The sequence below is a fragment of the Grampus griseus genome, assembly GCF_964374135.1.
Source record: "Grampus griseus genome assembly, chromosome: 13".
NCBI lineage: Eukaryota > Metazoa > Chordata > Mammalia > Artiodactyla > Delphinidae > Grampus > Grampus griseus.
This window is the reverse complement of record NC_139007.1, coordinates 62,075,516-62,320,898: the sequence shown is the minus strand read 5'-3', so window position 1 is coordinate 62,320,898 and position 245,383 is coordinate 62,075,516. Positions and strand designations below refer to the sequence as shown.

Here is a 245,383-nt window from a genome sequence, read left to right as displayed (position 1 = left end):
AGTGGTGTATCCCAGGGACCTGAGATAGGCATTCAGGAAATATTATTATTGAGTGATTGCAGCGTAATACAAGCCTAAACCCTCACTGTATTTTTTGTAATAGTGCAAAGAGTAAATTAGGAAATCTCTGGAGTTTTTCGCATTGCTAAAGAGAAGTTAAGAAAATATCGAAGTGAGCAAACACAAAACAGCTGGAACCTTGGCCAAGAGTGGTACAGGAAAATTTCCAGTCTAAGCTAAAAATAGTGTGGTCTCTCTGGAAAGGACAAAGGCTGGTTCCAACTGGGATAAATTGTTTATGATAATCCTGACCATGGAAAAAATTCTGAGGGACTCTGAGATATTAGCCACTCCTTCCCTAGTAATACGTGACTACAGCATTGTAGAATACTGTAGTTCATCCCACAGGCTAGGTTTTCTAGAATAAAAACAAACATATACATAAATAAACCCACTCCTATACTGGATTTTAGGCACTTGAAGTCAACTCCAGGTCTAATTTGTTTGAATCTCCAGAATCTTAAAGAATGCTCAATGTACAGTAAGCCTTCCATAAATGTTTGACAACTTGAGTTGAATTGGAAAATTAAGGAATAAGAGAGACATGAAATATTTTTTATCTTCTCCTATCTCTCCCTTTCCCTCTCTTCACACCTCTCCCCACACCTGTACTCTCCAACTGGAGTCCAGCTTTGCTAGGCATATGGATGGAAATAGAGTCAAAGACTGCCTGAATCTCCAGTACTAGAAACATATTCCCGGGCTTCCCTGGTGGCGCAGTGGTTGAGAATCTGCCTACCAATGCAGGGGACACGGGTTCGACCCCTGGTCGGGGAAGATCCCACATGCTGCAGAGCAACTAAGCCTGTGCGCCACAACTACTGAAGCCTGCGCACCTAGAGCCTGTACTCTGCAACAAGAGAAGCCGCCACAATGAGAAGCCCGCGCGCTGCAACAAAGCATAGCCCCCGCTCGCCGCAACTAGAGAAAGCCTGCATGCAGCAACGAAGACCCAACACAGCCAAAAATAAATAAATAAATTTATGTATTTATTTATTTTTTAAAAAAGGAATTTATTCCCTGTGACTTTTTAAATTAATTAAAGATTCCTCTTTTAAATGCAAGTAAGCTATGGGACAAAGAATACTGCGTTTTAATCTCAATTTGCCCTTTAATTCTCAATTCCATACTTTCCCTAGATTTTTATTTCTTCCTCTGTAAAATGGACAAGTTTCAACTGGATCAATAATTTCTAGCTAGGAGGTCTTCAAACACTACAACAAGATTAAACTAATCTAAATATTTCAAAAGTTAAATAGGAATTGCACGTTTATAATTCTGCAGCAAAGGCCAGACAAAATTCTAATTTTCTTTGTTTTTAGACTGAGGTTATATGAATGCAGGGTGGTTACATTCATTCTCTGATGTTGATATTAACTTCTGATTAACCGCTTATGAAACCATGACATTTCTGGAGCTCATGGAGGAAAAAACTTTGAAAAGGTTTATAGGTATTAAACAGGTTGATTTCTAAGATTCTGCACAGCCAAGAAAACTAAGGCATAGACTTGCTGTCTGCCATGCACACCTTATTGGTACTCTTCTTTAAGCTTTATTGAGGTGTAATTGGTAAATAGAAATTGTATATATTTATACATGTTTCGCTATCATTTTGAAATGATGTCCACAATCAAACTAGTTAACATACCCATCACCTCACATAGTCGTGTGTGTGTGTGCATGTGTGTGTGCTGAGAATACTTAAGATTACCCTCTTAGCAAATTTCAAGTATATGATCCAGTATTGTTAACTATAGTCACCGTGCTGTACATGAGATCTCCAGAACTATTCATCTTGCATAACTGAAACTTTGTGTCCTTTGACCAACATTTTCTCATTTCCCCCACCCCAGCCCCTGGCGACCACCATTATACTCTGTGCTTCTATGTATTCAACTATTTTAGATTCCATATATAAGCAGGATTATGTAGTATTTGTTCTGAGTCTGGTTTATTTCACTTAGCATAGTGTCCCAAATCACAGGCTTTCTTTCTTCTTCAAAACTGAATAGTATTCACTTATTGTGACATTTAACAGAAGTCTTGAAGAGGAGGTAAGATACCAGGTCATTCAAGGTCCAGCAGAGAGACCATTTCCAGCACTTAGAACACTTAGAGCATTAGCAGCACTTGTACAGAGCTCCCTTTATTATTATAATATGCTTGTCTACTACCTATCCTCATTATCATTTCAGGGTATTTGGTTTTTCACAACTGAGATAGAAACTGTTTTCATCTAAACATTCATTAAACATCAGCATTGTGTAACTTCTAAACTTGGTCAATGCTGTGGAAGACTGAAATAATGTAGGTAGACATGGCTAGATGTCAGGTTTACGTAAGGATCTACAATTATATTTAAATTGTTTTGCTTTTATAACTGCTATGGTGACCTCATAAAGACTCTAGTTGCAAATATTTACCAACCCACATCTTTATTGAAACTAGTTTATCTTTCCCATGGAGATAGACAGGAAGTAAAATAATTGAAATGCATGGTCTTTCCACCCAGGTGAATCCGATTATCCAAGGTAAATGAACAGGTTGCTATGTTTAAGGCTGCATATGGTAGTTATAGGAAAGAATTCCAGAAAAGGATGGGTAATTTCTTTTTCCCTTTTAGTTCTGTGCAGCATTGTGCTGGGCACGTAGGAAGCCTTTAATCAATGTTTGCTAGAGGGTAACATAATCATCATCCAAACACTTTAAGCATTATCTTCGAATATGAAGGATATTTGGACTAATGTACTGTAAAGTGTCTTTGCGCTCCGAGAGTCCATAATTGTGGGCTAATTGTCTGTATTAGTCATTGTTCATCACTAACGACTTGAAATCTTGTAGGAATGCAATATGATACAGTCAATGTGCAAAACAGTATAGCAGTTCCTCAAAAAATTAAACATAGAATTACCATATCATCCAGCAATTCCAATCCTGGATATATACCCAAAAGAACTGACAAACAAGTATTCATACACCCATGTTCATAGCAGTATTATTCACAATAGCCAAAAGGTGGAAGCAACTCAAGTGTTCACAGACAGAAGAATGAATAAACAAAAGGCGGTATATACATACATACAATTCAACCTTAAAAAGGAAGGGACTTCTTGGGACTTCCCTGGTGGCCCAGTGGTAAAGAATCCGCCTTCCAATGCAGGGGACATGGGTTCGATCCCTGGTCAGGAACTAAGATCCCACATGCCGCAGGGCAACTTAGCCCGCGAGCCACAACTACTGAGTTCACGCGCCTCAACTAGAGCCTGCGTGCAGCAGAACCACAGAGCCCATGCACTCTGGAATCCGCGCACCACAACTACAGAGCCCACGCGCCCTGAAGCCTGTGTGCCACAACTAGAGAAGAGAAAACCCACCCGCCACAACTAGAGAGAAGCCCGCGCACCACAAGGAAGAGCCCACTCGCCCCAACGAAAGATCCCGCATACCTCAGTGAAGATCCCATGTGCTGCAACTAAGACCCAACGCAGCCAAAAAAAATTAAAAGAAAGAAAATTTAAAAAAAGGAAGGGACTTCTGACACATGTTACAACATAGATGAACCTTGAGAACATTATGCTAAGTGAAATAAGCCAGCCCCAAAAGAACAAATATTATATGATTTCATTTATATGAGGTACATCAAGCAGTCAAATTCATAGGGACAGAAAGTAGAATGGTGGTTGCCAGGGGTAAGAGGAGGGGGCAATAGGGAGTTATTGCTTAATGGGAATGCAGTTTCCATTTGGAAAGATGAAAAAGTTTGGGATATGGGTGGCAGCGGTGGTTGCCCAACGATATGAATGTACTTAATGCCACTGAACTGTACACTTAAAATGGTTACAATGGTGAGTTTTATGATATGTATATTTTACTACAATAAAAAAGTTTTAGCATCTTAACCAGAGTGTTAGTATTTACTGAACTTTTATGTAGAAAGAGAGGCAAAAATCTGTATGATTGACATAATCTGAACACAGTAGAAAATGCATTTAACCATTTTTCATATCTACTGGAAAGACAGAGCTGTTAAGAGCACAGGCCTTCAGAATCAGGGACTTAGGACTGAACCCAGGCCTTGTGTTTTTTAACTTGTATAACGAGGAGAGTCTGACATCTTTTTATCCACTTTCAGCTCTGGGGCAGTATAACATTTTAGGTGAGCTGCACATGTAATGACAGTCCCTTGATTAGTCATAGGATAAATGAGATAAATGGGTGGATTTATCCCAAAAATGGATATTGGATCACATGGAGAAATGGCTGGATAAATGAATGCCCCTTCTGTAGGCTCAACTCAACATAATAATTTGGGTGTGAAAAACTGGCCTCCTCAAATCTCCATAAAGATAAAATCTCCCTCAAAGTGTTGTTGTAATGATTAAATGAGGTAAAATGTGTAACTGTTAAGTCCTCATTTGGTAGAGGTTATTATTTTAGTTGTGCACCATCTAGCTTGGCTCAATTACTAACGTTACTTTCTCAAGGCAGATAACTGAACTCTTTAATTCCATTTAAGATTTAATTCTCTCCCTTAACCTTTTTCACTATCACCAAGGAATGGGGTTTCCCAATGCTGTTAGGTCTTGGCTAATTTTTCACTTCTCTACTCCCTAAAAGAATTTAGAAAAATTATGAACCCCACACAGGTTTTAAGTTGCCTTCTAAAATGTTTTCTCATAAGTTTAAATAGCTGCAAATGATATCATTTCAAGCTTATTGAAAAATGTCATTTTAAAATTCAAAATATTTTCTCATTCCTAAATGTGTCCAACAGATTCTAAAAACAATATCCATTTGATTCACAATTATTATATTAGTTACCTAGTGCTATGTAACAAATTGTCCCTAAACTAAGCAGTTTAAAGAAACCATTTATTTTCTCACAGATTCTCTGGGTCAGATCACTCAAGATCTCTCACAGGACTGCAATCAAGGGGTCAGCCAGGGCTCCAGTCTCATCTAAAGACTTGACTAAGGAGGATCTGCTTCCAAGTTCACTCACATAATTGTTGGCAGGATTCAGTTCCCTGTGGGCTGTTGGACTAAGGACCTGGTTCCTTGTTGGCCAGTGGCTGGAATCCTCCCTCAGTTCCTTGCCACATGGGGCTCTCCATAAGGCAGTTCACAACATGACAACTGGCTTCCCTCAGAACAGGTGAGAGAGGGAGAGAGGGAACAAAAGAGGATGAGCAAGATCCTCTTTTGGAAGAGAAATCACAGTCTTTTGGTCACCACAGTCTTTTTCTAATGTTGGAAGCTGCATCCCATCACTTTTGCTGTATATTCTCTTTGTTAGAAGTAAGTCATTAGGTCAATTCATTCTCAAAGGGATGGGATTACACAAGGGTATAAATACTAGCAGGTAGGGAATTCCCTGGTGGTCCAGTGGTTAGGACTCTGTGATCTCACTGCTGAGGGCCCAGGTTCAATCCCTGGTCGGGGAACTAACATCCCATGAGTAGTACAGCTGAAAAAAAAAAAAAAAAACCCCAGCAGGCAGGGATCACTGGGGGCCATTTTATAGAGCCTGCCTATCACTATTATCAATTTTTAAAAATGCTTGAAGATTCATCTTTAATTGTTAGAAATTTTATCATTTCTTTTTCTCCTTGAACTCATAATTCCATTCTATTATTCTCCTCTGAATCTTATTCTAATGTAATATATTTTTATGCTTGGAATTATTTTATTGATTTCCTTATCATATATCACCATAAGAAAAATATGCATGTAAATTAAATTTTTAATTAAAAAAATATCCTATAACCATATGGTTTGGGGGATTGTCTTTTTCTAAGACTAGTTATCATTCATTTATTGTCAGTACTAGTATGATGACTAGTATTGTTGATCAAAGCTATATGAACTTGTAATTAAATTTGATAAATAACTATTGAATACAAAAAGTAAAATGCCATTGGAAATGCATTGCTTAATACAATGGGGTTTTTGGGGGTTTTTTTTCGTTTGTTCATTTCCCCTTTCTTGAGTATGACATAAGCTTAGAATGAGTCAGGGCCACTAGTAAATGAGGAGCTAGTAATGTTCATTGATGATAGTAAGTGCCTTCTTTTTAGGGAAATTCATATCATATTCCCATTAAACCAATCTAAATTTAAAGGTACATAGGAAGGATAATAAATGAGCAGAGAAATGATTGATGAATGATAGACAGCCCAAGTAAAATTAATAGGGATTTAGAGTATCCAACAAACTTTTGGGGACAGTTAATAAAAACGTTTCCTCTGCAAGTTTGACTAAATGTTCATGTAAAAAGAAAACACCAACTTCTTCCTAAAGAGGCAAAAAAAAAAAAAATCTGAAACCCTTCCCTTTACACTAGCAGCACAGCAAAGGTGGATTTGCAGAGGGCACAGAAGAGAACATTTGTAAGAGAGGAAAACCACATTTCAGAGTTTCTCTTTTTTCCCCTAGAAATTTGTAGTAACCAGAAGGACTAGAAGTGAGCGACATGATACAAAGTATGTTACTTTCAGGGCTCTTCTCCACTGAAACTGCATGCTTTGACTCAATATGGACTCTGTTCAACAGAGCAACCCCTATACTCGGAAGTGAGACAGTCAGCATCAGGTTCACACACACGTTTGACAAAACTATAATTTCTGCATTTGGTTATAAAGGACCATAAGTGGTGTGATAAAGATATCTCGGCTTATTTGGGAATAAACATGGAATGCTTTCATTTTCCAATTATTGCGACCAACTATTTCTTATCTAATCCCTTTCATGCTGGGTGGCAGGACTATTGGTAAAAAGTCTCCCTTGTGTGACTATGACACTTGAGTACTGAACAAAGTATCAGTGTTACAGAGCTCAGGTCCCAGGAACTGCTGATGGGAATAATGTGATGGAATTCACACAAAAACAGGTTAGACTGGGTAATTCCTTTCAGTCTACAGGTAGAGACTTTAAAGTCTCTGCCATGGCTATTAATCCTATCTGCTCAACGCACTCCTTGCTCCCTCTCTTGTAATAGCTGACGTCTGCTGTCTCTACCCCTCACTCCACAGGCCTGGGTTTAAAACCAAGGCCAAGCCTTTCCTAGTCCTCTGATCTAGATATAGTCTCATTCTGGAGCTACACATGACCCTAGCCACACTAGTTATTCCCTGATGCTTTTTTTCTAACAGCCTTCCAATTTGAGAAAGGCAATATCCTAGTGAATATCCTAGAAATAATGGAAATAGGATTACCAGGGTATGAGCCTTATTAAAGTGCTGTGCTCCAGTGGAGTTTGCCCCAACTACCTTAAATGGACTAAAGACATCTCCCCAGAAGAGGTCAGATGTACTGAAATTAACTTCCTCATAGTCTAAAGCTTAGTATTTCAGAAACTAAAAATCAGAATAAGCCTAGACTACAAAGAGTAAAGAACTGTCCATGTTTGAAATAAAGAATCCCAGTGAAACAGAGGCAGTAAGTGAGCTGTTGATGAACTTTATTTTTTTATTTAAAAAAAAAAATTTTGGTTGCACTGGGTCTTAGTTGCGGCCAGTGTGCTCCTTAGTTGTGGCATGCAAACTCTTAGTCGAGGCATGCATGTGGGATCTCTTCCCTGACCAGGGATTGAACATACGTACCCTGCATTGGAAGGCAGATTCTTAACCACTGCGCCACCAGGGAAGTCCCCTGTTGATGAATTTTAAATATTTCTAAATGTTAAGACTCTGTTTTACAGTGTGGGGTAATCTGTTATACAGACAAAATTTTCTATTCTATCCAAAAAGAGCTTGGAGTGCTGTGAATCATACAAACATAGTAGAAGTCTATTGAACTGGAAATGGCATTCAGAGATCTCAGGGCTCAAGAATGATTATCTAAGACTTGTGTATTCCAAACATGATTTAATTGAAATTAGGAACCTTTAATTGGTAAAATATATGAAATAAAATGAACTGGAGGTTGAGTATTGTACTTGAAATTGCTTTTATCCAGAAAGGGGGTAGGACTGTGAATGTATTTGTATGAAGCTAAAAGTGGTGTGAAATAAACTTTTAAAAATAATATTTTTTTTCTGAAATCAGAGGTAAGCTCAAAAAAGTAAAAAAGAAATGTCATAGGCCACAGGAGAAGAATAGGAACTTCAAAGGGACTTCAAAGATAGGAAATAGACAAAGAACTTCAAAGAAATAAAGGAGAAAAAAATGACAGTTTTAAATTTTATCTAGTTTTAAATAAAATCTCTGGTTTTACAAAGATAGGGATTAAACCAACCCTCCCATCCCTTTGGGTAGAAAAATGATTTATGAATTTCAGGATTTTTTTTTAACACTCCAAATTTGGGTATTTTATATTAAACATATTTTAAATACCTAAAGATACAAAATATTCTACAATGAGTCTGGAAGATTTAAATTTTTACCTTAATTTTTAAAGAAATATAGTTTTATTGGTTTTCTCAGTAATGACAAGCACAGTTACTAAAAAATACCAAATTGGGAATTGGGATATGGTATGTTTGATGGCATGCACAAATTCAGAATCATGTACTAAAATTAAATAGTTAAATTTATGTAATGAAAAACATGAGGCTTCAAATGAAATGTATTGTGCTTGAAGTATATAAACACTTGTACATTTTGTGAATTAGTTCTAACACAAGTTAGGAAAATTGATAACTTCTTGAATCTACAGAAAATTTTCTGTTTTGAAATTGTGGGTAAAGTTTAAATGTTTAGCATTTGACATATTTTTTTAATATACATAGTGCAGGTTAGAAATTAGGGCAGGATTTCTATGTTTCAGTCTTGGGGCAGAATTCTTTTTCCAGGAAACCTCAATCTTTGCCCTAAAGGTCTTCAACTGATTGGATGAGTTACAGATGGTAATCCACTTAAAGTCAGCTGTTGTATGTTTTAACCATTCTACACAATACTGTCATAGCAACGTATAGGCTAGGGTTTGCTCAAACAACTGGGCACTATAGCCTAGTCAAGTTGAAACATAAAATTAATCATCACAATGATCAATTTAATTAAATGTTATTATCTAAATAAAATGTTATTTAAACAAATTTTTCTTGGTTGGCTTTTGTAAGTTTTAGTTCACAAATCATTAAGACAATAAATATTTGTATTTATTCAAAGATCTCATAAATTGGAACTCTATACTAGAGATCTGTAATTAAGATAAACATAGTAGAAATATATATGATATTTTGGCCCATACATTGAAAGAGGATTTCAGATTATCTCAAGGGCAGCCTATATTTACATGTATCCATCTTTGCTATTCATATAGTATTCCAAGATATCAAGATAATCTTTGATCATCCTAATGGAAATGAGAGATATACGTGTATGTATGAGTTCTCCTTCCTTACAGCACTGTACAGAAAATGCCTTCTGACAGAAGTCACCTCATTCATTTCCCTTATTTCAGGGTTCCCAGTCCTGTACTGCCTGTTGTCTAATACCTGAAACCATAAGCAGTAGGCAATTGTATATCATGTGTTACCATTTTATTAAGAAAATGAGACATATACGTGTATGTATGAGTTTATATTACAAAATTCAGTAGCAATATAACACATTACTTAAAAAAATTATTTCTTGAATTCACCTGGGATTATCATCCTAGTGAAAATAACCAGAAAACTAGAAAAAATGGTTATGGTAAAGATAGTCAACATTCCTTTTTATAGCTGCATAGTACTCCATTGAGTGACTATATCATAGTTTATTAAACCAGTTCCTGACTTATGAACACTTGGGTGATTTTCAATCTTTTGCTATTGTAAATAGTACTAAAATGAACAGTCTTTAAAAATGTCTTTCATAATTTCACCAGTGTAACCTCAGGATACATTTTTAGAAGTAGGATTGATTGGCCAGGGATCAGTGAGTACATACTTTTGTTAGATATTGCCAAATTTCCCTCTGCAGGTATTTTATCATTGTTTTATTCCACCAGATATGAATGAGCGCCTACTTTCTTACAGTCTCACCAATAGAGTGTGTTGTCAAAGTTTTGGATTTTTGGCAACTTAGTAACTGAAAAATGGAATGCGAACTTGCATTTATCTCATTATGAATGAGGTTGAGCATTTTTTATATGGGTAAAGGACACCTGTTTTTCCATGTTTATGAATTGCCTGTAGCTTTCTATAGCTCATTTTTCTATAGGATTTTTAGTCTCTATTTTTAGAAACTCATTTTATGAGCTGTGCTATCAGCTGCAGATATTTATTCCCAGTTTGCTATTTGTCTTTCTAGTTTGTGACATCTTTTGCCATATAAAGACTTTTTATTTTTATGCTATCAGGTTTATCTATTTTTCCTTTTGTTTTTGAATTTTGAGTCATAGTCCTGAAAGTTTTTCTCGCTCCTAAGCTGAAAAGAATATACCCATATATTTATTGAGTACTCATATTGTTTCATTTTTTATAATTAGATCTCATATCCATATGGAATTTTTCTTGGTGTATGGTGTGGGAAATGAATCCAATTTTAACTTTTCTATATGGCTTTGCAGTTATTCCAACACCACTTTTTTGAAAGTCCTTTTTTTCCAATACTCTAAAAGGTTGTTTTTATCTTATACTAAATTTTCCTATGTAACTTGATGTATTTCTGGATTTTCTATTCTGTCTGATTGATTTGTCTATTTATTCATGAAGTAGCACTATTAATTTTAGAAGTCGTATGTCTTTAACAACTGTAATTCACAGTTATTTTCTGTGACAAAGAAAAAGTCACAGATATTGTTCCTGTGGAGCGCCCTTAGCTATAGCTCCTGGCCTTTGAAGGCTTTTGGTTTCTGCCTTTTCTGAGCCTGGACGCCAACCTTGCATTGATGCGTGAGCCCCAATATCCTCATAAAAAATTCATGTTTTGGTTTTGGTAGTCAGAGTTGGTTTCCATTTCTTACACAGAAGCTCTTACTGTGGCTCTATCTACGTATTTGCCATGATTTGTTTATCTAAATTAAAGGGATGCCTTTAACAGTAAGAACGTTAGTCGAAGTGAGGGAGGAAGAACGGGACACGTTGACAGTCTGGGAAATGGTGAGTGTGCGTGGGACATAGAACAATACTAAATAGATAGGGCCTTGGTCTTCCTTTCACAAAAAGTGAAGAGAACCATTTCTCTGCATTAAAATTGCTTTAACTTATTAGGACAGAAATAGAAATGAAAATGTTGGCAACTATACTTTTAAAAGAAGCATATCAAAGATTACATCAGGGCTTCCCTGGTGGCGCAGTGGTTGAGAGTCCGCCTGCCGTTGCAGGGGACACGGGTTCGTGCCCCGGTCCGGGAGGATCCCACATGCTGTGGAGCGGCTGGGCCTGTGAGCCATTGCCACTGAGCCTGCATGTCCGGAGCCTGTGCTCCGCAGTGGGAGAGGCCACAACAGCGAGAGGCCCGCGTACAGCAAAAAAAAAAAAAAAAAAAAAAAGACATCAAAAATAATTCCAGCTTGAGGAGACCTGAGAGGCAACAAGATCACTGCTCCTTCCCGAGGCCAGGCTTGGAATCTTACAGAAGCATCTTAACTTCCTTCTGGGTTTAGCCACAGGCCTAAACTTCTACAGCAAGCCATAGTTTTCTTTCTAAAATATAGATGGGGTCATATTACTCCTCTGCTTAAAATCCTTGAATGTCTCTTTTCCTTATAGGATGAAATTAAACTTGACTTTCATGAAGATGCTTCAAAATCCGGCCTCAGCCTTGGTTTCCATGCTTTCTTAACAACTACCATATCAGACATGCATCCTAGTAATAGTAGTAGCACAACAATAGAGCAGTTGCAGTAGTAGTTTTGTAGAAATAATTGTGACTGACCTGGGTTCTTGGACTCTTTAGAAATTGATGAGAGGCCAGGTGAGGGGAGGAGCGGTGGGTTAGGCCGAGTGGTGGCTTAGGTGTGCTGCCCACCCCTTGGTGGGGCCGTGTGCAGGCATCACACGCAGTACACTGCTTTTGCTTCCGGCACCTCAGAAGTGTCAGCTGGGTTTGGTCTTTTTGTATGCTGTTGTTCATAATATGCCCCAACTGCGCATGCTGGACGCGCATACAATTATTTTTAGACCCTTACAGTGTCTTTGTATTCTGTTGCTCAAGGAGATGTTTGTCCAGGTGCAAGCACTGCAGCAAAGGGTCTCAGGTCCCAGGTCCCAGCCTGTCTGAAAATGAGTAGCAATAGCTAGTAGTGGCGGACGGTAAGACCATAATTTCTATGAAGCTATTACTACTATGACTCTTTTACACGTATTAGTACTTGAAATGCTTGCAGTTTTCTATAATTCAACATACCAATTCGTGTCTGTACTTTTTTTTTTTGCGGTACGCGGGCCTCTCACTGTTGCGGCCTCTCCCGTTGTGGAGCACAAGCTCCGGACGCGCAGGCTCAGCGGCCATGGCTTACGGGCCCAGACGCTCCGCGGCATGTGGGATCTTCCCGGACCGGGGCACGAACCCGTGTCCCCTGCATCGGCAGGCGGACTCCCAACCACTGCGCCACCAGGGAAGCCCGTGTCAGTACATTTTTGCATGCTTTTGCAGAGGCCACAATTTCTTCCCATTCAGCTGGACTGATATAACTCCTCCTCCTACTCTTTCTGTACCTATTCTATCGCAGCTCAATCTCTTTACACATCTGTCTCTCCAGATAGGAGTGAACTCAGTTGAGATCATACTTTATTGTTTAATACTTAAAGCTTAATGTAGTGCTAAATGAATGAGTACAAATCCTTTTAAGTATTATGGCAAATCCCTTTCTTTCTTTTTTTTTTAAACATCTTTATTGGAGTATAATTGCTTTACAATGGTGTGTTAGTTTCTGCTGTATAACAAAGTGAATCAGTTATACATATACATATATCCCCATATCTCTTCCCTCTTACGTCTCCCTCCCTCCCACACTCCTTATCCCACTCCTCTAGGTGGTCACAAAGCACCGAGCTGATCTCCCTGTGCTATGCGGCTGCTTCCCACTAGCTATCTGTTTTACATTTGGTAGTGTGTATATGTCCATGCCACTCTCTCACTTTGTCCCAGCTTACCCTTCCCCCTCCCCGTGTCCTAGAGTCCATTCTCTAGTAGGTCTGAGTCTTTATTCCCATCTTGCCCCTAGGTTCTTCATGACCATTTTTTTTTTTTAAGATTCCATATATATGTGTTAGCATACGGTATTTGTTTTTCTCTTTCTGACTTACTTCACTCTGTGTGACAATTCTGTCCATTTTTAAGCATTTATTGAGTCACTTAAAGATGAAAAGATATAAATAAATTTTTACTGATCTAAAAAAAAAAGATGAAAAGAATCCCAAGAGTAAGATCTCTAGATAACAAAATTGCTTTATCAAATCCTATAGGTATATTGAAAGCCTCTTGTTCTTAAACTTATTTAAATCATATCTCTGGGGTTAGGAGTTGGGAGGAGGGTCTCTATGTGTGTAAAATTCCTCAGGTGAATCTGATCTGCGCCCATGGCTAAGTACCATTGCTCCAGGAGTTTGCTGAAGCAGGTGGAGGGAGAATTAGAAGCTAATATATAAGCCAAGGAACCTGGTTCATCTTCCACGAGCACAGGTTTTTCTCGGAGAATTTAGAAATCCAAAACATGATTTTGTATTAAATTAGCATTAATTATGAAATAAATGGCAAACTTCAAGACAAAACAGAAGCATCAAACAAACACAAACCACATTCACCCTTGTGGACTTTAGAAACACAGCTACTGTACCCAGCTTCCAGGATAAGAAGAAAGAATGGTCTTTGGACATGATATTTCAATTCCAAATTTGGCAGATAGACTCTGTCCTAACTTCTCATCACCCTTCTTTTAAACTTCATGCAGCTTTAAATGAACTGGTTGTATGTCCTCACACCACAATGAAAAAAGCAGGTTGTTTGATATTTTCAGATGCAATGGTCTTATCCTCCCATTATAACAAGCAGCACAAGCTCGGGATTGGAACCCTGGTCTTGTTACTAACTCCTTGCCTGATATTGGGTAACCTTTTTCCCCTGGGTTCCTGGATTTCTCATTATAAAGATGGGAGGTGTGAGATATGCATAGAAAGCAGTTAGCATGGTGATGGGCACTTGTATTTTTTTCAGATGGAAATGGCTCTCAGACACATTTGATCATGTCATTACTAGAAAATGAACTTAGCATCATTTACAGTGGTAGTAACTTACTTGTGCAAAAATTAAAACGAGTCCTTTGCTTGCAGAATTTCCCACCATCTAGATTTTACTCATTGCATCTCCGGAGTATTTTAACCTGTTTTTTTGTTCTTTGTATTTCCTGGAATTAGTTGTTGAACCTCAGCTTTGGATTCCAGGGCTTTGATGAGATTCACGCCTACTGTTTTTGGTATGACCCTCTCATAAGTGGTGGTCTGTTTTCCTATCAGGAGGCATATGACAGATCCGGTTGTCTCTCCTTTAGTGATGTTAGTAACTATTGATTATCCACACCTGGATCCAAATTCACTGCGTTGCAAAATGGTGACATTCTAACTATCTCAGACTCTTTATATGTATTAGCTGAAATATTTCTATAAAGATAACATACCTTCATCCACTGTTTGGTTACCCAGTAGTACTTTGATTCTTCACACATTTCAATTCAGCAAAAGAACAGGTATCACTGCTGAATTCTTAAACGAAGCACATTAAGGCTTTAAAGGATTTTCAATTTAATTTAATTCAACACTATTTTATGGATGAAGAAATAAATTGAAAGAGGTTAAATTAGTTTTCTGATTTCTAAAGGCTCATTGGTAGTTATTAGAGTCTCAGCAGGAAACAGGATAATGTGAGGTGGGTTTATTTACAAAAAGACTAACTGCAAAGGTGTGGAGGGATTATAGGGAAGCTTGAAGGTATTGCGCAGTAACTTGGAGCCAGCAGTTTCAGAGCCATCATCATTTCTAGGTGCCAAAGGACAAGGTGAGGGATGAGTATGAAAGCCTGTACTTCCTTTAGGATCTGCCACCTTGAGAAGAGGAATGACTTCCTATTGAGCAACACAGCCAGCCTGAGGTGACTCATGAGTCCCAGTATTTGTCCTTCCTCAGAACCCCTGCTGGGCTCTGCATTGACCAAACCCAATTGGTAAACAGAAAGCAAGGAAACCCATTGATTTAATTCATACAGATTAGCCTCCAGAGGTAGAGTCTATGGGGATATGAATGGAGAGTGGTTCTGGAGGGGAGAACTCAGGAACAGCAGGCTAAGGCAGGATTGGATTCGTATTCTTGTTCCTACTCTACCATTCTACCATGCACTAAAATGTTTGTCTACATCCACGGATCTTATATTTGTGAAATAATTCATGGTCCAGGATGATTTGTCTTTCTCTGGAGTGAATTTTGTTTGTTGAATGCCTGGAGTTACCTTAAGCCACTTTCAGGGTTTGAGACTTTTTTCTGGGCTACTCATATGTTCGGAAGGAAGAGTTGCTATCCACGAAAGGGTCATTTTGCGTCCAATTCACACATACATCTAGACTAGACTATAACACCCTTACTTTTTCTTCATCCTTTGAGGTGTCAGAAATGCAGTTCAGCCTCCCAGTCGCCTAATTCCTGTGCACAAAAGTTGCCAGGCCCAAAGCAGCCCCAACTGTAGGCACACCCTCTGAATCCCATTCGTTTCTTTCAGAAGCTGGCCAGATAGTTCCTCATTGTCTCATTCGTCCTTTGATGCCTTTATTTTAAATTTTAAATTTTGTCCAGCCTTCTTAGTCTTCTTTAGTGAGACGGTTGATCAGTATTACCTAATCTGTTGTAATCAGAAGCGGAAATCTCTCCCTTATATTTCTCCAGCTCTTTATCAGGAAAATTCTTTGCCCTACCTGTAGGTGTTCTCAAAGGTGTCTCCCCGGGCAATCTCTAAGTGGAAGTGCAATGGACTCTAAGGGAGGATATAATTTTGACTAGTGAACTTCAGTTCTGTTGCCATGCCTTTTTAAAGTGTAAAGATGTCACAGACTATTTACGAAGTTATAATTCTATCATTCATTGACTGTGATTTAATCTTTGCCAAAAGCTTCTAGGGAAGCCTGCTTTTGTGGTAAGGATCCAAGCAATATGTTACTTCTCAATTTCCTTGAATTCTTTTTTTTCCTGCTGTGGAATGCCAACTTGTGAGCTTTCAGTGAACAACATAATCCCCTCAGTTCCTCTTTTTTATTAAGTTAATATAACCAGAAAGCATTGTATCTGAATACTATTTTAGATTCCTCTAAAATAATGCCTTCACTGAATTAATATTTAATATCAGGTTCTTGGTTTTAAAAATATTAAATCTAAATTTGAAGAACATATATAATTTTTTTACAAATCCATATTCAATTGTACTATATTCCCCAATGTCCTCTGTATCAGATTCTACGTAATAAAGTCTTTATTTTATAGAATTCAGTGCCAGGTTAAGACTTGAGTCTTCACATGAATGTCTGTACTATCATGTGCTTTCTTTTTATTTTGGCAGTCAAAACACAGAGCTAAATTTAGCAATCAATTGAATTCTTAATTTATCTTAGATGCTTGATACATCTTTTACTGGTTTCCTTACTGATTTCTGATAATTTAAAATTATATATACCTTGTTTTGTATGTAGCATTATAGAATTAGGAGGATATACTATTCCTCACTCCCTCTTGTGAGAGCACCAGAATCACAACTGACTGCTAAACAACCATCGACAGGAAGACACTGGAACTCACCACAAAAGATACCTCACATCCAAAGATAAGGGAGAAGCCGCAATGAGATGGTAGAAGGGGCACAATCACAATAAAGTCAAATCCAATAACCACTGGCTGAGTGACTCACAAACTGGAGAACAATTATACCACAGAAGTCCACCTACTGGAGTGAAGGTTCTGAGCCCCATGTCAGGCTTCCCAACCTGGTGGTCTGGCAATGGGAGGAGGAATTCCCAGAGAATCAGACTTTGAAGGCTAGCGGGATTTGACTGCAGGACTTCGACAAGACTGGGGGAAACAGAGACTCCGCTCTTGGAGGGCACACATAAAGTACTGTGTGCATCAGGACCCAGGGGGGGAAGTAGCAGTGACCCCATAGGAGACTGAACCAGACCTGCCTGCTAGTGTTGCAGGGTCTCCTGCAGAGGTGGGGAATGGCTGTGGCTCACCACATGGACAGGGACACTGGCAGCAGAAGTTCTGGGAAGTACTCCTTGGCGAGAGCCCTCCCAGAGTCCACCATTAGCCCCACCAAAGAGCCTGTAGGCTCTGGTGCTGGGTCGTCTCAGGCCAAACAACCAACAGTGAGGGAACTCAGCCCACCCATCAGCAGACAAGCAGATTAAAGTTTTACTGAGCTCTGCCCACCAGAGCAACACCCAGTTCTACGCACCACCAGTCCCTCCCATCAGGAAGCTTGCACAAGCCTCTTAGATAGCCTCATCGACCAGAGGGCACAGCAGAAGCAAGAAGAACAACAATCCTGCAGCCTGTGGAACAAAAACCACATTCACAGAAAGACAGACGAAATGAAAAGGCAGAGGACTAGGTACCAGATGAAGGAACAAGATAGAACCCCAGAAAAACAACTAAATGAAATGGAGACAGATAGGCAACCTTCCAGAAAAAGAATTCAGAATAATGATAGTGAAGATGATCCAGGACTTCAGATAAAGAATGGAGGCAAAGATCAAGCAGATGTAAGAAATGTTTAACAAAGACGTAGAAGAATTAGAGAAGAAACACCTAGAAGAATTAAAGAACAAACAAACAGAGATGAACAATACAATAACTGACATGAAAAATACACTAGAAGGAATCAGTAGCAGAATAACTGAGGCCGAAGAACAGATAAGTGACCTGGAACACAGAATGGTAGAATTCACTGCTACAGAACAAAATAAAGAAAAAAGGATGAAAAGAAATGAAGACAGAGTAAGAGACCTCTGGGACAACATTAAATGCACCAACATTCGCATTATAGGGGTCCCAGAAGGAGAAGAGAGAGAGAAAGGACCCGAGAAAATATTTGAAGAGATTATAGTTGATAACTTCCCTAACATGGGAAAGGAAATAGCCACCCAAGTCCAGGAAGTGCAGAGAGTCCCAGGCAGGATAAACCCAAGGAGAAACACGCCGAGACACACAGTAATCAAATTGACAAAAAATAAAGACAAAGAAAAATTATTAAAAGCAACAAGGGAAAAATGACAAACAACATACAAGGGAACTCCCATAAGGTTAATAACTGATTTCTCACCAGAAACTCTACAAGCCAGAAGGGAGTGGCATGATATATTTAAAGTGATGAAAGGGAAGAAACTACAACAAAGATTACCTAGCAAGGATCTCATTCAGATTCTATGGAGAAAACAAAAGCCTTACAGACAAGCAAAAGCTAAGAGAATTCAGCACCACCAAACCAGCTCTAAAACATATGCTAAAGGAACTTCTCTAAGTGGGAAACAGAAGAGAAGAAAGGGACCTACAAAAACAACCCCAAAACAATTAAGAAAATGGTAATAGGAACATACATATCGATAATTACCTTAAATGTGAATGGATTAAATGCTCCAGCCCAAACACACAGGCTTCCTGAATGGATACAAAAACAAGAGCCATATATATGTTATCTACAAGCGACCCACTTCAGACCTAGGGATACATTCAGACTGAAAGTGAGGGGATGGAAAAAGATATTCCATGCAAATGGAAATCAAAAGAAAGCTGGAGTAGCTATACTCATAACAGATAAAATAGACTTTAAAATGAAGAACGTTACAAGAGACAAGGAAGGACACTACATAATGATCAAGGGATCAATCCAAGAAGATATAACAATTATAAATATATATGTACCCAACATAGGAGCACCTCAATACGTAAGGCAAATGCTAACAGCTATAAAAGAGGAAATCAACAGTAACACAATGGTAGTGGGAGATTTTAACACCTCACTTACATCAATGGACAGATCATCCAGACAGGAAATTAATAAGGAAACACAAGCTTTAAATGACACAATATACCAGATAGATTTAATTAATATTTATAGGACATTACATCCAAAAACATCAGATTTCACATTCTCCTCAAGTGTGCATGGAACATTCTCCAGGATAGACCACATCTTGGGTCATAAATCAAGCCTTGGAAAATTTAAGAAAATTGAAATCATATCAAGCATTTTTTCCGACCACAATGCCATGAGATTAGAAATAAATTACTGGGAAAAAATGTAAAAAACACAAACACATGGCAGCTAAATGATATGAAACTAAATAACCAAGAATCACTGAAGAAATCAAAGAGGGAATCAAAAAATACATAGAGACAAATGACAATGAAAACACAATGATCCAAAACCTATGGGATGCAGCAAAAGCAGTTCTAAGAGGGAAGTTTATAGCTATACAAACCTACCTCAAGAAACAAGAAAAATCTCAAACAAACAATCTAACCTTACACCTAAAGAAACTTGAGAAAGAAGAACAAACAAAACCCAAAGTTAGTAGAAGGAAAGAAATCATAAAGATCAGAGCAGAAATAAATGAAATAGAAACAAAGAAAACAATAGCAAAGATCAATAAAACTAAAAGCTGGTTCTTTGAGAGGATAAACAAAATTGATAAACCTTTAGCCAGACTCATCAAGAAAAAGAGGTAGAGGACACAAAACAATAAAATTAGAGATGAAAAAGGAGAAATTACAACAGACACCACAGAAATACAAAGCATCCTAAGAGACTACTACAAGCAACTCTATGCCAATAAAATGGACAACCTGGAAGAAATGGACAAATTCTTAGAAACATATAACTTTCCAAGACTGAACAAGGACGAAAGAGAAAATATGAACAGACCAATCACAAGTAATGAAATCGAAACTGTGATTAAAAATCTTCCAACAAACCAAAGTCCAGGACCAGATGGCTTCACAGGTGAATTCTATCAAACATTTAGAGAAGAGCTAACACCATCCTTCTCAAACTCTTTCCAAAAATTGCAGAGGAAGGAACACTCCCAAACTCATTCTACGAGGCCTCCATCACCCAATACCAAAACCAGACAAAGATACTACAAAAAAAGAAAATTACAGACCAATATCACTGAGGAATATAGAAGCAAAAATCCTCAACAAAATACAAGCAAACAGAATCCAACAACACATTAAAAGGATCATACACCATGATCAAGTGGGATTTATCCCAGGGACACAAGGATTCTTTGATATATATGCAAATCAATCAGTGTGATACACCATATTAACAAATTGAAGAATAAAAACCATATGATCAGCTCAATAGATTCAGAAAAAGCTTTTGACAAAATTCAACACCGAATTATGATACAAACTCCCCAGAAAGTGGGCACAGAGGGAACTTACCTCAATAAAATAAAGACCATATATGACAAACCCACAGCCAAGATCTTTCTCAATGGTGAAAAACTGAAGGCATTTCATCTAAGATCAGGAAGAAGACAAGGATGTCCACTGTTGCCACTATTATTCAACATAGTTTTGGAAGTCCTAGCCATGGCAATCAGAGAAGACAAAGAAATAAAAGTAATACAAACTGGAAAAGAAGTAATAAAACTGTCACTGTTTGCAGATGACATGATACTATACATAGATAATCCTAAAGATGCCACCAGAAAACTACTAGAGCTAATCAATGAATTTGGTAAAGTAGCAGGATACAAAATTAATGCACAGAAATCTCTTGCATTCTTATACACTAACAATAAAAGATCAGAAAGAGAAATTAAGGAAACAATTCCATTCACCACTGCAAAAAAAAGAATAAAATACCTAGGAATAAGCCTACTTAAGGAGGTAAAAGACCTGTACTCAGAAAAGTATAAGACACTGATGAAAGAAATCAAAGATGGCACAGACAGAGAGATATACCATGTTCTTGGATTGGAAGAATCAATATTGTAAAATTGACTATACTTCCCAAAGAAATCTACAGATTCAATGCAATCCCTATCAAATTACCAATGGCATTTTTTACAGAACTAGAACAAAAAATCTTAAAATTTGTATGGAGACACAAAAGACCCTGAATAGCCAAAGCAATCTTGAGGGAAAAAAACGGAGCCGGAGGAATCAGACGCCCTGACTTTAGACTATACTACAAAGCTACAATAATCAAAACAATATGGTACTGGCACAAAAACAGAAATATAGATCAATGGAACAGGATAGAAAGCCCAAAGATAAACCCATGCACCTATGGTCAACTAAGCTGTGACAAAGGAGGCAAGGATATACAATGGAGAAAAGACAGTCTCTTCAATAAGTGGTGCTGGGAAAACAGGGCAACTACCTGTAAAAGAATGAAATTAGAACACTCCCTAACACCATACACAAAAATAAACTCAAAATGGATTAAAGACCTTAATGTAAGACAGACACTCTAAAACTCTTAGAAGATAACATAGGAAGAACTCTCTTTGACATAAATCACAGCAAGATCTTTTTTGACTCACCTCCTAGAGTAATGAAAATAAAAACGAAAATAAACAAATGGGACCTAATGAAACTTCAAAGCTTTTGCACAGCAAAGGAAACTATAAACAAGATGAAAAGACAACCCTCAGGATGGTAGAAATATTTGCAAACGAATCAATGGACAAAGGATTACTCTCCAAAATATGTAAACAGATCATGCAGCTCAATATCAAAAAAACAAACAACCCAATTAAAAAATGGGCAGAAGACCTAAATAGACATTTCTCCAAAGAAGACATACAGATGGCCAAGAAGCACATGAAAAGCTGCTCAACATCACTAATTATTAGAGAAGTGCAAATCAAAGCTACAATGAGGTATCATCTCACACCGATTAGAATGGGCATCATCAAAAAAGCTACAAACAATAAATGCTGGAGAGGGTGTGCAGAAAAGGGAACCCTCTTGCAGTGTTGTGGGAATGTAAATTGATATAGCCACTATGGAGAACAGTATGGAGATTCCTTAAAAATCTAAAAATAGAATTACCAGATGACCCAGCAATCCCACTACTGGGCATATACCCAGAGAAAAACATAATTAAAAAAGACACATTCACCCCAATGTTCATTGCAGCACTATTTACAATAGCCAGGACATGGAAGCAACGTAAACGCCCATCAACAGACGAATGGATAAAAAAGATGTGGTACATATATACAGTGGAATATTACTCAGCCATAAAAAGGAATGAAATTGGGTCATTTGTAGAGATGTGGATGGACCTAGAGTCTGTCATACAGAGGGAAGTAAGTCAGAAAGAGAAAAACAAATATTGTATATTAATGCATATATGTGGAATCTAGAAAAATGGTACAGATGAACCAGTTTGCAAGGCAGAAATAGAGACACATGTAGAGAACAAACGTATGGACACCAAAGGGGGAAAGCGGGGGCGGGGGTGATGGTGGTGGGAATAACTGGGAGATTGGGATTGACATATGTACACTAATATATATAAAGTTGATAACTAATAAGAACCTGCTGTATTAAAAAAAAAGAGTATATAATATTTCTACTTACCTGAGGATACAGAGAGAGGCAAACTTGTCACCTAAAGCAAAAGCTAGTTAGCTAGGAGACACTTGCCCATTTCAGGTTTAAAATTCACCATGTTGCATCTTCAAGAAGAAACCTGGAAGCCCAAGATAGGCAATGCTTTTTCTCCTGTCCACCATTACCATATTAGATGTGCTTTTGGCTTAGAAAAAGGTGCGCCTTCTATACAGACGAATTGCAAAAAGCACAACTGCTGGGTGATCAAATTAGAAGGCTTTCATTCCTCCAGACAGACACCCTGAGGCAGGCCTGGCAAGCTGAAGGCAGGCAGAATTTCAGCACCACGCCCATGCCCTCTGCCTGGTGCCCCTGCCTCTGCACAGGACTCAAAGTTGAGTTGTAAATTGAACCATCTGAATTTACATACTTTCAACTGTTTATCAGCTATAAAAATGGAAATTTCATTTGGTTACACGTTGTGTAAGATTAATCAGCTAAACCATGCCTTTTAGGTGGGAGAGCCTTGGGACCAAGGAAAGTAGTCTTTCAGCATTGCATTGGGGTTTGGGTGCCAGTAATCAGTAACATCTTTAAAGTTATTAAATCAATTCAAAGTAAAACAAAGTGAGTAAAATAAAACAAAATTATATATGAACAATGGCTCTGAAAAGATCTGGAAGGGAAGCAAAGGTGAAATGGTATAAAAATTATAGTTTTTAGAAAATAGCTCTATATATAATTTTGGGCCTTATTTGTGTAGTCAAGTGCTCTTTGAGAATTTGGGCATTTTAATTTTCCAGACATGGTCCCAATGACTTTCCTGTGTTTATTGTTTTGGGCCAGTATGGGGTGGAGGATTATACACTTTCACAGAAGTTTGGAGGTTTGACAAGTTGTTGGAAGTATTAAAAGATACACATCTATTAGTAGTCCATCAACGTTTTGTTTCCTTATGATCACAGATTCACTAAGTAATTACTTTCCTAATGATATCAAGTTCAAAAACAGATGTGGATCACATAGAATCCAGTTTCCTTGCTAGAAATTTACTTCTATCGTTTTACAAATCTTTAGAAAAAGCTAACTCACTTTGCTTCATTAAGGATACAATTGTGCAGATACAATTGTTCAGCTGCTAGGTGTTTTCCCACATTACTATTTTCTTCCTTCTTTTCACCGTTTACTACTCAACTGTTATATCCTTCCTTTTCCCCCTAGCTTGCATGTAATTTGCAATATTCTTCAACCTTTTTCATAAAACTCATTCATCTCGGTTCCTGGAGATGGGAAGCCCAAACCTGTTACTTTATTTCACTGCAGCTTTCACTGGTTTTCCTGAAGTTATAGCATTTTGGAGTTCTCTGAGAACTTACACATCTGTTTTTGCTTCCCAAATAAGTAGATACTTTTTGATTGCTCTTAGGCAATTCAGGCATTCCCCCCCGCCCTCCCGTGGTGCAATTTAAAAAAATAGAAGTAATCACTTAATTTCCCTCTTTCATCTGGCGGATGACGAGTTGCCAAGTCCAGTATAGAACCGGTTTTCTATCTGAGGTAAGTATGCGCGATGTTGGGGGAAATTTTAAGCACCAAAATGGGAACGCTATACCGTTCAGCACTTGAAGCTAATCAATTATTCATGATAGCAGAGCTATTGAAAATTTGAAAATGAAAAGTACCAGGGCAGACCCGATAAATTTAGCCTGCCACTTGCGGAGAGCCACTGTCACCAGTAAACCACCCTCCAGTTCAGGCCGGCTGCAGGACTGTACTTGAAGTCTTCCCCCCCCGCGCAATGCTGGCCTCCAGATGCTGCCCTAGTCCTGCCAGCGCCGCACGCTTTACCGGACCGCGCTGCAGAGCGAGGCCGGCTGGGGCCGGAGGGGGGCGCCCTGGCTAAGGGGAACGCTGCTAATGCCTCCTGCGCTGGCTCTGAAGACACGAGTATTCGCAAGAGAGACTTTTTTTTGCGCCATCCTGTCGTCGCGTGCGCTCCGGGCTTTTGCCTACTCCAGGTCTTCTTGGGTGGGGGGCCCGGTGGGTGACGGTGCAGAACCTTGGCCCCGGGCGGCGCTCGGGGCTGGGTTGAGGTCCGGGAGCCGCGGCGCAGTCGGTTTAGTCCGGACTCGAGCTTCCCAGCAGCGCCCTCCCTCGGGGCGGGCCCTGACTCTCGGTGCCGCGACGAGTGGGCGGCCAAGAAGCCGGTGGCCGACTGGGCGAGCTGCTGCAAGGAGCGGTGAGACTGGAGCGGCTAGGCTGGTGCCAAAGCGGGCGCGGCGATCGGCAGAGAAACGAGGCCGGGGAAAGAGGAGGAAACAGAGCAGATGAAGGGGAGCCGCCGCCGAGGAAGAAGGCGGATCCTTTCGGCGGCCGCTGCAGCTGTTCCGGGACGCGGTCCAGGGAGTCGGCCCGCCTCTGAGGTGCTGGCCAGGTAGCTCCCCACCCAGAGGGCGCCCTCCCCGACCCCTCCCAGAGCGCCCGGCACGGAAGGAACCAGGACCGCACTCCGGGTGGCCAGGGCGCACCGCACCCCGAGAGGGGCGCCCTTGAGTCGCGCCGCGGCGCAGGTTCGCTAGCCGACTTGTCCGCCCGCCAAGAAAAGGAAGCGCTGTCTCTTCCCGCTCAACCCGGTTCCCCACCCCTTGTACTCTACACCCTGCAGCGGGCGAGCGGCGCGGCCACGGAGGCGCCGAGGAGGGGCGAGCCGCCGCCGGGCAGCGGCGTCCCTTCGGGGGAGAGGGCGCCGGAGAGGAGGCGGCGGCGCGGCGCGACACGGGATGGCAGCTGCTTAGCCCGGCGCGCGCGGAGCAGCCCCGAGCTGTGGCTGGCCAGACGGTGCGGCTGGGCGGGGGACGCCGCCGCCACTGCAGCCCGGCCAGGAGAGATGAGCGCGGAGGCGGGCGAGGGCATCACTTTCTCTGTGCCACCCTTGGCCGAGGGCGGCAGCTACCGGAGGGGAGGAGCGGCGGCGGCCGCCGAGGGCGAGGAGAACCAGCTGCCGCCGCCGCCACCGGGCAGCTTCTGGAACATGGAGAGTGCCGCCGCCCCTGGTGTTGCGTGTCCCAGTGCCACCCCCGGGAGCAGCGCCACCCGGTGCCGGGGCAACTCTGGTGGCGGAGGAGGCCGACGGACCACGGTGGCATATGTCATCAACGAAGCGAGCCAGGGGCAGCTGGTGGTGGCCGAGAGCGAGGCCCTGCAGTGCCTGCGGCAGGCGTGCGAGACGGTGGGCGCCACCCTGGAGACCCTGCATTTCGGGAAACTGGACTTTGGGGAAACTGCGGTGTTGGACCGTTTTTACAATGCAGGTGCGTGTGCAACCCCTTCCCCATCCGCCGCGGTCAGGGTTCACTTTTTCCCAGGCCACCGCAGGGGGAAAAATGTTTTTTGTTTTCTTTCCTGGGCAGGAAAAAACAATTTCTGGGCAGCAATCGTGCTTCCTACTTATTTACTTCTTGCCCCATCTTAGAGGCAGCGAGCCGCGCTGCGTGACTGCTCCGGGCGGCCTCTCGCAGCTCTGGGGAGAGTGTATTTGTGCGAGAGTCTGACTGCCCAGCCACCAGGAGCCCGGGGTGCGTGTGGTCCTCTTAAAGAACTTCTGATCTCGTGCATTGCGAGATATTTGCCCCAGTCAGCCTTTTCTACATTTAGTGTTTTGGTTTCTGTTCTGTTAGGTTTGGCCCACATTTTCCTTCTGTATATACCTGTGCCTGTTTTAGATGATGTCCTCATTTTTTCTGTGTACTTTTGAGAGTACAGAAATCATGACTTCTGCCACTCAGCCAGCTGCAGGCAGAGTGGATCTGTATGAATTTGCATGTTATGTCATGATCTTCCCAGCTCCCTTAACCTTAAGTTTAGTGGTTTGATTTCCCATCTCTTACCAGTTTGAAGTTTCAAGTAATTACTTCCAAAAGCAACTTTGTAATTTACACTAAACTTGTATGATATCTTTGTTAGGATTTTGGTGAAAGAACCAAGGCCTGTTTTTTATTACTCCATATGCCCTGATGGGCTGGAAAGTATATAATTTTTTGTTTGTTTGTTTGTTTGTTTTGTTTTTTGTGGTACGCGGGCCTCTCACTGTTGTGGCCTCTCCCGTTGCGGAGCACAGGCTCCGGATGCGCAGGCTCAGCGGCCATGGCTCATGGGCCCAGCTGCTCCGCGGCACGTGGGATCTTCCTGGACCGGGGCACAAACCCGTGTCCCCTGCATCGGCAGGCGGACTCTCAACCACTGCGTCACCAGGGAAGCCCCTGGAAAGTATATAATTTTAACATTGTTTAAAACACTGATATGCTATTTTAATAACTAAGATTAGATTGGCCATTAAAGTGTGCCCATTAAAGTGGTTGCTAGAATAATTCATGAAAAAAAAATCTTTTCAACCTATTACAGATTTCAGAAAGTGTCACTGCAATTCAAGTGACTGCAGCAATTTGCTATCTGTTAGCAAATGTTAGGGATGAAAGCATGTTATTGAAATTAACCTTTAGCACCCTGTACAACCAATGTTGAGGATATATACGTATTTATTTTTTTTATAAGTGGGGGCATAAAATTTGATTTAATGGTGGTTTCAAGCAATAAGGTTCTTGCATTTGTGATCACATAGAAGGTTTTATAATCCAATCTTGTTTCCAGTTCTAATTCTCTTCAGTCTTTCAAAACACCTGAAGTAGGCTTGTGTCTGTCTTGGAATTCAGCCAAAGCTGAATATTTTAAGAACAAGAAGAACTTCATGTTAAGGAAGCCAGACTAAATAAACTAGGACTTTGGTTCGGGTGTATTTTACAGTCTTGGTCTTCATAACTGGACATGAGTATAATATATTTTAGGTTGGTTCTTTGTGTGGCTTGCTTTTCTAAACAAGAAATATAACTTTTCTAAAAATTACAGCACTTTTATTTTTGGATTATAATTTAGAAGAAGTTTCAAAGAACTGAAAGGTATGTGAGGAAAACACCCAGTGAAATAATAAGTCTGTTTTTATTGCATTGATAGATTGGGTATTTTTTATAAAAGTAATCTTAAATTCTAAGCTAATTTGCAAGAGTTTCCTAACAAGGCTCACGTACTGTTTATTCTCCAAATACTGTCTCTGGGAAAGGGAGAGAGAAAGATTAGAAGGGACCAGACATTTGAAATGTATCTCATTTAATCCTCCAAACAAGCCTGTAAGAAAGTACTTAGCATCCTTCTTAGATGAGAAAACCAAGGGGTCCATCACTGGCCCAAGGTCATAGGTAACAACTGGTTAATGGAGGATTTCACTTTGGGTGCCTGATTCTAAAAAGTCCGGCTTCGCCCTTGCTATCTGCATTTAGCTGGGCTAATTTACTCTCAGAATCAAGAGAGGGAAGCATCAAACTCATGTGGCAGAGAGCTGGCAGGGACCTTATGAGCCATCTTGGTGCAATGTGGAATAGTGGGGAGGAGGACACGCTCTAGGAAAACCAGTGTTTCCGGGCCAGCTCTGTCCCATCCCACTGCTTTGTTCAACCTGGGCAGGCCCCAGTTTCACCCCTGCCTGTGACATGATCTCTGAGCTTCCTCATTCAGCATGAAGATGTTGAAGATGTGACCGAATAAGGATGGTATCAGTTTTGTCCAAACCCTTTGTTTTTCTAAACTGAGGGCGGCCAAGTTAGATAGTAGTAGAACTTGACTTCTGATTTCTAAGAGAGTGCTTGCTCGTCCTCTACCAGGGTTCAGCAGATTTTTCTGTAAAGGGCCAGATGGCATAAACATTTTAGACTTTGCAGGAGGTGTCTCTCACAACTCGTCAACTCTGCAGGTATTACTCAGGAGGACCTAAACAAATCATCGTGGCTGTATTCCAGTAAAACTTTGTTAATGGACACTGAAATTTAAATTTCATGTAATTCACAAAGTATTATTCTTTTTTGATGTTCTTCCCCCAACCATTTAAAAATGGAAAAACCAATCTTAGCTTGCAGGCCTTACAAAAACAGGCCTGGCAAGGTTTTGGCCCCATGCTGACCATTGCTCTACATCCACTACCTCCGCTCGAAAGTTGAACCATTATGATATAGTGGAAAGAACATCATCCCTCAAGTTCCATCTGAGTTTTCATCCTGGCTCTGCTCTGGACCACATAATTGTGAGTGAGGCCCTTTGTCTCCTTCAGCGGCCTATAAAACTGACCAAGGATGGAAGTAGAGGGGGAGATTGAAGAAAATTTCTAAGATTCCCTCATGTAATCCTGTGAGTTTGAAAAGGGAAGGCAGCAGGGTGTGCGGGGACAGAGCATTGGAACAAGAGTTTCAACATCTAGATCTGGTCCTGGTTCTTCTCTAATTTGGAGCAAGTAATTTAAAATCTCAGAGAAGGGTTGTAATAATTGGGTTCTAAGATTCCTTCCAGCCCTCAAATTCTGAACCTTAAAATTGTGACAGTATTGATTAAAAAATGAATCACTTCAGTCCACAGAGATGAATGAACTGCTTGTATTAATATCTAGCATGTTGCCACCTCCAGGAGATCAGGGTCCGTGAGAAGCGCAGATTCATGTCCTGGTTGTGAGGGTCTACACGGAATGCCTTGGGCTTCCAGGAAATAGCCTCTAGAATCAAACTGGGGAGTGGGGTTCAGAGGTGACCCCAATCTGCAATAGAATGGTAAGCAAGAGGGACTTAACAAGGGCCTCAACATTTCAAAGGGAATGTTGGTGTTCGAACAGCTCAGCTTAATGGAATGAATAAGAACTTAAAGCTTGGTTACATTTTTAGAAGCTTCCGCTATCTTTGTGTACTGGTATCTTTCTAAAGGATAGATTGCAGTTAAAGGTTTTCACTGATTTTTCCCTATTTGATTATCGTTCAACTGTAATCGAGTTTGTTCTTTGACTACACTTGTCATTCTCTCTTTCATTCCCGTTCTGAGAGGAAACTAATGTTCTATCAAAGATTTTATGAAAATTCATTGTACTTACACATACAATACTGTCACTCAGAGATGGCAGTTGCCAGGCTAACAACACCCCTTCCCAGCTCCCTGCATTGCAGGCAGTAAATTTCTGTGAAAGCTAAGATATGTCAGCGATACAGATGTTAGTGATGCAGAACTATTCCATTCAGGTAGACAGACCCCAACTGGCAGGGTCTCAACATTTTTAAAAAAATGAACATTAGTTTTGTGAAGTATGGCTGGTATAGGCTTTGTTATTCCCCTGCTTTGCTTATGGAAAAACTGAACCATAAAGAAGTTATATTCGTTTATTCAGGCTAAATGATTCAAGGTTGCTGCTTAGATCCAGGAGCACACTTTTTCTTAGAAATAGTATTATAGATGGTGGTTAAATTTGGGACTAGACTATAAGAAGCCTTGTTAATTCAGTGTACTTGAAGTGTGAACCCCATTTATCTGTTTAAACATTCAGGAAATTATGTTCCTGCCAACCTAAAACTGGGACTTTTTTAAACAATTAATTATTTAACTTATTTTTGGCTGCGTTGGGTCTTCGTTGCTGCGCGTGGGCTTTCTCTGGTTGTGGTGAGCGGGACTACTCTTCGTTGTGGTGCGCGGGCTTCTCATTGCGGTGGCTTCTCTTGTTGCGGAGCACAGGCTCTAGGCACGTGGGCTTCAGTAGTTGTGGCACGAGGGTGCAGTAGTTGTGGTTCGCGGGCTCTAGAGCTCAGGCTCAGTAGTTGTGGCGCACGGGCTTAGTTGCTCCACAGCATGTGGGATCTTCCCAGACCAGGGCTCGAACCCGTGTCTCCTGCATTGGCAAGCAGATTCTTAACCACTGCGCCACCAGGGAAGTCCTGAAACTGGGACTTTGAATACATCTTTCCCTGTGCTAGAATCAGGAACTTTTGCGTTCATCTAGCTTCTGGTAGCATCCTGGCTGAATGTACGAGCATCACTTTGGATTGGTGGTGTTGAGAAGAGGGGCTCTGCTGAGGCAGGGGACAAAGGAAGGATTGGGTGGCTTTAGGGAGAGGAGGAAGCCTGGGCAGGGACTGAGGAGGAAGGATGCTCAGCGAAGGAGGAAGTGATACGGCAGGGGATCCGTAAACACTTTCACCTTCGTCCCCTCCAAACCTATTTATGGGGCTTGACTTCCAGCTGATGTAAGACCCAGGGACAGTGCTCTGCTCAAGGCCACCTCACTCCCTCTCGGGGGGCTCAGGAGTGGATGGCTGCCTGCTTCCCCTTTCCTTGCCCCTAGCCAGAACTTCTCCTGGCCTTTCTCTTAGGCAGGCTCTCTGTATTGCAATCTCTTACTCAGCCTTTCACCCATTAGCAACAGTGGGTAACAGGAAGGAAACACATGGAGGCTGAAATTTTAAGAACTTAGCCTTTATATTTTCATCTCTATAGTGTTCCCGCCTTACTTGGGTTTGTGATAAAAGTCACCCATTTGGGCCATGTCACTGGACAGGCATCTGAACTTTCTGGGTTTGGTTCCACTTGCTTCCAGCACAGCTCCTTAGGACTTCCAGTCTTATTTGATAACAAAACAAAAGCAAACATAACCTTTGTCTCCTGTCTATCTCAGACTGAGAAGTTCCTGAGAATCTTCCAGCCCACTTCTGCATTTTCTACTTTTAACTGCAGTGAGGCTTTCTTATATACTGTCTCATATACTTGGAGGGAGAAGTATACTTGGGTGGCGTCAGTATTTCCTAAATATTGGTTCCCATGAACCGGTTTAAAAAAATTGAAGACTGACATGAGTTTGTCAACATTTTATCTTCCCAGGTAAGTGTATTATAAAGAGAGAAAAAGAAAACTTGACAACCAGCCAGCTACTGCCATGACTTCTTAAAAAGAAAACACATTTTTTTATGTTGAATTAGGGAAGGCATAACCTTAAATAATAGCTTTTTGCATACAGTAAATGTGTGGAAAAACGCATTATTTATTATTCTTTTTCCCATTTCACCATGATGGATGAAAACTTTATCGTGCCAATTAACAGAGCAGTGTTTGAGAACCTCTAGTCTAAACCACCTTATAGCCCCTTCCTACCTCATCACTGCTTCTTCACCCAAGAAACAAGCCTTAGCAAAATTATCAAAAGAGCAAACATAGGCAAACTCATAAAGAAAAAGTCTAGTTTAGGAAGGGATTAAAAAAATATCCCAGTAGAGGCCCACTCATGGTTTTTCTCTGGGTTGTTGACTTTTTGCTGGCATATCATTGCCTGCCTCCTGTGAGCTCAGAACACTGTGCTTCCTCTTGCTTTCTTGGAGGCAAAGTTAAAATTTTCCAAAAAGAGCTTTACTAGAAAATTGGAAAAAAGCAAAACGAAAAACAAAACTCCAAAGCACAAAAATAACATTTGTTTTTAGAGCACCCATTTCTCATCCCAGATAGTCAACTGCAGCTTGTCCCCACTGGTCCTGCTTCCCAGGCTCCTGGGATCCTGGTTTCTTGTTTCAGTTTGGTTGCCTTTTGTCTGCTTCCTATGTTCATCAGTTGATAGTTCAAGTTGGTTCCACCTCTAGGTGAAGCCTAATTATAGGCTCACAACTTGGCCTTGTCTCACCAGTGGCCGTGGCTGGTGCCAGCCTTCTGGGAGTTCTCTGCTACAAGTCAGTTCCCCTCTGGTGGCTGCAGGGACTGTCCCTTGCTTCCTGTTTTGGAGGCCTGGTTAGAGGCCCGTTCAGTTCCTGTTTCTGGTTTGCAGGATAAAATTGGTTCACTGCTTCTTTGTGGAGCAGTGGGAGGTTGACAAGCACAAAGCCCAGTGAATGTGCGAGTTTCCACCAACAGGTACCAACTGGTTTTGCTTTGCAAGTAGTTGCCCTAAGCGGACCCTTCAAACAGCACTCCGCTCTGCCTGAGGCAAGGTGAGAGTTGAGACTATAGTAAATGAGGTGGGAGTGGGCAGTGTTGCAGGAACTACAGCTGTGTGAGTATCAGGAAGAAACCGGTAACCAACAGCCTTGGGAAAGGTATATCTTGAGAAAACAGCCTCACTGTCCCATAAACTGGATATAGATATGTGGGGAAACTGGCTGTTTAAGAAAGCTACCCCTTATTTTCAGGGAGCAAAATTAGATTTGCAAATTTTATTAGTGTCATAAAAGAAAAATAGGAAAGCAAAGCAAAATTATAATTTATTTTAAAATCCACTGGTGATTCTAATATGTTGACTTCTTTCATTGCTTTAATATATTGGCTTTTATCTCTGGCTGGAGATGTTGACTTAAGAAACTCATCAAGGGCTTCCCTGGTGGCGCAATAGTTGAGAATCCGCCTGCCAATGCAGGGGTTACGGGTTCGAGCCCTGGTCTGGGAGGATCCCACGTGCTGCAGAGCAGCTGGGCCCGTGCGCCACAGCTGCTGAGCCTGTGCTCTAGAGCCCGTGAACCACAACTACTGAGCCCACGTGCCGCAACTACTGAAGCCCGCGCGCCTAGGGCCCGTGCTCCGCAACAGGAGAAGCCACTGCAATGAGAAGCCTGCGCACAGCAACAAAGGGTAGCCCCCGCTCGCTGCAACTAGAGAAAATGTGCGCACAGTAACAAAGACCCAACGTGGCCAAAAATAAATAAATAAATAACTTTATTTATTTAAAAAAAAAAGAAACTCATCAAAATATGTGTCAGATTATTGGCGAAGGAGAGACGCTATGAGACAAAGCTGATTTTTAAAGTCTTGTCTAATTATTCCAAAAAAGTTGGAAAGTGAGTACTTACATCTTATGTTTTTTATTTTGTAATTTTGTTTTTTTCCAAAAGAAAACATAAAAACTAAAAGATACAGAACCCAGGCTACATTGTGGCAGTTTTCTTAGGGGGACACAGAAGAGAGGAGAAAAAATTTAAATGTTAACAGTGTCTTCTACTGAAAATCCTAGCAGAGCGGATCTGTGTAACTTGAATGCTTCAGAAGTTGCACAAGGTAACAGTAAACATTCCACAAGCAAACCATTTCTGTTACAGTAGGTAATCAACAATGGGCAAAGCAATTGCCTTTGGTATATGATTCATGCAGGAAGGAAGTTATATTTCTTTGTACAGCAAGGCTTTAAAAGAGGTTGTGACCAATTACATTAGTATTTTCCAATACTTTTAGTCTCTTCTAAGAACTCTTAAGAAACGGAAACATGGAGGAGAACTACTCTAGTGAATTATCAGTGGATGTCAGGCCATCTGACCACTGACTCCAAACCATATAAAACCAGGTATTTGCCTAAGCCAGAGAATTCTCTCTCCTTTCAAAATCTAAGTTACCCCTATTTCTTATTTAAAAATCATCCCCAAAGAATTAAGGAAACCCAGGCTATTACATGTCAAATACCTCTTGATATCACATTCAAGTTTTCTAATAAGTTCATTGTGACAAGTATCAGCTTAGAGCCAAGGCAACCCAGGACCAGGAGTGTGATTCCTGCTGTCCAGGGGCCACAGCGGCTTTTACCTCCAACTAGGTGTTTTCCAGTTTATAGTTGGGTCACACTGGGGCGTAGGTGATTTTATGTGGCTAAATCAGAATGATAATGTAAATGTATATTGTTCTATGCAATGGAGTCCTCTTTTGATTATCTTACTTGCTTCAGAAAACAAATAGATGTGGCAGTGTAGTCCTCTGTCTTTCACAGTTGAGGCAACTCCTCCTTGGAGAAGGGTATTTGACTTGGCCAGAATAAATCGACTGGTTGAGTAGGAAGTCGAACTCACCTCTTCTGAATCCCAAATAATCCAGGCTTTTCCCCAGTATACTACAGAGAAAACCATGAAAAAACCAGTAAGATAATAAAATTGGTTCAAAGGATAATTTGAAGAGCAGATACTACACACACATACACACACACACACACACGCGCACGCACACAATCAGGAATGCTGCAATGAAATTACTGATAGATGCCAAACTGCTAATGTACTGTAAGGCAATTCTTTTTTTTTTTTTTTTAACATCTTTATTGGAGTATAATTGCTTTACAATGGTGTGTTAGTTTCTGCTTTACAACAAAGTGAATCAGTTATACATATACATATGTTCCCATATCTCTTCCCTCTTGCATCTCCCTCCCTCTCACCCTCCCTATCCCACCCCTCTAGGTGGTCACAAACCCCCTAGCTGATCTCCCTGTGCCATGCGGCTGCTTCCCACTAGCTATCCACCCTATGTTTGGTAGTGTATATATGTCCATGCCTCTCTCTCACTTTGTCACAGCTTACCCTTCCCCCTCCCCATATCCTCAAGTTCATGCTCTAGTAGGTCTGTGTCTTTATTCCCGTCCTAACCCTAGGCTCTTCATGACATTTTTTTCTTTTTAGATTCCATATATATGTGTTAGCATATGGTATTTGTTTTTCTCTTTCTGACTTACTTCACTCTGTATGACAGACTCCAGGTCCATCCACCTCACTACAAGTAACTCAATTTTGTTTCTTTTTACGGTTGAGTAATATTCCATTGTATATATGTGCCACATCTTCTTTATCCATTCATCTGTTGATGGACACTTAAATTGCTTCCATGTCCTGGCTATTGTAAACAGAGCTGCAATGAACATTTTGGTACATGACTCTTTTTGAATTATGGTTTTCTCAGGGTATATGCCCAGTAGTGGGATTGCTGGGTCGTATGGTAGTTCTATTTTTAGTTTTTTAAGGAACCTCCATATTGTTCTCCATAGTGGCTGTATCAATTTACCTTCCCACCAATAGTGCAAGAGTGTTCCCTTTTCTCCACACCCTCTCCAGCATTTATTGTCTCTAGATTTTTTGATGATGGCCATTCTGACCGGCGTGAGATGATATCTCACTGTAGTTTTGATTTGCATTTCTCTAATGATTAATGATGTTGAGCATTCTTTCATGTGTTTGTTGGCAATCTGTATGTCTTCTTTGGAGAAATGTCTATTTAGGTCTTCTGCCCATTTTTGGATTGGGTTGCTTGTTTTTTTGTTATTGAACTGCATGAGCTGCTTATAAATTTTGGAGATTAATCCTTTGTCAGTTGCTTCATTTTCTCCCATTCTGAGGGTTGTCTTTTGGTGTTGTTTATGGTTTCCTTTGCTGTGCAAAAGCCTTTAAGTTTCATTAGGTCCCATTTGTTTATTTTTGATTTTATTTCCATTTCTCTAGGAGGTGGGTCAAAAAGGATCTTGCTGTGATTTATGTCATAGAGTGTTCTTGTAAGGCAAGTCTATAAGTATAAATGTTGGAGTCATCTATTCTATAAGGTGGAAATCAATTGTATCTCTACCAAAGAATATTCATTTGTATCGCTGTGGACAAGTATTATTTGCATTACTATCAGTTTTATACAACTTAACGTTTATCCCAAAAGCATTATAAAATGGTTTTATCACTAGAAAGACAGTCAAAGGTGCTTTTTTTTTTTTTTAAATCAGATAGTTCCCAGAGGGTGCCTTGACCAGAAACAAGTCAGAAATACACCAGTGTGTTGCTTGCAGTGTCTGCAAACCCAGCTTCATTCATATACTAGGAAATCATCATTACTAACAGGAACTTCAGTAGTCTAGATCACTCCAAACAGGTTTATTTTTTGGAGGGAAAAAATGCATATAATATTTTAGAGGGCTGGCAAATTGCTCTAAGACTCCACACACCAAATATGTTACTTTGATCTTGTAATTTAAGGCAAGTCATACGCAAATGAACACCATGTGTTACTGAGTGCCAGGTGCCGTGCCAGTCACTCTACATGCCTGAACTTATTTAGTCTTTATGAGGCAGATAATACCAGTGGATCAGTTTCACACATGGGGAAACTGAGACCCTGCAGAGTTATCCACTTTCCCAGTGCCACTTGGTAGAACCAAGTTTTGAACCTAAGACTGTCTGATCCCAGAATCTGTTCATTTATAATTATGCTCTCCTGTCTGCTAGAAATAAATCTTCTGTTTGAGAACATTTAAATTACAGTCTTCTCATCAGTAGACATTTGTTGACTACTTAAAATCTGCAAGATTTCTTCCTAAGGTCTGCACAGAATTATGTTAAGAGTGCAATTTCTGCCTTTTATGGTCTTACAGTCTGCCCATTGAATTCAACAATTTAATAAATAATTATTGGGAGCCTACCACATGCAAGGTGATGCTCTAAGTAGTGAATAAGTGAAACATCCAAGGAAATTTTTTTAAGGACTTCACAATATGGATGATTTCATTAAACTGGACACATGAGAACAATGTTCATTACTGCTATAACAGATGTGAAAATGCATTGAAAATAATAATCTTACACACCTGTAAACTACGTGTTAGGCTCTTCACTTTATTTTTATATGAAATCAGTATCATGTTCCAAAATTATTTAAATAAATACCCAGATTTTATTAAAAACCTTTAAGGTCTTTTATAAATTTTGACAAAATCTATTAAATTGACTTCAAGGAAGAATTTTTTTATATAATGACTCATAGAAACAAGTGGAGCTATTACTTGAGACTTAGAATCTTTTTTCTTATATACTGTTTCTACAGTAGTGGAATTTGATCTGTATTTAAATTCTCTTGTATTAATCCTTTCAGTTTGTGAAAAAAATTGAGGCTATTTTAGGTAATTGCAACATGCCAACAATGTAGTATCAGTTTAGGATTCCTTAGGCATATAGTCCATGATAAAATTGTGTTACTTGCTTGTTGATAATGCCTGGGGCCTATGTATGGTCCTTGGTTGACAGAGAATAGTCAGCTTGAATGCCAAGTTACTGAGTGGCTGGACAAGAATGAAGATAGTAAACAAACAAACAAAATTCCATTTAGAGAATGGAATCTAAATGGCAGACACGTATTAGATACCTTGTTGATGCTTGCAGAACCAGATCTGTGTTATGGTATACATAAAAATGACTAAGGTTGAAATCTGGGCGACCTTTGAACTTTCCAAGCAACATTATGAATGTACACTTTATGTAACCTTTCTAATTCTTTTTTTAATGTTTATTTATATATTTATTTATTTATTTTTGTCTGCGTTGGGTCTTCGATGCTGCATGTGGGCTTTCTTTAGTTGCGGTGCGCAGGCTTCTCATTGCAGTGGCTTCTCTTGTTTCAGAGCATGGGCTCTAGGCACGCGGGCTCAGTAGTTGTGGCTCACAGCCTCAGTAGTTGTGGTGCACGGCTTAGTTGCTCCATGGCATGTGGGATCTTCCCAGACCAGGGCTTGGACCTGTGTCCCCTGCCTTGGCAGGCGGATTCTTAACCACTGCACCACCAGGGAAGTCCTCTAATTATTTTTGAGTCACATACATACAGTTGATGTATGTTAGTTCTACCAAGACAATTTCTAGATTTTTAGGAATTGGTCTTGGGAAACTAGCTTTGGTTGATCCAGTGAAAATTCAGATCTTTGGATCTAGATAGTCGGATTTTAGCCTTTCAAAACTAACTCTTGGGGGCTTCCCTGGTGGCGCAGTGGTTGAGAGTCCGCCTGCCGATGCAGGGGACACGGGTTCGTGCCCCGGTCCGGGAAGATCCCACATGCCGCGGAGCGGCTGGGCCCGTGAGCCATGGCCGCTGAGCCTGCGCGTCCGGAGCCTGTGCTCCACAACGGGGGAGGCCACAACAGTGAGAGGCCCGCGTACCGCAAAAAAAAAAAAAAGAAAAAAAAAAAAAAACAACTAACTTGGTCAGTTTACTGTTTACTATTTATATACACTCAGAGTAAGAAAAGATTTCTAGACTATGTAGAGTGGCAGAGTCTGGCTTTAAAACCTAATGTATGTGTGTGTGTGTGTGTGTGTGTGTGTGTGTGTGTGTGTGTGTGTTGCAAAACAGAGTTGGGGTGTAAGTTGCTTGGCTTGATCTAGTGAAATTCGAGAACAATGCTGTAGCTTGCACGTGAGTTACGACAATAGTTGGCCTAACTTTTCTTGCCCAGCAACTTAGTGCTGCCAATAGTTTACGGGCTTAAAGTACACTTGGCAGTTGGTAAATCTGAAATAAAGTTGGAAAGGAAATGCTAGCCTAGACTCTTAATAGAGTCCTAGACTCTTCTTTCCTTTATAACTCAGTAGTGTAGAACATTTATTTGATCATTAAATATGCCACATGAGTGGGTTACCCAAGGGCTGATCCTGCTGTGTTTACTAGTGTCAACCTGCAAATCTGCATTTGTGTTGTTTCCAATGTCTAAAATTAAGGGTTGTCAGCATTATGAAATCTTTGCACAGTCAGCTCTGCTTTTGACTTAACATTTAATTTCCAGGAGTACTTTGTTAGTGTTTCCTGGTCCATATAGCATGTATTCAAATGAGTGACGCACTTGGTCATAAGTTTTTATTTGGATTGATTTATGTCACACCAAGGTATAAGTGACAAAAGTTCATATTTATCACGAACATAGTATGTTTCCAAATCTCACTTTTTAAGGTTCTTTTGAAGAAATGAGTTAGATGCAAAGATGGACTAGTGAAGAAGTAAATTGCAGGAGCGTTTCCAAGCTGCTAACATGTAAATATTCATTAGCGTTCATTAATGACAGGGTTAAGGCTTGGTTTGCTTGGATTTACAGAAAGTTTAAAAGTCCAGACAGAATCCTGTTCTCGATTCTTTGTTTAAGGCAACAGAAGTCAGAAAAAAGGCAGACAAGAATTGTAGGTGACTGAGCTCAAGTAACCTCTGTGTAGTTTTATGGTTACATTTATAACTGTCGTTCGGTGCCCATTTATGAAATCTCGGAGAAGGTAAAACCTTGATAGCACGAGAGTGACACTTTTCTGTGTCAGCCAAATCTCTTATACACTTGGAACCAAAGTTAAGATATTGCTCTATCTCTCTGGTTTGCCTCCAACATTGAATCATATTTTCACTGTTTGGTGAAAGGGAGATAAGTAATGGAAAATTGCTACTTCACAATTTCCAAGCTGCTCAGAGCTCAGGACTCTGCGTTTAATAAAACTCTATTTTATTAAAGAAGCAGGTTTCATCTTGTTAAATATATAGTGAACATTCTTCGTGATTGATAATCTCTTGATTATCCAAGGCTGGTATCTTCTTCTTATTACCTCTTTCCATTCATTGTTAATCTTGGAATAGCCCAAGAGGGACTAGACACCATCCTTAGCAGCAAGTTTGTTCACACAAAAGCCATTGCCACTGTGTTGTGACACTGCTTGGGAATTTTGAACAAAATTGTACTATGATATTTATGTGTTGTCGTGCCTACATTTTCCCAGACCACCACTATTTAATAGGTTTGTGCTTTCCTATGAAAATATCATTAGACATGTTGGAATAAGTTTGCAGAGACAGATGTATGAAGCAGCCCTGATTTTTCTGTTTTCAAATTCCACTTTTTTGGGTTGGTTCTCCTTTATTTCTTTGCCAGGGGAGTAAGAGCATGTTCCCTAAACAGAGTTCTGTGCCAGAGGATAAGCCAACTTAATTTGAGACGATTTTCTAAGAGCATTAAAGGAGAAAAAAAAAAGCTATGATTGGAGAATCCGAGGCCCTAATCTGCTTTCAGTTTTCAGTTACCTGGTCTAAATTGTGAAAGCTCCACCTAAGACTTGAACTGGCCTATGAGCTTCTGATGACTTTATATTTAGTCTATGAGAATTACCTTCTCAAGTCTTTTAATTGTCTGCTTTAACCACAGAAGAAAGTATTGCCCAATATTTGAGCTATAATATGTGGTCACCAGGGAAATTCCTTCCTAAATCCAGCATATTGCATAGTTATTTATGAGCTGGAGCTTAGCATTCTTTTTTATTTAAGCTAAGAATAATCATGGAACTCTTTAACTTTCTATTTTTTAGCCCTTCTTTAAGATCTGTGTAATTTTTTATTGATGTTTATGTTAGTCTATCTGTTATCTCTTAAAATAATCTCTTAAGAACTATTAAATACATCTTAATTTGTTTACTTGATTCTTTGGAGTATATAAAGAAAACCTGTCACTCCGTAAGTGTTGCATCATATGGGAAATGACTAAGAAGGAACAACCGAAGAAGTCAAGTCCAATGTTAGAGGATAATGAGAAATCCTTTGTTAGAAAGGTCTGACATAGAAGAAGCAGTTTCGGGTACTATAAAGGATCGTTAAAGTATAATTCCATGTCTCTTTTCCTTGTCTGTCTTGTTTATCCTGCATCTCTAGTACCTAATACAGTGCTTGGCACTTAATAGGCACCTGATACGTATTGATGGATTGAATGAATGAATATTGCATTTTCCCTTAGTGGTGTTTATGAATTGATTTTGATATCTGTCTTTTCTACTTAAGTGTGAGTGAAGTTCCTAGGTGGCAAAGATCACATTTTATGGATCTTGACATCCCCCAGGTCTTCTGTATCTGTACTTGACCTATAGATCTGTGCTTGATCATGAAGTGGCCGCACTTACTGAATTCAGTGAAAATCAACCCTTCTGTTGAGGGGCTCACAGTCCAGTGCAGGAGACCAGCTATAAAGATAGAGTAGGGGCTTCCCTGGTGGCGCAGTGGTTGAGAGTCCATCTGCCGATGCAGGGGACACGGGTTCGTGCCCTAGTCCGGGAAGATCCCACAAGCTGCGGAGCGGCTGGGCCCGTGAGCTATGGCCGCTGAGCCTGCGCGTCGGGAGCCTGTGCTCCACAACAGGAGAGGCCACAACAGTGAGAGGCCCGCGTACCGCAAAAAAAAAAAAAAAAAAAAATAGAGTAGGCTATGCTGATTGCTGATTGCTAATTGCTATATTAGAAGTTTATTTAAAGTGCTTTGAGAACATAAGAGGGGAGTGTGGAGGAGGTTGGCTAAGGCTTTGGATAGAAGATGATATTTGAATTGGGTTTTGAAGGATAACAGTGAAAGCACTTATTACATGCCAGGCATTTTAAATTCTGAGAATAAGTGAGACTCCCCAAAAGAAAGAGGTAGAATAAAAAGAGGGCCTATGGTGGAACAGAGACAACACCAGCATTTAAAGATGGACAGAGGAAGGCATCAACTCGTGAGAAAGCAAAGTGGTCAAGAGGTAAGACAAGGGACGGGGGAAAGTTCAGAGAGTGGAAGAGAGAGGAAAAGAGTGAGCTAGCTGAGAGCGACAGGAAGAGGTCAGAAGTCAGTAAAGTTGGATGTTTCAGAGAAATAGCTGGACTTGGAGATTAGAAAGCCCCTGATAACTTTTGCCAGAGCAATTTCAGGAGAGTAGGTGGCGGTGGTTGTCTGGAATAGTGTCTTTGAGTGATTGCTGGTGAACAACAGGAGGCGTATGACCAAGAGTAGTTTTTAAAGAAGTGTGTTGCAAATGAACCCGTCTACGAAACAGACTCACAGACCTAGAGGACAGACTTGTGGTTGCCAACGGGGCGGGGCTGGGGGAGGGGTGGGCCGGGAGTTCGGGTTTTACAGCTGCAAACTGTTACATACAGCGTGGATAAACAACAAGGTCCTACTATCTAGCACAGGGAACTGTATTCGATATCCTGAGATAAACCATAATGGAAAAGAATATGAAAAAAGATGTATATATATGTATAACTGAATCACTTTGCTATACAGCAGAAATTAACACAACTTCATAAATCAACTATACTTCAATTTAAAAAAATAGATAAATAAAAATAATTTAAAAAAATAAACCAGTGTGTTGGTGAGAGAAGCAGAAAGAGAAGGCAGCTGCTGGCAGCAGTGTACCCTGCTCCCAGGCTAAGGGACCTTGCCTGGTCCTGCCGGTGTTTATGCCTTAGAGACACGATGAGGTCAGTAAGCCTTTGTGGGCTCAAGTATTATTTAACATTGTTTCTGGGGGAACGTGGAATACAAATTCCCAACCACCTTCTTCCAGAAAGAACTTCAGAGTGTGACCCTTTGTAAATGTACTTGTTTTCTTGGCTAATTGTAATTAGCTGAAAATAGAGTTGCTTTTCCTTGTGAAATTCTGTAACTTAGATAATAAATTTGAATTCACAGTGATACAGCTTAAGTTGAGTGTTCTTTACTGGTGGAACTCAGTTTACAGAAGTGTTGGACTTGTTCAGGAGGTGAAAGTGTTCACTAAGAAAATGGATAGCTCAGGCTAGGTAAGTTTTTCATTCTTTTCTCTCCAATGGCTGGATTTCATAGGTTTTTGAAGCTCAAAGAATAAGAACTGAGATCAAAAATGCTTTTGTTATTTCCTCAGCCACTTGAAACACTTCATTGCATATAACACTGGCCACTTTTAAGTAAAAATGATTCTTTCTTTAAAAGAGATCTTTTTTACTTAGTGCCATCTCACTTCGTAAACCTACACTGGAAACAAATTTTTTAAAAACTCTGACTGCTTTTTAGGCTTTCTTCACCTTAGGTTCCAGTCACTCCTGAGTGGAGAGCTGCTCTGACTACAGTACTGGTATAAACCCTGGATTACTTTGAAGGTGCTCTCACTACCAGACAGGCTCCTTCCCTTGTATTCTTTGTCTATTTGTCCATTCCAAAAGAAGCTCTCCCCCCTCAAAAAAAATCTTATCTGAATAGTTACTATTGCTTTACTGGCTTATCTTGGAATCATCTCCCTTCAGCCTTATCTTTTATGCATCCAGTGAAGGACACATGTGTCTGATGTTGACTCATGTTTCTGATGATACCCCCTTAGCTCTTTCGTGTAATACTTACTGGAGTAGGAGAGAGAAGGGACACATTTACTTAGAAACATTTGCTTAGAAACATTTCGTTTACCTAAGGATGACTTTACCAAGGATTAAGTTCTCTCTCTCTCTCTCTTTCTTTCTCCCTCTCTGTCTCTCTTTCTTCCTTTCTCTTTCTTTCCTTTAGTAAAAAACCATTACAGAGCCCAATCTTTTAAAAACTTGTTTCGAAAATCAGTTCTCAGGGTGAAACTTGAATTTTCTAAAAGAGCATTTCCAAAGAAAACATATTTTAAAATATTGGGTTGTCAAGATAGTACAGAATCTTCTAATAGTAATAATAATATTATTATTATTTGATAATAATAGTGGTAATTACAATAAATAAAAAGATTAGAGTAGAAAGGTTTAGTTGTACAGGTTTCTAGTAACAATATGGGGGATTAGGTGGATTTCATTCCTTTAGTCCCTGTGAAATGAACAAAATGCCTTTTTGGGTGTCAGATGTTTCCCTACTATGTCTTTTTAGCTCAGAACTCCCTAGCTGTAGCTTTAACTGTCTGATGTATACTCCACATCTGCTGTGATCCCACAGATAACCTTCAAACTCATTTCCCTACAGAAATTGGTCCCCTCCTCTAGTTCCTAACATCTCATTAAATGGCACTCAATTGGGACTTCCCTGGTGGTCCAGTCATTAAGAATCTGCCTTCCAGTGCAGGGGACGCGGGTCCCCTCTCTGGTCAGGGAACTAAGATCCCACATGCTGCTGGGCAGCTAAGCCTGCGTGCCGAACTAGAGAGCCCACGTGCTGCAATTACTGAGCCCGCACACTGCAACTACTGAGCCCAAGTGCTCTAGAGCCCATGTGCCACAACTAGAGAGAAGCCTGCACGCTGCAATGAAAGATCCTACATGCCACAATGAAGATCCTGCGTGCCACAACTAAGACCCAATGCAGCCAAAAAAAGAGAGAAAAAGAAAAATGGCACCCAATTTTCAAAACCAGATTCTTTTTTAATTTATTTTATTTTATTTTATTTTTTTGCGGTACGCGGGCCTCTCACTGTTGTGGCCTCTCCCGTTGTGGAGCACAGGCTCCGGACGCACAGGCTCAGCGGCCATGGCTCACGGGCCCAGCCGCTCCGCAGCATGTGGGATCTTCCTGGACCGGGGCACGAACCCGTGTCCCCTGCATCGACAGGCGGACTCTCAACCACTGCGCCACCAGGGAAGCCCTCAAAACCAGATTCCTTTAAAATAATCATGAATTATATACATGTTAAGAATATCAGTCCTTTGTTTTTCCCAATGTATTACTTTATTTCCCTAGTTTGATGTTTAGTTTAATTTTTGTCTTAGTTCTTTACATATTTTTATAGTCAAAACTATTATCTTTTGTGAATTCTACTGTTGCTTTTAAGTGTAGATTCTTGCTTTATCTGTAGATCTGAGAATTATTTATTTGTACTTTTTTCTAGAAAATTTAAGACTTTCTTTTACACTTCCTCCTCCATCTTGAGTTAATTTTGTTGTAATGATGTAGGAAAAGTAATGTGTCTGTATGCCAATGTACTGCGATTCACAAAAGGAAACAACTTGTGAGCTAAGTGAAATTTAGCAACATGACATTTCTTTAAATAGCACTTACTGTTTGTTCATGCATGTCTGAACTACATCCGTTATTTCTGTAAGTGACCTTGTCTCTTGCTCTTAATATTACCTAATGCCTCCAGCCCATTTCTGGGAGGGAAAGATACCCCTTACATGGCTTCCCCTCCCCTTGGGGGAAGAGGCAAACTTAGTAACAGTCATTTAGTTTTTACTTTACAGAAGTCATTTACTTTTTAGTGTAGCACATTGATGTGCTTAGAGTTAGCGTTATTGCTGTATGTAGTAGCCGTCTGCTCCAAACATCCCGTTTTTCCTCATTTATTCATTCGTTCATTTGTTCATTCATTCAATAAACATTGGTTGGGTCTGCATCGTGTGCCAGACTTTGGAGAGAGAAAGTGGCTGGGACATAGTCCTCGCCCACAAAATACTCAGGTGGTGGTTGGTCTTCACTCTCCCATCTCCTCACCATTTGTTTTTCTGTTTACTGTTTCCCCATCCCACTTCTGTATATTTATCTCTTCTTTTTATTTTTTTTATTTTTTTCAATCTATTTTTAAAATTGAGATTATAACATAGACCATAAATGCACTTTTTAAAAGTGTCGAATTCAGTGGTTTTTAGTAGATTTACGAAGTGTGCCGCCGTCGTCAATATTTAATTCCAACACATTTTTATCACCTCAAAAATAAACCCTGTATCCATTAACAGTCACTCCCATGTCCCTTTCCCCTCAGTCCCTGGCAACTACTCTCTTTGGTCTCTCTGAATTTGCCTCTTCTAGATATTTCATATAAATGGAATCATACAGTATGTGGCATTTTGTGTCTGGCTTCTTTCACTTAGCATCATGTCTTCAAGCTTCATCCATGTTGTAAACAGGTGTCGATACTCCATGCCTTTTTCTGGCTGGATACTATTCCACTGTGTGGGTATATAACATATTTTGTTTATTCATCTGTTGATGGACATTTGGGTTGTTTCCACTTTTTGTCTACTATGAATAAAGCTACAGTGAACAGGTATATACAAGTTTTCAGTTCTCTTAATTATATACCTAGGGGTGGAATTGCTGGTTCACATGGTAACTGAACTTTCTGAAGAACCATTGAAACACTTTCTAAAACGGCTGTATCATTTTCTGGTACCACCAACAATGTATGAGGGCTCTAGTTTATCTCCATCCTTACTGATGCATGTTATTGTCTGTCTTTTTGATTCTAGCCATCCTAGTGGATATGTAGTGGTACCGCATTGTGGTTTTGACTTGTATTTTCTTAATGACTAATGATGTTGAACACTTTTTCATGTGTTTATGGCCATTTGTATATCATTTTTTTGAGAACTGTCTCATCAGATCTTTTGCCCATTTTAAAATTCATCTTACTGAGTTGTAATAATTCTTTACATATTCTGCATATAAGTCTCTTATCAGATATATGATTTGCAAATATTTTCTCCCATTTTGTGGGTTTTTTTTTTTGATAGTATCTTTTGAAGCACAAAAGTTTTAAATTTTGATAAAGTCCCATTTATCTATCTTTTCTTTTGTTGCTTGCACTTTTGGTGTCTTAACATAAGAAACTGTTGCCCAATCTGAGGTCATGAAGACTTACACCTATATTTTCTTCTAAGAGTTTTATAGTTTTTGCTCTTGAATATAGGTCATTGATCCTTTCTGAGTCAGTTTTTATATAACATGTGAGGTAAGGGTCCAGCTTCATTCTTTTGCATGTGGATATCCAGTTGTCTCAGCACCAGTTATTGGAAAGACCATTCATTCTTTCATCATTGAATTCTCTGGCGCTCTTGCCAAAAATCAGTTGACTATAAAAGCATGAGTTCATTTCTTGATTCTGTTCCATTGATCTGTATGTTTATCCTTATGCTAGTATTGTATAGTCTTGATTACTTGAACTTTGTATTAAGTCTTGAAAAGGAAGGAACTTTGAAAAGGAGTATGAGGCCCCCAACTTTGTTCTTCTTTTTCAAGACTGTTTTGGCGATTTTGGTTCTCTTTGTATTTCCATATGAATTTTAAGCTCGTTCATTTTTGCAAAAAAGACAGTAGGGTCTTCTTACTATTTTTAACTGTCCTTGATATCCTTTCCTTTCTCTTTAAAATGTTTCCCTTCCTGTTTCTCTTGCCTTTCTTGGCTTTTGTGACAGCCAGTCTCAACTTTTGCTTTTTATTTATTGGCTATTGGACTGATCATGGAACCATGGATTGCAGAGTTTTCAGGTTTTGGGCATTTATCGTCATTGTTGTACTCAGGGTTGGATAGATTTCACTTCCTCCCTGGCTTCTTTTCCTCCTTTCTTTGTTTCCTTTCTCTTTTCCTTCTTCCCTCCTTCCTTTCATCCTTCCTTCTTGTGGGTTTGGCACTTATCAGAATTAGGGATGTTGGTAGAGTCTGACTTCAGAATAAATGGGGAATCACTACTTACCTCTGTCTGCTTATTACTTAAAATTTAAATATTTAAATGTGAAAAGTCAAATATTTCTTGAATTGTGGTGATAAACTTATGATTTGGTTTCTTATACAAAAAATAGAAAATCTGGTTTTTATAAGAAAAAAACATTAAAATGTTAATTTTCCTATAACATACTTGTTAGTCCATGCTCTCTTTAAAAATAATCCCAGTCTGTAAATATTTCCAGGTTTAGCACTCTGTGTTTTGCAGACAACATCTTAGTGTTAAGATATTAGATGAAGGAATGGAGTTTATTATAGGTTTAACCTGCCCAGTATGGTCTTATGTTGGTGTAATGTGAAACCTTCTCTGAACTGTTGCCTTAACTTGGGCAATCACATTGACAAGCTCTTTGCTCTGTAAATCTCTTAATGACCTCTCTCCCCAACCACAGATTCCAACCTGTCTAGTTCTGTTGAGCCAGATATCCTACTACCTGGTACCCTAAAACGCAGTTGTTGACTGCTGTGTCTGGTAATGAAGGGAAGAGTCAAAACTCCGGTAATCTATCAGTCTGTTCGTTACCATGGGTGAATCAAGGTAAATCGGGTGTGGAAGTACGGAACAGCAAGGGCACAGACTTGACCTACTTGGCTATGAGACCAGTGGTGCCCAGCTGTTTTAGTTTTTAAATTGTGAAGGATGACCCAGAGGTCATCCTTACGGTCAATTCTTTGCTGAGTTATTGCTTGGCCTTGTTCGAAGGGGAAACTAGAGCTTCAACTCAGAAACACACCCTACAGAACAGTTGGTGTGGATTTGCGGGTGAGGTATTTAAGCGGACAGTGTCTGACTGCTCCCCGGGGTGGGGATGGGGGTTCTGGCTTTACCTGCAGCTTCCTTGGTTTTATGCTGTACCAGGTAGATTCCTGCCCACCTCATGACCTGTGGCACAGCTGGGAGGGCTCGTCAGGGTTAGGGACTGTTTCTTGGAATGTTCACATTGGGGATTTCTGTCTCCACTGATCAGAGGACTAGAAAAAAAAATCATGTCTTCCTCATGAAGGGAGGGAAGCCATATACTGTAATGATGGAAACGTGGACTGTGGCTCTGACAGACCTCTGTGTTTGAGCTTTGACCCTGCCACTTACTGGTTCTGTGTTCTTCTCTAAGCTTTATTTTCTCGTCTGTAAGACGGAGGTCAAAACAGTCACTGCCTTATAGATCTACTGAGAAGGTTAGATGGGATCCTGCAGGCAAGGATCTTTGCACAGTGCCAGGCAGGTCATAGACTGTTGGAATAAAAAGGACTTTAGAGACCATTTAATCCAGTACTTAATCTGATGCTTGAATCTAACAAGAGGCTCTTAGATGCGCTTTTATTATGTTGCTATATTGCCTTATAAATTTGATTGTCATGGTGGTGGGGACATCTAATGATGACTCCTGACTTTGTTAAGATACTGTTTAAAAAGTTCCCCATTGCCTGGGCATTTGGGGCTGGGAGAGCGACGCAGTCCTGGAAGCAGATGTGTGGCAGTCGTGGTGCCCAAAGTGACAGATTTGCAGGGAGCCCCAAGGTGACCCCACAGAGTTCACACATTTCAGTTCCCGAGACATGGTGGAAAGAACACATGCTTTAGGGTTAGGAGGCTTGCTTTGAGTTTCAGTTCTGCCTCACATATCCTCTCTGCGATGAGAAAGCCTATAGTTACCATCGTTTTGAGGATTAACCGAGAAAGTAGACAGGAAAGGAGTGGGCAACATTTATATATTCACAGTGACGATTTATTATTTTGAGAAGTGTGTGTTTCACTTTTCTGTGTGCTGCATACTAAACCGTACAAAATACAGTGGCTTCTAACAACAATCTGTTATTATCCCTCACAACTTAGGGCGTTGACTAGGTTCCTCTGGGTGGTTCTTCCGTTTCATGTGTAGTTGGTTGGGTCGGCAGTCATCTAGGGGCTGGACTGGGCTAGAATGTCCAGGAAGGCTCATTCCCATTCCTGGATGTTGGTGTGGGCTCTCTGCAGTGGCCTCAGTTCTCTTCTTGTGGCCTCTCCACACGGCCAGGTTGGACTTCTCACATGGTGTTTGCATTCTGAGATGGAGTGTTTCTCAGAAGAAGGAAGTGGAAGCTGTTAGTTCTCTTATGCTTTGGTCTCAAAATTCTCAGGACTTTGGCTGCATTTTGTCAGTCAAAGCAGTCACAGTGCCAACCCAGACTCAAGAGGAGGGGGATAGCTCAATGGGGAAGTGGGCACGTGCACACCGAGGGGTAAGGAATTGATGGTGGTGGTCTTTGGAAACATCCACCAAGCTTGAATGTCCTTGTGTACTTCACACCATGTGGGTGTGCACATGTGCAGGGGGTTGATCCCCAAGTCAGTAGCTCTCTGCCTGCTTCGCTTCCATGTAGTAGCTAAGTCATGGAGAGAACCAAGGCCTGAGCCTCAAGGAGAGTCATTGAATTTTGAGAAAGAAGCAATTAAAACTCAAAATGGAAGTTACCTGAATGGATTCAGCAAGAATATGCTTTACATGGAAAACATTTTTCCCCTATAAAAAAACTTATTTTTTCTCTACAGATAGGGCTGCTAGGAAATTTGCTGTCAAAATACTTTCCTGAGACTTTTTGCTATCCACCAGAAGAAGGTTTGTCTGAAAGCTGACCTGGTTCCCCACATATTTGGGTCTATTGGGATTAGATGGTTGAACAGAGACTGGACAGCTGAAAATTTGCCCTGGCTGCTGCTTGAAGTGGACAAGGCAGTGAACAACTTGGTGAAAATCCAGTTTATACATCCAAGACTCCAGATCTCTTTTATTCATTCATTGGCCATGCTGCGGCTTGTGGGATCTTTGTTCCCCGACCAGGGATTGAACCCACGCCCTCAGCAGTGAAAGCACGGAGGCCTAACCACTGGACCGCCAAGGAATTCCCCAAGACTCCAGATCTCTTTTATTCATTCATTGGCCATGATGTGGCTTGTGGGATCTTTGTTCCCCAACCAGGGATTGAACCCACGCCTTCAGCAGTGAAAGCACGGAGGCCTAACCACTGGACCGCCAAGGAATTCCCCAAGACTCCAGATCTTAACTCACTCGTTATGCGAAAAAGAGATTGATGCTTTTCAAAAATCTATGCAAATTAACATGCATCCAAGACTTACTACCCCATCTCAGCTTTGGGAATGGACAGGATTTGTTGTTTTTTCCCTCTAGCTGTGCAGAAGGCAAGGCAAGGAAGGAGTAGGGCCACAGAGAGGACCAGGTGGTAGCAGTGGCCTGGCCATTAACCAAGAGACCTCAGGAGGCTGGGAATAAGAAGGGGGAGAGACCTTCCCTTAGGGTCAAGTGCAGATACATGTGGTTCATGGACCGGTTTAATCTGCAGGCAACGTGCCTATCCCTAGAGAGGTTTGCAGCCAGCATTAATGTTTCCAGAGCGATAAAGACAGAGTACAGGAGGTACTTCCCTTGGTGCTTTCCACCTGTTGAATTCTACGTGGCTTTAGAAACTCGACTAGAAGTTTACTTTTCTTTTTGTACTTTTCCTAATCTAAGCTATCCTCCTGCCTTGCCCTCCCACACTCTCTGCCTTATTTCTGGTGCCATCCATGGATGGCTGAACCAGTGACGAGCATGTGCCAACCTCTCTTTCTAATCTTTGCCCACAGAAAACCCGAGAGTCATGTGCAAACATCGGCAGACAGTTCTTGGCTGGGTATCCTATCAAACGTACTGTTTATATTTGGAAAAAGCATTGGTTCTTCTACTTGGCAAACAAAGTGTGTCCAGCGTTAACCATACAAAGTCAGGAGCTCTGTTGTTCTGTTGGTTCTTTCCCATACGCACTCCCTTCCCCATTTGCTGCCCTGCCTCTTTCTTGCAACTCTTCTCTGGCGGGGCCATCAGTATAGATTTTCCTTTCTTATTTTTGTTCCTCGATCCAGATGGACAGTGTTGTCCTCTGCTTAAATTAGAAACTGAAAGTATATGCCTGCCTTCCTTTAAGGTCATGGATTTTAAATTCAAAGAAGTTGAAGTCTTAATATTAAAATTATTTTGTTTCCTTTTTCTAGCACCTTGTTGGTCAACGAAGACACTAGCAATCTTGAATTTTTGGTAGAATTGCTGACTGAGCCAGTCTTCCCCAAACGCATTCATTCTATCTGTCTTTGCTCTCAAGAGGGCCGTTTGGTGGCTCACTCCTTTTACCTTCCTTCTCCATCACTTCGCTTCTGTGTTGTCTGAGTAGTCGCTAAGAAATGGCTTTTTTCTTCTTTTTTAAAATAAATTTATTTATTTATATTTATCTTTGGCTGCGTTGGGTCTTCATTGCTGCACGCGGGCTTTTTCTAGTTGCGGCAAGCAGGGGCTACTCTTTGTTGCAGTGCGCAGGCTTCTCACTGCAATGGCTTCTCCTGTTGCAGAGCACGGGCTCTAGGCGCACGGGCTTCAGTAGTTGTGGCACGTGGGCTCAGTAGTTGTGGTTCATGGTCTCTAGAGCGCAGGCTCAGTAGTTGTGGCACACGAGCTTAGTTACTCCGCGGCACGTGGGATCTTCCCAGACCAGGGCTCGAACCCGTGTCCCTTGCGTTGGCAGGTGGATTCTTAACCACTGCGCCACCATGGAAGCCCCAGAAATGGCTTTTTAACCAGTGCAGTTTCTTGCTTCGGGCTCCTGACCATCTGCAGGAGGAAACTTGTTAGCACAGCATTTGCAAAGTCTGCCCAGGTTGGGCGTCCATTTGCCTCCTCTGCAACTCCGTCTCCCAAGCCCTGTGTTTGGACCCAGATTCAGGGCTGTTTCCCTAATAAATCAAGCTCAGGGATCTCTCCATTTTTGTGTACAAATGTCATTTTCCATTTGTTTTTCCATTTCCCCCCTTTCAAGTTCTGTAGTTTTACTGTGATGATAGGTTTTAGATCCGATGATTTCGAAAATGGGACCCAGTTCTTCTAGACTTCTTTCTTCTTCCTGCCTGGAATTTACTTCCCTCCCTTGCTGGGGAGCTCCTTTGCATCCTCTAGGCCAGTTCTGTAAACCTCTCCTCAAGCATCCCCACCCAGGCAGTTAGTAGCTCCCTCTTCTGTCTTCCCACAGTGCCGGCTGCCAGGCTTCTACCGAATTTTCATGATTGGCCTCCCCGTTGAGACTGTTAGTTTTTTTAGTTAGGTTAAGGTCTGTTTTCTTCATTTTTGTGTCCCTAGTGCTCACCTGTAATAGATGTTCGATACGTATTTCTTAAATAAATAAATAGTGCTGTTAATTAAATTCATTTAACATATGTGACTTAAGGATTTGATCATTTTCATAAGCAATACCTCATGTAAGAGCTTTATTCAGAAAATCTTTTGCCTTTTGTTCTAGCTGTTGCTCATGGCTAAAATGAAAGCGGATCAATATGTATAATGGCATGTATCTTGACATTTAGTATAGGATTTACTAGTCTTAACTGCCTTTAAGTCCTTTATTGTTTTGGGAAGGAAAAAAATAATCTAGGCTGGTGACAGTTATATGTTACTGACTGCTGACTATACTTTGCTGTTTAGGCTTGAGATGTTCTTGCCATTTTATGGCAATTTGAATATCACAATTGGATACGTTTCATTTATTTTTTTTAAGATTTATTTAATTTATTTTTAGCTGCGTCGGGTCTTAGTTGTGGCGTGCGGGCTCTTCGTTTTGGTGCGCGGGCTTCTCTCTAGTTGTGGCGTGCGGGTTTTCTCTCTCTAGTTGTGGTGCACGGGTTCCAGGGCGCGTGGGCTTTGTAGTATGCAGCACGCGGGCTCTAGTTGAGGCGTGTGGGCTTAGTTGCCCCGTGGCATGTGGCATCTTAGTTCCCTGACCAGGGATCGAACGTGTGTCCCCTGCATTGTTAGGCGGATTCTTTACCACTGGACCACCAGTGAATTCCCCGGATGCGTTTTAAAAATACCATCGTTCTTCCACAAGATGAGGGAGGACTGATTGAATCATCTCATGTGGTTTCTATCCTGCTGTCCCTAGTGTCTGTCAGAACAGGATTCAAAAGTTAGGCAGTGATTGTAGCCCCCTCTCCTGGCTTACTGCATTTATTTGGCACTTGGAGATATAAAAAACTAGGTAAAGACTTTCAAAACCCATTCCCTGCCTCAGTAACTTAAAACATGTGTGAAAATGTTGTTTTAGCTTATTTTCATTTCCCCTTTAAAGTTCTGTGGACTTTTCCCATGTTAATAGTAGACACAGCCTGTTCTTTGAAAATAGGGAATAGTTTGTGTATGGGTAGTCTTTTACCTCCTCCAACTTGTACTTTATGTATAGTTTTTAGTATAATGGCTGTTTTAGGAAACTTTCTTCTTTAAAGATCTCAGGACCATGTTACTCTTAGGTTACAATATAGATTTTTGTTACTGATTCCTGCCTATCATGAATCAACTTCTTATGCATCTTTGTCCCTATTGTTCACCCTAGCACCTGGTGTATAGTGTTTATTCAGTAAATATTCATTGAATGAACAAGTAAATTAGGCTGTATAAAGACCAATTTACCTTCAAAAGCCTCTCCTTAACAAAGGTTTGGCACATAGAAAAATAGGCAAAAAACAGGATTCCTACTGTGAATGTAAGATGTGCAGAAACTCAAAACACATTTTTATTTTCTCAGGGGGACTAACAGTTTTAATCAAGGCAGAATACACTTAAACCTAATGATTGATTATTTATAAATTATTGAAGTATAAACAAAGGCTTCACTTATGAATTGCTTCCTGCTGGTCTCTATTTCACTGACTTTTCTAAAGCTCAGGTAAGGGAGGAATAAAAATGTTTTTCTTGCAGAATCTACAGATCTGGACTGAAGGCATTAACTACAAAAATTATTTGATACGCCAGTTGAAAATGGTTGGGCAGGAGGACAGAACCCATTTTTTAAAAATGAGAAACAAAAGGTATTATTAGTCGTAGTAGTAGCTTAGAGTCCTGGAAGAATGTCTCAAAGACCTGTAAATGCAGCATAAATGCAGAGACAGTTTTCATTTTGGTTAAATTTTCATCATATAAAGTTATAAGGCTTTTAAAAAAATCATAAAAGTTAAAAATTAGAGTAATAAAAGCAAAAAATTCCAAAACTTTATTGCATAATGATTTTTTTGCAGTGCTTTAAAATATTATGTAAGAATAAACTTTGCAGGGGCTAAGAAGCCAACTTTTAAAGTGCATGAAAATTGTTTAATTTAATTTTATTTAAAAAAAAATTTTTTTTTAATAAATTTAATTAATTAATTAATTAATTAATTTTGGCTGCATTGGGTCTTTGTTGCTGCATGCCGGCTTTCTCTAGTTGTGGTGAGCAGGGGCTACTCTTCGTTGCAATGTGTGGGTTTGTCACTGTGGTGGCTTCTCTTGTTGTGGAGCACGGGCTCTAGGGCACGTGGGCTTCAGTAGCTGCGGCACACGGGCTCAGTAGTTGTGTCTTGTGGGCTCTAGGGTGCACGGGATTCAGTAGTTGTGGCATGCGGGCTCAGTAGTTGTGGCTCGCGGGCTCTAGAGCGCAGGCTCAGTAGTTGTGGCGCACGGGCTTAGTTGTGCTGTGGCATGTGGGATCTTCGTGGACCAGGGCTCTAACCCATGTCCCCTGCATTGGCAGGCAGATTCTTAACCACTGTGCCCCAGAGAAGTCCCAATTTTAAATTTTAGTATGATGTAAGGACACTAATTTACAGTGCATTTAAGTGAAAGTAAAATCAAAATAGTATTTGCTCCTAAATTACTAAAGAACCTAATGTACCAAAATATTTAAATAAAAGCCTTACATTGGGTGCCTGTATTAAAATAGGCATTAGTTATTTACACAAAGGCTATTACTTTAGTTCTAATACTTTTATGTAACACTCATGACTAGTTTACCACTTTAATTGGTTTCATTTTTACGTTCTCTATTTTATATCTAAAATGTATTCAGATATTTCAAGGTATGAAAAGAAGTCTCTAAGATCTATAAAATGAGTTCTCTGATTAATATGTCTGATGAACTTTTAATTTTTCTAATAGGTAAAAATTTTTCTAATTTTTCCAAGAGTAGCAAAAGGGGATCTTGTTAATAGTTAATATATGAATATTGCACAGATCTGTGGTGCTATCTGACAAGACAGATGACTCATAAAAAAATTCTTGCTTCCCAATATTTGAACAGCTCCCTTGATCTTATTTCTCTGCACACCCAGCCCTGACTCTCTTCCTGTAAGCTGTGTTGAAATTGAGATGCTGTTATAGTTGTATTTGGCTGGGTTCCTAAGGAATACGACAGTTCTGCCCTGGAACTTATTTTCTTGAGAGATCCCAGAGGTAGGTATGTGGCCAGAAAATGTAGCAAAGCAAAGCATCTCTTGATTATTACATGGGGCTCTGGCCTCAGGCCATAGTATAAAACTGGTGAGCTAGGCTGGAGCCGTTGAAGATCTCCATCTCTGGGCTAGGTGGCTTGAATGGTTTGGAACCAAAGCAGGTCAAAGAGCCTTCCTATCAGTTTCTACCACAGCCCTGAAACCTCTGAGTTTCCTCAGGTCTTAACCCTGACTGGATGGAAGTTCATGAATGTGCTGGAGGAGCAAAAAGGAGCTTTGCTTCAAGGCCTAGAGGGGCTCTGAAGAGAAAGCCCATGTATACTCTTGAGAAAGTGTCTCCTGGAGGTGCCTTTGGGGTAACTCTTCCTGACAAGCTGGAAGAGGAAAAGGAGACCTTATCCACGTACTGGACCGTCAGCTCCCGCGAGGCTGAAACATCTCTGATAAAATTCTTGGAAAAGTAATCTCTGCTCTCTGACACATGTTCTTCACCTCTTATGGTTGTCTTTTCCCCCATCACTTAGTAGAAATCCATCTCTTCTGATGAATCCACAGAGACTTCAAGTATCACATAATATGGCCTTTTGTCTTCATTCTCCTTAACAGGAAAGTACGTGAGGCTGACAGCTCTCCCTCTGTCTTTCTTACTGTTCTCTCATTATTTAGGATATCTGGGATGAAAAGATGGTGTCAGTCAGTTCAGGTTGCTACAACAGAATACCATAGACTAGGTGGTTTAAACAACAAACGTGTATTACTCACAGATCTGGAGGCTGGGAAGTCCAAGATCAAGGCACTGGAAGATTCAGTGCCTGGTGAGGGCCTGCTTCCTGGTTCGTAAATGGCTATCTTCTCATTATGCCCTCACATGGTGGAAGGGGTGAGGGAGCTCCTTGAGGTCTTTTTGGTAAGGGTGCTAATCCCATTCATGAGGGATCCATCCTTATGACCTAACCATCTCTCAAAGGCCCATTCTCCAAATGCTATCACTTTGGGGACTATGTTTCAACATGTGAATTTGGGGGGGGCATGATTGTTCAGTTTATAGCAGCAAGAAACCGTGGAGCTTATGGTACCCCTAAGGAGCTTATAGTCTAGTTGGAAAGACAGACATCCCAAAAGATCATTTCACTGTGCTCTGACATAGCCACGTTGTTAACTTTCAAGTACATATTTGCAGCCCATTCTTCCCTCCTTAGCTCCATTTCCATGTGTCCAACAATCTACTGAATGAACATCTCTTCTAACCTCAAATTAATGCTGTCATCTTCTGTCTGAAACCCGTGTCCCTGGTTGTATTTTCTCTCCAGTCATTCAGACTGGACACCTCAGTGTCACCTTTGGTTCCTTACTCCTTATTCATCCATTCATCTGAGTGCCTAGCCAGCCTCTATGGATACAGAGAGCCTACAGTACTAGCTGTAGTAAGCACTGTTGCTGCGTAACACTGGGTTCATATAATTTCACAGGAAGGAAAGGTAGAGAATCCAGCGTTCATAGGAGAAAAAGCAAACAGGCCTCTATTACTGTTTTATGGGTTGATGACTCAGATTTTTTAAAATTAATTAATTTATTTATTTTGGCTGTGTTGGGTCTTCGTTTCTGTGTGAGGGCTTCCTCTAGTTGTGGCGAGCAGGGACCACTCTTCATCGTGGTGCGCGGGCCTCTCACTATCGCGGCCTCTCTTGGTGCGGAGCACAGGCTCCAGACGCGCAGGCTCAGTAGTGGTGGCTCATGGGCCTAGTTGCTCCGTGGCATGTGGGATCTTCCCAGACCAGGGCTCGAACCTATGTCCCCTGCATTAGCAGGCAGATTCTCAACCACTGCGCCACCAGGGAAGCCCTCAGATTTATTTAAATACAGGCTTCCCACATACGAAAAATTATCTAAAATGTAGGCATTCTTTTGTATAGCATTTGTGGTCCCCCAGTAGGTCTTAAGAAAATGTCACTCAATAAACAAGCAGACAAGTAAACAAATAATGACTCCCTGTTGGGATAAGTACCATGAAGAAAAAATAAGACAGCATAGGGCAGAGGTGGACTAGAGCCAGGAATTGTAGGTGGAGGGGCAAGAATTACGAGGAGGTGGTATTGAGACACAGAGCCTGAATGATGTGAAGGAACCATGCAGAGATCTGGGAGGAGCGTGTATCAGGCAGAGCAGGCAGAACCCACCTTCTAAAGCCTACACTCGGACTTGAACCCAGATCCTCAAACCCTTAAACCTCTGCCTGACCTCTGTCTCCCTTGCCACCAGCCACTGTCCTAGCCACGCTGAAATTCTCCCTTTTCACAACTCTATGTCTTTGCATTATTTCCTCAGTCTAGAGTGAAACCACACTTCAGAACATATCTGAAATGTCATCTATAACCCACACACTCTCCCATGCACACCTCCCTATCATATAGACCCTATTGATGCAAATTACAGTCGATTTGTTTAAAATCCTCCTCCGCCTCTAGACTGTAAGCCTTTGAAAACACAGACTTACAGATTAATCATCTCAGTAGCACCAGTGCCTAGAACCATGCTTGGGGCATGGTAGGTGCTAACAAAATTGTGGAATATTTGAATGAGTGAGAGAGGGAGGGAAGGGGAGAGGGAGGGATAAAGGGACGCAGAGAATGAATGTACAAATCTTTCTCGGAAGGTATGAAGCACCCTGAAAAAGATGAACTAAAAGTAAATAAAGATGACTTTAGAAGAAGACTAGAGATGTTTTTATAAATTGAGCTAGAACCGTGCAAGCTATTATATATAGAATGGATAAACAACAAGGTCCTACTTTACAGCACAGAGAACTATATTCAGTATCCTATGATAAACCGAAATGGAAAAGAACATGACAAAGACTGTCTATGTATGTATAACTGAATCACTTTTCTGTACAGCAGAAATTAACACAACATTGTAAATCAACTATACTTCAATAAAATAACTTTTAAAAAAAGAAAGAAAGAAAGAAATTGAGCTAGAACCCAAATGATTACCGTGGTCAATGGGATGCCATCAAGCATAATCATCCTAAAGGTTCACCTATATTTCTAGGGTGGTAACCTTCTAAAAGTAGGAGTAGCTTGGCTTTTTCTTTTAAGTTGGTGTGTTTTTGATATTTTACATGTTTGGTGAGTTGGACTACAAGAATGCAAGCCTGAATCTACTTTCTGTATAACCACATCCCTTCTTGGGCGGCCTGGGTTGGGAAATAATACTTTGAACCAGAAAACAAGAACCGTAACAACACGCTGTCTTCTTCCCAAGCACTGTTCACAGCCTTTCTAGGCTGAGGTCACAGTTTTAAAACATGGCTCTTTGATTGTTGAGAAGGGTGGGGAAGGATTGTTTAATTCGGCACCTGCGGGCTGTAACTTACCAGCAGATTTCTACATTAGAGGCATTTTGGCATGTTTATGTTCGCTGGATAGAAGGAAGAAATAAGCAGGTTATTGTCTACCAATATGTTTCTTTGTAAAAATGTTACTATATTTGGCCAAAGTCCTCACAACTATATTTAACATCCTGTTAGCGTTTGCTTCTGTTTCTTTAGTGCTAGTAAACTCCACATCTCCCAAATTCCCATGGGCTATAATAATGCAATCTGGAATTCAGTTCTTTTTACTAATCTGTGATTTAAACTACCGAAAGATATTGCTGTAATCCCCAAATAAAAGCTTAACATGCCTGGGAAGATGTAGGATGACGGGTCTTTTGGTGACCTCATCCAAAACGAAGGTGGTAAAATCAAAGCAAAAGAGCAGGCAGGGCCCAAGGAGAAGCAAAGGTTATGAGCAGATTTCTATAGAGCACTTGAATTATGGCAAAGGAATGCTGCTGCGGAAGGATTAAGCCGTGAAGAAGAGGGAGTGAAGAAAAAAAAAAAAACAAAAAGAGGGAAATGCACTCACTAGAGTTGGAAGTCATGAGAAAACGACCTAACGAGGTCCCCAAAGAGAGGAACAAATTCTCTGTTTTCCTTGTTATTCTGACAAGCAAAATTTTAAAGTTATATCAGAAAATCTAGAATTTTTAGCATCCCCTGAAACACTAAGTGAGATGAGTGGAAAGCTTTGCATTTAGTAGTTGATCCTTAGAAGCAGGAGACAATTGTGTAAACACACTGCAGGACGAGGACTTAGAGCTACTTAATTTAGAGAGGGGAAGAAAATGAAATGTCTGAGATGATAGCTTTTGACAAATTTAAGACCCTTTTTCTTCCCATCAATCGAAACCAAAGATAAATCGGGGAGAAAAAAAGCCAAATTTTTTAGTCTAGATTCAGAAATACCTCTTAAGAGCAACATGTTCTAAAGCTACCTAAGATACCATGTGATCTTGTTGAGGAAGTAATGTGACAAGTTATTTTTAACAACAAAAATACTTCGATGCACCATGAACTCTAACAATTCATCCCTTCATCATTAAGGAGAACTAGTGGTCCTCGACAGTTCTTCGAGACACCAAACTAGCAGGAGAAGAGGTGTTTATTGTCTTTCAGGGACAGTAGGATGTGCTTTTGAACCATTCTGTATTGGCTAATGAAAAAATGGAAGGGCAAGGGGCTGTGACTTTTCCCAGAGTCAATGGGGTAAGGAGGGAAGGTGAGCACATCTTGTCTCTAATTTCTGCTTTGATGAGTATATTGGTATAGGGGTGTTTGTGTAATGACGGTTGTTTGCATGTTGCTAAGTTGGAAGAGGATGAGTTTGAAAGGTGCATCAGTAGGTGGTTCACCTATACAGCTGCTTGCCATGAACTGTACTGGGTTGCTCCTTAAACTCTGGATGGAGATGTGCTGCAAAGCGCAGCCTCCATGAGCCCCCTTCATCCCTGGCCTCTAACATCCAGCGTTATTCACTCAGTCACGCAATAGACATTCATGTAGGCTTATATGATGCTGATGAATTCGGCTCAGTTTTTACCTGGAAGCTCACATCCTGTTGGACAAGACTAATAAAAAAATGACAGATTCTAAGTTCATGGTAATTGCAAACTAGACTTTGTGCTGTGGGTGACAGAAGATCTAATAGGAGGTCATTTTTGAGCTCAGCCATTTGGAAGATGAGTGAGCATTCTGTTCGTGTGAAGGGGGTCATCTAACTATGGGCATGAAAATGGTCCTGAGACATTAAAGTCTAGATTCATATTAGTCTAGATTCATATTAGACAACCAGGTAGTATAGAGTGATTGCATCTTCACTGGTTGCCTTAGCATAAGTATCCTACTGGGGCCCCAATAATTATTAAGGCAAAATCTTTTACAACTTTTCAGCCATATTATATAATTTTCTATATTGTTCCACTTTTATTTCTTAACTAAGATCAATAATTTGCCTATAACTGTATAAGAAAGATACTGAAGAAACCCCTTCCACTGGCTGAATTTTTCCTCCTTAATTATAAAAATTGTGCGTACATATGTATTATATATATTATATATGTGTGTGTGTGTGTGTGTGTGTGTGTGTGTGTGTGTGCAGGCATCTAAGAACCTTAGCAGGTGTTGATCTATTTAAAGCTGTTTTATTCTATGGCCTTTCCTTGGAAGTAGTTGTCTCATTTTTTAAAAGAATTTATTTATTTTATTTATTTTTATTTTTGGCTGTGTTCGGTCTTCGTTGCTGCACGCGGGCTTTCTCTAGTTGCTGCGAGAAGGGCCTACTCTTCGTTGCAGTGCGCAAGCTTCTCATTGTGGTGGCTTCTCTTGCTGTGGAGCTTGGGCTCTAGGCATGCGGGCTTCAGTAGTTGTGGCACGTGGGCTCAGTAGTTGTGGCTCACAGGCTTTAGAGCGCAGGCTCAGGAGTTGTGGCGCATGGGCTTGGTTGCTCTGTGGCATGTGGGATCTTCCCAGACCAGGGCTCGAACCCATGTCCCCTGCATTGGCAGGCAGATTCTTAACCACTGTACCACCAGGGAAGTCCCAAGTTCTCTCATTTTTTATCACAGTTTCTACAAAATGTCTACTTCACCTTTTAACTTTCTTAGATTTGCCTTCAATTTTAAATTCTTAATATCAAAGGTATTTCTTATTGTACTATGCCACGTGTTAAGTTCTGTAGTTTAATTTCACCTTCATTCTTACACAAAACAAAACAAAATACCAAAAAATTTCCCACCGTTGTATTGACATCATGAAATCTTATATATAATCTTTTTTCTTTTTTTAAACATCTTTATTGAAGTATAATTGCTTTACAATGTTGTATTAGTTCCTGTTGTGTAACAAAGTGAATTAGCTATATGTATACATATATCCCCATATCCCCTCCCTCTTGCATCTCCCTCCCACCCTCCCTATACCACCCCTCTAGGTGGTCACAAAGCACTTAGCTGATCTCCCTATGCAATATAGCTGCTTCCCACTAGCTATCTATTTTACATTTGGTAGTGTATATATGTCAGTGCTACTCTCTCACTTCGTTCCAGTTTACTCTTCCCCCTCCCTGTGTCCTCAAGTCCATTCTCTACGGCTGCGTCTTTGTTGCTGTCCTGCCCCTAGGTTCGTCAGAACCATTTTTTTTTTAGATTTCATATATATGTGTTAGCATACAGTATTTGTTTTTCTCTTTCTGACTTTCACTCTGTATGACAGACTCTAGGTCCATCTACCTTACTACAAATAACTCAGTTTCATTTCTTTCTGTGGGTGAATACTATTCCATTGTATATATGTGCCACATCTTCATTATCCATTCATCTGTCGATGGACACTTAAGTTGCCTCCATGTCCTGGCTATTGTAAATAGTGCTGCAGTGAACATTGTGGTTCATGACTCTTTTTGAATTATGATTTTCTCAGGGTATATGCCCAGTAGTGGGATTGCTGGGTCGTACGGTAGTTCTGTTTTCAGTTTTTTAAGGAACCTCCATACTGTTCTCCATAGTACCTGTATCAATGTACATTCTCACCAACAGTGCAAGAGGGTTTCCTTTTCTCCACACCCTTTCCAGCATTTATTGTTTGTAGATTTTTTGATGATGGCCATTCTGACTGGTGTGAGGTGATACCTCATTGTGGTTTTGATTTATATTTTTCTAATGATTAGTGGTGTTGAGCATCCTTTCATGTGTTTGTTAGCAATGTGTATATCTTCTTTGGGGAAATGTCTATTTAGGTCTTCTCCCCATTTTTGGATTGGGTTGTTTGTTTTTCTGATATTGAGCTGCATTAGCTGCTTGTATATTTTGGAAATTAATCCTTTGTCAGTTGCTTCGTTTGCCAATATATTCTCCCATTCTGAGGGCTCTCTTTTCGTCTTGTTTATGGTTTCCTTTACTGTGCAAAAGCTTTTAAGTTTCATTAGGTCCCAGTTGTTTATTTTTGTTTTTATTTCCGTTTCTCTAGGAGGTGGGTCAAAAAGGACCTTGCTGTGATTTATGTCATAGAGTGTTCTGCCTATGTTTTCCTCTAAGAGTTTTATAGTGTCTGGCCTTATGTTTAGGTCTTTAATCCATTTTGAGTTTATTTTTGTGTATGGTGTTAGGGAGTGTTCTAATTTCATTCTTTGACATGTAGCTGTCCAGTTTTCACAGCACCACTTATTGAAGAGGCTGTCTTTTCTCCAATGTATATTCTTGCTTCCTTTATCAAAACTAAGGCGACCATATGTGTGTGGGTTTATCTCTGGGCTTCTTATCCTGTTCCATTGATCTATATTTCTGTTTTTGTGCCATCACTATACTGTCTTGATTACTGTAGATTTGTAGTATAGTCTGAAGTCAGGGAGCCTGATTCCTCCAGCTCCATTTTTCTTTCTCAACATTGCTTTGACTATTCAGGGTTTTTGTGTTTCCATACAAATTGTGAAATTTTTTGTTCTAGTTCTGTGAAAACTGCCATTGGTAGTTTGATAGGGATTGCACTGAATCTGTAGATTGCTTTGGGTAGTATAGTCATTTTCACAATGTTGATTCTTCCAATCCAAGAACATGGTATATCTCTCCATCTCTTTGTATCATCTTTAATTTCTTTCATCAGTGTCTTATAGTTTTCTGCATACAGGTCTTTTGTCTCCTTAGGTAGGTTTATTCCTAGTTATTTTTGTTGTTGTTGTTGTTGCAGTAGTAAATGGGAGTGTTTCCTTAATTTCTCTTTCAGGTTTTGCATCATTAGTGTATAGGAATGCAAGAGATTTCTGTGCATTAATTTTGTATCCTGCTACTTTACCAAATTCATTGATTAGCTCTAGTAGTTTTCTGGTAGCATCTTTAGGATTCTCTATGTATAGTATCATGTTATCTGCAAACAGTGCAGGGCAGTGACAGTTTTACTTCTTTTCTAATTCAGATTCTTTTTATTTCTTTTTCTTCTCTGATTGCTGTGGCTAAAACTTCCAAAACTATGTTGAATAATAGTGGTGACAGTGGGCAACCTTGTCTTGTTCCTAATCTTAGAGGATATGGTTTCAGTTTTTCACCATTGAGAATGATGTTAGCTGTGGGTTTGTCATATATGGGCTTTATTATGTTGAGGTAGGTTCCCTCTATGCCTACTTTCCAAAGAGTTTTTACCATAAATGGGTGTTGAATTTTGGCAAAAGCTTTTTCTCTATATATTGAGATTGTCATATGGTTTTTATCCTTCCATTTGTTAATATGGTGTATCACATTAACTAATTTGCATATATTGAAGGATCCCGTATTCCTGGGATAAACCCCACTTGATCATGGTGTATGATCCTTTTAATGTGCTGTTGGATTCTGTTTGCTAGTATTTTGTTGAGGATTTTTGCATCTATGTTCATCAGTGATATCGGCCTGTAGTTTTCTTGTTTTGTGGCATCTTTGTCTGGTTTTGGTATCAGGGTGACAGTGGCCTCGTAGAATGAGTTTGGGAGTGTTCCTCCCTCTGCTATATTTTGGAAGAGTTTGAGAAGGATAGGTGTTAGCTCTTCTCTAAATGTTTGATAGAATTCGCCTGTGAAGCCATCTGTTCCTGGGCTTTTGTTTGTTGGAAGATTTTTGTTGTTGTTGTTGTTGTTGTTTTTGTTTTGCGGTACGCGGGCCTCTCACCGCTGTGGCCTCCCCGCTGCGGAGCCCAGCCTCCGGACGCACAGGCCCAGCGGCCATGGCCCACGGGCCCAGCTGCTCCGCAGCACGTGGGATCCTCCCGGACCGGGGCACGAACCCGCGTCCCCTGCATCGGCAGGCGGACTCTCAACCACTGTGCCACCAGGGAAGCCCTGTTGGAAGATTTTTAATCACAGTTTCAATTTCAGTGCTTGTGATTGGTCTGTTTGTATTTTCTGTTTCTTCCTGGTTCAGCCTCAGAAGGTTGTGCTTTTCTAAGAATTTGTCCATCTCTTCCAGGTTGTCCATTTTACTGACATAGAGTTGCTTGTAGTAATCTCTCATGATCCTTTGTATTTCTGCCATGTCAATTGTTACTGCTCCTTTTTCATTTCTAATTCTGTTGATTTGAGTCTTCTCCGTGTTTTTCTTGATGAGTCTGGCTAATGGTTTATCAATTTTGTTTATGTTCTCAAAGAACCAGCTTTTAGATTTATTGATGTCTGCAGGTGTTTTCTTCATTTGTTTTTCATTTATTTCTGCTCTGATCTTTGATTTCTTTCCTTCTGCTAACTTTGGGTTTTTTTTTTTTTTTGTTCTTCTTTCTCTGATTGCTTTAGGTGTAAGATTAGGTTGTCCATTTGAGATTTTTCTTATGTCTTGAGGTAGGATTGTATTGCTGTAAACGTCCCTCTTAGAACTACTTTTACTGCATCCCATAGGTTTTGGGTCATCGTGTTTTCAGTGTCATTTGTCTCTAGATTTTTTTTTCCTTAATAAATTTATTTATTTTTGGCTGTGTTGGGTCTTCGTTGCTGTGCTCAGGCTTTCTCTAGTTGTGGCAAGTGGGGGCTACTCTTTCGTTGCAGTGTCTAGTCTTCTCATTGCGGTGGACTCTCTTGTTGCGGAGCACAGGCTCTAGGCATGCAGGCTTCAGTAACTGTGGCATGCAGGCTTAGTAGTTGTGGTTCACGGGCTCCAGAGTGCAAGCTCAGTAGTTGTGGTGCATGGGCTTAGTTGCTCCACGGCATGTGGGATCCCCCCCAGACCAGGGATCAAACCCGTGTCCCCTGCATTGGCAGGCAGATTCTTAACCACTGTGCCACCAGGGAAGCCCTCTAGGTATTTTTTAATTTCTTCTTTTACTTCTTAAGTGATCTCTTGGTTACTTAGTAGCATATTGTTTAGCTTACATGTGTATTTTTTACAGTTTTTTTCCTGTAATTGATATCTAGTCTTATAGTGTTGTGGTTGGAAAAGATACTTGATATGATTTCAATTTTCTTAAATTTACTGAGGCTTGATTTGTGACCCAAGATATGATCTATCCTGGAGAATGTTTCTTGAGCACTTGAGAAGAAAGTGTATTCTGTTGTTTTTGGTTGGAATGTCCTATAAATATCAATTAAGTCCATCTTGTTTAATGTGTCATTTAAAGCTTATGTTTCTTTATTTATTTTCATTTTGGATGACATGTCCATTGGTGAAAGTTGGGTGTTAAAGTCCCCTACTATGATTGTGTTACTTTCGATTTCCCCTTTTATGGCTGTTAGCATTTGCCTTATGTATTGAGGTGCTCCTATGTTGGGTGCATAAATATTTACAATTGTTGTATCTTCATCTTGGATTGATTCCTTGATCATTATGTAGTGTCCTTCTTTGTCTCTTGTTATAGTCTTTATTTTAAAGTCTATTTTGTCTGATATGAGAATTGCTATGCCAGCTTTCTTTTGATTTCCATTTGCATGGAATATCTTCTTCCATGCCCTCACTTTCAGTCTGTTTGTGTCCCTAGGTCTGAAGTGGGTCTCTTGTAGACAGCATATATACGGGTCTTGTTTTTGTATCCATTTAGCCAGTCTATGTCTTTTGGTTGGAGTATTTAATCCATTACATTTAAGGTAGTTATCGATATGTAAGTTCCTATTACCATTTTCTTAATTGAATTGGGTTTGTTATGTAGGTCTTTTCCTTCTCTTGTGTTTCGTGCCTAGAGAAGTTCCTTTAGCATTTGTTGTAAAGCTTGTTTGGTGGTGCTGAATTCTCTTAACTTTTTCCTGTCTGTAAAGGTTTTAATTTCTCCGTCGAATCTGAGTGAGATCCTTGCTGGGTAGAGTAATCTTGATTGTAGATTTTTCCCTTTCATCACTTTCAATATGTCCTACCACTCCCTTCTGGCTTGCAGAGTTTCTGCTGAAAGATCAACTGTTAACCTTACGGGGATTCCCTTGTATGTTATTTGTTGTTTTTCCCTTGCTGCTTTTAATATTTTTTCTTTGTATTTAATTTTTGATAGTTTGATTAATATGTGTCTTGGAAGGTTTCTCCTTGGATTTATCCTGTATGGGACTCTCTGCGCTTCCTCGACTTGGTTGACTCTTTGCTTTCCCATGTTAGGGAAGTTTTCAACTATAATGTCTTCAGATACTTTCTCAGACCCTTTCTTTTTCTATTCTTCTTCTGGGACCTCTATAATTCGAATGTTGGTGCGTTTAATGTTGTCTCAGAGGTCTCTGAGACTGTCCTCAATTTTTTTCATTCTTTTTTTTTTATTCTGCTCTGCAGTAGTTATTTCCCCTATTTTATCTCCCAGGTCACTTATCCATTCTTCTGCCTCAGTTATTCTGCTATTGATTCCTTCTAGAGAATATTTATTTTCATTTATTGTGTTGTTCATAATTGTTTGTTTGCTCTTTAGTTCTTCTAGGTCCTTATTAAACATTTTTTGTATTTTCTCCATTCTGTTTCTAAGATTTTGGATCATCTTTACTATCATTACTCTGAATTCTTTTTCATGTAGACTGCCTATTTCCTCTTCATTTGTTTGGTCTGGTGAGTTTTTACCTTCCTCCTTCACCTGCTGCAAATTTCTGTATCTTCTCATTTTGTTTAACTTACTGTGTTTGGGGTCTTCTTTTTGCAGGCTGCAGGTTCATTTTTCCCATTGTTTTTGGTGTCTGTCCCCAGTGAGTGCGGTGGTTCAGTGGCTGTGTAGGCTTCCTGGTGGAGGGGGCTGGTGTGTGTGTTCTGGTGGGTGGGGCTGCATCTTGTCTTTCTGGTGGGCAGGGCCATGGCCGGTGGTGTGCTTTGGAGTGTTTGTGAACTTAGTATGATTTTCGGCAGCCTCTCTGCTAACGGGTGGGGTCGTGTTCCTGTCTTGCTAGTTGTTTGGCATGGGGCGTCCAGTGCTGGAGTCTGCTGGCTGTTGGATGGAGCTGGGTCTTAGCGTTGATATGGAGATCTCTGGGGGAGCTGTTGCTGATTGATATTACATGGGGCTGGGCGGTCTCTGATGGTCCAATGTCCTGCACTCACCTCTCCTACCTCAGAGGCTCAGGCCTGACACCAGGCCGGAGCACCAAGATCCTGTCAGCCGCACGGCTTTTGGGAAGTCTGAGGTCTTCTGCCAGCATACAGTAGGTGTTCTGTAGGAGTTGTTCCACCTGCAGATGTATTTTTGATGTATTTGTGGGGAGGAAGGTGATCTTCATGTCTTGCTACTCCACCATCTTGAAGGTCCCCTTTTATGTAGTCTTTAATACATTTTCTCAGATTTTGTTTGCCCTGTTCCTTTTCTTTGCATGTTTTATAAAGAACCCTCTTTATTTTTTCAAAGAAAAATTTATCTTCCAATTTTTTTCTGAATAAAAACATATTTGTGCAAACTCACATAAATAGACATATTTGGTACTCATTATGGGTAGTTATAAGGCCCAGATGTGGATATCTAATGGTAAATATTAACATTTTTCCAAGTGCCTCCTTTATCTGAACACATTTCAGAAAACTTAGCAGCTAAGATTTTCATGCCTGATGCAGAAAGGTGGATTAAGACAGTTGGGTAAGGGTATGAGAAGGATAACATCTCATACACCACGCCTACCTACATGCGTCCACAGCTTTACACATGACTCAAGGAGTACTGGTTTATTTAGGATTTCTCACTTTGGGACAGAAAATGGAAATGTGTTTCTTTCAGAGACTTGGCATTTTGAAATCTTTCTCTAAAATTATGGTAATAGATGTTATTGCCCCAAAAGAGTTACCATATATCTGATAGACTGGAGTTGGTTTTTTTGCTTGTTTTGTATAGCAATGTTTGCCGTGTTGGATAAAGTTTGTTTCATTTTATGCTAAAACATCCTCTATATCCCGTGTATGGATTTGCAATATGCCTGTTGCTTCAAAGGGTGATCACTGTCCCAGCAGCATGGGCATCACCTGGGTGCTTGTGAGAAAGGCAGAACCTCATCACTCCCTCCTCCCACAACTGAATCAGAATCTGTTTTTTAAAATTAATTAATTTATTTTTGGCTGCGTTGGGTCTTAGTTGCGGCACGTGGGATCTTTCGTCATGGTGCGTGGGCTTCTCTCTAGTTGTGGCACACGGGCTCAGTAGTAGCGGCACGTGGGCTCTCTAGTTTGGTGCGCAGGCTTAGTTGCCCCATGGCATGTGGGATCTTAGTTCCCCCACCAGGGACTGAATCCCTGTCCCCTGCAGTGGAAGGCAGATTCTTTTCTTTTTTCTTTTTAAATATCTATTTATCTGGCTGTGCCGGGTCTTAGTTTCGGCATGCAGGGTCTTTTAGTTGTGGCATGTGAACTCTAGTTCCCTGAGCAGGGATCGAACCCGGGCCCCCTGCATTGGGAGCACAGAGTCTTAGCCACTGGACCCCCAGGGAAGTCCCCAGAATCTGTTTTTTTTTAAGAAAATCTGGTGATTCATGTACATGTTAAATTCGAAAACTCTGGTCTTCACTCACTATTTTTACTTCATAACCTCCCACTTATTCTCCAGTTATTGTCTTTAATCCACTGGTCTTACGAAAGACACTAATGACAGTAGTTTAAAGACACACATCGTTTCTCAGCCTTTGTCATACATTTTCAGCACATGCCATCTTGAAGGCTAATCAGTTCTGTAAGTCCCATTAGGAGCTACACTTTGAAAAGTAGTTCTACGTAATTTCACCCCAGAAAACCCTTTTATTTATTGGTCCTTGGCTCCCTATACATCCCTTGGTCAGAGTATAGCCAGAGAGCAGGCATGTTAGCAGAACTGGAAATCCTGTTACCATACGAAGGGACTAGAGATGTATGTAATCTGGGGAAAAAAGATGTCAGAAATGCCAAGATTGTTGTTAAACATCTGAAGCCTTTTGGAGGGAGAAGAATTTGGAGGAAGAGGAATTTTTTTCAGGGTGGCTTTAGGAAAGCGGAACTAGAAACAAAAAGAAATTTAAGCAGATTTTGCACTTAGACAAATTTTAAAATAGAATTTGAATATTCCAGCAACAGTGGAGTGCATTTCTTCCAACTACATGTGTGGAGCAAGCTGACCATCCTTGGAGTACAGACGGTGCTCAAGCCAAGGTCTCTGGGAGTACTGACGGGTCCTGGGGGGGAGATAACCAGGTGATTTCTGCAAATTTTTCTCATCTTCATTTTTTGTTGTTGCAAAAAAGAAAGAATATTATCGTGCATTCTTAAATTCTTTCCTTTTTTTCCTTTCTTAAACAGTGATTATACATAGATTTTGCCTTTCTTTCTTGGGCATTAGAACCCTGTCTGGCTTTCTCTGCATGGATGGGCCACAGGTTTCTACTAGGATGGTTTTCAGGATGCAAACTACTTTCAGTGTTACATCTAGTATTCTTTCTATGATGTTCAGTGCTTCACTGGTCATTTTCGTCTAAGATCATGGGGCCAGTATCTTCAGCCAACAGTAGTTGGAAACTCCTACATCTCTAAATTACAATTAATGTTGTAACTAACAGTTCATAGTCAGATATCTTATTACAGTTTAGATTAAGTTCTCCTATGTGTATCCTTTTTCACAGACCTAAAAATGAACATGCTTTTATTTTTCTGGCCACTCAAAATTTTACGTTTTTCCATTTGATTCCCTTATGCCAAGTATTTTATAACTTAGACCTAGGGAAACCTTATTAATTTTAATGTTAGGCCATAAACCTGCTGTATGTACTGTGACAGGTATTTGCTTTATTGAAGAAGTCAAGAATTTTAGATACTAAGTCTAAATTTTATTGGGATTTTATTGGGATACCAGTTGAGCTTCGGTGGAGGTGTAGAAAATGATACAGATGAGGGGTTTTTTTGAAATTGGTAACATTTCACTGTTATCTTCCTCTTTCTTTAAAAAAATTTTTTTTTGAACAGGTAATATATTTACAGTGTTTAAAAGGTACAAAAGTATGTACACTGAAGGGTCACCCTCCTACCATTGTTTCACTGCCACCTAATTATTCTCTCCAGATTCAACAACGATATCAATTTCTTCTGTATCCTATAGATACATTTGTTAATACATAGCAAGGAAATGCATGTCTTTTTTACAGAAAATGATAACACACTTTACTTTTCTGCATCTTGTTTTTTGTTTATTTAAAGATAAAAATAATCCAGATATTAAATCATGTTAAGCATCTGTGATTCTCTAAAATGTGTCTGGAACCTATTTGTATCTTTCCATTGTTACTGCTATATCCCTAGTTGTAATAACATCTTCTTCTCATACCTGGACTTAGGCAAGTACCTCCTGGCTTATTTCTCTGCTTCTTGCTTGCCCTGTTTCTAGGCTGTGCTCTCTACAGCAGCTGGCTGATCCTCTACAGCTTAAGTCCCAAAAGCCAACTTCCCAGTATCAATCCAGGTTTTAAAGAGGAGAAAACTTTAGAGATCAACCTGATTTCAACTTATTAACTTGAAATGTGACTAAGACATCCCTGGATCACACTGACAATCCTCGAAATTGTCTAGATTAAATTATCTGCCTCAAAAAAGAACAGATAATACATGCCTTCATTGAAAACATTGCAAAGTAGCACACAGATTCCACCCCCTTCTTGTGCATGTGTGTGTGTGCGCGCGCATGCGCCCTTTTTCTCTGTGTGTAGCTGGAAGGTGTTGAGGAAACAATCAATAGAAACATGCAGAATACCTGCAGAAAAACAGATGGAAGCAATGGCAGGAGCCTAGCTCATGAATTAAAGGGCTTTTATTTTCAAAGTCCACCTTGTGAATAGGGTGTTGTGATTTTCACGGTCAGGAGTATAGGTGTCCTGGGGGTCATGGCCTGTCTGTACTCCCAGCTCAGAGAAGGGGGAGAAAGATCCACTTGCTGGGAGAGTTACCAGCATCTTCCCTCCCTCCCCATAGCAGCCAGAAGGAGAGAGCTGGCTGACCTTTGATTTAATGCTTTGTGTGCCCAGATAAAAACCTCTTTTCTAGGCCACATCAGTGTTATTTCATTACTGAAAAGTGTGTTCATGTGTCTCTGAGGGTGGGAAGTTGAAAATGCAAGGAAACTTGTTTTCTTCCCCCAAATTTGTATATTGGTGGAATACATGAGTATAATTATGTTTAGCCCATTTTTAATAATTTGATATAGGAAAAGGGAAAAGTAGTCATTATTCAACTAGTTTAAAGGAACTTTTCCAAACAGGATACATAACAGTTGCAAAAGCACCAATTAAAATTAAATTGCCCAAAAAATAAAAATATTTAATAACTGCCAAGTGTATGCCAGCTGCTGCCCTGTCACCATTCTGAACAGGCAAAATTGAGTTCCATCCAAACACTGCTCACCCAGGTCTGTGTTCTAAGAGCCGTTATTTTCATTGGTGCAAATGAATATTTGTTGGCACCATTTCTAAGGAGCACAATAATGGGTCAAAATGCTGAAACAAGCAGCCTGTGCTTTGCTTCTAGGCAGGTTGCGTGGTTGATGGATGCGTGAGCATCTTTAAATCAGCTTCCAAATTGGTGGTTCTGAGCCCTGCTGAAAATTAGAATCACCTGATTCTAAAAATTCTGATGCCCACGCCACACCCCACAGTGAGTAGATCAGGATCTTTGGAGCGAGTTCTCAGGCTGTTTTCGAAGCTCCTAGGTGATAACGACCTGCATCCAAGGCTGTGACTCATCTTGAAATGACTAGGTCTGGTAGCTGCCCTGCATCTGGCTAGGGCTCCCAGGTGCCGGGTTGGTGAGGGCTGTGCAGGGTGTGAATGCCAGTGCACATTGGGGCAGATGGGTCGAAGGGATCCGCTTTCTGCTACCGGAGTGGAGTAGCCGATTCCACACTTTGGTGGCAGGGAACTAGATCCGCCTTCCAGTACAATCTCAGGATGTGTGGGAGCTCTTGCGAAAGGAGCCCTCTTTATAAAATCTGATGTCATGAACACAGCCTTTTTGGGGCAGGGGAGAGGGATCTAGGATTCTTCTTTTTAAAAAATAGACTTTATTTTGAAGAGCAGTTTTAGATTCACAGCAAAACAGAGCAAGAAGTACAGAGATTTTCCATATACCCCCTGCTCCCACAGAAGCATAACTCCCGCCTTCCCCCCAATCAAAATCCCCCACCAGAGTAGTACATTTGTTACCATTGCTGAACCTACATTGACACATCATCAAAGTCCATTAGGGTTCACTCTTGGTATTGTACATTCTGTGGGTTTTGAGAAAAATATAATGACATGTATCCACCATTATACTATCATACAGAGTAGTTTCAGTGCCTAACAGTACTCTGTGTTCTGCCTGTTCATCCCTCTCTCCTCCCTAACTCCTGGCAAACACTGACCCTTTCACTGTCTCCTAAATTTTGCTATTTCCAGAATGTCATATAGTTGGAGTCATACAGTATATAGCCTTTTCAAATTGTCTTTATTTCACTAGTAATATGCATTTAAAGTCCCTCCATATCTTGTCATGGCTCGATAGCTCATTTCTTTTGAATGCTGAATAATATTCCATTGTCTGGTTGTACTGTAGTTTATTTATTCACCTACTGAAAGACATCTTGGTTGCTTCCGAGTTTTGGCAGTTATGAATAAAGCTGCTATAAACATCCATGTACAGGTTTTTTTGTGACGTAAGTTTTCAGCGTTTTGGGGTAAATACTAAGCACGATTGCTTGGATCATATCGCTAGAATATCTTTAGTTTTCTATGAAACTGTGGAACTTCTTCCAAAGTGACTGTACCAGTTTGCATTTTCACTAGCAGTGAATGAGAGTTCCTGTTGCTCTAAATCCTCACCAGCATTTGGTGCTGTCAGTGTTTTGAAGTTTAGCCATTCTAGTGGGTGTGAAATGGAATCTCATTGTTGTTGGGGTTTTTTGTTTGTTTTTAATTATTTTTTATTGAAATGTTCATTTACAATGTTGTGTTAGTTTCAGGTGTACAGCAAAGTGATTCATATATATATATATATATATATATATATATATATATGTTCTTTTTCAGATTCTTTTCCCTTATGGGTTATTACAAAATATTGAGTAGAGTTCCCTGTGCTCTACAGTAGGTCCTTGTTGCTTATCTATTTTATATATAGTAGTGTGTGTATGTTAATCACAAACTCCTAATTTATTCCTCCTCCTCCCTTTCCCCTTTGGTAACTGTAAGTTTGTTTTCTATGTCTGTGGGTCTATTTCTGTTTTGTATGTAAGTTCATCTGTATCATTTTTTCTAGATTCCATATATAAGTGATATTGTATGATATTTGTCATTCTCTGACTGGCTTACTTGATTTAGTATGATAATCTCTAGGTCCACCCATGTTGCTACAAATGGCATTATTTCATTCCTTTTATGGCTGACCAGTATTCCACTGTATATATATACCACATCTTTATCCATTCCTCTGTTGATGGACATTCAGGTTGTTTCCATGTCTTGGCTATTGTAAATAGTGCTGCAGTGAACACAGGGGTGCATGTACCTTTTCAAAATATGGTTTTCTCCAGATATATGCCCAGGAGTGGGATTGCTGGATCATATTGTAGCTCTATTTTTAGTTTGTAAAGGAACCTCTATACTGTTCTCCATGGTGGCTGCACCAACTTACGTTCCCACCAACAGTGCAAGAGGGTCCCCTTTTCTCCACACCCTCTCCAGCATTTATTATTTGTAGACTTTTGGATGATGGCCATTCTGACTGGTGTGGGGTGATACCTCATTGCAGTTTTAATTTGCATTTCTCTAATAATTAGTGATGTTGAACATCTCTTCTTATGTCTTTTGGCCATCTGTGTGTCTTCTTTGGAGAAATGTCTATTTAGATCTTCTGCACATTTTTTGATTGGGTTGTGGGTTTTTTTTTTTTTTTGATGTTGAGCTGTATGATCTTCTATATTTTGGATATTAATTCCTTGTTGGTTGCATCATTTGCAAATATTTTCTTCCATTCTATAGGTTGTCTTTTCGTTTTGTTTATGGTTTCCTTTGCTGTGCAAAAGCTTTTAAGTTTAGTTAGGTCCCATTTGTTTATAAGAGATGGATCCAAAAAGATATTGCTGCAATTTATTTCAGAGTGTTCTGCCTATGTTTTCCTCTAGGAGTTTTATAGTATCCGGTCTTACATTTAGGTTTTTAATCCATTTTGAGTTTATTTTTGTGTATGGTGTTAGAGAATGTTCTAATTTCATTCTTTTACATGTAACTGTCCAGTTTTCCTAGCACCATTTATTGAAGAGACTTTTCTCCATTGTATATTCTTGCCTCCTTTGTTGCAGATTAATTGACCAATTGTGTGTGGGGTCATTGTTGTTTTAATTTGCATTTCTCCCTGATGACATATGCTACTGAGCATTTTTTCATATGCTTACATACCACATACCATCTGTATGTCTTCCTTGGGTGAGGTGTGTATTCAGGTCTTTTGCCTGTTGTTAAATCTGGCTGTTCTCTTTCTTATTTTTAAGTGTTCTTTGTATATTTGGGGTAACAATCCTTTATCAGAATTTCTTTTACAGATCTTTTTTCCCAGTTTATGGTTTGTCTTCTCATTCTCTTAACCGTGTCTTTCTCAGAGCAGAAGTTTTTTATTTTAATAAAATCCATCTTAACAATTATTTCTTTTACGGATCATGCCTTTGGTGTAACTAAAAAGACATTGCCATATTCAAGGTCATCTAGAGTTTCTCCTATGTTATCTTCTAGAAGTTTTATACTTTTACATTTAGGCCTGTGATCCATTTTGAGTTAATTTTGTGTGTCTAGATTCATTGTTTTTCATGCAAATGTCCAGTTGTTCCAGCACTGTTTGTTGAAAGGCTACCTTTGCTCCATTGTATTGCTTTTGCTTCTTTGTCAAAGATCAGTTGACTATATGTGAGTCTATTTCTGAGTCCTCTATTCTGTTTTATTGATCTGTTTGTATATTCTCTCACCAATACCACGTTGTCTTGATTATTGTAGCTTTATAGTAAGTCTTAAAGTCTGGTAGTGTCACCCCTCCAACTTTGTTCTTCTCCTTTAATATTGTGTTGGCTATTCTGGGTCTTTTGCCTCTCCATATAGAATCAGTTTTTTTTATCTTTACAAAATAACTTGTCAGGATTTTGATTGGGATTCCATTGGATCTATAGGTCAAGTTGGAAAGAACTGACATCTTGACAATATTGAGTTTTCCTGTCCATAAACTTGGAATGGAATATCTCTGTATTCATTTAGTTCTTTGTTGATTTTCATCAGAGATTTGTAGTTTTCCTCATGTAGATCTTTTACATATTTTGTTAGATTTATATGTAAGTATTTCATTTGTAGGGTCCTAATATAAATGGTATTTTCTTTTTAATTTCAAATTCCATGTGTTTGTTGCTGGTATATAGGAAAGTGATTGACTTGTATATTAACCGTGAATTCTGAAACCTTGCTATAATCACTTGTAAGTTCTAGTCGTTTTTTTGTTTATTCTTTCAGATTTTCACATAGATAATTGTCATCTGCAAAGACAGTTTCATTTCTTCCTTCCCAATAGTATACCTTTTATTTCCTTTTTTTTGTCTTTTTGCATTAGCTGGGACTTCTAGTACAGTCTTAAAAAGGAATGATGAAGGGGGTGCATTCTTGCCCAATTCCTGATCTTAGTGGGAAAATTTCAAGTTTCTCACCGTTAAGTACTGTTAACTTTAGTGGGGGCTTTTTGTATATGTTTGAACACAGACTTTTAGTATTTTGATTCAACAGCAAATTGTGAACATCAAACTCAAGCTTCCCTAAATGTAACCTTAGCAATTAGAAGTGGTTATGATTGGAACATTATATGTAGAATAATTGCAGTTTTGCCCCCATACCATATGGGTGTGTGTACGTACGTATGTGTGTGTACGTGTAATAATTGTATAGGGAAAAGCCAAGAAAGAAATACACCAAAACGCTTAATATCTCTATGTGATAAGTTTTAACCACAGATCATTTTAATATGCATAATATTTTACTTCTTTAATGCTGAGGACTAGATACACTATATTTCTGAGAGTTGACAACATTTAAATTTATATCATTTACCTGTATATAGTTTTATTGTTTGATAAATTTAGTAAAGAGTGTCACATTGATGGGGTCATGTTGATAGTTTGTTTACCTTTAACCAAGACAGTCATATTGATAGAAAAGCAAGTGTACATATTTCATGAGATATAATGACAGTTACTGGGAATTCAACATGAAGAAGTACATAGTGGCTCCAGAAGTGAAAAACATTTACCATTTTAATTTAACCCACATTTCTAAGAAAAGGAAAAAATGTAGCTCTTCTTCAGAGGGATAGGCTCCAAATAAACGGCAGAAAATTGCTCCTTTGTTATTGAGCCCTCAAGCTCCCTTTCACAAGTCTGGTTTGTTTATGACAATAGGTACAAAAGGAAGATCTGCAGTTTAAGAAAATAATTTGTGTCATACTTTTTCTAAAAGCAAGCTAACATAAAAATAATTCAGGAATCATAGTCAAAATAGCATCTGGGTTAATTGTGGTATGATTATGGGTGGTGGAATTTCAGGTAATTTTTCTGGTTTTTTTTTCATTGTCTCAGTCGTGCTCTGAAAGAAATCACATGGGAGTAGAAATAGCTGGAGAGAATATGGTCTTTCAGATCTGTCTGCCTGGTTTAAACCAGTTCCCAAAAGACCACTTGGGTCTTTTAGTCCCAGACTCAGGGGACACGTGTTCTGTTGTAAAACCAGCTCTGGCTTGTTGAGTCTAAAAGAAACTTGAACCTGACTTGGGTATTTTCGGTAGAAATGGTAAGTAAACAGCAGAAAGACGAGAGGACAAATATAAGCTCTTGGAGGAAGATGCAGATTCCAGAAAAGGAAAACCAAGATTAGAGTGAAAGAGGGGCCAGGTAAAAAGAGGGAAACACACACACACACACACACACACACACATACACACACAGACACACACACACACACACACACACAGACACACACACACACACACACACAGACACACACACACACACACACAGACACACACACACACACACACACACACACACACACACACACACACACCACACACACACATGCATGAGTGCAGACAGTGACCAAAGAAAAGGGGAAAAATCCCCGCAAAATGAAATGCATTTCATTGGGAGTAGCAAGAGGGTGAGTTTAAAAGCTGTCTGATTCTACTCCATGCCATTTACACAGTTTCCCCTATTACCTTGGTCCGGGAGATTTGGAAAAGCAGCTTATGTCCAAAAGTAACTTGAAGAACATCCAGGGATGAGGTCTTCGTCTAGTGAAAGACCCAGGGCCAAGCTTAATGGGGTGAGGGGAGGCGGTTCTTACTGAGATTTTTGACAGCTGCAGCCCCTGCTGCCATGGCCTATGGAAGGTGACAACACAGTGGAACAGGAACTGCCCCATTGCTCAGGGTGACAGAGTGAAGGGCTCTGTACTAGAAATTACAGTGGGACAGAAGGCATCATCTGGGATTGTTTGAAGCAAAACAGGATATGTGCTCGGCTGGCCATTCCAGCACCTTCTGGGGGCCTTGCAATTATTTGCCCTCGTCTGCCTCCTTCCAACCCCAAAATACTAACCACAAATGTTGGTTGTTTCCATATGGTCTGGGGCCTCTCTTGAAGATGTTGTTTAACTAGAGTCTTTGTCAAGGCAGCAGGAGTCTGTTGAGGGGAATGAAACTCATTTTATGGATTTTATATGCCCTGTTTATCAAACAGGAAAAGTACAGGAACCTATTTATAAATTGTGGACAGTTCTCCGTGGTGGAAATAAGGTGTGAAGGTACCTCCCAATCCATGGCCCGCTCTCTAATAATGGCTAATAGGCATTGAGGGCTCATTGTTGTTCAGCCCTTTCTAGGACAGGGACTGTTGTTCTTATTTGACAGATGAGGAAACCGCTGTGGGAAGGTGGGTTTCCAGCGTAGGGCTACACAGATGAAGCGCAGACTCAGGCAGCCTGACCCCAGCCAGCTACCCACTGCCCCCACCTGGCAGGAGGGACACCTGGCTGTTTGTAATACCTGGTCAGCATTGCCTACTGATAGGCCACGTTTATTTTGATCTCCCTTTATTTCCACACCTCCTTCAGATCCCATCACGTGGTCAGGGGAGCCCCATCAACTAACTAGCTCTCTCTGTTGTACCTTTCCAAACGCCCTCTGTTTTATCATTTGCATTTGTATGATTATTTGATTTTCTGTCCTCCCACTAGAACATAAGCTTTCTGAAGACAGGAACTCTGCGTGTGTGTGTGTGTGTGTGTGTGTGTGTGTGTGTGTGTCTGACTTTTGTATCCCTGGGCCTGGCACGTAGCAGGGATGGGTTGAACTGATGGCTGAACTGGTACCCAGTGTGTCGGAGCTGACGTGGCTACAGGTTACAGCTGTTATAGCAGCTGCTCCAAGAAGACATGCATGTGCTGCCTGAACTCTCCTCACTGTAATTTCAGTTCTTTAGCTCTTTCTGTTTCTCGTTGTTAATATACACATAGAAACAAATGCTGAGAATTGGGGAGATATATCGCTCTCCTTGAAGCAAATTAACTGTGTTAATGCCTTCAGCAAGTGCACATTTTGTGCTCCCCACTGCCTCAGAATGCTCTCCATGGCTGTGGTGATGTTTGGTAAACATATCTTTCGGCCAGAGCACTACCCGGAAGACTTTTTTCTCTTATTCAGAAGTCTTTCCTGTTGGTTGGTTTCTGTTTGTCTCTCCTGCATCAGCAGCGTGAATTAAAAGTTGTCTCCTTACCAGCGTTTTCTGTTCAGCTTGTAGGCATCAGCTACCTTCCAGCGCACAGACAGCAGATCCCTGGCTGTCGGATGGTGAGCGGAGAGAGCTCTGAAAAGGGAAGGGAGTGAAACTCACCTTGGACCAAGAAGTAGGGCAGAGGGATAACATGGGCGTCCCAGTGACACATAAAGGAAGGGGATGCACTTAGTAATGCAACTTAGAGTGTGTAAAGGCACGAGCAAAATGCAATCTCTCTCTTCCTAGTAAGAAAAAAGTTATTATTGAAAAGAATTCCAGAAAAAAACACAAAACCCACAACATCTGTGCAATTTATTTTACTGTCTGTAAACTTCCTGCAGGAGGACCAGGTAGATGGAGCAATAAGCCCTTCCTTGGTCAGTGGGAGGCTGTGCCCACGTCCATTCTTAGGTGGTGGGGCAATTCTTCTGGCGGAGAGAAACTCCTAAATTATGCAGTCACAGAGTAGCCAGAAATGGCCTTCCTTGCCAGCCTCTGTGTACTGAAATATTACCATTTCTCAAGGCTTACCTCAACGCCGTTGCCCCTACACTGCCTTCCCTGAGACCCCCATCAGAATCAATGGAATATTCACATCTGTTTCATTTGACCCTGGACTTCTGTAGTTCACATGCACTTGAAGGGCTGGTGCTGATTTCTTTGACCTCTTCACGGTCCCTTGCACAGAACAGATAATAAATGCTTGTTAAAATAAACAAGTGTGGGAGAAGAGGAAAGGGAGCATTTCCAGGGTGCTGTGATGACTGAGATTGAAGCGAGGTTAAGAAACCCGATCCTCCCATGCAGTGTGATAAGAAGCTCTTGGAAAGCTCTAAGGAGGGCATAACCTAATGGGTAATGCACGGAAGGGGGTTGCATATCATCTGCTGCCCGGCCTATTGCTGTGTCTATGGAACAGGTGTCTCCCATTTTCCCCATTGCAGAGCTGCTAAAGCGGTCTTTCCTTCCCTGTCTTCATCCTAGTGTGGCTGGCCTTTGAGATGGACCGAGAGCTCCTTTTCTCAGTGACATTTTTATCATCCCATGAATGTGTTGCATTAAAACAAACGAATTGTAACTCTCCTAGAGCATAAGTGAACTCCTGAAGATTGACAGATTTAACTTTAGTGAGAAGGCAAAAAAAAGGACCCAGACTATTTCGTTACAGTCAGTTAAGGTCAGCAACCTAAGTCTGACAGCAATAAAAGGATTATTTAACAATGAATAGTTTCAGTTCTACTCATTCTCTCTAATAGATCATCTTCCAGAAAGAAGTGTTTAAAAAACCCCAAAATGAATTGTTGTACTCTACTGAAATATCAACATGTAAGCTGTGGAGTGAAATCATTGCTGGCGGAATCATATTTACACATCTGTTGTGCGAACAGAATTACAGATACTCTTGAAAGAAGAATAAAGTAAATTTGAATAAAAATAGCACACATTTTGACTAGATGCCGATTACTTATTAGGTATTGGGAGTAGCTTTGACAGCTTACAAAGAAAGCAAAAGCTTGGCGTCTTTTAGAGACATGCTAGATGAATCCTGCTTTAGGGGGGTTTCTGCCCGTCTGCACTTTAAGAATCTGGAGCACCGTGGAGCTCCCCGGCACTCACCCACACTTCTTAGATCCAGTTGGGTTTATGAGTACAACAGACGACAGTCATATATGCAAGAAGTAAAAACTCTTTCAAACTGACCTGCTTACCGTGGTGAGTCACTGTTTCTGCCAAACAAGTCCTGTGCAAGCTAGGCTTCTTTCATTTTACTACCTGTGTTCTTTCTTCTACAGCAGGAACAGTACAGTGTTTATTGCTTGCAATTAAATTCCGTATTGTGTGAGGAAGAACACTCTTTGATAAAGAATACATATGTGTTAAAAAAAAAAAAAAGAAAAAGAATACATATGTTGTGTGGTCCCATACGCCAGCAGTTAGCTTTTTTTTTCCTTTTTGTAATATAGGATTAAATTACCATGCTCCTACCACAGGTTCTAATCACACTTAAAATAATTTCTTAATATCATCAATCATCCTGCCAGTTGTCAAATTTTCTATGTGTCATGATTTTTTAACATTTATTTTAGTTAGAATCTAAATAAGGTCCCTACTTTGCAATTGACAGGATCCCTTAAGTCTCTTTTAATATCTAATTTTTCCTTTCATCGCTCTCCCTCACCTCCTGTAATGTTTTTGTTGAGGAAACCAGGTCATTTTTCCTGTAGAATTTTCCATAGTCTGAATTTTCTTGATTGTATCCCTGTGTTACACTCCTTTAATCAGTATTGTTGTTTTTGTAGATATAGCAAACATTTACTACAGCTATTTCCCTAGACAGAGTGAGAAAAATCTTCCCTTAATCAGAACAGCCTTAAATGGGAATGACATTGCCACAGCCATTTTTGCTTTAGAGCTACGTGAGATAATGTTCAGGTGCTCTCTGGTCACTGTCTGTTGTCTCTATGTGAATAAGTTGACAATGTGTAAAGCAACTAGGGAAGAGTATGTCACTCAGGATGCACATCTATGAGGAACAATTAGATTCTTTTTACAGAAATGATCACAAATGGACTCTTGTAACCTCACACAACTTAATGCCAGCGCCAGTTAATCCGGTCGGTAAGGATGGTGCTTGTGTGAGAATCTTACGGTGACAGAGGGCTACTCTGTGTGCTTGGGAAATTCACTGAAGCATAAATGCAGACAGCTATGAAGAGTTAATTAAAATTAAATATGACAGACCTAAAAAAAAAATGCCATACACCATAACCACCATAAAAACTAGACTAAACTCTTAAAAAGCCTGTTCAAATTTTTCTGAATAGCTCTTTCAGTATCTAATGAAAATAGATTGGTTACTTAAGGACTGAAATTTAGTACATAAAATGAGTTTATAGAGATCTAAATTTGTGATTCTAGACCCTTAAACCCAGTATACCTTCAGGAAATAGAAAAATTTCAAGGAGAAAAATAGTTTTCAACGGTGACATAGACATTTTTGCCGTCAAAACAGCCTCGTATTCCATTTCTGCATATAAGGTGCACCGTGGCCCTGTCACATAAATATCTTTAGATTTAATTCTGATTCATACTTTTCTTATATAGCATACGCTTTATAGATCATGTCCAAGTCTATTGTAATTTCCGTAACATTAAAAAATAATTCTTAGATTATAAACTAGACCCTTTTTTGTACATGCTATGCAACTTTCTTTTTTCTTTTTTTTTGCCATTCCCCGTGGCATGAAGAATCTTAGTTCCCCAGCCAGGGATTGAACCCGTGCTCCCTGCAGTGGAAGTGGGGATTCTGAACCATTGGACTGCCAGGGAAGTCCCTAGACCCTTTTTTAACTTGGAAAGAGAGTTAATACTTTTTGATGTAGGACCTATTTGTATTTCTTTAATAAGCAGAATTGTAGGGGACTGCTATACCTGTGACCAGGAAATATCACTTCATAAAGTACTTGCTATTCACCAAAGATAAAAATTGTGATTTATCTCCTTTCCTTGTGCACTGATAATGAAGGATTCACGTGAAGATTGAATCTGGTTAGAGTATCTACAGGGCTCCCTTAATGACACTTACTAAACCGCCATCAAAATATTGTGTGCTTGAAATTCCTCTCTGATAAGGAGGAAGGATTCCTTATTAGCCCAGTCTTCCTTGTGACCCAGAATACTCATTTGTAAGATTGAGATTTTCATGTCTGGTTAAGGTTTTTGTCTGTAGCCAGTAAGCAGAATAAAATTGGCGTCCCTCTTTTCGTCAAATACTCCTTTACTACATCTTAGGCAGTAGAAGTAGGGAAAAAAATAGTTTTTGGTTCTTATAAGGCTTGGGTTCACATCTTGCTTCCTGTAACTGCAATAGTTAGCATTCTTACTATCACAAATGACATAAAGTTCTCCTAAAAAAGAAATGTACCGGGGTCATGACTTCCCAGAGCAGAGGTAGTGCCGCCTTCTGGCATGTTTCCAGGGATGTTCACAGGATGTAGGCTTGCTCTTGCCGTCCCTGGGCTGGGCTTTCCTCTCTGTTGGCCACCAGCACCTGAGCTCTGGCCTAAAAAAGTCCTCACCTGAATTGAAGGATCTCAGCATTCTCCCTTCCACTTTATTATTTCTCAGTCTTTGTTTTGTATTACTTACCTTTTTCTTAAAAGTATCCCTCCTTTTTTCCAAGTTGACTTTTCCCCTTCACCTTTGATCCCATCCCGTCTTATCCAAAAATGTAGAGACAGTCTCCACTAATTACTTCCCCCTCTTTAAAATCTTAATCTTTCTACTAACGTTCGAGCACGCCATCCTAAAACTAAACACCTTTAGCCCTTTCAAATCCCCTTCCATTGTTTGATGTCTCAGTTTCCTTATTGAATGTGAAAATCTCTCCTCTGGACCTTAGTGGGTGTTAATCCTCTTCCTTGCTGGAGAATGTCTGTGCTTGTTACCTCCATTTCCTTAGCTCTTACTCAACACCTTTGGTTCTGCTGGGTTCACCTTCCTCATCACGTGGCTTCTTTATAATCCTTGCGGTGGGCTGAAAAATGACCCTCACCCGTAGGCTTCAACATCTATGTCAAAACACAGGAACCAGTGAATCTACTTTATTTGGAAAATTTGATTGCATATGTGATTAAATTAAGGGTTTTGAGATGAGATGATCCTGGATGGGCCATAAATGCCATCACAAGGGTCCTTCTAAGAGAGAGGCAGAGGACACTTTGACACCACAGGCACACACACTACAAGCCGAGGAATGCTTAAAACGTCTAGGTTCTGGAAGAGGCAAGGAACACATTGTGCCCTAGAGCCTCTGAGGAGGCCTGATCTGGCCCTGCTGACACCTTGGTTTTGAACTTCCAGCCTCCAGAACTGTGAAAGAATAAATTTCTGTTGTTTTAAGGGACCAAGTGTGTGGTAATTTGTTAAAATGGCCACAGGAAACAAAATACAGCCCTCTTTTGATATTCTGGACAAAATTATTGACCAAAATGAACATGCCTGAGTAACCAGTACCTAAGTCAGGAAGCAGACCCTTACTAGCTCTCCAGAAGACCCCTGGAGCCCCTCTCAGCCATTGCCCCCCACCAAAGAATCCTCTGTTTTGATTTTGAATATCACATTTCTGAACCTAATATGAACAGGATCATAAAGTACCTACTTTTTTGTATCTGGATTCTTTCTTTTAACAACCTGTTTGTGAGATTCATCCGTGTTGTCACATAGGGTTATAGATTTTAAAATTCTCCTTGCTGTGTAGTATCCATTGTCTGTATATAGCACATGGTATTTCTTCTACTGTTGATGGTGTATAAATACTGCTGTTATGAACATTCATTACATGTCTTTTGGTGAACATCTATTTGTGTTTCTATTGGATATATAATGAAGAAAGGATGTCCTGAGTCAAAGCTGCCTTCTCACTTCTTTCTATACTAAGTTGATAATCTCATCTACAATTCTACTTGAACTATCGTCCATCATTCTGACTCTTAAATCACTCAGTCTGATTCTCATCTTTCTGTATCTGACAGCTGTCACTTTGTTACAGAGTGACAGCTGTCAGATACACACACGCACACACACACACACACACACACACACACACACACACAATGTTTAGTGTGTCCCAATCCAAAGTCAAGTTACTACCCAAAAAATGGTTCTTCCTGTTGTCATTTATTATGTTAATGACAGGTCATCAATCTTAAACATTCAAGTTCAAAACAGAATCATTTTTAATTCTTTTTTTGATTATCCTGCATCCACCAAATTTCTAAAGCTTCCCCACCATGATTTCCCCGCCATGTTATCTCTATATTAGTTTAGGGGCACATGTCCCTTGAATGACTCCTTAACTTAACTGATTTCCCACCTTCCAGTCTGTTGTGACACTCATCCATCCACAGATTCTAGGTTTGTCTTCACAAAAATTTGATCCTGCCGCACCTCTTCTCAAAACTCATGGACGTGGATGGATCACCACTGATTGTAAAGTCAGGTCAGAATTCTTTATGTTGGCTTTCTATGCCTTCAGAATTTGATTTCAACATCACTTCGATGAGTAATTATTCATCTGAGGCTTCATCAGGTGGTGCTGAGTTATATAGTCGCATTGTCTTCAATAACATGATAAATTGCTCAAAGGGCTTCCTATGAACATTTTTTGTAGTGCCTCCATATAATGACCATATATTGAGAGTTTCCTGTGCCTAGTGCACATGTAACCCTTACAACAGTTTTATATGGTAAATACCTGTGTTACTATCCTCAATTTACAGTTGAGGAAACCGAAACTCAGAGAATTTAAGGTGTCTAATGTCACCCAGCCAGAAACCTAATTAGGATTCAGACACTGGAAGTCATGAAACAGCTTGCCTGCCTTTTGCATATTCATGACTCCTCTCGAGGCCACTGGAGATGGGGAGGTTTCCTTTCCAGCTTTTCAGCTCTGTGGTGTGCTTTTCTGAGGCTGCATCTCCTCCTGGCCGAGAGCTGTGGTTCTAGGTCCTGCCGCTCTGGGCTGGGCACCTCCTACAGATGTGTGCTCTTTCCCCCTTGCATTCCCTCAAGCTGGTGCATCGTGAACTGAACTCTTGCAGCTATTGCCCAGGCAAGGGGACTTTAGTTCTTACACCACCAATCTTATTTGGTTCTGTTCCCTCCTTCCTTCTTTCCATGTTTCTCTCCTTCCCCTTTCCCCCCTCTTTCTTTCTCTTTTGTTTCTTTTTCCTCTCTAGGCTTCTCCCCTTTTCTCTCCCTGCACCCCCACCCCCCTTGGTAGGTGCAATGGCTCTCAATATTTTTACAAGACCACCCTCTGGAAGTGCAAACCGTCCCTCTGATCACTTACCTCCCAGGCTTCTTTTCAGGTTAAACACCCCGCCCCCATACCTCAGTATAATAAACATCAAACAAGCAAATTAGGGCTGGGGTGGGGAGATTATATATATATATTTGCTTGAGCAATATATGAGTGATTCACGCTTGAATCACTGTGCATATATTTATTGGAGTTTAGGGATGAGGAAATTGGGGGCCAAAATCTACTGTTGATACAAATGTGTATCGTTATACACAGCAGGGTTAATTAAATAACATACAAGAAAATAAAAGGGTGCTGATGAAGCTAAATGAGTAGTAATTTAAAGCAGGAATTGCCAAACCATGACCAATTCAAAACAACAATGATGATGGATTATTCTTCTATCCTTCCTGAAAATCTCAGCAATTCTAGCTGTACAGTAGGAGTTTTGCAATTTCTCAACATTGTATCCCTGCCAGGGTTTAGAAAACTGACTTAGAAACTTCAGGATACTCTCCTGGGGCACTACTTTTAGGCTATGAGTAACATTTTAGTAATTTTCATATTGTAGATTAGTTGTAAACAGCCCTTATTCATTCATAAAAGAAAAATCAATGGAATGCAGGTTATGCTTCCCTTAAGAATTAAGAAGGGATGATCATTTGGGGGTTAGTGTCTGCCCTTTAGAGAATCTCTCTTGGTTCACCCATTAAGGATCCCATTGGGAACTGACGTAGTTTTCTAGTGTGGTTTTCTGTATTTCTCAACCAAGTCCCAGGTACCCTTCCTTTCCTTGGCTTCTTCCATAATGCCTTTGATGTGCCGGGGGTGCTGTTTGAGGTGCTCCACTTTCTGACTCCGTTGCCAGCTGATGCCTCACCCACATAGGTTTCTGTCATCCATCCTACTAGAGAATGGCTCAGGATGTTTGCTGAATTAAACTGGAACTAATGGGTCATTGTGGGGATTAATCCGTCATGACTGGATGCGTAGTTCTGTGTAATAACTTGGGAAGTTTCCAGTGATTATGAAACTTTAGAGCACTTGTAGACTACAGAACAAGCTGAATCACTACTGGGCTCTTGCTTTGTCATCAGCGATCCTGATGCTTAAGGAAAAACGCTGAATAGATGGAAATAAACATTCATGTCTTCCTTCAATGCTGCTTTTTACAAGTGGCAGCAGCAGCTCTTGTGAGATATTTAACAGATATGGTTTACCAAGGAAAAATTAAATAGAAAGTAACGCAGACCATGAACCACTGCCATTTGCTGACCAAAATGCAATTACTCACAACAGTCTTATGTGATTGTCCTAGAAATTTATTATGCTTTAATAAACTCCTGGCAAACCTAATTTGATGCTCCATTTAGCGTTAATTGAATTGGAAGAAGGAAAGAAACTACACCTTATATACAACTGTGAGAGATTTTAATGTCTTTGCCTATATTTTTAAATGACTGACTTAGCCTTAAATTTTGAAATGTGGCAATTTTACGCACAATATTACCACAAAAGCTCAGTTAGACGATTATTACGTGCATTTACTCATGAAATACATTACAGGAGTATATATGCGTCAGTCCCCAAATCTATTTTTGCATTTCATTTTTGTTCTGATCTTTAGAACCTCCATATCCTATAAGTGTAGTATGTGGCTCATTTAAGAATTAAGGGCATGGATTCTCCAGCCAGATTGCCTGGGTTTGAATCCTGGTGCTACCGCTTTCAGACTGATTTTGGGCTGATTACTTATACCTTCTCTACCTCAATGTCCTGAGATAATAACATTACCTACCACAAAAGGGGTATTATGAAGATTAAGTGATTTAATATTTGAAAAGCACAGGATGTCTGACACGTGTAATTACTAAATACATGTTTATAAAATAAAGTGGGTAAACTGTACCCCATATAAGTGAGTTTCAAAAATGGTGGCATATCAGGCATTTATTTAGTTTGTTTTAATTACATCATCTTATGCATTTTTAGCATGTCTTAGGATGATTTCACAAGGAAAAAAATTTTCACCTGTTTATTTTATTACTTTTGAGAAGATATGCATCAGAGTCAGAAGGTAGCCATAATAAGATAATATTTTCTTTAGTTAGATAATGAAATATTATTGTGTAAAAAAATGCTGTGTAACTAGAAGTCCTAGCCAGTATAACAAGGCAAAACAAAACAACCAACCAGAAAACAAAAACCATGAAAGACATACAGATTGGAAAGGAAGAAAGAAAACCATTTCTAGTTACAGATGATATGATTGTCCATGTAGAAAATCCCAAAGCATGGGCCAAAAAAAAAAAGCTCCTTGAACTAATAAGTGAGTTTATTAGTAAAGCTTCAGGATACAAGGTCAATATACAAAAATCAACCATTTTTATGTACTAATAATGAACAATTGGGATTTGCAATTTTAAAAAGAGTACCATCTACAATAGCACCCCAAAAATGAAACAGGTATAAATTTAACAAAATATGTGTAGGAACTGTATGTTGAAAATTACAAAATACTGATGGGCAAAGTAATCAAAGAAGACCTAAATAAGTGGAGAGATACGCCATATTCATGCACTGAAAGACTCAATATTGTTAAGATGTCAGTTCTCCCCAAAATGATCTATAGTCATCATAATCCTAGTCAAAATTCTGGGAGAATTTTTTGCAGCTATCAACGGATAGCTCTCAGCTACCAATTGCTTCTAAAATTTATACAGGAAAGCAAATTGAAGAACTCAAATAGCTACAACAGTTTTGAAAACAGAAGAGTTGGAGGACTCACACTGCCTGATTCCAGTACCTACCATAAAGCTACAGTAGACAAAACAGTGTACATAGCACAGACGGTCCCCAACTTACAATAGTTCTGTTTATGATTTTTGGACTTTATGATGGTACAAAAATGATACCCATTCAGTAGAAACCATAATTCAAAATTTTGAAGTTTGATCTTTTCCCGGGCTAGTGGTACAGTCCTCAAGTGTTCTGAGCACATTGAAGGTAGGCTAGGCTAAGCTATGATGTTCGGTAGTTTAAGTGTATTAAATGTATTTCAATTTACAGTACTTTCAACTTATGGGCTTATCTGGACATAACCCCATTGTAAATCGAGGGACATCTGTATTGGCAAAAGGTAGACACAGAGATCAATGGAATGGAATAGAAAATCCAAAACTTTTTGGAAGAGAAAATCAAAATGGATCATAAACTTAAATGTAAAATGTAAAAGCTATAAAACTTTTGGGAGAAAACAGAGGAGAAAACTTTTGTGACTTGGGTTAGGCAAAGATTTTTTTGAGATACCACACCTAAAGCACAATCCACAATAGAAAAAAATTTGATAAATTGGTCTTAAAGTTAAAAACTTCGGCTCTCCTAAAGGCACTTAACAGAATGAAGAGGTAAGTCACAAACTGGGAGAAAGTATTTGTAAATAACATACCTGACAAAGGAAACATATCCAGATAATATAAAAACACACAAAACTCACAGTAAGAAAACAAACTCAACAATAAAAAAATGGGCACATGCTTTAACACTTTACAAAGCAGATGAAAGAGTAAATTTTCCTCTATGGAAATTAAGAAATATATTAAGAAAAAATACAAATACATTAGAACAAATCACTTATCTGAATTTGAGGTAGGAAAAATGCTTGTCTTCTTCTGAGTTATCATATGGTATTATGGTATTTTAAAATTACTATACAATTTAGCAGTTTTAATGTTCTATATTGCATCCCCATATGGGTCTGTTCCTGTTTAGATCTAGTGAATATACCTCAGTTTGCTTTTACCATTTATTTTAAATGTCTCGTTTCTCTCTTAATCTGAAAGCCTTCTGCAGCGTTTGTATTTTGTTTTAGCAACAAATTCCACGAGTCAGTTCTCTGGAAAGAACCCATTTCCCCCCCTCTTGTCACTACTTTAACTTAGCATTTTTCTTTGTATATCTCTCATTTATTTTTCATCGGCAGCTGTTTTATTTGGTTTCTCTCAGCCACACTGTATGCCTTCTCTTGATTTTAAAGCGGCGTCGCTGACTGAGTGGCTGGCATCTGTGGGAGGAGCAAGCCGTGTGGGCGCAGGAGGCAGATGGGGCGTGTGGGTGGGATGCAGTGACTCAGTTTGTTCGGGTGTTGATTTTTGATGTGTAAATGGTAAGGACCCCAAAAGAAAGCTCTCCATTTGTATTAAAGAGCCCCGAAGTCATGGTTAGCCTTGAAAACATCTTTTGACGCTCCTGTGACCTGTCCTCCCCTTTTATAACCTCACTCAATCTTCTATGTCTTTAGCCTCCATTTGATCTGATTTATTTCTCCTTCACAGAATGCAGACTCTAATTTCACATTCATTAGATAAGGCCGACTGTCTCAAACAGCCTCTCGAGGGTCTGTGTCGCTTTTATAAAAGTGCTGCAGTTTGGTTTTACATTCAGTCACACGGGGCTTCAATGTTCTTTGTGTATTTTGGTGGGTTCCTAAATTACAAAAGTAATCAATGTTCATAATAGAAATTGTGAAAGACATAGAAGATAGAAAGAGGAAAAGGTAATTCATAATTCCATCACACAGCTTTATCACAGTTTACATTTTGGTATACAACTTTCCAAAACTTTTTTATTCATGTGCATATATACACATAGAATATATATAATAATCTATTCATTATAATGTATACATTATATTTTAATGTGTATGCTATACATTATAATGTATATATTTTAATATTTTTCCTTAATATAGCTTGAATTTACCCCAATATTAAATGTTCTTCTATAATATAGTTTTCAATGGTGCCATTGAAATGGCACCATTAAATGTTCTTCTATAATATAGTTTTCAATAACGTGCCATTAATGGAATTTGTGTGTGTGTGTGTGTGTGTGTGTGTGTGTGTGTGTGTTTCGCCATTTTTCTACTGATGGATATTTAGGCATTTTCCATTGTTACTGCAAAAATAATATTTCAGTGCATATACTTACAAGTAAATCTGCTACATGTATAGGAATTTTCACAGGATAAATTCTTAGGAATGGAATTATTGAGTCAAAGAGTGTGCATAATTTTAAGGACTCAAGTCTCCTAAAATGTTCCCCACAGCATGTAAGAGTATCATTTCTTTGCATCTCCATTGGGTATTTTGAAATATCTTAGGCCACTTGTTAGGGAAAAAACTTGACACTATTATTCGTTTAATGTGCATTTATTAGTAGTGAGATGTAGAATATTTTTATATGTTTATTTACCATTTTAGTTATACTTTTGTGATTTTACCTGCCTATGTCCATAGCCTAATTTTCTATTGTAATGTTCTTATTTGTTGTAAATTGACCAATCGAGATAATTTATAAAGATAGTAACCTTTCATGTGTCACGTATTGCACATATTTTAAACAAATTAGCATCATCTGTTAAATTTGCTGTATGTTAACATTTTCATTTTAATTGTGAGTAGGATCTGTTTATTACATTTTCCAGAAGCTTATTACGATTATAAAGGAAGCTCTTGGTTTTCATAATTTTGGATCTTGACACCTTACTAAATTGTATTATTGCTCATAGTGGTTGTTTAATTGATTCTACTGGGTTTTTTGGGTTGGTAATTGTAACATCTGCAAGTAATGATAATTATGTATTTTATTTTATAGAATTATGTTTCCATACTTTGTGAAATCTTATTGCATTAGTTAGGATTTTCAGAGAGTGTACTAGTAGTGAGAATAGTTGACAGTCTTGTCTTTTTCCTGATTTTCATGGGAATACCTATAAGCACAAAGTTGGCAGTTGTTATGAAATATATATTATTCTTCACTTTAAAGAAGTGCCCTTATATTTTCAGTTTGCCGTTATTTTTAATGAGAAATGGAAGTGGATTCTGAATTTTAGTTAAAGTATCAATACTTGGGGCATCTTTGGGAATGCTGATGATTTTTTTTCCATTGAGCCATCCTTGCATTCCCCAAATAAATTTTAAACCCATGATCTAGTGGTCTTATAGTATAATGCTTGATGCATTTTGCTCAGTTTTCTTTCATGTTTTTGTCTGTATACATAAATGAGTTTGAGACTAATCTGAATTTTATTTTTGGGACATTGTCAAATTTTGGTATCAAGTTTATGCCACCCTGGTGTTAGTCATCTATGAGCTTTGGAAGAACTTGTATCTGTGGTTATATTCTCCTTCTTAGTCATAATTTCTATACCTTTGATTTTTCTTTTTCTTGATTATACTTGCTAAGGACTTGCTAGATATTAATTATTATAAAATACAGCTCTGAATTGAGTCATCATCTTACCTATTTGCTTTTATAAATCTCATTTTACATTTATTACTTGCTTCTGTTTCCCATGGATCTGCTTCTGGAACCTTTGTTAACTTGTTTTCAGTGTTGAAATTTAACAGAGAGAATAAGTCCTGCTTCCCACCATTGCAGACTCTCCTTAGTTCCAGTAATTATATGACCCCCTTATTGTTTTGAAAGTGCAGTTTTGCTGCAGTTTGTAAAACCACTTCTGATAGAACTGCTAATTAAAAAGTCAGTGGTAAATGAAGAGGGAAAGTCCCTATGGTTTCCTCATTTCCTCTTTGAATACTAAGTAACTGGAACCGAAAAGTGCTTACTGGGCATTATTTAGGTGTCATCTTTCGGGGGACTTTGTTTTCTGTTTGCAGATATTGCCGTGGTGGAGATGAGTGATGCCTTCCGGCAGCCGTCTTTGTTTTACCACCTTGGAGTGAGAGAAAGTTTCAGCATGGCCAACAACATCATCCTCTACTGTGATACTAATTCAGACTCTCTGCAGTCCCTGAAGGTACCTCACTTGTTTACTAAATATTTACTCTAGGCACCAGAGTTTTAGGGATAACTCTCCGTCATCCAAAAAAAAAAAAATTCAAGTAGTGTATGTTTATGAAAGGATGTTTTTGTTAGTCCAATAATTATGTAACAGTGACGAATTACATTGTGAGGTTTATCTGGAATTCAATGTGGAAATTTGATGATACACAGATAGGGGAAAAACTTAGTGTTGATTTCTGAGCTCTGATTGGAGTTGCAGTTGAGGAGACTGTTGTTAATAGGAAGTTGTCAGTATACACACTGGAGAAAGAAGAGGAGATTGCATAAAGTATGGACAGCCCTCGTGCTGTGTCACCTTTGGGGGTTTCATTGGGCACACCTGTCTCCAACTAGAAATACGCTGCCTACTGAAAGTACTCTGAGTAGAAATTCTCTATCACCAAAAATTGCCATCCTCTTTCACTGGGATATGATTTCAATTAAAGTGGGAAAAGGGGAAGGAAAACTTACCGTATTTGTCTGCAAAATTCAGCATGTCTCATGGCATTCTCTCCATTATAGGAACTTAATGATAGGAGGGTATTTCCTCCATCCAAAAAGATTGCCTAAAATGCTTTTGCAAGGCCAAGTGAGTCTACACTGTGATTCTTTGAAAAGCATCTAACAGTTCAGCACATAACTCATGCTGAACCTGATGTCATTCATTTCCTTTGCAAAACTTCCATCTACCTCTTCGTGGCTTTTTCTCATCTATACTTTCAAGTTCCCAAATCAAAGCCAACCTTGGAACGTGGAGTCCTAAAACCCAGAGCCATACTTTCAGTAGCTTAGGAATTGGTAATATGAAGATCTCTAACCCAAAATCCAAGCCAAAAAAAATTTAGTAGTATTTTGCTTTTATCTGAATATCTGAAGCTTATATGACTTTCTCTAAAAAATCTGCAGAGTGTCATTTAGCAAATACCTTTGCTGTATGCCAGGCATTGTGCTGGGGATTAATAGGCTATCCCTCTCCAGAATACTCTGAAATAGTACGAAGGGATTTTCCCCAACTCCGTCTAAATCTATTTTTCACCTGGAACAATTCTTTAAGCAACCCCTACTTAATTTTGCCCCAGATGTACCCCTTTAATTAATGTATCATACATTTCATGATGGCGTATTTTTAATTAAACCTTTTGATTTGGTACTATTTACAACATATATTAGCAGTTGATGAAGAGATTATTTTATTTACTCTTTGTGTTCTGCTATTTTATTTTCTTTGCATTGTTTATTTTCAGCAGGCAGTGTTGTGTTGGACATTTTTCACAGTACACTATTTTTATTCTTGTCCTACTGGTATCTGGTGATTTAATTTTATGGCCATCCTTTCCTAAGGAAATTTTTTTAAATTACATTTGAGAGAAAGAGATAAAGCTAATCTTATCAGAAATTTGTGTGGGACAAATAAACTGATTTATTTAATTGCTTTCAGCCAGCCTTTGTATAGAAGTGTTATTGGTATTTGAATAAAACAGTTCTTTAAAGAGGCTTGTCTATCTAAAATATACTCATTTATCTTGTACGTAATCGCTGCTTGTTATTGAGCTCTTACTATGTGCTAGGTACTAAGTGCTTTACCCACATACATATTCACATTTAATTCTTAAAACATCCCTGTGAGGTATATAATCTTTTTTTAAAAAAAATTTATTTATTTATTTATTTATGGCTGCGTTGGGTCCTCGTTGCTGCATGCGAGCTTTCTCTAGTTGTGGTGAGCAGGGGCTACTCTTTGTTGCGGTGCACGGGCTTCTCACTATGTTGGCTTCTCCTGTTGCAGAGCATGGGCTCTGGGCGCGCAGGTTTCAGTAATTGTGGCTCGTAGGCTCTAGAGCACGGGCTCAGTAGTTGTGGCACATGGGCTTAGTTGCTCTGCAGCATGGGGGATCTTCCTGGACCAGGGATCAAACCTGTGTCCCCTGCATTGGCAGGAAGATTCTTAACCATTGCGCCACCAGGGAAGTCCCTGGGGTATATATTCTATCACCAAATTATAAGATTTCAAACTGAGACTCTAACAAATTCAATCATTTGCCCAAGGTGATATGGAAAATTTGGGACCATGTCTGCCTGACTCCAAGGCCTGTTCCCCTTAACCACTAAACTTGGTTGCAGTTACTTTTAGTTAGAAGGATATCAGACATTCCTGCTAACTGTGTTCCTTTAGAAAAACCCATCAAGCATACGTCCTGAGTTGTTCCATGCAACATCCATCCCTTCTTTTGTCTTCCTCCTTCCACTGACTGTATGTTATTGACTGTATTCCCTAAGCTTTTGCCATTTTCTTATTTAGTTTGTTCCTGGCCCAAATAGGTATGTGGTTGCAGAGGACAAAGTTCTGGGGTAGAAAGTGTTTTTTTTTCAGTCTCTGAGCAATGGAAGTTCCTCGGGTTCTGCTACTGAGGAAAGTCTGTGTGTGTGTGTGTGTGTGTGTGTGTGTGTGTGTGTGTGCATTTTTAATTTTTAAAATTTATTTCTGTTGCAGGTAGTTATAGGTGTAACTGTTATCCCTGCCATCTACCAACAGAAAGGAAAACTGCTGTGAAATAAGGCAGAACAAGAGATATTTACAAATAATATATTATGTATGGATTAACCAAATAAGAATGAAGCATCTCCCTATTTTCACAGGGCAAAGACAGAATGAGAATGTTATTCTTATCCCATACCTAGCTTCACTTAGGTTGATTCTTCGGGCATCTAGAAAGTACAGCTGCACCAGTTTTATTTCCATCTACTGCTCTTTGTTGAAGAGAACAGTTTCTCTTTAGCAGCAAATTCTTAGGAAGAAATCATAGGAAAAATTTTTTTTAAGTTTAAGCTTCTGAAAAATCATTGTTAGGAACCATATAAGTACTTAAAATCTATGTCTGAGTTTTCATATGGAAGCATATTTAGGATCTAATCAAATCATGAACTTGCAATAGGATTTGTAGTCATTTTAAATTACAAGTACTCTCTTATTGTAGCAAGAAATATTTAATTTTCTTCAAAAAAAATCATCGTTGCACTTTGAGAAAGGGAAGTTGATAGATATTCTTTTTTTTTCTTAGCATTGTAATAACAATTTTCACAATTTTCTCTAGATAAGTATCATGAAAACTTCTTATGTGCCTATTAGTGAGACTCTTAATGCTGAGATTTACATTTGCTTGAAAATAAGAAATTGCTGGGAACAGTTGTTTTCTGATTTATTTCGTGCATCAGAGAAATTATCAGATCTTCCCTTGGGGTCTCTCGGTAAACGGGACAGTAGGTCTGGACACCATTGGCCGGTAAGTTGTTGGGCCAATACACAGAATGCGTCTCATCAGAAAGGGCTTGGGAGAAATGAATGGCTGTTGTGTAGAGTGAGGAAGTTGTTTTAATGAACCGTTTCTTCTATCATCAGAAATTCCTTTACAACAACTGCTCTCAGCTCTAATTCTTGTGATTCTTCCCCCTTTTCCCTTGTTTAGCTCCCTCTGTTTTTTCTAGGCTACTCCCCACTCACATTAAATAATGTTTCATATAAAAACAAAGCAAAACAAAACAAGGAAATACCACTTAAAAGCCAACAATTAAAAGCCCTTATTATACCAATGGCAAAGCTGTGGAGAGTGGAAAACGTATGCATTGCTGGTGGGAGAGTATGTTGGCACTACCTTTTGAAGATCAATTTGGCAATAGCTTATAATATCAAATGAGCGTATCACCAAGAGTCAGCAGTTCTGTCTCTAGATGTATACTGTAAAAAAAAATCTTTAGCATGCATAAGGAGATATAATCAAGAATGTTTATGTTAACATTGTTTGTAATAACCTCTCCCCCAGAGGAATTGGTAAATATCTATCAACAGAAGAATGAATAACTACTTTCTGGTATAGTCATTTAATGGAATCTTATAGAGCAGTTAAAATGAATTAACTAGAGCTTTCTGTACCACTATCAATATATCTCATAAAGAGTGTTGTGGGAAAAAAAATTATAGAAGCTTGTGTACAGTATAGTGCCATCTATACAAAATGTAATGATGTGCAGGACAATTTTTTTATACATTTATATTATAAAAGGATAGAAGTATGTACGGAAATTATAAATAAATTAAGAATAGTTACCTCTTTGAAGGATAGGAGTGGCATAGAGTTGAGAGGGGATGACAGGAGTCTTCAACTATATATGTAATATTATATTTCTAAGACTAGGTGGTACATGCATAGGTGTGTGAAAAAGTTTTATTTTAAATTTTTTTAATTGAAATATAATTAACTTACAATATTGTATTAATTTCAGATGTGCAGCATAGTAATGATCACCATAAGTCTAGCTACCATCTGTCACTATACAAAGTACATTACAGTGTTATTGACTGTATTCCCTATGCTGTATACTACATCCCCATGACTTATTTATTTTATAACTGGAAGTTTGTACCGCTTAATCCCCTTTACCTATTTTCCCCATCTTCACACGCCCCTCCCCTCTGGCAACCATCAGTTTGTTGTCTGTATTTATCAGTCTATTTCTGTTTTGTCTTGTTTGTTTGCCTGTTTTGTTTTTTAATTCTGCACATAAATGAAATCATATGGTACTTGTCTTTCTCTGTATGACTTATTGCACTCAGCATAAATATTCTCTAGCTCCATCCATGTTGTTGCAAATGGCACAATTTCATTCTTTTTATGGCTGAGTAGTATTCCATTGTACATATATAAACATATGTATGTACCACATCTTCTTTATCTGTTCATCTATTGATAGACATCTAGATTCTGTATCTTGTTTCTGTATCTTGGCTATTGGAAATAATGCTGCAGTGAACTTGGGGGTGCATATATCTCTTCAAATTAGTTTTCATTTTCTTCAGATAAACACCTAGAAGTGGAATTGCTGGATCATATGGTAGTTCTTTTGAGGAACCTCTATACTGTTTCCACAGAAGCTACACCAATTTACATTCCTGTCAATGGTGAATGAGGGTTCCTTTTTCTCCACATCCTTGCCAACACTTTGTTGTCTTTTGATGATGGCCATTCTGACAGGTCTGAGGTGATATCTTATTGTAGTTTTGATTTGCATTTACCTGATGATTAGTGATGTTGAGCATCTTTTCATGTGCTTGTTGACTATCTGTATGTCTTCTTTTCAAAAATGTCTATTTCAGATCTTCTGCCCATTTTTTAATCAGTTTTTTTTAATATTGAGTTGTATGAGTTCTTTATGTATTTTGGATATTAATCCCTTATTAGATATATCATTTACAATTATCTTCTCCCATTTAGTAGGTTGCCTTTTTGTTTTGTTGGTGGTTTTCTTTGCTGTGCTAAAGGAGTGTATGATTAAGTTTTATATTTTTATATACTTGAAATATTTCATAATTAACCTTTTTTAATGAAAAAGTTGTTATACTCTGTTATTTCCTGTAGCCATCAGGATAATTTACATATATTTTGGGCATTTGAATCTCAAAATATTTTTTTAGTTTCTTTTTTCTAATGTTCTAGCTGTGGTTAGAAAGCCTCACATGCATTTGGATCTTTCTTTCTGCACTAGGATAGGCTTTATTCCCATTTTATCCATTGCAGAATAAATCTTTGTCTAGAGATTGATATACACATCAGTTAGTGGTGACACAGCTTGTGTTGAAGCTTAATGATTATGTGAGATTATTCCTTATTCAAGAAATTTAGTTGTATTTTTCTCTGTAACCATTGCTTTTTTTTTTTTTTAATTGGTCCAGGGATCCTTTATTTATTTATTTATTTTGGCTGTGTTGTGTCTTTGTTGCTGCACGTGGACTTTGTCTAGTTGCAGCAGTGAGCAGGGGCTACTCTTCATTACAGTGCGCAGGCTTCTTATTGTGGTGGCTTCTCATTGCAGAGCATAGGCTCTAGGCGTGCGGGCTTCAGTAGTTGAGGCGCACGGGCTTAGCTGCTCTGCGGCATGTGGGATCTTCCCGGACCAGGGATCAAGCCCGTGTCCCCTGCATTGGCAGGCAGATTCTTATCCACTGCGCCACCAGGGAAGTCTCTGTAGCCATTGCTTGAAAAGTCACTTTCCAGATGGGATTTGCTTTCATAAACTGTTCTCTACAGCAGTCTATCTACATGCTTAATCCTTCACGATCTCACTGAATATAGTACCTACACGAGATACTTGTACACCCATGTTCATAACAGCATTACTTACAATAGCCAAAAGATGGAAGCAACTTAAATGTCTATCAGTGGATGAATGGATAAAACAAAATGTGGTATACACATACAATGGAACATTATTCAGCCTTAAAAAGGAAGGAAATTCTGACACATGCTACAACATGGATAAACCTTGAGAACTACCATAGTTGCTCATTCAAACAGTTCCATGGTACCTAGACCCATGATGTATATCTGTAGATACAGAGAGACCCAATCTCCTTTAGTGCTTATATATGAGAAATTGGACATTGTCTGTTTTTCTGGTAATCATTCATTTCCACCTGAAGCAAATGGTTATAGTTTTGCAAAGAGCAGGCAGTGATGTCCATGTTGTAAATTTTGATGATTATACCAGTTTCTAGTAAACTGGTGAGGTGATCAAGGTAATTTTTGTTATAAATACCTTGAACTTAAGTTAAATTTTTACATGTATTTGGCAAATTTGCTCAGATTCTAGATTGTTCTTAAACCCATGAAACTTTTTTTTTCGTCTTATACCACTGCTTCCTTTTCTTAAAGTTTTATCTCCCTTACCAAGATAAGTAGCTAAGATGAGTTTAGTTTTAGATTGAATTGCGTATGAAATTAAAATGTTATTTTCCCAAAGGTTTATGATTCTTTAGCTTAATAATGAATTTTTACTGCATTCTTTTCAGCACTCTAAAATAGCACTTAACTTAGTCAGTGGTACAAAGTACACAGTAAGTATTAGGGAAAAAAGTCATTTGAGAATATGATCCTATAAAGTAGTCTAACGATTTGTGAACGTTGGCCCTGCCCCATATAACAGCACTGCTCCTGGACATTTTCACAAGTGTCTTGCTTACCTGATAACTAACCGTTGATTTGTAAACCATGGCATTCTGCATCTCCCCTGTTCAACTTAGCCATCACATACCCTTTTTTTTTTTTTTTTTTTTTTTTTTTTGCGGTACGCGGGCCTCTCACTGTTGTGGCCTCACCCGCTGCGGAGCACAGGCTCCGGCCGCGCAGGCTCAGTGGCCATGGCTCACGGGCCCAGCCGCTCTGCGGTATGTGGAATCTTCCCGGACCGGGGCATGAACCCGTGTCCCCTGCATCGGCAGGCAGACTCTCAACCACTGCGCCACCAGGGAAGCCCCCACATACACTTTTTAATATTTCATGGAAAGATTTTTTTTTCTGTTGAGAGAAAAAAATAGTCTTGTTCTTTTGTTTTACTTATTCCAGAAATTATCTAACTTTCACCTGAGCTATAATAATTCCATGTCAAATTGGGGGAAGAAAAAGAGACAATTTTGGGGAGGAACAGCTAAGAAATACCTGTGAGCACTGCTGTATCAAGATTTTCTCTCAAGATCTTGAACTGACAGACTAGATGAATGATTTCTTTAGCAGGAATTGATTTCCAGTTGTTGAATCCCTGAGGTTGGGGAAAGGGCTTGAGACTAGAAAATCCAGTTTTCTTTGATGTCAATTAGCAATATTACATCTTCAAAGGAATTATCTGTATACTGGATAAAGTATGCCCTTGCTTTCCTTCCTAATTCCTCCTTTACCCTCCCCCATCCCATTGTTTCTAGCATCTTATTTTCATTTTGTCAAAGGGAGAAGGGAATCTATGCTACATAGTGAATGGAAGATGACATCATATCTCTGGGTTGGCACCAGGTATTCTCTTCATTTGTAGAGACTTTCATCACAGGACCATGAGTTCGAATACCTTAAAAAGCAACAAGGAATACCTCTGCACACAGAAGGTGTGAGTCTGAAAGCCTCCTAACTCCCACCCAATGGGGCAAGGCTTGCTGGATTCTGTTCCCTTTTGTTCATTATAAATAATTGATTCTTTCTGTGGAAGCTGATCTTTGTGGCACTGCAACCCATCATCCTATCTGAGTCCTTTTAGAATGCATCCGTGAAATTTTTACTGAAATCTATGTGTAAAATGTAATTTACTGTGCCGAAATTCATTATGTTTTAACTTTGCAACAATACAGTCTGTTTTTTTGAGAAATACTTGTACTTGAATAATATGGTCCAATTAGGCATTGCTGAAAGAAACAGCTGATGACAAAAAAGAGGAAGTTGATTTTAATAATAACAACACATTATATAAGAAGTTTGCATTAAGAAGCTCTTTCAAATGCTGAACGTATAAAATGTCACTCTTCAGCTGTTTGAAGATATGTATCTACTTACAATAGAGTTCTCCCACCAAGATAAATTTTTTTTAACTTGAAACAAAAGTAATAGAGGAGGAGAAGAAAGTCTAGAATTTCTTTTAGGATTACTTTCCAGCCTGGGTACAATTTAACCTGATTTTTGGTACAGGTTGTTTTTATTGACAGTTGCTCATATGTCTTACCCATGATCATGAACAACACTGGTACAAGATGCCTCTGTATCTGATAACGGTGGGAATTGAGTTGGGGTTGTCTACTTTGATAGTATTAATACCTCATATTGCCTATGGCTTTAAAACACTTGAAGGTCTCTCATAAACTTATTTCATTTGGTCTTTCAAAATGACCCAATGAGATAGACAAGTTACTGTGTAGATTGAACAGATAGAAGATGCTTTCTTTACAGATGAGAACTAAATTCACAGGGATGCAATGACTTAGAGGCACACACAGTTAATAAGTGTCAGAGCAGGACAAGCGCCATATTCTTGGACTTGTCATCAGGTACATTTCCCTCTAAGTCTGTCCACAGATTTCATATGTCCGTTAAAAATATGATGTTCCAGGTTGTTGTTAGATTTTTTTTTTAACTGGAGCTTTTATGTAAGCATAACATGTAAGCACAAGTCTACTTAGTTCCCTAACTTTAAAGATGAGCCAGTTCTGTGACACCTGTGTTGGCGTGTTCTTCCTAAGCCCGCTCAGCATGTGGAAGGGTAAAGATGAGTCCCACCTTCTCAGTGAGGCCCGTGGTGTTCACAGCAGCCCGTCTGATATTTCTTTGTTTAGCTTTGAAGCATTGAAATCAGGTAAAAGGATGGAGGTGGGGAGTACAAAAAAGATTCCTTTTTTCCTAACTTTAGTAGAAAACTAGCCACATTCCACTGGGACAGAAGGATATATCAGAAGAGAAGACCTAGAAGGTCACCAGCAGGGGAGCCATGGTCTTTTTTCCTGGCCAAGAACTCCCAGCCCTCTCCTTTCTGTTCTTTCAGGAAACAGATCCTGGTTGCTAACTCTGTTTCTTCCACCCTGAGTCCATTTGACTTGGCAACCTCACACCAGCTGTTCCCACTTCCTACTTCTGGCTGTAATTACCTAAATGTTAGTCACAGAAACTTTCCAGTTTGGGGGACTCTCCATTTATTTATCCTTACGATGACCTCTTCAATGTTACATTGTCCCAAATAGCTCTCAAAAGTTGTCTTTGTCTTCCCTTGGAATGAGACCTAGGCTAGATTGTCTCATTTGTCTTGCTTCTGGGGTTGCTTATCAGAGGGTCCTGGAGTATTGAAAAAACATTTGAGGATGTTTCTGTTACAGCCAGTGAGCGCACTGATCAAAAGCCCCCGAAAGACTTTAGGCAAGAACAAAGTTGTAGTGGGGTAATGTATCTTCAGAAACATTTCACTGGTAAGGAACTGGAATTTATGTTGACTTTTATTTTTTTCATTTCTAGGCACTTTAGGTGAAAAGTTTCCATGAAGTGATGTGAAATATTGCAGTTGCCTCTTAAATTTATTCCCTTTGTCCTTTTTTTCCTTCAGTGGATTTAGCACAAATTAAACATTCACTATTCTACCTCAGTAGTTAGATACCTTTTGAGGTCTTGTTTGCTATTTATTTGTACTGAGTTAAAATGCACAAATAGTACCTTTCTTTCTTATAGTTGATACCTCCTTTAAGGTTGCATCATAAGCTGTAAGTAAACTCTCCTTCAAGAGAGCCATTTGTATCCAGTTAGCTTCTATAAAACATGAGCAAGCGTTCATAAGAATTCAGTAGATTGCTATAGGGGTGATTTAATATAGTTTTAGAATTTGTTATAATGCACGCATTACCTGAAATGAAAGCAAAGAAGACATGTAAGAGGGTTATTACTTCAGTGAGCAATTCTTCAGGAAGACATAACGTGTTGGCTGTAGGCCAGTAGCAGCTGTGGTTATTTCCTATGGTGCCAAGCAGAGGGGAGGCTTCAGTGCACTCAGCCCTCACCACAGATCCCTTCATCACCACCTCCATTTCTGTGCCAGATGCACCAAACAGAAATCATGGTAGAGTAGCTCCTGTGCTGGGCATGAGGACATCTCTCCTTCCACTGGCACAAGGACAGTGCTGACTCTGATAGGCCTTTAGCTAAAAGTAAATGATAGAATACAGAGTTGGAAGGGACCAGCGATCACTCAATCCAATTCTTCGTGTGTTATATTAGAGAGAGGTGAAATGGCACGTGGCCACTCAGGAGAAGAGCCAAGACTTACACGTATCTATCCTAATTCATAGTCCAGTATTTTATACATTCGTTAACTAATTAATGTATTCATCCTTTTATTGAGCACCAACTATATGCCCTGCAATCTGCTAGGCAATCAGTGGGGATACAAATATGAACTAAACAAGGCTCTTGCATCCAAGGAACTCATGCTGTAGGATAGGAGAATTGTATGAAGCAATATTTGCAATGTCGTACATGCAGTGCTTCATAGAGGTCCGTATGAGGGGTCATGAGGGCAAAAATAAGGACATCACCTGTTTCTGTTAGGAGGTTAGGTGTCATTGAAGGCAGTCAAGGCCTGCTGCACAGAGAACAGGTTTCTTATGCTATTCGCAGAGCATGCTGTGTGGTACAGGATGAAGATAAGGGTGTGTTTTGTTTGTTCTTTTGTTTTTTTACTTAGAGAGATGAGAGAAGGACATGCCTATCTCAGGAAAAGGTGTAGTTTGCTACTCTGGAGAGATGCTCCATAAATTGTTTGGGAAATCCCGCATGCTATGTTCCTGTCTTTGTGATTATCCAACATTTTCCTATTTATGTTCTTCATGAACCGTGTGTGTGTGTGTGTGTGTGTGTGTGTGTGTGTGTGTATGTGTGTGTGTGTGTATGGATGGGTGGAGAGATGCATTAACCACCTGTGAAACACTGTGGGAAAAGCCACTTTCAACCTTCCTCAACAACATCACTCATTTGTCTCTTAATTTCCATCCCCCAGGGCACCACCATTGTCCAAGTCCTTATTTTGGCATCCCTGAGCTTTGCAATAGCTACCTAAGTGCTTTGTCCCATCCAATACTAAATACCACTATCTAATTCATATTTTTAAAACTTTAACAATGTTTACCTTTTAATTATTTGTCTTTCTTGGGTAATGCATTCACCTGATACAAAAATTTATAAGTGCAAAGGATATGTTAGTGAAAAGTCATGCTCCCATCCTTGTCCCCCAGCCAGCCAGCTCCCCTCTCCATTGGCAACCACTGTTAATAGTTTCTTGTATATTCTTCCAGAGAGATTTTAGAAATACACAAATTAGAATTTTCTTTTTCTCCCTTTTATATACATAAATAGGAGCATAGGGTAACAACCATTCTGTCCTTTGCTTTTGTTCACTTAGCAGTATATCTTGGAGACCTTTCCATATCACTCTGTAGAGAACTTCCTCGTCCTTTGTTCAGCTGCATTGTATTCCATCGTATGGAGGGACCATAGTTTATTCAGCCAGTTTCTAGTTGATGGAACATTCGTGTTGTTCCAAACCTTTGCTTTTACAAACAATGTCCTTGTGTGTGCTGATACTTCTTTATGTATATCATTCACCTAAAAAAACCCGCTTTTACTGTCATATGCCCAAATGCCCACACAACAAAGTACTTTATTTTGACATTCAAGGCCTTCTTCAATAAGGCCCCAGATAACTGTCTAATATTATCAATGTGTGCCAAAATGAACTTTCTGTTTTAGCCCAATGATTGAATTCAAGATCTTTTCCAAGTACCCCTTTATTTCTCTCTTCTGTACTTCTCGAAATGATCTGTTTTCTTTAGCCCCCAGTAATAATATTTATTGTTCCCTAAATGGGCCTTTGTGGCTCCTAAGTCCTCTGGCCTGGATCTCCACCTCCCTGCTTCGCCTTTGGAACGTGTGACCTATTCTTGGCTCCTCTTGAGTTCCGCCTTCTCTGATGATCTTTTCAGCCTTCCTCAAACTCTAGGAACATCCTCCTCTTAGAAACCCCAGCCCTTGCTACAGTATAGCTCTTTGGGTGTAGCATGTGTGTGCATACATGCCTGCGCGTACAGGCTTATAATGTTTCTTTATAAATGTGTGTATGTTCTTTTTTCATCAGCAAGATTGTGAGGTATTGATGGGTCTCTTTTAGTATTTTATATACATCTTTATGACTCTCACAATTACGCTGCACAATTCCTTCCTCTATAGATTTTTGTTTCCTCATCTGTTACCCATAAACATTCAAAAATCTTACATGCTGCTCCAAGACAAAGCCTTCCTAGGTTCCCTTTTGCCCCATATTGACCCTGGGATGAATGACAGCTGGTCCCCTGGGCCTTGCGTTCCTCCTCTGCTCCTCTCTTACCTCCCCTGAGCTGGCTCCTCTTCTTGGCCAGAGGGACCACCCTTTAGGCTCCACGAATGCCTTACATTTCCTGTTTCCATGGCAACATACATGCCATCTTTTCCAAAACACTGTCCCATCTCTCCTTCCTAAATCATGATTCCCCAACCTCAGTGAAGCCCTTATGCCACAGGCTCTTCTAGATTGTCTCTTCCACGTCTCTAGTCATTTTAAAGTCTAGGAATAATAATATGTTAGCTAGCTTTATTGGGAACTTTGTATACACCAGACACGGTATAGCCACATTATTTGCATGATCTCACTTATTTCTCACAGCCTAGAAGATAGGGACACTGCCTGCAGTGTATTTATCACGTTTCACTTCTTACGGAACAGAACATAACAATATTTATGACTAGTTATTGTCAGATGTTCTTATTGTCTACATGTGGATTTGCCCACTCTGACAAGTAGCCAATGCCCTTTACTTCCAGCTTTATTCCACGCATGCTGCTACGTTTCTTCCCAGGGCATAAGTGAGATTGTGCTTTGGGAAAGCAAACTCGTTTAAATCTCTTCCCAAAAAGATTGTAGCTATAAGATAATTCTGCACATACATACTCTGCAGAAATGATTTTTTTGTTATTCGGGTTTTGGATTCTACGTGTTTATGCTGTTTTCCTTCAACCGTAGATGGTACCTTTGTGCATTCTTGTCTCCTCCATCAGATTGTAAACTTAGATGCAGAAGCTTACTCTACACCTTCTGCTCATATTTTAAATTTCCAATTGCTAAATTAATAAATAATAAAATCGTTAATACAAATTTTTCTACATAGAATATTTTAATTAATTAGTTGAATTAATTTTGTATTAACTTCTGCTTTACTTTTCTCTTTTCTCATTTTTCAGGAAATCATTTGCCAGAAGAATACTGTGAGTATTTTACTTAACCCTTCCAGAAACTTTTTTATCTTTTCTTTTCCATCAAACTGATCTCTGGTATATTTTCCATTTCCACAATTATTAATTTCTATTTCTTTTTTTCCTCTTTAGAATTTCTAACATATCAATATAAATATGGGTTATTTTACATAAATATTGCTTTATAGTGAAACTTTATACTAATGGGAGATGACACTGATACATGTTTTCTTCTATATATAATTATGTTTTAGAAAAAAATTTCCATACTATATTCAATTTTGTGTAATTATGAGTGTTACTAAAGCAGTGTATATACATACACTGATACACACACATATGTATATGTATGTCTATCTGTATATATACATATATAGATTTCTATGTCTATATATACACTGTATATATACACTATATATACAAATTATAAATATACATATACACACATATATACACATGTACACACACACATACGGAGATTTGTATCCATATATTGATATATACATACCTCTATCATCTTTATATTGGTACTGACTTAAGTTCCTAAGTCCTTTCGTTTCTTTTATAATATCACACACATTCTATTCTTTTTTTTAAATTAAATTTATTTATTTTTTATTTATTTTTGGCTGCATTGGGTCTTCATTGCTGCCCACGGGCTTTCTCTAGCTGTGGCGAGTGGGGGCTAGTCTTTTTTTTTTTTTTTTTTTTCTTTTGCGGTACGCGGGCCTCTCACTGTTGTGGCCTCTCCCGTTGCGGAGCACAGGCTCCGGACGCGCAGGCTCAGCGGCCATGGCTCACGGGCCCAGCCGCTCCGCGGCATGTGGGATCTTCCTGGACCGGGGCACGAACCCGTGTCCCCTGCATCGGCAGGCGGACTCTCAACCACTGTGCCATCAGGGAAGCCCAAGGGGGGGGCTTCTCTTCATTGTGGTGCGCGGGCTTCTCATTGCGATGGCTTCTCCTGTTGCGGAGCATGGGCTCTAGGTGTGCGGACTTCAGTAGTTGTGGCACACGGGCTCAGTAGTTGTGGCTTGCGGGCTCTAGAGCACAGGCTCAGTAGTTATGGCGCACGGGCTTAGTTGCTCCGCGGCATGTGGGATCTTCCCGGACCAGGGCTCAAACCCGTGTACCCTGCATTGGCAGGCAGATTCTTAACCACTGCGCCACCAGGGAAGTCCAAGTTCCTAAGTCTTGTAAACCACACTTTAAGACCTTTGAAACCACACTTCAAAGTTCTTACCCTCCACACAGAATTAAACAAAAGTTAAAAAGTGATAAAAATAAATTTAAAAATTTTAAATGCATGAAAGATAATTATAATATATTCTGAAATCAGCCTTGTTATGCCAATGGTTTTTCATTTTGGAAGGTAAGCCAGTATTTAAAACCTTAAAGAATGTATCTCTGAAACTTAGAGTGGAAATAACATACTACATAAAGATCTGCACGTGATTCCATTTAAGATGAGGATAAGATTAAAATTACAATGGGTAAATTTCCCTTAGATTGGAAATTTAAGAGATAAAGATTTAAGAGTTCAGATCAGAGACTCATTGCAGCATAAATAATGTTGCCATGATAAACTCATTCTTCACATCTCAACAGGAAATGAACAATTACTGCTGCATGCATCAATTCGGTGTAACAGATTTTGTGAAGCAAATGTTGATGGAACATGAACTGTGTGCCAGGTTTTGGGCTTGGTGCCACAAGAGACTCACTGTGAAGGCTGAAAGTAGAGACAGCCCATTCATAACTGTCTCAGGAGACAACAACTGAGAAGTGCCAGAGTCTTGCTGGGGGAGAAGGTCAAGCAAATAAGCAAACAAACAAATTAGAAATTAACATAAGGTCGTGGGTGCCAAAGAGTGGGCGCCCCTTCCCTCAAGCGGGGATGGAAGATCTTTCAGAGGAGGTGGCATTTACCTGAATGGCAGGGAAGAGCTAATCATGCCCAGTGATGGGTTGGATGTGTGGGGAAGCAGGTTTATAAGTTGACCCTACACTGCACGTTATGAACAAGTCACCCATTGACTTGAGTAAGCTGCTGTGTTTCTGGTGCTGGGTGTCCTTCTCAAAAGTTGAGTATTTTGAGCATATGTTTCAATATGTTTGACTGCTGAGAGCATATCTTCCCAGGTTAATTCATTTTCCATACATACTTATGTTCACCTTTACGTAACCTTTAAAAATTGAAAAACAGAATTGGCATTATTATTTTTTAAAACAAAAGCAGTGAAGGTAATCGGAGAGAACACATTTAGATTTTGAGCTCTGTGTTTTTATAGCCATGAAAACAAGCATGGGCCGGAGAGATCAGCCTTGTTATTTTATGATCATGCCTTAGTATTTTGAAATGTAAAGAAATGTGCCTTAGTCTTTCTTTTTCAAGAAGTAGGTTTAAATATTTTAGAATTAGTATCTTATTAATAAAACAGTTGTTGCACTTGATCACACAGTCATTGTTTTTATTTGCTTTGGATTATTATTTATTTCAAACTCGGGGTTTGGTAGCAATCTGTAAAAAGAAATTGCAGTCATGATATTTCTAAGTTATACATGAGCCAGCTTGGGAAATAAATGTTCCCTTATTATTAGTGTTCATCATTTTGAAAAAGTGCTTTTCTCAGCAGCTGTTATCTTTTTAAAAAACACGAAGGGTGGGAGGGAGGTGCAAGAGGGAGGAGATATGGGGATATATGTATACATGTAGCTGATTCACTCTGTTATACAGCAGAAACTAAGACAACATTGTAAAGCAATTATACTCCAATAAAGATGTTAAAATTAATTAATTAATTAATTTAAAAAAAACAATCTGAAGTCCACTCCCCGCTCCCCGCTCCCCGCACTCACACTTTCTCCCTGCTGCATGCTCGCTGGGCTGGCTCTCAGCTCGGGCCTAGAAGCATCCATGTGCCTCCTGCTGTTTACTGCTCTCCCCCTTTTTTGGCCATAAACAATGGGACATTGAAAAAAAATATTGCCTTAGAAGCACAGGGAAGAGACTCCAAAAAGAGCAGTGAGGCCAGGAACTTGGGAAAGCCTTAGCATGCTGAATACCTTCAACAAGGATTCTGAAACCTCATCCCATGGGGTTTGAAGACAGTTTCAGGAATCTGATTTCCTCTGCTGTTTGCATGACTCTCATTTTCTCTCTTTACCCGCCTGCTGCTCAACACACACCCAGACATCTGATAGAATTAGTTTTACACAGATGCATTATCCCCCAATATCCAGTCTCTCAGTAATAATGTGTCCTGGTTCATGTCTTATACACAGATACACATGGTATTAAGGCTTTTGAGGATACAGAACTTTATCCAGCAGCAGAAGAAACTCTAAAAGTGCTTTTCTGGTTTATTGGCTTCTCATCTGTTTGTCCTTATTTTGTGACTTAGAAGATTCAGAGCCTTTCTTTGTAATTTTGAGTCCAAGTGCTTATATAAAACAAGAGTATTTGATTCTGTGGCTCTTTTATATAGCTCCCTCATAGTTTAAGCTCCAGAAACTTTGGAAAGCAATCTCTTGATATACTTGCCTTTCTTTTCTGTTTAGACAGTAGCTTGGGTAAAAGGATTAAAATGGTGGACCTGCTGTGGGATCTTGGTAACATTTTAGTAGCAGGATATGTTTATTTTTCCTCTTCCCCACTAGTCTTCCAATTATTGGTCCATCAAGGAGAACTTGCAAAAGGAACAATTTAATGTGCTTGATTTAAAAATCAAATCTCAACCTTTGGAGGTTCTTCTCGCACTTTAAATGGAAGTCACGTCCAGTTTCTGCTTCATTACCTGAAATACAAGTGCCTCAAAGAATAACATGTTCATAAATAATTAAACCTAGCCGTAAGGGCATTTGACACTTCTCATCTGTTTGCTACAAGGCAGTAACTTGGCTCTTGCAGGGGTCTGTGCAAGGTGACCTGAGGCAAAGGGGTTGATGTGCCGGCAGGTCAAGGCCAGGCGGGAGGGTGCCCAGCCCCCAAGCCATAATGGCAGGCCCTCTGGAGAAGGAGTTCCTGGACTGGAGTCCCAGACACATCACAGCCCAGCTGTGTGACCTTGCCAAGCCTTACCTGAACCCTCACCTGTAAAATGGAGACAAGATCCCCTCCCTCAGTGGGCTGTTGTGAATGTATGGCCATTCATTCCCCAGCACATGCCAAGGTGAATAAATGTTTGCTCTCATTCGTTTAGTTCAAAGGATAAGAGAAGTGATGCCTCGTTCTCTGTAATTTTGACATGGAACAAATAATTTGGGCTCCTGGATTCCCTAGAACAGTGATAAATAGAGTTTTCCACCCATCTCATTCTAGTTTTCAGCCCCTGCTTTTTGCTTTCTCTATGGATTTTTCTCTTAGAGGTCTCTCCCATTTCCTCAGATCCAGCCATGCCAGAGAATCACCAGGTCTGTATTTTGGCTTGAAACTCTTTTACATTCCAATCACACATGTCCAACTCTGTTTTGGACATTATCCCTTTAGATGTCCTGTTCCCCTTAAATCCCAACCTTTCAAAAGTGTGCATGTCACCCTACCCACCCCAAATCAAATCTCACCCACTTGAAGTTCTTCTCATATTTTAACTGGAAGTCAGGCTCTGTGTATAATTCGTTACCTGATACGTATCAAGTGCCCCCGAGTGTAATCTGTTCATAAATAATTAAGTCTGGTTCCGCCTTCTGAATTCTTGCTTTTTGTTAAGGATCCCACTCTTCTTTAAGGAGCCCCATTTACAACGGTAGAGTCACCTTTGATGCCTTCCTCTTCATCTCTCTCAATATCTGTAATCAGCTGGCTGGTCTCCATGAGTTTTTCTTCTTGAAGTCAAGTGCACACGTCCACTGTTGCTGCTGTCAATCTGGTCATGCTTTGTAGCTTCCCACCTAATTTCCTTAAATCTCGTTCTTTCTCTTTCAGTTCTTTCCGTTTTCTGGCCAGACTGTCAAAATGCACAACTTTGTTTATGTTTTCTTTCCTGCTCTGAATCCTTCCATGATTCCCACTGCCCAGCATATAGAGTTTGAAACCCTTATCTATTCGCTTCTCCTTCCCTGAGCCCTAAGCTCTGGTTAAGACTCGCTTACTCAGGGGTGTCCAGTTCAATTTCTCCTTTACACTTCCCACCTCCACTTTTGTTTGCACTAGTGCACCCTCACTTGGCATCATCGGGAGCGGACAGAAGGCGGTGCTGAGTGAGCGGAGAGTGGCACAGGCTGAGGCTGGAGAGAGAGGCAGTGTTTGGATAGTCAAGCCCTTGTAGGCTACAGTGACCTGTTTTATCTTCATGCCAGGAGCAAACGAGGGGGCTTGAAGCACCTGAGGGAAGTCATCTGATATAGGTTGTTGAAAGATCACTTTGACAGCTGGGTAGAAAATAGATTGATGGGCAAGAAGAGAAGCAGAGAGCCCAGCTAAAAGCCAATTACAATGGCTCGGGCCAGGTATGTTGGTGGCATGGTCTGCAGTGTTGGCAGAGAAGATGGAGGGAAATGGACCAATACGAGGCGGAATAGACAGGACTTTGATAGGCTATGGAAGGAAATGGAAGCATCAAGGATAACTTCAGGGTCTCTAGATTTAGTAACTGGGACACTAATGGAGCCACGACTGCGATAGAGCAGCCTGGAGGGGAGCAGTTTATCCTGGTATCACTCACACATTGCTGTCACGTGGGCAGCCCTGAAATGTTAGCTTGTATCATTTCCATGTATTTATGCTGTGTCTCTCTGACTAAAGTTTAAGTTCCCTGAAGGCCAAAGGCTGTGTTTTAAGCTACCCTGTTTTACCTACAGCATATATCATTTTGCCTTAGCCATGAGAAACGGTGAATAAATATTTAATCAATTGATAGAAACTGTGCCATGCTTTTTTTCATCATCTGTAAAGTCCTAATTATTTGAAGTAAGGAATTAAAGAAATTGGAAGAGACTTCCGTTTCCATAGGTCATTAAATAGGAAATGAGGTTTTTAAAAATTTACCTTCACATTCAGGATTATTATTTAAAAGTAGGATTTAGGGTTACGTCAGTGTGGAGTCTGCAGGCCAGCTCAGCACCTTCTGGCGCCTCCTCTTTCCACAGATGTGCACTGGGAACTACACATGTATTCCCTACATGATAACTCCACACAACAAGGTCTACTGCTGTGATAGCAGCTTCATGAAGGGCTTGACAGAGCTCATGCAGCCGAACTTCGAGCTGCTCCTTGGACCCATCTGCTTACCTCTTGTGGATCGTTTCATTCAACTTTTGAAGGTGGCACAAGCAAGTTGCAGGTAAAGTTTAGTAATGCTATTTGGTGGTGATAATGAAGTGTTCATCTGCTTCATTTATTTGTGCAACTTATCAGAGGTTTCTTACATGCAGTGCTCAACCAAGAACCAGGGAAAAATAAATAAAACCCTCTAAGTGGATAAAATAGATGCTGCCTAGTCCACCTCTTGTATTTTGTCCACTTTATTCAGAGGAGAACAACTTGAAATCAGAAAAAAAAAAAAGACTGTTAACTGTGTTGTAGAAATGGTAGAGCTAAAAATATATTCAAAGTACAGAAATATTATCTGAATAAATGTCCAGAGTCTTTTAGTGTAAGGACAAGAACTCTCTAAAAATTGCTGAAAGCACTATTATATTTTAGTTAAGAGCAATCATTTAGGTTGATAAATGATGATGCTGGATCAGAAGGAAAATGTTATATTATGTTCAAATCACAGGCACACCTAATTTATTTAGAACAATTTCTACTCAAAACAGTAAAATGAAAAATAAAGTTTTAGCATTTTAAGTGGTACATTGCAGGGTCTTGGAAAATTTATTATCTTGGAGTGTCTTTACCTTTAATTCTTACTGAAGCAAGGCAGAGTGTAAAAGAATAGGATGCCCCAGTTTTTAAATAATACCAGATAGATAAGGTGTTCATTCTGTGCATCTTAACGAACTGAAAGGTACGAGTGCTGCAGATGTCATCCGTTTCCTTATAAGATCATTGCTTTTCACTGAAATTCTTTCTAATATTAACTCCAAAAAATGTGTGTTTTCCCACCAGCCAGTATTTCCGGGAATCTATACTCAATGATATCAGGAAAGCTCGTAACTTATACACTGGTAAAGAACTGGCAGCTGAATTGGCAAGAATTCGACAGCGAGTGGATAATATTGAAGTCCTGACAGCAGATATTGTCATAAATCTGTTACTTTCCTACAGAGATATCCAGGTGAGAAGCTGCTCAAAGTCACGTCTTTGTCATGTAGCACGTTGGAGGAATGAGGGAGTGTTAATATCCAGTTTTAGTTAGCTATTAAGTCATTCATGTCACTACATGTAATTTTTTATTGACTCTCCTAAGCTTTCCATCCAGAGATTTTATGATAAATGAAGCAGACTCATATAAGTTAACCATCAGTGATTGTGAAAGACTTGTACGGTAAAGGTCTGACTTTTTCCTCCAAAAGAACAAAAAGAAAAATTTGCATGCATAGCTAATCTGCAGACAGCCTGTTCTATTCCATTAGCCTCCGGCACACCCATCAGTCAATAAGTGAAAGCTTTGTTTTGGCAAAGAGCAGAAATTTTTAGAGCTTTCCAGACATCTCTCTTACTCCTGGAATTTGTGTTGCTTGAAATTAATAGTGCTGGGCCTAACTAGATAGAAGTATGAAATGTGCAATTGATTAATTATAAAAATAACTTTAAAAATATATAAAGTAAAGCATGAACATGCAATATTATTTTTATCGGGATGTCTTAAAATTTTTAAATTATGGTAAGTAGAATGAAATCCTCTCTGAGTTGGGGCTTTGCTATTGGAGTTTTACAGTAAACTTTAAGCGACTTCTGGTTTCTTATTCCCAACCTTTCAGGCCCGAGTAAAGCTTCATGTGGACAACAAAGATTCACATACGTGGAAAAAGTGTGGCACTTAGGATTCCATGACTAGAGAGCTTACTTGTGTTGAAACGGAATAGTTCTGTTACTTATCACAGAAGTTCAATTAGTTGCTCCATGTCCTTGATATTTTGGAAATTATTTCCCTGAAAGTAATTGATAAGACCCTGCATACCAGGAATCTGGCTCCAGGGAGAAGTAAACCACCCATATTTAGACAATGTAGCATTACCATGTTAGATGGTTTATTGTTTTTTAGGTCAGATGTGGTAACTCAATATTTCTAATGTTTTATCTATATAATCCAAACCCCTTATTTAAACAAACAAACAAACAGTTTCTTCTTGGTTTCAGATTCTTCAAAGTATTCCGTGGGTTCTAGTTCATTTTTTAAATGCCCTTCTCAGATTCAGGTAGCTGGCTGACCAAAGGCATTTCATTGTCAGGACTTTCTCCCAATGGTTTAATTCTATGTTATTTTCCTCTTGTTTAAAAGGACTATGATTCTATTGTGAAGCTCGTAGAGACTTTAGAAAAGCTGCCAACCTTTGATTTGGCCTCCCATCACCATGTGAAGTTTCATTATGCATTTGCACTGAATAGGTAAGAAGAAAAAGTTTCCATCCACAACGTGCTAACATTTTATTTTTTAACCTCCATATTCTTTCTATGGTATGTTTTTGCTATAGCCTTGCAACCACTCCCTATTAGAATTTAATGTTAATATTTCTACTTCAACCATGTAAAATATAGGAAGCATGCATTCTGATTTTTTCTGACTTTTTTGTCAGTAAAAAAGTGTCCCTCAATGCTTGTATATTTAAATTCTAAAAATTCTTTTTCTTCTCTGTCAAAATTTGTATTTGCTATTTATATATTTTTTAGGATTTTTTAAATTCCATGGATATGATGTTATCTTTAAATATACTCAACACCAAATGATTATTTACACAAAAAGTAACTAGAGTAGGGATAGTTATATCTAGGTGAACATATTCCTAACCAGAAAATATGTTCACTGGGATTGCCCTGAACATACCTAATTATAATTAAAACTCTGTGGGACACATTTTAGGTCATGTGTCCATGAATCTTCTAGGACCAGGACTAACACTGCTGCTTCCAGTCCTGCCTCCACGCCTTCTGTTGGCATCATGGCTGGCACCTGCCTCAGTGCCACTTTCTACCCAGAGTCACCGTGGAGGATCATCCCTGCGCTGGCCATAGAGAGGCCTAGAGCACTGAACTGTCCAAACCTTAGTTGTGCTGTCCTCTGCCATGGCGGAGAGTTGAATATGTATGTAATTACTACAACTGGAGAGAATGATAAAAAGAAAAAGGGGGGGGACCTCACATCTATCATTCATTTGCCATGAAGGTTTAATTAGTTTACCGATGAGGAAACTGAAGAGGTGGAGTAAGCATATCATAAAACTGGGGCTCAAACCCAGATCTAGCTGATGCTGGTATTTCTGTTCTTCATCACTAGGTTCTCCTGCCTTTGTCTCCAAAGAAAAGTCAGCATGCTCTTTAACCAGAGATTGTGTGTTTCCTTTTTTATCTACCCAAACTCTAGAAATTGCTAACTTTATCAGTACATGTATAATGAAAGTCTATTTTATCTCCCCGTTTATTAAACATCTTTTTCTTTAGATTTGGCAGAGTGAGATGAAACCTCCAGAGATTATCTGTTCCAACTGGTTTTCAAATAAATCCTTTTTGAAAGATGAAATGAAAGATGGAATGAAATATATTCTATATTGAAATGAAAAATGAAAGTCCATAGAGCCTCTTATATTTTCCTTTATCCATAGTTTGTCTCTGTCTTTCCTAAAATAGAATAGAATGAAATGATAAATGTATTTGTATGCAACATTATTCTAAACTCAAGGTATTTAGTACAAAGTGTAAAAAGGAATTTCATGCACAGAAGGATTTAAAATAGTAGTTGAGAATACAAATAACTCTTTTTATATAGCAGTTTTATTGAAATATAATTCATATACCATACAATTTTATTTAAAGTGTACTGTGAGTCAATGGATTTTAGTGTATTAACAGAGTTGTGTGACCATGAACACCAAGACTTTTAAAACATTTGTATCACCACCAAAAAAAACTCCCTCCCCATTAACAGTCACCCTCCCATTTCCTCTCAAATCCCCCAGACCTAGGCAACCACAAATCTACTTTCTGTCTCCATAGATTTGCCTACTTTGGACATTTCATATGATGAGCTCATACACATGTAGTCTTTGTGACTGGCTTCCTTCACTTAGCACAATGCTTTCAAGGTTCAAGAAATAATTCTTAAGAGAATTTTAATCTTTGAGAACCATCTATATGTACTTGCTGATTTTAAAATGAGCTATATAAAGCAGCTTCCTTAGATAATCAGTTGGTCACGTGTAGAAGATAAGTGACTCTTGGGTTAAAGTTGGATTGTTGGTATTGTCTGTGACTTAGTTTGCTCAGTGTTTCAGAGTAAAAGCCATTGAAACCTATAGCATCAGGGTTTTGTCTCTGTTTGGATTCCTTGACTCTACCCCATTCAAGGCCACAGACTGCATTCCTAATCTCACTGCATCAACTTAAATTTGCACAGAGACTGCAGGGAAATTGGAAGGACTATGGATGGATAAGCACAAATCTATCACCATTAGCAGAAAAGCAACTCAAAAGAAATCCTTGTTAAACGCAGTAGACATGCAATAGGATAAAAAGATTTACAGAAGACTCTCAAAATATAGTTGTTGTTTTTATCTTGCCAAACTTCACTAATGTGAATCAATATATTAAATAGAGTTTTAAAAAGATAATTGGCCTAAACTGCTTCTGTAATCTATACTGAAACAATGATGTTTCCCTCCTCTACCTTAGGAGAAATCTCCCTGGAGATAGAGCAAAAGCTCTTGACATTATGATTCCCCTGGTGCAAAGTGAAGGGCAAGTTGCTTCAGATATGTATTGCCTCGTTGGTCGAATCTACAAAGATATGTTTTTGGACTCTAATTTCATGGATTCTGAAAGTAGAGACCATGGAGCTTCTTGGTAAGTGCACAGGATAAGATAGTTGATAAATCCATAACATAAAAAATTGTTTGCAAATGAGTGTTAAATTATTGTTATTATCCTTTTGATTGTGTATTATGAAATAAATCTCACAATTTATAGCTTTAGTAAATAATTTTGTTGGAATTCATTTAATAAGGCAGAGTAAAATGGGATAAATTGGTTGAAAAGATAATGATTTAAGAAAAAAGAATTTTAAAAGATATTCTAAAGTATAATACAATAAAAATAAAATTTTGGGGAAAATTCAAGAGTCATGAAAGAAGACCTGAGTGGAAAAATATACCAAGTTTGGGCTTCCCTGGTGGCACAGTGGTTGAGAGTCCGCCTGCCAATTCAGGGGACACGGGTTCGTGCGCCGGTCTGGAAGGATCCCACATGCTGCGGAGCAGCTGGGCCCATGGGCCGTGGCTGCTGAGCCTGCGCATCCGGAGCCTGTGCTCCGCGGCGGGAGAGGTCACAACAGTGAGAGGCCTGCGTACCGCAAAAAAAAAAAAATCTATATATCTATATATCTATATCTATCTATCTATATATATACCAAGTTTGTGGATGAGAAGACTTGATATTTTAAAGATGTTAATTCTCCACAGCAGGGCTTTTCATGTAATTCAACAAATTGATTCTAAAATTTATGTGAAAAACTAAAGAGCCAAGAATGGGCAAAGCAATTTTGGAGAACAAGGTAGAGGGACTTGCTCTCCCAGATAACAAGACATACTATTACAATGTAATAATTAAGATGTTGCAGTATGAGTGCAAGCATAGACAAATAAAACACTGGAACCGAAGAGAGAGGCTGGAACAGACTGAGATATATAGATTTGAGACTAGATTTATGACATGATATGCTTCATGAGCCAGAGTGGAAAGAATAGACTCTTCAGGAATGGTACTGGGAAAATTTGTTTATCTGCTTGTAAAATAAAAATGAATCCCTAGTCTAACCCATGCACAGAAAATAAAATCCAAGTGAATTAAAGATCAAAAATTTTTTTTAAAAAAAACCTTTAGAAAAAATATTTTTAGAATAAAATATACAAACTGAATTTATGACTTTGGGTTAGGAAAGAATTTCTTAAACAAGGTATTTTTAATACCATAAACCATAAAAGATTGGGAAAACTAGAGTCCACTAAAATTTGCATCTGCTCATCAAGGTTCTGTCTTTTGGAAAGAGTAGGTTCTATTGCACTGATCGTCCTGCCAATAACAATTATAAACATTGTAAAAACACTTAAAAAAAAGTTTGAAAGCACCGAAGAGTGACTAAAGATAGTAAGAAACTGAAGAGTTTTAGATCTTTAGATGAAGGGTACTACATTAGATAAGATCCACTTTTAAATGCTTTTTCCTTTGAGAGAGCTCTCTGATCTGCAGGTACAGGGCAGTTAGAATTTAAGATGAAAATCATAGTTTCACTGGTTGGAGGAGTTAGTCTGAGGCTGCCAGAGTGCCTGGAAATTGAGTGATAGACCCCCTAAATGAAGGAGCCACAGAGAGAGCCCAAAATATAAGTATAAACTGCCCTTCCATTCTTGGCTGACCCCTGACATGTGCACATGTGGGTAAAACTCAAAGGAGTCCAGTGGAAAATAGCAGCCAGAAGGCTGGAGCTGAACAGAGATTTCAGCAGTTGTGTAATGCAGGAGAGACAGAGTTTGGAGTTTGAACCTCACCAAGTCAAAGGGGTTTGGGTAAACAGTTTGAGCTTTCCTCTGAAACTCCAGAAGGTCCAAGACTTCAGAATAAAAAAACTTCAGAATAAAAAAACATCCCAGGACTAAGGAAAATTAAGAGGAAAACCAAAACAGAGCCACCCTAATAAAACCTAAAACCAAGACTCCACATGAACAAGGTGAACTGCCAGTGATTTATTTGTGTGTTGCAACAAAATTCAACACTCTTAAGAGGAAGATAACAGAATCCAAACTCTCTACAACATATCATCCAAAATGTCTACTGTACCATCAGGAGCTACTAGATTTGTGAAGAGATAGGAAAGTATGATCCATAGTAAAAAGAAAATCAGTCAATAGAAGTAGACCCACAGACAACAAAGATTTTGGAATTAGCAGAGAAGGATATTAAAATAACAATGATAAATATGTTGAAGAGACTACTGGAAAAGATGGATATTATGGGTGAAAATATGAAGAATTATAGGAGATAAATGTAAACTGGAGAAGAACCAAATGGAAATTCTAGAACTGAAAATATAGTATTCAAAGTCAAAATTCCATCTAATGGGATTAATAAATAGGACACAATACAAGAAAGGATCAATAAACTTGAAAACAGGTGATTAGAAATCATTCAAACTGAAACAGAGAAAAGAAAAAGATTGAGAAAGAAATTAATGGTCTCAGTGACCTGTGGAATAGCATTAAGCAGTCTAACATACGTTATTGGAGTCTGAGAAGTAGAGAAGAGAGATGATATATCACGAAAAATATTTGAAGAATTAGTGACCAAATATTAACCAAATCTGATCAAGCAAACAAACAAACAAACAAAAACAGCCCACAGATCTAGGAAGCTCAGCAAAAACCCAAGCAGGGTAAATACAAAGAAATCCATTCCTCAGCACCTCATAGTCAGATTCCTGTAAAACAAAATTAAAGAACATATCATAAATGCAGCCAGGAAAAAAGATACATTATATTCAAGGGAAAGAGTGAGTTCTGACTTTTAATCAGAAGGAAGCCAAAGACAATGGAATAACATCTTTAAAGTACTTAAAGCAGAAAACGGTCAACCAAGATTTCTCTACCCAGTGATATTGTCTTTCAAAAGTGAGGATGAAATAAGGATATTTCTTGATAAATAAAAAACTGAGATAATTTGTTGCCAACAGACCTTTACTACAAAAAATGTTAAAGGAAAATCTTTAGGTTGAAGGGAAGTGATACCAGATGGAAACATGGATCTGTTAGAAGGCATGTAGAGCACTGGAAATGGTAAAAGTATTTATGAATATGTAGAAAAGATATCATCAACAAAGTAAAAAATAAACCACAGGCAGAGAGCAATGCATGTAACCGATATGGGATTTATATTCAATATATATAAATAACTCCTAAAAATACTTCAGAAAGAAAGAAAAAAGATTAAAAATGGGCATAGGAGAAGAACAGATCACTCACAAAAGAGGAATCACAAATGGCCAACAAACATATTTTTAAAAAATACAAAAAATGCTCTACCTACAAGCTAAAACAGACATACCATTTTACACTATGAAGATTAACAAAAATTTATGAATTTGACATTGTCAGTTGTTGGCAAGGATGTTTGAGAAACGGGAGTCCTAGTCCACTGCTGGTTGTGGTAGAAAATCTTATGACTACTTAAAGATTTTGGTATTATCAAGGAAAGTTGACAGTTAACCTTCCCTAGATCCCGCAGATCTATTCCTAGTTTATACCCTAGAGAAATTCTTGAAGTTTCTCTACATAAAAGTTAAAACATAAAAAAAAAAAATCTTAAAAGAGTTGAGCAAAATAACCAAATGGCAGGATACATAGAGTATGATTTCGTCTATAGAAACTTTAAAAACAGTCATACACATCTAGTAAAAGTAGAGACACATCATAAATTCCCAATTCAGTAGAATAGTTACCAGTGGGGAAGGAGTAAAAAGGGATCGTGAAATGCTTCATATGCAGCTGCAAGAATATTTAAAACATTTTATTTCTTAAGTTGAGTGGTGGGTATATCAGTGGGAAGTGTTGCTTATATTATCCTTCTGTACTTTTTAGTATTTCTAAAATGTTCCCCAAAGAGTGCCTGACTTAAAAAAAATATTAAAGGAGGTTGACTTACAGAAAGAGACAAACACCATATGATATCATTTATATGTGGAATGTAAAGCATGACACACAGGTACCCATCTACAAAACAGAAACAGACTCACAGATGTAGAGAACTGACTTGTGGTTGCCAAGGGAGAGGGGGTTGGGGAAGGGATGGATTTGAAGTTTGGGGTTAGCAGATGTAATTATATATGGAATGGATAAACAGCAAGGTCCTACTGTGTAGCACAGGGAACTATATTCAAGATCATATGATAAATCATAATGGAAAAGAATATAAAAAAGAACATATATATACATGTGTAACTGAATTACTTTTCTGTACAGCAGAAATTAACACAACATTGTAAATCAACTATACTTCAATTAAAAAAAAAGGAAGTTGACTTAGTTCAGGTGTTATGAGAGCATAACTTTTTTAAAATTGTGAAACAGAAATCTTAACGTTTCAGAATCTTGTATCACCTTAACAGTTTAATGGTGGCCTGAAATTGGGATAATAGGTTATAATAAGGGAGGAAAACTTCCTAGATTTTCATTGACGGCTTTGGTTTGGACTTTTAAATTTGTATTATAAATTGTTACTGCAATTCAGAGAGTTTTACCATTTCTCTTAACCAATTTTTTCCCTGATGTTATAAAAGAGAAATGTAACTATGCAACCTTTCTATTACCAGAAGATTTCCACTTTTAGAAGATTCTTAATTGTAGGAGAATTAGAATCTGATATTTGGAAGCACTGTGCTGGTATAAATGCTTTGATTTGGCAGTGATAATGAAATGCATAGGTAATTTTTAAAAGCCTGATTTTCGTGGTCAGCAGATTCAAATGGAAAGCATCTTATGAAGTTAATGTGCATCGTGCACAGGAATAAAATAGAAGTGTTTCCCCATTTGAAAAACCAAACAATTCAGACTACTGAGAGCTTTCAAGGTCACATAAAGTTCAATAAAGGAACACAAGTTTTTTTTTCTGGTTGTGTTTTTGTTTTAACTTTCTATACTTCCCAGTTCTGGCTCCTTTTCAATGGTTCCCATTTAGCTGAGGAACATTAACTACATTAACTGTCTCTCAAAAGATCTTTGTGTTCAAAGTTTTCAGGTCAAATTGAAGATGTCAGTTTTTTATTATTTCATTTTAAGCTATTCATTAATTTTCTTTTTTTTTAAATTTATTTTATTTATTTATATTTGGCTGTGTTGGGTCTTTGTTGCTGTGCGGGCTTTATCTAGTTGCGGCGAGCAGGGAGTCACCCCCCACTGCGGTGCGCGGGCGTCTCATTGTGGTGGCCTTTCTCGCCGCAGAGCCGGGCTCTAGGCACGTGGGCTCAGTAGTTGTGGCACACAGGTTCTAGACCGCAGGCTCAGTAGTTGTGGCGCACGGGCTCAGCTGCTCCGCAGCACGTGGGATCCTCCTGGACCAGGGCTCGAACCTGTGTCCCCTGCATTGGCAGGCGGGCTCTCAACCACTGAGCCACCAGGGAAGCCCTCATTAATTTTCTAGTAAGAACAGTGAAAGCAGTTAGAACTCAAAGCCTTTTCATGGGAAGAGCCTTAGGAGTTGACCTGGGTGTGTCACTCACTGATTTATCGAGTAATATAAGAATGTCACTTCTGTAGATTATCTGTCTATAACCTGCCATTATTATCATCATACCCATTTGTCCTACAGGTCGTTAAGAACAATTCCCCCCTATTTTAAAATGGGTGTTTTTTCATGCCCTCACACTTGTAAAGCCACTTTGGTATTTCTTAGTGTTTCAATCCAACTCCCACAGTCCTGCAAACACACTCATTCGTGTTGGTGTGTTGGCATCATCTGTAGCCTCCCTTTCTGTTAGAGCTGAGAAGTAAAAGCACGTTGTCAAGGTGCTGACCTAAGAGGGCATTACCGAGGTTATTAGGCATCTGGCCAGACTTACCCAGGATTATGCATTTCCTGAGTCCCAGAGAGTTGTTGCAACTGACCTTTTTTGACCCATAATCCTCTGAGCTTTCACTCGTCAAGTGCCGCGATGGGATAAGGAGTGAGTGGCAGGCAGTCAGTCCCTAAAGCTTCTTTCCATGGACAGTTTCCATAGCCTGAATCATTTTCTGTTGGCTTGAGTGGACAGTCATCTACTGAGCATGGGAAGTTTAGGATAAGAACTTCAGCTCAATAGAAAAAGAGGCCCAAGCAGTTGGGATTACAATGGCACATAGAACTCTTTCTTGAAATTTCCCTTCTTTTTTAAAAAAAATTTATATTAATTTATTTATTACTTTTGGCAGTGTTGGGTCTTTGTTGCTGTGTGGGGGCTTTCTCTAGTTGCAGCAAGTGGGGGCTACTTTTCGTTGTGGTACGCGGGCTTCCCATTGTGGTGGCTTCTCTTGTTGCAGAGCACGGGCTCTAGAGCGCGCAGACCTCAGCAGATGTGGTGTGTGGGCTCAGTAGTTGTGGATCGTGGGCTCTAGAGTGCAGGCTTGGCAGTTGTGGTGCACGGGCTTAGTTTCTCCGCGGCATGTGGGATCTTCCCAGACCAGGGCTCGAACCCGTGTCCCCTGCATTGGCAGGCAGACCCCCAACCACTGCGCCACCAGGGAAGTCCCGAAATTTCCCTTTTTAACATCTTTAATGAGTTTACTGTTCCTGACTTACACCACAGGGAGAAAGCTTGACACTCCTCTGAGCATTCATTGTGTTTGGTATGAGTACTATTATCAGGGCACTTTTTTACTTCTTGGGAGATCTTCTAATGCAGGTCTATTTTCTGAGCGGTTTACTTGGGATTCAGAATGCAAAAATACAAAATAAGAAAAAAGTTTATGGTTTCGATTTTTTTTAAGTTTGGAGAATAGTAATATGTTGTAGAACAAACTTTACTTGTTGAAGCTTATCTGGGACAGAGGGTGAGTGGTTTAAAGGAACACATCCTGCTGATTTAAGTATAAAAAAAAGAGTAGTTCTCTAACATTTGATGTTTTTCATTGTCACTTCCTTAGTTATTTTTGGTCACTGAAGCTCTTGCGGATGGCTAAAATAATGCTAATTTTTTTCTGTATGTAAGTCTCTATAATCCAAGTTAAGGTATGAAAAATACCTCTTTGATCTTTAGGTAACTAAACTGAGTTTGACTTTTAGTTATTAAACGGTTGTAGCTTTTTTTTATCATGGCTTGTCAATATAAAGTTAAATATAAGTTAAAGAAAGCAGCAGTGGTACCTGTCACAAGTGCTGGTTTGAGGATGTTTGGGGCTACTATAGAATCAAGAGCAAGGTCGGGACTTTCCTGGCGGTCCGGTGGTTAGGACTCAGCTTCCACTGCAGGGGGCGTGGGTTCGATCCCCTGTAGGGGAACTAAGATCCCACATGCTGCAAGGTGCGGCCAAAAAAAAAGGAAAAAAAGAGCGAGGCAAGAGAGTGAAGCTGGGAGGATAGCCAGCTTTCAAAGGAAATATTGTGACCCAAGAGCCTAGACTTACATCCTAAAAAAACAAAAAACCAATGTAACGCAGAAAACAAAACCCACGGAGTTTCTGAAGTGACAGACTGAAATGGAATGACCCAAGGCAATATTATGGACCATGACTTGGAGGTCATGGAAGATTCATTGTCAAGATTATCTCTACAACTTCTTTTTTAACCTAATCTGAAAAAGAAGTAACCACAAAGAAGTTATGCTGAATTCATATGTAGAATGACTTAGAACGTTTTGATATATTCAGTATTTATTCAATAGGTAGAAATAATAATCAATCGCTTAAACATTAGAGTTCACATAAGGTTTTTGTATATGTTATTAACCACTGGAGGCTTAACACACCTTGTAAAGTAGGCAAGGCTGACATTTTTCTTTCCATTTTACAACTAAGGCAAGTGAAACTCAAAGAACTTAAGTGAATTTCTTGATGTTTTGTGATTAATAAAATTTCAAGTACAATTTTTTCAGATCCAGTGTTGTTTTTACTACATCCTAGGCTCACTTTCCTGGAATTTCTAGGAACAAACATTTCTAGGAATATCTGTACTGTTTTGTTGAGGAGGCCTGGACTTTTGGGAGACCGGCATGAAATAAATGTTGACTCAGTACTTGGAAACAGTGTGATCTTAGGCAAATTACTTAACCTTTAGGAAATTCAGTTTTCTTATTTGAAAAATAAGAATAATACCTACCTAGATGAATTAGAAATGTTCTTAGCATCCTAAAAGTAGCCAAATACCTTACTCCAATGGGCTTAAGCAATAAGAAAATGTAACTTCTAGAACATGAAGTCCAGAAATAGGGCTGCGTCTGGTTTAGGTTGAGTCGGCAGCTTAAAAATGTCAGCCAAGTCTGTTTCCTTGTTATTGCTGTGGGTGGCTCTGCCCTCAGTCTGGCCTTCTTAGAGTTGTAAGGGGCTGTGGCCATTTCAGTTATCAAACTTAGCTATGCCAGGTCTGAGATGGGAGAAAAGTAGGCCATCACTTTTTGTATCTTTTTCTTAGGACTAAGAAAACACTCATAAAAACCTACCCCACACTTTCCTTACATTTCTTTATGCTTCTAGTATTTCACCATCACCGCAGCACTACACAAGTCACTAGCAAGGAAGACGGCATTATTACAAATGGTTTAAACTCATCACTTTAGGAGGAATAGATGCTCTGTTTGAGAGATTAAATGAAGCAACATATGTTCAAGTCCTGGAATTTAGTAGGCCCTTGGAGTTATATCCTTAGTATATAATATGAGAAAATATTTTGTATTTCTTTATATAATGTTATATTTATCCATGTTCAAAATGGACATTGACTAGATTAATGGATATTGATTAGATTCCTTTTTCCCAAAATATGCCTGAGTTTCCTTTCTCTTATTTCTGGATCTAGTTGAACATTTTAGCTAATGAGGGAAAAGAAAGTCTGTATACTTTGTACATAGGACTTGCTAGAATTTCATATATCAATACCATAGCTGTCATGGGGTCACCTGGGATAGGCACTGATTGCTTGAAATCATATTTGGTTTTAGAGATCATAGTATTCTTGAGGGGAGATAGGAAATCATTTTCAGAATTTTGAAAGGGAATTAGGTACCTATACTGTATTAGCATAATCATGTCTCCCTGTTGTAATGCCAAAAAAGATCTGTAGCCAGGAAATTAAAAGCATTAAGTCTGTTTTTAGCATTAATACGTTCATTTTTCCATAGTAACTTGGGAAAGAACAGACAGCTTTGCCTTATCGACTAATTTTCTTTTACGTCAGTGACAGTGCTATTCAAACAGTCATGCGGGCCTAATAACTGTTTAGTTTTTACATGATTAATGGGGTTGGCTTTACTTTGGAAGAGTTATGTAACAAACCAATCGACATACAAATAAAGACCAATGTCTATTTTCCATTTGCCAGATTAGCCCTTTTTTTTTTTTCTTGGTTTTGAGATATCTTTCTCTGTGGTATCTCTATTTCTACCACCCTCTTCCCCCGTCCCAGAGTTTTATCTCACCATTATTTCACTGACATTTTTGTTTAGTCCTTGGTTGTCTCTATAAGTGAGTTTCCAAATTTTGGATGATTTTTGTCCTTAGAGCACAAAACCTGAAGAGTTCTTCATAACTCAGCGTGACACCCAGCTCATTGGTGTCCAGATGTAGATGGCTCTTAAGGGACCAGCAGTTCCAGGATGACCTGGAGATTTGGGTAAAACACAGAGTGTGCCCATGATTACTTTGTAAACAAGTGCCCTGGTGCATTGCTCTCAGGCCTTGACCTTGATTTAATATGGGATTCAACAGATGACAGATTGCGTGAAGCTCTGTTGTGGCATGACCAAGTCGAAGTCCAAGAATGGTCATATTGAATAAGTCACTGTGGAGGTTTTCTAATTGTGGCTAATGAGCAGTATGCACCTAAGGAGAGAAACTAAGGCTTGCTTTCTGTAACCCAGTTGTCAGAGGGATGAGTGAGAGAACTAGATGTTTGCCAGGCATTATGATGAAAAGGAAGGAGCATTTGGAAGAATAGGGGTGATTTCACTTAGTGAACCAAAGCAATTGTTTCCAGGCCTGGCTGGATATCAGAATTGCTTGGGGAGTTTTTCAACTATGCAGAGTTCTTTGTCCCTGGAAATTTTGCTTAGTGGATCCATTTTATTGAATAGATTAACCATAATTGATAATATGACTGTTCCTTTTTTATTAAATGTTTAGACTTTCCCTGTATTTTGCTGTCAGTCCCTTCTTCCTAAACCTTCACTGCTTTTCATATCTTTTAAGAATAAGTTTAAACCCCCGGCCCTACCTCCCCTTCAGAGCTTTCCCGAATCTGTCTCCTCCCATCTTCCTAGCCTTCTTAGAATATGGATTTTGCATTTTAATTTGAGGGAACTGGCAGTTATTGGAAGGATGAGTTTAGATTGGTCATAAACATATGAGAACTCTTCACTCTCAGGAGCAATCAGGTAAGTGCCCACTAAAATCCTGAGCTGTGCTTTCTTGTTATCAACTAGCAAGAACGAAAAGAGACGAGAATACTTTAATTTGGCATGGGTGCGATATAAAAGTCTCTCACCTATACTGCTCTTGGGAATGTGAATTGGTAAGAACTTTCTGGAACGCAGTTTGGCATTATGTATCAAGAGCCTTGAAATAATTCATGTTCTTTAATCCAGTTATGTACTTCGTAAACTATCCTAAAAAATAGCAGATATGGAAACAAAGATGTGTTTATAGTGTTCCTACACTGAATTGTATGGTAATGAAAAATTGGAAGAAACCTAAATGTCCAACAGTAGGGAAAATGTTGAATGGAAGGATAACATCCCCGAGTGATGGAATATCATTCGTTCAGAGTTGTGTGTGTTGGTGGTAAAAATATACATAAATAAAACTTACCATTTTGACCATTTTAAGTGTATGATTCAGTGGCATTAAGTACATTCACACTGCTGTGCTCTCATCACCACTGCTCACCCACAGCCATCTCAACTTGCAAAACTTAAAGTCTGTACCCATTAAACAGCTTTCGATTCTCCCCTCCCCCTAGCTCCTGGAAAACACCATTCTTCTTTCTGTCTCTCTGAGTTTGACTACTCTAAGTATCTCATATAAGTGGAATCATATAGTATTTGTCTTTTTTGTGAATGGCTTATTTCACTTAGCATGATGTTCTCAAGGTTCACCATGTTGTAACATGTGTCTGAATTTCCTTTTTAAAGGCTGAATAATATTCCATTTTATGTATATACCACATGGTGTTTATCCATTCACCTGTCAGTGGGCACTTGGGTTTGTTTCCACCTTTTGGCTATTGTGAATAAATGCTGCTGTGAACATGGGTGTACAAATATCTGTTTGAGTCCTGCTTTCAATTCTTTTGAGTATATGCCCAGAAGAAAATTCGGGTTTTGTGAATTTCTTTCTTCTTTTTATAAAAATTTTTTTGGCTGCGTCGGGTCTTAATTGCGGTGCATAGGCTCTTTGTTGTGGCACTCAGGCCTTCTCTCTAGTTGTGGCCTCCGGGCTCCAGGGCACGTGGGCTTTGTAGTTTGTGGCACATGGGCTCTAGTTGAGGCGCACGAGCTCAGTAGTTGTGACACTCAGGCTTAGTTGTCCCACGGCATGAGGGATCTTAGTTCCCCAACCAGGGATCGAACCTGTGTCCCCTCATTGGAAGGTTGATTCTTTACCACTGGACCACCAGGGAAGTCCAGAAAATTGTGGTTTTAAACAAATATTTAACAGTAACATGCTTCATGATATCATGTGAAAATTAAAAAACAGATTATTAAAATAGCATGGTTCTCTTTTTGTGGAAAAAAAATATGCAAATAGTAAAAGGACTGAAAGAAGGTAGTTAGAATTTTGAGTTTTTAGATTTTTCGTCCTGACTTCTCTTTAATAATAAAGCTCACATGCAAATAAGTAGTTTGAATTGGAGAGGGTTTCCCCCCCATCTCCAGATCAGATCAACAGTGATTTGGCACTAGTTTTCATCCCATGCTGTCTTGCTTTACCTCTGAGTTATTTTATGAGTGATAATTTCAGAAATATCCCTGGAGATGTAAGGCACCGTGAAATTCTAATTTAATTACTTGTGTGTCTCACAGAAAGAATCACGGCTGTTGTATCACAAAGAAGGAAAATGACAGCTAAAGAGAAGGAGCTTGAGTTGAGCTCAGTTTCTTCTTTGATGGAAAGTAGATGCTCTTTAGCTCGAAACAATTGATTCAAGAATATTTTCTTTTTTCTTGACTTTGTTGAACAGCTCAGTAGAGATGCAAAAAGTGAGCTATGTCTTTATTATAAAGAGCTCATCACTCCATTATCAAGCACTTAGCTAACTTACAATCAGGTGACAAATACAGTGCTGATATAAGGTAGCCCTTGAACAAAAATTTGCTGCTTTGAAAACTTGAACAAAAGCTTTGAAAGTCTTCAATGTAATAATGAGTTGAAGAATACAAATTATTTATCCTCTTTCAACAAATATTGAGTACTAAAATAGAAAAAAATCAACAATAGTGGAAATAACTTCATACAGTTACTCAAATATACTCACTAGAACTTTCTTAAGATGCCTGGTTCCATCCTTAAGATTTGTTTCCTTCATGAAGTCTTAATTTAGCTTCACTTACCTCTAATCATTTTACTTCTCTATTTTTATAGATAGTTTTACACTATAAATCACTGTTTATAGATTTCTTTATGTAAGAGCTAACATATTGTTCATGTTCATTTATCTTCTTGCTAGTTAAACTGTAAAGTTTTCAATGACATGAAATGTCTTTGGTGCATTTTTATGGACACATTCATCAGTATTGCCATATCAGTCTTCTAAAAATATTAGTCTATAGTCTATAAGATTGATCAAATACATTTTGTGACAAACACCATTCTTTCCAAGAATATATCAATACCTGTTTCTGTAGTATATAGAATCCAAGCTTTATCCTTAATATAAAAGCAGTTCTATTTTTATTTCTCATTATTATTCTTCCTATTTCACCCAACTCCCTTTTACTAAAAAGCAAAAACAAAAGCAGAGGTAATGAGAAAGGACTAAAAAAAATTTTTTTAAACACACACCAAAGGTTAAGTAGAGTCAAACAGAGAAGAGGGCTCAAGTTTGGAATCCAGCAGAATTGGGTAAAGTTCCTGCTCAACCACTTTTAAATTGCGTGACTGACTATTTCCATGCTTCAATGTTCTGATTAGTAAACTTGAGAGAATCCTTCCTACCTTAAAGAGTTGTCAGAATTAGAAATATTATGCTCGAAGTGTCAGGTACAATGCCTGTACCCAGTAGGTGCCCAGTCATGATAGGCAGCTATTGTTATTGTTTCCTTTACTATCTGGTGGTACCCACAGTTTCCTGTGGTAGAGAATATCATCAGGGCTATATTGTATTATTGTTAGAAATACACTGTCCTTGTTCATAGGAAGATGATATATTCCTACCCCATGACACCAGGTTCAGGTATGTGTGTTGGTTGATACTCTTTATCAGCAGAAGCTTTAAAAGCTATGTCGTGGCTGTGCCAGGTTTACTTTTCCTTAGCCATTTTCTGGGGAAAGCCTCTCCTTCAGGCTGGGTCCCAGAGGGAGAACAATGTCAGGCAGAGCTGAGCCAGCTGATACAGAAACTTGCAAGCCACTGGGATTTGCTGTTGATACTTGGCACATTTACCCTAAAATGACTAATTTATCATCTTCAGGTGAAATGGATGGTTTCATTATTGTAGCATCTATATTTATTTTTATCAAGTTTGAATTTTAAAAAAACAGTGAGGGCTTCCCTGGTGGCGCAGTGGTTGAGAGTCCGCCTGCCGATGCAGGGGACACGGGTTCGTGCCCCGGTCCGGGAAGATCCCACATGCCGCGGAGCGGCTGGGCCCGTGAGCCATGGCCGCTGAGCCTGTGCGTCCGGAGCCTGTGCTCCGCAACGGGAGAGGCCACAACAGTGAGAGGCCCGCGTACCACAAAAAACAAAAAACAGAAAACAGTGAAATGATAAAATATATATGGAAAGTTAGCACCAGGGAACACAGATACTCCAGTGATAAGGATCAACGTGCTCTTTAAAATAAGCTTTTTAGTAACAGCATGAAAAGTGAATCATATGACACTTCTTCAGAGGAGACTATACCCTCCTAGCAATAAATTAAAGGAGCTTCTCATGTAAGACTCTAAGTAGGCAGCAATGAAAACTATATAAACAATATCTTCAATATTTTTTATTAAATAGTGAATTCCAATAATATTAAAATGTAATATGGTGAAGATGGTACACAATTTAGTAATGTGGTCCAAGGATGTAGCTTTCTGGTCTTATGGTCTTAACAAGGTCAGGATTTACATTACTAGGGAAGTGAATAGATTATTGAAAGTTTATACGACCTGCTGTATTTATCACTTGTCTCAGCCTGGCTCTTGGTAAGAAGTGGATACAGTTTTCCTTCATTCACCTGCAATGAGTCAGGCATCCTGATGGATCAGGCATTGGAGATTTAGTACTCAACAAGACGGACAAGGTCCCTGCTCTCAGAGAGCATACATTCTATAGTGGGAGATAGCTGATAAAAAGAATAATTTCAGATTGCTATAAATTCTGTAATAGATATAGAACTATTCAGTTTCCGTTCTTTTTCTTGTGTCATGCTAATCTGTGATTTTCAAGAAAATTTTCCCGTTCACCTAAGTTGTCGTATTTATTGGGATAAGGTTATTCCAAATATACTTTTAGTTTCTTTTTAATGCTAGTAGGACCTATACTAATGTCCCACTTTTCATTTCTGATACTTTTGAATAACAGTAATTTGTATTCTCTTTCTCTCTCTTATGAGCAGTCTACCTACCTAGGAGTTTATCAATTTTATTTATCTTCTCCTAGAACCAACTTTTGGCACTGTTGATTTTCTTTATTGCACATCTATTTTCGACTTCATTGATTTCTGTTCTTTCCTTTATTATACCCTCCTTCCACTTTGTGTGGGAATATATGCTGTTATATTTCTAGATGGAAGCTTAGAGCATTGATTTTTCAACCTTGCTCCCTTCCCAGCATATGCATTTAAAGATAAAAATTGTTCTGCATCCCAGAAGTTTTGATGTATTGAACTTTCAATATTGTTCAGATCAAATACCTTTTAATTTTCAGTGTGAGTTTTTCGACCCCTGGGTTCTTCAGAAGTAGGTGCCCAATTTACAAACATATCTTTCTTTCTTGTTCTCTAGTTTAATTCTATTTCTGTGAGAGGTGCCTTTATAGCCCAGGATATAGTCCACTGTTGTTGGGTGTAGTGTTCCACATAAGTCAGGTAGATTAACTTGATTAATCATGTTATTCAAATCTTCTGCATCTTCACTGATATTTTTTGTCTGCTTGTTTGATCATCACTGAGACAGGTGTTTTGAGATCTCCCACTATGAAGGTAGATTTGTCTATTTTTTAGTTTTATCAGTTTTTGCTTTATGTATTTTGAAGCCATGTTAACAAGTGTGTTTAGGATTATAAATCTTCCTGTTGAACTTACCCTTTTATCATTATGAAATGTTCCTCCTTATATCTTGCAATCATTTTTGCCTTAAAGTTAGTTTTGTCTGATATTAATATATAATCACAACAGATTTCTTTTGGTTAGTAGTTGAGTGATACATCTTTATGCATCGTTTTACGTTCAACCTAACTGTATCCTTATATTTAAAGTGTGTCTCTTTTAAATGCATTATAGTTGTTTCTTTCTTTTTTTATTTTTTTTTCCACTGTTGTTCTTAAATCAAATTTGAGAAGTCTTTTTTATTTGGAATGTTTAGGTCATTTACATTTAATGTGGTAACTGGTAGTTGTGCTTATGTCTTACCATCCTGCTATTTATTTTCTATTTATTTCATATCTTCTTTGTTCCATTAATCCTCCATTCCCTCCATTTTTTCGATTAATTTAGTATTACATTTTATCATCTGTTAACATTTTAGTAATACTTTTTATGTTATGCTTTTAGTAGTTCCCTAGAGGTGACAATCCACATCCTTGGCTTTTACAGTCTACCTTAAATTTGTACTTTACCACTTCCTGAACAAGGAAAGAAACTTAGAGCAGTGTAAATATTTAATAGTTTAGTTAATATCTTTTATATATAGTCAAATATTTACCCTTTCTGATGCTCTTCCTGCAGTTCAGTGCTTCCAACTGGAATCACTACTCTTCAGCCTGAATACGTTTAGTATTTTCTGTAATATGGATCTGCTGGCAACCAATTCTGCCAGTTTTTGTTTGTATGAACACATCTTTCTTACACCTTTTCTTTTTCCTTTTATCACTCTTAAGATGTTGTTGCATTATCTTTTGGCTTCCATAGTTTGTATTGCAAAGTCAGCTCTCAATTGTATTGCTCCTTGGAAAGTAATGTATCTTTTTCTTTCTGGCTGATTTTAAGATTTTCCTCCATGTCTTTGGTTTCAACATTTAGGCTGTACTTATTATTTTATCGTGCTTGAAGTTAGCTGACCTTTTTGGATCTGTGGGTTAATGTTTTCAACAGTTTGGAATATTTTTGGCCTTATGTCTTCAAATATTTCTTGTGTTCTGTATTCTCTCTTTTCTCTTCCTGGGGCTACAGTAATACATATGTTAGACCATTTAACTATATCTCACATGTCTCTTATGCTCTGTTTTGTTTTTTACCCTACCTTTTTCTCTCCCTGTTTCAGTTTTGATATTTTTTATTGACCTGTTTTTTTCATTTCACCAAATCTATCTTCTGCTGCGTCGTCTGCTATTAAACACATACAATGAATTCTTATTTTCAGGCATTGTACATTTTAGTTCTAGATTATTTGATTCTCTTCTTTTAGATTTCAACTCTCTGTTAAAATTGTTTCTCTTTTCATTCATTTGTCCATTTCTTTCTTAATTTTCTTCACCATATTTGTAATAATTATTTAAAGTTCTTGTCTACAAACTCCAACATCTGAATTATCTGTGAGGCAGGTCTCTTGTCTGTTTTGCTCTTTCGTTTATTGGTCACATTTTCCTGACTCTTTGCATGTCTCATAATTCTTTATTGTATGCCATATATTTTGTATTTAAGAATTATTGAGACTGAGGAGATTTTATTTTCTCTCATAGAAGGCTCTTACTTTCCTCTGTTAGCCAGGCAGGGTGAGAAGATGATTACCTCAAAAACCACAACTGAGTTGAGTTGGTCGGGGTTTCAGTTTTGGTTTTTTTTTTTTAATTACTTTATTTATTTTTTAAAAATTTTTATTTAATTTATTTTTTTATACAGAAGGTTCTTATCAGTCATCGATTTTATACACATCAGTGTATACATGTCAATCCTAATCTCCCAACTCATCCCACCACCACCCCACCACCCCACCCCCGCTTTCCCCCCTTGGTGTTTGTACGTTTGTTCTCTACATGTGTGTCTCTATTTCTGCCCTGCAGACTGGTTCATCTGTACCATTTTTCTAGGTTCCACATATATGTGTTAATGTATGATATTTGTTTTTCTCTTTCTTACTTACTTCACTCTGTATGACAGTCTCTAGATCCATCCACGTCTCACCAAATGACCCAATTTTGTTCCTTTTTATGGCTGAGTAATATTCCATTGTATATAGGTACCACATCTTCTTTATCCATTTGTCTGTCGATAGGCATTTAGGATGCTTCCATGACCTGGCTATTGTAAATAGTGCTGCAATGAACATTGGGGTGCATGTGTCTTTTTCAGTTATGGTTTTCTCTGGGTATATGCCCAGTAGTGGGATTGCTGGATCATATGGTAATTCGATTTTTAGCTTTTTAAGGAACATCTATACTGTTTTCCATAGTGGCTGTATCAATTTACATTCACACCAACAGTGCAAGAGGGTTCCCTTTTCTCCACACCCTATCCAGCATTTGTTGCCTGTAGATTTTCTGATGATGCTCATTCTAACTGGTGTGAGGTGATACCTCATTGTAGATTTAATTTGCATTTCTCTAATAATTAGTGATGTTGAACAGCTTTTCATGTGCTTCTTGGCCATTTTTATGTCTTCTTTGGAGAAATGTCCATTTAGGTCTTCTGCCCATTTTTGGACTGGGTTGTTTGTTTTCTTAATATTGAGCTGCATAAGCTGTTTATATATTTTGGAGATTAATCCTTTGTCTGTTGATTCATTTGCAAATATTTTCTCCCATTCTGAAGGTTTTCTTTTTGTATTGTTTGTGGTTTCCTTTGCTGTGCAAAAGCTTTTAAGTTTATTAGGTCCCATTTGTATATTTTTGTTTTTATTTCCATTATTCTAGGAGGTGGATGAAAAAAGATCTTGCTGTGACTTATGTCAAAGAGGGTAATTCCTATGTTTTCCTCTAAGAGTTTTATAGTGTCCGGTCTTACATTCAGGTCTGAGTTTATTTTTGTGTATCGTGTTAGGGAGTGTTCTAATTTCATTCTTTTACATGAAGCTGTCCAGTTTTCCCAGCACCACTTATTGAAGAGACTGTCTTTTCTCCGTCATATATCGTTGCCTCCTTTGTCATAGGTTATTTGACCATAGGTGCGTGGGTTTATCTCTGGGCTTTCTATCTTGTTCCATTGATCTATGTTTCTGTTTTTGTGACAATACCATATTGTCTTGATTACTGTAGCTTTGTAGTATAGTCTGAAGTGAGGGAGTCTGATTCCTGCAGCTCCGTTTTTTTCCCTCAAGACTGCTTTGGCTATTTGGGGTCTTTTGTGTCTCCATACAAATTTTAAGATTTTTTTTGTTCTAGTTCTGTAAAAAATGCCATTGGTAATTTGAAAGGGATTGCATTGAATCTGTAGATTGCTTTGGTAGTATAGTCATTTTCACAATATTGACTGTTCCAATCCAAGAACATGGTATATCTCTCCATCTGTTGGTACCATCTTTAATTTCTTTCATCAATGTTTATAGTTTTCTGCTTACAGGTCTTTTGTCTCCCTAGGTAGGTTTATTCCTAGGTATTTTATCCTTTTTGTTGCAGTGGTACATGAGAGTGTTTCCTTAATTTCTCTTTCAGATTTTTCATCGTTAGTGTATAGGAATGCAAGAGATTTCTGTGCATTAATTTTGTATCCTGCAACTTTATCAAATTCATTGATTAGCTCTAGTAGTTTTCTGGTGGCATCTTTAGGATTCTCTATGTATACTATCATGTCATCTGCAAACAGTGACAGTTTTACTTCTTCTTTTCCAATTTGGATTCCTTTTATTCCTTTTTCTTCTCTGATTGCTGTGGCTAGGACCTCCAAAACTATGTTGAATATTAGTGGTGAGAGTGGACATCCTTGTCCTGTTCCTGATCTTAGAGGAAATGCTTTCAGTTTTTCACCATTGAGAATGATGTTTGCTGTGGGTTTGTCATATATGGCCTGTATTATGTTGAGGTAGGTTCCCTCTATGCTCACTTTCTGGATAGTTTTTATCAAAAATGGGTGTTGAATTTTGTCAAAAGCTTTTTCTGCATCTGTTGATATGATCATATGATTTTTATTCTTAAATTTGTTAATATGGTGTATCACATTGATTGATTTGCGTATATTGAAAAATCCTTGCATCCTTGGGATAAATCCCACTTGATCGTGGTTTATGATCCTTTTAATGTGTTGTTGGGTTCTGTTTGCTAGTATTTTGTTGAGGATTTTTGCATCTATATTCCTCAGTGATATTGGTCTGTAATTTTCTTTTTTTGTAGTATCTTTGTCTGGTTTTGGTATCAGGGTAATGGTGGCCTCATAGAATGAGTTTGGGAGTGTTCCTTCCTCCACATTTTTTTGGAAGAATTTGAGAAGGATGGGTATTAGCTCTTTTCTAAATGTTTTATAGTATTCACCTGTGAAACCATCTGGTCCTGGACTTTTGTTTGTTGGAAGATTTTTAATCACAGTTTCAATTTCATTACTTGTGATTGGTCTGTTCATACTTTCTATTTCTTCCTGGTTCAGTCTTGGAAGGTTATACCTTTCTAAGAATTTGTCCATTTCTTCTAGGTTGTCCTTTTTATTGGCATAGAGTTGCTTATAGTAGTCTTAGGATGCTTTGTATTTCTGCTGTATCTGTTGTAACTTCTCCTTTTTAATTTCTAATTTTATTGATTTGAGTCCTCTCCCTCTTTTTCTTGATGAGTGTGGCTAATGGTTTATCAATTTTGTTTATCTTCTCAAAGAACCAGTTTTTAGTTTTATTCATCTTTGCTATTGTTTTCTTTGTTTCTATTTCATTTATTTCTGCTCTGATCTTTATGATTTCTTTCCTTCCGCTAACTTTGGGTTTTGTTTGTTCTTCTTTCTCTAGTTCCTTTAGGTGTGAGGTTAGATTGTTTATTTGAGATTTTTCTTGTTTCTTGAGGTAGGCTTGTATAGCTATAAACTTCCCTCTTAGAACTGCTTTTGCTGCATCCCATAGGTTTTGGATCGTCATGTTTTCATTGTCATTTGTCTCTAGGTATTTTTTGATTTCCTCTTTGATTTGTTCAGTGATCTTGGTTATTTAGTAACGTATTGTTTAGCCTCCGTGTGTTTGTATTTTTTATGTTTTTTTCCCTGTTATTCATTTCTAATCTCATAGTGTTGTGGTCAGATAAGATGCTTGATATGATTTCAGTTTTCTTAAATTTACTGAGGCTTGATTTGTGACCCAAGATGTGATCTATCCTGGAGAATGTTCTGTGAGCACTTAAGAAGAAAGTGTAAACTGCTGTTTTTGGATGCAATGTCCTATAAATATATCAATTAAATCTATCCTGTTTATTGTGTCATTTAAAGCTTCTGTTTCCTTATTTATTTTCATTTTGGATAATCTGTCCATTGGTGTAAGTTTGGTGTTAAAAGTCCCCCACTATTATTGTGTTACTGTCAATTTCCTCTTTTATAGCTGTTAGCAGTTGCCTTATATATTGAGGTGCTCCTATGTTGGGTGCATATATATTTATAATTGTTATATCTTCTTCTTGGATTGATCCCTTGATCATTATGTAGTGTCCTTCCTTGTCTCTTGCAACATTCTTTATTTTAACATCTATTTTTTCTGATATGAGTGTTGCTACTCCAGCTTTCTTTTGATTTTCATTTGCATGGAATATCTTTTTCCATCCCCTCACTTTCAGTCTGAATGTGTCCCTAGGTCTGAAGTGGGTCTCTTGTGGACAGCATATATATGGGTCTTGTTTTTGTATCCATTCAGCAAGCCTGTGTCTTTGGTTGAAGCGTTTAATCCATTCACGTTTAAGGTAATTATCGATGTGTATGCTCCTATTACCATTTTCTAAATTGTTTTGGGTTTGGTTTTGTAGGTCCTTTTCTTCTCTTGTGTTTCCCAGTGAGAGAAGTTCCTTCAGCATTTGCTGTAGAGCTGGTTTGGTGGGCTGAATTCTCTGAGCTTTTGCTTGTCTGTAAAGCTTTTGATATCTCCATCGAATCTGAATGAGATCCTTGCTGGGTAGAATAATCTTGGTTGTAGGTTCTTCCCTTTAATCACTTTACGTATATCATGCCACTCCCTTCTGGCTTGTAGAGTTTCTGCTGAGAAATCAGCTGTTAACCTTATGGGAGTTCCCTTGTATGTTATTTGTCGTTTTTCCCTTGATGGTTTCAATAATTCTTCTTTGTCTTTAATTTTTCCCAATTTGATTACTATGTGTCTCGGTATGTTTCTCCTTGGGTTTATCCTGTATGGGACTCTCTGCACTTCCTGGACTTGGTTGGCTATTTCATTTCCCATGTTAGGGAAGTTTTCAACTGTAATCTCTTCAGCCTTTTTCTTGGGTCCTTCCTCTCTCTGTTCTCCTTCTGGGACCCCTATAATGCAAATGTTGTTGCATTTAATGTTGTCCCAGAGGTCTCATCGGCTGTTTCATTTCTTTTCATTCTTTTTTCTTTATTCTGTTCCGCAACAGTGAATTCCACTGTTCTGTCTTACAGGTCACTTATCGGTTCTTCTGCCTCAAGTAGTCTGCTATTGATTCCTTCTAGTGTATTTTTCATTTCAGTTATTGTATTGTTCATCTCTGTTTGTTTGTTCTTTAATTCTTCTAGGTCTTTGTTAAACATTTCTTGCATCTTCTCAATCTTTGCCTTCATTCTTTTTCCAAGGTCCTGGATCATCTTCACTATCATTATTCTGAATTCTTTTTCTGGAAGGTTGCCTGTCTCCACTTTATTTAGCTGTTTTTCCGGGGTTTTATCTTGTTCCTTCATCTGGTACATAGCCCTCTGCCTTTTCATCTTGTCTATCTTTCTGTGAATGTGGTTTTTGTTCCACAGGCTGCAGGATTGTAGTTCTTGCTTCTGCTGCCTGCCCTCTGGTGGATGAGGCTACCTAAGAGGCTTGTGCAAGTTTCCTGACGGGAGGGACTGGTGGTGGGTAGAGCTGGCTGTTGCTCTGGTGGGCAGAGCTCAGTAAAACTTTAATCCGCTTGACTGCTGATGGGTGGGGCTGGGTTCCCTCCCTGTTGGTTGTTTGGCCTGAGGCGACCCAACACTGGAGCCTACCTGGGCTCTTTGATGGGGCTAATGGTACACTCTGGGGGGGCTCACGCCAAGGAGTACTTCCCAGACCTTCTGCTGCCAGTGTTCTTCTCCCCATGGTGAGCCACAGCCACCCCACTCCTCTGCAGGAGACCCTCCAACACTAGCATGTAGGTCTGGTTCAGTCTCCCCTGGGGTCACTGCTCCTTCCCCTGGGTCCCGATGCACACACTACTTTGTGTGTGCCCTCCAAGAGTGGAGTCTCTGTTTCCCCCAGTCCTGTTGAAGTCCTGCAGTCAAATCCCAGTAACCTTCAAAGTCTGATTCTCTAGGAATTTCTCTTCCCGTTGCTGGAGCCCCAGGTTGGGGTGCCTTCACTCCAGTGGTGGACTTCTGTGGTATAAGTGTTCTCCAGTCTGTGAGTCACCCACCCAGCAGTTATGGGATTTGATCTTACTGTGATTGCGCCCCTCCTGCTGTCTCATTGTGGCTTCTCCTTTGTCTTTGGATTTGAGGTATCTTTTTTGGTGAGTTCCAGTGTCTTCCTGTAGATGATTGTCCAGCAGCTAGTTATGATTCTGCTGTTCTCACAAGAGGGAGTGAGAGTACGTCCTTCTACTCCGCCATCCTGGGTTTCAGTTTTATTTGACCCTGTCTGTCTCTGTTTTGTTCCTGCTTCCTGGATGTGACCGCCCTCAGCTTTTGATTGAGAGCCAAGCAGGGTTCTATCTTCTTATCCCTTAAGTACTGTGGAAGATTTTATAACTGCCCTTTGGGGTTTTGAGTTTGACTGCTTATTCTCTCATACAGCTCCAGACTTTGGAGGAGATTGCCATCTATTTGTTGCAGCCTCTCCCTCAAGTAACACTTCACTCCTAAGTACTGCTGGACTTCATATTTCACTGCCATTCCAGCCATACCTCGTCCCCAACTGCTCATATAGCCAGCATTCAACAAATGTCCTGTGGAGAAAACCGGCTGCACATTTGCGGTTCCTCCAGGTTTCACCCTGTCATGCCAGCCCATGCAACTATCAGGAAATCCACTTGTTTCTCTTTTCCCTGGTAGCGTTTCAAATAGGTAGAGTTTCTCTGCCTGTGCCAAGCCTATGCTTAATATTATGGTTGGAATCAGCAAATGCCCCTATAGCGACAAAAGCAATTCAGCTCTCCTTGGTAGGACACTTCCCTGTTCGGAATTTTATTTCAGTGATTTTGTTGTGCTGTTGCTTCCATAGATCTCCAGCATCTATAAAAATGTGTTTTTGATGTGTATCCTTTTTCCCACCTAGTTGTTGTAGCAGGAGTGATGGCTCCCAAGTAGACTATTATATCTTACCTGGAAACTCAGGTTTTCCCCTGACATTGACTATTCTTCTAATTTAAACAGTTACATAGCTTTCCAACATTCGGAATACATTTTATTCCATATTCCATTTTATAATATTGTGGGAAACTTAGGAAATACTGTTTCATGTTGTAACAAATATTCTTGTAACCAAATTTCTGATTACATATTTAATGTTTTTTCTTAGTATAAACCCATAGATATGGAAATCTTGTGTCAATAGGTATGCATTGCTTTTTTTAATATTTTACAATTTTTGATAGATATTGGCAAATTTCTGCCGAGAAATACTATACTAATGTACTTTTACAGTGTGTGAGAATTTCCACTTCCTTAAGACTTTCTCCTTGATACCCAGCTTATTATTATGGAGTTCTGTGAGCCATAAAAAGTATAAATTATTAATTTATTGCATCTATATTTTGGTTAAAATATTCTTAAATGTGTTGTTCATGGTAACAGAAAAAACAGCTGTAAGCCCAATTTTTCATTTTGGTTAGTTTGGCACATAGGAAGCACTTAGTCAATATTTATTGGTTGATTTGGTGTTATCTTCCTGCATCTTCCCTTGAATATGTTGAAGAGAACTCTTCCATGTTCTTTTCTTTCAGGAGAAATGAAAGAATGTATTTGTTGAAAAATATTATGTATCTTGATATGAATTTGTGGAAACTATAAAGTATTGGTAGAAAGAAAGGTATTAACTCCTCTCTTCTCCTATATCTTTTTTTGCTGGGACCTTCTACTTGCCTCTGAACAAACACAAAGACCTTTGGGTCTTATATGAGTCTAAGACTTACAAATCATGTCTTTCCTTGATATGACCTGCTTTGGATATCAGCAGTCTGGGTACATGCTTTTTCCATTTTAGATTTGGGAAACACCTGTACTTTTGGAGAGATAAAAATGCTTTTTAATCAGCAACAGTGATGCAGTTAGAAATATTTTTTTCTTATTTTACATAGATAACTGTTCGAGCCAACTAGTTAAGATTAATAGTTATTTGAGTTTTGTTTCCTTTCAGAGACACTTTTTTTGCTTAAAAAGTAAGACCCTTAAAAAGGGCACATGATTCTCAATATTCAGAAAAGATGGACTTTTCTTCTGAAGTTTACCTTACCATTTTAAATTATGGAAAACTTCAGGTGTATATAAAAGCCAAGAATATACTCTAATGTACATTATTGTGGGGGCTGCCATTTTGGCAATTCACACCTTTCAGTTTCACAGTTAATGATTTTAATAAGAATGCCTCTATCTTGGAATTTTAATGTGTTTTTCCCTAGGTATCCTTTTTTTTGTATCATTAAATGGTTATTCATTATGTATTTAGTCTTTATATTTTCCTTGATCTGATTTTTTTAAATAGCTATTTCATTTTTCATGTTTGGCTCAGTTTCTATTAGTCACTAGGGCATTTATTTTAATTTTGTTCTTCTTCATGCTCTTAAATGAAATAATACTGAATATTGTTGCCTGTTAAATGATGTATGTGAGGAGACTCTTGAATGGAACCTAGGAAGTGTTACCTTGAAAATACAGGGGATGTACAAACACTGAAGTCTTCTCAAATTGTGAAACGTTTTTAAAGGTTGATATTCAGTTTCATGCATATTCAGAAAAGTGTTCTCATTCTCTTTGAGCCAGAATTAGTATGCACAGGCACAATCTCTGTTTTCCTTAATTTCTTACTGCAACTGACATTCTTTATTGCATTTCTGTATCACTCTTATGGAAGTGATTGTTTCAGTATGTTTCATAAATGATCTTCCTCATTGTTTTGTGTGTATATATATATATTTTTTTGCTTTGTGTATTTTTGAATCTTTTAAAAACTACTTAAAATATGTACAGGGTTCTTATCTTTAAATTTTCACTGTTTACACATGTTTGCGCACACACACACGCTCTCTCACATTTATGGAAGACTTTGAAGAGAGGATTTTTTTAAAGACTGGAGATGCTATGATGAGGCTGAGTTAAGTGAGGGGAATGCCATGTTGCTGAGGGTGAGGGTATATAGTCACTTAAGCATTAAATCCTAATAGCACACTAGATTCTGGGGTGAAAGCCATGGAATATTTTTACTTGCTCAGGCCTTGGAGTTATGCAAACAGAAGCTATTGCAAACTCAAACTTTCATGACTGAAAAAGTAAACTTGTACATTTGTGTGTGTGTGTGTGTGTTTTATAGGTTCAAAAAGGCATTTGAATCTGAGCCAACACTACAGTCAGGAATTAATTATGCGGTCCTCCTCCTGGCATCTGGGCACCAGTTCGAATCTTCCTTTGAGCTCCGAAAAGTTGGTAATTACAGTTTGACGCTTTCCATGGAAATCAAGAAACTGTACCCAACGATACAAAGAAAAAGAATCTTTGATAGATAGTCCTTTTGCTTTCTGTCCCATCTGACTTCCTAAAAAACAAATTACATCTCCTTATTTAATGTTTCATATTGTTGTGCAAAATCCTGACATTGGGTTGTAATTCAGTTTTTAGTTTATTTTACCTGATATTTTTAATTCCAGCTCAAACTAATTAAAAATATGGGCTCTGCATTTAGCCCTCAACTGCCAAATAAGATAGTGTTTTGTGGAACATCAGGGAAGTTTCCTATCTTAGATTGATTTTGCTTTCCTGGGGCTGAAAGAAAGAAAGAAAGAAAGGGAGGAAGGAAACTCTGATATTTCCTGTTTCTGTTTCTTGTACACTTGCCCGTATGATTTCAGTTTTGTTGGAGGTAGAGCCTCCCAAACCCCTAGAACAACAGGTCAAGCAGATGGCAGTCTTGGCAGTGACTGGTCTCCTCAGAGACCATCTCTGAATTGTAGCCATTGATAGAATGTGCTTTTTTTCCCTTTTATCAGTGGACATTGTCTCATATGCTGACCCTTCTTTGGAATTTTTGAAGATTAAGATATCTCAGTGAACAAATTCTGTGTGATTTCCTTGGTTCTGGCTTTGATAACATTTTTTAAGGTTCTAGATATTGAATACTATCTAAGGTAATCAGATTTTGCTCTCTTTTCAGTGTCTAACCCCTCTCTTTCAGAGACCCTTTACAACTCTTGCAGGAGTTTTTACTACAGACATAGAAATAGTTTGCCATATTTTTCGTAGAGGAAAAAAATTTATCTTAGTTAAGCTATGAATTGTAGAAGAAACTTTTCCTTTAAGATTTTTAACTGGAGAAATGTTTTGTTTAATTTGTCATAAGAAGAAATGAGCCCTGGACTTTTTTTTACATTATTTGGGAAAGACTAATAACATGGCCTTATATGATGTTCTGGGAAATCTTTGAGGCAAGTAAAGTTTGAGTATTAAGTACGTTTTAAAAGACGCAGACTAAAAGAATGATACAATGGTTGTTGCTGCTGGATTGCAGTGGTATTCAATGCACAAAGTTTTATTTGAAATAATATTTTTAGTTGGAAAATGAAATCAGTAAAATATACACTTTTCATAAATATAATTATTTTATTATAAATAATTATTTATTATAATTAAATTATAATTATAATAAAATTCTGCATCTAAGGTTATTTAAAAAACTCAACACTAGCCAAAACTCCTTATGCATCAGTGATCTAAAAATGATTTGTATTGCTCTGTTCTTGAACTTGAGGTTGAAGCCTGCAGATCATCACAGAATTTGACACTGATTTGCATGTGTAAGTAGAGCAGTAACATAGTGGTTTGAAATGTACCTATTCTAAATTCTCATTTTTAAGTTAAATGTAGATTAAAATGGTCAGTAGATCTTAAATGTTCTCACCACAAAAAAGAAGTGGAAATTATATGACGTGTTGGAGGTGTGAGCTAAGGCTACACTGTGATCATTTTGCCAGATATAAGTGTATCAAATCAACACATTGTACACCTTAAACTTACACAATGCTATGTCAATTATACCTTTCAAAAGCTGGGGGAAAGAAAAAGGATGGTCAGCACTCTGAGGTTTGAGGAACTGTGATTAATGTAACTTTGTAAAGGAAACACACTTCAATTTTTTCCAAGTAGAGCTGATTCATAATACGTGTTGAACAAACATTTGAAAGCATATGAAGTTGAATTTTTAATTTTGGAAATTGCAAAACATACACAGACTTAAAATCTGACTTGACAATAAATTTTTAGTTCCCATAAGAGCTAAGTTTTAGGCTTCTAAAATACTGTGATATACACTCTAAATTATATGTCCTTAAAAACCAGAAGGCAATTAAAACTCACTAATTTAGATTCTACTCAATCACAAATTATGCTAATCAACATAGGTTGACCTAAAGTTAATATTTATATGGTAAAATAGAGTTAAAGGGATTTTCAAGGAAAATAGTTTGACTAAATAAATATTTTAATATAATAATTTTATTAGTAATAGTATATAATAAAAAAAGATTGATAACATATCTGGCATATTTAAAAATATAAGTTGCATTCTCTTTTTAATCAAAATTTTTAGTAATTTATATCTTCTCCCACTTTTTTTATTATTGGTCCCCTGCAAATATACAAATTATTCTGGGTTCCTGAGTTCTGATAGTAATCAAACTTTAATTTATAAAATCTTTTCTTTAGATGTATTTTGAAATTTGATTTATTCATAAAGGATAAAGGATAAGCATAAGGGATAAGCAATTAAAGATTAAGATGTCATAAGAAGATCGCCAAATCTGAGGCTTTCCAAACACATCATCTTAACTTTAAGAACTCTAATGTAAGAACAGTTCTTAGCTGTCATAATCTGTTGCCCAAAGACTCTTAATTCTAGTTGTGTGTTTGTTTGAGGTTATGACTAATTGCTTCATGATCTGTGTTTTAATTTCCCAGTTTTTGAATAATCACTGATGTTTGTACTATTTAGAACTAGGATTTAAAAACACAGAACCGCTTTTTACATCTTTATCCTTTTTTCAGCTTCACAAGTCTTAAAATTAATATTCAAACTTTAGCTAAATAAAAGATGATTCTCCCATCTTCTGTGGAAGTTTTCAACCATGAGACTTTATGAGATGATGATGTAATAAAAGAACAGTGTGATTGGAATTGAGACAAACCACTATTTGAATCTTATTTTCAGGGAGCTATTAAAATAAAATTTGTATTACTGAATATAAAACTCCATGAGTCTAAAAGGATAATCAAGAAAAAGAAATCAAAACTAAAACAAAACGCGTCACCAACCACAAAACAATTCACTTGCCATCTATGGAAGTGACCAAGTTCTTAGAAAATTGAAAATTATAAGCAAAAAAATTCAGTACTTTCCCTTCCTTTTAAAGGGATACTATAGTTCATCCAGTTGAGGAGGTAAAGCTCTTCTTAAGACATGCTATATACTAACTGTATATTCTTCAGGAGAATGTATTCTTCAAAAGAATGCTAGCTAATAAAGTAGAAGGAATGATAAAGTTGATAATGCTAGTGATATTAAAATAATGATTCTGACAAGGATCATCAGTTAGAACTAAAACCATTAAGATGCTTATTTTTTTAAATTTTCATTTGCCATATTTACATGATACCAAAGCTCACCCACAGATTGCTTGTTAATAACAAAGGAACAAACGTTCCCATACAATTCATTGTATATATTCCCTCGAGGGATCCAGCTGTCAGTGATCCAACCAGCATCCCTAATGGTGGGATGGATGGATGTGTGCCACCTGATATGGTGAATGTGAAATAAGTGGTTTAAAAAGACAATGTTTCCTTTTTCCTCCATCATATTGGCAAAGATGAAAGGACATGATAGTGTCCGTAATATCAGCACTTAAAATGGGCATACCCTCTGTCCCTAACAAGTCCAGGTTTAGGACTTTATTACAAAGAAGTAATCGAACAAGTGCACAAAGCAACGTGTATAAGAATGTTTATAGTAATAAAAAGCAGCCACCATCTGCATTTGGGGAAATTAAAATGATCCATCCATATACTAAAATACTATTTGCCATTTAAAAAAAAAATTTTGTCTGAATGCTGAATGGCTTAGGGTAACAATCATGTGACAGATTTATGCCAAGGCTAACGTTAATATCACCCTCATAGAATGAACTTCTGGGAAGCATGAATAAACCTGAAATTTTATTTTAAAACTAATGTTGTAATTTTACTATTAAACACTTTCATAGTCCCTATGTAAATGTTTAAATGGTTTGGCACTAGATCAGTTCTGCATTCATTGTTCCCAAGTATGACACAAAAAAGAGAATTCATTTTCAACTGAGGTTGAGACACATATTTTTAGTGTCTGCTTTCCCCCCTGCACTTTCTTCTTCCATTTGTATTTGTTGTATTTTTTATGTCCAGATAGGAGATCATGGATGTTGTTGCATACACATGTGTAATTTTTCTCATCTCATGAAATTTTAAGGTGGCAAAGCCGTTCTTTTTAATTTATCATCTCAAAATGTGAAGAATTCCCAGATGGACTTTTTCCTAAAAGTTTCTTGGCTTAAGTGGAATTATATGATAAAAAGCAGCATAAAGTTTGTGGGGTTTTCTTTGTTTTGTTTTTTTGCGGTATGCGGGCCTTTCACTGTTGTGGCCTCTCCCGTTGCGGAGCACAGGCTCCGGACGCGCAGGCTCAGCGGCCATGGCTCACGGGCCCAGCCCCTCCATGACATGTGGGATCTTCCCAGACTGGGGCACGAACCCGTGTCCCCTGCATCAGCAGGCGGACTCTCAACCACTGCGCCACCAGGGAAGCCCAGCATAAAGGTTTTTAAAGGTTGTTTTGTTTTGTTAAAGTATAATTTTCAAAAAAGATAAATTTATGACTCTCAGAAAATATAAAATATTACTCTATTTAATTCAGTTAACGTGGAAACAGTAAGAGGCTATGTCCCGTTTAAAGTTTATTTAAGAAGGTTAGGGTATTCATAATTGAAGAAAGAAATGTTAGAATCAGATATCCGAGTTTGATTGTTTTAAAAAGCTTGTTTATGTCCAACAGTTTATAAATCTTAGGGATTCACTGTTTAACTAGGCAGAAATTATTTACATCTCTCCTGAACAAAAACATATTATACAAGTTAACAGGTAAACTTCTCTAAGATCGTTAATAAATAGTGAGATGAACTTAGCTACACTTTCCCTAGACAGTCCTCGAGTGGCCTTATGCCTCCATATGATATTGAAATGACATGTTCCACATTTTTACCTTACTCCCAAATCTCAGATAACTTTCCTGACATTTAGTAACTTTCCTGTCATATGTTATGGATGTTAGTGGCAATTCTACGGAGATATATATATTTTTAAGCAAACAAATCCTTCCAAATGCAAAAATAATACAAGGCAGAGTAGAGATAAAAAGTTAGAATGAAATGGAAAGAACCCAGAAGTAACAAAACAATGTTAAAAAAGAACAAAGTTGGAGGATTTACATGACCTGATTGTTACAAAGCCACAGTATTCAAGACAGTGTTATTTGTCAGTTTCCTTATTTCTTTAACTTTGTAAGTGTATAAGTGTTTTCGCGTAATTATTATAACATTTTACTCTTGTAAACTATATGTACTGTATACATTTATACTTCACCTGATGGATAGAATTTCTGTATATTTCCCTTTCAAGTAATTTAAGAATCCATGATATAGTAAGGGAAAGAAGGAGGTTACACAGCAAGAGGTTGAGTGTTATCACCTTTTAACTTATGCATATATGCATATATAAAAATTCTAGAACGATGTACATCAGTGTGACACTGACAGTTATTTTGTGGTTTTCAAATTGAGGGAAATTTTCACTTGCTTCTGTGTACCTTTCTGATTAGTCTGCTTTTTTCTTTCTTTTTTTTTTTTTTTACAGTGAACTTAAGCCCTTTTTAGAATCAGAAACTTAACAAAACTATTTTAATCTGAAAGGAGGAATGAAAGCTTAGTTTTGCTTTTTAATAAAACGTCAGCTCTGCCTGCCTGCCATGTGTTGTAAAGTTATTCTTCCTTTTCATCTTCTAGGGGTGAAGCTCAGTAGCCTTCTTGGTAAAAAGGGAAACTTGGAAAAGCTCCAGAGCTACTGGGAAGTTGGATTTTTCCTGGGAGCAAGTGTCCTGGCCAATGACCACTTGAGAGTCATTCAAGCATCTGAAAAGCTTTTTAAACTGAAGACACCTGCATGGTAATAGTAAATTGTTAGGTGTTCGTACAGTTATTTTTGATAAAAGCTCCTATCACTTGTTTCTAAATTGTTAAATCTGTTGAACTGACAATTAGGGGATTTTATTTGCTTAGAGAATAAAATGCAGAATCTAGAGGAAAAAGTGATTGATGCTCGTAAATAAAATGTGTTACATGTAGGTTCTGATGGCTTTGGACACAGGTATGTCCACCAGCCACCAAGCTTAGCTTTTCCATCGCACTGACCAACCTGCTAGCCTAGGTTGGGCAGGGTCACCCACTTGAATCATGCAAAGGCCTCGAATTTTATACCTGCAACTCTAGTCAGCAGATTCACAAGCTTCCATCTCAGCCTTCCCAGCCTCCGCTCCAAACATGTGCCCTTTGTTTCCTTCATGATCTAATCTCACTTTTGGAATTCTCATTCTTGCTTTTCACTTCTTTTTACTCAGGGTTTACTGACACATTTAGATGTTTCCTATATTATATGTGTTTTTCTAATTTCAAATTTTTCTTGGGATGTACCCAAGTCTCATCACTATGGATGTGGTAATTGGAGAGATGAAAACAAAATTCCATCTGCATTTAGGACTGTTTTTTTTTTGTTTGTTTGTTTGTTTTTGCGGAACACGGGCCTCTCACTGTTGTGGCCTCTCCCGTTGCGGAGCACAGGCTCCAGACGTGCAGGCTCAGCGGCCATGGCTCATGGGCCTAGCCGCTCCGCAGCATGTGGGATCTTCCCAGACCGGGGCACGAACCCGTGTCCCCTGCATCGGCAGGCGGACTCTCAACCACTGCGCCACCAGGGAAGCCCAGGACTGTTTTTGAATGCTAATTTTATCGTGCATCACATGTAATGATTGACCGTTAGCTGTAAAGACTTCTAAAGGTTAACTGTGATATCAAGAAAAGCTCAGAGCGCTCAGAGCTCAGGCCACTGACTTCTTTTCATCAGAGGGACCATTTGAGGAAATTCCCACCATGGTAGACCTTCATGGATTCTTAAAGCATTTCCTCACATTCAGATCTCCTTTATTAGCAAATCCTCCCCAGCATTGCTCTCATAGTGATCTTTCTAAAATGCATGTTTGACCCTTCCCCTCCACTGAAATCTTTAAATCAGCGTAGTTTAATGACTCCTCACAGCCTAAGGGATAAAGTCCACCTCCTTGGCGTGGCAAACAAGGTTTGCCCTTAGTCATTAAACCTCAGCTCTTGTCACACCCCTAGGTTTATGCTGCTGTCTATTTACTCTGAACATGCCAGTTTCTGACGTCATGCCATTGTGTCTCAGCACACACTGAGCATCGTCTTCCAGCCCTCTTCTCCACCTGGGGAACACTCACGAATCACATCAGCTCATAAATCACATGCTGGCCTAAAACCCTTCCCCACACCCAGAGAGACGATGGTGGATGCTGTTACATACACTGTGATTCTTTCATCTCCGGAAATTTTCTTCTTTCGTGTTTCCGTCGTTCTTCAGTCATATCTCTATTGATACTGACTGTATGACTTTTGTTAGTCGTATCTCTGTGAGTTACAGCTCTGTGGGCATTTATTTCATGGTGCTGTAATACCTGTTACATTTCTGTCTCCTCAACACCATGTGCAGCTTGAGGACAGGGCTGTACTGTCAGTAGCATGTCGACGGCAGGCATTCAGCAAATGGCATGAAAATAACTGAACCAATAAATGCACACGTTTACATGCAGCCAAGTTGGTTATTTCTTTATGTGACCATTCCGATGATGGCTGAAGAGGAGACTGAAGCATGGTTATAAAGAGCTTTGGTCTGAGGTGTCTTGGCCTCTGTTGACAAGAAAACAGGCGTTATTTTATGCAATAGTAATAACAACCACAAAACAATGCTTTGTTTGCATTAGCTTAATGTTAACTTCCATGTCTATAGTTTACAAAGTGCTTGCTTACCCATTATCTCATATAATTATCTTGCTCCTCATTTTTTCCTGACTTTTTCCTTTGAGGCACCATCTGTCTTAAGGTTTGAGGATATTTGTATAATATATATGAGCTGAGTTACTTTAGAGCAAAATAATATCCCTTATGATCGGTCTACTTAGAAAAGCTCTCTCAAGGGAGCATATTTTAAAACAAATGCATTAACCACTTTCTTGAATAGAATAGGCATTACTTTAAAAGTCATGTTTTAAGTAGGTGTATTGTTTAGTCCAAGTTACTTAAGCTGTCTAAACCTCAGTTTCCTCATCTTTACAATGGAGGTAAAATGGCCTACTTTACTGAATTTTTGTGAGATTTAAGTGAGATAACATGTGATAGTACATGACATATAACAAATAATAAAGTTTAGTGACTTGGCATGCATAATTATTAATGCCATATTTAAATTACATTTACAGAGTAAGACTGGGATAGATGGAACAGGTGGTTCTACATTTGCCTATTACGTGTCTTATATCTTTTGATTTTTTTAGGTACCTCAAGTCTATTGTAGAGACGATTTTGATATATAAGCATTTTGTGAAACTGACTTCAGAACAGCCCATGGCCAAGCAGGAACTTGTGGACTTCTGGATGGATTTCCTGGTTGAGGCCACAAAGACAGATGTCACTGTAGTTAGGTTTCCAGTAAGTACTCTTCACTTAACTCTAAGGACATTTATGTTTTGTTTCCTTTATTTGAAGAACATCTTGCGCTTGTGATTGTGACTGTATTAATGTGCTGGTTTTCATGCCCTAAAAAGAAAATGGTCATCTGGTTAATATATTTATTTTCTACAAATTGGTTTGCTTTAGCTTACTTTTTAAAATAACTTCTCACAATCAGAGAAATAAGATACATTTTCATGTTTTTTCCATGAAACTTGTTGGTTTCCTTTGATAAGTTGTAACGTGTGCTTCCCCAAGAAAAGATTATCTCTTAGCTCAGGAAGTCAAGATATCTCTTCAGACCAGATGAATGGCTGGTTTTCATTCGTACTACAGTTTTGTTGACATTGTCAACATCAATATCATCAACATTATTGTGGTGAAAAGTGTCAGGCTCACCTGCATTGTTACTCCATCACTACCACTTACTACCCATGTGGGTCAGAGTTAGATGCGGTGTCTCCAGTCACTTTTTACAGTGCTTTAGAGGATGGGAAATGATGCCTTATAGGTTCTGGTCTGCAACTCATTTTGGCTAGTCTCTATCAAATTTACATATTTAAATGTATCTCTCACACACACACACACACACACACACACACACACACACACGCACATACACTTTAAAAATATATTGTCCATCTCAGCTGATGCCATCCCCATACTGATAGTTCTTGGAATACCATCCAAAGCAATATAGCTTTAGTATCCAATTCAAGAATTACTGGCAACTGACTGTGTACACAGATCTCTTCCCATGTCAAGTGATGGCATAAATCTCTCTGTTTTTAGCTCTCTTTGTCTCAGTCTTTCATACTCAGAGGTGGTGACAACTCTCAATTTTTTTTTTCAATTCTTTTTATAAAATCTTGTTTTCTAGTTCTTGTTGGTAGGATCAAATGTTTCATTTAATTAAATCCATCACTGGCATTAACTCTCTTCCTTTACTCTTGCTTCCAGATGAAGCCGTAAGCTCAGCAGGATCTTTAGTTGAAAAGCCTTTCAAACTAAAACACTTCACTCTGTTTTCTAGCCTAGATAATGTGTAGTCTAGGAAAATACTTATCTCAGAGTGAGCTGGCAGCTTGCCTTTAGCTGGTGCTATGATGGTAGTAAATGTGGTAGTGAAAGAAGACAGCACAGAACTGAAGTATTTAATCAACTGTTGCTGGACTAAGAAAGTTGGCTATGAGAGGAAACCACTCATATTAGCTATTCTGAGCTAATTTAAATGACTTTAACATGAATTAATCTGTCATAAGGTGAATATAAAAAAAATAAAACCAGAAAATAATAAGAGAAGCTAGGAGAATATAGGTATATACTCCAGGAAAGAGAGGCTTTCTTAAGCCAGAAAGGGACCTATAAGCCCCAAAGGCAAACATTGACCAATTTGGTTTCATTAAAAATTCAAGTTTTTGTTCACCTTAAAAAAAAATCCACCATAAACATGGCAAATGCTAGGTAGGGAGAGAATATTTAATACTAGTGCTGCAAAAGGATCAATTTGTCGAATATGCAAAAAAACAAAACAAACACAAACAAGCAAAAACAACTCCTACAGACTGATAAGCAAGAGAAACAGAAAAATGGTCAAATCCTATGAAAAGGTAATTAACCTCACTAGGTAGCCAAAAAATGCAAATTAACACAAGACACCATTGTACCTCTGCCATTTTGCATGTGTGCAAATATATGTGCAGGATAAATTCCCAGAAGTGGAATAGATTCATATTGCATGTTGCCTTCTGTAGGGATGATATCAATTGACATTCCCACTGGCAATACGTGAAACTACCTGCTTTCACAGAGTCTCTCCAAACAAGTGTATTTATCAGATTTGTACTTTTGCTAAACGTATAGATGAAAAATGGCATAATGGGGTTGTTTGAGTTAGTATTTCTCTTATTATGTGTGAGTTTATGCACATAATTAAGTTCATATGTTTAAAAGACCACTCCGTGATTTTAAAAAAAGAGAAGAATTTGTTGCCAACATTTAAAAATGAAGAGAGTTGAACCTTCTGTGCTGGCTGTGAGGGAGTAGATGGTCTTGATACTGCTATAAATCGCTGTAAATCTGAGATAATCTCTTCTTGGGAAAGCACATTTTACAACTTATCAAAGGAAACCACCAAAATATATAAAACAACTGGTTGCAGGCATTAAACAGCAATCATGTGAGGGCTGCCGTCCTTGAGAGGGGAGGTACCAGAGCTGAGTCCCACCTTCACCTCCTCTTTTTTCACTAAGGTCATTTTTCTGGCTGCAGCCCAAGGAGGTGGCTTCTCCCTGGGCAGCACTGGCAGGGATCAGTGTTCAGAATCCTAAGACAGCTGGAATATGAGGGACAGGGTGTTGGAGAAGGGGGAGCCTTGACAAGTGAGCCCCAGGATTTCTGCCTGCGTATTTCCCTTGAGCCCTAGGGATCGCCTCGATGGTGTGAACGAGGAGTAAGCATGTCCTGAATAAACACAAATTCCAGTCCCAATATTTGATTAAAATTGGGTTTTGGATGAAACCTACATGGCTTAAATAAACTTTATCAAGGTAAGTTCCCTTGCTGATTAGGAGATCAGGACCAGAAGTGGCAGAGAGCATCTTCTGGAAGGCTGACAAGTCTGCAGATATTCCAGAAAATAAATAATGCAGGGATAAGATGTTGGACTTTGAGCCCAGACTGTGGTCCACAAAGCATCTAGTTGAGAGTATAGAGCCCATGCTTTACAAGTAAAGGCAAAACTAAAACAAAGTTGCAATAAAAGTATGCCTTGATAAGATCAAGATCATACACTGATAATTTAACTGTTATGTAGGTGAAAAAAAACCAAAAACACAAAAACTTTGGAAAGATATTATCCTGAGTCTCTGCAATGTGTCATTCAGATATATTAAAGATTACTAGACATTCTAAGGAGCAGGAAAAAGTGACATAATAAGAGCTAAAACCAGGCAATAGAGGTATTCCCCAAGGTGATTCTCATGTTGTAGTTCCCAGGTAAGGACGTCACATAAGTATCATACGATTTTAAGGAAAATAAAGGAAAAGATGGACAAAATGGATGGAAAGGTGGAGTATTTCAGCTGAAAAATAAAGTTTATAAAATGTCAAATGAAAAATAAGGAGAGTTCACATAAAATTCCAGATCTTTAACTACTCTTGAAAAATTAAAGGGATGGGGAATTCGTAACTGCATTCTCCCAAAGCAGCAATCTCCTGAGCCAACTGGATGCTACCATTTAAGAGGTCAATTACAGTCCCATTCATCCTGCTTCACTCACTCACCTTTTCCCCTCACTCCCTGAAATCACTGGAATTTTCTTCCCATGCTCTACTGCATAGAGAAAGGCAAGCTTCTAGTGCCTGTGGTTCTGCGTCAGTCACTATAACTCTTTGTGTCCTTAGAGTAGCAGCTTCTGTAGCTCACACTTGTGAAGGCTGTGATAGGTCTTGATTGGGGTGATTACCTTATCTTTCTTTGGAAGTGGGTTTGACCAGGTTACTTATATTAGAAAATATTTAGGGGAAATTGGGTCAAGATGGCAGAATTGAAGGACGTGCAAGCACTCCTTCTTGCGAAAGCACCAGAATCACAATTAACTGCTGAACAGTCATCAACAGGAAGACACTGGAACTCACCAAAAAAAGATACCCCACATCCAAAGACAAAGGAGAAGCCACAAGGAGACTGTAGGAGGGGCGCAATCACAGTAAAATCAAATCCCATAACTGCTGGGTAGGTGACTCAAAAACCGGAGAACAGTTATACCACAGAAGCCCACCCACTGGAGTGAAGGTTCTGAGCCCCACGTCAGGCTTCCCAACCTGAGGGTCCAGCAACAGGAGGAGGAGTTCCCAGATTCCTTTGAAGAACCAGTTAATGTAGGGATCTGAGTGTATGTATCATATTGAGAACTCCATAATGGACCATGTAACAAATAATGCTACTGGTGTGAATATTATTGAGAAGTAATCTATTTTGCAGCTAAGTGTTAGTTTAAGGGTTTGAAGGGTGATCCAATGTCAGTTTGAAATAACTTTTTCTTGGCCTATATGGACAAATATTATTGTTGGATCTAGTCTGGTAATGAAAGCATATGAGACAGACTTCAGACTTTGAAGGCTAGCGGGATTTGATTGCAGGGCTTCAACAGGACTGGGGGAAACAGAGACTCCACTCTTGAAGGGCACACAAAGTAGTGTGTGCATCAGGACCCAGGGGGAAGGAGCAGTGACCCCATAGGAGACTGAACCAGACATACCTGCTAGTGTTGGAGGGTCTCCTGCAGAGGAGGGGGGTGGCTTCGTCTCACCATGAGAGCAAGGACACTGGCAGAAGAAGTTCCAGGAAGTACTCCTTGGCAGGAGCCCTCCTCAAGGCTGCCGTGAACCCCACCAAAGAGCCTGTAGCCTCCAGTGCTGGGTTCCTCAGGCTAAACAATCAACAGGGAGGGAACTCAGCCCCACCCATTAGCAGACAAGCAGATTAAAGGTTTACAGAGCTTTGCCCACCAGAGCAACACCCAGCTCTACCCACCACCAGTCCCTCCCATCAGGAAGCTTGCACAATCCTCTTAGATAGCCTCATCCACCCGAGGGCACAGCAGAAGCAAGAAGAACTAGAGTCCTGCAGTCTGTAGAACGAAAACCACATTCACAGAAAGATAACCAATGAAAAGGCAGAAAACTATGTACCAGAGGAAGGAACAAGATAAAACTCAGGAAAACAATTAAATGAAGTGGAGACAGGCAACTTTCCAGACAAAGAATTCAGAATAATGATAGTGAAGATGATCCAGGACCTCGGAAAAAGAATGGAGGACAAGATCAAGCAGATGTAAGAAATGTTTAACAAAGACCTACAGGAATTAAAGAAAAAACACCTAGAAGAATTAAAGAACAAACAGAGATGAAGAGTACAATAAATGACATGAAAAAGACACTAGAAGGAATCACTAGCAGAATAACTGAGGCAAAAGAACGGATAAGTGACCTGGAAGACAGAATGGTAGAATTCACAGCTGCAGAACAGAATAAAGAAAAAAGAATGAAAAGAAACGAAGACAGCCTGAGACTTCTGGGACAACATTAAACACACCAACATTTGCATTATAGGGGTCCCAGAAGGAGAAGAGACAGAGAAAGGACCCGAGAAAATATTTGAAGAGATTATAGTTGAAAACTTCCCTAACATGGGAAAGGAAATAGTCACCCAAGTCCAGGAAGTGCAGAGAGTCCCAGGCAGGATAAACCCAAGGAGAAACACGCCAAGACACATAGTAATCAAACTGACAAAAATTAAAGAAAAATTATTAAAAGCAACAAGGGAAAAATGACAAATAATATACAAGGAAACTCCCATAAGGTTAATAGCTTATTTCTCAGCAGAAACTCTACAAGTCAGAAGGGAGTGGCACAATATATTTAAAGTGATGAAAGGGAAGAACCTACAACCAAAATTACTCTACCTGGCAAGGCTGTCATTCAAATTCGATGGAGAAATCCAAAGCTTTACAGACAAGCAAAAGATAAGAGAATTCAGTGCCACTAAACCAGCTCTACAACAAATGCTAAAGAAACTTCTATAAGTGGGAAACACAAGAGAAGAAAAGGACTTACAAAAATAAACCCAAAACAATTAAGAAAATGGTAACAGCAACATACATATGAATAATTACCTTAAATGTGAATGGATTAAATGCTCCAACCAAAAGACACAGGTGCACTGAATGGATACAAAAACAAGACCCATATGTATGCTGCCTACAAGAGACCCACTTCAGACCTAGGAACACATATAGACTGAAAGTGAGGGGATGGAAAAAGATATTCCATGCAAATGGAAATCAAAAGAAAGCTGGAGTAGCAATACTCATATCAGATAAAAGAGACTTTAAAATAAAAATGTTGCAAAGGACAAGGAAGTACACTACATAATGATCAAGGGATCAATTCAAGAAGAAGATACAACAATTATAAATATATATGCACCCAACTTAGGAGCACTTCAATATGTAAGGCAAATGCTAACACCTATAAAAGAGGAAATTGACAGTAACACAGTGGTAGTGGGGGACTTTAACACCTCACTTACACCAATGGACAGATCATCCAGACAGAAAATTAATAAGGGAAACACAAGCTTAAAATGACACAATAGACCAAATAGATTTAATTGATATTTATGGGACATTCCATCCGAAAACAGCAGATTACACTTTCTTCTCAAGTGCACATGGAACATTCTCTAGGATAGATCACACCTTGAGTCACAAATCAAGCCTTGGTAAATTTAAGAAAATGGAAATCATATCAAGCATCTTTTCCAACCAAAACGCTATGAGATTAGAAATGAATAACAGGGAAGAAAACACAAAAAACACAAACACATGGAGGCTAAACAATACGTTACTAAATAACCAAGAGATCACTGAAGAAATCAAGGAGGAAATCAAAAATACCTAGAGACAAATGACAACGAAAACATGACGATCCAAAACCTATGAGATGCAGCAAAAGCAGTTCTAAGAGGGAAGTTTATAGCAATACAATCCTACCTCAAGAAACAAGAAAAGTCTCAAATAAACAATCTAACCTTACACCTAAAGCAACTAGAGAAAGAACAAACAAAACCCCAAGTTAGTAGATAGAAAGAAACCATAAAGATCAGAGCAGAAATAAATGAAATAGAAACAAAAAAATAATACCAAAGATCAACAAAACTAAAAGCTGGCTCACTGAGAAGCAAAATTGATAAACCTTTAGCCAGACTCATCAAGAAAAAGAGGGAGAGGACTCAATCAATAAAACTTGAAATGAAAAAGGAGAAGTTACAACGGATACCGCAGAAATACAAAGCATCCTAAGAGACTACTACAAGCAGCTCTATGCCAATAAAATGGACAACCTGAAAGAAATGGACAAATTCTTAGAAAGGTATAACCTTCCAAGACTGAACCAGGAAGAAATAGAAAATATGAACAGACCAATCACAAGTATTGAAATTGAAACTGTGATTAAAAATTTTCCAACAAACAAAAGTCCAGGACCAGATGGCTTCACAGGTGAATTCTATCAAACATTTAGAGAAGAATTAACACCCATCCTGCTCAAACTCCAAAAAATTGCAGAGGAAGGAACACTCCCAAACTCATTCTACGAGGCCACCATCATCCTGATACCAAAACCAGACAAGGATGCTACAAGAAAAGAAGATTACAGACCAATATTGCTGAGTAATATAGATGCAAAAATCCTCAACAAAATACCAGGAAACAGAATCCAACAACACATTAAAAGTATCATATACAATGACCAAGTGGGATTTAACCCAGGGATGCAAGAATTCTTCAATATATGCAAATCAATCAATGTGATACAGCATATTAACAAACTGAAGAATAAAAACCATATGATCGTCTCAATAGATGCAGAAAAAGCTTTTGAGAAAATTCAACACCATTTTTTTTTAATAAATTTATTTATTTATGGCTGCGTTGGATCTTTGCTGCTGTGTGTGGGCTTTCTCTAGTTGCGGTGAGTGGGGGCTACTCTTCGTTGTGGTGCACAAGCTTCTCATTGCAGTGGCTTCTCTTGTTGCAGAGCACATGCTCTAGGCGCACGGGCTTCAGTACTTATGGCTCACAGGCTCTAGAGCGCAGGCTCAGTAGTTATGGCGCACAGGCTTAGTTGCTCCTTGGCATGTGAGATCTTTCCAGACCAGGGCTCGAACCTGTGCCCCCCTGCATTGGCAGGTGGATTCTTAACCACTGCACCACCAAGGAAGTCCCAACACCCATTTTTGATAAAAACTATCCTGAAAGTGGACATAGAGGGAACCTACCTCAACATAATAAAAGCCATATATGACAGATCCATAGCAAACATCATTTTCAATGGTGAAAAACTGAAAGCATTTCTTCTAAGATCAGGAACAAGGCAAAGATGTCCACTCTTGCCACTATTATTCAACATAGTTTTGGAAGTCCTAGCCACAGCAATCGGAGAAGAAAAAGAAATAAAAGGAATACAGATTGGAAAGGAAAAGCAAAACTGTCACTGTTTGCAGATGACATGATAGTATACATAGAGAATCCTAAAGATGCCACCAGAAAACTACTAGAGCTAATCAATGAATTTGGTAAAGTTGCAGGATACAAAATTAATGCACAGAAATCTGTTGCATTCCTATACACTAATCATCATTATGATGAAAGAGAAATACTCCCATGTACCACTGCAACAAAAAGGAAATACTCCCATGTACCACTGCAACAAAAAGGAAAAAATACCTAGGAATACACCTACCTAGGGAGACAAAAGACTTGTATGCAGAAAACTATAAACACTGATGAAAGAAATTAAAGATGATACCAACAGATGGAGAGATATACCATGTTCTTGAATTGGAACAATCAATATTGTGAAAATGACTATTCTACCCAAAGCAATCTACAGATTCAATGCAATCCCTATCAAATTACCAATGGCATTTTTTACAGAACTAGAACAAAAAATCTTAAAATTTGTATGGAGACACAAAAGACCCTGAATAACCAAAACAGTCTTGAGGGGAAAAAACGGAGCCAGAGGAATCAGACTCTCTGACTTCAGACTATATTACAAAGCTACAGTAATCAAGACAGTATGGTACTGGCACAAAAACAGGAAGATCAATGGAACAGGATAGAAAGCCCAGAGATAAACCAACACACCTTGTGTCAACTAATCTATGACAAAGAAGGCAAGGATATACAATGGAGAAAAGACAGACTCTTCAATAAGTGGTGCTGGGAAAACTGGACAGGTACATGTAAAAGAATGAAATTAGAACACTCCCTAACACCATACACAAAAATAAACTCAAAATGGATTAAAGACCTAAATGTAAGACCGGACACTATAAAACTCTTAGAGGAAAACATAGGAAGAACACTCTTTGACATAAATCACAGCAAGATCTTTTTTGACCCACCTCATAGAGAAATGAAAATAAAAATGAAAATAAACAAATGGGACCTAATGAAACTTAAAAGCTTTTGCACAGCAAAGGATACTATAAACAGGACGAAAAGGCAACCCTCTGAATAGGAGAAATATTTGCAAATGAATCAATGGACAAAAGATTAATCTCCAAAATATATAAACAGCTCATCCAGCTCAATATTAAAAAAACAAACAACCCAATTAAAAAATGGGCAGAAGACCTAAATAGACATCTCTCCAAAGAAGACATACAGATGGCCAAGAGGCACATGAAAAGCTGCTCAGCATCACTAATTATTAGAGAAATGCAAATCAAAACTACAATGAGGTGTATCACCTCACACCAGTTAGATTGTGCATCATCAGAAAATCTAGAAACAACAAATGCTGGAGAGGGTGTGGAGAAAAGGGAACCCTCTTGCACTGTTGATGGGAATGTGAATTGATAAAGCCAACATGGAAAACAGTATGGAGCTTCCTTAAAAAACTAAAAATAGAATTACCATATGACCCAGCAATCCCACTACTGGGCATATACCCAGAGAAAACCGTAATTCCAAAAGACACATGTGGGCTTCCCTTTTGATGCAGTGGTTGAGAGTCCGCCTGCCAATGCAGGGGACACGGGTTCGTGCCCCGGTCCAGGAAGATCCCACATGCTGCGGAGCGGCTAGGCCCATGAGCCATGTCTGCTGAGCCTGCGCGTCCGAAGCCTGTGCTCCACAACAGGCGAGACCACAACAGTGAGAGGCCCACGTACCACAAAAAAAAAAAAAAAAAAAGACACACGCACCCCAGTGTTCATTGCAGCACTATTTACAATAGCCAGGTCATGGAAGCAACCTAAATGCCCATCGACAGACGAATAGATAAGGAAGATATGGTACATATATACAATGGAATATTAATCAGCCATAAAAAGGAATGAAATTGGGTCATTTGTTGAGATGTGGATAAATCTAGAGACTGTCAAACGGAGTGAAGTCAGAAAGAGAAAAACAAATATCGTATATTAACGCATGTATGTGGAACCTAGAAGAATGGTACAGATGACCCGGTTTGCAGGGCAGAAATAGAGACACAGATGTACAGAACAAGCATATGGACACCAAAGGGGGAAAGCAGGGTGGGGGGGTGGTGGTGGTGGTGTGATGAATTGGGAGATTGGGGTTGACATTTATATACTAATATATATAAAAAAGATAAGAACCTGCTGTATAAAAATAAAATACAAAAAAAAAAAGAAAATATTTAATTTAATTGTCTTCATTTATCTCACTACCATATCCATTCTCATGCTTCCAAGAAATAAGTGTGACCCTGGGCAAAAGAAAAGAGGCGAAAGTTTCTTTGGGAAATGAAAGGTCCCATCATTTATTATTATTTGAGTTCAGGTTGATGTATTCTTTTTCCTGACCTCTCTTCTGTGTATATTTTCTTTCCTTCCTACATTGGAGACCATCAACCCATCACTTAATGTCAGGCAAGAAGAAGAGGAGGTGGTGTTTTCACAGATGCTATAGGAGCTTAGATATGTACCTCTACTTAATATCTGCTCTTCAGAGTTTACAGGCCTTGCTGTCTTCCTTCACACTTCAGAAGTTAGCCGTTAATTGTAATGTTAACCTATATAAAAGACTAGAAACTAAAAGCAAGAATGTGTATACTCTCTAGCAAGTTGTATCTAGCTGGTTTTGTCAAATTGCCTCCTTTTTTCTTGTCTTTTCTCAGGCTTTCTGTGACATCCACAGCACGTGCTACAAATTCTTTACATTTTGTCGTTTCAAGGCCAGTTCAAAGGGCTCAGCGAGCATTAGAGAATAATAATTTCAACCAGTTTTTTATTCCGTATCTCAAGATAAGAAACACATAGTTCATATTTTATCTATTAGAAATATTTGAGACAATACCACCATCGTTTAAGAAGACAGGAGATAACCTGTGCTGTGCTTTTCTAATGTTAGATAGCAGGCCACGTCATTAGGGAACAAGGTATGTTCTCATTGTCAGCAGAGTGACTTGGGTGCGATTTTGGGAAACCCACCTTTTATTCCCTATTATTCGTTTTAATTTCACAAACACTGGGATACTCAGATTTGAGAGCACCATTTCTGCCAAATTCAGATTGAATATTAATGATTTTCATTATTATTCATTGGTGCCACTTAGCTGTTGATGGGAATTTGGACCTTGATTCACACAATATGTTTCTGAATCAGACTATGTTCCCCAGTGGGCTCTTACTGTGTGTTTATTTTGATACATGTCATCTTATTTTCATAGCTAGAGCCTGACCAAGAATTCTTTATGCCCTTAAAGTTTTTTATGCTCAAGTAAAGAAAATTTTGTCTTTCTAATCCCCTTTCTCTAGTTCTCTGTACCTGAACTTAAAGAAAAAGTATTCCAGTTTCTCTGAGTGTTAAGTATTTTCTTTTCTTTCCAAGTATTTCTACTTAAGACTGCACAGAAATTTTGAGCTAGATAGGTGCCTTTAAATGTTTGTACAAATAGGTAATATCTGTAGCACCTTTGAAATCAGGGCACGTGTGGCATTTTAATGTTATTTGCTCCTAATATGAGATATTAGCAATAATATAATACATCATCCAGTCCTTTGATGGAGATTCTCATCTCACTTGTCATATATCCCTCATATATCTCCAAAACAGGAGCAAAGTTAAAGTCTCTTTCTCTCACAAAGTTTAAATCATTATTAAAGATACCAGTCTTATCTTTTTTTTTTTCTTTTTTTGCGGTACGCGGACCTCTCACTGTTGTGGCCTCTCCCGTTGCGGAGCACAGGCTCCGGACGCGCAGGCTTAGTGGCCATGGCTCACGGGCCCAGCCGCTCCGCGGCATGTGGGATCTTCCCGGACAGGGGCACGAACCCGTGTCCCCTGCATCGGCAGGCGGACTCTCAACCACTGTGCCACCAGGGAAGCCCACCGGTCTTATCTGGAAGGCAGTGCAAAAACATTTTATTATTTCATGCAACTACGTTCATTTCTTTGGTTTATATATAAAACTCTTTCAATAATAATCAAAATCATTTCTCAATCCCTTTATAAGGGTATGAAAACCATACTACTACATCTTTATGGTAAGGTGTGGCCGCAGAAAATCAAAAATAAGTATGTGACACTCTATATATGGAATCTTTTCTGTGCACAGAATTATTTGTTTTACCACATTTCTGCCTTTCTTTGACACATTTATATTTATAGAAATAGATTATGGGAAAAGAATATGAAAAAGAATAGATATGTATCTATGTGTAACTGAATCAGTTTTCTGTACACCTGAAACATTGTAAATTAACTATAAAAAAATGAAATTTTTTTAAAAACTGAAATAAAAGATTCTGTATTGATTATAAGATAAAACAAAAGTTTTTGAATATATATATATATACGTGTGTGTGTATATATATATATATATATATGTATATATATAAAATTAGTATATTCCCTGGGGATAGCAAACCAACATATGGATTTCAAACATTTATTTCTAATTTCTTTAGCAATGAAAGGTGATGCATTATTGGAATTTATAATAATTGTTTAATACCATAAAATGCTCAAAGGACTCATAGGGGTAGCAACAATCAGAAGTTAAAATGGTTTTACTCCAGCGTTGGACTCAGCCTCATCCGTTAATCTCCTGTGTCAGTTGTTATAACAGCTCTAAATGGCTTAAATCTTAAGTCACTAATATTAGCCTTATATTTTCAAGGTATTAATATTAGAACCAACCAAAATCTATCAACCTTCGTATTTGTCTATCAACAATGAAGTGGAGGAAAAGACAATATCTATCTGGCACGTACTTCCTGATGACAAGGTAAATTGTGCAATTATTAAGACAAGAGTATTCGTAGCGAAGGACTTTAGACCCCTTGGGCATTTATATATTCCAGCAAATATATACATTAGTTAAGAAGAAATAGCTTCCTGTGTATTTATCTTGGCATAAATACATTCTGTAATATAAAAACTGTTAGATTTTGGTTATGGATTTCATTCACTTAATAAAATATAATTCAACTGTTTGTATTTTTATTATAGATGGCATAGTCCTCCAAAGGGCACCCAAAATGGGATTGTTTCTGTTTTACATATTCATGCTATAAATTAAATTATGTGCCAAACACCTGATACTTAAAATATATGATTTAAAGGATGCATATCTTAATTCTAGGAAGCCTGTCAGAATAACGCTATTTCTAGTCTTACGGTGTTATGATTAGAGTTATAATTGCATCTCGCTGGTTGGTTATCAGAGTAACTGCTACATTTCAGGTTACCGCTGACTTATGTGCTGGGTATAACATGAGGTGGGCTGCGCTGCCACTGGTTTTCAAAAGAATCTTAAATGCTCTCATTTCCACTCATAACCATCATTTGGATAATCCTTACATTTCTATATTTCATCAGTTTTAATGCATGTACAAATCATCCTACTATTTTTTAAAAATAGAAACTTTTCAAGAGCTGATTCCAGTCCATAGGATAAACCACAGAAATGAGGAGTCTTGTGGCAAAGTAGTTTTGTGGGGTTTTTTTAATTACTTTGTAAAATACCCTTCTCATTTTCCTTAAACATCATCCGTGCACTCAGCAAATCTTTATGGAGCACTTAGTCTGTGACAGGCACTACCAGGCTCTGTGTTAAGCACAAGGAAAACAGTGTATACAAAATAGGCCAGATTCCTGCCCAGGAGTTTACCTTCTACTCAGGGAACCAGAAGATAAACAAATAAATAAAAGATATAGGCACATTAAATGGTGAAAAGCGGGAAATAAAGCAGAAAAGGCAATTAGGAAGACTATTTGAGGGTATGGGGTTGCAGTTTTTTAAAATGTCAGTGTCAGTTTTTTGAAATGTCTGAGTCAACAGACCTGGGCTCAAATCCCTCGGGCAACATGGCATCTCCAAGCTGCGGTGTTCTCATCTGTGGAATGGAATAATAATATCCACCTCAAAAGTTGTGAAATTAATCAAAATAATGTAGGTAGAGTCTACTGCACAGAGCCTGACATATAATGAATACCGAGTGTATTTTAACAACAGTAACAACAACAGTAATAAAATTGCGGCAGTACGCAAACCCTAACATTGAAAGCCCAGAATTTAACCCTGCTCTTCTCCTTAGATGACATGGCAGCAATCATTTGGGAGGTTGTTCGTGTTATATTAGGGAACTGTGATATTGCAATTTATAGTAAGAAATATATATTTGATCTTAGTCCCTGTTTCTGCCACAGAGTTCCTAAAATCCTTGAATTTCTTAGGTGCTGAGAGCCACAGAGGTGTCTTTTGTTATGTTAATGAGGTGATGTTTGGAAAACACCTAAGGATGGGGTCTGGTTGCCAGGGGAACCAACCAGGTGATTAGAGGATTGGAACTTTCATCCCCACACCCCTGACCTCCAGGGAGGGGACAGCGGCTCTGGTAAATTAATTGAACTGAAGGAGGGGGTCCTTGGAACCTCCAGTCTCTACTCCACTTGGAGTGGTGCCGTCATGATGAAATTGATAATGACTAATATATCTATATGCATCTCATTAACCTTGTTTTAAAGTACACAGTGTCTTATTTACATTATTTTAAATTATATGCATACATGTTCTCATAAGCAGAAGTAGAGTAGCCATCCACTTGAAACTACAAAACCAAGAGAGGTTAGAGACATGAACGTTATTATCTGGGAGAGATTTTCAGAAGCTTGATTGGGAAGAGCAAGGTTATCCAAGGACACTTGGAAACAGAATGTGGCTAAAGGAATTAGCGATTAGCCAGACCCTGAGAGTGAGTGGAGAGCCAGAAGTTATTTGGAAGACAGAAAAAGAAGAGAAAGTAAGCCAGAAATTTTTGGAAAAAGAGTACTATTTCCAGTTGTCATTATTTTCTTTTTCTGGAGGTTCTATGTTCAATACAGTTAGCCTTGTTTTGATTCTCTTATGTTTTGTGACAATTGTAGAGACAATTTTTATATTATGCTAAGAAGTATATTAGGATATAAATTAGTACATTAAGAAGATTTATAGATTTAGGCTGTGAATTGTCCTGCTTCCATTTTTACCACCTTTTGATCAAGAAATATTACATTTGCATTGTCCCCACTGCCTATTACCTTTAGTGCTAAAAATAGTCCTTGTTCAAAAATGTAAGCTTTCTTAAATCAATCTGTTTCCATTTTAAATTTTTGTCAGTTTCTTTGCAAACCCTAGTTCTATCCATAATGTGTTCATTACCACTACCATTTTCTCTGTTTTTTAAAATAGAAATGATATAACTGGAATGAGGACAAGCAATGAAGATAACTTTGTTATTATTTTATTAGTTTAAAGCAACTGTAATGGCTGTAATTAAATAACAGATAAGCAACAGGTTTTATAGGTCTTACTGTTAAACAGGAAGTGGTTTTTTGGTCATGGAATGTTTAATTTTTTTCCTCTGAAAGTGGAAAAACAGAGTGTTGCTTTTCATTTATCATATTTATTTCTCTACTCCCTCTCGCAGTATTTTCATTCTAAAATGTGGGATGAACAGTTATACGAGCTAGTATATACTTTATATTGCAATTTTCAAAACTTTAAGGTCATTATACCAAGTCCCAAGAGTTCAGGGAGTCTTTGAGAGTTACTCTATGGTCAGGGGCAAATTAATTGAAATCCCAGTCCTTTAACAGCTCTCCCTGGTTGCCGCTTAAAGTAAGTTGGTGCTTGAAGAAAGTCTTCATGAATACCTGAAAGAAGAACCTAGAATGAAGAAGAGAGAAGTTATTTGCAAGATATTTTAAATCGTTGTTATTTAGAATTCCCCTCCTTTGAGGGTTGAAGCTAAGCACTCCTGGCCTATCTGGTGGCTTGTCAGGCCAAGGTAGCAGGGTCCCAGTGGAGGACTTGGTGTTGACTCCCCTCCCTCACTCCAGCTCCGACCAGTGGCCACTCAGAGAAGACCCGGGAAATTTCTTAGGGGAATATATTAATCCCAGATTCTAGATTTTGATGATATGATGCTCTCATCCATCAAGGAAGTTTTTAACTACAAAATTCCCAACTAAAAGTGGCTTAAGTAATAAGGAAACATTGTCCCATATTACAAGAACTTCTGAGGTGGATCATTCTGGGGGTAATTTCAGCGGCTTGACAGTGTCAGAATTCTGGTTGGCTTCTCTATGTGCTCTTGTTTTTTCTCTTGTGGTCTTAAATAGCAACTCCAAGCATCACTTCATGTGGACAGCATCCAAAGAAGGTTAGGGCCTTTCCCCTGGACCAAAAGTTGCATCACATGTCCATGCCTAAGGCAATCACCAGCAAGGGAAATGGGCTTACCATGGCCAATTTAGGGAATCAATTTCACCGTCCCTAAACCTTGCCACCTGAACCTGAACAAAATTCATTTTTTCTTAGCAAAGAAGGATGGGAATGGCTGTCGCCTGGGGAGCCAGCAGTGTCTGCCACAGGCATTCCTGCCATCTTAACTCAGTATTAATTCCTTGTCTTCATTCTTGCCCTAGCTGGGGCATAGCATCTGAGGCTAACCAGTTTCAAGAAATTGGTGCTTGTGCTGACTGGAGTAGGTTGAGTGTTGGTTTGGGGCTTGTTGGGGTTGATTATCACTCCAGTTCTGTCTCTGCTCTGCCCTTTTCCCCTGATTCCCACACGGACCCAGAAGACTTTTACCTTACCTGTTGGCTTTTATAGCTCAGCAGCGCCTCTCTGTGGTGAGAGGCAAGGGAGGTGGGGAGAGAGGACTCCTCCTCCCAGATCACTCCATCTCAGGCCCTGGGCTTTGCACCACTGAAATGGAACATTTCCTGGCGGCACTCACAACCTTCCAGGAACCTAAAATTCTGAAAATGCTCTACTTCTTTCCTACAAAACCAGCCCAGTCAATCTGGGAAATCTCTCCTCGGCTGTTCCCAGAACAGGGCTGATGGAGGATAGATTTTACCAGGGCTGTCTTGCAGGTGTTTGTCAGTTGCTGTGTTCCGTCGCAGGTTTATACACTGCCCTGCCCGCTCCGCACTCACCCCCACCTCCTGATCCTGGGGATGGCCTTAGAAAGCAGCTCAGTTTCAGGCTCTGAGGATAAGGCGGCATTGTGTGCAAGGAGCGAGCAGGTAACAGCTGCAGCTCTCGGGTCACATATTTTTAGAAAGTCACCTGAGGCCGACAGGATTTAGAAGCAACTTTCCAAATTACCAGCTGAAGCTGCAGGCTGCTATTTTAATTTAAGTCCCTCTGTACTCCTGTTAAGAAAGCCGCATTCCATGAGTACCTTTCTGTGGTCTCTGCCCTCTCTGGGCCTCGTGCACAGCAGCATTTGCTCTGTGTTAGTTAATTCAGGTCACATCCCCATGACCTGACTGATGTGCGTTGAAAGTAGTTTTTTAGTAAATCTACTTTGGATTTGAGAGGATCTATTTTTAAGTTGCATGGTCCTAGCAAAGAACTAGGTGCTATGGATATAAATGATGGCTTTTTGAGTTGCTTTGGCCAAAAGGAGAGTTCTGGGCCATCTCAGAGCCATGGGCTTCATTACCCATTTCACTAGCCCAGCCAAGACCTCAGCCTCTGGCAGTATTTTAAGTGGGTGGATAAGAGCTTGTTTCCCTGGTTGTTTTACATTTACAGAATTGAACTGCAATCAAAATTGACTACAATACAGTATTTGAACTGCAATCAGAATTGACTACAAAACAATACAATACAGAATTAACTACCATACATGTATCAACTCCTTTATTTCCATAAAAATATTTGTTATTAATTCTATTCAGTATATTGTCACAAATATTTTTATAGGGAATGCCATCTAGCTTGTCATTTATTTAATTTAGATACATATGAATTTAATACTAGTTTTAACTCAGATTTAGTAATAAACTCAAGAAATAAATGCCCACATTTTTTTTTCATCTTGGCCCTGTAAATCATCCATGTTTATCGTATGATAATTAAATGTCTTATGTTTAAACTTTATTAGCATATTGACTTTTGCATAAATTAGGTAACAACACATTGTAGCAACGATGGACACCGTATACATGTGTCTACACACATACATACTTGCTGAACTATTTTCTAAAGAAATAGAACCACCATTTTGGTTAGAAAATGTAACTAAAGATAATTCAGAAGTAATTATCTTTAAACCTTGAAGAGATTTTATTCAAATTAATGTTTTTCTTTCTCAGAAAAGAAATATCGCTCAACTATAATTGAATTACCTTGATCACTGGGTTTTTTTACTTGAAAATTTCAGGCTCTACAGTTATTATGTTAATCTGCTAAAAATCAAGTTTTAGAATTTAATAAGACTAATTCTCCTAGGTTCTCTTGGAAGCTGTTTTATTGAAGTACAGAAGTTATTAAGTAGAGTAAATATCACCCTTGTGGCTTGAGAATGAACTGCAGTTTCCATCCAGATAGTTTGTCTGTGGAGAATTAGGCACTAGGAAAAATGACTCTGTGTATATTTTTTAAAAGTAATAAAACAAAATTACTGTTATGTTATTTTCATTTGGATGACTCAACCTTTGTTGTTGTTCTTCCCCTGTGTTCTAGAAAGGTATACATGAGTGGAATTTTAGTGCTTCTTCTGTCAGGGGAGTGAGGTAAGTTTCCTTGGTGCATTTCGTTTACTTAGAAGATGTTTTTCTAGAGTGTGAATGTCTTGGATAGGACTTGTAGTCATGATTTAAAAAGGCAAAGAACTTCAAGAATCCTTCTGTTGGTGAAAATGCTCAGCCTTCTTCAGACTCTTTATCTCCATTACAAAAAATTTGCAATAAAACCTTCACTGTTTGAACTGACTCTGCACTTGCACTTGTCACCTACTTAAAATGTGGTGACAGAGAGATAAATGTGAACTGTGGACCAGAGTCAAGGTGAGGATAAAAGTGAGCTGTGTGGGGTCCTCTCTAGCTGGGTTTATGTTAGAGGATGGTTTTTCTGGTCTTTTGGTATCCCAGGAACTAATCTCTCCTTAGATGTATTGAAAACATACATACCATCTGCCAGATTGTGTCCTGTAGCTAATATTAATATGGTGAGATTATGGGAATTCATTTTTCTACAACTTTTCCTGAGGTCACTGTTAATGAAGTGTTCTTGAGGTTACAGTGGCTCCCTTCAGTTCTGACATTGCCATCCTAATGCCAATTCCTGGGGTTTAGAAATGAGATTTATTTCAGAATCAAGAACCACTGGTTAAATATTTACATACTTGTTCTACAGAAGTTTATGAGACACCAGCTCTTGCAAATTTCAAACCAAATTAGTTGTGTTTACTACTGTGTGCCCCATATAAACAGAAATGAGAAAAATCAGATTTCTGTGTGCCAGTTATGCAATACTCTGTTGCTTTTGGCATAATAGTAATTGGTTTTGTTGGAGCATATGAACTGGCAGAGTCGTCTGGGTCACTGATAATTGGAGTTTGCCTGGTAAAAACACCTGTTACCTCATGAATGATGTGAACAGAAACAGGCCAGACTGACTCAATATATATCTTTCCAATCCATGCCTTCTCAAATAAAGCATTACTCTCTTAATATTTAATTTTTAAGACCAGTCATTAGCAAGACACTCATTACTTACTGCTGCCTTTTTAAGCCATCCATCTAGGAAAGTATGGTAAACATAAATTTCACTTTATCAGCATGGAATGATTATATGCAGCTACTGTTGGTTTATATGTTGAGAAACTTGAGTTCCAGTGTGTGACTTCAAAGAGAGCTAACTTTTCTTGACTTCCTCCTCTATAAATAGAAGACAAACTATAGAAGAAAATCCAGCTGTCAGCAGTTTGTCTTGCATCAGCTTAGGACTTGTTCAGCTCGGCCAATGGGCATTTATTGAGCAGCAGCTATCTGTCAAATGTTGAGTCCTGTTCTGCTAAGGATACACAAAGGACTAAGACATGAACTCTGCTCTTGAAGCACTCACAGCCCAGCAGAGCAGCACACATTTAACAACTAATGATAGTACAGTGTGAGATTAACAGATGTATGTTCAAAGACCAGAGGGACAAGAGGAAGTCTTTCTGTTTCAGGTAGAAGTAGTGAAGGGAGAGAGGGTAAGCTCTAAGGTGGGCCTTAAATGGTAAATAGAATTTCTTTAAAAAGTCAAAAATGATGTGCATTCCAAATGGAAGGAACAGCAGATGCAGAGGCATAAAATAGGGATTGGAGAACTATAGCCCACAGGCCAAATATGGCCCGCTGCCTGTTTTTGTAAATGAAGTTTTATTGGAACTCAGCCATGTTCATTCATTTATGTATTGCCTAAGGCTGCTCCAACAGCAAAACTGAGTAGTGTGGCCTACAAAGCTTGATATATTTACTCTGTGACCTGTTACAGAAAATAGTTGCCAACCCTTGGCATAAAAGAGCATGGCCTGGGGACTTCCCTGGTGGCGCAGTTGTTGAGAGTCCGCCTGCCGATGCAGGGGACATGGGTTCGTGCCCCGGTCCGGGAAGATCCCACATGCTGCGGAGCAGCTGGGCCTGTGAGCCATGGCCGCTGAGCCTGCGCGTCCGGAGCCTCTGCTCCACAACGGGAGAGGCCACAACAGTGAGAGGCCCGCGTACCACAAAAAAAAAAAAAAAAAAAAAAAGAGCGTGGCCTGACTGGTAAACTCAAAATTGTTTCAATTTCTGTAAAGTAAAGGACTTGCTGAGTCCAAACCAACTGTTGTTTCATATTTCTTCACTCCTTTATAATCTCTACAATAATGAGGTGCTTTACCTGCCTCCACACATTGCCTTCCTACTTCGGAAGCATTTTATTGTTCGACACATCTTACGGAACCAGAATCACCAAGGTCAGTAAGCCAGTTGATATTTACGCTTTTCTTTCAAGCACACAGTTTAGTGCTACAGCAGGCAAGACCCCTTCCCCATGCTAAGTTGTAGGACACATGGCTTGTGTGCCTACAACACCCCAGAGCAACATTATCTGCCGATACAAGCAGGAGGATAATGCTCAGAATATTAAATAATTTTAGTGTTGTGGTACAGGGAATGTCACTTTTTAAAGTGCTATTTATAACATTTTGGTATAAACCACACTGATATCATAATTGGGACTGAATATAAAAAGTATTTGTTTTTCATTACAGTACATGGAAGTATTGAGATTACTGTGAATAATTCTTTGTTTGTTTCAGTGTTTCTAAATTTGAAGAACGATGCTGTTTTCTTTATGTGCTTCACAATTCTGATGATTTCCAAATCTATTTCTGTACAGAACTTCATTGTAAAAAGTACGTATTAGTCACTGTTTATGTGTGAAAAAGACTGTTCTTACCTGATCATTATTTTTAATTAATGAATGAACATGTAGCTCCTGTAAAGAATTCATGGCCATGTGCTTATATAAATATTTCATTTGCACTGATATCTTATAATCATGTGGCATGTTTAACTGAGAATTTGGGGAACTTTCTTTAATAAATGAACCTTTTTCTTAGTCGTAATTTATTTTTCCTTAGACAAAACATTAACCAAATTTACCAGTTAGTTGCCAAGTATTATGACTCATTTTTAAAGTGGTCATGTATTATGTGATTACCAAAATTTTCATTCTTGAATTCTTTCGAATAATCTCACCATCGTCTGCAACAGTGGCTCCTAACTCTGGTTCATATTAGAATCAACTGGTGGGCTCTAGAAAGTGCCTGAGCCCGACCCTCGACGAATTATATTGGATTTTTAGGTGGAGGAACAACTTGAGCTAAGAGCCAGTGATGTAATCTACACCCATAAAAGATAATCCAAAAATACATGGACTGCATTGTATATTTGGGTTAACCTCCCTGGGTATATTTGTCTTGGGCTAATGACTAAGTACTTCCTGGTCCCTTAGAACACAGTGACTAATTGTGGGGACCTATAGAAGTGCGTGACAATTTAGACACCAACGTGCAGGTAAAAGCCAGCTTGGACTTAAGATTTTGCTGGGGTGGTTTTTTCAAATAATCACTGTTTGACCCCATTATAAATGATTGATATGCTAGCTCCAATATACAGTCAATCATTTTAATCTTGGTACTAAAAATATGTATGTTTAATTTAAGATTCTTAGCTAAAGTTTTATCTTTATTATTGTAAAATGTGTAGTAAAATGACTTGGAAATAAGAAAGAATTCCTAGCACGTGTATGGTCGACTTTTCTACTTACACTTGAATTCTCAAGGCTCTTCATTTGTTTCAGTGATAATTATAGCTAAGATTTATGGAGTAATGACCTCAGACCTCATATCTATTTTAATCTTCAAATAAAATTTATTAGGTAGGTAATATTAATATTTTTGTTGAAAAGAGTAAAAAAAAAAAAAAAGTAGAGTCTTGGAGAGTTTAACTACCTATAATCATATATAGCCAAAAAGCATAAAACCCGGGATTTGAACCGGGCACATGTTACTCCAGAATCCAAGCATCTAAAAATTACACTGTACTCCCACCCCACTAGAAGTGTTATATTCTATTTAGAAAAGTTGGTGTTGAAAATTTTTGTGTGAGTAGCTGATGGAAATCTTTACCTCACATCTTAAAGTCTATCTTTAAACCTAGAATTTGTTTAGGTCTTTCATGTTCTTCCTTTTGGTTGAACTTGCTTTTGTCTGTAACTCATCAGGATATGTAATCTTCATCGGAGCATACCATCATTCTGATCAGGTTTGGGATTTTCTTGTCTTGTCTTTAACCTCCAAAGAATGTATATATAGAGAAAGGAAGAGTGAGGAACTAGGCATCACACGCAGACTCCATAGAGAGGCTTCCAACTCCATAATGGACTTTGTCTATTTTGTTCATTGTCATATTCCCAAAGGCCAGAACAGTTTTTTATCCTAGTGGAAACTTGATGAGTATTTGTTGGATGGATGGATGGATGATAAGAGGTACTGTATAAGAAAAGGTTTTTTCCTTCCTGTGTAGGAAAAAAACCCAGTTCTTCCCTACTGTGTTTCTTTCCTTCGTGTCTCCTTTATTCCTCACACAAAACACTTTATTTCTGACATTTCTGGTCCCCAGATGTGTGGAGGTTTTACCCCACAACAAGCAATTCTCTGTGACACCTACAATTGAACTCAGTCTACCTGGAGATAGAGTGAGATCCCACAGGTTAAAGGCTCAGTCCCATAGACCGTCTCTTCCCCTGACTTCAGATACCAGTCACAAGCCCAGATTATCACCTGTGCTTTAGATATACCAGCTATAGATCAGAGGTTCCAGCGACCCCCTTCTTGGGTTCGATTAATTTGCTAGAGAGGCTCACAGAACTCAGGGAAACACTTACTTACATTTACCAGTTTATTAAAGGACATGAGACAGATGAACAGCCAGATGAAGCGATGTCTAAGGTGAGGTCTGGGAGGGTCCCCAGTGCAGGAGCTTCTGTCCCTGTGGAGTTGGGGTGCATCACCCTCCCTGTATGGGTATGTCCACCAACCCAGAAGCTCTCTGAACCCGCTACTATTGGGATTTTATGGGGGCTTCCTCATGTAAGCATGAACAATTATTAACTCTATTTCCAGCCCCTCTCCCCTCTCTGGAGGAAGGTGGGGGAGTGAAGCTGAAAAGTCCAAGCTTCTGATCGTGGCTTGGTCTTGACCAGCCCCATCCAGGAGTCCACCCAGAGTCGCTTCGTTAGAACAAAAGATGCTCCTGGTTCTGTATCACTTAGGAATTTACGAAGGTTTTAGGAGCCCTATGTTAGAGATGGGGTCTTAGACAAATATTAGAACACAGGAGATGCTCGTAGTGTTCTTATCACTTACAAGGGTTTTAGGAGTTCTGGGCCAGAACCTGGGGGGCAGAGACCAATATTTATTTTCTATTATCTCATAGGTACAGAGATAGCATAAACGTTCTGAGTTGTGTTAGGGAGACTTTTCTTGTCACACAGTAACCTGCTCTTCCCTTGGGCTGGCAGTGCACAGCATCACCTGCCTGTGAGATCATCAGTTCTGTTCACAGTGCCTCCCTTACTCCACCTCTGGGCTAGAAACCATTAGCATCCCTTCTGAATGGATAGACACAGCTAGCGTTGCAGAGGGAAATGTGTTTCTTACCATAATTTTGGGGGGGAGCTCTGAAATGACCTCTAGGAAGAAAAAAAAAAAAGGAACTTTACAAGAATAGTTCCTGAAGAAAATGTTTGTCACCAACAGAAAGGTGGCTTCTGTCACAAACATACAAGCTAGCCGTTCCTGATTCCATCAGTATTTTGCAGACTGTATATATGGGACCCCACATGTATGACACTGAGGTGCTCAGGCAGAAGATTCAGTAACTGAGATCAAATGTAGTGGCCAACACTGTGTCGCAGAGTCAGCTCAGAATTTAGAGACACTATTCCAGAATCTGGGTATTTTTGTTATGTCCCATTAAAAATAGTAATATTAACAGCAGCAAAACAATAATAGCTAATATTTAATGAGTGCCCTGTGCTGAGCACTTTACAAGTATTACCTCAAGTCATCTTCACAACAACCTGTAAGATAGGTACTCATATTCCCCATTTATAATTAAAGAACGAGGCTCAGAGAGGTGGAGAAACTTGCCCCAAATCACACAAATACTAGCAACCTTGGTATGATATTCAAGTCCACATTCTTAACATTTCTGTGACCTTGTCTAGCCTTACTGTTCTAATTCTGTAACATATCATGTTACTATTACTTGAGGCATTAGGTCAGAAATTTCCGGCAAATCCTACCAAAAATATGAAAAATCATATTTTTCGCACTGATGCTGATATTTTGTTTATTGCCTGACTCTTCTAGGTCCCATTTGTTTTGCTCTGAAGTCACTTTGAAACGTGCTTGCTTATATGTAATATCTTATATATTACGAGTGACCACATACCAATTTTCACTGCAGGTTTTTTGAAATGGTGAACACCATTACTGAAGAGAAGGGGAGAAATACAGAGGAAGGAGATTGTGAAGGTGACTCCCTGGAGGTAATGACTTTGGTTTCTGAGTTCATTTTACTAAATTTCTCTGTGGCTAATTTTTTAGAATGAACTATTTAAAGCTTTACTGAGGGAAAGGGGTGTGTGTGTGTGTGTGTGTGTGTGTGTGCGCGCGCGCGCGCACGCGCGTGCTTCGTGAGTAGTGACAAAGGGTAGAGAGCTCAGCCAGAGTCTGTAAACTTTCCCTTAATGTTTAAAAGCAGCTTCTAGAATTCCTTTGGTTAAAAAGGGCTAAAAAGCAAACATTGGAGAACTCTTAGTCAGGAATACTGAGTTTTTTGTGTCTTACTCTGATGTGAGTAACTATGCTTTACCTTTGAGGGTGCTGATAGCCCTCAATGCAAGAGTCACAGTGCCCTTACACATTATTTTTTCTTCTCTGAGTTATGTTGCAATTCAGACAAGCAAAATTCAGTGAAAATTCTGAATGTTAGAAGCATTCGTGGTCCTCATTTGTATGCTTAAGCAGAGAACCTGAAACAATGGAAGATTAACAGAATAAAGAGAGGAGATGAGGGCTTCCCTGGTGGCGCAGTGGTTGAGAGTCCGCCTGCCGATGCAGGGGACGCGGGTTCGTGCCCCAGTCCAGGAAGATCCCACATGCCGCGGAGCGGCTGGGCCCGTGAGCCATGGCCGCTGAGCCTGTGCGTCCGGAGGCTGTGCTCCGCGGTGGGAGAGGCCACAGCGGTGAGAGGCCCACGTACCCTCCCCCCAAAAAAAGAGAGAGGAGGTGATAACAATCACCCCAGTGCTGTTGCTCTGACCGCAGTGCTTTTCCTTGTGCCTCCTAGATACAGTACACTGCAGACACCTATTTTTCGACTGTGTCCATTTTCTCCATCATGTCTTTCTGCTGTGTATAGCACAGGCTGCCACCACAGTGAGGACAGTGCTGGGGACTTTCAAGAGAGCTGACTCTCGCACTAGAGCATCTTCAGTGTCTGAAGGTTGACGCTTCTCCAGGCGTGGTAGTGGGCCTCTTGTTTCCTCCAAGCCTTTCCCAGTGTATGACTTGGGACCGAATTCTGAATCCAAGCAATATGAAAATTACATTTCTAATGTCAAACTGAAATTGAAGAAACTAGAACACCAACCTGACTGGTATACCTAGTGTATTAGATCACTTGGATAATGTCATCTCGTAGGCTAGAAGTTTTAGGTAAGCGTTGAAGTAGTAGGGTAACAGTCGAGGGAAATTTAAATATAATAACCAATTGTTAATTCTGCCTGTAGTTAAGTTCTATACTTCTCTAGCAGTTGTGTAGCTTTTGATATTCCTGGCTAAGCCTAAGCCTCTTTCCTTTAAGTTATAAAAAGATGATAGGCCTAATTAGGAAAAAAGAAATCTTCCCCACGCACTAGCTTGCTGTCTGCAGAAGTACTATAGACAATACTTCTTATTTGTTATGCTTTATATTTTGCACTGTTATATTTTCTTATTTAAGTGATTGTGGGTAGGAACTAGATCTCTTGGTTTCTACATCAGTGCTCTTTTGACTGCACCTCATTATCTCTGTTTTTATTTGGGTTAAATTTAGAATCACTTGATACATAGCAATGGCCAGGGTAAAAGTTAACAAAGAAAATGAAAATGAAACAGTTCCATTAGTAATAAATTAGCAAGTGGATAGATTTGAAAATCCATAAAGTTACTTTACAATATCATAAATTGCTGGGTTTACAAAAGCAGTAACAGTGATAGCTATCCTTTATTTCATACCCTTCTTTGAAAAACTAAATCCATCTTACCCAAAATACACATAGCGCAGACAGGCTATGGTAGCCATGTTAGACAAGCTTGGTCTTCATAATTGATTGAATCAACAGTTGAGAGACTCTGCTTTAGAAACTCATTTAACCCTATGCATTGCAGAACATGGCTTTAATTGCCTTAGAATTTGTGGTGAATCTGGCCAGCTGATTTTCCTGACTCAGTCTCCTATAATGTAAAAGGGGTAGGTAGATCACTGTTCAGAGAGCTGTCAAGAAGATCCAGGGTCAAGGTCTCCTGATCTGTGTGCAGTGGTACTAAATGGGGTGGATTTTGTAAGACACCCTTCTTGATCAGACAGTTCTCCTGCAAACGCTGAGAACACTCACCAGCCAAAGATGGAGGAAAGTGCTCAGGTTTCTTCCTAGGAATATCCAGAGAGTTTTAGTAGGTCTACTGACCTTACAAAAACCATCTCATACCAGTGCTCTCCGATTCATCAAAGTGCTCCTAACTCATACTTCTCAAGAAAGCACAGGTATACTATTCCTTAAAAAAAAAAAAAAAAAAAAAAATATTTATTTATTTTTATTTGGTTGTGTCAGGTCTTAGTTGAGGCTTGCGGGCTCCTTAGTTGTGGCATATGAACTGTCAGTTACGGCATGCATGTGGGATCTAGTTCCCTGACCAGGGATCGAACCCGGGCCCCCTGCACTGGGAGCACAGAGACTTAACCACTGCGCCACCAGGGAAGTCCCATTATCCTTTTAATGTTAGAAAAACACTCGTGTACTTCTGTCCTTTGCATTCTATCAGAATAATTTAAAGTCTATGACATAGAATGACTTCTGCAGTATTCCCAGTGGACTGTATAGTCTATACAGTGAATTCAAGAGTACCTGTTTTAAGTATTGAAGTAATATTTTGGCTTAGTTTGCCATTTTGCCACTAGTGACATTGCTGATGTTGTAGTCTTGGGTGTTCTGTTAGCATAACATTAATGAATGGATACGGTGATGTGCTGGGCTGTGAAGATGATGAAATCCATCTTGGCTCTCCCTCTCACGGAATGTCCCTTTGTAGCCAGAACACCTATACAATATGAGTTATTAAATAACTTTAACTTATATTTTTACATAACTTATGATAACTCCATTATACCCTTGATCACATTTCTTAGCTATTTTCAACATTCTCGACTAACATTATTTTTTCAGTATTCTAAATATTTGATTAAAATGAATTCCTTAATTTCATTACCACAAACTGAACTCAAACTTCAGCCCATCAATGACGTAGCAAAAATAATTCCTCCTCTTCCCATTCTTCATAGTATAAACAAGAAGGATTCCTTTGGAGATTTATATGCAGAATAATTATTTTCTGGTCTTTACCTTCATTTGAGATAGAATTAAAATTGTTTCAATACATGTGCCAATTATTCCTGAAGCCTTTGGGTACCTTGGCCCAAAACAAAATTAAAATGTTGGAAAGATCAGATGCTTTTAAAAAGTTTTTAACTTCACTTGGGGTGGCATCAGCATTTGGCAAACATTAACTATTAATGTGGTTCCATAAACCACAAATTTGAAGCTAATCCTTAGACTTCCTGGTGTTTGAAAAACTTCTTATTCTAAGCCCAAGTTAAGATTTACTTTTCTTTTTGATTTAAAAAACCAAGGTTTCTTTGAAGCATTATAGTTGTGGGAGGGATTCAGCCTCCTTCGGGTCATGGTCAGACCCCTCCTCCAACTGATCATATTAGACTCTGCTCTGGTAAGATCCTTGTGCTGGGGTCAGTGGTCTTGGGTTCTGGCTCTAACTTTGCCAGTAGCCAGTTTTATAACTTTGGACAAAATCCTTACTCCTGCTGGGTTAAGATGATATCATTCCTTACATGAGAGTTGAACAAGAAGATCTTAAATGTCCTTTCCTAGCTCACATTTTTTATAATTTTCAAGGTTAGTATAAACTGTACCAGGTCTTTTAAATATAGCTCAATACCACTTTCAGTGGACTTTTCTGTTTTTAAACAGAAAGAGAAACAACTTCTTTTGATTCAAGGCCATGTTTTTTGATTCAAGGCTGTCTTTTGAAATGGAAGGGTTATGAACCCATATCTTAAATAGTTTAATGTATTAATAAATTTATATTGAAATCACTGAACAATGAATTACAGTTAACTGTAAGAGTTCTAACACTTATCAGCTGTGGTCCCTGTTTTTGTTCTCCCAGCCTTTCATAGCTTCACTAAGAACAAGGGCATCTACACTGTTACCCAAGCCAGACACCTCAGAGCAACTTCTGCTCCAGCCTCACCCCCAGCATTTTCTCTAGTCCCTCACCCCATTCCATCAGTCCCCCATCTCAGGTCCTCAGAATCTCTCATGTGGCCTGATATCTCTCCTGCCATCAATACACTGTCCCTGCCATCACTGGAGAGATCTCTCAGGCAGATTTAATCCAGTGACTCCCCTAATTAAAAAGTTTTGTTTTGTTTTTTTCTTAATTTTTTAAATTGGAGTACAGTTAATTTACAATGTTGTATTAGTTTCTGCTGTACAGTAAAGTGAGTCAGTTATACATACACATATAGCCACTCTTTTTTAGATTCTATTCCCATATGGATCATTACAGAGTACTGAATAGAGTTCCCCATGCTATTCAATAGACCCTTATTAGTTATCTATTCTATATATACTAGTGTGTATATGTCAATCCCAATCTCCCAATTTATCCCTCCTCCCCCCACCGCCCCGTTCCCCCCTGGTAACCATACGTTTGTTTTCTACATCTGTGACTCTATTTCTGTTTTGTAAATAAGTTCATTTGTACCATTTTTTTAGATTCCACATATAAGCGATATTATATATTTGTCTTTCTCTCTGTGACTTACTTCACTCAGTGTGATGATCTCTAGGTCCATCCATGTCGCTGCAAATGGTATTGAAAAAATTTAAAACTTAAAATGAAAAAGCTTTGATGCTACTCTTTGTAGAAGATTTCCACACCATAGAACATTCTTACCTCCCTGGCTGTAACTTAGCTTTCCTTTGCACTCTGCGGTCCAGCAATGCCGAACTCCCTTCCATTATTCAGACAGCCAGGCTGTTCCTGCCTCTGGGCTTGACGTGCAGGTGCCCAACTCCACATGCTTTTTCTGCTTTGTCCTACTTGGTGACTGCTTCCTAATTTTTTAAGATCCAGCTCAAGGGTCATTTTGACTTTTGAATCATTTTACTTTTGAATCATTTTCAACACCCCTTCTCACTTTTCTCTGCTCTTACAGCATTTTTGCCCACTCCTCTGCCCTAGCTCTTCTCACTGCCTTGTAATTCAGTAGCCTGCACCAGACTGTTTACATCCCAAGGCTGGACTGTGGCTCTCTTTCCCTTTTCACCACAGTCTTGCATGGTGTCAGGCATCCAAGCAGAAGTTCATTCAGAAGGCTTAGAAGGGTTTGAAGCTGGGGAGTGACAAAACCAGAGCTGTTTAAACCATATCTCAAACTGGGGGGAGGGGGATGTGGATTGCAGGGGGGCAGAGTAAATGCTGGGAAATGAGCTTGAAGATTGTTTAATCAATGTTAAGTCCATAATCAAGCTGAATACCATAATCAAGCCACTCAACCCATTCTCTTCATCTCTCTCTCTCTCTCTCTCTCTCTCTCTCACTCTCTCTCTTTTAGTTCCTTGAAAAAGCCATAAATTACTGAGGTACTTTGGTGTTCAATACAGAATATGTTGTCTTCCTCCTCATGCCTCTCCCAAACATACATATATTCTCCCTCTCTTTTCCCCTCCTCGTCCTTTTTCTTTAATGCATTTGTAATATTTACCTCACTGTTTTATCAAAATGGGCATATGATTGACACAAGCCTCAGGTAATCATAGCAGCTGGCCCTGTGAACCTGTTTATATGTAGTTTCCAGGGTGCATAGAGAGGAAGTTGCCCCCTTGTGGGATGGGTTAGGGACAAGCAAGATAAAAGGAATGTTTTCCTTTCACTCAGACATCTGCCGGATGATGAAATACCTTACCGTTTTTTTTTCTGTTGATTTGTCTCACAGACAGACATTAACAGTGAATGATGGTTTAGAATTCATTTAAATCAATTCAGAGTCATCCAGTAGCACACTGGTTTGTTTTTCTTTGGCATCCTGTTTCTGTTTTTGTACAGATCTCAAGTTGAACATCCACAATTACTGCACTGCCTGAGAAAAGCTATCACTACTGGTGTTGTATGATAAGAATATCAGTTTGTTACTCATTCATTTATTCTGTTGTGAGAAAAAAAACTTTTTCCTCTACCACCTCAGGTTCAGTAATTGGGAGCCTGCAAATTAACTGACGAAAGACAGATTACAGAAGAAAAGACAAAGTTTATTTCTGTACGAGGGAACACGCAAAGAAGTGATTCCTGAACAACTAGAGTTAAGAGTTTATTTATCTTAATAAGGAAAGTTCTTAATAGGACTTCAAGGGAAAGCAACATGGTGGGAAACTAATGAGAAACAAGTGGAAGGTACTGAAAGTTTTGAAAAGGTTTGGTTTAGTCATTTCTTATCCAGGTGTAAGTGGTCCTAAACCTCCTGGAGAGGGGATCATGGCAGCTGTATTTTCGAGAGACTTTGCTTAAGTCAGCAAAAAAAGTTTAGATAAGGCTTTTTCTGCAGCTGCAATTTATTCAGATGTTTTCAGCTTAAAATAATCTTGGTACCACATTAGTGGGTCCAAGTGGATTCTATCAGTTCACTCAACAAATGTTTATTCGACACCTGTGGAAGTCACTCTCTAGGCGCTGGGGATCCAGCAGAGAACAAAATACAGAAAATCCCTGTCTTCACTGAGCTTGCAGTATAGTGGGAGACTGATAGTAAATAAGTGAAATACATGCTATATTTGATAATGATCAGTATAGAGGAGAAAAATTAGGCAGGGAAGGATTTAGGAAGTTACAGTGAAACAGGGTGTATAATTTTAGACAAGGAAGCCAGGGAAGGCTCCTTGAGAAGGGAAGGTCTGAGTAAAGATCTGAGGGAGGAGAGAGCTATGAGATTAGATATCTGTACCTGCAGCGTTTTTCCTATTCTATTAATGCTATTAGTAGCATTAATGTTTTCATGAATTATGAAATGAATTAATGTAGTTATTAATGTTTTCAGCATTTACATATTACTAAGGCGATATAGACTGAAAATTAGCAAAGCTATCGTTTGGCTTTTTGAGGTGACTACTCAGCTAAGGTGATTAAGTGCCGGGGGAAGTACATGGCTTTTTAGAAGGTGGCTGTTTTACTGTGGATCCTTGGACGGTGCAAGGACTAAGTGAGTCATCACTTCGTTGTTTGGCCTTGTCAGGACTGTCTTCCTACGCTCATTCTCCTCCCAGTGCCAGTTTAGGCAGTTGTGGGCAGGCAACAAGAGAGGGCTGATTCTAGAAGCGTCCTCATCACTGCCTCAGAATGCAGTGGTCTCCCTCAGCAACAGCCTGAGTTGCTAGCCCTTTGTAGTAGAAATAGAATGCGAGCTATATAAGCAGTGTAATTTTATTTTTATTTTTTTAAATACTGAATTTGCCTTGTCCCCACCTTCCTTTTTCTACCTACTTGTCATTTGACAGACCCTGCCTTCCCTTGGCTTCTGGCCAATGCTCTGGTCTACTTTTTCTGGCCATCACATAGATAATTCTCTCTTCTTGTAGATCAGGGCAGTTTTCTCAAGCCTGCTTTTTCAATTCATATCTCTGTATTGTAAGAATAGGAAAAAGGGGTTAAAAAAGATGGAGAAACCAAGCGGCAGCTACCCATTGGAACGGTTTTCAGTTTTATTGAAAGCCCTTTTGATTTTTCCCATGACCACGTCATTTAACAGGAGTCAACTTCTATACTTAATTTTGTTTTTTTAAAAAGGAGTAGTCTGTTGATGCTTTACATTCCTTAGGGAAACTAAAACTTGAGCAGTTTCATCAAGGCTTATATATTCTTCTCTATGTTAAGTAAGTATCCCTGTGGCAAAGCTCCTTTCAATCAAAAATAAATGGATAGCAACATTAAATGTTTTGTTTTGGCACCTGGTTTTTAAAAAGGGTCTCATCAATTTTTTTATAGCCTGATTGATTAATTAAGCCAATAATCACTGAGCCTCTACTACAAGCCAGATATGGCTAAGACTAGGGACAGAGAAATTAAAGTCCTGTTCTCAAAGAGCTCAGAGTACAGACTGGAATGCAGATTTGGGTAAGAGAAGAGTGAAAAAGGTGTGAGCGAGTGAGGGCAGAAGGCCTTGGAAGCATATCAGACCAGAATCTAACCCAGCTTTTGAGGGTCAGGTGGACAGTTCAAGAAAGCTTCCTTGTTTTGAAGGCAGAATTACCTAGGTAGAAAACGCATATGTGTAAAGGCACAAAGATCTGTGGAACCTCCCTGGGAATTCTGGGGGGACACTGATGAGATAGAAGGTTAGACACAGAGGCAGAAATAAGGTCCTGAAGGGCATTGATGCCAGGCTAAGGAGTTTGGATTTGATCCAGAAAGTCATGAGGAACGGATAAAGCAGAGGCAGTGGTATGAACATGGAAAGCTCACTTTGGAACTTTGAACTTTGGAAAGTTCACTGTCCACTTAATGGAGAATGAATTAGGGAACAGGGCAACAAGAGAGGAGAAGACAGGGAGGCCAATTAAGAGTCTGTAGAATTAGTACAGAAGCAAGGAAGGCCTGAAATGAGGCAAGAGCAGTGAGGATTAACCTGGTGGCATTTGGCAATCAGTTTGATGTGGGGAGTAAGGGAAAGGGAAGAATGGAGTCTAAGATGGCCAAGAGATGTCTACTGTATGCTTGAATAAGTGAATGGGTATTCATTGGATATTGACAATGTGCTGGAACATCTTTACAGTACTGGTGTTTGGAACCAGAACTAAGAACTAAGATGCAGCTCTCATGCTGTAAAAGGATTTTCCTTCACCATTGGCAGTAGAAGGAACAGAAAACCTGGAACCTGATGAGCTGGTTTAAACCACTGCTCTGACATACTTTCAGTGGAAGATACTTTTGATCATTTGTAAATTGGAGCTAATCATAGACCTTCCCTACTATGACAAAGGCTTATTATGACCATCAAATGAGGTAGGTTATTGAAAGCTGGTTTTTTTTCTTTTAATTATAGTGCATTATAATAATGTAAGGTGGTGGTAGTACTAGGTTCAGTGTACAGGTTTCTGTCCCTTTGATAGACACACTGGCGAAGATGAGCTACTTTGGTGATGGTCCCTGTCCTGCCTCCTGCCAGCCTGGGTCCTGGCTGGTAGAGTTCCGGCATGCATGGTACAGCATGGCAGAAGTCCGGGCCACAGGAGTTGGGTGTAGAGACTTGGACTCCTTCAAGTGGAATTTTTGGACTATGTTTACTGCCTCTTTGCTGGAGTTTTATCTTAGTGTGGGGAAATTGCTAAATGATCCCTGTTTCCTATTCTCTCATCCTGTAAACATATCTAGTTTTCTCCTCTGGTCTAAGACAGCCTTCAACCATATATTAGGTAGCTAGGAGTATTCTCTATTGTACATTGGGTACAGTGTTGCCACCGGGCAAGTAGACACCTGTCTTCCAAAGCTTGGCCTCTTTCCTCTGCCAAAGAAGGGTCTACAACAGGGAGACCAGTGCTCACTCGGTCCTAGCATGTGGGCATAGCTTTCCCCAAAAGCATACAGCCTGATTGCCTTCTGTCAAGGCCTGGAAACCTATTGGAAACAAATAAACAAGCTGGTAACAGTATGCCCCCATATTCCTCATCCTCTGTGACAGTGGTCTCTCAAGTTGAGAGTGTATACCCCAGAGAGCTCACCAAGTAATCTGATTACCTACTTTGTAGGTAATTTGTCCTTGTTATCTCTGCTTTCTTTTATGATCTTCTCTTTGTCTTTCATATTTTGTAGTTTCCCTATATCATATCTGAGTGTGAATTTATTTTTACTTCTCCTACTTAGGGCTCAACTTCTGGAGGTTAGGTTTGAGTCTGTCTCAAATCTGTCTGGCCTTTTTTAGAGTGTCTTATCCTTTTCTCATGTTGTGGATTTCTTATTTTATATCTTTATGTTAAATGTACTTATTTTAGCATTTCAATTTGTTTTATTTTGTGAAATTTTAGGGATTGATATTTGTCAAATCAGCCAACACTCACTGATGGTGAATTGTTTCATTATATATTTTAAAATTTTGGATTGTGAGCTCAATTTCAGTGGTGCATTATCAGTGAGAATCCTGCATAGCCTGTGTTAAGGGAGTCTTCCTTTTAAATGTTTTGCTGTGTTTCTGTTGTCACTCCAGGGATTTCCCAGGCTCAAGACCAATTACGGGTATTAATTGTAAGTGTAAATGTAAACTTCAGACAGCATGAGGATCGGCCAATGGTTGGAAGTATTCAGAGGAGACTTGTTTTTGTCAACTCAGAGCTTAGTCTAAGACAGATAAGCTTTCTTTTTGTTTCTCAGTGCAGTGGGCTGACTTTTTTCTAATCTACCATCTCACCATGTTATAGTCCTCAAGGACCCTGGTTTTATGTGTTCCAGCTCCTCACCTTGCATAGGCACAAGGCTTCATTTCCTGTCCCCAATGACCATTAAGACCAAAGTCTCAGATAAGGAATTGGTGAATTGGAGCCCAAAGACCAAATCCAGCCCACCACTTCCCTTGGTAAATAAAGTCTTATTGGAACAAAACCATGCCCATTTGAATAGGCTGTTTACAGTGGCAGAGTTGAGTCAATGCCACAGAGATCGTTTGGCTCACAAATCTGAAAATATTCAATATCTGGCCATTTACAGAAAGTGTTTGCCAACCTCTGCCCTAGATTAATAAGTCTGAAAGCCCTGCCCTCATCCCCACCGCTTGGGCTGCAGGGACATCATTTCTTGTGATTATCCCTTTAGTGTTCCTTTTCCTCTTAATCTCTAGCTCCTTGAAGTCTTCTTTATGTTTTTATAAGCCTGGCTAGGCAATAGAAGTATTTTATTTTATCTAGGTATTTTGGACAGGAACATTTTCTTTTTTTTTTTTAAGTGATAATTTTTTTTAAATTTTATTTATTTATTTATTTATTGGCTGCATTGGGTCTTCATTGCTGTGCACAGGCTTTCTCTAGTTGCGGTGAGTGGGGGCTACTGTTCGTTATGGTGTGGAGCACAGGCTCTAGGTGCACGGTCTTCAGTAGTTGTGGCATACGGGCTCTGTAGTTGTGGCTCGTGGGCTCTAGAGCACAGGCTTAGTAGTTGTGGCGCACAGACTTAGTTGCTCCACAGCATGTGGGATTTTCCCGGACCAGGGATCGAACCCGTGTCCCCTGCATTGGCAGGTGGATTCTTAACCACTGCGCCACCAGGGAAGCCCAACATTTTCACATACCTAGCCTACTGTATTGCCAAAACCAGAAACTTATTCTACTGTCTTTGGATAGTAATATATTCTTCTTTTTTGTATTTTCTTGACTGACCACTTAACTTGATCATTTAAAATTTTCCTTTCTTTTCTAATGCAATTCTTTTTTTTAACATCTTTATTGGAGTATAATTGCTTTACAATGGTGTGTTAGTTTCTGCTTTATAACAAAGTGAATCAGCTATACGTATACATATATCCCCATATCTCCTCCGTCTTGCGTCTCCCTCCCACCCTCCCTATCCCACCCCTATACGTGGACACAAAGCACCAAGCTGATCTCCCTGTGCTATGCAGCTGCTTCCCACTAGCTGTCTATTTTAGATTTGGTAGTGTATATATGTCCATGCCACTCTCTCACTTTGTCCCAGCTTACCCTTCCCCCTCCCCGTGTCCTCAAGTGCATTCCCTATGTCTACGTCTTTATTCCTGTCCTGCCCCTAGGTTCTTCATTACCATTTTTTTTTTAGATTCCATATATATGTGTTAGCATACGGTATTTGTTTTTCTCTTTCTGACTTACTTCACTCTGTTTGACAGTCTCTAGGTCCATCCACCTCACTACAAATAACTCAGTTTCATTTCTTTTTATGGCTGAGTAATATTCCATTGTATATATGTGCCACATCTTCTTTATCCACTCATTTGTCAATGGACACTTAGGTTGCTTCCATGTCCTGGCTATTGTAAATAGGGCTGCAATGAACATTGTGGTACATGACTCTTTTTGAATTATGGTTTTCTCAGCATATATGCCCAGTAGTGGGATTGCTGGGTTGTATGGTAGTTCTATTTTTAGGTTTTTATGGAAGCTCTGTACTGTTCTCCATAGTGTCTATATCTAATGCAATTCTTTAAAGCCATGAAATTTTTCATCTCCTTGTCATTCTTTTCAACTATTTTGTAATTCCCATGATCATTTACTTTTTAATCCCTTGATAATTTTAAACTGTAATAGTCAGTTTTCAAACATAGCTTTTGGCTATCTTATTTTTAATATCTTATAGTCAAAGATCATGGTTTTTATGATAGCTATTCTTTGAAATTTGTCTAAATTTTCTTTGTGGCTTAATATGTGACTAAATATTTTATGTCTTTCATATATGCACAAAAGGAATTTATATCTGGATACAGGGTTCTCTCTGTATTTGTTATACCAAACTTGTTATTTGTGCCATTAGGGTCTCTATTTTGAATTTGTCTGCTAGATATATTGGTTTCTAAAAGAGTTCTGTTAAAACCTATTGTGATTTATATTTGTCTATTTTTCTCTGTAATTTTGTCAGCTCTGTATATTTTAAGGCTATGTTGTTAGTGACTGTCAGATCATTATCCTCTTTTGGATGATTTTTTTGTTTTAAAGTTAACTTTGCAGGTTTATGAATGTTAGAAATCAGGTTTTTTTTAATGGCTAACTCAAACCCTTCAGTGAGTTGAACCTAGCTATATGCTGTCAGTTTTATACTCTAGCAAAATGTAGACAAAAGAAGGAGCTTGTGCTTATGGTCTCCCCTGCTGGTTTGTAGTTTTACATTGGGTTTCTACAGACACTTGGCTTGATCATTTGATGACCCTGAATCCTGTAGTTTAAGTTCACAACAAAAGATGTGCCTTGCTGGGTGACACCTCCAGGTCTGAGAAGGTCCCTCTCTACCAAATGTCACTATACCCCTTTCATTTGATCCATTTTCCATATTCAGCTGACACGCTTGATGCTTTGGGGTTTAGGGCTGTAAATATTTCCTTTTTACATCAAAAATGAAATGTTTCCTTCATTTTTATTTTTAAAATGTTTTTTAATCTTGGGGAATTGGGAATCGGGGCTGAAGTACAAATAATCCTTACTTTATTATTGTCAACCAGTAGGACCTCAAAATTTTCCTCTTAAGCAAAGCCTTTCAGTGGTTTTATTCCCCTGGCAGAGCGTGAAATACTTTCATAGTACCAAAAGCTGAAAAACAAAAGAAAGGTTAATGAGATGTGATAGCTATTGATAGACATTGATGCTAATCATACTCATCTCCAGAATCAGTGAAAACCAGGATTCAGTGGGTAGAAAACTCCAAGTGGGCTTTTGGAGAAGCACCTTTACAGATTTAAATACAGTCCCCCCTCTATTCATAACAGTTGTGAAAATATGAACACACTCTGCTCTATGCTGAGTCTGTATTTTGGTTCTTGAAGCTGCTGCTTTGAACTTCGTCTTATTCTTTTCCTCGTTAAAGCCATTTGATAAAATAAGAAAAAATGCTCTTGGAAAAAGTTGATGTTTAAAATGTGGACTGCAACTAATTTTCAATCTTCTCTCCCCCTTTTTCCTTTTGTAGTATGACTATGAATATGACGAAAATGGTGACAGAGTCGTTTTAGGAAAAGGCACTTATGGGATAGTTTATGCAGGTCGAGATATGAGCAACCAAGTCAGAATCGCCATTAAGGAAATCCCAGAGAGAGATAGCAGGTACAGTAATTGTGACTAATGAAAGCTGTTTTCTAAGGTATTTTCGTTGTTAATAGCATTTTAAAAAATATTTTGGTAATATTCTAATTAATGAAACTCTGTCTGAAAACTCCATGGCTTTAGTTAGCTCCCTCTGAAGTTTAGCTGCTGCATCATTCAGTGATTCAAGCACAACACTTTAGTGGGGAAGGATGGCATCTCCGAGGTAACAAGGACAGGACTTTCAAAGAGAAGAAAAGAGAATAGTCCTGCGTGTGTTGGGCTCAGGTTATGTTGGATCATGGTTGGTTTATTATCTAGATAGATGGGGAATAAGCACCAGCAGAAATGGTTTGAACCAGGGGTTCCAATTTCCGGTCAGACGTGTAATGACGTTGGAAGTCAGCACTCCATCCTAAACAGCAAGTGGAGAGCTGAACAAACTGAGAAATCAACAACTCTTACTTTTTCCGAGCCGTTGGAAAAGCGACGTCACAGGACAAACCACCGCCCCCCACACTGGAGACACAGTTGTAGGGCAGAAGCCCTATCAGATCCTCACAAAGAATGTCAGAGAAAGTCCCCTTCCCCAGGCTTCCTGCGGACGTAGAGGGGAAATAACCATTTGGAAATACACCTGTTCTTAACAAGGCCTGCCCTCAAGAGAAACTATTCTACCAGAGCCTAAACTCTGTGTCATCAGAGCCTAACTAACCTAGGGGAAGAGACATGCCCAACCCCAGGCCCCTCTAGCCATCCTATTCCACCGAAGCGGGGACTGAGAAACATTTGTGAAGTACACAGCTCAGCAGTGCAGACTCTCTAAAAGACAAGAGACTAATTCACAAAACCACAGAACGATGCCTCCCCTCACCCCACACCTCAACACCACACCACTAAAGGTCTATTTAGCAGAGTTCTTTTTACCTAATACATCGTGTCCAGATTTCCACAGCTTTTTTTGTTTGTTTGTTTTGGGTTTTCTTACAAAGCATACTGAAAGGCAGCAAATACAGTTTGAAGACACAGAGCAAGCATTAGAACCAGACTCAGATATGACAGGGATGTTGGAATTATCAGACTGGCAAATTTAAAACAACTGTGATTAATACGCTAAGGGCTCTACTGGAAAAAGTAGAAAACATTCAAGAACAGATGTCAGTGTAAATGGAGAGATGGAAATGCTAAGAAAGAATGGAAAAGAAATGCTAGAGGTGAAAAACACTGTAACAGAAATGAGTTTGAGGATATGTCGATAGAAACATTCGAAACTGATAAGCAAAGAGGAAAAAAAGACTGAAAAAATTGAACAGAACATCCAAAAACTGTGAGCTGACTATAAAAGGTGTGACATACCTAAAGGGAATACCAGAAAGAAAAGAGAAGGAGAAGAAATATTTGAGGAAATGGTTTGAACCACACATAATGGGGCCTTGAGGAAGATGGAATGGTTTTTAGGAACAAGAAAGTTGTGCGGGGAGCAGGACAGCTGTGGTGGCAGGGTTATCTGCTGCTCCGTGCTCCAGTGCCCTGTCCTACCATTTGTTTCTCCAAACAATTCTCTCTTCTCTCAATCTCATGATTTCTGCTGCCTCATAGCTTTTCTTACGGCTTCTCTTTGTAAGGTAGCTGCTCCTACAATCAATTATTTACATTTTCTACATGTTGTGGATTCAGACTCTGAAAGGGAGAGAATTGGATTGAGTCTCTTGTTGCAACATTTCTTATTCGGCCAAACTTCAATGCTGGGCTACATCATGGATTTATTTTGGCTGCCCCTCAAGTTCACGGTATTTGGCCACCGTGGTACAGTTACATGATTGGCTTTCTTCAGAAAGGCCACTCCTATGTTTACCCAACCTCTCCACTTGTAAATCTAAAAGGCACCTCAAGGTTAACATGGCCCAAGCTGAACCATGGAGTTTTTACCCTCAAATGTGCTTGACCTGCAGGATTCCCTATCTCAGTTAATCTCACCCCACCCATCCAGGTGTTGAGGCTACTAGAATTCATTTGGATTCCTCTCTGTCTCAGTTTATGTTACTCCATCATAAGTTCTACTGTTGTCTCAACCTCTAATGCTTTCTGAATTTGATGGGTGATGGGAAGTGGAAGGAATTTGATGGGTGATGGGAAGTGGAAGGAAACCACTTCCCATCACCAGTCTAAGCCTTCGGGTTTCCCACGCAGACTCCTTACTGCAACTGATTCATAACTAGTCTCTGCATTTGAGGTAGGAGATAGATGGGCCCCTGGGCTGGACAGCTGGTGTTTGTCAAGTGGAGTAAAATTGAAGCCTTGTTTTCCCTAGACACTCGAAGGACAAAATTAGTGGCCGGAGCTGAACTCTGCTGAGGTAAATAGATAAGATGACCACTCCTAAGGTCAGGGAAAACTTCCCAGTCTGCACATGCACAGGAAGGAAGCCTCCTTGGGGGTCAAAAAGGGAGGGGGCACCACCCCATAATAAGTGTGGACATGCACCCACAGGCCTCTGCAGTGGAATCCATCTTAGCAAAAAATTGTGCACGCATGTTGGGGAACAGGTCAGGTGTGAAAAAAGAAACAAGGTAATTGGCCAAAGGTAAACAAAGACCTGGAAGGACTGTCCTATATGAGTGATTTAAATCACCTCTTTACTGCACTCCTCCTCTTTAGAGAGGACGCCTGTACCCTTTCTCTCTGGGTGTGTATTTCTGCCTTGCTTCTGTCTTAAATAAACAAATGGTTCTTAGTGTGCTCTCCCACTTGTTGTGCTGTGTCTCTAATAATAAACTTTGTGCCTGTTTTACAGTTTTTGCCTCCTTGAAACATTCTTGCTTTCAAACGGGGACAAGAACCAGGGGAACTTTGCTTCTAGCCTCTAGCCCCTGGTGGACTAGCAGCTAGGATTCCTGGTTTTCATCCAGGCTACCCAGGTTCGACTTCTGTGTAGAGAACTAAGATCTCTTCAAGCCCGCTCACTGCTGGCTCTTCAAGATCACTTCACTCTTTCCTCCACTCCTACTCCACCCTTCCTCAGAGAAGGCACAGAGATCGTTCTCAAGTTGAAATCACATTGTGTCACTACCACTTAAAACCTTCAGTGGATTCTCATGTAACCAGTGTAAAGCCCAGAACCCTTAGCATAGACATCTGCCTCCCTCTGGGGCCTCACCTTCTCTATTGCAGCCACGCTGTCCTCTCTCTGTCCATCAGGCCCACCAAGGCTCAGTCCCCAGATTTTGGCAGGATTGCCTCATTTTCATCAGTTAGGTCCCAGTTCAATTCTCAGGCCCTCAGAGACGCCTTCTCTGATTACCCCAAGCTGAAAAAAAACACCCTTCTTTCCCATGCATCCAGTGTCCCAGGCCTCAGCTCTCTTTCTGCTTCTCCATCCTTAGTCTCCATCCTTGGTGCATGACTGTGACAAGTGGCCACTGTGCCTTCAGCCTCCATATCTGCGTTCCAGGCAGGAAGAGGAAAAAGGAAAACAAATTTTCTCAGAAATGTCCAGCATACTTTCGCCTCTGTTTCATTGGCCAAAAGTGGACACCCATAACTACAAAGGAGGCTAGAAACTCCATAGCTTTTAAGTTGGCCAGTTGTTTCTCCAAACAAAATCATAAAAAGAGGGAAGAACAGATATTAGATAGGCAGACAGTAAATTCAATTTTATGTTTTCTGTGGTATTTTTGCAGTTTCCCCTTGGTTAGTTCATGAGACATATATATGAGTTCTTACGGGATGGTGATAGAAACTATTCATTAAATACCTAAGGGAATATACATAAATTTGTCATATTAAAATTTTTGTTAAATATTCCTATAGGTTCTTAAGTATTATATACATAGAGTGGATTTTTAAGCAATACAAGATTTTAAAGAGTTGTCACTATCAAATTGCTGCAGCAAGCTCACTAATCTGCAGCAACATCACCTCCTTTCCCACCACCAGATAAATTTAAATAGGTACTTGGAAGGAAACCACTTTTAAAACTATCTTTGTAGCTTAAGTTTATTCAGCTGCCACTGTGCACACACAGAGTACACCAACACCAGTAAAGATCCATTTGGTATAATATGGGTTGTTTGAAAATACTTGTGTGACAAGCCCTTCTCTTGAACAACTAGTGTGGGACATCTTTCTGTGACCTCTAAAAGAAGATTGCAGTGAAGTCTGTCATGTTATTGTGAGATACAGCACACAAAGGTATTTCCACCTTTGTGACCTGGAGAGGTTTTTTCAGGTTGATTTTGGTAGCAGTTACAAAGGATAATTGCTAAGATGGTAGAATGGGTATGAATAATGCGTAATCCAGCATATAGTAACCACTGCCATCTGGGGTGAAGGATCATAGCAACAAAAACAGCTTCTTCTGTGTTTCCCTCACATTCTAAAAACGCTTCGTTAGAGCATCACAGTCGTCGTAAGAGCGAGCTGGCGCATTTTACGGACACTCTCATAGTCTGTCTCAGCTAGTTATTCATCTCAGGTTGGCTTCCGCTAACATTCTACACACCCCTCAACTATTAACTTAGATCAGGTATTTCCACCCAGCTGTATACTAGAGCCATTTGGGGAACTTTACTGATACTCAGGCCCTACCCCTCAGAATTCTGGGGTGGGTCGTGGGCATTGGTATTTTTAAAAATCCTTCCGGGAGATACAGATGTCCAGCCGAGGTTGGGAACCACTGCTTTGGATGGTTGTAGTGGGAATTTGACTCAGCAGAGGTGCTCTGGAGACATGTATGACTTAATAATTTTTCAAAACTAAATGCGTGTATCTCTATCTGTACCATTTCTTCTTTCCATTGTCACAGCTAATTGAGAAGAAACGGGATTTTTTTGGTAATTCCTGTAGACGAACATTGCTTATTGACCTGAGCAAATTATAATTTCATGCTAATTCAGTGCTTGATACTTAAACTTTCACTTACATTTAGTGAGGATTGCTAGGTGTTACTAATCATTTCCATATTGGAGAAAAGTTCTTTTTCTTAGCCAGGATGAATCCTGACTATTATTGTAACTTTGAGCTATCCTTCGGTTACGTAAGGAGGAGTGTGTGTAGTACATTTGTTTCTCCAGGATCTTATATTTAAACATTTATGATTGATATTTAATAGAGTGTCAGGGGTGGGAGCCCTTTAATTGTCATAAACTGAGTTAGCCTCTTGCTTCAGATAATTTAGGCATCTTGATCTACCAAATCTATAGAATTGGCCCAATATTGCCACTATTTTATTTCATGCATATCAAGAGCAATCTTAGTAATTAATTAGTGTTAATAAATTGTTTTAAACTTCATGGAAAAAGTAACTTGTAAATGTCTTCATAGTTGAGAGTCATTACGTAAGGATCTTCTTGGTAACACTGGTATTTCTTGTGTTAACTCATTCAAGCAATATTCAAAATGGTGTTGTCCCTAATTGATACCTTGTTAAGGGGGTTAGTTTAATACCAGCCTTTAGTTCCTAGAGCAATTCTAAAGAAAACTAAAATTAGTAAAAAATCTAATATACAAGTCAATTTTTTGTTGTTGTTGGCAGCTTTCTGAGTAATATTTCACAGAATATAAAAGTTTGTTTAAATTAAATGTATTTGTAGGAATTCCCTGGCAGTCCAGTGGTTAGGACTCAGCGCTTTCACTGCCAGATCCTGGGTTCAATCCCTGGTCAGGGAACTAAGATCCCACAAGCTTGGCAGCATGGCCAATAAATAAATAAGTAAATAAATTTGTAAAATATATTTTAAAATTAATTAATTAAATGAATTTGGGTTTTTGTAACCTACTAATACATTATTCAATACTAACTGATTCTAGTATTTCTTACTGGCATTCCAAAAAAAATCCATTCTCCTTATATGGATTTGCCATTATAAGATCTGAGCATTTCTTACATGTAGAACTGAAGCAAATTATGAGGCAGTACACTTGTATTTTATGTTTTAGTGGTTAATGCCTTTCATACCTGTAGCCTCCATTGTACGACAGAAAAAAATTAGGGAATAGCTTTGAGTCTCTGTTTATGTTTATCGTTGCTGACATCCTACCACAGTTAGTTATACAATAATTATAGTAATATAATATATGATGGTATATTAATATTCAGGATTGTTAAGAGCCTACAAACTTCATAGTACTTCAGATAATCATCAAAAGTGTTGTTCTGATTCCACATATATGCATTAATATATGATATTTGTTTTTCTCTTTCTGACTTCACTCTGTATGATGATCTTATTTACAAAGCAGAAATAGAGACACAGATGTAGAGAACAAACATGGACACCAAGTGGGGAAAGTGGAGGGTGGGGGGAAGGGGGTGGGATGAGTTGGGAGATTGGGATTGACATGTATACACTAATATGTATAAAATAGATAACTAATAAGAACTTGCTGTATAAAAAATAAATAAAATTCAAAAAAAATGTATGGGTACCAAAGGGGAAGGGGGGGATGAATTGGGAGATTGGGATTGACATATATACACTATTGATATTATATATAAAATAGGTAACAAGTGAGAACCTACTGTATAGCATAGGGAACTCTACTCTGTGCTCCGTGGTGACCTAAATGGGAAGGAAATACAAAAAAGAGGGGATATATGTATATGTATAGCTGATTCACTTTGCTGTACAGTAGACACTAACACAATATTGTAAGGCAACTATACTCCAACAAAAATTTTAAAAAAAAAAGTGTTGTTCTGTCTGTTCTAGAAATACAAAACACTTTCATCTTATAATTTGATAAAGCAGTATATACCAAGTACATGATTTTGAGGTCTGGTCTAAAACTGGTCTTTCAGTATGGAGGCTCGGTTAGGATTGGGTAAAAAAATTATGATAGAATAGAATTGGATAGAATAGAATCAAGGAGGCTTGGCATATAATGGTTTTATGTTTTCTACTGAAGAGTTGCTGGGCCTTTCAGTAAGTTCTGGAATGAATATTAAAATTATTTGCAATTTTTATCTTCCTGAGCAAGAATCTCCTGGAATAATAAACTTATGAAGCCAGTGGAATAGAAGGTCATGTTAATGTGGACAGTGAGCTGTGTGGATGATTTCAGTTTTCCTGGGTTCAAATCTTAGCTCTTTCACTTACTAGCCTCGAGATCTTGGGCAGGTTAGTTATCCTCTCTGTGAATCAATTTCCTTATCTGTAACATGGACGTCTTAGTAGTACCTTCTCATGGGCTTGTTGTGAGAAATGAGTTAATATATACAGAAGACCTAGAACAGTACCTGACACATTTCCCCTTAGACCCTACCAGGGCTCCAACTTCACAGAATTTATGTGATGAGAAATAAAGGGCTTAGATGATCATATTTGATTTCATATATGGGAATTTTCCATTTGTATTGCTTAAATTTTTACACAAAAGTCTGGCTACATAATTAGCTCACTGGCATTTGCATGTCTTTCAGATACTCCCAGCCCCTACATGAAGAAATAGCACTGCATAAGCATCTGAAGCACAAAAATATTGTTCAGTATCTGGGCTCTTTCAGTGAGAATGGTTTCATTAAAATCTTCATGGAGCAGGTCCCAGGGGGTAAGAGATGGTTTTCTTTCTTTAAAAAGTGTAAGTTTCTTCTATATATAAATAAGCTACAAGGATATATTGTACAACACAGGGATTATAGCCAATATTTTATAACTATAAATGGAATATAACCTTTAAAAAATATGAATCACTATGTTGTACACCTGAAACTTATATAATATGGTACATCAACTATATCTCAATAAAAATAAATAAATAAAGTATAGGAAAACCTCAGAAAACAACTTACTTTAAAAAAATATGTTTCTAGGGCCTTGAAGAGGAGTAAAATTGAATGGGATTTACTAGTTTACAGGTCTTAATTTGTCTAAATGTACAGAAAAATTTGACATATGACATTACCTTACAGTTTATCAGGGGACAATAAATAAGTATCAGAACTGTTTTTGTATCAATCATCGTGACTTGGATTAAGGTTAGCAAGCTGAGTGGTCTTTGACTGTGTTTGATAATGACCATCTTCAGAGCAGGGACACTTTCCTATTTATATTTGAGCCCAAGTACTGTATCTAGTATAGTACCTGGGCCACTGTTAATAACCAATAAATGTTAGCTTAAATTCATGGTACATTATTAACGTGCTTTAAAGAATTCATTTGGATAAGATTTTATCCACTGTCTCTCCCTACTTACAGGAAGTCTTTCAGCTCTCCTTCGTTCCAAATGGGGCCCACTGAAAGACAACGAGCAAACAATTGGCTTTTATACCAAGCAAATACTGGAAGGATTGAAATACCTCCATGACAATCAGATAGTTCACCGGGATATAAAGGTAGGATGAGCTAGGATTCATTCTCCTAAGTTCCCTGATGAGTAATTGTTTTATTTGCAAAAGTCATATTGTCTTATGGGTAGTAATTTGGAATGATAAGTAAATCCTAGAAACAGCAGAAATATATCACTCTGCCCTGAGTCAGTTATTGATATTCATGTCTTATCTCTTCTACTCAAGGAATAAACCCCTTAACCATGTTCAACCAAAAAAGATTCAGTTTGCACTATATGCCTGGCCCTGTTTCAGGTTCCCTGTGGGACTGGTGGCTCAGCAGAACAAAGTTAAACAGGATATGGTCCTTGCTCCCGAGAGGCTTACAGGCTGGTTAATCTTTGTATACTTACTACTCAGTAAATATTTGTTCAATTAATGGATGAATAGTTAGAAGGAAAAAATAAAATCCCCACTTCTCACAAGTATCATATACTCATGTGTTGAACTAAAATTAGATAATTTATGAAATTCTCCTTAAAAAGGGAAGATTCAGAACTAGTAAATTTATGACAAAGTCTGGACTATTGAAAGTAAGTTAATATTACTACCCTAAAACCAACCCAAATACCCATTTATTTGTGCTGCCCCTAAATATTCCAGGAAAAAAGTAAAACAACATAGAAAAGAAAGGAAAGTGATTGAGAAGTTAAAAATATTGTAAGTTGTCATACCCATATCACACACAAATAGCCCCTACTATCTGTAAACCTCGTTTGACCTTGTGACCTGAGTAGCAGATTGTGAACTGATAATATGTAAACGAAAGTGGTGTCGAGAATTCACTACTGAGATTAACTATTAAGGAAGAGTATACAATCAGTGTCCTTTTTGCTGTAAGGACACCTTTACTTACTAGACTTTCAAGCCAACAACAAACAATATTGGAAGAAAGATAACATTTTTGATTAAAATTCTGTCTTCTCTAGGGTGACAATGTGTTGATTAATACCTATAGTGGTGTTCTCAAGATCTCTGATTTCGGGACATCAAAGAGGCTTGCTGGCATAAATCCATGTACTGAAACTTTTACTGGTATGTTTTTGCAATGATGATAGAGACCTCATGTAATTAAAGAAATAGTTGCTGCATTTGAGCATAATGTGAGAGAGAAATTTAGTCTGTGTTCTCACCAACATTAATGTTGATATCTTTTGATGCCCTGAAAAATGTTATAGAGAATTTGATCTGGCCCAGTTCTTACCTCGTATTTATATGACTCGCTCAGGCTCCTGCTTAATGCCGCTGAAGATTTTTTTTTTAACTCTCAATTTGTTATTTGTTTTTCTTTTCATGTCATTACTTCTCTCCTGGTTGGTCTACACCCACTATAATCCGGACAAGATTCCTTTTTTTAACGTTTCTTTAGCCCAGCCTCTCAGTGATTCTTACTTATACTTTAATCATTTCCCATTTGGACTGTGAGTTCCCTCTTTCCTAATCTGTTTACTCCCTGTGGTCTGTTCCCCTACACAGCACATAAATAACTAAGATTTCAATTCAGAAAAAGGAAGTGACTCACTAACTCAGAAGCAGGGTGGGGAGAAAACTTTCCCCGAGAAATTAGGCAATGCAGCTACTGAGCTGCCGCTGGAGCAAAATCCTGGGAGGGTGGAGACAAAGTGATTTCCAAACAGGTGACAGTAGCCAAGAGGAAACAGAGGCTCAGAGAGATTGACTGCCCAACAGTTATGGGGAGGACATCTGGAACTCCAATCCTGCTCTCCACTCCAAGTTTTTACCACTCCATTATTCTGCTGATTCTCATGAAATGTTAAGTTCTTGTTATTGGGAATTCCCTGGCGGTCAGTGGTTAGGACTCAGTGCTTCCACTGCTTTGGCCCTGGGTTCAATCCCTGGTCAGGGAACTAAGACCCTGCAAGTGACATGGTGTGGCCAAAAAAAAAAAAAAAAAAGATAATGAATTATCTTTGGTCTAATATAAAGCAAAATGGACAGATGTCCCCCTTTCTGAATTCTGTGAGGAGGTGGCATGGCCTCCATTTTGCAGATGAGGAAATTGAGAGAGAAGGGACTTCATACCCAGAAGAAACGATAGAACTCAGATTTGTAATCTACCCCTTGTTCTTTGCTTTGATCTTCTTGCCCAGTCCATCTTTCTCTCCACCTTGCTGAAGAATCTGTTCTGGAAGGCTGAAAGGGGAAAGGAAGAGAGAGAGAAAGTCTATAAGGCTTCGCCTCAGAACATTCAATCAGCAAATTCTCTGACCCCATTCCTACTCTCACGGCAGTGGGTATTTCAGGGCACAGAATTAAACACATTTACAGTGTATTTTTTTGAACAAAATAAATTTCATCCTTCTAGCAACTTTAAATATATTTACATTTCTTTTCCTCATACTCCCTCCATTTGGCAAGAGTCACTTTAGATGGTGCCAAGACTCAGTAATTTCTGCAAAGAAAATCCTTACTTTCAGACTCTTGATTTGGGCAAGGTGTTAATTTACTATCTGCTGCTTATCTTTAAAACATTTTTTTTAATCGCCAGAGAAGTTGTAGTAAAGCAGTCCTCCAGGACCCCTTTGCTTGGACTTCTTGCACTGACCTCTCATGATGTGATGTGTGTGACACATATGCATGGGTCTGTCTCCAGCGCTGATCACGAGGGCCTGGGGTGTGCAGGCCTCACAGCACTTAACTCAGTGCTGGCCAAGGCACAGGTATAGGCAACCTCTGATGAACTGAGTTGAAAGACAGTGACCTGTGTGACTTCTTAGTGATTTGGTGAGAGGGAAGGCAGCAGCAACTACTCCCTAGGGAGCGCTTACTGCATCCCTGTTAAGTGCATTATATGTTATTTCATTGAAATTCATATATCAACCCTAATCCTTAGGTATCATTTTCCGAGTCTATGGTGAGAAAATTAAGGTTCAAAGAGGTTAAATAACTTGCCTGAAGTCACAAATCTAGTAAGGAAAAGAGCTGCAATTCAACTAGACTTAACATGCCAAATGGAATGAATTAGCTTCTCCCCGAAACCTGTTCCACCCACCCTCTTCTCTGTCTCGATTGGCCACTCCAAACTTAGAGTTATCCATGATGCCTCTCTTTTCTCACGCTTCAACTCAATCCACCAAGGAAACCTATTGGCTCTGCCTTCAAAATGTGTCCAAATTTGGACCAGTTCCTCCCTCCTTCCATAGTTCCCACCTCACCTGCATGACCTCAATAGCCTGTTCTCCCTGCTTCCACTCTTGCCCCTACGGTCTTCCCTCAACACCACGGCCAGAGCAATCCTGTAAAAACATAATTCAAGCCCTATCACTCAAAGACCTCAATGGCTTTCTATTTTTTGAGTAAATAGACACCAAAGTCCTTACAATGATGGACAAGGCTCAGACCTACTCGGAGTCCGTTACCTTTTAGACCCACTTCCTATCCTTCCCACCTTGCACAAGCCTTCCTGCACTTCCTTCATTACACCAGGCGGGGTCCTGCTGCAGGGCCTTTGCACATGCTTTTCCTTCTATAACACTCTTCTCCCAACTCTCTGCCTGGCTAAGTCCCTCACCTCCTTTAAGCCTTAACTCGGATGTCATCTCAGTGAGGCCTGTGATTGCCCTGTTTACATGGCAGCCCTTCCCTGGGCACTTCTTTTTTTTTTTTTTTTTTTGCGGTACGCGGGCCTCTCACTGTTGTGGCCTCTCCCGTTGCGGAGCACAGGCTCCGAACGCGCAGCCTCAGCAGCCATGGCTCACGGGCCCAGCCGCTCCGCGGCATGTGGGATCTTCGCAGACTGGGGCATGAACCCGTGTCCCCTGCATCGGCAGGCGGACTCTCAACCACTGCGCCACCAGGGAAGCCCCCTGGGCACTTCTGATCCTCATCCCCTGCTTTTTTTTTTTTTTTCTTAACACATCACTTACTAACATTTATATAATTTATTTATTTATTGTACTATAGTTTATTGTCTGTCTCCCACTGCAAAAATGTAAGCTCTACAAGCCCAGGGATTTTTGCCTGTTTCAGCCACTGCTGTATTCTAAGTGCCTGGCCTCAGTATAGTAGACCCTCAGTATAGACCTGCTAAATGAATGAGTGGATGTAGTGTGACATCAAAGTTTAAGCTTTTAACCACTAACTTGTAGTGGCTCCCTGGGTGGTTGCAGTGGCAAAGAAATTCTAAAACAGATTATTTTAAAGTAATTTTTTATTTTGAAGATATGAAGATATATGAGCTATGGGTTTTAGAGTTAATACTCTCACTTGTTTTCCTTGGGCTAATGTTCAGATTGGCTTGATCTTCATTATCCCACTCTATAAATCTCTTTCTATAAAATAGTGTGTCATGTGCTTGTGGAGTAAGGAGAGCAGATAGGAAAACATGACTAAGCCTGTTTTTTTTGGCACCTGCTCGATGGGGGATAATTAATACAATTGGCAGATGTTGCTCTTTGATATATCATCTGATGAATAAAAACATTGCAGAATTCATTGTTAATATATTACTTGAATTGTCCAGTTTTTTAAATTCACTATATTTTTGGTCAATTGTAATTCCTGCTGAGATGTTAGTACAGCTTAAATTCTTTCATTAAGTCTATTTTAGATCCAGAGATATAAAAAGAGTGGTAGACTTCAACGCATATTTTCTAAACAATCACTTGATTTTATTTACCTTGTAAAAAATGATCACTTTGGGGGAAGCTATCAATGAAGAGAAATCATAACAGTTTTCTACTAAGGGTAGTGATTTGAGGAGCGTGGTTGCCTTATCCTTCGCCAGGAGAAATGCTTTCCTCCAGTAATGTTACTGATTTAAGCTGAGAGCAGGCGTGTGGAGTCGTATACGACTGTGAACATGAGCTACTGTCATGTAATGATGAGGTCTGGAAGATAAACCTGGCAAAATGACAATATGTGACAAAAATAATGTACTTTTCCTTATTTTTATTTTTGTTTTTGCGGTACACGGGCCTCTCACTGTTGTGGCCTCTCCCGTTGCGGAGCACAGGCTCCGGACGCGCAGGCTCAGCGGCCATGGCTCACGGGCCTAGTCGCTCCGCGGCCTGTGGGATCTTCCTGGACCGGAGCACGAACCCGTGTCCCCTACATCAGCAGACGGACTCTCAACCACTGCACCATCAGGGAAGCCCTCCTTATTTTTATAAACACAGCCAGTTTCTAGCCTTTGATAGTGGATTTTATAGGAACTGTTTAGAGGACATTTGTGTAGCAGTTTTCACCTATAAATCAGGCATGGGGCATTCATAAAAGGTGTTGCCTGTATTTATCACAATGTCTGTCACTTTGGTTATGAATCAGAAAATACTGAAGTGGCTCTTTTGGCAAATGCCTCAGAACTTGAAATAATTCATTATGGCATCTTGGATGGGTTATATCATTTGTGTGAGTATATCAGAAGCCAGGGATATGCAATTATCTGTTCCTGTTCACACTCCTGACTCATTGCTGGACTTTGAGAAATCACTGCAGGTTAGATGTATAAATTTAGCCTCTAGTTTGAGCCAATGAGACAATTGCAATTGAGTGTCCACTTGGGATATACGAAGCCGGAACTAGAGCCGGAGTTCTTGGCCCCCACTTAATGCTCTTTGCGTCATACCACACTCTATGACTCTCTGATTCCATGAAGCCTTTTAAATCTCCTCTCTTTTTCTTTCTATTCTTCTAAACTCTGGTGGTTTGTCTATACTGATGGCTCATGACCTGTCTTTGACCCATTAAATCTGTTATCCGTGGACCACAGGCTCACAGCAGAAGCCACGTATGTTAGATTTACAGAATAATGTACACCCAAAATTATTTACATTATTATTATTATTATTATATATATATATTTTAGAGGATATTGGGGGTAGGAGTTTATTAATTAATTAATTTATTTTTGCTGTGTTGGGTCTTCGTTCCTGTGTGAGGGCTTTCTCTAGTTGTGGCAAGCGGGGGCCATGCTTCATCGCGATGTGCGGGCCTCTCACTATCGCGGCCTCTCTTGTTGCGGAGCACAAGCTCCAGGCGCACAGGCTCAGTAGTTGTGGCTCACGGGCCTAGTTGCTCTGCGGCATGTGGGATCCTCCCAGACCAGGGCTCGAACCCGTGTCCCCTGCATTAACAGGCAGATTCTAAACCACTGCGCCACCAGGGAAGCCCCTATTTACATTATTTTTAACAGTGACTTTCAGAATCTTCATGCTTTCATGATTAAGAAATGAGAATGAAAACAGAAGAACTGAGCATTCAATCAGGAACTGAGAAATAACAGACTAAGGAAATGGATGAATGACCTAAATTTTTCCTGGAAAAGATTAGAAGTATACATAAAGGGAGTCTTCATGTATTTGAAAAACTGATTGCAGAAAAATGTGTGTTGATATATTTTCTGTTATTCTCAAATGATTGTTAGAAGTTTCTAAGAGGTCCCAATGAAATGATGCCTCAATTATAATCAACTATCTAGGAAAGGAGAAAGTATCTATTTGTAAACAGATAATATTACTATGCTGTTTTTATGTCACCAATGAAATCCATTATGAAAACTGCTATTTCCCCTTTTATTAACAGCATAAAAAACTGGAATTCAAAGAAGATGAGCTATTAAGACCCGAATCGTGCTTTTCTTTTTTTCCAAATCATGCTTTTAAAGTTACCTTATTTATATAAAGAAATTGAAACTGTCATTAGGTGTTCATCTGTTTTCTCTTTTTAACGTGTAACTGTGTTTGAATTATGTGCAGGTACCCTTCAGTATATGGCACCAGAAATAATAGATAAAGGACCAAGAGGCTACGGGAAAGCAGCAGACATTTGGTCTTTAGGCTGCACGATCATTGAAATGGCCACTGGAAAACCACCCTTTTATGAACTGGGGGAACCACAAGCAGCTATGTTCAAGGTCACATTTCATATGTCTTAAATGTCTTAAAAACCAGTGGTTAAAGCTCTTCATAGCTCCTGGATGTTCCATGTGCATATGTCATATTTTTTTAGGTAAAATGAAAGGAGCCTAAGTTAGCACAATCTAAGATATAAAGTTCAAGATTCACTCCCCCTGGTCAGCACCTCTGCCTCACATGGAGCACCTCTCTCCACATTAGTTTTCCCAACTATAAAGTGAGATTCAGTGTAACTTCCTGTGACTGCCCTTTCACAATGCAGTATAAATAACACATCACTCCACAGAAGATGATTTAAGCTCTTTGGGAAACACAGTCTGAAAAATCTTCCACTGAGGGAGATATAAAAACATGTTTTCTCCATTTAGGTATTAAAGACATATTTTCCTTTACTCCGCTATCATAATAGTTTGAAGGCTCCGTAGATAAAAGGGCATAGTTTCTATTTTAAGTACATCAAACTTATTCTCATCTATCTCCTCTTCTAGCCTGTTCATTTGCCCATTAGTAACTGTTTTGGGGGTGGGAAAGGAAGCAGCTCCATCTTTCAAAATAGGGAAGCACATGATATGCAAATAGGGAGCACATGATATGCAAATAGGGAGCACATGATATGCAAATAGGCCTGAGAGAGCCCAGGGGCCACAGCTTCAGCATCCGGGTCCTGGGCAAACAATGACCTGCCCACGAATCCCTGTAGTCCTCACCTGCCACTCCACCAAGCCAGAGGAACATTAAGCGGAACACCTGTTTCCCAAGAAGTAAAGCTCACATGTCTGCTATTCTCTAAGGCATCGGACTTTTGATCATAATTTGTTATTCCTTTCCCTGCCACTGATCGTGTTTCTAGTACTTACTCCGTTTGTGAATAGCCTCTTATGAGGGACCACATAGTACATACCCTTCTGTGTTTGTACAAAGCTTGGTTTACTTTAAGAGACAATATGATAGGCTACTGCTGCTACAGAAATAGTAGTGTAACCAAACCTGAAAGAACAATGAGAGCTGCTCAGGGAGCTGCCTTTCTGGACCTGAATGGATGTCTTTCTCTTCTTGGCCAGTCTTTCAAGTTTTCACCAGTCTCTAGGACTTCACTCTGAAATGCTCCTCTGTTACCCACACGGTGCTGGGATTATTATACAACATGCTTTAGATGAGATAGCATACTCTGGCACAGTTTGAATCCAGACTCTGACACAGTCAAACTATTTGATGACTTTAGGTAAATTACTTAACCTTCTTGTGTCTCAGTTTCCTCATCTATAAAATGGGTATAAAAATAGTACCTATCTAATAAAAGGGCTTTGAGGAGTGGATAAGACAATATGTGCAAAGCACTTAGAACAGTGTCTGACACATAGTAAAGGCTTTATAATTATTACAGATAATTATATCTTATTATCTATATAATAATAAATTCATATAAGCTATTTAATAACAAAGAAGATTTCCTTAGGAAGTTTTCTCTGTACTAAATACATGAAAACATTACTGAAAAAAAATTAGAGTGATGTCAATGAGAAGAAAGTTCTCATTGTTGTAGAAAAACTGTTTAATTTTAAGTATTTTTATTTATTTATTTTTATAAATTTATTTATTTTTGGTTGCATTGTGTCTTCACTGCTGCGCGGGCTTTCTCTAGTTACGGAGAGTGGAGGCTACTCTTCGTTGCGGTGCGCAGGCTTATTGTGGTGGCTTCTCTTGTTGCAGAGCACGGGCTCTAGCCATGCGGGCTTCAGTAGTTGTGGCATGCAGGCTCAGTAGTTGTGGCTCACGGGTTCTAGTGTGCAGGCTCAGTAGTTGTGGCACATGGGCTTAGTTGCTCCGTGGCATGTGGTATCTCCCTGGACCAGGGCTCGAACCTGTGTCGCCTGCATTGGCAGGTGGATTTTTAACCACTGTGCCACCAGGGAAGTCCCAATTCTAAGTATTTTTAAATATCTCTTTTAATGTAGGCAATTTGAGACAGGGAAAACGTTCACAAACCGTGGCACAGGAGAAACAACATATGCTTTAAGCCAAACAAATGAAGGTTCAAATACCAGATCTGCCTTTTCATAAGCATATAACCTCACACCCGTGAGCCTCATTTTTCTCATTGCTGTAACAGGGATAATATTTAATCCACTGGGTTGCTGGGAGTATTCAGTGAATCTCATAAATGGAAAAGCCAAGCACAAAACGTTGAGGACTGAATTATTACTTTATAGTGCTGCTGTCTACTATCTTAAGCTAATTACTATGCCTGTGTCATTGATAAACTTACAAAAGTGCTCTGGAAACTTTCCATAACCTACAGAAAACAAGTCCTGTCTCACTTTGAGAAAAGCCATGAATTTGTAGTATATGATAAAGGAGCTTGTTGCATTAGGTGAGCAGGTTATGCAACCCAGAGCCCATGGTATAAGATGGTCACTCAGAAGTCACGTTGTGCTGTGTCTTAGGTGGGAATGTTTAAAGTCCACCCGGAGATACCAGAGTCCATGTCGGCAGAGGCCAAAGCGTTCATATTGAAATGTTTTGAACCAGACCCTGACAAGAGAGACTGTGCTAACGACTTGCTTATGGATGATTTCTTAAAAGTTTCAAGCAAAAAGAAAAAGACACAACCTAAGCTTTCAGGTATGTCGTTGCCTTGAAGGGGGTATAGGTCAGAGTCACTAAATCCTAAACTTTTAAGGTGGAAGATTTTTCCAGAAGTAAGCTAATTTGCTTAAAGACATCACTGAAAACTGGTCAGGAAGCAGTGTTACCATCAGTTTCACAAATGCTAGGGCCTCACACATAATAATCTTCCATCACATGGTTAGTAAGGAACTAGAATATGAGCATCTATATACTAGCATTGGTGATACAAAGATCAAAATTAAAGGGGTGAAATGTAGCCTTTTCAAGCTGAAACTCCAAATTACCACAGATGGGCTATAGGGCTATTACAGAGCTGTTAAACTTCTAAGCCATCTAGATAATATGTTCTTTCAATTTTAGGTAGTAGAAAATACTCATTGCCTCTTAGAGGAGACTATCTTTCTGAATAATTAACCCCCCCCCAAAAAAAAGAGAAGATCGCCAGTTATAAATAAAATAGCAGTGTAAAAATATAAATTGTCTTTTTGCAATAATTTCCATAACTCATTTCAGAAAAAAAAACAAGCAAATGATTTGTTTGTTGTTAGCATTTTTGGGGATTATGTGGGATGACATGGGCAGACTGAATGTCTGGAAAGGACATCAATCCCATTTCAAGCATTCACTTCATGTTTTGTTGGTTTCTTAGTTCAACAACACACCCAACGCGTGCTTATGTTGCTGTGTTTGCTTTTCTTTCCACAGCTCTTTCAGCTGGATCGAATGGTGAGTTTATTTTTATATTGTCCATTGAGCTGAAGCTTGGTACATCACAGTTAAGCTCTAGATTGCCTGTCAGAGAGCCTCATCCTCTGTTCCTTGCTTACATGGAGGGGCTCCTCTGGGTACTAAGGATGTGTGGCTGCAAGCCTGGCTGGGTTCCTTCCTTCAGAAAACCCCTCACCTTTCTCCTTCATGAGAGAGGCTTCCATTGTTCCTCCCTAAATGGAAGATGGTGGCTGTTTTTGAAATCTTCAATTTGAGAGGAGTCCATACTTTCTTATTGAGGAGCCAGTTGGCCACCTCATGGATTTCTTGTGGAAAATTTCAATACCAGACACCTTCCTCTGTCAGCTTTGGCGTCCTATATTCTCTCTGGATTTAGTTGGTCAGGACAAGTTGTGATTTTTAATATTGGCCTTTGCAGATCATAACTAGGAAGGTAAATTTGCTCTAGGAAGATCAACTAATGCATTTCAAGGAACAGGAAAGAAATGACCATGGCTTTGGCTTTTCCTAAGTTGGATGAGCCGTTGATCACGTAGGCAGGGGGCTTAATTGTTCACTGTGAGCGTCGTGTGCATTCTCCCACAGGCCAGGGGCAGTCTTTTGCAGGTTCCTTAAGGTTCCTTAAGGTGCCTCGGCCCAGAGAAGAGGCCCAGTAATTGGGGTTTCTTGGCCACAGCCTTTCCAGATTCCTCCATCAATTCTGAGAGTCAAGGAGAACTCTGTGAAGAGAAGCCCCTCCCTTTCTTCCTTTCTCCACAAGCAGCCTAGACGCTGGAAGGCAGTCACTGCGTTTTACAAGGAGGACCCGGGGTGTGCCACAGCCTCCCGACCAGCCTGTTTTTGGTGTCATAAAATGGGCACTGACTTTGGACTTAAGCAGAAGTTGATTCACTTTGGACTTAGTTGGAAGTTGGTTCTGATCCCAACTGAGCCACTTTCTAAATATGTGACAGGCAGCAATTTACTTGTTTCATCAGGCATTCTATGTTGAGAACAGTACCTACTTCACAGATTTAGTTCTGAGAACAAAATAAAAAATATATACCAAAAGAGGCTGGAGCCATGCCCAGAAGCTCAATGCATGATAGCTTTATCCCTTCCATATGGGTCGGTTTTTGTTTTAGGAAACATTCTCATCACGCACATATTTAAATTATGTGAACTCAACTATACACACTTGGCAAGAGAGAGCTAGAGAGAGAGAATTTAAGCTGATAGTTTTGCCCACAAGCCCTCTCGGTGAGCATGTGCCTTAGAACAAGCGTGAGATGGAAGGTGTCCACCTGCTCAACTCTGGGTCACCTTTCCCACGTGCCCTCCCCCCTCTGCACTCAGGATGACTCAAGAGCATTGGGGACTCTGCTCTGGCTTTAGAGTCTAACTTAAGATATTTTAGAATCTTAAAGGACTTCCCGGCAGTCCAGTGGTTAAGACTCTGCGCTTCCACTGCACGGGGCACAGGTTCGATCCCTGATTGGGGAACTAAGATCCCACGTGCTGCACAGCCAAAAAAAAAAGATATTTTAGAATCTTAAGATTTTATAGAGTCAGAATTAAGAGGATGGGCACTGGGGTCAGAGCTGGGTTCATGCATTAACTGGGGGACCTTGGAAATGACTTACCCTTAGTCACCTCATCTGTCCAGTGGATTCAGTTAGACAACCTGCCCATGGGTCTTTGTAACTATTAAAAACGATTACACATGTGAGATGCTTAGCAACTGCCATAGGTGGTTATTGTAGACCACAGTCCAAAAGTCCCCTCTCCTTTTTTTTTTTTTTTTTTTTTGCGGTACACAGGCCTCTCACTGCTGCGGCCTCTCCCGTTGCGGAGCGCAGGCTCCGGACATGCAGGCTTAGCGGCCATGGCTCACGGGCCCAGCCGCTCCGCGGCATGTGGAATCCTCCTGGACCGGGGCACGAACCCACGTCCCCTGCATCAGCAGGTGGACTCTCAACCACTGCGCCACCAGGGAAGCCCTCCCCTCTCCTTTTCCTAAAAACCCTCCTGTTCCTCCTCTCTCAGAACTTCTTCCAGGCCTCCTGAATTCTCTGGATGTTTTTTTTAATCTCCCAGTGACCCATCCCTTTCTGTTCTGCCCTCTTGGCCTGAGACATTGATTTGCTTGGTAAAGATGTTTCTGGCAAAAATTACTTATTTTAAAACCAGTATTTGATGAAATGTAGGCACCTCCTGTTGTGCCAGTTCAGTCTCCATCAAAATAAAATAAAAGCTTACATTTGTTATAGAATCATAATGTCTGAGAACTGGGAAAGACCTAAGAGATCATCTAGTCCATTAGTTTCCAAAATCTGTGTTTAGTAAAGAACCTTTTTTTTAAATATGAATCCTTAAGCAGAGCCCTGATATATGACTGAAAGAACATATTTGTTTCAGGAAAAACAGGGTTGGAACCTCTGTTCTAGAATCACAGAATCCTACTCACTCACCCCATCCAAGGCAGCCCCAAGAAACAGGTGAACCTTAAGCTTCTGAGGCACACAGTTTACAAATTATGAATCTGGTCCTTTATTTTATAGATATGAAAACTAAGACTCATAAATGACCTTCCAAATAGGAGGACAATAAAAACGAAGGGCTCAGAACCCAGAAATGCTGGGCCTGGTGCTTCCTCCAGTTTCACATCCCTGAGATACTCCTTTCAGAGCCCAGGAGGCCCTTTCCTCGCCGACCTCCTGCATGGGTTACACTGAGCATTGGGAGGCACCGTGGTCCCACAACCAGCCTCTTACGAAGCGTAATTTTGCTACTCACTGAAACGAGACACTTGACAAATAATCTTGCTGTCTTTCAATAGGTGTGTCCGTGTGTGCACGTTCTTAGAAGCATTAATCGTCTCCTTCCCCCTCTCGTGACACGCAGAGTATCTTAGGAGCATCTCCCTGCCAGTGCCTGTCCTGGTGGAGGACACCAGCAGTAGCAGTGAGTACGGCTCAGTTTCTCCAGACACGGAGTTAAAGGTGGATCCCTTCTCTTTCAAAACAAGAGCCAAATCCTGCGGAGAAAAAGATGTCAAAGGAATACGGACACTCTTTCTGGGGTAAAGACCTGGCTTGTTTTGGCTGAGAGAAGTATGTTGTGTGTCATTTTGTGAAGAAAATTGTGATTTGTGCTGTCTGAATTATTGCAGCATCCCTGACGAAAATTTTGAAGACCACAGCGCTCCACCTTCTCCTGAAGAAAAAGATTCCGGATTCTTTATGCTGAGGAAGGACAGTGAGAGACGGGCCACGCTTTACAGGATCCTGACGGAAGACCAAGACAAAGTTGTGAGAAACTTAATGGAATCTTTGGCTCAGGTAAAACCCCTCATGGAGACTTCATTTCCCCTATTTTAACACTGTTATAACCACTTGGAACTGTCACACGTGATGTGAAGACATGAGGAAGCTGCTGCTCTCCTCATGATAAAACAAACCTACCCCAGGGATAGGCAGATCCCTAACACAGAAACTGCGTTTTTGAACATAAGCTGTTTTTAAGTCAGCAGCAAAATTTTCATGTTGATGAAGTTCCAGCTGGTCCCTACACGCCTTTTCACCCTTCATTCATTTGTTTATTCATTCAGTCAATAAACATGCACTGAGCCATGTGAATTGCTAATTCTGATATTAGCATGAGGGTACCTGCCATTGGCTCCTCTGAGCATTTGGGAAACATCACAAATTCAACAGAGACCCCTGTGCTTGGAGGGCTACAATTAGATGGAAGGTGATGGGCAATAACAAGTAAATTATCTAGCGTGCTAGGAGGCCATTCGTGCTATGAAAAAACAAAGCTGGTCAGTCAAATTCTTTTTCCCTGATGTATTTGTTTGCTAAGTTGCCGTAACAAAATACCTTAGACCCAGTAGCTTAAACAACAGAAATTTCTCTCTCACGATTCTGGAAACTGGAAGTTTAAAAGCAAGGTGTTGGCAGGTTTGGTTTCTCCTGAGGCCTCTTTCCTTGGCTTGCAGATGGCCACTTTCTTGCTGTGTCCTCACCTGCCCTTTTTTCTCTGTGTGCCCCTGGTGTCTCTTCCTCTTCTTATAAGAACACTAATCCTATTGGATTTGGGCCTCACCCTTATGATCTCACTTAACCTTAATCACCTCCTAAAGACCCTGTCTCCAAATACGGTCACATTGGGGGTTAAGGCTTAAAAACATGAATTGGGGGGTGGGGGGAATGGCACTGTTTCATCCATAATACCTGGGAAAATGTATTCCCTGGGATTCTGTTTACAGAAATGAGGAAGAATCCCCTCTGAACTCTGCCCCAGTGGAAATAGGGTTTCCCCCGCCTCCAAGCTGTAAGTGATGCCTCCTGTGCCTGGAGCAGAAGCTCAGGCCCCCTGTGGGTGTAAACCTCCCAGACATGCTTGGCCCAGACATGACACTTGCATCCTCTTTCAGTTCTGTTGGCGTCAGGGACTTGTGTACCTGCTTTAGCACCTGTGGCCACCACCTATCCCTCTCTGATCATTGTAGATGACACATAACTTCTTCCCTCCCTTCTGTCCTAGGAAAATACCTGCAAAAATGGATGGAGCTGGAGGGATTGGGTCAAGTTTTAGTCTCAGTCTAGCAGTTTACCTGTTCTCAGCTTTTATTGGGATGTAAAGGGAGCCAGGCTCTCTCTTTCTCAGCTCTTGCTCTATAGCCCCTGCTTGTCTTTGTCTCCAGAACCCCACTAAGTTTCTCTGCTGATTCCATCACCTTAGGAATTCTGTAATGTTCACATCGTTAGATCCCGTAGGAGGAGCTGAAAGGCCATGTGTGTGTCAGCAGGGTCTCTGGGTACAGGGAGAACTGAAATTTCCAGGTTCTGGGAAAACTCTGACTTGGGTCCTTAAGGGAAGCTGCCTCCAGCGAGCAGGGACTCTGAGGCCCAGAAGGGAGGTGCTCTGGGCTGAGGGGCGGCCAGGCCTCTGAGTTGGAGGTAGAATGAGTGCTGAGGATGCCATGCAAGAATCTGGAGAGGTGGAGGAGACAGGAGCAGTCTGGAACCTTTAGCTGTCACTCTTGCCTTTCTGTCTGTTCACTGTGGTCATTCAAGGACTGAGAATCGGATGGTGTAAGATAAGAAGGGGAATCAAGTTTAGACAGAAGGAACAACTGGGCAGTAATTGGAGGTCATTCATTGAACAAATACTTATTGAGCATCTACTAGATGCCAGGCACTGTTCTGTGTGCTGGGGACACTATAGTGAGCAAAATAGAAAAAACATCTGCATCTCATTGAAGCTGACATTCTAGTGGAGGAAGAAAAGCAATAAAAACACAGTAAACATGTAGTTGAATATATAGTAACAAATATAGTTAAATATATAGTTATATGTTGCTACATACTATGTGTGTTACATATATGTTTCTATATATGGTAAATATATAGTAATACTAGCAAACACTTTGTATGGGCCAGATATTGTTCTTAGTATTTCCTGTGTCTCTGCTCACTTAATCCTCTTGATAATAGTCCTACAGCACTAGTTTTATTAGTATCCTCATTTTGCAGATGAGGACACAGAGGCACAGAGTTGTTGAGTAACTCACCGAGGCCATGCAGCCCCAAGTGATGGAGTCGGGATTTGAACATAGGCAGCCTGGCTCCAGGGTCTGTGCCGTCAAGTACCACACTGCTCTCCCCACTGCTACACCAGAGGGTGACAAGTGCTGGGAGAAACATAAACCAGGGGAGGGGACAGGGTTTGTGTTGGGGGAGGGAATCACCAGCAGCCACTGTGGAATGAAGGCTTCTGTTTTAGGTCAGAAACACAGAACGCAGGGATTGCTTAAATCTCGTAATCATCCCCAATGAGTGTGCTTTTCTAATACAGAAAGTATCTGCTTGTTTGGGGGTTTTCTTTGTCTTCCCTGCTGGACTGTAGGTCCATCAGGGCAGGGACTGCCTTGGTTAGTGTCGTTGTCCCAGCCCTCAGCAAAGAACCTGGCAGGTTTCATGACCATGCTGAAATTCTTAAATTTGGAGTTGGTTAATCCTATTCAAGTGTTTGTGACTCCCTAGTTTTTTAAGCAGGCTTGAATGTTCTCTATAAAAGGAGAAAGGGGAGCTTCCCTGGTGGCACAGTGGTTGAGAGTCCGCCTGCTGATGCAGGAGACACGGGTTCATGCCCCAGTCTGGAAAGATCCCACATGCCGCGGAGCGGCTGGGCCCGTGAGCCATGGCCACTGAGCCTGCGCATCTGGAGCCTGTGCTCTGCAATGGGAGAGGCCACAACAGTGAGAGGCCCGCGTACTGCAAAAAAAAAAAAAAAAAAAAAAGGAGAAAGGAAAGAAAAACTTAAAAGCGACTGTCAGAGAGCATGCCTCAGTGCACCAACATGAAGTGACCAGTGGGGACCAGAAGAGATTCTGAGGTCAGAATCACTTAGTAAATCCAGAATCGTCAAGGGATAGACAGGGTGCTTCTGACTGTACTGCTGGGGACTCTATGAACCCTTTCCTGTGGCATCCCATGGTGATCTTGTGATAGAGCAGGTTCTGCCCCAAGGTTACTGCTGGTTCATCCAACTGATTGGGGCAATAGAAGGTAATGATTAGGAGCTTGGGTTCAGCCTCAACTTGACTTTGAGGCCTGGTTCCACCACGTAAAGGCTGTGTGATTTGAGCAAGTTATTTAACCTCTCTGAGGCTGAATTTCCTAATCCATAAAATAGAAGAAACAATGGTATTCACCTCATAGGGTTGCTATAAGGAGTAACTAAGATCATGAATCATTGAGATAATGATAGAACGTATTCCACAAATGTTAACTATTATTGTTATTATTATCATTATCAAGCAGGCTAATAACAGTTATCTAGTATCTTTAATTTTCTTCTACTACCAGATGGAGATAAGTCTTTTCATTGTATTAAATATTTCTATTAATAGATACATCTTTACATTTAAGCCTACCCTTTAGAACAAGACTGAAAGGTAGATGTTGGTCAGGTCCTCAAAGCGGCCCATGAAAGCCCTTTCAATCTGTAACATCCTTCTGAAATCCACTCACCATTTTTAAGGAAGTTTAAGGGATAAAGAAGAGAGAGGCCCTTTGCAGGAGAATCTGTGATGGTCCTCTGGGTGCTCAGGAAAGGCTCACTGTCAGATGCTACTTTCTGATACTGAATCAGTCTCACCTGGTACCTAAGATGCTTGTTCATGAAGGCACGTTAATGAGTGCACACGGGGAGGCAGGAGTGAGAACAGAAATAACCATTAGGTACGTGATGAAATATCCCAGACAGAAGAACATTTCCCAGGGTAGACAGCATTCCTTTGTAGGGCAGTGGCACCAAAAACCAGAAGCAGCATGTTTTTCTGTTGTGAAAACAAAGCTAATGTCCAAAAAATGATTGCTATTTAAACTGCTGGCAAACACGTAACTGATTTTTCACTAAGATAAGCTTCCAATTTCTGAATAACTCACATTTATCTTTTTGAACATATTTTCATGTTACTGTGATATTGCCTATGAATCTTTACTTTGGTTGTAATTTAGTTCATGGTAAGAAAAGAAACAAAGTTTATAATTGTTCCCAGTCTGATTTTAAAATATTCCCTTAATGACAGTTTTCAAGCTTTTTAATATAATCTTTTCTCGTCAAAACATAAACATGAGAGGGAGCTCCCAAATGAAAATATATTGAGAGAAAGAACTTGATGGGACATTTCTCTTTTATTTTAGTAGACTCCTAGAAATTGTAATTTTCACAGCCCAGCTGAGGAATTTAATTTTAATGGTGCAATAACAAAATGTGCAATATGAGATAGAAATGAACGTAATAAAAATCCAGTTGTTTCTTAAAGTTAAATGAGGATAAATAACATCCTACTATGTTTCCTTTAAGGAAGCAATGTTCCTTGCTCAAAGTAAAAAAAAAGTTCAACTTGAGGGAGGGAATTTGTTTAAATATTGTATTTAATTTTTAATATGTGAAGTCATCCATTTGGTCCGTTCTTATAACTAATTGCCTTATCAGTGGGTAAGGAAAGTTTTCCCGGGTGGAGTCTGAAGCGAGCCCCTTTTGACTGCAAGGAATTGACACACTTTAAGGGCAGTTGAAGGACTGCGGACATGTAGGCAGACACGCGTAGCAATGAGGGAAGTGGCCTTTTCAGGTTAATTCCAACCACGGCGCCTAGCTGAGCCTCACACAGGCTGAAACTAGAGTGTGATTCCAAGGGCCTTCAAGCCCCAGGAGTCTGTACATCTCTCCTCTGGCTCGGTTGCTGTTGGCCCACTTGGTGTGCCATTGCTGTGTCCGTCCACTTCTCTCCCTACTGATCATCATTCTCTACTCAGTTGTTTCTGCTTCCTTCCTTCCTTATAACTGGATGTACTCTTGCCCCTATTTTATTATATTTTTGTAAAGTTTTTTTGATGTGGACCATTTTTAAAGTCTTTATTGAATTTGTTACAATATCGCTTCTATTTTATGTTTTGGTTTTTTGGCCGTGAGGCATGTGGGATCTTAGCTCCCCGACCAGGGATTGAACCTGCACCCCCTGCATTGGAAGGCAAAGTCCTAACCACTGGACCACCAGGGAAGTCCCATTGCCCCTATTTTATGACTTATCTCTCTGGGCAGACTTTGAGCCTGAGATCCTACGGCTGAATCTCTCTTTAGCTCCCAGTTAAAATTTCTGAGAGTGGAATCTTATGGCCCCAGCCTGTCCCTGTTTGGGCAGAGCTTTGTCTATCTGACTATAACATGACTGTTAGACAATGTATGGGGCAGGTGCCTTTCCTCCCAAAGTCTGATAATTTCTCTCTTTTTTTTGCCAGGGAAGGAGCCATATAGTTCAAATATGGTCTTTCCCCTTAGCAGGGGGGCATTTCTAAGCCCAGTTCTTCTGGCAGCGGCTGTGGGATGGCAGACCCATGGCTGATACATCCAGCACAGATACATCTGATCGACAGATTATTGGTTATTATTCACAGGGGGCCGAAGAACCTAAACTAAAATGGGAGCACATCACAACCCTCGTCGCGAGCCTCGGAGAATTTGTGAGGTCCACTGACCGGAAGATCATAGCCACCACCCTGTCCAAGCTGAAGCTGGAGCTGGACTTTGACAGCCACGGCATTAGTCAAGTTCAGGTGGTGCTCTTCGGTTTTCAAGATGCTGTAAGTATGATATTTTGCCCATGTTTTCCCGCAGACTCCAGCCAAAATTAGTCAGAAAAATAGGATAAGAACATAAGTTTTTATCTTTTCTTTCTTTAATAATTTTGATCAATTCTGTTCTCTTTGGATCATAAATAAGTATGAGATGGTTGCCTGTCCGTGTGCCTCAAAGCACCATATTTGTTGTTTGGTGTGTAATCTTGTATCTCCCCAGATTAGATACACATAAAATTGAACACCATGGAAAATAACAAAACTCACAAACATCTCCCATGGCTGCACTTTGTTCTTATCAAATCATGTAGTCAGTCACTATTTATTTTGATGATTTTAGCAACAGAGCACACTTTAGTCCTGCACTTTCTAATTCTATATGAGACATGCCATCTAGTGGTCATTGAGAAAAATGTAACTGTACAGACAGGGATGATCGGTAATTTTTTTCCGCCCTGCTGTGGTTTCCATACAGAACATTTTAAACATACTTGTTTAATAAATATTCACTATTTCCTAGCCAGCAATATACTTCAGAGCACAAGGCATCACTGGATGAAAATTAATTCACAGGATCTGGTGAGAGATCGCTGAGGATTCCTCTCTCTCATATTGAGTTGCTATGCAACACAAACTTGAAGCCAGTTTTCCAGAAGCCTGATTCAAACCATATGCGATATTCTTGAATGAGACTTGTTTGTGGACCTGTGTACCAAAAAAAGCCTGAGGTCCTTCCCGGAAGGCCCTTACGAGGTGTGGGAGACTGAAATAAGAGAGTTCTTAAGTGGCAGGGGGGCGGATGGTGGTGGGATGAATGGGGAGATTGGGACTGACGTGTATACACTAATATGTATAAAACAGATAACTAATAAGAACCTGCTGTATAAAAAATAAATAAAATAAAATTCAAAAAAAAAGAGAGAGAGAGAGAGTTCTTGACAGTGCCTGTTGTGTGAATAGGGAAGCACTTTGCATGATTTTATTTAAATTCCCCAAACTGACTCACTCCTAATGTGTTTATTGCTCCTACATAGGCGATGTCTTGACAATTGCATTTGGTGCTCAAATGATCCCTGATTTAAAACCAAATTGTAATCCTTCAGTGGCTACTTGTGCTCTCGGGAGCTCTGTGTTAGCCGCTCAGTCTTGTGCTGTACTGTGGGCAGGGCAACGCTCCTGACTCGATTGGGGTTGTGGAAAATGAGAGCAAAGCCTATCACTAATATTAAATGCTAAAGGCACACTCCCTCTGTAACTAGCGAGCCCCAGCCATCTGCAAACCAAATGAAATAATTTAGTGACTTTGTACTTGCCTACACATTTGGCTTCCAGCCTAGAGACTGGAAGGCAAATAGGCGAGTAGAATTCAGATTGAGAGTGGGTAAGTTGTAATCCTGGGCCACAGGCCAGGTCTCCCTCTCTCCCTTTCTCCCTCTCTCTCTCTCTCTCTCTCTCTCTCTCTCTCACACACACACACACACACACACACACACACGCCCCGTTCTTGCTCACTCACTGTCCAGGATGGGAATGAACCCAAAGAATGGGCCGGATATAATATACTGTTTAATGAAGGGCTATGAGAAGCTGGTCATGGTGATAAAGGACCCCTCTTCCATGTACTATTTGTGACCCTCGAGAGAAATATTCTTAGTTACTAAATGTTATACCCGCATTTGTCAAATAAACAGGCAAGTCCTTTATGAAAGTACCAGGACAAAATCAGTCTGAAAGGACTTCCTAGAACAGGTGGGAACCTTGCAATGGTTCGCTTCCTTAGGAGCAACTATTCTGAGGAATTCCTCAGACAGACTGCCGTCTAAACTGGGGGATTTTGATGAAGATGGACCAAGGGCAGGAATAAGCAACTGGAGCTCCAGCTTTTGGTGTGAGATTACAGCTAGGTCTCCTTCTCCCCAGCGTCTTCTTAGATCTCGAGTCAGAGCCCTGTTGGGAAAATAGCCTCTTTTCTTAGATGCCCGTGTCAACCAGAAATTAGTGGAGTTAACTCAAATTTTAGATAAGCCTATCTTAGCCTTATGATAAAAGTTATTTTTAAAAAGGTAATGTGGGGACTTCCCTGGTGGTCCAGCAGTTAAGACTCCGTACTCCCAATGCAGGGGGCCGGGTTTGATCCCTGGTCAGGGAACTAGATCCCACATGCATGCCACAACTAAGAACCCACATGCCGCAACTAAAGATCCCACATGTTGCAACTAAAGATCCCAGTGCAGCCAAATAAATAAATATTTTAAAAAATAAATAAATAAAAATTAAAAGGTAACGTGCACGGCTTATACATACAATGGAATATTATTCATCCTTATAAAGGAAGGAAGTTCTGACATATTACACTAAGTGAAATGAGCCAGACACAAAAATACTGTATGATTTCACTTATGTGAGATACCTTCAATAGTCAGATTCATAGACAGGAAGTGGAATGGTGGTCGTCAGGGGCTGGGTGGAGAGGGCAAGGGGAAATTGTTGTTTAATGGGTGTAGAGTTTCAGTTTTGCAAGGTGAAAAGAGCTCTGGAGATGGAAGGTGATGATGCTTGCACAACAATGTGAATGTACTTAAGCCATTGAACTGTACATTTAACAATGGTTAAGATGGTAAATTTTATGTTATGTGTATTTTACCATAATTTTTGAAGAGAAAAAGAAAGGTAATGCATATATCTACTTCAGCGTCTACTTGAATATGTGAAATATTACTAGTCACTAAAAAAATACAGCCTGACAGCAAAGCTTTTTAATGTGAACAGCTTTTCTGGAAGAGTTTGGCAGATTATTCCCCCGTTTAAAAAGGTATAAGCAACACACCATTGTAAAGCAATTATACTCCAATAAAAATATTAAAAAAAATAAGATATAAGGAAGCGTGGGAAGGAAAACAAGGCATGCACTGTGGCACATCTGTAGGTAGCATGTATGTGCTCATATTCCCCCTTTACTGTTGTTTCCAAGTCACCAGAGTATGCTGCAGCAGTTGGTTGTGTTAATCAGTAGTTATAACGTTTAAGAATAGCAATCACTTTTATTTAAATCCCCTTGGACTCTTTTTTTCCTCCTTTACCGCTTCCACCATCCAATCTGCTGACATCGTGAAAGGCGGAAGCTACAGGTTCTGAGTCCCAAAGAGGCAACATTCCCATTTAACCAGATTGCCTTTCACTTAAGTGGTGTATCTCACTTGCTTACATGAGGGTCACCAAACTTCATTTTGAAGTGGCAATTTTGCATTTGTTTTCCGCTGACATAAAGAAATTATCCACCATTCAAGGTAAAGAAACCTTTTAGTTATTTTTGTTGATGGAATGTCGTCCAGATGTGTGCATCAGCTAGGTTATTTGCAATTAAATATTAAAGTAGACCAAATGTCACTCTCTTCCTCCAGGTCAATAAAGTTCTTCGGAATCATAATATCAAGCCACACTGGATGTTTGCCTTAGACAGTATCATCCGAAAGGCGGTGCAGACAGCCATTACCATTCTGGTTCCAGGTCAGAAATACTTAATTACTTGGTAAATATTTAGTGTTTGATAATTTCAATTACTGTTCATTATCATTTATGGTGTCTCCTCACTGTTTTTAAGACCAGGTTAACCTTTTTTTTTAATCTTTCAACGCCACCAAATAATATTTATCTAGTGCATATAGTCTGAGCAATGGTACACCCAGCAAAACGTTTACTATGAATGAGGAAGACTTGCTTCCTTGTCTTTAAAGAGCATAGTTGGATATGAAGACAAAGAGAAAACTATACAGGTGACCCAAATACATATGCATTTCAATATACAGATATCTGTGCCCACAAAACATATTCCCATGTCATCCTTTACCAGTGGTTCCCACACCTGCCAGTGCATTGAGTGATGTAATGAACTGTGTGATGTAAGGAGCTCTTTAAATTACAGCTTTCAGAGCTTCGTCCCGGACTGGGTGAGAATCTGCTGGGAATACAGCCCAGGAACCTGATTTTCATCCAGCTTCCAGGTCATTTTGATACACAGCCAGGTTTAGAAATCACTGGGCTAGACAGGTCCCAGCTGTGTTTGCAGTGAGATACAAAAGGGGTAGTGTGCATGAAACCAGGTTTTATGCAGTGAGGGAGAGATGTATTCATATTCTAAGACAATCTTCCAAAGTGTTTTTTTTTTTTTTTTTGGGGGGTACGCGGGCCTCTCACTGTTGTGGCCTCTCCCGTTGAGGAGCACAGGCTCTGGTTGTGCAGGCCCAGCGGCCATGGCTCACGGGCCCAGCCGCTCCGCAGCATGTGGGATCTTCCCGGACCAGGGCACGAACCCGTGTTCCCTGCATCGGCAGGCGGACTCTCAACCACTGCGCCACCAGGGAAGCCCCCAACGTGTTTTGATAGTGTACCCATTAATAAAACTTTTAAGCAGAGCTCTTCCACCGTACGTGTGTGTGTGTGTGTGTGTGTGTGTGTGTGTGTGATGTGTGGATATGGATAGAGAAATAGATTGATTTAGATATACGAATTAGAAACATATTCTATTGTACTAATTTTACATGTATTATAAAGTGTTCTAAAATAGAAATCTAAAAATATAAGTATGAAACATTTTAAATTTTATGTTATTTATAAATGGTACCACAAACTTTTAAGTTATCATCAACCCTTCTGAGTTGTGGAATTCCCTCTCTTCTCTCAGAATACCTTGTTTGGTTTGAGAGTGAGGAATTAACTTCTTTCTTTCTTATGAAAGGATGGAATGGAAGAAGTTTTAACGTCCCTGAACATGCTCTTCCTCTAAAGAGCGCACCTGCACCCCTCGTCCCTCCTGCCACCTACCTTTGCATTCTTGTACCTTACAGCATGCCTCTGCAGAGTCCTGACCAACCCCGAAGTCTACAGTAGGCTCCGCCATCACTCTCTCTCCCTGGAAATGGCGACACTTGCACCAATCAGAAACTGCTTTTATTTTCTTGTCTAATAGCTGTTTCCCTCATCAGAGGGTCTGTTTTATTTTATTCTGTGCTAAGCACACTGTCCATCATGGTGCCTGGAAAATAATAGACTCCTGATAAATATTGGTTGAAACAATAAGTAAATGAGTTTCACCTGGTTATAACAAATTAGTGTGAAAATATTTGCAGAACTTCGAAAAAAATCCTAGAGAGCCTTTGAAATGCATGACTAGCGGTTGGATGTGAACCTGAGGAATCTAAAGCTGATGGAAACCTACTGTAATGCTCTAAGGAAGTCAGTACATACTTATGTTTAGATGGTTGATCACTGGAATAAGCTTGGATGTGGGAAATGTACCAAAGAGGTGTTGTAAACCCAAAAGATACAAGAGGTGAGAGAGATTAGGTGTGTATCAGTAAAAGCGATAGGTATAGGCCATGAGTTATATCCACTAGTAGCCTAAATTAAGAATGCTCAAATGAGGAAGGAGTGAGGGATTATACTTTGAAATAATTTAACTAGCATATAAATAAATTGTTAATCTAATTTTTGTTAAAAAAATCCTTTTAAAATGGATTACCTAAATGCAATGAATTGTATCCTGGAATAGGAAAAAGAACATCAGTGAAAAACTGGCATAATTTGAAAGTAGTCAGTAGTTTAGTTAATACAATTGGTACTGTACTGATGTTAATTTCTTAGTTTTGACAGAGGTACCATAGTTACATAAGATGTACTGGGGGAACTGGGTGGAAGGTATACGGGAGTTCTCTGTATTATCTTTGCAGTGTTTCTGTAAATCTAAAATTCTTCCAAAATATAAAGTTTATAAAGCACACTGATTATCACACTGTAGGTGAAACACTATTAAGTTTAGAGAGAGTGACAGGCACAGTGCAGCGAGGCATGTCTCCTCGCATGGGTGTCCCCGTGATGGGCACTGCTTCAACCCAGCCATGTGCAGAGCAAGGCACGTTCTTTATGCAAAGGGTTTACTAAGGAAAGTTATTTGTCCTTCCACTGTGAATTGGCTTCTTTGAGGCCACTAGGGGTCTCTGATGACAACTGAAATGACTGTTTGGAAGCATTTTAAAAAGTGGACCAAAGAAAAAAAAGGAATTGCCTGGCAGTCCAGTGGTTAGGACTCCACACTTCCACGGCAGTGGGCACGGGTTCAATCCCTGGTCGGGGAACTAAGATCCTGCAAGCCGTGTGGTGCAGCCAAAATAATAGTAATAATTTTTAAAATAAAATAAAAAGTGGAAATTTTAGAGAATTACATTAAGAAAGTATTTTTTTATATTCCTCTCGGGATAGGGGAAGACAATGTACACTGTACACCAACATATAAATGATGAAATATATGAAGAAGAGGAATTGATTTCAAGCATTTGACAATTCCATCAAATTTCCAAATGTCCCTAAAGATTTTGTTATACAATTAAGATTCAAAGAAACACTAAAAATGTCTCTCTTTATAGTCCCCTGATAAAAATTCCTTTTAGATGACAAAATACTACAATTTACTTACCAAATTTTAAAAGACATGCTAAAGAAATCAACAAATTCAAAAGTATACCATCATCAATACATACATTTTCCTAGATGTGTTTGTTGACAGAACCCAGATCTTGGTTTCTAAACACCATTCTCTAATAAAATGAATCAGAGCTCCTTGGAGAAATGGTTGATTTCCAGGCCTAGGGCAGGGGAAATACAAGATGAACTTGGAACATACTGTGATGGCAGAAAGTAATGAAGTGCCCCCAAGGGATGGACGCTTATTCAAAGGACACTGGAGACAGCGTGAGGGAGTTCCCCAAAGCCTAAGCCAGAACAAATTAAAATAAAAGAATAATAGTATTGGATTATAGTCCATAGAATAAATTAAACATCCATGAGTCCATACTGATATAAGTAATTAAATAAATAACTATATGGAGGAGAAGGGCCAGCTCTTCTTTTTTTTTTGCGGTACGCGGGCCTCTCACTGTTGTGGCCTCTCCCGCTGTGGAGCACAGGCTCCGGACACGCAGGCTCAGCGGCCATGGCTCACGGGCCCAGCCGCTCTGCGGCATGTGGGATCTTCCCGGACCGGGGCACGAACCCGTGTCCCCTGCATCGGCAGGCGGACCCTCAACCACTGCGCCACCCAGGAAGCCCACCAGCTCTTTTTTTTTAGTAGAATTCCAATTAATAAATGTAGAAGGAATGAGGGAAATAGAAAATCACCGTTAGGCAAACATCACAGTAATAATTATTGCAAGCAAGAACAATCAATGGCTGTCAAGATCAGTAGATAAAAGTGTGCTGAGAAACAGGATATTTGAATGGTCTTGGGGAATCTCCCCACAAGATATCTACTAATTACACAGCGAAAACAGTGACAACCCCCTTTATCAAAAGATCAAGGTAAGCATCACTCGTAATTAGACACATCAGCATTATGTACCTCTTGATATGATGCACTGAGAAGGGCACAACATCACCTTTGTGGTATTCTTGTCAAAAGTGCAGAGCCACAACCTCATCATGACAAGACATAAGTGAATAAAAATGAGACACAGTACAAAAAAAACTGACCAGTACTCCTCAAAACTAAGGAGGTCATGGGGGATAAAGAAATACTAGGGTTAGGACTTCCCTGGTGGCCCAGTGATTAAGAATCCGCCTGCTGATGCAGGGGACACGGGTTCGAGCCCTGGTCCGGGAAGATCCTACATGCCGTGGGGCAACTAAGCCCATGCGCCACAACTACTGAGCCTGGGCTCTGGAGCCCCCGTGCCACAACTACTGAGCCCACGTACCACAACTACTGAAGCCTGTGCACCTAGAGCCCGTGCTCTGCAGCAGGAGAAGCCACTGCACTGAGAAGCCCGCGCACCACGATGAAGAGTAGCCCCACTCGCCGAAACTAGAGAAAGCCTGCACACAGCAACGAAGACCCAATGCAGCCAAAAATAAATAAATAAATTTATTAAAAAGAAAAAAATGCTAGGGTACTATCACAGATTGGCAGAGACTAAGAAACATGACAACTAATGCATTGTGGGATCCCCGATCAGAAAAAGAACATTCTTGGGAAAACCAGTGCAATTCAAATAATGTCTATAGATTAGTTGATACTATTGTATCCAAGTTAACTTCCTGGTTTTGTTAATAGTGCCAAAGTTGCGTAAGATGTTAAGTTTAGGGCAGCTGCTAAAGGATATACAGGAACTCTCTGTACTGTGTTTGCAACTTTTCTGTTATCCTAAAACTATTTCACAATGAAAAGTAAAAAATAAAGTGTTCAATCTTCTTTCTTCTGAAAAAGAGCTCACAGAACAGAGAGTACGGTGCAAGCCCCTTAAGAATTTTTTTTTCTCGGGATGTTTTCCCACTTGTCATCAAGGATCAGCCTGTGGATTACTGGCAATGTTAAGTATCTGTTGTTACTCCTCAAGTACAGTCTGGCTGTGGGTGACCAGATGGAGAAATGCTGAGCGTGAGATCGTGTTGGCAGTGCTAAGGTAGAGAGAATCGACAGTGTAGGCACACTTCTCATAGAAACTCTAATTGTTTAAACTGCTAGAGCACTTGGTATTACTACCAGTTGTGAAGCTGAATCAGTCATGTGCCCCATGTAGATATTAATGTAAAATGACCAGCATTGTAAACTATATGCAGTGCTTGATGCAGGGATCATACGTCATTCTGACAAGTATTGTGATCCTAATAGGCATCAGAAATACTTTGTGTTAAAGAAGCTTGGTCTAGGGCTTCCCTGGTGGCGCAGTGGTTGAGAGTCCGCCTGCCGATGCAGGGGACACGAGTTCCTGCCCCGGTCCGGGAAGATCCCACATGGCGCGGAACGGCTGGGCCCGTGAGCCATGGCCGCTGAGCCTGCGCGTCCGGAGCCTGTGCTCCACAATGGGAGAGGCCACAACAGTGAGAGGCCTGCGTAACGCAAAAAAAAAAAAAAATGAAGAAGCTTGGTCTAGTTATTTTCCTCTGGGGAATTAACCAGTTGGGGTGGAGTGGGAGGGTAGGGAGGTGGGAATAATATCGTTGTTTGATCCTGTCTTGCTGTTTTGGAAACATGCACCCGCTCTAATTTCCCACACATGGGCTTAAATGCCATCCACTCATTCCAGGGTCCCCTGGGTCCCTGCCTTTCTCCTGACACTTGGCTGACACATGTTATCTTTGTACATGCTTTTATGACTCTTCTGTATATTTGCCCTAGTTCTCCTTTAGGTTCTTATCTCTTTGAGGACAAAGACCAGATGCTCTGTCTCATTTGCATGTTTTACAATGTCTATTCGATGATGTGTCCTCAGGGAGCCACCATTGAAAGACCAAAATAACAAAGTATTGCATTCACTTACAATTTTTTTAAAAATAAATTTATTTATTTGGCTGCATTGGGTCTTCGTTGCTGTGCGCGTGCTTTCTCTTGTTGTGGCGAGCAGGGACTACTCTTCGTTGCGGTGTGTGGGCTTCTCATTGCGGTGGCTTCTCTTGGTGCAGAGCACGGGCTCTAGGTGTGCAGGCTTCAGTACTTGTGGCACACGGGCTCAGTAGTTGTGGCTTGCAGGCTCTAGAGCCCAGGCTCAGTAGTTGTGGCACACAGGCTTAGTTGCCTGTGGCATGTGGGATCTTCCCAGACCAGGAATTGAACCCGTGTCCCTTGCATTGGCAGGCGGATTCTTAACCACTGCACCACAAGAAAAGTCCCTACAATTTTCTGCCTTTTTCTAATTACTGAGAAAAATTTTTAGTCACTTGCACATAAGTAAAATGATAATATATGATAATTTAAAGTGTACAGAGTTAGGGGAATGTAAGGGAACATTTAAATGTAATAATAAATATCAGAAATTTTCCTTCCCCCAAAGTGAGATTATATTCAGCAGGACAATAAAACTTTTAAATTGTTTTTAAAATTTCAGTTTAGAGACCATGAGAAAAAACTTAGAAAATTTAAAAGGCCTACTCTTGCTCTAATTTATTATAGAACTGAACTCTCTTAAATTATTTTTAAAGTAAGATTTTTTTTCACTGTTTTGTTCCCTTATAAATGCAAATAATCCTAGTAGGATAACTTCCATTCTGCCAACATTTTTTGAGAGACTAATATGTCTTAGCCCCTATACCAGGTGCCAGGCTTACAAAACTCAAACACCTGATTTTGAGTCACACCTACTATAGATGATCTAGGAAATAGAATTTTGGAAGGAGAAAGGAGATAATGCAAAAAAAAAAAAAAAAAAAAAAAGCAGTGTAGAGGTGGAGCTTGGTTAACCTTAAGAGAGAAAGGGTGAGGATGTGGAGAAATTAGAACCTTTGTGCACTATTGGTGAGGCTGTAAAATGCTGCAGCCACTATGGAAAACAGTATAGTGGCTCCTCAAGAAATTAAAAATAGAACTACCATGAGCTTCCCTGGTGGTGCAGTGGTTGAGAGTCCGCCTGCCGATGCAGGGGACATGGGTTCGTGCCCCGGTCCGGGAGGATCCCACATGCTGCGGAGCGGCTGGGCCCGTGAGCCATGGCCGCTGAGCCTGCGCGTCCAGAGCCTGTGCTCCACAACGGGAGAGGCCACAACAGTGAGAGGCCCACGTACTGCCAAAAAAAAAAAAAAAAAAATAGAACTACCATATGTTCCAGCAATTCGTCTTCTAGGTATATATTCAGAAGAATTGAAAGCAGGATCTCAAAGAGATATTTGCACACCCAAGTCCATAGCAGCATTATTCACAATAGCCAAGAGGTAGAAGCAACACAAGTGTCCAATGACAGATGAATGGATAAACAAAATGTGGTATATTCATACAATGGAATATTATTCAGCCTTGAAAAGGAAGGAGATTCTGACACATGTTACAACACGGATAAACCTTAAAGACGTATGCTAAGCGAAATAAGCCAGTAACAAAAAGGCAAATGCTGCATGATTCCACTTTCACGAGGTGTCAATAGCAGTCAAAGTCATAGACACAGAAAGTAGAATGGTGGTTGCCGAGGACAGGAGGGAGGGGAGAATGCAGAATTGTTGAATGAGTATCGAGTTTCAGTTTTGCAAGATGACAAAGTTCTGGAGATTAGTTGAAAAATAATGTGAACATACTTAACACTACTAAACTGTACCCTTAGAAATGGTCAAAATGGTACATTTTATGTCATGCATTGTTTCACCATGATAAAAAAAAAATTGAAAATAAACACAGATTGGTAAAGCAAGTCAGGGCTACATAAACCTGGCCCTAAAAAGGGCACTCTGGTTTTGTTATGAGCAAAAGATGAGTTCTTGTTTAGATCGTTGAATTTGAAGTGCTTCCTGCACAGGAATATTTAGAGGTATTGGATGTAACAGAATCAGGCTAGATTGTCATCCACACACCACATGTACTTACTCTCATAGATTTTAATGAGCTCATCCATGGAGAGTAAGTAGAAACATAAAACTGAAGAATGGAATTCAGGTTCCAGCTTTTAAGGGGCAGGTAGTAGACAAAAAGGCTCTGACGAAGAGAAGCAGCAGCAAAGATTTAAAGGAGAATACCATACACAGGTCAGTAAGGCCAAGAAAGAAAAGTTACCTGGAGGATTTGGCGATGGGTAGGCCCTTTGGTTGCCATAGGGCTATATTGGAGTGGTGGGAGGGGTCTTGCATCCCTCCCACTTAAGAGCCCTCCCCCAGCACAGGGGCTCTTAACCTGTGGTTCACAGACGCTCGGAACAGGCTGCAGGGAGTCAGTGAGCCCTCAGGAAATCCAGGGAAAATGCTGTATGAATGTGCTTCTCTTCTGGGGAGAATCTCCATTGGCTTTCATCAGATTCTCGGTGGGTTCTGTGATCTAATGAAAGTTCCAGGTGCCCCACAATGAGACATCACCTCAGACCTGTCAGAATGGCTGTCATTAAAAAGAACACAAATATAAAAAAAAAACCATTAAAAAAAAAAAAAGGGCTTCCCTGGTGGCGCAGTGGTTGAGAATCTGCCTGCCAATGCAGGGGACACGGGTTCGAGCCCTGGTCTGGGAAGATCCCACATGCCGCGGAGCAACTAGGCCCGTGAGCCACAACTACTGAGCCTGCGCGTCTGGAGCTTGTGCTCTGCAACAAGAGAGGCCATGACAGTGAGAGGTCCGTGCACCGCGATGAAGAGCGGCCCCCGCTCGCCGCAACTAGAGAAAGCCCACGCACAGAAACGAAGACCCAACACAGCCGAAAATAAATAAATTTTAAAAAATTTAAAAAAGAACACAAATAACAAATGTTGGCGAGGAGGTGGAGAAAAGGGAACCCTCCTACACTGTTGGTGGGAATGTAAATGGGTGCAGCCACTGTGGAGAACAGTATGGAGGTTTCTCAAAAAACTAAAAACAGACCTACCATATGACCCAGTAATTCCACTCCTGGGGATATATCCAAAAGAAACAAAAGCAGTAATTTGAAAAGATACACGTATCCCAATGTTCATAGCAGCGTTATTTACAACTGCCAAGGTGCCAACAGATGAATGGCTAAAGGAGGTGTGTGTGTGTGTGTGTGTGTGTGTGTGTGTGTGTGTGTATAATACTACTCAGCCATACAAAAGAATGAAAATTTGCCCTTTGCAGCAACATGGATGGACTTGGAGGGCATTATGCTAAGTGAAATAAGTCAGACAGAGAAAGACAAATACAAACTTTCCACAAATATTATTATCACTTATATGTGGAATCTAAAAAAGACAACAAACTAGTGAATAAAACAAAAAAGAAGCAGACTCACTGATACAGAGAACAAACAAGTGTTTACCAGTGGGGAGAGGGAAGGGGGGAGGGGCAATGCGAGGGGAGAGGGAAAATAAGGGTTATTATGGGATTATATAAAATCATGTGTGTGAAACTTTTGAAAGTTGTAAAAGACTATAGAATTTAAAGAATCTTTCATTCAAAAAAAAAAAAGTTCCATGTGTCATAGCATATGGAACCAAGACCCAGTATTTCTGCTACCCTGATTTCACTTAAATTACGAATGTAATTCCTTTTGGGGGGCCATTTTGAGACCCTAATCACAATTTAATAGTTTTTCCCATGGGAAGGTATCACCCCAGTTCTGAAGTGACATGCAGATGAACTCGTGTCATACAGCGTTTTTAAGCTGGAGACTTGTAACTTTTACACTTTAGATTTCAATGGTTAGTCAACAGGTTAGGGTAGGACACACACCAAAAATTAACCCAATAGTCAAAAGCAGATAGTCTTCTAGAATGAATATAAGCATGTGTGGCATTTTCAGTACACACCCCCCCCCTTACATTTTGAATGTTACAAGCAAAAAGCATTCTGTGTGCTTACTTTTGTTTATACAATCTCTCTATATCTCAATTTCCTCATTTCTAAGTGAGTTAATAGTTGCCAGATATTATATAATTGAAAATATGAATTTTAATTGTGTAAACAAATTTTTATATTCTTAACAGGTTTTTATATAATTGCTTTCTGATTTTAACCTATTTCCCACGTAGCTTATGCGCATTGTGGAAGTTTCTCTTCTGTTTGAGTTAGATCATTCTGAGTTTATACATCTTGTGAATTTTGCAAATTCATTGGAAAAACAAATCTGAAGTAATGTGCAGAAATCCATCATCACTTTTGGAAAAGCGGTTGGGAATACATCTCTTACTGATAGCAGGGGAGATGACATTCATGTCTTAAGAAATTAAGGCAATCATTCTTATTTCATTAACAGTGTTGTTGATCATGTGCTTAACAGAACTGAGGCCACATTTTAGCCTTGCATCTGAGAGTGATACCGCCGATCAAGAAGACTTGGATGCAGAAGATGACCATGAAGAACAGCCTTCAAATCAAACTGTCCGAAGACCTCATGTGGTCCTTGAAGATGCTGTGGCCACCTCAGGGGTGAGCACACTCAGTTCTACTGTATCCCACGACTCCCAGAGTGCTCACCGATCGCTGAATGTACAGCTTGGAAGGATGAAAATAGAAACAAATAGGTAAGTCCTATTCTGACATGGGTGGGTTCTTTTTTCTTACTTTTATATAAGTGCCTGTGTTTGGGGTCTACTTTAAAGATTGGTCTGCAGAATATACAAAATATTATTCCTTTATCCCATTCATATAAACTTGATTTAATGCTTTATTCATTAAAATGAGAGATTTATTGGTCTCTTTAGTCAAATACGTTTTCTGCTTCTACCAGTTCAGTCCTTCAGCAGCTCTTCTTTGATCACTGCTTTATCTCCAAGTGCACTGAGATTTGCAGAGTAACTTAGTTGTAACCTCATAGACTCTCTGGGATGCAGACTCAGAGCAGCGTGTACCATCCAACAGATAGCTGAGAGACAGGCAGAGAGTTTGTGTTCTTGAGAGCCTGTGATTTGGAATATCAGGTTCTTTCAGGAGAGGAAGAGCTCTGTTCTGGAGGAGATAAAATGAATGGTTCAAAAGCTTTTCATTTTAAAACTTTGAAAGGATGATCTGTTGACCACATTTGTGATTCTGCTTTATTTTTAATATGCTGTGTCATATCTGGAGTTTAATTTTTCTTTGAGAATTTGATAACACAGAACCCACATGATCAGGTTATTAAATGAACAGTAAATATTTCCTGTCCTTCACAGATGTTGGCACAGTTCAAGGTCTGAATCTTTATGATTTATAGCTTCCTGTGCTGGTTACAGTTGACATGTGGGCAACTGACTTTATGACTTTGGGTTTTGACAGGGAAAACTATTTTTTTTGGAGTGAATCAATAAATGTGGTTCAAATATTTAGCAACCTTAGTTGAAAATCCAAGTTGTTCACTGGGGAGATAAAACCATTTTATTTTTAGTCATAAGTTCAGGTTTTTGATAAGCTTGAATACCAAGCTTGTATGAGTAGTACAAACCTCATCCTGTATTTAGAAACATGACTTTTAGTTGCACGATTAAGTGAATCTATACATATCTTCTATGATTTACATACACAAATCTTTCTGAATAAAGGGAAAGTGGCTTTCTGACTTCCTTATCCCAGTCTTGTTCTCTGAAACCCAGCTCTTTACTTCGCATCTCTGTTGCTTAGTGGAAAAGAACGGGAGCCTTTTCTAAGACTTCATCGAAATCTTCCTGCTCTTCTCAAGTAATAGTCCCATTAGGATGCTCCATCCATTATAGTAGCCGTCGACTTCAGTCTCTTCTCTTCAGTTTACTGTCTGTCGCTCAGTCCTGGAGTTGCTTTTTCATACCCTTCTCTGATCCTCGGAGGAGGAAAGTGCACTCATAACTGTTTGGGTCCAGCCACCCAACCCTGCCCTGCCCATGCCGTCCAGACAGTAGAGCTACTTTATTTACCAGTGAGCTGGTGCATTTGCTCCTCTGGCCCCTGAACCTTCCGTCTACGTATCCTGGCTTATGTCACTAGAACGTGTCTCTCCTGAGTGCAGTCTTTTCCTTCTCTCCTCAGTCCATTTGCGTTACCCTGACTTACACCCCGTCCCCGCCATCTGTCCACCATGCTCGATCCATCTGTAGTCCCTGAGGGCTGCCTTTCTCCGGCTGCTTTCTTCAGGTCTTCACATCGCTTTTCTGAGGGTCTTAAGCTAGCTGAGGGCCTGCTTCCCACGTCTGCCCGCAAGACTGACCACATTCCTTTACTACATTCGTATGTTGTTAACAGTTCTTACAAGGGCCCCTCATTTGTTTTTTCTCTGTGTATTTACACATGTATCTGTGAAATCTATATGGTTGTTGGCCTCCTTTTTTCTTTTCTTCTAGTAGGATCTCCCACAGCTCCATCACCCCCAGAAAAGTGAGACCAGGTACAACATTCACTTCACTTAGGATTTAAAGAAAGGGCAGCTGCTTCTGTCCAAGTGCTGATCAAGGGCTGGTCATGTCTATATTGGTCCTTGTAGCTTTCAGTGGAATATTCCTTGCTATACATATATAGATGTACGTATATTGCAAAATAAATTGAGGAAATGTTAGTGTGATTTTAGGAAAGCTTGTAAACCCTCGGGCTAGAAATCTTAAGCTTATATTTAGGATAATCACTGATAAAGATACATCAAGTTTATCCAGCTCTTGATGATTGGATCATCGATAATACTAAATGGCAGAAAATAACAAAATAGCTTTAGAATGTATGCTTTACTTGAAGTATATGCTTACAGAAAACGTTCTGACAATAATTTGCTTCACACAAGGAGTCGGGACAGTACTGCAGAGGTAGTTAAAATCGAACTCATTTCCCTTTCCTGCAATTCTGGAATTACCCGTCAACCCAGCTCCCCACCCACACCCATCTGAGTTAAAAAATTGATCTCATGGCTGATCCTTGGCAAACGTCTCTGGAACAGAGAGGCAGTCATTTGCCTTGGTTTCAAAGGATTTCCCTACTAACTGAAGACAAAGTAAAAATAAAACTGATGGACTGGATGGATATGCCTTTAAAATAAATAATTTTGAGAGCTGGATGTGGGACAAATGAGGTGGCCTGTCAGTGCTTTGCTTCCAATGTTACGTTCTGGCTTTTAAGATAAAAAGGAAATATATAGTCTAGGTAAACATGGGTTAAATTCTAGAAAATTTCACTTGTGTTCTTTGAGAAAAACATAAGAATATGCTGTCACTATTCCATACACGTAAATTAGCAAGAAAGACAAAAATATATACCAGACCAAAAAGTTGCCAACTTAAAAAAATTCATAATGAGCTTGCTATCCATTTCTTTGAATATCATTCGTATTAGAGTAGATAAAAGTCTCCCTTAATCCTCTGCTTCCCTCTTGCTTTCAGTTCCTACTGCTTAATCCACCTAATTGTACACTGTTTACTCTGCAGTTGTGCAATTGTCTTTAAACACGCTGTCTTCCTGGAACCACTTTCTGTCTGCCTCTCATTGTGTTTTCCTTTTGTCTCACCTCTGCTACCTACTCTACTGTGACCCTTTCTCGCACCTAATGGCCTCACGTGTCTCTGTTGTGTGGAAAAGGGGTGGAACCTGGGGGGTCAGGGAAAAAAACCCTATTAAGCCTTGGATGGCCTCTTTTCCGGGGCCTGAGGCAGCAGCAGGGAACAAAACAGCCCTTCTTAAAGGCCAGGCACTGTGCTTGGCACTTTACCTATACTGTCTCATTTAGTGCTCACAGCAATCCTTTCAGGAAGTTCTACTTTTCCTTTTGACAAATGAGAAAACTGAAGCCCAGAGGCATTAAGTCATTTGTCAAGGTTAACACAGGAAGTGGGTGGCTGAACCAGGATACAAGACCCAGGTCTGCCTTCTGTCGGGCTGGGCTGTCTTCAGACCATGTCAGCTGAAGCAGAAACAAACTTTTGGAATGGAATCTGGCCCTGAGTTAAATCTGTCACTACTCAGAAAGTAAAATAAATACAGCTTGCTAAGAGCTATAGGGCATGCAACAATGTACCTTGATGATCTTATAAATAATTATGTATCTTAAATTGTTATAATTCTGAATCCAAGTTACTTGAAGATGGTTTTCTAAAAAATCAGAACATCTCTCTTCACAACCTGGAATGTTTTCCCAGAAAACTGTGTTGAGAATGGTGAGTGGGTTACCACTTGGCTCTCAGTTGTATAGTGAACCTTTCATGCGTAAGAACTATGTGTAATAATATTTCTCCTTGTTTCTTTGGAGAATGCATCAGATGCCAACTGGAAACTGAATGTACCAGGAACACAGCTATCCTTTCACCCACTTCACTGCTCCCCTTAGAAGGAGAGAAATAACAGTAACAACCACAACAACGCAAGCAACCACCATTAACATTGATTGAGGATTTATTATATGCCAGGTACTATAGGTGACCTCACCTATAGTTACTTCTCAGATTTTCATAGTTTAAAAAAAGTGACTACCTTTCTGCTTTGCATTGCCTGTTGTATTACCCATATTGACACACTGTTTTTGATGAGGGGCCATACATGTAAAATATAGGTCTGTTAATATCATATATAAACTTTTTTGCCATTTACGGTCATAAAAAGAAACAGAACAACAGCTCTGAAGATTTTGGCAGACAACTGGGGGTGGAAGTTTTAAATTCTTGTCTGGAAACACGCCTTCTAGAGCTTCGCTGCTCAACCTGGGGGTCTGTGGACCAGCAACATGAGTATCAGCTGGGAGCTCATTAGAAATGCAGAAGCTCAGAGGTCCCTCCCCCTAACGCTCCCCAGCCCCAGGCTACTGGATCAGAATCTGCATTTTAATACAATCCCAGGGGTGCCTGTGTTCATGACAGCTTGAGAAGCCCTTGCCTAGGAGATCACTCTATGACTGCTCTAGCTTTATTATCCTGTCAACCAATATAATTTCCTTCCGCAGATTACTGGAAGAATTGGTTCAGAAAGAGAAAGAATTACAAGCACTTCTTCATCAAGCTATTGAAGAAAAAGACCAAGAAATTAAGCACCTGAAGCTTAAGTCCCAACCAATAGGTGAATAGCTGAAAATTTTAAAGTAATACTGTTCACTCAGGCTGCCACAAAAAGCTAGGAAGCCAAAAAAAAAAAAAGCTAGGAAGCCAACAGGTAGCTTTATGTCATGGCTTAATCAGCATCTGTCACTTGTACCACAACTACAAGCAGAAGTTGCCTTAAAAAAAATCCAGTTCTTAATTGTAGCAAGCTATCATTTCTTATAAGTGCAGTAAAAATAAAATGATTCATAATCACTGTTTCCTGAGATTATGTATTATTGAAGTAAGTAGGGCTCTCCATTTTTTGGTCCTTATTTCTTTTTAAGATTTCACAATGAAATTACTAGAATAAAATAATATTTTTTGTCATTTTGCATTTGTATTCTGTGTTTTCTAGTGTTCCCACCCCCCTTATAACTTGACAAGGCTTAAACAGAATCAAGATACAGTAATAAAAAGTCATAAGTTGGATACACCTTAAACTAATACAATGTTATATGTCAATTTTATCTCAATTTTTTAAAAAAGTCAGATGGAACTTTGACGAAATCTATTCTGTGAGAAATTAGGTATGAAAGATAATCTTTAGACAATCTTATTTAGCCTGTTTAGAGGAAAATAAAGTTCATATTTTTTTTCTTCAGATATATGGTCCTTCCATATTATTGCAAATAGTGGAAAAAGAGATTATTATAATTATATGGCGCTCTGCTAATCATGCTCATCTTTGTTGCATGAAAAACACACAGTACAATTTTGGTGTACCATTTTATTCTACGAAGCTATAAAATTGATATGAAACTATAAGGTGGGAATATCATTAATTATTGTCACTGACTCTCCATTTACTGGTATAGTAAGCAGTGTTAAAGAGTTTTATTTATATGATCATGTAGACTACCAATCTCAATGGTTTCTATTAATTATACTCTGATAGACAAAAATCTTTTAAAGTATCAATAAATGTTGACCAGGAGGGTCTCAGATGACCTCTGTTAGCTGAAGCTAAGAATGTCCTTCCCTCCTCCCAATGCTGTTCTAGATATTCCTGGGTTGCCTGCGTGTCACCTGAATTCTCCTGGCGCAAATACTGAAGATTCCGAACTTACTGAATGGCTGAGAGAAAATGGAGCCGATGAAGACACTATAAGTCGGGTAAAGAAAACATTCTGTGGGACAAGCATTCTTTCACTTTGTTTCATAATGTTGAGTGCCTACTATGTGCTAGGCACAGGGGGTACACTGGTGAGAAATGCAGACCCAACCCTGCCCTCACAGAACAGGGTAGGCAGATGATCATCAAATAATCCCATAGGTACAAGTGTAATTATGTCCTGGTCAATTCTGTGAAGGAAAGGTTATCAAGTGATACGAGACAGAGGGAGGGAGAAGCTGGGGAAGGTTTTTGGAGATGACCAGTGAGCTGAAGTCTAAAGGAATATGTAGGAATACACTATCTGTGTGGGTGTTCTGGGGTGGGGGGCAGATGAGAAGGGAAAACTATTTGGGGGTAGAGGTGCAGAATGTGCAGGGCAGGTGAAAGCTCTGTGGTCCAGAACTCCTAAGGATTTTTATGTTTTTGAGTTGAAAATAAAGAGTAGGACAAAAAAAAAGAGTAGGAAAAATCAAGACAGAACTGAAAGAAAAAAGTTCTTCTGTTTCTGATTCTTTCTCTTGTGTGTTAACTTTTTAATTCTCTTGTGACATTCTTAGACTCCACTGGCAGCAGCTGTTTACTGCTACTTAATAAACTAGACTAGTTAGTGAACTTATGGCAGAAACAGACACTTTCTATATAAACTATATTATGTCTATAAGAACCTAATTCATCTCTGCTCCCTGTGGGGAGCTTTTGTAGTCAGCATGAATAGCATTTCTTTATGTTTTAAGATTACATAATATGTATACACATATATACATAGTAAGAGGTTATATTTTTATTATTTTATAGAAAGAGCCTCAGTACAATATTACATTGATTTCAGTTTTATATTTAAATTTTTTAAACAACTAAGAATAAAGATGTATTTCTCTTGACTTGATAATTTATTGGACCACTAAATAAAAATGTAGGGTCTCCTTAGAAATCTGCATAACAAATTAAATAAATTTAAAGGACTCTCTTACCTATGGGAAATAATGTATCCAATCAAGTTCATCAAAATATTTTTCCCTCTAACTTAGGTTCAAGTCAAAATTAAGGAGTAGTAATTGATGATCCACTAAATCACTGCCCTTCTTAAAAGATTTAGAATTAAAAGCTTCACTTAAATTCAGGACTCTGATTTTGTAGTAAGTATTGGAAAGTATCTTTTATAAGAAATTAAGTGGAAGCAACACTTTTTATCCACTGGAGAAAAATAAAGCTACAAAGCAGTAAACCCTGAATAAAAACATTATCTTATAAGCAGCAGGTGTAATTACAAGCAAGTCTTATCTATTCATCAGAAGACCAATCAGAAATTCTCTGTTGCTTGTAATCTTTTTGCTCCTGGAAGGCATATGGATGTATTTCTTTGTAATTATTTTGTAATAGGGGGACCTTTTTTCTAATAATTCCAAAAGATCATGTCTTTCGTGGATTTCCTTTTAGATTTTTTTTTCGTTCTTGCCAATGTTTACATTATGGCTGGTTTGCTACTTATTGAAAGTACATAAAACATCTTACTTTTGTGCATATTTTACTTTCTCCACAGTTTTTGGCCGAGGATTATTCACTAGCAGATGTTCTCTACTACGTTACACGTGACGATTTAAAATGCCTGAGACTAAGGTACCACTTTTCTTTCTGTTCAGTCTTCATCGTGATGGAAAGAGCACTGGGCTGAGATCAAGAAGCCTGGGTCCCTTCCGTCCTGGGTCGCTACCTAGCTCTAACTAGCTCTACAGTCCTGGGTGAAGCTCTCCAGTTCTCAGCTGCTCTGAGAAACCTGAGTTAGTTGTAGCAGGCTATTATTGGGAGCTCTAATAAGCAATGTGTCTATATCAGTAAATGCAGAGTGAGCTGGAAGACTTTTCTTGATAACACATCAGATGAAGAGCATACAGATATTCTAAAGCTGCCTTAAACAAATGCTCCAATTTGGTTCGTGATTGCATCATGCTTAATAGAAATAGCAGGATGAGGTACTGATTTGCCATCCAAATACCTGCTATAATCTGATAGTTTCTTATAATAATTTGTTTTTTCCATCAGGCCAAGCACATACATAATGATTACTCTGACCCACCTCTAGAAAGACACATTTCAAAAGTGCAGAAAGTCTAAAATGACACTTTGGGCCCTGGTAGTCTGTGGGAGTGGAAAGGAAAGGCATGGAGGGATGAGGAGAAAATATATACAAAAAGAATACATAATGAGTGATAAGACTTTGGGATCTTCATGTTCTGATCAGAGCCACTGAAAACTAAGAAGTCACTTTCATATTTCAAGGGCATTGTTTCAAATGAAGTGATCTCTTCACCATGTTCTTGTCTTTAAACAGGGGAGGGATGCTGTGTACACTGTGGAAAGCCATCACTGACTTTCGAGACAAACAGACTTGACTGTCGCTCAATTTGTTTCCAACTTTCCTTGGAGATTCTAAAAACGAATACAGACCTGATCTTCTAGGCGAGGGAGAATCGAAGGGAGAGGAGAAAGAAGCTGCACTTTAAATCCAGTATTTGTTTACTCGTGTTAGAAAAAACAGAACAGACAAAATACACTGAAATTTCCTAACTGCTTCTATTTCTATGATTCATAAGGACTCTTTGTAAGGACTCTCAAAATAATCCTAAACACTGCGATGTTTGGGATTATTTTAGTCTGAACATTTTTATGGAAATATTGTTAATTCAGCGGCTATAGCACTTCAGCCAAATGTTTATTTCACACGAAACAGATAGAACATTTCATGTGATTGTGCATCACTGGAACAAAACCAAAATGTGACCATAACCTTTTAGGCTTATGTGTGTTTGTAATATGCCCTAATAATTTGAGTAGAAATGCGTGATTTTGATTATTGTATAAAGTTTATGGTTTTTTTTTAAGTGTGCAGAATCTGAGAGCAATGGTTTTTACTTACCTGTATTAATTGTAATATTGACTATATTTTGTAACTTAAGTTTCCGGTCTAGAGTACATTTGTTTGAGTCATTTATGTACTACTGAACTGTACCAGTTGCACCTGCCTGAATCCTAGTAACGTTAGCTTGTTCTAAAGCTACCCCTTGTGTCATATTTACTCTAAAAAGTAAAAAGACTCTCGACATACTGTTTTGATAAATTCTAAAGAATTCGTATTTTGTTTTGGCAATCTAGATAATTACTGTGTCAAAATTCTAACCATTTCTTCATCTCTAATGTTAAATAGAATCTGTCTTCCCTTCAAGTAGTCAAAGAACAACTGACGTCCAAGTTATTCCTCAGGGCTACAGAGTGGTAAAAGAGAACGTGGAAAAACAGAATAAAAGAAAGTCAGTGTCTGTTTCTCGAGGCCCCAAGTTACCATGGATGACTATTGTGTCCCTCAAAGGGGCTGCAAATAGCATCCCAGTGGAGAACACTGCATTTTCTATTCCCTTAATTTTAGTTCTCATATTTGAGGGAAATATTTTTATTTTAAGCTGGATACATATTATATTTTATAAAGCTGCCCATGTGAATAGGATGAAGTCTGAAGCTCCTAGGTGGATGAATGACATAAGCAAATTTCTTAAATACAGAGGAACCTGTTTATTATGCAAGATAGAAATATCAGAGCTGTATCATGATTTGATCCATACAGAACAGTCTTTGATAAAACCGGAGGCATCTATGTAAAAATGTATGTAAAAATCAACATACTATATATATATATATATATTTTTTTAATATTCATTTATTTATTTGGTTGCATTAGGTTGGAGTTGTGGCAGGTGGGCTCCTTAGTTGCGGCTCCAGGGCTCCTTTAGTTGTGGCTTGCCAGCTCCTTAGTTGCGGCTCACAGTCTCCTTAGTTGTGGCATGCGAACTCTAAGTTGTGGGATGCGTGTGGGATCTAGTTCCCTGATCAGGGATCGAACCCAGGCCCCCCGCATTGGGAGCACAGAGTCTTATCTGCTGTGCCACCAGGGAAGTCCCATCAGCATACAATATAATTTTTGTATATTGCATTAGAGTATGCGAAAAGTCCTCACCGATATGTCCTCATTTGATACTTGCAACAACATAGGTGCATCTTTTTCTTACATCCCAATCCTAAGGACAGATAGTTGCCTCCTGTGTCCTGTGGGGAAATCTCAAAGAGGTGAGGTATAAATTAAATGATATATCATTTCACTCATATTGAAACACAGGGTAACTTCTTTATTAAGCCACAGTTCATATCCCCACCTGTAATGGTAAAGTGCTTTTTTTAGACCGTATATAGGATCATGCTACCCATCTTCAGCCAACTCTTTAATGATATAATCTCCCCTTGGGATCTTCCTCTTACCCTATATCTATGGGCAAACATTCCACTCTCCCTACATGGTTCATAATACATTCCCAGACGACCATCACTAGGTTTTTTTAATTCTTGTTTTTGTTTTTTTTTTCCAGAATGCTGGGTCTTAGTCACAAAAGAAGGCGATTCCATTATGGCCCAATCTTCATGAAAGGTTTGCATTAAAAGGCCTTTGGCATCCACCTAGGCCAGTGAGTCTCCACCCAGCTTCACACTATCGTGACCTGGATGCTTTAAAAACTACATCGATGCTGCCACCTCAGAGAAACCGTTGTTATTGGCTTGGGGTAGGGCCCAGAGGTCTTTTTACAAAGCTCTACAGATAACTTAAAACTATCCTTAAAACACCTCCTAATTCCAAGTGCCACCTGGAGAGATACAGGGACAGCCCCTTTCCATTGAGGTGGCCGTCAGATGGTTACTAGTCATTGTTCATTTAGTGCAGCAAGAGTCTAAGTACGCAGGCCTGGAGCAAAACGACCACTTACTGGTGACCTTGGGCAAACTAGTTAACCTCTCCAAGTCTCAGTTTCCTCATTTGAAACGGGGGAAATAACATGGGATTGTGGTAAGATTTAAATAAAATAATGCAGGTGAGGTGCATAGTGCAATGCTTAGCAGACAGTGAACACTGCGATGCCGCCTGCTAGTGTTACCTCGTTATTCATTCCAAAGTACTTAGTAAATACGTACTGGGTACTGCATCCTGTGCCTGAAGAAGACACAGTTCTTGGCCCTGAAGCTCACTGTCAGACGTGAAATCAAGACAATAAAAGAACAGTACATGTAGTAAGTGCTATAGTTACATCTAACTGCCAGAGGGGGTCAAGAAAGGCTTTACAGAGAAGTGAAGGTCCAGAGCTGAACCCAGAAAGATGGTTTGTAACAAAACAGTTATGCATGGGTGCTGGCGGCAGTCTCATTAGAGAAACAAAACTGGAATTTGCTGGGAAAAGTAGATCCAATGTTTCTTTTTAACCACATTTTGACCTCTCTCTCCCAATTCTGTCATTGCATATTTTGTTTCATTCATTCCCAAGCCGTCACATGAAACAGTGTGACAGTGCGGAATCACTGCGAACCCAGCTGTAGCAGCAGGAGAGAGATACGTGAAGCCCATCAAATTCAGAATCCAGGTAAGGCACGTGTGTCATCAAGGACATCTGCAGTCTGTCAACAAATCAAATAACTGATGGCTCCAGACTTTACGGACACCTATAGAGAAAGAGAAGACAAAGTCCCTGCCACCACGTAATTCGTATCAGGTTGAAGAGACAGGTTTGCAGTAACAAATCACATCTAGTCTGTATTAAAGGCTGGACAAGTGGCAAGCTCAGAAGGCCCTGAAGAGGTTCAGAGGACAGGCTTGCTGGGAGCCTGGGCAGGTGGAACAGGCTTCACTGAGGAGGCCTTGGAAGGAAGGAATTATTAAATTAGGACTGGAGAAGTCGCTCTGGGCAAAGAGCTCCAAGAACAAAGGCAGAAAGAGATTTTCAAGGTGTTCTAGAGAAAGTGAACAACTTTTATATTGCATTAAAGCACACAAAGATTTTAACTCATTCAAATTCTTACTTGGCTGGAAATATAAATTATAGAGATGAGAAGTGGAAAATGGGATAGGAGAGAGCTCAGGATATGATTGGGGGGTGGTCAGGGAGGGAAGTGAAGTTAGTATTTAATTACGTAGAAACGGGGACTCAGGTTTTTTTGAGCAAGGGAGTGGGTGTGTGTAAAGTAGCTGTGTATTAGAAGATTAACCTGGTGAAGTTGTGTTGGGTAAATTGGGGGAACGGAAATTGAACAGAGCAGTTCAGAGACTGTTTCAGATGTGAATGAGGGTCTAGTAGGAGTTAGAGCAATAGGAATTGAGAAGGTGGAATCAGAACAATGAATTGACAAGATTTGGAAACACGGATTTGGGCAGTGATGACAATGAAAGCGAAAGGATAGATGTTAAGCCTATGTGAGTGAGAGAAGGATTCAAAAATAGGCAAGTTTGGGACATGTTGGGACATGTTGAATGAATGGCAGGGCATCGTGCTAGCATGTGCGGAGACCATTGAGAATGTATTGGTGGAAGTCAGGACTGAGGTCAAGAGTATTGATTCTGGATTTAGGAGTCACTTGGATGGAGATAATAGTCAATGAGGACTGTGAGAAACAGAGTAGAGCAGAAAGGTTATGGCCTAAGATTTGGGGAGGAGGGAAGTTTGGGGACAAGTCGAGAAGGAGGAGGAGTTTAAGTCCCCAAAAGGACAAAAGAACTGGTCACAGAGGAATGCAAAAAAAACCAGGCCAGTGGCGTAAGTCACGAGGAAGACGATCAGGGTCGAGTGCTGCAGAAAGTCTAAGGGAATGACGGATTAAAAAAGAATAACAGTTTATTTGATTTTGTGACCTAGAAAGTTTTTATAGACAGGTAAGAAAGACCACAGCTGGTTAAACAAAGATGATAAGCTGATGATGGTACTGGAGTCCACACATGTATACCCTTTGGTGAACAAAATGTATGACAAGAGATTGGGAGGGTGGAAGTCAAAGGAAGAAATGTTCTGAATCAAAGACTCCTAAATGTATTTGTTGGGGGCAGAGCGCCTGGAATGGAGGCACTTGAGGAGTAGGCAGGAGGGAGGGATGAGGTTTCAAAGGAGGCAGGAGCGGAGGAGGTGGCATCAGGAAGTTCAGCTCTTCCCCAGGAAAGGGGATCATGATGATTCCGTGAGATTCCGAGATGGATGTGAGAGCTCAGGACAGATGGCTTCCATGTTCTAAGTAAAGGACAACAGAAAGCACAACGTGGTGGTGTGTGACATTTAACAGACGTCATCCATTCCTGCATTCACGCAACAGTCCACCCTGTTACAGACACCCCGTGAGGTTTGGAATGCAAAGTCTGTACAGGGCCCAAGTGAAGAATTTTGGTGCGTTTCTTATTGCATTTATTTTTGTGTAACTTGTGACAAACTGAAACATAAGTTATCAAAAGAATGAGAGAAGGGATAAGCACACACAAAACCAAACACGCATACAAATAAAAACACCAATTAGTCTTCGATATTTGGGGGGGTGGGGAGTCAAAGAAAGAACTCATTGGTTTACTTCAGTAAATGGTATAGCAGAAAACAAACACCTCCTTTTGAAAACAAATCACCTCCTTTTCCCAAGGTTCTTCCAGAGAATTCAACTCTCAAAATTCAGCTTAGGGGGGTCTTTCTGATGTTCACAGGAAAGTGTCTTAAACTCTGGTGACAATG

The 245,383-nt window shown here is 39.3% G+C and overlaps 1 protein-coding gene across 1 annotated transcript; it reads left to right on the top strand.

Moving 5' to 3' along the window:
* Positions 1-25,424: 25,424 nt before the first annotated feature.
* On the top strand, positions 25,425-240,905 carry MAP3K5 (mitogen-activated protein kinase kinase kinase 5; the record flags this gene model as incomplete). Its single annotated transcript, XM_082668935.1, has 30 exons — positions 25,425-25,848; positions 92,936-93,075; positions 106,715-106,738; positions 112,814-113,007; positions 113,778-113,946; positions 115,114-115,220; positions 117,498-117,668; positions 143,489-143,601; positions 149,256-149,415; positions 151,871-152,024; positions 164,766-164,873; positions 170,610-170,659; positions 173,215-173,310; positions 176,933-177,014; positions 190,495-190,628; positions 198,028-198,155; positions 198,803-198,939; positions 199,863-199,968; positions 205,650-205,807; positions 208,253-208,430; positions 209,142-209,162; positions 212,049-212,226; positions 212,317-212,485; positions 218,117-218,302; positions 221,698-221,803; positions 231,982-232,225; positions 236,563-236,675; positions 237,699-237,811; positions 239,353-239,429; positions 240,142-240,905. 30 exons carry the CDS (start codon positions 25,425-25,427, stop codon positions 240,200-240,202), a joined length of 4,101 nt encoding a protein of 1,366 aa, XP_082525061.1. The 3' UTR covers positions 240,203-240,905.
* Between the last annotated feature and the right edge of the window lie 4,478 nt (positions 240,906-245,383).